Below are 217992 nucleotides of genomic sequence, written 5' to 3'. Positions count from 1 at the left end.
TAGCTGAGGTATAAAGACAGTGCTAAGTCAGGAGACTATTTATTGGGAAAGATTCCAAAATGCCTACTGGGCTTATTTGAAATTAGACATGTGGGCTCATTTTCTGGCTTATAAATTGCACTGTGGCCCCTGATGTCATCAGTAAGACGGCCTGACTCTGGCTCGGCCGGCCGGCCCTGGGCTCGCCCTTCCGCTTTCCTGCCGTACGGATAGCGTCGCTCATGAACACTTTTCTACTCCAAGGGCCCTGCGTGCTTTTCCTACCCCCACCCACTGGCTCAGTGAAGGATATTTTTCCCTGTGAATCTGCATATTTCTGCTTTTCAGAGCAACCCACAGGCAGGCCTGACACTTCCTTTTCTTAGCAGGCCCACTCAACTCTATGTTCAGCTCGTCTCTGGCTTCTTCATCTTCTCCTAAGATGGAATTCATCCATGTCTATGATTAGGGTCACATGCAGAGTTATTAAATTACTGCAATAATTATTTGTATTTTTTATAAGAATTTCATTTTCTGGGATGTCTTTCTTGTCTTTAAGTAACAGCCCATACAGCAGAAGCCACATAAGGAGTGGGGACTTGAGCGTGAGTTAGTGGGCAGAGAGCCAGGAAGGAGGTGGGGCAAAGGAGTGGGTTCCAAGAGGGAGAGATAGAAACACCACTTGCAGCCACTACACTGGTTTAATCTTCACCTGAGGTGGTTATTATTATTGCTGTTGTTGTTGCTTTGAGAGAGAGGGGGAGAGAGAGAGAGGGAGAAACATCGATCATTTGGTTGCCACCCACAAGCGCCTGGACTGGGTATCAAACCCCCAACCTTTGGGTGCACAGGATGATGCTCCAACCAACTGAGCTGCCTGGTCCAGGCCAAGTTGGTTTAAAAGGAGAGGGCCAAAGAGATGAAGGCAAGAGGTCTTTTACTGGGAAAGGTTCTTTTTCTTGAGAGGGGACTTCCTTGCCAGTCTCAGTGACCAGACCAGACACCAACGGCCAGGCCAGGCTGTCTTTCCCTTGACATGTGGAGTTACCGAATGTTAACAGCCAAATGTAAGTGCCTCCACCAGGAAATAAAGACACAGGGAAGCAAGTAACTTATCATTTAAAGAATTTTTTTTTTAAGATAACTTCCAACTTACAGTGAGAAAGTTTGAACAAATTATTTTCTTGTTTGTAATAAAGACTTGATTACTAATTTCTGCCAATAAATACCATTTCCACCATTCTCTTTAACATAACAGAAAAGCAAGAACAAGCAAGTCCTCTCTAAGCACAAGACAATAACCCATCACCCAGAAAAGCCTTTCAAAAAGTGCCCCACGAGCTGCCATCCTGTGCCCCGCCGCCTCATTTAGGAGGCGAGACCAGGGCCTTCCTTGGAAAATGCCCGCCGCCACTGCTGTGAGGAGAAGCAGAGACTGGCCCCAGTGCACCGACACAGGAGTGGGGTTCCCCACAGCACCTCCCATGGGGCTCTCTGACAGACAGAAACGCCTTCACTGCCGCAAACTGAGCCTGGGGTAGGCCTCCTCCTCCTCCTCATGACGCGCACCTCACTTCAACATGCAAAACAAAGCCATTTGGAGACAGCTCTGTCCAGGGAGCGACGGGAATCTGGGCAAGGACTTACGGGAAGGCAGTGTGCATGGCCCGGCTCTAGAGCTGCTCAGAGGACAGTCGGCGTCTACGTCCTTGCTTCCTGATCTCAAGCCCCCCAGACTTGTCATGTGGGTGTAGAAGAGAAGATGCAGAACCCTGTCGCAGACAAAGGTGTTCTTTAAAGTCCTGCCGAGGTTGCTGGGGCATGCGGCCCAGGCCTCCTGGGAGGGAGTGTGCTCTCCAGTGTCACCTCCACCTTTGTGACTGCACAGATGAAGGCAGCCACCCCTGACCCCAAGCACTCTGGCCGGCCAGGCACAGGCGGGGCTGGCCAAGCCTCCAAGTAACGCAGGTCCCCTCGGTCTCACTCTGACAGCGGCACAAAGCTCGATGGTTAATGCAGTTCTCTGCTCCACTCAAGAGCGACAACCTTGTTTTTCGGCTACATGGCTTCCACCCTCTGTGCACATCTGCCCTTTCTTAGGGTCTTCCTCCAAGCACTGGTTCACAGCCGCGCCGAGGAAGGACTGGGGTGATCCGGCCTTCGGAACTGCCGCCCGGGTAAGCCAGACCCTCCTCCACTGGTGCTGGGGCTCCCTAGGCTCCCCTTCCCTCCCTCTCTGAGCAGGACTCAGAAAAGGTGCGGGCCGGGCGCTAGGCAAGGTGGTATCCACGGTCATAACTGCAAGGAATTCAGAAAACAGGAGCCTCCCTCTGAACCCCTTTCTGCCTGGGTGGGACAAGCTGAAAAATGCTTTGAGAAAAGTGGGTTCCACTGTAACTATAACAACTGTAACAAATATGTGGGGTTCTAGACTATCTCAACAGGTCTTTATGGGTTTGGAAAAAATTTTCAATACCAAAACTGGAGAGAAAAATTCAATAATTAACACACAAAAAATCCTCTAAATCAGTCAATCTGGAGCAAGCCCTTCCTAAAAATCATTTTAACTGACAGTTTACCCAGATTGGTCTTAATTTTAAAGGCCTTGAGTTTTCTATTTATAGAAAAAAAAATACAATAAAAAATTCTGGGAATTGTCTACAATATTTACGTAAAACAGGAGGCCAAGGGAACTGGTTTCAGCCTTGATCGTTCTGAGAGGCTGGAGAAACTCTCAAGCACCGACCGTGAGCCGTGGGCCTGGCCGCGCCTCACGCGGGGTGACTGTCACCCTTGTCCCACAGAGCACAGTGGCCTCCAACTTTGAGTTTTACAATTATTCAGAGGAGGACCCGGGGGCAGTGCCAAAGCTGAAAGGCCCCAAGGTTATCCAACTTGAATAAATCCTACCCTTGCTCCTTAATGTCAATAAATAACAATATTCTGTTGACAAAATAATAAAAGTTTTTCTTTACCTATTTTGAACTTCTCCCTGAGTTATCAGGAGAAGCAGCTGTGTAGGAACAGAAAAGGCACTGTGAACATAGACAAAAGGACATGAAAAAACACGGCTACCCTTGCAGAGTCAATTCTTCGGTCCCTGGGCAAGGAGCCACGTCAAGCCCATCAGGGTGTGAGGACCAGTTTTCACTTTGCCGGTTAATACCTGGTCACAGAAGGCCTTGCAATCGCCAGTGTCTGTGCCCATAACCAGGGTCACCTCGCAGTGTGAAAGAAAGCGGAGGCTGCTCTTGTTTTAGTGTTCCATTGCGCACGCACACATGGCTTATCGGGTTTTTCCCCTCCAAATATTAAGAACACAGATTTAGAAAGGATGTACGTTTTGAACTGATGTTAGATGAATTTTTAAATGTTTATTTGAAAATAGTCACCTGATCAATCTGAAATTTCATATGGTGTGGATGTAGACAAAACTGGGCAAACCAGTCCTTGAGAAATGTCATTTCTCAAATGGTGTTTCACAAATGTTTACAAAGAAGCCCTCCACACGTCTAGGGAACCGAGCTAAGAAGTTTGGATTTTTCCCTCCGATAACACAACTTGAAAATAAGGTCCCTTTGGGCCTTAAAGTGGAGAAGAGTGAAGTATCTTTAGCATCTTTAGCACATGCAGGGGACGGGGTAATAGAAGAGGCTTTGAAAATGGCGGTGGTCAGGCCTCTGGCGCAGCTAGGATGCTCGGCGGGAGTGACGCAGCTGCAGACACCGTACCCCTACGGCAAACCCAGGGCAGACAACCACCCATCTTGGGAGCTACCATTTAGATTAAAATGTTAAAAAGATGTGCTAAAACGCTCTGATGAATTCTAGAGTGAAGGTGTGCTGTGACTGCCATATAGTCTTAGGGTCCCTGCCTTCTAAACTGTCAGTCACAGGGGCAAGCCGGTGCACTGACACCAACGGACAGCGTCACTTTAAGAAGCTATCTGTGTCACATAGACACACATACCCTACAGCTTTCTAAATTGCTGGAAAACACACCCAGCCTTTTACAGAACATAAGAAATACCTTCTCCATTAGAATTCAACAGGGTTTTCAAACTTAACTTCCTTCAAGAGCGGCTCTTGCTCTATTTTAAACTCCAATTTTACTGAACGATGACGTCTCACTTCTCTGCTGTGGCCGATCTTTCATCACATACGCCCCTTGGCTGCGCCCAGAAAGCTTGTTTTATCAGAAAGCTTCTTTTTGAAAAGACAATAAAGACATTCCTAAATAATCGTCCTTCTCACTAGCACAATATTTTTTGCTTATATGGATATATAATGACTATTTCACTATTTGCCGGCTGATTGAGCCCATGAGTGGTTTCTGCCTGTAGACTGCGTATGTAAAACAACCACCTCAGAAAAAAGGAGGGAGGGATAAGGGACCCCCACCTACCGAATGTGTCATGTGGACTGACTTTCATTTTAGGTGAGATTTCCAAAACAGCAGTCTTTTCTATACTGGGCCCGAGGGAGACAGGAGTCTGAGGATATATCCAGGTGATGAATTCCATTTTATTTATTTATTTATTTATTTATTTATTTATTTATCCTCACCCGAGGACTTTTTTTCCATCACTTTTACAGAGAGGGGAAGAGAGAGAAAGAATCATTGCTATGAGAAACATCGACTGGTTGCCTCCTAGACATGCCCAGGCCAGGGTCATTCACGGGGCGGGGCGGGGCGGGGCGGCGGAGGGGGCGGATCCAACTCACCACCTTGACAGCAGAGCCACACCAGCCAGGGCATGAAATCAGTTTTTAAAGAAACAGCAGTCAGTAAAGGCTTTTTTCTCCTTTCTTGCACAGGTTTTATTGTCAACCCAATAAGAGATTTTTTTTATCTCTGTCCCCAATATCCTACTGTCTTCTTTGTTTAAACAATTTTTATGTATTAATTTTAGAGTGAAAGAGGGGAAAAAAAAACCCCATTCATCTGTTGTTTTGCTTAGTGGTGCACTCATTGGTTGATTCCTGTATGTGCCCTGACCAAGGATGGCACCTGCAACCTTGGCATATCAGGACAACACTCTTAACCAAGTTACCCGACCAGGGCCTTCCTATCTTTTTAAACAGAGTAATTCATGCCACCAGATTCCAATCCCCAAAATGCTCTGTTCTTTACCATGAACAAATTTGGAACTGTTAGTAAAAGATATAGAAAACAGAGGTAGATGAGCTAAATCCTCATTTTTCTAGTGAAATTGTTTTGTTTTTTTTTTAATTTATTTACTTTTTAAATACATTTGTCTCTGCCTCCCCTCCACCTGAAATTGTTTTTTTGATAAGGCCTCTGTTGTCCTTTAAGTTCCCAATGTATAGAGTTGGCCAAAAAGTTTGTTTGCTTTTTCTGTACAGTGCCTCTAGTAGTGTTTAGTTGTCTTTAATTTCATTATAAACAATTTTGTGTAGATTTTGTGTATTGTGACAGGTGTTGTATCATTGTGCATTTAGAAAAAACATCAAAATTGGTGAATTTTTTGAAGATGGAAGAAAATACTCAACATTTTCAACACATTATGTATGTGTTATTATTTCAAGAAAGGTAAAAATACAACTGAAACGCAAAAAGCTTTGTACAGTGTATATACAAAGAGGGCACTGTGACTGATCGAATGTGTCCAAAGTGGTTTGTGAAGTTTCTTAGTACTATTGACATTTTGGCCAAATAATTCTTTGCTGTGGGCTGTCTTATGCACTGGAGGATATTTAGTAGCACCCCGGCCTCTACCCGCTAGAAACTAATAGAGGGAGATAGCCGACATACTCAAAATATCCAAATCAATAACGTGAAAATGAAAAATGTGTCTTTTGTTTTATGGAAAAAACTAAATGGACTTTTTGGCCAACCCAATATAACCGTCTGAGATACCTGCTTCTGTGCTGGATGCCTGCATCCCAAGGACACTAAGAAATTCCACAAACATGCACTTTGGGGGAGTGTCACCCAGATGTGCACACACACTGCCACGCTGACCAATGAGTATCAGGACATAGCACCCGTCACCAGGCAAAACCAAACATGGGAGCCTAGGGACCCCCGAGATTCCCCTCACTAGTTGGTTGTGACTTGAAAAACCAAGGGAGGGTTATTCAAACATTATATCTGAACACTTTGCTTGTACTCCAAAATATGCTGACAGACACTGACATACACTTCAACCTGATGAATGTTGAAAGGTAAAGCAACACCCTGTAACTTATATAGAAGATATGATGAAATCCTCACTCATCCAATGGCCTCTAGCAAGACTTCCAATTCATAGAGGGACTGTTCTACCTGAGGCTGTTTTCATTAATCCAGTTGGTTAAAAAAATGCTGACACAGGAAAAAAGGACGGCAGGGAGAGCTGGTGCTGTAACAGCGGTCGCGACACGCAGAAGGCTGCGCACTTCCTTGCGGGAACTTTCTTGGCAGATGGGGCAAATCGCCTGGCGTTCAACAAGGAAAGCGAAAGGATCTGGCAGCATGCTGTTCAGGGACCTCGGAAGTTTAAAGCAATCAGGCCCACAATCAGATGAACACATTTTTAGTAATTCTAAGAAAATTCCTCATTATCTTTCATTTTGCCTTACTAGAACATATTAAAAGGAACTGAAAGTCCAGTAGAAAGTAGGTTATGGAAAACATTTGCTTTGGCCCTTAAAAATCACTGGGTCTGGGTTATTGACTTAGAAATTCTACTATAATCAAGTTTTCCATGAGAAGAGAAGTTTAAGCCACTGAAGTCTAAGTGATATTATTCAATGGTACCCTGTAGAAAGGGAAAAAAAACGTTCTTGCATTTGAAAAGTCATTAGTCTGAAACGCAAATACTACCTACTACAAACAAGAGAAAAGGCTGGCTACTTCAAGTCAGAAACCCAGGGTGGAGTTTCCAAGGCCCTTTTATTTATTAGGGGAAGGTACCCTTTATAGCACAAGACTTCACATATGTATCAGACAATCAGATCAGTTCCTAAAAATTAAGGAAAAAAGGGAAAAACAAAACAGATGCACTTCTTATATATATGTTGAACATAAATTAAAGAATTTATAAAATGGTTGCCTTTCTTACAGAATAAACACAGAGTGTATTATGAGTGCACCTCCAGGTTTAAGTTGTCTAAGTTGCTTTGTTTTGTTTTCCAATAATAAATAAATAAAATCTGTTTTTAAGTCTTGGATCCACCTGTGCCACAGCGGGGCTCTGAGTCATAACTGGCTTTTCTGCCCTTGTCGCTCCTGTGCGTGGGGTTTGGTTGTACCGAGGTCGCCGATTTCGCAGGCCCATCAGGGTACTGGCTATCTTTTCGGGGTGGCATCCGCTCATTGATTCGGTCCAGACCTCGGGCTTCTTCAAAACTCCGGATCCGGTGCTGAAGCGAAAACCCTCTGATGGCTACAGGGAAACAGGAAAGGGAGGAGCTCAGCTGGACAGGGACAGCAAAGTGACACGCTCGCAGTTCAGTAGCACACAGCAGCCTCCTCGGGGGAAAAACACAGAAGGGTGGCAAGGGAGCACATGTCTGGTGAGGGTCAAGGCAATGTTTAATTTGCATTAGCTTTGTCTAGAAGGCACGAATTCCTTAAGGCCCCCAGGGCAGCTGAAACTGAAAGGCATTTTCATAGGAGCTAATGCAATTGATCATAGCAGAGGTATGCCCCACAAAAAGGAAACAAGTCCTTATTTAGCTCCAGTATGTTTGGGAAAGAGTTTCTTATGGGCCAGAGACGTGCTCAGTGAGAGAAAAAGAAAAGAAACACTAAAATAATAGAAGGAGTTACACAGAGTAGTTACTTTAGCACAAACATCACAGTGACCACAAAAAAAGGTAACAAAAGAACTAGTCTTTTTGTTTAGAAGGACAGCTTTTTATCTTGCACAACCAGGAGCTGAACGTAAGTTAAAGCCATTTAACAGTAGCATCTAGATATTTTCTTTGAGCTTTTGTATTGTCAAGGAAAGGAATTCTTATTTAAAACCACCTTAACCAAACAAAACAATTAAATTTATAACACAGTATCAATTCCAATGATTTTTGACCCATAGATTCACAGGCTATATTGTTACTTAAAATTTGCTTTCATAGAAACACAGATAATTTAGCTTGACTGCATTAAGGCAACCTCGGAAATGAATCAGACTAAATTCCTGTCTACTTTTGCCTCAGCTCTTGACATTCTTCAGAATCATTAGATAAAGAGGCTGACATGTTTGAATCTCTAGTGATCTAGAGACATGGATGTCTCTTATACATGGAAGAGCTATAAGGATTAAATTACTTGATCCCTCATGACTGGTTGCTTGAGCTTCAGTCATTGTATTAAAACAAGAGCCCAGAAAGGACTTCAGCTGTGGAGAGGGTCATTGAAATTAATACAACTATAGGATATTTTGTGAGCCTGCCTAGAAATACCTATTCCTTTTCTCACTGTTACAGTTCTGGCGATGCAATAATAAAAGGTTTCAAATGTTGACAAAGCTTTTTAAAACTAGTAGACAGACACATGATCACATCCATCACAGGAATATGGCCATACCTTCCCGGGCCTCTACCGCTTCTACTGTGGCTGTAAGAGCAGGAGCAGTGGCATGCAAAAAGGAAGACAGAGAAGAGTGAGTAAACCCACAGCAGTGCGGCCCGCAGACGTCCCTGGGTCCCACCTTTGGCCTGCTCCTGTCCCCATAGTAAAAGCCAACCAGTTAGAGAAGTGAGAGGGTTACTGTGAAAAACTAAATTGTGGGGGAGGGGAAACACAAGGTGGGAGAGTTTCTAACATTTTAGGTAGCATGAGAGAACCTTTCAGCTAGCGGCTGTATTCCTAAGCCAGTTGGGTCGCTCAGGAGTTATATTGCTTTCCTCATTTTAAATAGCCAGATGCTAAGTTGTCTTGACATTCACAGAGAGTCAAATAATTTCAAATAATTGAATATTACAACAGTTCTTGGGTTTGTAATAGCTCAGATGGTATTGAATGAGCTGCCGTGCCCTATTCAAAAATACTTACGTAAAACAACTTTTGATTTCTCTCAAGTGACTTAAGTGGGGTCCAATTGTTGTTTTAAACTACCTAACAGAAAAGAATGGCCTTTGAATAACACACTGGTATTTGGAAGGAGAGAAAAATGGGTTATAAATGAAGGGTTATTTCTTGTCCAGGGGTGGAGTACTAAGCTGGCGAAGGCATGAGACTGTTCAACTCTGGGTACAAATTCATGTGTCCTCTGGGATCAGAGACCCAGCAGAGGCGAGCCCTCCCTGCAGCACGGCCGCAACAGCAGCGGGGAGCAGGCCAGCCTCGGGGGTGGGGGGTACGGGGAAGGGGGGCCCTGCTCCCCTTTACTGATAGGGAAGGAAGCAGTCAGCACCAATGCGTTGACTGTCTTGCATCTTCTTTGAAGACAAAAATATATGAAAATCCCTAATATATGAAAATGTTACAGGTTGCAGTAGCAAGAAAGATCCTAGTAGGAGAACCCTATCAGATCCTCCAAAGCCAACTTTTAAAAAGAAGGAGGGGAGAATAAGAAACAGTAACAGTTAGCTCTTCCTCAGGCTTCCAGTGTCAACAGGGGAGGAGAGAAGGGGAGAATGGAAAGTTAACATCCTAATGCAATGTGAAAATGGAAACTTGGAATCAACTTATCAAGGGCTTCCATTTGTCAACCATATGTAGGCATGTGTTAAAGCAATGCCTCACCCTCTCTAATCTCCTCAAATGGAACAAATAAACTTCCACAAGAAAATCACAGTGCTTTTGAACAGTGTATCACTGATGCAACCGTTAGGAAGTGGGAGAGCAAAGCATTGCCTGGAATTGTATACAGAGTGTTGGCTTAATTAGAGTTGAAAAGCTACGTGGCAAAACGCATACTACTGTGGCATTGTTTGGGGACTCCTAGATTTGCTTTCGGCACTGGGTATTAAGACACTGGCCTGTGCTGAAGGACATTTTAAGAATCGGTCATATAAAACTGAGAAACTGACCTTTTTTTCTTTACTGATATATAATTCATATACCATAAAATTCACTTGTTTAAAGTGTACAGCTCAATGATTTTAACACACTCGGAGTTGTGCAATCATCACTATAACCCATGGCTAGAACATTTTCATCACCCCAAAGTAAACCCCTTTCCCTTCCTCATGATTACCCCGTTTTGGGCATTTCATATACATGGAATCATACAATATGTTATTTTAGTGACTGTCTTCTATCATTTAGCAAAGCGATTTTCAACCTTTTTCATCTCATAGTACACACAAACTAATTACTAAAATTCTGCAGCACACTGAAAAATATTTTTTGCTGATCTGACCAAAAAAAAAATAGGTGTAATTTTGATTCATTCACATCAGATGGCTATTGTTGTGTTGGCTGTTGTCATTTTTTTACTTGACAATGTAACGGAAAATAGGCCAGTGCCCCGACTAAACAGTCAAGTGTTGCGTGTTTAAAAAAATCTTGTGGCGCACCAGTTGAAAATCACTAAGTTAGCATAATGTTTTCAAGGTTCATTCATGTTGAAGCATGTATCAGTATTTCATTCCTTTTTTAAAAAGATTTATTTACTTTTAGCGAGAAGGGGAGGGAGGAAGAGAGGAGAGACATCAGTGTAAGGGAGATACATCGATTGGCTGCCTCTCGCATGCCCATAAATAGGGACCTGGCTCACAACCCAAGTACATACCCTAACTGGGAATTGAACAGGTGACCTTTCAGTTCGCAGGTTGGAGGTCAATCTACTGAGCCACACTAGCTAGGGAGTGTTTCATTCCTCATTATGACCGAATAGTATTCCATTGCATGGCTATACCACATTTTGTTTATCCACTCATTAGTTGATGGACATTTGGGTTGTTTCCACTTACGGGCTATTACAATGAATGCTGCTATAAACATTCATGTACAATTTTTTTGTTCGGATGCTTTCATTTCTCTGGGATATATACTGTATTTTGCCATGCATAATGCATACTTTTTTTTGCCCAAATTTTTTAGGGAAAAATAAGGATGTGCATTATACATGGCAAAATATGGCTAGAAGTGGAACTGCTGGGTCACATGATAACTATGTGTGCAATCATCTAAGGAACTGCCAGGTTGACTTCGAAAGGCCTGTACCATTTTACATCCCCACCAGCAATGCACAAGGGTCCTAATTTTCACGCATTCTCACCGATACTTATTACCCGTCTTTTTGGTCACAGCCATCCTAGTGGGTATAAAGTGATATCTCATTGTGGTTTTGATTTGTATTTCCTTAATGTTTTAATGATGTTGAACATCTTTTCATGTGCTTAGTGACCATATGTATATCTTCTTTGGAAAAATGTCTATTCATTTTTTTACCCATTTTAAAAGTTGAGTTATTTGTCCTTTTATTATTCATTTAAAAGAGTTCTTTATACTTTCTAGGTAGTAATCCCCTATCAGATGTGTGATTCATAAGTCTTTTCAACCATTCTGTGGGTTGCCTTTCCACTTTCTCCATGGTTCCATTTGCAGCACAGTTTTTAATTCTGATGTAGTCCAACTGATAACTGATCTGTTTTTATCTTATGGTCTGTGTGAATCTTGTTTTTTTGAGATTTTTTGTTTGTTTTCCTCTTTATTTTGGCTAATGAACAGCTTGGAATCATATCTGTGGCCGACTTTTGGCTTTTTTTGTTTGTTTTGCTTTGTGCTCCAGTTTTCAAGCATATGTACTTTATTTCACTGTGCTGTATATATAGCTGTAATTTACTCCAGTCCCTCTTGGAACAAGGTAGGGCATAAATAAATATACGCTATACGGTCATACAGGCTATTGTTGATTGAAAGCTCTTCAAGTAAAGTTATAGGAACAATAAAAAGTCTTATTTAGCTAATGCTCCAGAGTTTGCCAATGAACCTGTGGAACTGAGACTCCGATGGGAAATGACAAAATAAACTCAGTTCCTGTCAATCGATAAGATAGAATAAGAATCTCTAAAAAGTTGGCTTCAACTTTAGTATTGTCCTTCTTACACATTCTTGAGCATTCTATCAATTTCAGAAGTATCAAATACAATCCTATATTGATTAAAACACTCATATTCACATTAGAAACTAAGAAAAACTGGAGATATTAGGGACTGAAAACAAAAGGTAGACCAAGGATGATAAAACAAATAAATCACCAAATAACACATCTATAAAATTCTCTGTTACTCATCCCAGATTTGCAAATTTGCTCTTTCAAGGTCTAGAAAAAATTGGTTTCAGATTAAAACAACTACTTTGTGGTCAGCATATTTTTAAAACTTTTCCAATAAGGATGCCATAGGACATTCCCTTTTTCCTTTTCCTGTGCTACTTCCTATTATCTCTAAACTTCCTTGTCAGAACTGCTCTCAGACTATATCACATGACTAATTACCAAGCACAGTAATGGTGGAAAAGAATTTTGCTTACAAAAAACTGCACATTTTATTTAAGAGAAAGAGAAAACCCTCAATCTGAAATAGTTTACTGATCCTGTCTATGAAACTACAGAAATTAAGAAAATTATGTACTTTCAAGGAGAAAATGTTTATTCTCCCATCTAAATAGCTAAACTCTAATATTCCAGTACTCAATTTGAAAGAGAAGGAACTCAATCCTATTATAAGGGGGAAAGGGTACTTGTTCCTATTTATCGGTAGCATTGGAATTTCTACTTCCTGTAAGTGGCAGGATGACTAGGAAAAGAGACAAACTTAAGAGATGAGGAGGGAGGGAGAAAGAGAGGGAGAGGAATATCCGTGTGTGAGAGAAATATTACTCGGTTTTCCCTTCACATGTCCCCAACTGGGTACCTGGCCTGCAACCCAGGCATGTTGTTTTTTATATTTTACATATAAGTAAAATTATATGGTGTTTGTCTTTCTCTGACTTATTTCACTTAGCAAATACTCTCTAGGTTCACCCGTTGTCGCAAATGGCGAGATTTCATTCTTTTTCACTGAGGAGGCCCCGGTTCCTCATTTTACACTGACTGCTGGGGAACGAGCACACCTTCCTTGCGCGGAGCAGTTCTCATACTCACCCGTCTCGATGGTCTGCTTTCCTCCTGAGAGGACGCCCAGAGGGAGCGTACCTGTCGGAGTCAGGCCCTTGAGCGTCAGCACACTCTCACTTTCTTCCCTGCAAAGGAAGATCAGGGCTCAGGGTTAATGCCAGGGTGTCCACTGCTCAGCAGTGCAAAGGCATGTGAAGGCAGTTAAGACGTACAGAGATGGAGGACAGCTTCCCCTTGTCCCTACCTGTTCCCTGACCCAAAGAAAGGATGTTTTCTCTCGCTACTCCAATTTTAAAGAATCTGCCTGGTCTCACGTTTCAATTAATGACACTTAAGAACCAGTAACTGTTCTCATCCTTCCCTTATATTATCTCATTTAATCCTCTTACAAGCCATTTAAAGCAGGTCTTTTATCATTCTTTTAGGACAAGAAAAACGAGGCATAAGATGACACAGCCAAGAAGAGGCAGGGCCAGGATGTATTCACAGGCAACCTGGCTCCAGAATGCACACAAAACCACTCCATTTGAGCTGGTACCAAATGAACACTTGCCAGAACATTTCTGGTCATTCCAATGTGTAGGTCTGATTCTAATCTGCACTCGGCCTGCAGTTCTAATACCAAATTCCAATTCCAAAAAAAAAAAAAAGTTAGGAAATCCACTTCTAATTTACTCTCAAAATGCTTTTATCCCACAGGGTAATGACTAAGCCTTACCGAAGAATTGAAAAGACCCGGGCCATCTTCCCAATGGCTCTGATTTTATTCTTGATGATCTCCTTTCGCACTGTAGTGCCTCCTTTAAGAATACAAAGAATAAGTGAATTAAAGGAATGTGTTAACAAGTTAATTTTTATAAGTGCAGGATGAAGTATCTTTCCAAGTTAAAGAAACTGTTATCTAAAAAAAAAAAGAAATCAAGGCCTAAGTTTATTTAAACTAACAAACAAACAAAATCCCAGGAAGTTCTAAGGAACAAGGGAAAAAAAATAACCCAGGAGAGAGAAGGATGAAGGAAAAAGGGGGGGGGGGGCACATGGGCACACCTATGAGAGGTAGGCACTGATCTGTGGCTCTGAAATGTGGAACACAGAGAAGACTGTAATACACACATAAACAAAGACAGTTGCTACAACAAAGATCTCTTTTGAGAATGTTGTGTGCCACCTTAGGATGCAGGGTTTGGCCCGCAAATGGCAAGTGATGATTTGAGCCATTGTCTTCTGCATGTAAACACAATACAAAGCTGGCTCCCCAGAACTTAGTGGGGGCTACTTTCATTTTATAATACTCACTTACAAACTGGTGAGTTATTTCCTTCCATAGACAACCACGCAGTACCAACTATGATGATGGGCTAAGGCTGTTTTCTGTTTTGCTTTTTATAAAGCAACATCACAAAATTAATGCAAGACTTTAGGGCCTTTTCTCAGCTAGAGTCAAGGAACAGCTCACATGTGAGAGGCCAAGGTCCGGCATGCACCGGGCAACCACATTCAAGTCAGAAAAAGACACAGGGCCCCTCCTTCCTCATCCCACCCCCAGTTCTCAAAATCCTGCAGGATCATATAGCAGGTCCAGAGAAAGCACATACATCAAAAAAGAAAGGGAGGACAGAGAGCCTATCTGAAATTATCCAACTACAACTAAACAAGTCTAACTAATAGACTGTAGGGGGACAGACAGCAAATATTAAGCTCTTAGGACATTTTAGTCAGATACCTTTCTGATAGCTTGAAATGTAGTGATCTTCAGGGAGAAGAGACACCAAGAAACAAGGAGATGAAGATAGAAATATGAGAAGAGCAATTTAAGTTTACATGGAAGAGAGAAAAAAAAATCAAAGTGAAATGCAATGAGAAGCAGGATATTATCTTTATCAGCTCAGAAGAGACATTGTTGGTATCATGACAGATGTTAAATTACAGATTTCTTGTTAGTTGTTTTTCCACTTCTTAAAAGTTTAGTTTTATATTAATTCACTCTACTATTATCCAGCATGACCTATCCCCACAGATCATGAAAATAAAATTAGACCAAAAAAAGAAAAAAAGAAAAAGATATTTGTGGAACAAATGACACTGAAAATAAAGAACAAAAACGAAGGACAAGACGAACGGCTTACAAATCTCTTAATAGGAGCGTTATGTTTTTATTTAATGGACTGGATATCTTCTCATATCTCTCTAGGGATAGTACAGTTTTTCTTTTTTTAAGTTTTATATTTGCTTCAGAATCTCAAGTTTATCCAGGTGGCTCTTTGTCGTTTTTTGTTGTGGTCTCTCCTAGAGACTTTCCTGAGCTGCCTGGCAATCCCTGATGTTTGCTCATGACTAGGAGTGCGGGACTAGAAAGCTTCCCGAGCTGGCGGTGGCCGGGGGACCTGGAGCTTTACCTGGGCAGATCGGGGCAGCCTGTCTCAGGGAGTCCTCTCTGTCAGTATTGAGGATGCACGCAGTATCGGGGACGTTCTGGCAGGGTCCTGATATCCCCAATTATGTCCGCAGTCCGGAAATTCTTTGGTTTCCCTTTTAAGAGATTAGTCTCCAGACTTGGAAATGGGGCAGTTGCTCACTCGCAACTAGGACTGTAAGGGCCTTTCCAGAAGCTTCCACCCAGTCTCCTTACTTTAGTACAGGGCCCAGCTCCCTCCTCCCCCAACCCACAGGCCCCAATTCTTGCAGCTGGTGCTACCAATCGCTTTGCTTTTTGAGGATTCTGTGCTGGGACTCAGCATTCCCCAGTAGTAAGTTGAACTTTAGCTTTCTTGAATCAGCTAAGTCAGTTAATACAATACTAATTCATTTGTTTTCCAGCTTCTAAAAACTCCTACAAAAATCTCTGGATGTTCGTAGGTTTATAACTTCTTAAAGCTTTTTTTATTGTGAAGTAGGATAAACATACAGAAAAGTGCACAAAACAGACATGTAACCCAGTGATAGATTAAAACGTAAATGACCATCTAATCACCACTCAGGTCAATAAAGAGAAACCTGCCAGCACTGCAGATGCACCCCTGAGCCCCTCCTGATAAATACCTCTTTCGACCCAAGGAAAATCATTCTCTTGAATTATATTGAGATCACCTTCTTGCTGTTCTTTACAGTTGGGCCACGTAAGCACGCGTGCACCAATACCCCAGTTTTCATCGTTTCTGAGCTTGATGTAATTGGAACAAATATGTGCATTTGTGTCTAGCTTCTTTTTGCTCAACATTGTAAGCTTCATGCACACCTTCCCTGTTGCTGTGGTTCACTGTCATGATTGTATGCAATTCCACTATGTGGATACGCCACAACTTTTTTCTCCTTTTTACTGTCAGTGGTCATTTGGGCTGATGCTAATTTTTGTCTATTTTGAATTAGGCTGCTATGAATATTCCTGTGCATTTTTCTTCACTGCACATATTTCTGTTAAGTTTATTCCTATAATTAAAATGTTCAGCTATACGGTGTGCCTATGTCCAACTTCGGCTAACAGTTCGGCATCACCCACCAAAGTGGGCACACCAACTTAGGCCTCAGCGTGTGACATTCCTGCTGCTTCACATTGTGGCCAACACCTGGTGTCACTCATCTTTAATTTTAGACAGCGTGGTGGGTATCTAAAATCATCCATTGTTTTAATGTGCATTTTCATAATTACTGATGTGGTTGAATATCTCTTCATATTTTCGCTGGCCACTTGGATATCCCATTTTGTGAGGTGCTGTTCAAATCTCATCTGATTGATCTGTGTAGTTCATTATATATTCTGCCAAGTGAGCCATTTGCCGGTTGTGCTGCAAATGTCCTCTCCCAATCTTAATAAAGTCTTCTGATAAACCTAAGTCCTTACTTTTAACATAGTCCAAGTTATTCATAGTGTCTGTCTGGTTAGTGCTTTTTGCATCTGGTTTAAAAACTTTTCCTCTACCCTAAGGTCATGAAGATACTCTATATTATATTGTAAATACTAGAAGCTTTACTGCTTTGCCTTTCATGTTTGAATGTATTAATCTATCTGGAATTTATTTTTGTGCTTGGAATATGATAGGGGTTAGGTTTAATTTTTACTCAAATTATCTCCAAACCGTCTATTAAAAATACCATCATTTTCCTACTACTCTGCAGCACTGCTTCTGATGACATCAAGTGTCCATATATGTGTGGATCTACTGTATTTCTGGATTCTTCATTCTGTTTTAGTGTTTGTCTGGTCTTGCACTAATCATTCTGATTACTCCAGCTACAGAGTAATCTTTGATATCCTATAGAACAGGACCTCCCACCTTATTCTTCTTCAAGACTATTTCCATATAAACTTTAGAATTTAACCCTAGAGTTTCCATATAAATTTTAGAATCAAATTGTTTGTTAATATTTGACTATGAATCCATAGGTCAATTTGGAAATAATTTTTATCTTTACAATACTGAATCTTCCAATAACCCATGAACACAATATTTCTTTCCATTTATTTAGACTGCTATCAATTTCTCTAACAATATTTTACAGTTTGTTGCTTAAAGGTATCACACATCATTTGTTAAATTTATTGTTAAATGGCATCTTTAAAAATTTTCATTTTGTTTGTTGCTGGTAAATATAAATACAAATGATTTTTACTTACTGACTTTGCAACCAGCAGGTTTACTACCTGCACTTATTGATTCTAATAATTAATCCATAGACTCTTTAAATTTCCCTGTACACAACCATATCACCTATAACAATGACAGTTTTGTTCTTTTTTCCCCAAGCTTTATATCTTGTATTTCTTTTTCTTGCTTTATTGTATTGGATACAACTTCTAATATGATATAGTATGGAGGTATTGATAGCCAGCATCTTTGTCTGTCAGATTAAAGAATGCCTCTCTAAACCTAGTTTAAGAGATCCATTGTAAATGAAAGATAAACCTTATCTAATGCTGTTTCTACATCTACTAGAAAATATGCTTTTTTTCCCTTTTTTCTGTAAATGCAAGGAATTATTCTGTTTTTTTAAATAAAATTTTAATTTTTAGAATAGGTTTAGTTGTACGCAAAAGACAGTATAAAGAGTTCCCTTATACACCTTAGTTTCCATTATTGTTAACTATTTCCACTACATATATTCCAGTATATACCGATTGAATTTTGAATGTTAAATCTTCTAAGATTTCTAGAATACAGCAACTTTGTTGGGTGGCATAAATCTTTTATGTATATTGTTAGTTTAAATTTGCTGAGGTTTTGTTTAGGAATTATATCTATATTAATGTCCTTGTCACATTTTAGTATCACAGTCATACCAGCCTCATTATATGAGCATATCTTTTTTATTCTTGGGATAATTTGTGTAAGATTTGTGTTGTCTCTTTTTTAACTATTTGGTAAATGTGTTGAAGTTTTCTGGACCTGGCATTTTATTCATAGGAAAATTAAAAATTACAGCCCTTATTTCTTGGTAGGCATGTGATTAATATTTCTTATATTGTGTTAGTTTCGGTGAGTTAATTATTCTAGCAATCTATCCATTTCATATAAATTTTAAATTTACAGTATATATTTATTCTTGTTACTTTCTTTTCTATATATTTTTTAATGATTGATTTTTAGAGGGAGAGAAACATCATTTGTTACTTCACCTATCCATGCATTTGCTGGTTGATTCTTGTACAAGAGGGGATCACCTCAAAAAACGGAATTACCTTCTGGAGGGTAGGCCCCTTGTAGTACAGACTCCTCCGACTAAGTGAGTGTTCTAGGAACCTACCTGTATCAGTGTATCAGCTGGCGTTGTTGTGAGAGGGTATGTTCGGCTTCAGTGAATTTTTTTTGAAGGCTCTTTCAACACATTTGCCCATTTTACGATGGGTGATTTATGAGCACATCTACCCACATTGTGTTGAGTGTTCAGCAGGTTTTGGCCAAAAACAACATGACCCATGCCCCGCCTTCCCTATTCACCCTGTCTTGCCCCAAGTGACTTTTTTTTGTTCCCCCAAATGGAAAATGTCCTTAAAGGGAAACATTTTGCTGATGTGGAAGAGATGAAATAAAAAATGGCAGAAGCACTAAAAGACATCAAAATCAAGTTCAAAAACTGTTTTGAGCAGTGGAAAAAATGTCTCAATAGGTGTATTGCATCAAATGGGGAGTACTTTGAAGGTGACTAAAGTTTAAACATGTAAGTATAAATGCACTATTTTTAATAAATAAATTCTGGGGTTTTTTTGTGCCCGCCTCTTGTGTGTGCCCACACTACGGATTGAACCCACAACCTCGGGATATTGGGATGACACTCCAACCAACTGAGCTACCCAGCCAGGGCTATTCTTGTTACCTTCTTAATGTTTGTAGGATCAGTACTGGCATTCGTTATTTTTGTCTTACCTGTTTTACTTGATAAGACTTAGTAGGGATTTATCCATTTTATTAGTCTCTTGAAAAGAGCACATTTTATTTCACTGCACTTCTGTATTATATTGTGTTTTCTATTTTGTTAATACTGCTCTGAACTTTTTATTTTATTCCATTTACTTTTGGTAACTTCTTGAGATGAATGCTAATTTTCCACCTTTCTTTTGCATTTAAGGATACAAATTTTCCTTTAAGCATGGCTTTAGATGCATTCTTCAAGTTCTTTTTTGAAATTAAAATCATTTTGCTTTTGTTAAGCACTGGTTTTATAAAATGTAGTATAAAGGTGAACTAAATTACACTTATAATTTGTTCATGTAAATTGCTTCCAGAATACCTTGCAGTTAAGATGTGTTTAAGGTTTTACATGTATAATTTGACCATTAGGTCAAGTTCATTAATTGTGTTGTTTTATTTTCTATAACCTTCGTAATTTTGTTTGCTTATTCATCAGTTACTGAGAGATATGTTAAATTCTCCCACTATCATTTGGATGATATTTCTAATTGTTTTTCTTTTACTTTTTGCTTTATATAGTATGAAGCCATGCTATTAACTTCATACAAATGTAAACCGTTTCATCTTATTTTTGTTTCAGAGTCTACTTCATGTAATACTAATCTATCTACAACATCTTTTCTTTGGTTAGTGTTTGCCTTGTATATTTATTCTCCTTTTACTTGAAAATATTCTGTATCCTTATGTTTTAGACTTGTCTCTTATAAAACACAATACAGTTTTACTTTATATCCTACTTGACAACCTTTTATCCATTTAAGGAAATTACTGATATATTTATCATTATTTATTCTATCTGTCCTAGTGATATATGTACCTTCCCTCTTTTCTTGCCTCCTTCTGGGTTATTTTTTATCATTATATTTTTCAATAACTTAAAAATTGTATACTAAAAAAGCCCAAATAAAACAAATCTCTCTTCTTACAGGTTACTCTAGAGTTTACAACATGCATCTCTTATTTGTCAAAGTATAATATTAATACACACTTTTCCCTTCTTCCCAGATGATACATATATTTCACTCACAAACTTTAACTATGTTTATCCCACTGCCAATTACTATTGTCACCTATTTTAATTGTCTTTTAAGTCCAATAAAACATTACTGTTATTTAATAAAGTCTACATTCATTTGACTTACCCACATATTTTTTACTGTTTTTCTTTATTCCAGAATCTTAAAGCTTCCCTCTTGTATTTTCCTTCTGCTCAAATAATATTCTTTAACGTTTCATTTAGTGTGGGTCTCCTGGTAATTCTCAATAGTAAATGTTTTAATGGTAGGGTATCTAAAAATGCTTATTTCCTCTTCATTCTTGAAGGGTATTTCTACCAGCTACAGAATCCTAAATTACCATTATCTGCTGGTGCTTTGAATATGTCATTACATTGTTTCCTGCTTTTACTGTTTCCATTAAGAATCTACTGTCAGTTTAATTGTTCTCCTTTGGAAGTCGTCTTTTTTCTGGCTGCCTAAAGAGGTTCTTCTTTCACCTGAAGTACTTTACTATGATGTGCTGCCTTGGCAGTGTTTTCTTTGTATTCATTTTCCTTTGGTTTACAGGGCTTCTTAATCTGTGGTTTAATGTCTTGACAGTTTTAGAATTTCTTATTTGTGCCCTCTTCAAACACTGCCTCTGCCCCCTTCTCTCTCATCTCTGGGGCCCCAAACACACAGGTGAAAGCCCTGTTCAGTGCACCATCTGTCTCTTGTGCTCTTTTTGGTATTTTACTTTTTCTCTTTGTTGTTTATTCTAGATTGCTTCTTCTGACCTAGTTGATTTGTTTTTTGTTTAGTTTTACTAAATATGTTGTTAATTAATCTGTTCGGTTTTTTAATTTGTTATTTTGCTTTTCATTCCTAGAATTTTCTTTTGGTGTTTTATCAACTCTGTTACATTCCCTTTTATAATTTACAGTTCTCTGCCAAAATCTTCGATCTAGTCTTTTATGTTCTTGATTACAGTAAGCACTTTTTTTTCTTTTAGCACAGTTAAAGTTTGGTCTGATAAGGTCAATGTCTGGAGAATCTGCAATCTGTTTTTATTTTTTTTCTTTTTCTGCTGGTTCTCCTTCATGTCATCACGTCTCCTTGCATGCCTCGTTATTTTTGGTTGTGAGCCACACATTATATGGGAAAGATTCTTTGTGGTAATTTAAGGTCCTACATGATGTTATCTTAGCTTAGAGGGGTTTGCTTTGGCCAGGTTCCTAGTTATACCTTATTTAAACTTCAGGGATTAAAATGACTTGAAGGCTCATCCCCAGTTAACCCTTACTCTCACACAGATGCAACCTTTGTGGGTCCCAACCAACGAGCAGAAGCTTGCTGGCACTCACATTATCCTTGGTTAGCCATGAACCCCGGCGTTTTGAGCTTCTGTCAAGAGGTCTGCTCAACCTCTTAGCCCCCTCTTTTGAAATTCATGAATGTCTTCAGGAAAGAAACAGTCCCAAATGTCTGTCGTACCTCTCTAGATTTATGTCTTTTTCTAGATCTCAGCTTGGTAATTCTTTATTACTTTGTTAGCTGTCTGAATGCCTTTAGTGTGAATTTGAAAACTATTTTGTTTAGCTTTTATAGTCGTCTTAAGAGGGTTGATTTACACTATCTAGTCTGGCATTACAAAGTGGGAATCCATGGTTTATATATCACTTAAATAAAACCAAAATTGTACTGTGTTTTTAGTGTGGTTTCAGGAAGAAATGGAATTAGAAGTATGTTCAATTAACCATCTTAACCTAAAGAGTTATTATTCATTTCCTTTCAAAAACAAAATTTTAAACCATATATCATCTTATATCCACACACTTTATAAAAATGGAAATGAGAGGATTCTGTCAATTTACTTTTGCATTTAATAGACTAATAGATTTTCCTTATCAGCCCCCAATAGTTCTACATTTTTTTAGAACTAGTTAATTGCACTTTATATCACTCAATCTAACAACAAATATTTACCTACTATGCTCACTGCACTAGACTTGACCTTAGGGCTATACTGGTGAGCAAAACCCATTTCGTCCCAGCACTCAGGGAGATTACAATTGAGTGGGGGTAAAATATATTAATCTTATAATAATATAAATAAAGGTAAAATTGCGATTCTATCAAATGCTAAGGAGAAGTTAATGCCATTGATAGGAGAGGTTTGGGATCTAGTCGGTAAGTTGGACAGGAGCTAACCAGAAGAGGGGAGAAAGGGGGCTTGCGTAAGTATATCCCATGGAGAGAGACTATCATACGGAGACATCCTAACTGATTTACCCTTCCCTCCACTGAGGGACATTTAGACTGTTTTGAATCTTTTGCTGCTATAGGTGATACTTCAACAAATATTTCCATATACAATTTCTGGCATACTTTCATAAGCATATCTTTATGATAATCAAAAATCCTTTTTTAATACATACAATAGAGTTCACAATAATTTCCATTTCCACTGTGAGCTGAATGTAAATTTTCCTAACTCTATGTCTTACCTATTTCACCTTCCACTAACTTAAATTTTTATTTTTGTTTTAATTTTTTCCCAGCTGCACTTTTTGCTCAAGGGTGGTTTTCCTTGTGGTGCTCATCTGTCTCATCCATGAAGGTGCTCACAGGCTCTGCATGACGTGCGCTGTGCCTTCACCATGAAGTCTGAAGTAGATATTTGTGTAGGACTCTCCTCTATATTCTCTAAACAGGGTAGGCTTTCTCCACTGTGTAGACAGTTTATCCTAATAGTTGAGTGAACACCTCAGCACAGAGCTTGGAGAGAATGAGATAGCTAGAGGTTTGTGCTCAGGTGCCACCATCTTTCCAGGATCTTCTTAATTCTCAGATAAGTTAGGACCTATACCTTTAAAATCAAACCTCCCACAACACACTAGGGAAAAAAATAATTGGCTACATGTGCAACAAAATATTACTATATTAAGATCTCTCACAGGCCAATAAGAAGAGAAACAAACAAACAAACAATGCACATAACCCAGTAGAAAAATGGGCAAAAGGTATGAGTTGACAATTCACAGAAGAGAAACAAACATCAATAAACACAAGAAAAAAATGTTCATTAGTCATCATAAAAATACAAATTAAAATTACAAAAACCAGACTATAAAACTATAATCAACAGCATTGGGAAAAGCACTGTGAATTACATATCACAAACAAAATGTAAACTGGTATGGCCTTTCTAGAGGTTATCAGTATCCCATTCAAAACTTTAAGTACTAGTCAACACAGATGTTTAATTTCTAGAAACTTATCCTCTGGAAATAATCAAGAAAGTGTTATTGTTCATTTCCTAATACTGCTTTCTTTAATACCACAGATCAATATCTAACATACTTATTATCTGTCTTTCCTCTACTAGGATATAAGCTTATTGAAAGTAAGGATCAAAAGAGGACTTGATACATATTAAGCATATAATAAAGGTTGATTGTTGACAGAATGTGCAATGATTTATCTGTGAGAGTTCAAAACCGTGGGCTTAAAACAAAAAGTTGGAAAAAATCCAATATCCAATAGCAGAGAATTGGTTAAAACACAGAATAATTGACATGGACACTATATAACCACTAAAAATTAGTCTACGAAAAGAAGTAAATGTCATGATACTAACATATAACCTCATTTTTGTTAAAAAGAAAAAAGAATGGACAAAAATATATGCAAAGATAAAAGCTAACACAGTATATATATACACCAAGATATTATCAGTGGTGATAACATCTGAGATGATAGGATCATGGGTGACTTTATTTTTTATTTGTGACTTCCTGTATTTTTCCATTTTTTAAACATTGAACACAATTCCTTTTTTTAATAAGGAAACAATTATTAAAAACAAATTCAAACCAAAACCAAAACTTCTTCATTTCTAGTTCAAATGAGGAAAAGGCAAGTTTACCTTCAATTTCATCATCGGAAATCAACTCATCATCAGAGCATATGTTGAGAATGTTAACCAGCATCTCTGTGACTGTAAAACAAAACAAAACAGCCACAAATTCAAACAATAAGGTACTTTCTCCAAAATGATGTCTAAATAAACATACTTGTTAAATAAACGTAGATAAAAATGACTTGTCATTGGGTTATTAAGAGTAGCTACCAAGTAGCATTACATGTAGACCTTCCATTTTATATAAAATTTGGGGAGGTTACTTGGTCCAGTAACACTCTGGAGTCTTTGAAGATTCTATCGCATAATTACTTGATTTCATTAGACTACTGTCCAGAGCCTTTTCTTCACTGATGTGTACCTGAAAATGCTTCCTCCCATCTTGCAAAAAGGTTAAGCCATCAGGCCTATGTCCAAGAGGCTTATTTTATAGTTGCATAGAGTATTTATGTAGGTGCACAAATAAAATTCTAAGGACAATATTTCCTATTTATCACTGAAGAAATCACTGAAGGAAAGGTACAGTGACATGTTATTTTAACAGCTTGCTCACAGTAGGACAGCTACTCTAAATTGATATTTAGAATAAGAAAAGCATAATGTACTAAAAGTATAATTTAAATGCCAACTAAGTACCATTTAGAAAGCTTTATTAAAAATAGAAAATTAGAAAACATTTCTGATAACTCTGAATGAACATTTCTGAGTCATCAAAGGACTCGTGCAACTATAAAAGTGTGCTCTGGTCACTAGTTAAGACAATGGATGGTCCATAGGCTTTAGTTCTCTTACCTTTTTCTCCAACAAAAGGCAAAGACCACGTGAAAACGTCCATAAAGTTTGGAAGCCAGTAGGGGTGTGGAGAGCAGTTAAACTGTCTGATATTCATGACATTGTTTTCATATTTTAACACAGCAGCTAAAAAGGTAAAGAGCAAGAGAATCTGGCACAGAGGAGCATGACACAGCAACTGGTACGTTCTGTACAGTGTGTACTAACTACACGGAATTCAGGAACTTACTTTCCACTTGTAAACTCAGGACTCAGTATTTCAGGGCAGATGGAAAACCTTAAAGCATTTCATGAGTATACACAGTTCATTCTTTTAGGAATTATCCCAAGGAACAAAGTTACCTGAAAAGCGAAGGTAACTGGGCTCTGCAACTTCACAGAATCACCGCACAGTAACTACCTACAGAAACCTCAGGTTCTACCTGAGGAAATTCAGTCGCAGTTTCCTTTATATGCTAAGTAGTTAACATCGCAGCTCTCCTTTGAGGGCAACCATTTCTCACCAAACAGACACAGTCTGTCTTGCTAGTCATTAGCCAGAGCCAAAGATTTTTTTTAATAAACTCTCTGGGAGTTATCTACAGATGGTAAATTTAGGATAATTTACAAGGTTCAAAGTAGATTAAATAATCTCTACATACAATATAGTAGGTAAAAAAATGCCCATCTCTCCCATATACAATCAGTATATTGCTAAACTCTATGTTTTTTTAATATTAACCAGTTCATACATTTATACATATACTTTGGTACCAAACTTATTTTCTTTACTTTTGAAAAGTTTTAATCCAATTCCTTCATCTTCACCATCAGCAACGCAATGTTGTTTGTATTATTCTCTCAGTCATTCTCACTGTGATCATAAATAGACTAGTGTATAACAGCTCTCCAGAAATGACAGATGGAGGTCATCTCCTGGTTTCTATTTCTCTGCTTATTATAGAAGAGCCCAGTGCTTGCAAATATAAGTTATTGAATGTCTAAAATGTACACCATAGATTATAAAGAAAAATGCATGAAAATAGAATCTCGAGCTCTTAAAAACCTAACACTGACTACAATGTACATGTTCCATTATTTTAATGCACTATGTGTTTTATTTAGGTTACATGATACATAACTATTCAACAATTCCCTCAATCTACACAGGAAAAGGGATGGGAGGTAGGTCTCAACAAGTGGATGATTAAAATTAGAGCTTAAAAACTGCTCTAGGGTATGTTTCCAGTAGACACCAAAAAACAGAAATCTTTAAAAATCATGACTTAAGGGTCTTTCATATAACCAGTAGAAAGAACTAAGAAATACCTGTTGTGCCAGTAAGTCTAAAGAATATGCAAGAGAGAACTGCTGCAGTAGAAGACGGAGGAGTTGCCTTTTTCAAGAAAAGAGGTGTGTGTATGGGGAGTAACTGAACACCACCAGAGATTATTTCAGGGGCCACATTTTCTGCCTCTGCCCTACAAAACTGCCTAAGAAACTTCCAAGGGGAACAAGACTGTTCCAAGATAAAGTTGCCAATCGTGTCAAAGCTTACAGAAAACTCAGAGGGCATGGACTGTGACTTACAAATTTACTGAAGGGATCATCAAGGACAAAACCAGGTTAGAATGGGGCAAAAAGTGAACTGGCGGCTAGTCAAGCGGCTGCCGACTTAGGCGGTATGTTTCAGCTCTGCACGCGATAAATCCACTGGGCAGGCAATACTCTTAACTGTAAGGTTACAGAAGGAGTGAGACGCGCAAGGCCTCACAGAGGTGAAGGCCAGGACCACTAAAGGTCCTTGAGGAAGTTGAACAGTGTAAGCAGTGCACACCTTCATAAGGGAAAAAACAAGAACAAAACCAATCTGCTAAAACATTGGAAATATCAGGGGAAAAAATAAGAAGAAATGGAATTAGGGAGAAGCAGAGCACTATAGGACAGCTAAGACTCAGGAAGGGAAGACAAGAGGTAAAAAGAAAATATAAAGCTGGGAAAGAACTGAAGTCAAAAAAATGTTTTTTAAAAAATGAACAGCAAGTCACTGAAGGGTATACTGAGATGATTGATCCAAGTACGGTTTAAATGTGATGTGCCAATGCATAGCTGACTTTTAAATAGAGTAAAGAGTAAGTATATTGTGCACCTCTTTTAAACTTCTTTCCCCAATTGCATATACAAGGTATGACTATAAAGTAATGAGACTTAAGAAAGCACCAACTACAAACACACAGACCTTATATATCAGATGAGCATGGTCCTTAGATACAATCACACCAGGCACAATAATAGTAGAATGTTATCGTATTCTAGCAATTTACAGTCTGATGATTTTAATTTAATTTTTATTATTCCAATTTATCTTCAACAACCTATATAACAGGTAAATTTTAAAGATAAACTGAGGCTCAGGGAAGTGTTGTTAAATGTGAAGTAAGCTTAAATGCGAAGTGAAGTTATCTTGTTAACTGTGAATTTAAAGAGAAATAGGACTAGCCCAGGACTTTGGACTCCTAGCTTAGAGCCCTTTTCCGTACACCTTGCTGCCCTACTGTGTATTTAATCCAAAGATACTGCCGTTACTCAAAGCGTTTTTGGAGTTCCTCTTTTGGAATTGCCTCCAGAGCCATTTTATAAGCAACACAAGGAAAACCAGTCTCATTACCTTATAATCATACCTTGTTTCTGACCCCAAATGATATTGGCTAGCTTGATCACTCACCTTATTTATCTGTCTTCACTCCGAATGACTTTTGGCTGTTCCAAAAATCAAATCCACCCTCAAAGGACGAAGATTTCCCATCATTGTGGATATTATCAAAAGACTGTGTCGCAGACTCTGAAGGCAATGCCAAAAGAGGAGTTCCAAAAACGTTCTGAACAATGGCAGCATTGTTGGAATAAGCGTATAGCCTCCCAAGGTTAACTACTTAAAGGGACAATACTCACTTGGGTATATATGTTCTGGCATGTTTGTTTAAAAGTTCTATTATTTTATAGTCATACTTTATACACAACAAAATAGTTATAGAGGCATGAAGTTTTCAGGTGTCCTGAAACAAAACTTAGAAACTATGACTCATAAAAGTTAAATTTTTTTTAAAAAGGCTTTAATTATAGAATACAGTTTTACAAGTAGAATTTTGCCCTGAAAGCATCTGTGTGCCTAATCCTCTTTTTCTGTATGGGAAACTGAAGTTTACAGAGATTCTGTGACTTACCTAGAGTTACACTATTAGCTTCTGGAATGGCTTGGACTAAAATTAAGATTTTTTCCCACTTTTTGTATTTTACTCATTCTACCTGTACCATTCTTCAACAGGAGCAAAGATAGCTTAATAATTCATAAACATTAAAACGCCAAATAGTGAAGTTTTATTGAAGCATTGTTATAAATAAATAAACTCACTTCAACCAGTAATTTATGCTGATGGTTCTTACTTGAACCTGGAATAATTTATTTTTCTTATATTTTGATTCAGTAGTACGAATCAGACCCATTATGGTCATTATTTATATATACAAATAGCCCAATAATCTTCAGGAGATGAAAACCAAGCAGTAGCCCAAATTCTGAGTTTCTTGGTCTTTCTTTCAATTAAAACCTCTTTTTTCCTTATTTAAAATGTGTGTACATACATACATATATATGTGTACACACATATATATACACACACATATATATGTATATATATAAACCCACACATACATTTGGTTAAACCAGAGCTCACATTTACTCACAAATTCAAACTCAAATATTGCTGAACTCCTTTACCTTTGTTGTTATAGACATCTAGGTAATTGGGGGCAGAGAAAATTGTAATGAGTGATGGGAAGCCTGTTGCCTGGCTTTTCCTGTACATTCGATACCTGGAAAAGAGATGACAGCCCGTCTGTCTTGATATTAAAGGCAACAACTCTGCAGTGATATTTAGTACATATTTAATATAACTTACCCAGCATCTTGGGCTTCATGGGCTCTGATTATTGATAACAAATTATTATTCTGCAAAAATTCACAAACTGCAGGGTAACTGAAAAAGAAAATTAAAAAACATAAATCCAGAATGAAGCAATTGATTTTTAATAGGAGGAAGGGAATAACTTAGAATGGCATGAGTTGATTTTGTTTAGAAATTATAGCTTTTACATATCACTGAACTTTTATTAATAGCTTAGCAATAATCATTCGTTTTTCCATTTCACTAACATACCTCATTTTAGTTCAAATATGCAGATAATAGACAACTCTAGAACAGAAACACGGCTCCTTCCTTTTAATTTTTTGTTTTAACCCATAACAATAGTAACACAACACCAAAACTTTTCTTGCTCTTTTGATATTTAAAAAAGTAGCAGGGGGTGGGGGGTGTATGTGTGTGTGTGGTGTGTGTGGTGTGGTGTGGTGTGTGTGGGGGGGGGTGTGTGTGTGTGCGCGCGCGCTAAAAACTGAACATGCTGTTTTCAAACTACCAAACCGTTAGAAAAATTAAAGAACCTACTTAAAGCTTCACAGGTAATATCGACACCAACATAATATTATGCAGTAATATTTTAGGCATAAATGAAAATATACTAACCTTATTCTAATGAGAGATATGATATGTTAGGAGTAGATACTGGCATCTACTCCTAACATATTCTTTACTATTATCTTTCTGAATAACAAATACCTGATAAGAACTAGAGAATACAAAATTATCCTTGAGTTACCCAACTGTTACTTAGCTTATGTTTAAATCTTTGTTTCTTATTGTGCTCCTTAGAAAAAATTAACTTTTAAAAGAGGCTGTATGTACATTCACATACATACATTCCAAAGAGATTTTGGTATCTCTTGGAAAGATACCAAAGTGGATACAGTGAAACACCTCCCTTCTTCCTGCCTCCACCCTCCAGCAACCCCAGAGGCAGCCCGTGTTCCTGGTTCCCTGGAGCCCACTCTCAGAGGCAGGCTGTTCGTCTCCAAGCAATTACTTACACACACACACACACACACACACACACACACACACACACACCCCCCCCCCCGACTTTCAGAAATATTATTAGATGGGACACAGAGCTCTGAGATCTTTTTTCACTTTACATTAGTGATTATTCCACACTGGCATAGTTTGTTTTCTTTTTTCATTTTTAAAAAACAGCCTCATTGCATTGTCTGGTGCATCCCATTGTCTAGATGTACCACAACTTATTTAACTAGTCTTCTACTGAACATTTGGGTTGTTTTAAATCTTTCATCATAAATCATGCAGCAATGAGTAACCTTGTTACAGACATCTTGCTCATGTGTAAGTAGAGCGACTCTCCTTCCTCGCAGCAGCCCTGCTCTGTGAAGCTGGGCAAACACTGGGTCAGCGAACACTGAACCACTGCGCTGCTCCCGGGGGGAACTCAGGGTCAGGGTCCCGTGCGCCTCTGGTCACAACGTTTTCATCAACCAATCAAGAATCTTTTAGTCAGAAACACACAAAAATGTGTTTCTGACTAAAGACGCCTTATTTAATATATATCGTTGACTCATGAACATGAAACTCATGGCCAAACAACACCATAGCTCATGTCTGAACCAAACTTATGTGACAAACAGGCATTTTCTTTATAAGGCACCTCTAAGCCTTCTCGTGCTTAGGAACAATCGACAGCACTTTCATACTGTGCTTGCCGCTGTTTTAAACAACAAAAAATTTGGAAAATGTCACACTAAATAGGCCTCAGAAAGCTATGAGAGCTGAAACAGAAGGCGGAGCAACCCCTTGTTCAACCTCAGCTGGGAACACATGGGGGTGACAGATTTTTGGTCACTCTGTACACGTGCATGTCTGTGAATGACTGTGAAAGTGCTGTTAGCCTTGATTTTGGGGTTACAAATAAATCTTAGCAAGTAGGGAAACAATACAAAACAAAATTTGTGAATAATGAAGACCAACTATGTAGCTACAGGATGAGGATTTAGAAGTGGAACTTCTGGATCAAAGGCCGTAGGCATTTATAATTGAGAGATACTGCCAAGCTGACCTCCACAGAAATTGTAACCAATTTTTATTGTGCTAACAATAAAGAAGTATCTTAAGCAATGTGAAGAAAGTAAAATTTTGATGATTTTGATGATTTTAGCAGTGATTTTAAGTCACTGCTAAAGTTGGCAGGAAAGAATAAAAAATGGTTGCTAAAGAATATTAAATCTATGGTAAAAATGAGGCTTCTTACTGTTTACATGTGGATTTCATTTAATGAATGCATTATCTTAGGCAATTAATAGATTTTTAGAGGATTAAATACATTCATTATTTGTCATAAGAAAATATTGGGATTAAAAAATTTAGACTTCATTACTCTCCTATATCTCCCTGTTTTTGAGCAGCAAAGCACACAGAAAGCTTACATATGAGATTTAAGACAACAGCCAACTTCCAGGAAATGTCCTGAGTTCACAACGTTCTGTTCTTTTTATATCTTTGCCTATACCAGTAGTTTCAAAGGCCAGCGAGCTTTAAAAAAAACAATAACAGGATTGCCCTGTGTCAGACCTACTGAATCGGAATGTCTCGGGGAAGAGCCAAGAAATCTTTTTTTAAAAAGTCTCTAGGTGATATTTGGGAACAAATAATCTAGAAGATCATTTAGTGTCAGGCAACACACTGAAACACTGCAAGATGTTCTGCTCGATCATGTTCCATGTATTATACTTATTAGGGCATAATACCTAATATTAAAAAACAAAAGAAACAAGCAAGAGTTTTCTGCCTTCTATTAATAAAAAAATTAAACACTGGGGGTGGAGGGATCAAGCCAAAAAAAGGGAGAACTCATGGACATGAATAACAGCGTGGTGATGGCAGGGGTCGGGGAAGGAGGATCAGTGGAGCTGTAAGAGGGTATAAGGGGGATAAATGGTAAGAGGAAAAAGTACAATAAAAAATAAAGTATTAAAAAAAGGAAATAATTAAACAGAAATCCCTATACTACATGAATTCAAATATAAACTACTTTATATTAAACATATTGCCATTTCCTTTCCCAGCTTTACAACTTTTTAAAAAAATATTTTATTTTTATTTTTATTGCTATATTGATGGAAGGGAGAGACATTGAGAGGGACAGAAACACTGATGTGAGAGAGAAACACTGATCACTTGCCTCTCACGCGCACCCCGACTGGGGACTGAACCTGCAACCCAGGCGTGTGCCCTGACTGGGAATCAAACGGGGTTCAACTTTATGATTCCGAGGATCAGCTTACCTGTAAAAATAAGAGCACCCTCGGACAGTGTTGTGGCTATAGTGTTCCAGGGTTTTTTCATTGCCATAGTCCTCGGAGGGATCAGACCAAAGCAGGTCACACACTGGCCCAAAGGCTGGAGGTTCTTTAAACCTGTCTAACTAGAAGACAAGCAAAAGCCAAAAGAAGAAAAATCATGAAAGCAAAAGAGCTTCTGAAAACTGGTGTGGGGGGAAAAACCCCACAACAACCCTTCTACCCACAAAAATCTAACAGGAAAGATGGCTATAAGCCCCTAAAGGATATTCCTGTAAGAAAATGTACATTTAACAAATTTAGATACACAATTTTTAGCTTTTTAAAAATAATACAGGGTGGGGCAAAAGTACGTTTACAGCTGTTCATAGGGAAAATAATACAATAATTAATAAATAAGAATACAAAAATAAACCCTTTTGTGTACTTACAACTATAAACCTCCTTTTGCCCTACCCTGTATTTTTTAAAAATAAATGTCTCTGTTATCCAACCATTCTACAGAAAAGGGCCCCTTACATCCTAATTTTGCAAGCAGTATATATAGTCATTTAATTCAAAAGGGAAATCAGCCACTACACAGATAGATAGACTATTATTTCTAAAGACTGGGAAAAATTCAGTTTGGCTGCTTGGGTGGGCCAACGCCCCCAAGAGAGCAGTAAGGGTTTGACAGTGGCTCTGTTTGCTGTTCACCTCGCTCTGATGGAGATCACTTTATTTTAAAGGGTGCTGGTTTTATTTTGTAAAGGGCTTTCATTTTTCTATGCAATGGAGGTATTTCAATATAGGTTATTAACTTCTGCTGTGGTTAAAAGCATCAGAACAAAACCAAAAAACACTAAACAAGTAACTAGCGTAGCTGAGTGCCAAGAAGAGGACTTCTACTAAGTGGAATCGATTGATCAATCAATTGAGAATGATTCAGAATTGTAAAATTCACAACTTCACTAGGTAAAAGAAAAATGCTGGTTATTTAAAAGATAATAAAGTAGCCAAAAGAGCTGTGCATATAGACACACCTCTTATCCTGGGGAGAGTAACCAGTTTTATAAACAGAAAACTCTTTAATTTTAGTACCTACGGGAGAGAGGTGAGATATATAAAGGTAGAGGGGCGACAACAGCATTGTAGAACAGTGTAAGTGAAAAAAGACGGGTCATCTTTTCTCAACTATGAAGATATGGAATTCTGGAAATACTAATCACCAGTCAGGAAGTATAGCACTTAAACTGTATCATCTAAAATGTCCAAGTCAGCGGATTCCAGAGCTGGATGAGTGTTCAGACCATCCATTCTGACTTCCTCATTTCAGAGAAAAAACTGACTCTGAGGTTAAGTGATTCGTTCGAGCTTTTGGAAGTAATGGCAGGACAGGGATTAGAACCCTGGCTTCCTTCCTTAGGCACTGCTATAAAATTTCAAGTTCCAGGAATATACTAAAAAAAAAAAAAAAAAAAAAAAGGTATGTTTCTAGTGGGTAAAAGCACAGATTTCTTTAGAAATTTCAGAAAATTTCTGAAACTTAGAGCGACTTGTTAACAGGAGTTATCGCCCAATAATGAAATCACAGGTGATTTCCATTTTATTACTTCTGATTATCTATATTTAAACATTTTCAGCGGTAAAAACATATTAGCTGACTGAAGTAAAAAACAAGATTATATGTGTGTGTGTGTGTGTGTGTGTGTGTGTGTACATGTATACCGCCCCCCATAAAATAATGAAAGATCACTTACTTTCCTAATGTCATCTAAACAAGTAATTTCAGGTGACATCCCTCCATGTACACACAGAAACTGCTGATTTAATAGAGCAGCAAGAGGAAGACAGTCAAATGTATCCATACATGCATCATACACCTGTTCCGAATATTTGATCCGACCTGTCAAAAAAAGAAAAACAGTCAAAGGAAGAAAAGCTCAAATGTATCAGATATGAAAAAGGATATAGGCCAGAAGATTATGAAGCTACTTCAATGCCATTTACTTCAGGCAAAATTGAAAACACGATCATTTTTGTAAAGATATTTTTGAAAAGTTGTGGGTAAGGAGTAAACAAAATCTCTCTCATACTCTAAACACAAGAGTGACCTTGAACTAACTTTCTAGCTTTGTTGCCCTGGAAACCTGATAAGGTGAATGTCAGCTGTGTTATTGGGCAACGGTGCTTATGGTAAAAATTACACAATCAGCTGGCGGGAAGCTATAGCTTTGGGCTTCTTTAAGTGCAGGGACTCATAAGGTATGTCCCTTGTGGGACCCGGGAAGCTATGCCAAAAAAGTTTTACAAGAGATATTGTTGCTTGGGATGCACCAGGCTTCAAAGCCAGGGTGGCCCCCTAGTGTGCCCAATGTGGACATTGTTCCTTTGCACCCAAACTGTGACTTGGAGGGTATAAGGGAAAGGGAGGTGAAGGCAGCAAACCCCTGGACTGCTTTGGCCTGTGAGGACAATGCCACCGAAAAGGGATGCCTGGCGCCGCCCTTCCTGGACAGTCTCCTCCTAAGTAGGTGGAGGTCACCTATGTCCCACGGTAGTCTTACGAATCTAAATATTTTGTTGCATCTAAAAAGACCCCCTGGGAGTGCTGAAGGTATACAAATGGAAACTGGAGTTTTCAAAATCATCAATAAAATGTCAATGATCTTTTTGTTTGACTTTTACGATCTTTAAGCAAATTATGCCCTGGCTCTCTATTTTATGTAACAATGTTGATCTTAATGAATTATATTTTGATGTGACTGTCATGTTGGGGCTACAGAACAAGGAAATACTCTGCTGTACAGAGGGTGGGGTCTTCACAGGTAGAGAGAAAGGACAGCTCATGAAGTAATAGGAAACAGGAAAATGGCTTTAGTTTAAAGAAAAGGAATGTTTTCCTCTTCCTTGGCCTTGGGTTTCAAAAAGTCAAGCCGTGACTGGACGTGCACATTGGTAGAGAAGGCAAGAAGTCATATGGGCAGGTGGTCTTACGGAACCACGAGCTCCTGTCCTCCCAGATTCTGTGAAGATGAGACAGAGCCTACAGGAATCCAGGCAACAAAGCTATAGCAAGTGAGTCAGATTACCTAGTTGGTAATTATATGTTTATTTTCTTCCTGTAATCTCCCAGCTTTTAGAAAAGAAATGTTTAAGTAATCAGAGCCCAGTTTTGGCAAGGCTTTAGGGAATAAAATGAAGGGTAATGGGTCCAGATTTGGGGCAGAGTGGGGTTCATGGGTGACAGGAATGGCTGGAGAGAAATCCCCAAAAGGAATGTGCAAAACACTGGGCTACATTTGAGGTTATAATGCTTTCTTTTCATCTTTGAATGAGAAGATTCTCTTTACTGCATATTATGGGGTGATCAGGGTTTGAGGGCATTAAGGAGTCTGTAGGTCCCTTGAGCAACTTTCATAGCATTCTGCATCGCCATGACAACAGCTACATCATCTATTTCACAATGTATGCTGCCTCAGTTAGGACTTTCAAGTTAACAAGAGTCAAGGAACAAGGATGCATCTTTGTATCTATCTCCTTGCAATTACATCCTGATATTCTGCTTTGCATTTGAACACTATAAATTTTGGTTATTTTGGAAGTATATCCAGAATTGGCCATAAAGTGTGTTGGAGAGAAAAAAATCAAACAAACAAAAAATCCCATTTATCTGTGGTCAGTGATTGACTTTCTCTCCTGAAAATCCTTGTAGCCAGTTTTTTATTGCCAACATCAATAAGGAATTCTTTTGTTTAAGAGTCCTAAGATTACATATAGGCAGGGATTTAAATTACTCATTAATTCATGCTCCACAACACCATTTTTACATCAATAAATGCTTTTCAACCCTAAGAATGACCCAAAAAAAGAAAATTCCTTAGTCTACTTCCAAAAGAATGCCAAATCTGGACAGTGATGGCAGGTAATACATTTTGTATAAAATAGGAATAAAGCAAATGAAGCAACAAGAAGTTGATGTTATATTAACACATGGTCAAGGCAAATTATAAAATGTTACCCTTTTTTATATTCTTCAAGTATATGAATATGTATATAAATACCAACATTTTTATTTTCTGACAGGTTAAGTTGAAGATGCTATCTGTATTTTTCTTGGGCTTAATGTAAGTGTACTTTCTAGATGCACACATGTCCTTCTATAGCACTATTTATTATCACATCATGTGTATTACTGAAATCTGCTGGCATCTCACAGTGGGCTGTGCCACCCGGGAGCTAAGTGCTCAGCACCACACTGGGGCCGAGAGAGGGGAGCCTGGAACCTGAGTGCCGGGCCTTGCAGCGCGGCTCCGCACACTTCCAGGCTATGGTACTCAGGACAAATTACTTCACTCTCTCTGTGCCTTGATTTCCTCAAGTATAAAATGGGCATAATTATAATACCTACCTTCATTATAAGGGTGCTGTGAGGATTAAAGGAGTTCATAGATGTAAAACACTTTGAAAAATGTTTGGCACACAGTAGATACTATGGAAGTTAACCAACAAAATTACCCTATTTAATCCTCACAGAAGCCCTATGAAGTAGGTACAATGACTACGGCTCATTAAAAAGCTGAGGAAGGCAGGCTCACTTGCTCAAAGTTGGACGCTACTGACAGAGCTGGAACACAAACCTGTCCATGCTCTTAACATCATGCAATACTCTTCCCAATCATTACTTTTAAATTAAATATTTAATGGGAATATTTATTAATATTAAATATTTATTAATTTACCATTAATAAATGGTAAAATATATAATTTCCAAAGGTTAAATGGGCTGACTCAAGCTCTTCATTTTCATGACAGATGTTAAGATCCCATAAAACAATGATTTCTATAATGAGGGGGAAAATGCACATCTCTCATAGGATCGCATTAATACAGTCTCTAACTACTATCAGCAATAACAACATTAACACAAAATTTTCAGTAACATTCTTTGAAAGTAACTTTGAAGTTCAGCACTATTTGCAAGAAATGACAACCTATTCTAGCCATTGGTTATATGTTTTTACTATTTTAAAAATGTAACACATTTACATGGCTCAAAACTTAAAAGTTACAAAAGGGTATATACAGTGCCTACTACACCCTTCTCTGCAGACAGCCAATACAACTAGTTTCCTGGTGCCTTCACAAAGCTAGTGTATGCATACACATGCAGATATGTATGTGTTCTCTTTTTACAGCATCCTTTTTTTACATAAATGGCAGTGTATACATAGTTCTGCATTTTTTTTCTTTTAAATTATGCTGTTCCCATTGTCCCAATTTTTCCCCCTTTGCCTGCCCTACCCAGCACCCTCCACTCCCTCAGGCAATCCCCACCCCTTTGTTCATGTCCATGGGTCATGAATACATGTAAGTTCTTTGGTTACTCCATTTCCCTATAGGGTACTTTACATTCCCATGGCTATTTTGTGACTACCAATTTGCACTTCTTAATCCCCTCACCTCTTCACCCATTCCCCCATGTCCCCCTTCCATCTGGCAAACATCAAAACGTTTTCCATATATGTGATTGTCTCTGTTCTTCTTGTTTGCTTAGCTTGTTTTTTAGATCCAATTGTTGATAAATATGTATGTATTGCCATTTGATTGTTCATAGTTTTGATCTTCTTTTTCTTAGATAAGTCCCTTTAACATTTCGTACAATAATGGTTTGGCAATGATGTACTCCTTTAGGTTTGTGGGTTGTTGGTTTTTTTTTGTTGTTGTTTTGGTCTGGGAAGCTCTTTATCTGTCCTTCAATTCTAAATGATAGCTTTGCTGGGTAGGGCAATCATGGCTATAGGTCCCTGCTTTTCATGACTTTGAATATTTCTTGCTAATCCCTTCTAGCCTGCAAAGTTTCTTTTTAGAAATCAGCTGACAGTCTTATGGGAACTCCCCTGTAATTAACTAACTTCTTTTGCTGCTTTTAAGATTCTCTCTTTATCTTTAACCTTTGGCATTTTAAGTATGATGTGTCTTAGAGTGGGCCTCTTTGCATCCATCTTGTTTGGGACTCTCTGTGCTTCCTGGACTTGTATGCCTATTTCCTTTGCCAAATTAGTTTTCTTTCATTATTTTTTCAAATAGGTTTCCAATTTCTTGCTCTCTCTCTTCTCCTTCTGGCAACCCTATGATGCAAATGTTGGTATGCTTGAATTTGTCCCAGAGTCTCCTTTCACTATCCTCGTTTTTTAAAATTCTTTTTCTTCTTGATCAGTTGTTTTTTGTTTCCTTCAGTTCCATATCATTGTTTTGTTTCACGGCTTCATCCCCTCTACTCTTGATTCTCTGTAAATTTTTCTTCATTCCCATTAGTATACCCTTCATTTCTGCCTGGGTCTTTTTTATGTTGTTGGGTACTCACTAAGTTCCTTGAGCATCCTTATAACCATTGTTTTGGATTCTGCATCTGAAAGATCACTCATCTCCATTTTGTTTATTTCTTTTTCTGGAGTTTTGATCTGTTCTTTCATTTGGGACTTTTTTTTTTTGTCTCCTCATTTTGGCAGCCTCCTTGTGTTTGTTTCTATGTATTAGGTAGAGCTGCTTTGACTCCCTGTCTTGGTAATGTGGCCTAATATAGTAGGTGTCCTGTAGTAGGGTCCAGTGGCATAGCCTCCCCTATCACTCAAGCTGGGTACTCCAGGTATGGCCTTTATGTGGGTTGAGTACACCCTCCTCTTACAGTTGAGCCTTGACTGCTGCTGGCAGGTCAATTGGAGGGATATATCCAGGCCAGTCAGCTGCAAGGACTGGCCGTGACCATTGACCACCAACCCTTGCCCTCTGTGGAGGATCAGCTGTGCAGGGGCAGGGTGGTGGCGCTCTGACGTGGTCTATAGCTCTCCACTGGGTGTGCAGATTCTGGGGTTTACTGAGTGGTGCAGACTAAGGTCACCCCCCACCTGCGTTCTGCCTGGGGCCACCCTGCATGAGCTACAAAACGATCTGCAGATGGCTGCTACTTGTGCTGGGCTTGGAGGTTCCCCAGTGAAGCCAAACAGTGATCCAAAGCTGGCTGCTGCTAGTGCCAGGCCTGGGACCACTTAGTCAGAGGTATGGGGGCTGAGGGCTTGCTGAGGCTAGCTGTTGCTTATTTGAGAGGATTTAGGAAGATGTGAAACCTACACTGAGATCAGCCATTCATATGGAAAGGCCACTGTTACCAGCTTGGGTAGGCTGTAAATTGGGTGGGGCAGAGCCTCAGGGATTCACCAGGGCAGAGCAAACCATGTGAGCCAGGTTGATGGAGTCTCAGATATGGCACCCACCTGCCAGCTCTGTGGCTCTGTGGCTCTGTGGAGGGAGGGCTCAGAAAAGGAACAATGGCCTCTGCTCACCTTTCTGTCTGGGAGAAAGCTGTCCCACAGCTCTCACTCTGATGCCAAATACTTCAGTTCCTCCCCACGTGCCACTGGTGCCTTTCAAGCTGCTATCCTGGTGCTGGAGTTCAGAGGGAGTGAGTCTGAGTAAGTCTGTATATGGGCCCTTTAAAAGGAACTGCTTGGGAATCTAGTAATTCCTTTCACTGACTCAAACCCCACTGGTTTTTATAGCTAGAAGTTATGGGGGCTTGTCTTCCTGGCACCGGAACCCTGGGCTGGGGGGCCTGTTGTTGGGCTGGGACCCTTCACTCTCAAGATATCCATCATGAATTTTTATCTACCACACATGGATGTGGGACCAGCCTGTTCTGCATCTCTGCTTCTCCACATCTCCTACCAGTCTGGATGGATGTGGTTTCTTTAGTGTCATAGTTGTCAGACTTCTATTCAACTCAATTTCTGACAGTTCTGAGGGATTGTGGTTCTGTAGTTTAGTTGTAATTTTGATGTGGCTGTACGAGGAGGTGAGCCATGTTTACCTACACCTCCACCCTGACCGGAAGTTCTTGCACTTGCTTTTTATATTTAACGTATTTCAGAGATCATGCCACATCTTTGTATGAAGAGCTTTGTGATTATTTTTTTAATGTCTGCATAGTATTTCTCTTTACAAATATACCACAACCTAACCACACCAATCTCTTGCTACTGTTAAGTAATGCTATAATGAGCAATAACAATATTTATTTTTTTAAAAATCAACCTAGCACAACAATACAGTTTCATTGACAAAATCACAGGAATTTCTGGAACCTATCAGTAATCTGGTTAACTACACATCAAAAAATGGCCCATGGAAACAAAGAATTAATTTACACTAGAAATCTGGACCCAGCACTAACAGATGGAATCAGGAAAGCATTAGGTTTCTTGGTTTCCAAATATCTAAAGTATGTTTTTTGCAAGGAAATAAATACAGGGTGAGATAAAGTAGCTTTACAGTTTTTTGTTGGAAAATAATGCAATAAATAATAAAACAAGCATAAACTGTTTCACATACTCACAACTGTAAACCTACTTTTGCCATACCTTGTATGTCAAAAATTAACTGTTTTACATTTCTCTGCTACTCAAATTATCTCTGGATTTGAAAGCAATACAAAAAATAACAATAATTTAAGAATTACTTGGTATAAAAAAAGATTGGTATAAAAAAGAAAAGCCTCCATCTGCCCCCTTTAAGAATATTAACAAGACTACAGCTGCCCAATCTGGAACTAAGTGTCACTTACTGGTAATTATAAGGTGCTGTTTCTAAAAGCCAGCAGCGGCTCCATGAGAGAACAACTTATCCGTAAAAACATCCATGCGAAGCACCACACGTGCGCTTTCCTGACACAGAAATAAATTTTGAAATTGTACTTGAATTTGTGTGCTTGTTCCAAGATGTATTTACATTTCACATGCAGCATTAGAATGAAACAAATGGAGTATCTTGGTAGATAAGAGAGAAAGAAAGAAACCTGGTTTAACTAAATTAAAGCATGTGAGAAGTAAATAAAAACCTGAGATAAGAAATTCGGTGCAATATGAGACACTTAAAATGTTTCCTGACCTTATTGTTCCATCTTCTAAAAATAGTCTGAATCAATTATACTACTCAAAAAAAAAAGTCTCAGAGAATAGAGGAAGAATTAAAATGTTATCTAAAACCCCTGAAGTTCAGAACAGAGGCATCCACAGACAGCTTTCTTCACTTCTTCTCTATTGCTAAATATTGAGCATTCCAGGGCCTTTGTTACTGGCTTGATATGTGTTATTTAATTTTCCCAGGTAAAAGAATGGAGGTGTAATGAGGAACACTCTAATATTTGACTTAGAAAAATAATGCAAAATATTCCAATTTTTAAACTATTTGGTGAAGTGGTTCTCAAATGACAAACAGTAGACACCTTCCAAGCCTCTTCTTAACCAGCAGCTTGTGGCAGTTACCTGGGGTGCTTTAAAAAGTCTTCTAAATGCTTGGGCCCCAATTGGGTAATTTTAAAGTTACCAGTTAAAAAAAATAACAGTAGTGCGCGATGGTGATGAAAGATAATTTAAGCAGTGCAAGTCCCCTTGCCCCAACTCCCTACAGATAATCACTATCACCAATGTCCTCTGCAGATTATATATTTCATTTACAAAGGAGATCACATTATACATGTTCTGCAAGCGGTTTCTGTCATTTAGCAATATACCTGAACATCTCTCCATATCCGTACATCTAGATCCATCTTGATTTTTCAACAGCTACCTAGCACTCCATTTTTTAGATGTATGAGTTCTGTCCAGAAGGTATCCAGCCATGTAATATGAAAAATAGAGACATTTATTGAAGAAGATATAAGAAACATTGTACATAGGACAATGATGTCTCAGTCCCCAAGTAGGCACCTTGGGACCTCACACAGTCCTCTCAATCACCATCAGCTGCCCCACTGTTATTTTCCTGAATCTCTTCAGGAATGATGGCCTGAAATCTCTTCCCTTTCAAAGGTGATTTTAGTTTTGGGAAAAGCTAGAAGTCACAGGGCACCAAATCTGGGCTGTAGGGGGCCTGAGTCACCTGGGTGATTTGATGTTTTGCCAAAAAGCTGTGCATGAGAGATGGTGCATAAGTGGGCGTGTGTGGTGATGAAGCTGCCAATCGCCAGACGCCCATAGCTGTGGCCTTCTGAGTCATCCAAATAGTTTCCATAGAAGACTGTTCACTCTTAATGCAAAATTTGATGCAGATTCACTGCTCTACTTGCTCAGTCATTTTGAATACGATGGTCACACAGTACATGTGCTCACTGAGTGGCCTCTACGGCCCCCACTGGTTAGTACAGTGAAGTGATCGTTGTTCATGCAAGCACATTCCAGTCCACTCTCCTTGGCTGCCAGATTAAATCAACATCATGCAAACCGTTCTTGTTATATTAATAATGGCCGGACTTTTTCTGGACAGACCTTGTATTATCACTTATTTAAGTGGTCCCTTATTGACATTATTATTTATTTCTTTTACTATTACAATTAACACTACGATGAACATCCCTATAAATCCATATCTTACTGTCTTGTTATGAGTAGACAGTGTGGTAGGCATAATTCTAAAATGACCTGCAACGACCTACACTTTTGTGTGGCCTGTGCCCCTTTGGGTGGGTGGACCCATGAACATGCTAAGACCCCCATTACATTTCATTATGGTGAAAGAGAGATTCTCCTGGGTGGGCCTGGGCCAAGCAGGCCGGCCTGTGAAAAGCAGAGGGTTTTCTCCAGCTGGGTAATCACAGAAGAGGAAGGCAGGGAGAGGCACTGGGGCAGCCTGGAAGAAGGCAGACATGCATGCTGCGACCTAAGTACCTGTGGAGCCCGGAGCAAGGACCTGCAAGCAGGAAAATGCGAGTCTTAATCCTACAGTCACAAGGGTTGTGGCTAGTGAGCTTGGAAAAAATCCCAAGCAGCAGATGAAAACTGCAGCCCTGGCGGCATCGTGATTTTGGCTCAGTGAGACCCTGAACAGAGCATTCAGCCATACTGTGCCTGGCCTACAGGAACTGGTAGGGAATGTGTGTTGTTTTAAGCATCTAAATTTGTGGTAATATGTTATGCAGCATTAAGAAAATCGATATAATTGGTACAACAAATTCCTAGAAGACAAATTGCTGGGTCAAAATGTTTACAGATACTCCAAAATCGCTCTTTAAATACTTTTTACATCAGTTTAAACACTCACCACAGTAGATCTAAATTTTTTAAACTCCCTGATTATTATCTGCTGATTTACAGTGTTTGTTCCAGTAAGTCCCAAGGGATGGAATGATTTGTATCTTGCCCATCAGTAGCTGGCTTTTCTGTCCAAGGAATTTTTTTAAGTGTTCATACTCCAATACTTCTTACAGGAAGAACTACCTTTCCTCTTAGACTCTGCTAGGAGAAGAACTATCATACAGCTACCAACTCCAAAATGGAAAGCTGTTGGCAACTGAAGTCAATATGAGCATATGGACGCTACCAAATTGTAATCCACCTACAAGTAAAGGGACTTTATGAGGTGGGGAAGAAGTTGAATGAACTCTGAGTCTTTAAAAACAAATTTAAAAGTTTTCTTCAATATTGAATACTCTCCTGGGAATAAAGCTTTAAATATTTTATAATATATTCCTCCAAGACAGTAATCTGAAGAAAATTATGAACAGGACACAAAGTGAAACCCATAATTAAAATATCAATTATATGAACACCAAAGTATTTTTATATGTTCAGGATTATTTAGGGAAAGAGGTAGATTTTAGAGCCAGACAGGATCCAAGAGATTTAGTTTACCTTCCTTGTTTTTACAGAGAATATGCTAACATTTTAGAAATCAATAAAGGTATAATTTTTTTTTTAAATTTCAGTATTTTCCTTTCACTGTACAGACTGATACATAACTTTCTGGAGTGCTATTAAAGTATTTACTAATACTTTAAAATGTTCATACCCTCAGACCTAGCAATTCTCTTTGAGAGTTTGTCCTAAAAGATATAAATCATAGATGATTATTCATTGAGTAGATTTAATTCAACCAATATTTGGTAAGCATCTCCTATGAATTATTAGTTATGGTTCTCAGAAAGCAACAATGAACAAAGCATGTGCCTGCCATCATGGGACTTTAAATTCTAGTGGAGACAAAGACAATCAATAAGTAAATATATTAAAAAAATATATCATTTAAAAAAAATCCTCGCCTGAGGATATTTTTATTGATTTGAAAGAGACAGAGATAGAGGGGGAGAGAGAGAAACATAAATGTGAGAGAGAATCGTCAATCAGGTGCCTCCTGTATGCGCCTAGACCGCCCGATCAAACCTACAACCTAGGTATGTGTGCTGACCAGGAATCAAACCTGCAACATTTTGGTGCACAGGATAATGCTCCAACCAACCGAGCCACACTGGCCAGGGCTTACATAAAATATATAAAAATTTCAGGTGTTGATAGATACTATGAAAAACGCAGGGTGTGAGAGTAAAATGATGAGATTTTAATTTAGAAAGAACAACCAGCAGAGAAAATCTCTGAAGAGATGTGATGAATGAAGGAAGGATGTAGGTCTTACAGGCAGACAGGTATCTGGGTAAACAAGAAACAAGGAGTTCAAATCCCCAGGGACAAGTTCTCCCAAACATGCCTGATACAGTCACCATTACACTGAAAGTTAGTTAACAGCAATTGTGAGTACCTAGATTCTGGTCAAAGAAATTGGTGAGGTGTTTTTTTTCCCTTAATTTTTAAAAAAATCAGCTAGTAATGTTTTGACTGTCAAAAAAAGTTCTACCTTTAATAATAAATTTTTTGCACTGGCTGAGTGGCTCGGTTGGAGTGTCGTCCCATAAACCAAAAAGGTTGTGGGTTTGATTCCTGGTCAAGGCACAAACCTAGGTTGCCAGTTTGATCCCTGGTTGGGGCATGAATTGGAGGCAACCAATTGATGTTTCTTTTCCTCCCTCTCTCTTCTTCTTTCTCTAAAATCAATAAACATAACCTCGGGTGAGGATTAAAATAATAATAATGATAATAAACCTTTTTTTTTTTACTATTACAATATTATTTATAGTTGGAAACAACCTAAATGTCCTACAGTTGTTACTAAATTGACTACGTACACAATACATTCATAAAATGAAATAATTTAAAAACATTAAAATATTTTAAAATGACATTAAGATATTTAATGATAAAAATTAAGATAAAAATTAAGATATTTTCCTTGCAAGGTAAGGGAAAATGCTATTACATAAATTGAAAAGAGAAAATTATTAAACAGTCCATATGAGCCAAATTTTATTTAAAAAACAAATACATATATATTTCAACCATTTCATGTTAGGTTTTTACATATACAGAAAAGAATAGATGTGCACCTAAAACCTGTGTAATTTTGTTAACCAGTGTCACCCAATAAATTCAATTTGAAAAAACAAAGGAAAAAAGACTACATCCCAAATATTGAGATAACAGTGAGTATCTTTTGCTGGTATGATTGTCAGCAATTTTTATCTGTTTTTGACTTTTCTGTGTTTTCCAAATATATTACATGTAATACTTATAAAAATAGGGGGGAAACCCAAAAGTAATTTTCCAAATAAATGTGTTAAAAGGTGGAATTTTAGTTCTTACCAGAAAAAAGAAACAGGAAGCACTTGAGCTCCATTAGTTTCTTTTCTCTTTGTGTTTGATTCACTTTGGGACTGGCAACAGGGCAACTAGGAAAGCTCTGGAGAAGCGATTATACTTACATTCCTGTTTGAAGGTGAAATACTCTGTAAGGTGCCTGCATTCATGATTTCCCCGAAGCAGAAACAATGTTTTGGGATGATTAATCTTTAAACTCCATAAAAACAGTACACACTACAAGACAAATACAAGCATAAAATTTTTATTTGTGATCATGATAACACACAAACATAACTTATACAAATTCAAATGACTTGTAATGACACTTCTTATTACTATTCCCAAGGTGAAACACGAAACCTTCAGCTTTTGAATGTGATGTGCCATGGCCCTAGAACTGACAGAGCACAGAGAGTAGTCTTCATAGAAACCTCTCCTTAGCTTCTGTTCCATGTTCTGTACAAATATCTAGAACTCTGTGACAAAACCACCCACACATCTATAATATATACCTTAGTCCTAAAACCTTTATTTTAATTAATGGAGAAACACTAGAGACATTTTCACTAAAATCAGGAACAAGGCAAAGATATCCACTATCTCTGCTATTGTTCAACACTGTACATAGAGGTATTAGCCAATGGAATTAAATTAATTGATTACAGAGTTAAGAATGGGTAAAAAAAAAGCCTTTCTATTTGCAGATAATATAATATGATAATGAACCTAAAAAACTCCAGAAAATCAGTGATAAAACTCAAATAATAAAAAAGTTCAGTAACAAAGCAGGATATAAAATTAATACAAAATCAATAATCTTCACACACACAAACAATAAGTAGGACACAATGATAGAGAAAACTCCATTTTATAATAGCAGTAAAGAAGATTAAACACATAGGAATAAATTTATGTACAAATCTTATACCAGGAAATATTTATAATACTCCCAAGGGATACAAAGTAGATATACACAAAAAGAAAGACATTCCCTATTCTTGGATGGGATGATTCAACTTTAAATCTTCCTAATTTAATTTATAATACCATTGCCATTCCAATAAAAATATCAGCAAACTATTCTGTGGAGTTAGACAAGTTGATACTAAAATGTATATGGGAAAAAAACATGCAAGAACAGTCAGGAAACAGCCAGAAAAACACAGAAAAGGAAAAGTTTTTTTGGGTGGGGGGAGGAGACTAGCTCTAGCAGATACTAAAACACACTATAAAGTTTCTACAATTAAAGCAGTGGTCCTGGCACATTTTCCCAGAATTTAATATTGTTTCTCAACATAGATTCTAACAACCACGTGAAAAGCATAATTTTCAAATAGTGCAGGATGTTTTGTATACCTGGACCCTGCTCATTAAATGTCAGTGGAATCTCTCAATTATTGCTACAAAATATTAACTCATATGTCATTGTACATAATTATGAGTGCATCTGCAATGTAATTTCTCAAAAAATGGAATTTTTGAATCAAAACATATGTACATTTTGAGACAGACATTGAAAAATAAACATTATAACGCTTAAATATATAGCCCTGGCTGGTGTGGCTCAGTGGACTGAGAGCTGGCCTGTGAACCAAAGGGTCACAGATTCAATTCCCAATCTAGGGCACATGCTTGGGCTGCAGGTTTGATACCTGGGTGGGGCATGTATGGGACGCAACAACCAATCAATGTTTTTCTCTCTCTCACCCCTTCTTTTCTCTACGATCAATAAACATATCTTCAGGTGAGGATTAAAAATATAAATCAATCAATCAATCAATCAATAAACAAACTTAGATGGCTTTTTTCTTTTTTCTTTTTTTGGTTGACGATCATTTTTGACATAATTTGCATAAAACATTCCAAGGAAAAATTATATTAAAACCATATAGAAACTTAGAAAGCACTTTCTCTTTTCTATACTTACCTTTCCCAATCAAGAACATTATATATCTTTTGATTTATTTGCATCTTTATTTAGACTCCTGAAAAGACCAACTTACCTTTCTGAAGCAATAATATACATAAAAGCATCATCCAGATCCACACTATGTTTTAATTTGGTTGATATACTTTTCAGTCTCTAATCTTGAGTTTTATTTCCTTAAATTATACATCAAGATGCCATTGCATAATTATCTTGTACAATCCAATGACAAGGTCATGATTATCAGAAGATCTGTTTAGACACTCGATTACTTCCTTATTTCCATGTGAACAGAATTTTTACTCCAGTCGAAAATCATTTTCTGTATGCCAACAATTGTTCATCAGTTGGTCATCTGATACCATTTTCTGTAGATGGCTGCCTTGCATTTAGTGTGTTCTATGCTGATAATGTTCCTTTTAATCCTTTCTCTTATTGCAAAATCAAGTAAAGGAAACCAAAGTTTAGTTTCCCCTACCACAGAGGAAGTATTTTTTAATAGGTACAAATGCAGAAGGAACATCAAAGGGATCAGAAGAAGTGAAACTTCGCTATTCTGCTTTATCAGTGACTTTTGGATGAGTCCCTGGTGTACTAATCAAAGCCCACATCACTTCAGGAAAGATCAAGCTTGTGCTGGGCATGAAGAAAATCCTCATGCCTTAATCCTCTCATAAAGACTCAAGGAAAGAAAAATTAACTATGGGAAGAGAAAATAAAGTTAACTAAAGTTCTCTGAAAACAATTTGTCAATGTGTATCAAAAGTCTTAAGAACACACTCTTTTATCCAGTTATTTCACATATAAGGATCTGATTTAAGGAAATATCAGAAATGCCATCAAAGATGTATTAAAAGGTGTTAACTGCAGCAGTAGGTAGAACAGAAATATTTAGTAAACGACCCTGTACCACATACAGTACCAGTGATATAATATCCAACTAACTGTTGCTTAATCCATAAAGTCTTTTAAAATACCTCACAAAACACATAGTTGGGAGGAGGGATGTCCAGGTTTAGTGCACTAGCTCAACATCAGTGCCAAGAAGCCACGCTCTCTCTACCTCTTTGACCTGTGAGTCACAGCAGGTCTGCTTTCACCTTTAATTAACAGCACCTTCTCACGGTCTCAAAATAGCTGCTACAGTACTCATTTGAAATGATATACTGAAAGGGGGCATCCAAAAGCTTCTGCCTTACAAGAGCCTTTTCATCTGGAAAGAAAATGTTTCAAAACATAAACACACTTGGTTTTCCCAACCAAAAAACAAAACAGAGCAAACACCCAGTAGACTTTCTTTATATATTACTGGGCAAAACAGGATCTTGTGTCTACCCCACACCAATCCACTGGTGAAAGGGAATAACTTTCACGACTGGATCAGACCAACATGAAGTCCATCCCTGGGGCTGGGAAAAGAGCCTTCCCTCCCTGAAATCAAAGGTTCTCCCTGAACCCCCTATTCCATTTATCTGAAAACAAAAACAAAAACAAAACCACAGAGATTTTGACAGCAAGGAAGAAGAAAAAGGTAGGCAATAAGGAAGACCTGCTACAAATCTAATTATCCAACAACAGGAATGATGAAATTGAGTATCTACTATGTGTTAGGCATTGTACACGGTCCTCACATGAAGAATACTGCTGATACTCGAATACATACTTTTGTATTATGCTGAAAGATCTTTTCATAAGAGTATCTTTTCTACTAGACTGTCAGCTCCTATAGCTGGTATGACTCATTACTTTATCCTCAGAGCCTGCCATAAAGCCAGCACTCAAGAAGCATTCGTTGATGAGTGAGGAAAATAATACATAACAAAATATTGGGAATATGCTATATATGTATAAAAATCATTGTGCATTTTTGTGTATGCTTTATTGAATATATTGATGCACTGAAACTTCTTAAAGTACGTGAGTTAACAATCAGAAGACAATCTGGCACAATATTTATCTTTTTAAAAAGTTTCATTAAATGACTAATTAAAACTTCACTAAGTTCTGTATTCTTCTCTTCAACCTCTAGAACCTCCTCATGCTGGCAAATACACAAAGAGGCAAACACTCAATGTATCTTTCAAACATCCATACTTCTGACTTACTGTCTATTGAAACATGAATAGAAAATAGGAATATAAAAGCTTTCCAATGATACACGCCTACAAGCCTGATCTCTACCCCAACTCAGGTACCTATTTAGAGACTAGGAATTTACTGAGCAGTAGGGAAAATGTGCTTATTTTCTTAGTTTCTAACATTAACCTTTGTCCTCATAGATGACACTGAACTTTTGACGCACTGGCGGGTAACTCTGCATTTTTCTGATTCAGAATTTTGACTGCCTATCTAACTGAAGAGTAAGATCTCTTTCTCTTGTCACTTATTTTTCTGGCAGTTTTAGAACAACTGCTGCTTCTCTGGTTGAGCACCAGGGAAGACAACTGAGTTGAATTTAGGAGGGATGCTGTGTGAACAATAAGCCTTTAACCACCAGGAACACAGTGGAGTGAGGTTCTCACAGTCTGAGGGAGAGGCAAAACTAAAGACTACAAGAACAGTGATAGGCACCTCATGCTTATTCCAGGCACATTACAAATTCGATTACCCACACTATTTCAAAGTTACTTCTTTTATTTGCCAAAAATGTCCAGCTGAATAAACAGACATTAAATATAAATGTGTTGTGGTTGTATTGTACTCAAGCCCTTGCATTAAGTTCTAAAACTTTTCTACATAAAAACGTAGTTTGTTTTGATTGTAATCTTTTTCTCATCATTTAATTTCCAAAATATATAAAAGTAAATTGTGAGGTTTCACATTAACTTCATTAACTAATCATTTTTTCCTTCAATGAACAATCATTAAGTGCTTACTCTATGCAACAGCATCAGAAACCACTCCTACAATAAGCTAAGCGCCTGCTCACCTAGTGCAGGCAGTCGCTCTAAGAGCTCAGGGTAGCCCTGCCGCTTATGGTCTCACCATTAAGGCCAGCCACCCCAGTTAAGGTGGACAGCAATTCCTGTCACTTATACACAGCCTGCACACTACCTTCAAAGAGCAAAGGTTAGGAAACATTTAACTTATTTGCAAAGCTGGGTATTAATATAGCCTTCTATTTGTCAAACTTCCTACTGGATGAAAAAAAAGGAAAATAATTTTTATATCAATTAAAACATTTTGCTATCATTTTATTGAAAATAACAACGTTTATAAATTCTGTCAATGTTCTCATTTTAGTTTTTTTTCTACCAAAGAATGGGAGGCAAATTCTTTTAAAAAGACCACATGATAGCTCCAACGTATCCAGCTTCATTTTTACCTCTATGCTGAAATAGCCTCTGTCCACGTAATCACCCAGAAAGAGGTAGCGTGTGTTGCTAGGTGAGCCTCCAACTTCAAACAACTTCATCAGGTCAAAGAATTGTCCATGGATGTCACCACACACTAGGAGGAAAAAGACACAGGGTGAGGTGAAAAAGTGTGCCTTAGCAAACAAAGGGCAGCACACGAAGAAGGATCACAATTCAACTTTCATATCATTTTACTTTTGACTGGGCTGCTCTGGAGCTGTTGTCAGTCTATTGGCACTGAACAGCCCTTCTGGAAATAAAAGACACTTTAAACTGTGTTTCTTCCACGAACAAAAAACACGTTAAAAAGTCCTCAAACTGTCTCATCATTCCTAGAGAAACGACTACACATTTTAGTTGGTTATTTGTGATCATTTCTTAAATTAGCTCAAATCAGAGTGCCACCAGGCAAACACTTCTCCTACCCGTGACTGGAGCATCTACTTCTATCATCGTCTTCTCTTGCCGCAGGATGGCAGCCCCGTCATTGATTATCTTCAGGGCTACTTCCTCTTCCAGTCGCCCTTCCTTCACCAAGTGGTTTTTCAGGACATCAATGTTAGGTTTCCCATTCTCAAACACTTCTTTCAAAGTAAGCCGTTGGGTTGGAGGGAAGGGGACAGCTAGAGAAAGAGAAAAACATTATTTAAAATACTTAAATGTATAGAGAACAACCATGAACACATTTCTTTAATTTAACAAATTAAACTCAATATATCACTGTGGTTTCACACCCTTACCACCAGAGCTACATGGGAAAAATTCCAAATTACTGCATATTATGAATGATTGGTTCTAATTTTTCAAAAGGCCACAGTTAAAGTCAGTCATTTAAAGGATATGTATATGTATGTGTGTACAAAGTATAATGTTTTTCATATAAACATTAAAGACTTGAAGTTGATTCTGTAAATAAGCTAAAAGTGAGAAAAGGGACTAGATGATACGATGTTACAAATAAAACCATGGTTAAAGAAAACAAACAAAAAGAAATCACAACACTAAAAGAACATTTATTTCTTCCAAAGAACTGACCTGGGAAACCAGAAGTTTGTTCCAAAAATTTGACTTTAGTTCCTGATCAGGGGAATCATAGTTGGATACTTTATTCTTAAAAAGTAGTTGCTTAAAATGTTACTGATAACAAGAACAGCACTAAAAAGAATATCCCTGAGAATAACTTGCTACAACAACAGAGCATATTCTTGAGAATAGATATGGAGGTCTACTTGTGTTTTCTGACCTGGAAATGCTAACTTCAGTTTATGCTGAACATAAAGTTTATATAATATCATGGTGAATTAGGAGCTTCAACAAAAATTCTCTTTGACATTTTTAAATTGGTTGTCATCTTCTATTTAACTATGTTATGATGAAGTCTATTTCAGATTCCCTGTGATCTAATAGCCTCAAGTCTATAAACCACAAATTTAAGAGGAGGGGTTCATTTTAACTTGTGATTTATGTCTGGTGGTTCTACTTCTAACTTTGTGGAAGTGTTATTAAGAACCAAGGTGAGGGCTGGGTGAAAAAGGTCTGAAGGGATTAAGAAGTTCAAATTGGTAGTTACAGAATGGCCATAGGGATAACAGCATAGGGAATATAGTCAATAATATTATAATAACTATGAATGGTGTCAAGTGGGTAGAATTATTGGGAGGGGATCATGTCATAAATTATGTAATTGTTTGACTACTATGCTGTACACCTAAAACTAATATAAAATAATACTGAATGTCAACTGTAGTTGAAAAATTTTTTTTTTTTAATTAAAAATTTTTTTAAAAGAACCAAGATGAAATCTACCGGCACTTAAAAATTTTCAGACTTGATTTAACCACACCATTTTGTATTATCTACAACTAAAGAAAGTCCTACAGTAGGCTTTGTCATGCTCTAAGCTACCACATGACTCATTTTGACTACTCAAAGCTCATTGAAAAAATGATAATAGCTATTCAACCAGGAAATGACTCTCTTGAGAGAGGGACCACACATACATAGCCCAGTCTACCCAGGACAGTCCTAGACTTCAACTGTTCTCCTAGTATAGTTGCTAAAAGTTCTCCCTTTCATTCTCAAAGTATCTCAATTTGAAGGACAAATGATTCTTTGTGTTATTCAGATGCACTATCAGTGTACTATTTTAACAGAAAAATCTACTTCTTAAAACAAAAATAAACCCTGGATGGGTAGCTCAGCTGGCTAAAGCATCATCCTGATAGGCCAAGGTCGTGGGTTTGATCCCCAGTCAGGGCACATACAAGAATCAACCAATGAATGCATAAATAAGTGGAACAACAAATCAATGTCTCTCTCTCTCTGCCCCCCACCCTTCATTCAAATCAATCAATCAAATTAATTAAAGTAGAGCAAGAATAAAATATTGCGATAAATCTTTTATTCATCTGGTTGAGTCTTCAAAACCTGAACAGGTTTCCTTAAATATTTTACTAAAATTTAATGGTACTACGGTTGTGTATAACAACAAGATGATATTTTATAGTTTAGAGATTCTTACTGAAATATTTTCAGATGAAGTTTTATGCTATTTGATATAATTATATTTAGATAATGGGGGGCGGAATGAGCAGTGTTATAGATGGGTGATGTTCATTTGGAAGTTCATAATGCTTTCCTCTCTACCATTGTAATATGTGTGAAACCCTTACAATAAAAAAGAAGTAGAAAGAATTACCAAAAAAAAAAAAAGAGTATAAACTTTAGAGAAAACTTCTTTCGAGAAATTTACATGAGGCTCAGTCAAGACCTCTATTTAATCTAATTTCTTATAGATGACATCAGAGAACCACCAGTACTCTGAAATCTTGATTCAAAAAATAGAAAAATGGAAGATTTCACACTTAACCATTCCTCTTTTGTACTTAATTTACCTCTTTAAACTCTTATTCTCCACCCTTTCCCAGTTTTGAAATGAACTGTACAGAAAGTCTGTTTCTTTTTAATCTCCCACGTTGTAAATCAAAGAAATTGGTCAACAATCTAAGAATGACATGAAATAAGATAAAATCAAATATATTGGAATCGTCAAAAAAAGTATCATAATAGAGACAGTACGAGACACAAGACATCCATAGAAATTATTTAACTTCTACCAGTAGTATTACTACAGGTTAAAATAACTTTCCTCCAGTTATAATCAGAAAAGTTTACAAAATATAATCCACTTTCCTTTATATCATAAAAGTTATGTAAGTACAGGTGACAACAATCTAAGGAGCTCCTGAGGGAGGAATTCAGAGAGATATTTTTTCTTTCTCTCAAATCTTTCCGTTGTAATTTATTTAAAACAAAACAAATAAACAAATCACTTAGTTAAATGAAAGCAAAAGCAAGGTTGAAGTTGGGTCAAGGGGATTAAGTCCAGCTAAGAGAAATGGGACACAGCTGAGCCAGGAACACTAAGAAGAATCAGGATTGGCTTGGGACATGCATAACAGAAAGTTTCAAAGAGTCCTAGATTTTTAGGGCAAATGAAATCAGTACCTGTGAAATCAGGAAATAAGAATCTTGAGCTTTAAAGGAGTGGGCCCTACCTCACCTCAAGTTAGTCCTGGCTAAGTTTAGAAGCCCTGAATTCTATCTCCCTTCCTTTAATAGCTATTTCTACCAGCACTATAGTTGAGGTGATTCATAGAAGAGTGGGAACAGCCACAGTCCTGAGGAGACTAAAGGAAATCCAGCTAAGTTTAATCACGAAAGGAAACAGCGGAAACTTTCCAATGAAATTTTAAATCTCCATTTTTTAAAAAAATATGCCTCCAATACAGAGTAACCATATGTATGTATGCCTATTGTGATATTCCAAGTTTGTTTATTTTGTCCTGATGTAATTATTGGTAGTGCCCCCCTCCTTTACTCTCAAGTACCTGTTTTGAATGATATATCCAGGAACAACACTTATTAGAATCCACAAATGTAGATGTTTGGGTCTCAGGCCTGTGGAATGAGAACTCAAAAAGTGAGGATCCTGCACAAGGTATTTGCATGTTAACAGGTGCCCCAGGCAATTCTTGTGCAATTAAAATGGTGTTAGAGTAAAATAGGATAATGCTTAAAGGAAATTCTAAGACACAACTAATCTCAGATATCAGCACCTTTTTTCTCCACTCATCACATAGTCACAGTTGACTAGTCTTCCAGTCCTTTCTTAGAGTATCTACTGTGGCCACATGGCTACAAGGAGTTTGGAATTTCTGAGGGGGGAAAAAGCGACTATAGAGTAGTGCCTTGTAAACCATCTATGGGAACTCCCCCAGCCCCAATCCGTCAAAACCAATACTTTGTAAAATGTACTAAAAATAAATTACTAGAAAATTGATCACATGCACGAATGTTGTGTCAATGTCAAATGGCTAGAAAAGCTTTTACTGATCCTCTGCACTCATCGCAGTTAGTAAGGACTGGTGCACGGACATGACGCTGGTCCAGAGACACTTTTAGTAACACTGGTGCGGATAAACCGGGGTTTGAGGAGAGAAGTAACAAACTAGAGCCAGAATTGGATATTGTGCATCTGTAAGCCCAAGTCTGGAGATTTCAGTAAATCTAACGGACACAAAAGATGATGTTCAACTGACTTCGCTACTCACTTCACAATGAATAGTAACCTTGCTCTAAGGACCCAAACCCCAGACAAATTCACTTCCAACTGCCTTTCATGGCACACAGGATTACACTCATAAAAAATACAACCTGAACACTTCGACAGCAGGCAGATAAACAAGCTGAAGTTTAGCCTCTAACATCTTATGAACTGTAACATAAAAGTTGTTCCTTGCATCTTTTCTTCTGCGGCTGTATGTTGCCTCTTTATTCCATTTATATAGCGGTCATTTCCTTTGTATATATCCCCAGAAGTAGAATTGCTGGGTCATAAAGCAGTTCCATTTTTAACTTTCTGAGGAAACTCCATACTGCTTTCCACGGTGGCTGCACCAGTCTGCATTCCCATCAACAGTGCACAAGGGTTCCCTTTTCTCCACATCCCTACCAGCACTTGTTGTTTGTTGATTTATTGATAATAGTCATTCTGACAGGTGTGAGGTGATATCTCATTGTGGTTTTAATGCATTTCTCTGGTGATTAGTGCAATTGAGCATCTTTTCATATGCCTATTGGCCATCTGTATGTCCTCTCCAGAGAAGTGGCTATTCAGGTTTTTTGCCTGTTTTTAAATTGGACTTTTTTTGGAGTTGAGTAAGTTCTTTATAAATTTTGAATATTAACCAAGGACATGCATCTTAAGAGAAAGCCAGGAGAAACCTGTATCCTTCTTACATCATAGCCTCAAAAGCCATGCAGCATTATTCCCACCATACTTAATTGGCTGGAGCAATCACAACGTGCCAAGTGCAAGGGAAGAGGAAATAGATCCCACCCATTGACACAAAGCAGCAAAATTCTGTGAAAGCATGCGAAACTAGAAATATTGTTGTGGCCATTTCTTGAAAATAGAACCTGGTAATACTTTCTCTACTCAGAAGGGGGGAAAAAAGCCGAGTCATCAATGCCTCTAACAATACCTTTAAATCAGAGCCCATTTTAAATGGGCCATTCTGTATTTTCCAAGCTATTATCAAATAAGAATATCTATTAACACAAAAACATTAAAGTAGATTATTCTCAAATGTTTCAAAATAATTTAGGATGCCACATTAGAAATTGTATGTACTAAATATTTTCTGATTTGCCAATTGTCAAAATAAAACAAGAACTCATGATTTTTCCTACTAAATAAACAGAAGGGATAAAAATGCAAGAATAAATATTGATATAAAGCATATATTTTAGAAATACTTGATTCAAATTAAAATGTAGTTCCCATTAGAAAATGACTAGTAACTCCTGATTATAATAGTTCTTAACTTCTAACTAAAATACATATGAAAATAAGAAAACAAAATAAAAGGTCTCACTATAAAAATTATAAATGATTGACAACAACCTACCAAGTCTCTTCAAGGAATTCGTTCAAGTAATTTTATTGAAAGTTGCTGCTATGTGTTAGGCACTGTTCTAGGTACTAGTAATAGAGTTTTGATCAAGATAAATATCTTGATGTACAAATCATAAAATGTTCCCTTCTAAATACCATAATTCACTTACTATATCATAATTTACTTAACCAATATCCAATTTTTGGAAATTTCAGTTACTGTTACATATTTTGCTGTTACAATGTCTGTAATAGAGTATATTTTTTAAAAATGGCTGTAAAAATATTTCCCACTCCATGTACTCTTCTGCAATGTGACACTGCTTCTCCTCTCTCAAGAAGTGGAGTCTAATTCCTGTCCCCTAGAATCCAAGCTAGCCTTTCTGACTTGCTTTAACCAATAAATGGCAGCAGCCAGGACTCTCGGCTCCTGCCTTGGTCTCCCGGACGCTTGTTGGAACCCTTGTTGTCCAGGGCAGCAGGTGCTCCCGTCAGTAATCCCAGAGGCGCCAGGCCCTGCGTGACCTCAGACCAGGCACATTCGCTTCACTCAAGCTTAAGCAGACACTACAAACACTGGGTTGGCTGAAAAGTCCACATGGTTTGTTCAGAAAATTAAAAGACACAGTTTTCATTTTCACCAATAACTTTATTGATTTGGGTGTTTTGAGTATGTCAGCTATCTCCCATGTGATACATGTTGATTTTTCTCAATTAATGTCTCAATTTGATCACTGTCAACTTCAACGGGTCTACCTGACCGTGGAGCATCGTCCATAGAGAAATCTCCAGCACTAAACTTTTCAAAACACTTTGGAACCATTTGATCGATTCCCAGACACTGCATAAATCTTTTTTTGCCTTTCAGTTGTGTTTTTACCTTTCTTGAAGTAATAAAGCATAATATGCTGAAAATGTTGCATATTTTCTTCCATCTTCAATACTAAAATGGCTACACAAAAATTCACCAATTTTTATAAGGTTTCTTTAATGCATGTTGATATGACAGCTGTCACGCTACAATCAAAACTGTTTTGAATGAAGTTAAAGACAACTAAGTGCTATTAAAGCCCATGTTACGGAAAAAACAAAGGAACTTTTTGGCCAGCCCAATATTTACAGAGCACTTACTATGCGCAAACACTAAATAGGCTGTTGGCATCATCAGTTAAAAATAAAAAGACAGCCCTGGCTGGTGTGGCTCAATGGATTGAGTGCTGGGCTGCAAAACAAAGGGTTGCTGGTTTGATTCCCAGTCAGGGCACATGCCTGGGTTGTGGGCCAGGTCCCCAGTGTGGGGCACGGAAGGGGCAACCACACATTGATGTTTCTCTCTCTTTCTTCTCCTCTTTTCTCTCTAAAAATAAACAAAATCTTTTTAAAAAAAAAAAGACAAAAATTTTGCATGGCAAGGGGAAAAAATACCATCCCAAAGATACAATGAAAGAGCAAAGCATCGAAAATAAAAGATACAGAAGACATGTTTATGAAGCTAACAAAAATAAAAAATAAGACAACATGGCCTCTATGCAATAGCAACATAAAGCAATCATGAGATGAAAAAATGGCTGGTTCAGAAAGCGGAGAATTGCTGGGAGAGAGCAAAGAGCAGAAATCAAAATGCTAAAAATAAAATATGTAATATGGAAGACAAAATAGAGAAGTTCTTTGAGAATGCCAAGGGAAAGGACACATACAAAAATAACACGAGGTGACCTACAGAGAAGGGACAATGGAGAGCCAAAATAAGAGTTAATGATATTCCTGAAGATATAAATTAGAACCAAGGTGACAGGGGAAATATTCAAAATAAATTAGGTAACTTTTCTGAGCTAGAAGTTTGTTTAAACTAATTAAATTGGATTTCTGTATGTCAAGAAAAGTTAATCAAGAGTCACATCCTTAAAAAAATTTTGAATTACAAGGATAAAGAAAAAAAACTTAATTCACAATGGTCTACAGGTTTTTTCCTGAAACATTAAATTTTTAACCTGTTATAACATGTATAGAAATCTAAGGAGAAAACGTTGTGACCTATAAATTTTGTACCCAGCCCATAATCTATGCTATGAGTGAAGGTTATAGAAAGACATTCACAGAATCAAAGGGACTACCTCAACACTTCAGGTAATACTCTATTTCTCACTGTGGATGCTGGTCACACAAGTGTGTTCTCTTTGTGAAAAGTCATCAAGGTGTATATTTAGAATCTGTGCACTTTTGCACATTTAATGGAATAGGAAAGAAAGAGAGAAGGAGAGAGAAAGTAAAAGGGAAGGGGAAGGGGAAGGGGAAGGGGAAGGGGAAGGGAAGGGATAAAGAAAAGAAACTCCCTTGTTTGTCTAAACTGATTCACTCCCTAAGGGCTCCTGACAGCTGAGTTTTTACGGTATCTTGTATATTAGTATTATCTTTAGTGGACTATTATCATTAATAGAGCAAGAGAGTCCAGCTTATCAATGTGTCAGCAGGGAAATACTACTGCACTGAGCTCCAATATCAGTTTGCATCTTCAGCTGAGATATTCTGGCATTATAATTAGTATAAGAGGCCAGAAGAGGTAAAAGGAGGCACATGTGCTGTTTTAATTTTTAAGTTTGTTTAAAACCTCTTTTCAAAGCATTTTCTTCTTCTGAGCTGCTATTCCCCATAGGGAGGCCAGAACCATGGGCGTCTTGTCTCAAGGAGCAAGAGGTAGTAAGAAGAGCCAATGGAACCACTGATGCCCCGGTCCACTGATGATGATAATAATTTACAGGACAGCATAACACTCAGCTGTCAGGGCCATAGGGAGTGAATCAACTGAGAGAGACAATGGAGTTCATTTGTTCTTTCTTTCTTTTTTTTTTTTTTTACTATTCCATTAAATATTGATTATAAAGCTATATATACGTGTCACACATACATACATACACACATACATACATATGTAAAAACTTAAAAATAAAAGGCACATTTATAATCTAAAACAAATTCATATAGAATCAATGAAGTCATTTTTAAAGGTTAATATCCAAAAAAACTACTAGGTGATAAATAATATGTCAAATAACTTTTACTTTAAATATACAAATGTTTCCGTGTTAACTCTACCTAAAAAATAAATCCATAGAATATATTCTAAACTATAAGTAATGGTTAGAAAAAGCACTAAGGAAATATACCTAAGTATTTGTTCCAGGTAACAAGATTGCAAATTATTTTATTCTTCCTATTCTTCTATTTTTTAACTTTCCTCAATGACCCTATACTACTCTAATAATACAAAAAATATATTTAAGTAGTATAATTATTTCATATACTATGTAATCATAATATTTCTTTTTAAGTGAACAATAAAAATTGAAAGAAAATGATAAAAGCATAAACAAGAATATTTGGACTATAGATGGTTTTGTGTATTTCTATCTACTTTGTCCTACATTACATTTTTTTTCAAATTTTATAAACTTCATTAAAAGAAAAATAACATGCCAAGAGCAAAAAAAAGGGGGGGGGCAATTACACTGTCAACAACTTTCCCAACATTAATCAGTTTTGTACATAAATAATTAAGACTTTTCTCAGATCAGCAGAGCTGAATCCAAAACTGACTCTTAATAATATTAAAAAATTCAACCTCAAATTTAAGTTACACATATAAACAACCAGGAGTTACTAAGACAACACAGGAAATCATGCGGCTTATGCTTCAAAACGTTAAAAATACATATGGCAGACAGGAAGCCGACACTCCCTGGCCCACGATATATGCACACACTTCTCCCAGCTATTCCATCACACAATAACCTGGGTACTGCTGTGAAAGAAGTCTCCAAACATAATTAAAGTCCCCACTCAGTTGACCTTAAAATAGGGAGACTGTCCAGGTGAGCCTGACATGAGACCTTTAAATCTAGATATAGAGATCAGATTTGTCCGGTTTCAGAGACCTGAAATATGAGAGGGATTTGAAGGGCAAGTTCCCCACGACTGGTTTGAAGACAGAAGAGGCCACAAAACAAGGGATGCAGGCAGCCTGTGGGAGCTGGGAGTGGTCCCTGGGTGGCAACCACAAAAAAAATTTGGGACTTCAATCCTCCCACTCCAAGGAACTGCCAACAACCTGAGTGGGCTGAAGAGCAGGCTGCTCCCCAGAGCCTCCACGTGAAGAAGTGCCTGACGGGCACTTTGATTGCTGTCTTTGAAGCCCTGAGCAAAGAAGTCCTTGCTAGAACTGGACTCTGACTCACAGAACTGTGAGCTAAAAAATGGTGTAGTTTAAAAAAAAATTAAATTGATTTCAGAGAGAGAGAGGAAGGAAGGGGAGGAGAGGAGGCGGGGGAGAGGGAGAGATTTGTTGTTCCACTTATTCGTGCATTCATTGGTTCATTGGTCAATTCTTGTATGCGCTCTGACCAGCAATCAAACTTGGAATCTTCGCATATGGGGATGATGTTCTAACCAACTGAGCTACCTGGCCAGGGGAAAAAATGGTATGGTTTTAATATACTGTTTGTGGTAATTTGTTACACAGCAATAGAAAACTAATACATATTTCTTAAAGTCAAAGTTTTTTCCTAAGGCCTTTCTACAATTACAAGTACACTTTTATATACACAAGGAACTAACATCAGATACCTCTTGAAATCAAAAGTTGCAACCTTTGTATTTTTATAATACAAAAAATATACTTAATACATAAGTATAAGTTTTCATGTACTACATAATCATAATATTTGTTAAGTGAACAATAAAAATGGAAAGAAAATGATAAAAGCATACGCAAGAGTATTTGGACTATAGATGGTTTTGTTTTTTTCTATCTGCTTTGTCTTACATTCTAATTTTTCAAATTTTATAAACTTTATTAAAAGTAACAGATGCTGTTTTATGACTCATAAAACAGATAAATTGAACCAAACGGAGCCACAACATGCATCACAGACTAAACTCAAATTCTTTCTACCACCAGATCCTTCAGATCCATATGTTCGCTGATAATACCTCAGGCAAACAAATTGAACAGTAACTGCACAGATACTAGATCTGATCTAACACTGAAATTTCAAGTTCTAACCACTCATCTAGTTTACAAATTCTAACTCATCTTTTCCCCAATTAAAACCTTCCATCCAAAAATCTAACAGTCCCTAATCAAACCACGGTATCCAATGAGTAGCATTTCTGAACTGCCTCCCTTTTTGAGAAGATCCCTAGTGCCTCCAGTTCTCTCCGCCTGTTGTAGGAAGTTGAATAAACCTAACTCTTTTTCTTTAACTACAAGTAAACTGTTGATGGGCTTTCGTAGGTGGTTTTTAACAACTGGCACTTCCACAAAGATTCAGTTGGCCTCTCTGTTTCTGGGGAGACCCACAACTTAGTAAGGGTGCACGTACGAGACCACTTGACTTCCACCTACTCAAGGCCACCCTGCCTGACAGTGAGGCATCTGAGCTTCAATAATTTTCTTGGGCACTTCAGGGTCAAGGTGATATTTGGGACCTCTGACTTTAAATCTTGTCAGATTGTACTGCTTGTGAGCGAAATTTGGCTTCTACCTAATTAACAGCGCTCTTATCATCTGCCTGCCTGTTCAGCGTTTTGAGCATCACTCACCCATGAGACAAAGTCCATAGGCAGAGGATACACATAGGCCTTAATAACAATGTCTCTTCCAGCCAGCCCTAAAGGCTGACAGTTCAGATCTCATCAGAACAGTATCTTTAGACAAACTTTGCATTGGGTCACTTTTTCTAAAACTTCCTTAGGACTTTCCTTAGTCCTTAGAATCCTGAAAAGTGTTTTGCTTAGTTCTGTCTGCTTGGAGCCTAGGTTCTGATGAGCCCCCAGTTGATGACAGCTGATCTTCGGTGTCACTTCACATCTGGAGATGCGAGACTGCAAAAGTGATGTCCTTTACCAATCCCTGCAGGTCACAGGGAGTTTTCTCAGCCTGAATCTGTCTCCTCTGTGCCGCCTCTGCTTCATTCACATTTTCAGATTGTAGATATAATTCAACAAATGGAATAATTTTACAAAAAAACTGACTTACAAATGACCGCTTGGGGAACTTTTAACAAGAACAAAGATTGTTTATTTGAGAGGCAACTTAAAAAAGGAAACAAAATTCTGAATATGCAATGATCTGCATTCTTGAATATAAGGAGGGTCCCAAATGCAATTCAAATTCCAAAACTGCCTCCCTGAGAGAAGTCCCAAGCCCCAGGCGAAAAAGGGCTGTTTATGGAGCTCAGGCTTGTGCAGGCCTCCTGGTCTCTAACTGTCCCTATGCTCATGTGCCTAGAGATGCAAAACCTGGAAGAAGCTAATTGGCATCACCCTGAAGAGAACTGAGAGATTACTTAATCCTTAAGAAACAAAGAAATCCCCTTATAATTTGTAACTCTCTGGAAGATAACTCAGGTGGCAGGATTTTTCTAACATGCAGAATTTCCCTCTCATTCAACCTTTAACTGTAACAATGTCTTTTAGCTATACTGACTTTGAAGGATTTACATTCTTTCAAATGTATGGGAAGACAGGGGAGTGTGAATGCATATCAGAGGTGCCTTTGCTTATCTAGGAATAAAGAAAATAATTTTGTTTCAAAATAAGAAATGTGTTAATATGTTGTTAGCTAATGCTATGGTGGGAATCATTTTGCAATATATGTATATCAAATAAACATATTGTACACCTTATGTTATATGTCGAATTATATCTCAATAAAGCCGAGGCGGGGGAGAGAAACTTCTGCTTGTGACAAGATATGAAAGAATAAAGTAAAAGACAAATTCAGTAGTATACCATTAGGGTGGAAGGTGTGGGAATAGCTACACTTTATTTGTCTGAGTTTGAAATAGCTGCAAAAAAAAAATATTCAAGGGAGAAATAAAATGCATCAAATTTTTGACAAAATTGATCAAATGTGAGTTTATCATAATAAATGCTTTTATAGATCCATTTAATGCAAATTCTTTCATGAATAATAAACAAAGAGAGTAAAACCAGAATTTTCTGTTAAAAGAGCAGAGTTAGTCTGTGCCCAGGATAAGACATTTCCTAAATCATCAAAATATTCTGTTTAACTCTCTGTGCTTTTTGACATACTCAAAAATCTTTTCTTTTTACTTCCTTACTTTTGGAAAAAAGGTAACATTTCTAATAATCACTGCCACTTACTGCCATGTTTTTAAAGATACCAATACTGCCTGCTACTACTTCTTACCTTTAGATAGTCATGACATGTCACTTGACAATTCTCCTGGTTTTGTCCTCTGAATTCAGAATGATAAAGCTGTTAGGGTATTTATCACACCTACATTATCTTTGGGTTTATATTAAACGACCATTAGGTAACACAGAGATTTGGTCCTTTACCTTATTAAAAATGTTTTTAAAGGATTATAGAAACTATTAGTCTTGTTTGCATTCTCCAACTTGTAATTAACTAAAAAATATTGTGAGAACTCTTTGCTTTATTAAAGTTGAATTAAAAGGAAAAAAACTTGATACATAAAATGGGAATTTCTGCCTTCCTAAGTTAATCACATATAAGTAAAATGTGTTAAAAGTAAATATGCTTCAATATTCGGGTATCTTTTAGATTAAAAGAAACATTCATATACAAAGATGACACATTAGCTGTCTACAAAAAGATTTTATTTCTATGTTTAAATAAGCTTGTATGGGTGAAATTCATAGGATAAATCAAAACACTGGAGATTTGTCAATAGTCCTCTCTGTTCACAACATGTTCTTACTTTCAGGATGATCAGTGACTAGCTCCTTATAAAGCTGATTATGGACTTTATTAATAGAGATTCCACTCTCTTCCATTCTGATAATGATGGTTAATAAAACAACTTAACTAAAGCCGATAGAACAATATGCACAAGAAGTTTCTGTTTCTTTCTTACATTCATCTAAAATTCCCAGCTATTATCTAAAGATCAAAAATTGAATCTTGTGGAGATATCGTTAACTTCTATAAAGTTATGTATCACTCACTCATAATTATTGATACTACAAAAAATTAATTATGTATATTGCTGGCATCATTGCTATGGACAGACATTGTGGCTGAGCCAGGATTTCCAGAACTGTTTTGGTCTAAAAGCAGAAGACAATGTGAACAGACTATTTACATCCAAGGTTATCAGAACACATCCTGCCAGGTGCCAGAAGCCACTGACTACCATGCATGTTGCATGATTTTGCCCGTTAATTCTCTTGGCTGTTTTCTTCTCTCTATCTCTGATTCAAGATTCTAGACTATAAATAAACACCTTGTCCTTTATGCTTAGTACTACGAAGATCTTTATCCCTGACAATCACCAAATATAGGACTAATTTTTTAGACACTGGCATTGGTAAATAATCCATATTAAAGGGGAGAAGATTACCTAGATGCCAAAGGAAAATCCAAATAAATATGGGAAACATAGGACAGTACTTCAGTCTTTAACAACAATCCTTTTTTGAGGTTTTGTCTGTTTCAGATACCGTGTGTGTGGTCACCGGGGCCTTCAATGCTGCAGTCAGCTATTATCATGCCAGACAGTTCAATAAATGATAATCTAAGAAAGAGAACAAAATGGGCTGGTGCTTATGGAAGCCCGAATTACTACCATCCAAAGCTTGATAAACATTCACAGCCTATCCAGTAATGGATCACTTCCCCTAAATGGTAGCTCCTCCAGTAAGAACTGAAACAGAAACCACAAATTACTCACCAATTCTCAGAAAAACACTACGACTTATGAAACAGATAAACTGAACCAAACCAAACCACAATGTGCATTACAGACTACTTAAGATCATACCTTTTTTAGTAGCAGCTCCTCATGTTACAATACCGTAAACACACTGAACTGACAGTAACTCAGGGACTCACAGGTACTGAAGATAAAACCACTGATGACACCAGTAACTCACCTGAGATAGTCTAGCCCATCCCTGCCCAGACTACTAACTTCCACCCTAAAATCATTAATTTGTGATTTGTGATCACTGACTAACCTCAGTTCCTAAAACCCTACACGTCCCCTTTTCTAACCCCTTCCTTCTGAGGTGCCCCACAGTTATTCTGGTTTGTTATTTTTTTGCTGCAGCAATCTAAATAAATTTAACTTATTTTTGACTATAGATATATCTTGGTAGTCTTTGATGGTGGGCTTTAACATCCCCAAGGCAGGGAACTGGTGGCCTAGAATTAGGAATAGGGCGAAGGCTTTTTGCTACATTATCTTTAAAATTTTTATGCCATGTTATTGTATTATTTATTAAAAAATACCAGTTAGAATTTAGAAATGCTGGATGGGTTCCTCTGGTCTACCAATTCATGCTCTCTTTTTGGACTTCATTCTCCACCATCATGGGTTGCACGCATGCTCCCGGGAAGGGCCTGTCCAAGTCGGCTCTGCCCTACTGCCGCAGCGTCACCGCATGGTTGCAATTGACGTCTGACGATGTGAAGGAGTAGATCTACAAACTGGACAAGAAGGGCCTGGCTCCCTCACAAATTGGTGTGATCCTCAGAGACTCGTATGGCATTGCACAAGTATGTTTTGTGACAGGCAATAAAATCTTGAGAATTCTTAAATCCAAAGGACTTGGTCCTGATCTCCCTGAGGATCCCTACCATTTAATTAAGAAAGCTGTTGCTGTTTGAAAGCATCTTGAGAGGAACAGAAAGGATAAGGATGCTAAATTCCATCTGATCAATTCTGATCGAGCGCCGTATTTACTGGTTGGCTTGATACTATAAGACCAAACAAGTCCTCCCTCCCAATTGGAACTACGAGTCATCCACAGCTTCTGCCCTGGTTGCATAAAATGTCTACTTGAGCAATAAAACCATTGTTTAACTAGAAAAAAAATAAAAGAATTTAGAAATATATACAACTCTATTATAAATGATCCAATCAACAGTAATACTACCAATATTCAATCCAGCTTCAATTCATCCAGGAATTACGGTATTGCTGGATGTAAGCAGAGAGGAAAATTCACTACCTGTTTCTACAAGGTTAGAAAGATTACAGACCATCAGTAAGAGGATCAAAACATCAACAACAGATCTTTGTGTCTAAATTCAAAATCTCTTCCTGTGTGGTAACTAATGTGAACCAATTTTTACTATACAATGTGTTCATTAAAATAAAATTGAAAGATCCTTTAACCTGTCATTAAATAACCTTATAAATAAAGCTATGCTTGATAAATATGGCTTCTACTGTGCTATGAAAAAGTGAAGGTTTCAGGCTATTTTAGAACTTTAAAAAAAATTCTCAAACACAGGATTTACAAAAATAGAATAGCATAATGAATATCCGTCTAGTATCAATTATCAACCTTCTGCTAATCCTCAAACTGCTCTTTATTTAAAGATTTCTCTAAATCAAAGATATTATATACTCAATGCAAAAGAATTTTTAAAAAACTAAGCAGCACAGAAAACAAAATCTATTAGAATGTCACCAACCAAAGATTACCACTGTTAAAACTGTGTTGTATATCTTAATATTTTTAATATTTAAATATATTATTTTATTATATTTACAATTTCATAATCTGTCCTTTGAATTTTATATTAAACACAAAAATTGTATTACACCAACAAATATTCTACAATATAATTTTAAGAGTCTGCATCATGGAGATAATATCATAAGCTATTTATCTGACTATCAGCTATTATAACTAATAGCTATTAGTTATAATCAGCTATTATTAAACATTGAAGTTATCCTTCTTTTTGACTTTTTTGTGATTATGAATAATGTGGCAACAAATATCTTTGTTGATACTTCTGTGAGCTCATGTTTATTGGCCTTTTGAATTTATCCATTTACAAATTATGTATAAACATATCTTCTGCTCACTTTTCTTTTTGTCTATATGAGCAGTTCTTTAACTATAAAAGACAACTACAAATACACTCATATATTAAAGAGCAAAATTTTTTTTCCCCTAAAACACACTTTTAAAAGGGAGCATTTCCACTCCAGGCAATATTTCAAAGTCAATTTTATCTTTCTAAAGCAAACTACTAATCCTTCACTCACAAGGAATCTCCCTTTACTCCCTTCTTTCAGATTTACAATTCAATTTTGCAGTAGCCTATCACCGGCTATCTCACTTTAGCCAAAACAAGCCATTTGTACTAAATTCTGTGTTAATTTTAGGGTATAGCTTCCAACACTACTTCTTTAAAAATAAGTTTTACTGAGCCCTGGCTGGGTGGCTCAGTTGGTTGGAGCATCTTCCAGTGCACAAAAAGTCTGCAGTTTCAATTCCCAGTCATGGCTCATACCTAGGTTGCGGGTTCATTCCCTGGTCAGGGCATGTACAGGAGACAGCTGATCAATTTTTTTTTCTCTCTCTTTCTCACTCTCTCCCTCTTTACAATAAATAAACATATCCTCAAGTGAGGATTAAAAAATAATAATAAGCTTTATTAAGGATTTTTTTAGGTATAATAAAGTACATCCACTAAAGTGTGCAGTCTCATAAGTTTAACATGTGTATATATTTGTCAAACCACAACCACAATCAAGATACAGACATTTCCATTACCCCTAAAGGATCCTCACTTCTGCCACCAGCACCAGGCAACCACTAATCTGCTTTCTGTCAATACAGAAAAATGTGCACTTTCTAGTTTTATATAAATGGAGCTGTCCAGTATATAGCCTTTTCTGTCTGGGTTTTTTCACTAAGCATAGTGATTTTGTGAGTCATCCATGCTGCTGCATATATCACTAGCTTGTTGTTTTTCGTATTTTTTTTTTATTGGTGAGTAGTACTCCATTGTGAGAATATGCATATACCATATCATGGTTATCTGTTTACCTGTTGAATATTTCCTGGTTTTGGCTATTATGACTCAAGCTGATATAAACATTTGTGTGTAAATCTTATGTTTTCAATTTCTCTAGGGTAAATACCTAGGGGTAGAATGCCAGGGTAGTATTGGAAGTATATAATTAACATATTATGAAATCGCCAAGTAATTTTCCTATGTAGTTGTAATACAACTTTACATTCCCACTAGCAGAGTGAGTTCTAATCAACTTTACATCCTTGTCAAAACTTAGTAATTGTCTTTTTAATTTCAGCAAATCTAATGGTTGTATAGTGGTATTTCATTGTGGTTTTATTTTGCATTTCCCCAATTGGTAATGATATTGAATATACTCTTGTAGGCTATTGGCCATTTGTATACCTTCAGTTGTAACTGGTCCATTCAAATCTTTTGTCCATTTTTTAATTCTGCTGATTTTCTTCTTATTAGTGAATTTTAAGTTCTTTATATGTTCTTGATATAAGTCCTCTGTAAAACATATATGATGTGAATATTTTCTCCCTGCCTGTGGCTTTTCTTTTTATTTCTTAACAAAACATATGCAGAACAAAAGATTTTAATTTTGATTAAGTGCAATCATCAGTTTTTTGGAGTGCCTGTTTTTTGTGACCTAAGAAAATTAACCGAAGGTCAGAGAGATTTCTCCTATAGTTTTCTTTTAGAAGTTTATAAAAACAGCAACTGTTTCAGCTTTTACATTTAGGTCTGTGATCCATAACTAACTGACTTTTTTGTAGGGTGAGTGCAGTTTTCATTTTTTGCATATGGATATCCAGTTGTTCCAACACCATTTGTTGTAAAGTTTTTCTTGTCACTGCTCAATTGCTTTGTCAAAAATCAATTGACCATTTAGGTATGTGTCTATTTCTGGACTCTTTCATTTTATTGATCTATATGTCTATCCTTGCATCAGTACCACTATCTTGATTATTGTATTTTTACAGTAAGTCTTGAAATCAGGTAGTGTAAGTCCTTCAACTTTGTTCTTCCTTTATAAAATTGGTTTGCTTATTCTCAGTCTTTTTCATCTTTATGTAAATTTTAGAATCAGCTTACCAATTTCTATTTTAAAATCTTACTGGTATTTTGACTGAGATTACATTGTATCTATCCATCTCTCTGGGGAACTGACATCTTTACAACATTGTGTTGTCTGATCCATGATCACAACAGACCTCTCCTTACTTAGCTGTTACACTTCTCTCAGCATTGTCCTGTGGTTTTCAGTGAAGAGGTTTTACATCTATTTGTCAAATTTATTCCTAAGTACGTATGGTTTTTGATAATAATCTAAGTGAAATTTTTAAATATTTCATTTCCCAATTGTTTGTTGATAGTATATAAAAACACAATTGATTTTTGTACATTCACTTTCTATCCTCTGACTTTGCTAAATTACTAATGATTATTATGTAAATTCCTTAGGATTTTCTATGTAAACAATATTGTAATTTGTAAATACAGTTTTACTTCTTCCTTTCCAATCTATATGCCTTTTAGATCTAGTTCTTGCCTTATTTCAATGGCTAGGATTACAATGGTGAACAGAAGTGGCAAGAAAGACCATCCTTGCCTTTTTCCTAATCTTAGGGGAAAAGCAGTCAGTATTTTACCATTAAGTATGACATTAGCTGTAGGCTTTTCATAGATGATCATCAGCTGAGGAAATTCCCCCTATTCCTGGCTTTCTGAGAGGTCTGTTTGCTTAAATCATAAATGGAAAATCAAACTTTTGTTACACACTTTTCCTGAATTTTCTTAAGTAATCATATGCATTTTCTCTTGTTAATATGGTGGATTATTGATTGATTTTTCAAATGTTAAACCAACCTTGCATTCCTGAGATAAACCCCAGGTATGTGCCCTGACTGACAATCACACCTGCAAATTTTTGGTGCACGGGACGATGCTCCAATCATCTGAGCCACCTGGCCAGGGCTCTAATAGCAATACTTTTTCCTAATACGTAAGTCAAAGTAATACATGTGTTAGAATGAAAATAATCTCTGAGAGGCCACTAAAGTTTAAATCTAAGTGAGAACTATATCAGTGGAACACATGAACACATTACAAATAACATTCGTATGTAAGATATACTCTGATGGAAACAAAAGGATTCTATACAATTCTAGATAAAACTAGCTATAGCTGTCTCACACACACACACATAACACGTAACAAAGTAAGTGACAGTGAAGTGATTATTAGGTCATCTAGAAGTCACTCTAATTCTCACATAGACATGCAAAATCATCCAAAAACTTCAGGTCTTAAAATATGGTTTATAACAAATACTTCATACCTGGACTGCATAAGGGAAAACAATAAGAAATGTGTAGCTCTATCTTTAAAGAGAACAGAAATTTAAAAAAAAAACAACAACAACAACAAATCACTAAATTTACCTTTCTGGTGTCAGCTTCAATAGGTGAAACATATAATGCCACATGCTAAGATTGCACTGTTCTTCATAATAATGAAGCATTTTACCCTTTTAATATTTAAATGTATTATTTTGTAATTTTGGTGCTAAGAGTAGAGCGCTGCTATAACAAACAGTGAACGGAAGTGACAAGAAAGGCCATTCTACTTACTGTAGCTGACCTCCTTAATTGGATTTAAAAGCAGCAAACTGAAGAAATTCACCGACCACATTCAGAACTACATTTATTACACCTGCTGGTTGGCCCAGTTGGTTGAAGTATCCTCCCGGGACTTCAGGTAGCAGGTTCGATTCCCAGCCAGGGCACATTCCCTAGGTTGCCAGTTTCATCCCCACTCGGGGCACATGTGAGAGGTAACCGATAAATGTTTCTCTCTCAGAATGATGTTTCTCTCCCTCCCCTGCTTTTCTCTCTCTCTCAAACCAATAAACATATCCTTGGCTGGGGAATTAAAAAAACAAAACAAAACATGTACCTTTCTCTTTCTCTAATAATTAGATCTAGGAAAGACTATGTGTACAATCACCAACTCTTCCTGTTTCTTTCTGAAACTCTGACATTTCAGCTTCATCTCCACCACCACCAGCTGGGGAGCTTTATAATTCAAATCTAATTATCCAGTATCATCCTTTTAAAGGCTAACAGATTGTATGTTACCAACTGAAAAACAAAACACTGAATAACAGCACAGATCTAAGTTTCTATAGCTAGCCTTCCTAGAATCCTGGATAATAACTGTATTTGTTAAAACCTGAAGTTCTTAAGTCTATAGGAGACAAAAACCTGTTACAGTTCTTTCAAGTAAAATTAAAATATATGTGGTAAATAATTATATTCTAAGTTAAATAACTGAATATTTATCTGGCATCTACTACATGCTTACACTGTATAGGTATATACACTGTATATGTAGATGATACAATTTTAACACAAGGACCCTACCTTGAAGAATTTTATGTTCTATTTAAGTAGACAAAATAATTCATGCAAAACAAATATGTAAACATAGAACAGTTAAGAAATACATTGAATGGTCCGCACTGTAAGTATGAAAGATTATAAGGGGTTATCAGCAATGGCTACAGAAATCAAGGAAAGGCATCAGAGAGTTCAGGCTTAACCTGGTTCTCCTGGAAGTTCCAAGGCCACTTCCACATTTTTAGGTGTTTGTTACAGCAGCCCTCCACTCTTGGCACCAAAATAAAATAAACAGTAGGTATATATACTAAAAGGGGGAAAAGAGGAAATTCCAGACATACATAATATACTGTATGTATGAGTATTTTTAATGAAATAACTCAAAAATTATTTTACATAAAATGCGATAGGAAATAATACAAATACTACAAACACCCATGTACCTACCATGTAGATTTAAAATATTAAGTTTGCCATAATTTTTTTAAAGATTTTATTTATTTATTTTTAGAGAGAGAGGAAGGAAGAGAAAAAGAGGGGAGAGAAACATCAATTAGTTGCCTCTCGCATGTGCCCTGACCAGGACTGAACCCGCAACCCAGGCACATGCCCTGATTGGCAATCTAACCAGCAACCTTTTGTTTGGTGGGATGACATCCAACCAACTGAGCCACGCTGGTCAAGGCTGTTCCAAAATTTTTTCAAGAACTAAGATGTTACCAATATAGTTGAAGACAGACTCCCTCCTATTCTGTCCTCCCCAGAGGTGCTAACATGGTGATGCTGTCAGATGCTGACATTGTGGCAGACAGAGGCCTGGGGACAATGTATAAGATTTCCTTGAACATTTCTTTGCAACATTCTGTGAATATTTAATTATAAAAATTAAAATTTAGTTTTTTAAACTAAGTTTCTAAAGTACACTGAAGAAATTTTGCAGCCTTTTCACATCAAATTCAACTCAGTATACTGCCAGACTATACATCCACTACATAAAAGATACATACAACATTTTCAGGTAAATATACCTAACATCTGAGGCACATCTGCGTAAAAGAGATAGGCCACATTGGTGATGACCACATTAATCCTGCAATAGGTGTGAAAATAAACCTTGAAAATTATTGGCCGATAAACAATTATATTAGATTATTGTGTGGTCTTACCCTCATGGGACACTAGAATTTACTTAAGTAGCTATCCCTGTTCACTGCAAATAACTCTGCTTTTATTCCTATTTTAAAAAGCCTGCCCTGCTTTTGTAGACTTGTTTACTAGTCTACTCACCTGCCTTTCTGATCATAAACCAGTTAAACACCACTGAAGAGGTTATGTTATATATTATTACTGAAAGACATGTGTACCTTTCATATCCTCTCAAAACCTAATAAAACAAGTAATTTTATTTCAATGCTCTGAAACAGCTCTTTGAGGTCATTCTTTCTCTTCTCTGACAGGCACAGAACTCACATTTCAAAGTATTAGAAGTTGGCCCTCCATCAACCAATTAAGTAATAACCACTATCAATAATAGTCTAACAGGATCAATAACTTTATAATGACATCATGTTTTCTTTTTAAGATTTTATTTATTTTAGAGAGGGGAAAGGAGGGAGAAAGAGAGGGAGAGAAACATCAATGTGTGGTTGCACCTTGCACACCTCCCGCTGGGGACCCAACACCAAGCCGGCAACCCAGGCATGTAACCTGACTGGGGATCAAACTGGTGACCTTTTGGTTTGCAGGCTGGCACTCAATCCACGGAGCCGTACCAGCCAGGGCTGACATCATGTTTTCAATAAAACAGCGCAAAAATAACTAACTTGCTTTTATGGACAAGCCCACCTTTACTACTCTGGCCATTCATTGAAACCATCCTCTTTTATTTTGAAACTTCCACAAAGCTTTAGGTAACAAGAATAAAATGTCCCTAAGCGCGCGCACGCACACACACACACACACACACACACACACACAGTCTTAACCTCTTTAGACCACTAATCTACAGTCAAAGCTTAAACTTGAAAGGATTATCAATTTACAGAGTGAGGGTGCAAACATTTCATACCAGGTAGAGTCTACAGTTTAGTCATCTGCCCTTCCTAGTGGTATGAGTCATAAGAGCTCCATAGTTCTAAATTTTTGTTACATTTTTATATGCTATCCTGAGTACTTTTCAAGACAGTATTTAAACTCCTAAGTATAACCAGAAACATGCTGCCTGTAGCAGGAATTCAATATTTCTTATGAATACATGATTTCCAAAATTCTGTCTATGCTACAGAAAAGGAAATTGCCACCATTTTTCTTACTAAGCATCTTAGGTTTAAATCCTTTCAAAAGCTAAGGAGACTAAGGTTGGAAAATATAAAAGGCAATACATTCTTAAACCTTCATTTCACACATGCCACTTAAAGTCTAACAGATTTGCAGTCGAATCTCACCAAGAGTGAGGATTAATAATAGCTAACATTTATTACACATTCTGTATGGGCACTTTACATGTAATATGAAATGTAATCTTTAAATTTTGAGGCAAGTACTATTATCTCCCATTTAAACCTGAAGCAAGAAATATAAATAACTGAAGTCACAGCTAGTAATAAGTAGAGGTTGTACTCTTTCCTACACTGCCTTCTACAAAACAAGCTTCTTATGCTTTCACTTAAACATTTACCAGGCACCTATATGCTAGGCACTGAATTGAATATTAAGAAGACACAGCACTACCCTGGTCAGATGGCTCAGTTGGTTGGAGCATTAGCCCATGCACCAAGAGACTATAGGTTCAAATCCCGGTCAGGGCACATACCTAGGTTGTGATTTCAATCCCCAGTCAGGGCACTTCTAAGGGGCAACCAATCAATGTGTTTCACACTGATGTTTCCCTCTCTCTCTCTCCCCCTTCCTCTCTCTATAAAATCAGTAAAAGACATAATCCTCAGATAAGGATTACTTCTTTGAAAAGGGAAGAGCACACAGTTCTTGTCCTTAAAGAGAAAAGCTAATGTGAATAAACATAAAAATACTTAAAGAAATTTGTAAAGCAATAAGGTTACTCTTGGGAGCATATGCCAGACACCATCTAACCCTTCTGATAATGATGATCATGATGATGGTGATGATGATAGTGGCTAACATGTATTGAGCACTTACATGTATTGTACCTGTCGTGGTGCCTTGTGGAGTTTATTTAATCCTTACAACTACATTGTAAGTTAGGTTGTATTATCCCTCTTCCTCAGTAAGGAAACTAAGGTTTAAAAATGGTTAAGTGATTTGTCCAAGGTCATGCAGCTACTAAAAAGGCAGAATTTGAATCCAGGTGTATGTCTAACTTTGAAGACCACGTTCTAAAACCATTATTCCATATAGCCTCCTACTCAAAGAGAAAAAAGCTTCTCAGACTAAATCGTGAAAGATAAAGTTGGGGGGCAAGATTCTACACAAAAGTAATGCATACAGCCATTCACATACATAAAACAACAAGGCATTACAGAGAAATGCAGGCAGTAGAAAAGTAGGCTCGGGACTGAGGGTTTGAAAATGAGGAAGAGAGGTTATATAGCAATCGCCCTTCATCCACGCCTTCACTTTCCTAGGTTTCAGTTACCTGTGGTCAACCACAGTCCAAAAATATTAAATGAAAAATTCTGGGAAAGAACAATTCATAAGTTTTAAGCTGTGTACCATTCTGAGTAGCATGATGAAATCTCGTACTGTCCCTCTCAGTCCCACTGGCCTGCGAACCAAAGGGTTGCTGGTTCGATTCCCAGTGCAGGGCACATGCTTGAGTTGCAGGCCAGGTCCCCAGTGGAGGTGTGCGAGATGCAACCACACATTGGTGTTTCTTTCCCTCCCTTCCCTTCTCTAAAAATAAATAAATACAATCTTTCAAAAAAATTCTTAAAAAAAAAAAGTTTGTTCCAAATGATAGCATCATGTTGCACAAAAAAAGCATGGTGCCCAGACAGAGATTTCAGCAAAGGATGCCCTGAAACAAGTGACACCAAGTCATTTACTGCAAGTAAATGATGGTTTGCAGTAAATGATGGTTACACAGATTCAGAAATAGGTTTGGACTGAAAAATATAAAAATCACTGGCAAGGGAAAGAGAGACCACATTCAAATAACTTTTATTATAGTATATTGTTATAATTGTTCTGTTTTATTATTTTTGAAGATTTTATTTATTTTTAGAGAGAGGGGAAGAAAAGGGAGAAAGAGAGGGAGAGCAAACATCCATCAGTTGTTTCTCACATGCCCCCAGCTGGAGACAGCCTGCCACCAAGGCATGTGCCTTGACCAGGAATGGAACTGGTGACCTTTCTCTTTGTAGAACAACACCCAACCACCTGAGCCATGCCGGCCAGGGCTCTATTTTATCATTAATTATTGTTCATCTCTTTACTGTGCCCAATTTATAAATTAGACTTTATCATAGGTACGTACATATAGGAAAAAACACAACACATACAGTGCTCGGTACTACCCACGGTTTCAGGCATCTACTGGAGGGCCCGGAACACCCGCCCTCTGAATGAGCGGGGACTACTGTGCAAGGTTAGACGTTTAGCACAAAGGAAACTACACATCCACAAAGTCAGAGTCTACCCTATAGGCAGGAAGTGCTCCTGAAGGATTTCAAGCACGATGATCCTTTACATTACCCACAGATCGTGATGGCAGATTCGAGACTAAACACACCCAGCAAGATGCTACTGCAGTAGTATAAATAAGCAAGAAGTGAGACAAAGGAGATGAAGTAGAAGGTTATGTAGAAACCCAAAGTCCACAGAACTGAATCTGGGAACTAGATACGAAGTGAAAGGGACAGGGGAGAGTCTGGCCTGACTCCCAGGCTTGTCTGTGCCAGAGACTAAATGGGTAAGTGGTGTGATTAACAGGGATGGGAAATACACTTAGAAAATCCTTCCTATCTCCTCTTCTTATTAGTATTTTTTAATACTTATTTATTTTATCCCTCTACCGCCTAGTTTACTTTAATCTCTCCCATAAAAGAAAAAGTGTCTTACTTTCCACAGTATCTATTTGAGTAATGTCTGAATTTTCTCTAATGTTGGCTTACGTTTATAAGCTGATTAAGCTTTAGTTGTTTGTTTGTTTGTTGTTGTTGTTTTTCAACATGCAGCCATCCAAATGATCCTGCTGTCCCCTTAATGGGGTCACGGTCACCTGCTCTAGCAGTTTTCAGCTACTCCTCTTTTTCCTCCTTTCACCTCTTTCAATACCTGACGCTTCTGGTCCGCCCATCTTCCCTACCCCTTAGGCAGGTGTGCTTTGCCCCTCCAACCTTACTGCTGCCTGTTTTTCCAAGGCCCATCGCAGCGCTGAAACAACCTCTTTTTCTGCTAAGCAAGGTGCTCCCACTTTATATCAGCTATAATGCATTTTAATACTTTAAAACTCACTTTCTCCTTTTTAGCTTTCCCTCACTAGGACAGCACTGAATCCTCAAATATGATGGTTGCCTTTCCCAAACCTAGATGTTTTGAGGCATTTCTTCACTGTACTCTCCCCCCCCAACTTTATAGTTTGAAAAACTGAAATCCTATAGAAAAGTGAAAGAACAGTAAAATGAACATCAATTTGCTCTTTATATATTCACCATGGTGAACATTTTGCCACTTTTACTTTCTCTCTTGACAAATACATAACATTTTTTCTTAACCACTTGAGAGCAGATTGCAGGCATAACATTTCAACCTAAATACTTCACCAGATATTGCCTAACAATAAGGACATTCTCCTTTATAACCACAATACCTTATTATCACACCCAAAGCTTTTTAACACTGACATATCTAATATATATCCTTATTCAAATATTCCCAGTTGTCCCCAAAATGTCCTTGATAGCTTTCTGTTTCCCAATCACGGCGTGGCACTATACTTGACTGACATTTCTCTTACATCTTCTTTGGTCTACAACAGTCTCCGACCTTTTTTATTTGTCATCACTTTGACATTTTTGAAGAGTTCGGACCAGTTGTCTTGTGGAAAGTCCCCTAAATTGGACTTGCCTGATTGTTACTATAGCTAGATTCAGGTTAATCCCTTTTAGCAAGGATTACACAGGTAATTCCTGAATGAAGTCTTAGATGATCTCCCCGCGTTCAGTCTCTTGGGCTGACATCCTCCAGGCACTGCACAAAATCATCATGAACTGTCAGCATCAATAATCTAATAATGATCATCAAAGATACACAGCCTTGGCCGGCTGATACACCATACCTTTCTGTCACCCAGTCTAGAGACCCTAGTTACCAAGTTAGACCGTTTAATAATACTCAAGAAACTAAAAGATTTTATGATAAAAATCTAGTCTGCCCACAAAATAAAATTTAATATAGGGGACTAAAAGTTCTCTCTGAGTATATCTGAATAATTAGGTAGATTATAAAGATAGCTCAGATATCACTTACATCGGGTTGAGATTTTTAGACCTCACTTTTGCAATTTAAAATGCAGCTAAAATTTAACATGAAAACTTTAAAGGAGTGTTATACTCTATTAATGACTGCACCAAAGGATAATTATTCAAAAGACACTCCGTTATTTCCATTAGTCCTTTGGCTATTAAGTAGCAGCAAAGCCCCAAAATGACCACAAATACCAGAATTAAAAAAGTTTGTCTCTTATAGACATGTCTAAAAATTAGCTTTTACCCAAAATGTCACTTTCATGGAAAGATTTTATTTCTATTACCAAATACAATTTATGAAGAGGTTTTAAATTAATTCTTGAATTCACTTTAAGTAATGAGTCCTTAGCATTTTTCTCTCAAATAATCTAATACCATTTTTTAACTTTAGAGTAAAATGTGATAAATAATATGTTACTTTATGGAAGAAAGCTTTATTACCAAATATCGGATATAAATAAGGCTTCAATCACATCCATTAACATACAAGCAGGAAAGAACACCTTATTCCTGCACACACAAAAGAGAATTGTTTAAGATGTCCTTTCCAAGGTTTAAAACTTCCACTCAGAGGTATGAATCTCAAAGAGCATTGATCTCATGTGTTCAAATAGCTTGGCAGCTTGCTAATTACAATAGTAAACTAGGCATAACTTAAACAAATACTGTTGATAAATTCAGCAGATACGCCCTACAAAGTGACTTGTTCACACTGAACATGTATACTGAAAAATGTTTCTTCTGGATTGGTATTGTAACAAATAAATGAAAATATAAAGAACCAAGATACGAACATAATACGAACATAAGCACTTTTAAAACATTTTCACACTGACTGAAACTATTATAAAAGAATTTAGGTAATATTACAATACATTGATGTTAAAATAATCTGAAAACATTTGCATAATAAAAACTTTAATATATGATCCATTTCCCTTTCAATTCAAAATACACCAGCACATGGAAATACAACCAAAGTATTAAGAACAGTTATTTCTGGAGGAAATGAATATGAAACCTTTGTTTTCTTCCCTTTCTGCCTTTCCAATTTTATAATTTGCAGGGTTAAGCTTATATTTAAAAGAAAAAAATTTAAACTCGGTAAATACATTCTCATAACATGGAAGAGAGGGAGAGGGGATAAGAGCTGGGGCAATAAAGGAGGGATAGATACCAGAGCCTGAAATGAGGTTCAAGGTGTACTTGTGGTAATAGCAATTTTTGTCCTCACGACCCTTCTTAAAAGCTCTTAAGAAAGCCTTAGCCCCACTATTGCCAGTGCCCAGATATTAAAAAACTAGTAGCCTCCTATACATGCTGCAAATGACAGTACATCCTGTGAAAATTCACTGTATTTAATTCCAAGCAAATGAGAGAACTATATCAGCATCTTACTGAAAAGTCTGAGTTTTCTGTTAAACCTTATTCAACCCCCAGATAACAAACTCAGACGATGGGTTCTCCACACCTGTTGCGTAGTCATTCCCTGTGACACTTCGGGATGTTCTGAAAAGATTCAACCCAGAGAAATACTGTTTTTATTTCTTAAAATCTTGTCAAAGAAAATAAATTTCTTCACACAGGAAAAGAAATCTGGAAACCACACACACACAAAAGATCAAGCTGAAAGATTTTCACAGTTCAACTATTTGAATTTCTAGTTTCCTGCTCCAGATGCCAGTAGTGGTGCCCCAGGGCACAGGGACGGTTCTAGAAGCTCACAGAAATGTTACTTTCAAAACACAGAAGAACTAAATGAGCACCCACCTATTGGCATCCACTACAGATGGTTCTCTATAAACATTTCATTAATGAATGAAATCATAAGAATTGTTATACTTTTAAACATGAAATATGCATCTTCAACTGCTAGAGAAGAAACCAGATGCCAGGGAAGTAACAGACAGAATTGTATGGGCCAGTTCACATTGTTAGCAGCGGGATTCTGCCAGATATCCCTTACATTGCAGAGGAGGTTATTTCCCAGACTGGGAACAGTTTTCCAATTTATGATATAATTTCATGTATGTTCTAGTATTTTTCAAATATTAGTAATTTCTCTACTAACCACTTATATAATAGGTGAGCCATTATCAAACGATTCTGTTACATAATGTACTACCTTGGCTAAAGCTTTTTACATCTGTTGTTATTTACATAGCTCAGATGCCTGACAAAGTATTATTAACCCTATTTTGCAGATGAGATTATTGAAGCAAAAGAAAATTTAAGTAAAAATCAAGGTAAAAAAAAAAAAAGACAAGGTCACAAGTAAGCTCCAGAGCAGCAGCAAAACCAAGGTTTTCTGACCACCAGCCTAGTCCTTTGTTTTAGGAAAGTCGCTGTTTAAAGGACACAATACAAATCACTCCCACCTACCCACTCTTTTCTAAGGTTTGCTCAAACAAAACAATGAAGTGGACCTTAAAGTTAACAGGAAATGACAGAACCAAAACAACTGGGGTGTGGTCTCACCACAGAAAAAGACTTCCAGCTGTGAATAATCGCAGACAATTCTGGCCAGACAAGGTAACACTAGGTCAGGATTCAGTACCCTGTGTAATAATACAATAGATCTATGCATGAACAGACTTACTTTCTTAGAAAAAACTTCAAGTATTTCAAGCTCCGGAAAACCCATAAAAAAAAGGCAACATCAGTCACCAAGAAGCCAAAATTGCTGTGGTCAAGTTCTTATGCTAAAGCTTTTATATACAAGTTAAATCCACACATTCTAAGGGCCTGAAATCATTTATGTTTCATTTATTTAAAAGTAATTTTACAGCCGTGGCTGGTGTAGCTCAGTGGATTAAGTGCTGGCCTGCAAATGGAAAGGTCCCTGGTTCGATTCCCAGGCAGGGCACACACCTGGGTGACAGGCCAGGTCCCCAGCTGGGGGCCCGCGAGAGGCAACAGATGTCCTATCTCTTGTACGCTGATGTTTCCCTCCCTTTCTTCCTCTCTTCCCCTCGCTCTAAAAGTAAATAAATAAAATCTTTAAGCACAAGCAGAGTGAAAGGTAGGAATCACATTTCTAAAAATAAAAAGTAAAAGTAATCTTATAAAGTATACATGTCATTTATCTTCACCAAAAAACAAATTTGAATCATACAGACTGTGAGGGCGTTCACCTAACTGTGAGCGTGCCTAGAAACGAGTCAGCAGCTGCATTTTAACAGCATTTCCTTTTACTTTACTCCTATATTTAAGAGCCTGAACGGTTCCTTTTAAAATCTCCTTCATGCCTTGTGACACGTTAGGGTGGAAATTATGCGCTAGGATGTCCATCGGAAGTTGAGATTCACGAAGGTCTGAGGTCTGCCACTAGGTTCACTCACGTCCCGTTTATTCTGACTTGATATGATACCCAAGTCTGATCTACCTGGTTCCCCGCCTACTTCAGTTCAGCAGTGGCACATCGGAAGGGCAGAATTTTGACAGAAAACAGAACTGGAGGAGATAAACTGACAGACCGACAGGCTGAGCGGCGCGGCGGGAGGAGTCAGGCCCTTCGGTGCGGGAGGAAACTGCCAGCAGCCTCAGGCCCCAGGCCGCGCGGCCGCGCGGGGCGGAGGTTAATGTGTGCAGCGACGACCTTGGTTTATCAAATAGGGTTATGTTTAGCATGTTCTGATGTTAAGACATTTATTTACTCCTTATAAGTTATACATTATTTAAAAACTGACATCAAAATGGCCAAGATAATTTGGCAGCTAAAGGGCCGTCAGTTATATGACCCATTCACTTCAATCCCTAATGATAGCAGACAAATGTTGAGCAGGTGATCTCGAAAATCCCATGATGCTTACTAAATATTACAGTGTAGGAAATCAACACTTAGGATCAACACATGATGCTGACTTTCTAGGGGGGAAACGAAGTTACACGCTAAAATGACATCGTGTAGACAATCAACATTTATGCTGCTTAATGTGTTTAGAGGGAAAAGTACCCAGTTCAACACTGAAATTCTCCCCCTTCATTGACCATCCATACGCTCTTTCCCTTTTAAAAAAAATGCTGCATTGTCTCCCATCTTCATTTGCTTTCTCCTCCTACTGAACAACATGAAAAGCAAAAACCCTTTCGCAGCTTTCCCACCCGCAGCTACCCCTCCGTCCGGAGGCCACCCCCCGCCGCCGGGCAGGGCCCGCTTACAAAGAGCGCGGCCCCCGGGCCGGCAACCCTCCGCGAAGGGAGCTGCGCCCGAGCCCCGCGGCCGAATGGAGGCCGCGCGCGAACCCGCGGGGCGCTGAGGCCGGCGTTCCTAGTCTGAGCGCCGAAGGACCACAGCGCGCAGCCCTGCGAGCGTCCGCGAGGCGCCTGCCGCTGGCGGCGCGCGTCCGAACCAGAGAGCACCGTTCCTCGCGTGTCTGCGGCCGAAAGCAAAATTAAACGCCTGGGTCGCGTCAGGAGACCTGCCAGTCCCTTTCAAACACCAAGCAGTGGGTTTACTGGTATTCATTTCACCACCTTACTTCTTTTAGTAACAGCAGTGACTTGTGACGATCTGGAGAAAGTGGGCCAGAAGGTACATGGTTTACGTCCTGAAAGAGGGGCGGGAGCGCGCGATCGGACCCTAATGCAGGGGAGCGGCAGAAGGCTCGGACTCAGAAGACTCTGTGAGCCTCCCTCCCCACGTCACCCCACCGGCTTCGCCAGGTGCGAGGCTAAAACGGGGAATGGTTTCTTTGTAAAAAACGGATGAGGCCCTTTTGGGGTGACGGAGGAGAAATACCTCCTCCCCACCACCGGCAGCCGAGCTAGCCGCGCGTCTAGGCGCCGCAGAACACACCCGAGGCCCCGCCGGGGCTGCCCCGGGGGGATCCCGCCCTCCCGCTCCCACAGCCCGGCCGGCACCTCCTCCCGGACGGACGCAGCCCGGGTCCGCCACCGCCCTCCTGCGCCCCCTCCCTCCGGGCCCGAACCGCCGCCCGGCCGGGGGCCCTTTCCCCGCGGGCGACGAGGAAGGCCCAGCCCGCTCCGCACCTTTGACGACGCGCTCGGTGGTGGAGAGGCGGAGGTTCCTCTCGGACATGGTCCCGTCGGCCTCCTCCCAGCTCCTGGAGACCGCCAGCGTGCGCCTCCGCCTGTGTCCCCGGCGGTCTCGGCTCCGGGGGCCAGTCAGCCCGCCGCGCCCCGGCCCAGGCTCGGCGACCCGGTCTCGAACCCCGCGCACAGGACACCGGCCCACCGGCCGCTCCTTCCTGAGGAGCCCAGTCGCGAGCGCAGGCGAAGAGGCTTAGGGAAGCAACCCGGGCGGCCGCGGCTGCTCGCGGCCCCGCGCGCGCGCGCGCGCTCCCGCACCGCGCTCTCCCAACTTCCTGGCGGCCCGCGCGCCGCCGCCGCCGCCGCCGCCGCCGCCCCGAGGCCCAGCGCGCGGCCCCGCGGTGGCTCGGGCCGGCGCTGCCGCTGACCTCAAGCTCCCGGCTGTCGCGACCCCCCGCTGTACCCTCCCCTAGGCTTGCGCGGCCGCGCCCCGCGCACGCGCGCTTCCTTCCTCTTCTGCTTCCGAGAGCGGGTTTCCCTTCCCCTTCGGCCGTGCTGCAGACAGCAGAGTCCCTCTCGGCTGCGGGCCGCTGCCCGGGCCTGTGGCATCTAACCGCAGCCCGAGGTCCTGCACGGCAAGGCCCGGCCGAGCAGCGGCCATCTTGTGGCCCGGCTGGGGGGAACGGAGTCACGAGCCTCCCGCCACCGTGGAGCCGCGTCACCGAGATCCCGTGTTCTCCCACCCCTTCCCCACGGAAGGCCTCCCCCCCCCTCCCCTGGGTCTTCTGCCCGCTAGGAGTCGTTATCGCTGCGGCCCCGCTCCTTTCCACAATTCATCCAGCCCCCCACCCGGACCAACCCCCTTAACCTCTGGCTTAACCTGTCACTGCTGAGGGCAGTCGGTCGAGCAGGGACGACCGCCGCGTTCACCCCGGTTCCCGGGCAGTGTGGGTGAGCGGAGGCTCCCTTTCCCCGTGCGGTGCGGAGGGCCCTCGCCGTGGCCTGCGGTCTCCAGGGAGCCCCCGGCCAGCACCTCCCCTGGGAAAGGAACGGACCCGCTCTCAAGCCCCAGGTGTCCCCTCGGCTACAAGGGACTCCCTCTTCCCCTGGTTCGCTCTTGGCGCCGTGTCCGCGTCCCCCGCTCGCGTCCACTGGGGAACGTGACGGGCAAGTCTCCCCAGTCTCAGTCGGGCTCATCTCTAGGTTCAGGACTGACTTTTTCTTAAACTGTAAGCCTAGAACAGAAACTGTCTCGCTTCGACTGTCCTCCCTCACCGACTGTAGTGCTTGGCGAAGTCGAATGTGCTTTGATTTTAGCATTAATAATGAAATACTAAAACAAAGATCCAGGGAAGTATATGGAAAATTATAGGCAAAGTAGCCTTAACAGTTCCTGTGGTGGCCAGTAAGAAGTCATAGGTGGGCATGAACATCTAGATTAAGTAAAAATTTAAATTTAAATATTCAGTACCCTAAGTATTTTCACGTGCTCCAAAATTACGTGTGGCCAGCAGACGTGGTAAAATAGGACGTTTCCGTCATAGCTGAAAATTCTGTTGGACAGCTCCTTGCTAAAACATTATGGGGGTTAAGCCTGAATCTGCATTAAAGTGCATTTATGTACTGGGGGGATATATACTGGAACCAGACCCTGAATTATGCCTTGGAAATTTGACCCAAGGCTCTTCGTCGCAACCCCAGCAAGGCAGGGCCACGTTAGGAGCTGAATAGAACTTCTGTTTTCTTGGGGCTTGACTTCAGGCTTCGACCCAAGAGAACTGTTTAGATATCCTGAGGAAGTTCTCCGTTTAAGAAGTAATCAGAGCATTGGAGCGCCATACCTCTACCAACCAGCAAATCTCTAAAGATAAAAAATAAATTGGTTCCTGCTGCATAGTTGCTAAAATTCATCTGAAAGAACAACAGGATAGCTTAAAACAAAAAGTTTTTTTAAAACATTGCAAACCCATGTGAGAAGATGGATTATTCAATAACAGTAGTGGAAAAATTAACTATTTGTATTTCAAGGTGGAGTCACTGCTTAACATCAAAATAAGGTGAACCTGGTTTACAAGTTACATGAACAAAATAATAGAAGAGCTAATAGATGCCAATAGATGCTGACACCCCCTCCCACCATGTGTTCATTTATCAAATCAAAATGAACCTAATGAATTACAATAAGGACTTGCTAAGCTCAAAGTAATAAAAAGAATTACAAAAGAATGTTATGTTTAACTACTTGGAAAAGATAAACACAATTAAAAGGCACAAAACAGGGAAAATACTTACATCTCATATACCAGGGTAAAGACTTTCACTATTTAATGGAAGGGCTCTAAAATATAGGTATGGACAAGGCCATGAACAAAGAATTCCTAAAAGAATAAAAATAAGACACTGAACATTTTTAAATGTTCAGCTTTATAAGTAATACAAAATGTAAATTAAAACAAGATGCTATTTTTCACATAGCAAATTGGAAAACAGCACTGTTGGTAGAATTATAAATTAGCATAATTTATCTGGAAAGAGATTGGGCACTATCAAAGAAGACAAATATCTCCAGTGAAAAGATTCTCAACATCATTAATCATCAGGAAAAAATGCAAAATAAACCATACTGAGTTATCACTGCATGAGCCTAGTGGAAGAGCTAAAACTAAAGACTCTCAATACCAAGGGCTGGCAAGGATGGCAGCAACTGGAACTCTCCTACATGGCTTATGAGAGAGTAAAATGCTACAACCACGGTGGAAAAACATTTGAAAGTCTTTTTTAATTTATTGATTTTAGAAAGAGGAAAGGGGAAAGAGAGAGAAACATCAATTTGTTGCTCCACTTGCTCATGTACTCATTGGTCGCTTCCTGTGTGTGCCCCGACCACAGATCAAACCCTCAAACCTTGGTGTGTCAGGACAACGTTCTAACCAACCCAGCTACCTGTCCAGGGCTGGAAGTTTCTCATAAAGCTAGATATGTCCCTACTCTATGACCCAGTAATTCTACTCTTAGGTACTTTACCCAACAACAATCATTATCCAAACAATGGAATACTGCTCAGCTAATAAAAGAGAAATAATTACTGATACATGCAACAATATGGATAAATCTCAAAAACATTATGTGAACATAAAAACAAGACACAAAGTAGTATATACTACAGTTGACCCTTGAACAATGCAGAGGAAAGGGGCACTGACTTTGTGCAGTCAAAAATTCTTGTATAACTTTTGGCTCCCTGAAACTTAGTTACTAATAGCCTATTGTTGACTGGAAGCCTTAGTGACAACATGAACAGTTGATTAAACATATCCTGTATGTTTTATGTATTATATATAGATTGTATTCTTACACTAAGCTAAGTTACAGATATGTTATTAAAATCATAATAAAAAAAGGAAAGCAAAAGAGAAAATACAGTATTTATTGAAAATAAATCTGTATATAAGTGGACCCGTGCAGTTCAAACCTATGTTGTACAAGAGTATATTATTTGCATAGGAAAATGATTAAATAAAGTATATTGGATGGAACATTATACCTTATGAAAAATCATTATATTTTAGATTAGGGTATTTGATATGAGAAAAGCCTCAGGGGGTAATAAAAAGTGAAAAAGCTAGAATATAATCATGTACAATAGGGATCCCATTTTGTCAGGAAACAAACAAATGTACACATAAAAAGACTAGTAGAAAATATTAATATATTCACTCATTCAGTAAATGTTAATTAGGTGCTGACTGTGCCAGGCACTGTGCTCAGTAGTAGGGATACGGTGATGAACTAAAATCGAGGTAGTCCATACCCTCATGGAGCGTGCTCTGAAGAGAAGAAACGTTAACTGTAGCCATCTCTCAGTGGTGTATTTGAGAGTGACTTATAAAAAACAAACGAAGAATAATTTTCTGTATTTTACAGTTTTTCTATGGAAAGTATTACTTTATAACTAGGTGCAAATAAAGAAAAGGCCTTTCTTTCAAAAGCCTATTGTCCAGGCCTGTTTCCAGAAGTGCTAAATACTCATTTTGGGGACTTTCTGACCAAGTTACCTGATCAAAACAAAACATCTAGAGCTACTCAGTAAAAATATGAAAAGAAAACTCTAATTAAGCTCCTTACCCAAACAATTTTTTTTTAATGAACGCGACTTCACTTTATTGGTGGTGGTGACGTTTTCAGTCGTCCTATTAACGGTCCCCAGCAACAGCTGCGGAGTTCTGTCTCACTCAGCCGTACCACTCGCCACCACCTGGCCAAGGACAGTTTTTTGACATCTAATTGGCTAATCTGATTCTCTTTCTTTTACTTTCTGCAATGGTCACAATTGACTAAATATTTGAAATTACCTAGATTCACCTTTAATTGGCATTGCTACTAATTTCTTCAAATCTAGGTTTCCATCTAACTGGGCTCGTGAGACTTGGTGTATTTCCTTAGGAAACTCCCTAAGCACTTCAGAAACCTTAATTAATGACCAGCTCTTCTGAGAAATAATTATGAATGTTTTTAATTTAACAAAAGCACAGAGAATCCTAGTTTCTCCTAGGCTGCAGTTTCTATTTGTACAGTGTCAAATGCAGCAGACAAGTAAATTTTAGAATATTTTTAAAACTAGAGTAAAATGAGCATTTCTAAAATAGCCACACAGAACAAAAGGTATTTTATAGTATATAATCTCTAATTGCATATGAAAAGCACTACATAAAATTGTTTTTATTAGTAATACATATTATATGGACATCATTTACTATACTATATTTTATTCATATTTCCTTATAAGTGCCTTTAATTTTTATTTAATTACCATGGTATGGACCCCCTACCCCTGCCAACACACAAACACTGTCTTTTTTTTTTTTCCCAAAGTAAGAGACTTTAAGGGAAAGAAGGAAGGGGGAGGAGATGTCTGTAGCCACATCAACCCCATTCTTTAAGGAAGAAGACAAAGGTGTCAATGGTAGGGTCTCCCTGACTCACTCACCTCAATTCACTGCTCCAGTGGCTGGGATGCTGAACTGGAAGGTTGCGGGGCGTTGGGGAGGTTGGAGTGGGGTGAGGGATGCGGGTGAAGGAGCTGTTTAAGGGTGTTGAGGTAGCAGGAGGAAGCATATAGCCCCAATTTTTAGGATCTGGGAACCTCACTGTACCGCCCACAGTCTTAAGATCTAAAATAATGAGCAAATCCAAATTTTGAAATATATATTTGTTGTAATTGGAAAAACATGGTCCAAAGCAATATTCTACCAATAAGAACCTGATATCACATCACTAACCTCTTCAGACACTCGTAGGGAAGAAATGCTAATCAAATTTTGCTGACTGATAAATATATATTATAGGTTGTTATTCAGGCCATTTGAGGGGTACTGTATAAACCTCTTAACAGTGTGCTATCCCTTCCTTGGCCTTCCTGGGAACACCCGCTACTATGAGAACTGTGACAAAGACTGGGGAGCCCCAACGCTGCCACCCCCGCCCCCATGATTACTTTCCTTTGCATCATTACAAAGCAGGAGAAAGTGGTGGCAGCCGTTCATTGCTGGTTATATAATACAGTACAGCCTAGGAGAATGGAATTTAATACCTCGCTCCTACCTAGGCTTCAGCATTCCACCAGTGAGATGCCGCAGGTGAAGGGCACCAGCACTCACCTAAGTACTTGGACCAAAAATACACTGGGGGAGGCTCTTTTCCTCAGAGTTTATCCTGTCAACTTGCGCCCCCTACAGGCCATTTTCCATACAACAAATCTTTCTAAATAAACAGAAATCTGATTTGTTGTTCTTCAGCTGAAAACCCTCAAATAACTCCTCCTTTTCCGAAAGTGGGCTGACTCCTGTCTACTTCTTTGACCTCAGCTCAAACCTCTTCCCTGATGCCTGGTACAGCTCAGACACAGCGGCCTTGTTCATACCGTGTGGGCTGCAATTTATACAAACTGGCCTCAGACAGAGCAAGCTCATCTCTGTCCCATTGGTCTTGCGTTCGCTGTCCTTTTTGCTTGGAATATTATTCTCCCAGCGTTTCATAAAGCTGCCTCGTTACCTGTGGCTCAGCTTCCCTTGATACAGGCCTCCCCGGACCTCGGCAGAGGCTGAAGCTAATGGACCACACACACACCCATGGCCCTCACCTCCCTGCCCTGAGTTAACTCAACCCCAACACTTGTTTCTTTGTGCCTACCCTCACTCCTTAAGGGGAGCACCTCGGTCGTCTGATTTTCATTCACGGCCATTGTCGTGCCGTGTACCTGTGATGAAGCTGTCACTCGATCACTTGTTAAGTGAATGAGCATCACCACTCTTGTCTGGAGCGGAAGCTCCTAACCTATGGTGCAGGGGTTTCAGATCATTTCCTCCCCACCCAGCTTCCAGCTGTAAGTGAAATGAAGGGTTTGAGGATATTTGTAAGTGCTTGGTGGGGGGTTGAGAAATGTGTGGGAAGGCATCTATTTTCTAGATTCTCAAAGGAATCGAAACAACAAAATGTTCATTACCACTGGTATAGAGTTTTAATTTAGAAAACACTTGCTCATACATGGAGTTCTTACTACATGTAAGGAGACAGGTTAGTACAGAAGTGGTCATTTCTACCTCAGATAAAGGCACGGAGGTAGAGAGAGTTTAAATGTGTTATCAGACTTCACACAGCCAGTCAGTGGTGGAATTGACACGAATCCATTCTTTTGGACTCAAGATCCTGTGCTCTTTCACCCAGAACCCTGGGCTAGTCAGCTTGCATTTATTCTAGTTTATCTTTATTTGCTTCCAAAGACATCCAACTTAAACATTTTCCTAAGAACTTTCTTTTTTTTTTAAAGTTTTGTTTATTGATTTGAGAAGGGGGGTAGAGAAACATTCATCTATTGTTACACTTATTCATGTGTCCATTGGTTGATTCTTGCCCGCGCCCTGACAGGGGATCAAACCCTCAACCTTGGTGCACCAGGATGACGCTCTAACCAACTGAGCCACTTGGCCAGGGTCTCTAAGAACTTTCTTAAAGGTCTGCCTTAAAATTTCCAATGAAAAAAAAATATTGCTATCAGCTAGATCAAGGCAGTTTTCAAGCAAAATTTTAATGTATGAGCCAAAGAATGCAAAATAGTTTTCTAAAAGCCTAAGTAGAGCAAAACTAGAAAAATAGATTTGCACAAATAAATATAACACACCCTAAAACCAAATTAAAACAGTGTTGAGATCTCTAATGTTTAGATTTTATATACGCTTTCAGTTGGGATACATAATTGAAATATCTATATTAGAAAAGCAATTTAATTTTTTAAAAAAAATCAGTTCTTCTAGAAGAGAAAAACCTGAACTTAATCTCTCGCCTGCTCATGCGATTTTCAAAAGAAGGGAGTGGGGAGCATTGTGTTATTTGGAGAATTACTGCAAAATGTTTAGAGTGTGTGAATTTGGCAGCATCAGATACTTACTGTCAAAGGTCTTGTCTATAGGATACAACCAGACACGGGCTTCAAATGAGCTTTTTATTAACCTCCAGAAGTTATAGGGAGTATGCCACTTGAAACAATCTCCCATTCTGGGAGGATCCAGGAAATCAAAGACACTTTTTCCCTTCCTTACTAGCATCTATAATTAAAAACCTGATTCTTTATTTCAAGGGGGAAATGTCCTCTTTATTGAACTAGCAGTTTTTCTTCCCCGTACAACCCACAAGGTCAACATCACATTTTGTAAAAGAATGTCCATCTAACTGACTTGGGTGTCATTCTTAAATTTTGATGCATTTAACAATAGCTAAGCACCACGCTCGTCCTGCATTCAGCGTCCTGCTACCTCGAGTCCACTCTGCTGCTCAGGGGCCACGTGCACCAGGTGGCAGTAGGTAGCGCCAGCTCCAAGTACAGTATGGGTGGCTGGTGACGGACAGGACAACCCTTCGAAGATGTTGGCAGTTGTGGGAGGAAGGGTGGATTCACCAGTTCACAGGTGGGTCTGCAGCTAGCGGCGGCCACATGGGGTAGTAGATAATGACGGCCAACGTATCCAGGTCTTTTCCACTGAGGGCCAGTTCATGTCCTGCTTGGTACCCGAGGGCACTCACCTGGGCAGCTGCAGGGCTCCACAGGTGTGACGGTGGACACCAACAGAGACGTTGTCGTGGCCATGTCAACCATTGGGTCCGCATCCTTTTCCCGGAGGGCAAATTCAAGACCAACATTAGAGTGGGCGGCCTCACAGGCCCTAAGGGAGTGGCCCTGGACCTAGATGGACATATCATTGTGGGTGACAAGGCATTGTCCCTGCACCTTCCAGCCAATGACAAGCTGGTTGGCCATGGTGGGGGATGTGGGGACGCAGACAGCTGGATGCCATTCTGTGACTGTGAACAAGAATGAGACTGTAGTGACAGATTTCCATACCCACTCCTTGAAGGGGCACAGTGCCAGCAGAGTTCCTCTTCAGGTCCGGCCTCCTTGGCGAGGGCAACGGGCAGCTCAGCTCCCCCACGGGCGTGGTTGTGGTCTCCAGTGGGAACGTCCTGTAGGTCACCTGGGCAACGGCCGCACCCAGGTACCCAGTATCTCTGGCTCCGGACTGGTCTACATCAACACATCTGCAGGGCCAGTATAGGGCCATAGGGACTGGCGCTGACTTCGGATGGTCACGTGATGGTGGCCAATGCTTGGACCCACTGCTTTAAGTAGCTGCACAGGGCCCTGCCTGGCTCAGAGGGATGGACTTACGGGCTATCGGGCAGGAGGGTCTGGCCAGGAGGCGGGCCAGATCCGGCCTCACTAAATGAGAGCTGTGGGCGTTCGCTCGTGCGCCGGGTGCCTTCCTGCTCCACACCTCCCAACAGCAGGGTTACACCTTCCTTGATTCTTGCTTTGGTGACTGGTGAGCCTGGACTGCAGTCCCAAGGATGTGCGTAGAGCTACGCCCATTACACGCCTCCCACCCGCTCAGTCTGCTCCCCACACCCCAGCCTGGAGCCACAACGGCCTCTTACTCCGAGGGAGAAGCCCCTCTGGTTGTCTCCCTGCCACCCCATGAAACTGACAGAGACTGTGCACACCCTGTCACCCAAGTGAAATAAATGTGCTTCCCCCCAAAAGTACCCAATGCAGGATGATATGTAGTTTAAGAGCACATTTACATTTAGAATTACTTTATCAAAAGATTTGTCGGGGCCTCCACTAGGAATTTCCTGATGGCTTTCTATTACATGCGTACTTATTTTTAAAAAAACACAATTGTGTGAATTACTGCCCGTTTATTCTTAGGCCATCTTCATGTTCCAAAGATCTATAAGCAAACCACCGACAGAAGGGGAGGGGGAAGATCCGGAGCCCAGTGGGGGAACCACTTTCTGGCTTATGATTGCCAGGGTGAGGACACTTTGGGTTATTCCTTAACTCTAACTCATGCTACCATCTCGGAATCCTACCCACTGCCAGGGTCAAAGATCGCTGTCACACAGGAAGGGCAGTCTCCGTGAACTCCCTTCCTTCCTTGAACATCAACCCGGAATAGACAATTGGCGAGAAGGGGTTGTGATGTTGGAAAGAAACATGGGTTTTGGCTGGCAGCTCTTAGCATAGTTAAAGGCTGATAAGGACCTGTGGGTGTTTTCCAACCACCAGTTTTTGGTACTTTAAATGGAATGTGATTCATTTTATTCTAGAAGGATGAAAAGCATTTACTTCTGCTGAGATTCAAACCTATCCTTCTTCAGAAGTCTAGGTATTTCATACCAGATCATTGGGAGTACAAAAATCTTGAAGACGGGACAGCATTTTGTTTTCCCACAACTCAAAAGCTCTTGTCCTCGATAACATTTGGTATCTTTGTTATTCCTTGAAATGGTGTTTGCTCAACTCAGATCCCAGCATCACCGCCTGGCAAAGAAGGGTGCGCAGCAGCAACACAACAGGCTGTGCCTGTGGCACAAAAATGGCCTCAATGGCTTAGCGGGCTAAGAGTATCCCAAAAACATGGCGAAGATCAGCATTTTAATCCGCTTACTGACCGGTTTACTTTGCTGACCTCTGTTCTATATGGGCCCCAGCCACCTCTCAAAGTTCTGTTTCTAAATAAGGAACAACCAGGTAACAGGACATAAGCACAACCAACATCAAAGACACAACACAGCAGGGACCGCGGCTGGGGGAAGGAGCAGGTCCACACACAAGCTTACAGGCGCTTCATTGGGTCTTTCACTCATTCTTTCTGGGTGGCAAGTGCTGAAATCACAGAAGGAAACCAGCTACGGCTTCACCCAGGAGGAACTCGGTGTGTAAAGACAGCAGCAATTACCATTCAACTCCAGTAACAGGTGTGTACAGGGAGACGCCAAAGGATGGACTGAATGTCCTTTTGAACAGCAGAGGTAGTCTCGTGACTAGTGATATAGTGCCTCGTGAGTGCAATCTAAAAAGACCAATATGAGCCACTTAATCTATTACTCATGAGTTTTGAAAAAGTAGGACCCAGCAATAGGCATTGGGGAGCCTCTAATACATGTAGTAGTAAGATTGCATCCATTCTTTCATCTTACTGCTCATTTTTAGTGTCAGGCAAATTCCTGGCCATATGACTAAACAGAAATTAGAATTTTAAGCTTTATGCCAGGGCTTTTGTCTCAAAGACATACAGATGTGGTTCACATGAACCAAATGTCCTGCTCAAGGTTTTATTTTGGATTTGTAACAAGGGGAAAGTGTGATGGAAAGCTCTTCTTAGGAAACATCACAGTTCAGTGAAGTCACAGGCCCCAGAAAAGACATAATCGTTTAAAGTGAGCATATCAGGATATTTAAGGTCCCTCCTAAAATCTCTCCAAAAATAAGCTGGACCAATAAAGCAGAGCCCCTAAGTAAGTGAGACACTATCGCCACCTTGTGTTTAACAGGCTTCACTGCACCCACATTATTGCAAAAGATCGCATTTAGGATTCAACAGTTAGAGAATATAGCTTTATTTATAGAATCTTACAAATAAAACATTTACAGTTCATATAACTTAAGTTATTTTCTTTTCTAGTTTATCCTCCTAACTCCTGAGTTATTTAAAAAAATACTGTGATGGAACTGCAGAACTGTAAAAGGAAATATGAACAATAAAAACCTAACCTCTCGCAAAAAATCAATTTTTTGTTTTTGAGCAGATTGCCAGCGTACCACCATCTCTTTGGATGAGGACTTACTGAAAAACAGGTCTTAGTGTACCCAAACAGAGAAGCCTTCTCTTTTCAAACCCTGGGTGAAGGATCAATGAAGGAAAGCCCCGAGGCGACACTAGACACAGAACGCCTCTGGGAGCAGGGAGAGAAGGCGACTGCGTGGCAGGGCGAGGGCCAGAGGCAGCAGCACCGCCGTTCCTGGCCCACGCCCCGCAGGACGCCGACTTTCCTTGCTACTGTTAATAGGAGCTGGTCCGTCCGGGGACAGAGGGGTCGGAGATGCGAATGCAGGGGTGCAAAAGTCCTCAAAATGTTCTACCCCTCAGACTTCTGAAATGTACAAATGCTTTGAAACCAGCAAATTCAACACTTAAATGTCCAAAAGGAACAGTCACATTTTCAACTCATGAGGCAAGGCTGCTGCCAATGGCAACATACAATCAGCTGCATGAATTGAGTGTTTCTCCACCTCCTCAGCTCCGGCCAGGACTGGCCTCTGGACTAGTTACAGTGGAGAGAGAACTTCCCTTTGCGGCAGCTGTCCGTGAAAGGAACGCTCTTCACACAGATGTGCACAGAAAGGGGAAGCGCCCTACCACTTCATATTTTATTTTTTAATTTGTTAAAGATTATATTTTTGAGCTCTTCTAAGACTAGAAACTGACTAACCCTAACTTAGTATTTTACTCCAAGAGTAACTGTACTTGTAAGGAATGATCTATAGGGAATGCTAAAATTATGAATTTAATACAGCGATGTGAATTAAGGAAAGCAAAATCTCCTCAAGCCCTAAAGACTGAGTGTTATTTTCTGCTAGCTCCTGAAAGCAATTTGAGAAAAATAAAACAGAAAAGACAAAGAATCAGTAACAACAATAATGATAATATAAAGTTAGATTCCAACATTCAAGGGATTGGTTCTTTGGTAAAACTGGACCATAACCCTATCAGGAGACAGTCCTGGTATTTAATCTAGACTCTTTGATAACCGTTTTCCTTCTTCAGCCCATTCTCAAATCTATCCAAGGCAACAGGCAAGAGAAGGAGAAAAACTTACAAAGCATTATCAGCAGTTTTCCTGCTCATGTTCTTTTCAAGAATATTCCTGGTTTGAGGGATGTTTTCCAAAAAGAAAAAACAAAACAGAGGCTGCTTTTAATTACTGTGTAGTGGGAAGTTTTCCTGGGTGAGGAGAGAAATGCTCGCAGGCGCTGGCGGAGAGCCCGCGCTGTCAGTCCCGCACACAACGCAGTCTGCGGACACAACCCCTGGGCTGCAGCCGTGGGCACCATGAAGAAAGGCTTCTGGGGAGACGGGCTCCCCAAAGTGGCTAAAGAATCTCACATTATCAATATGATAATAATAAATCAATTCACCTAGTGAACCTGGAGGTTAGCCCCCGCCAAAGCCCAAGTGCTGAGGAGCGGGCTCCACGGCGCCTGAGGCTGGCCTACAGTCTCACAGACAAGTCTGTCCACCCGCTTTCTGAGGAGAGTTAGAGCAACTGATACTCAATACGGGATCTGCCCTTCCTTGTCTGGGGCGAGGGGGCAGGGTGACTGGGATCGTACCACTGAAAAGCCACTTGCAGCGTAATCAGTAGGTCCTCCCTCTGTTCCGCACCCGTCTGCCCAACCCGAGCTCTGGACCTCACACCTCGGAGTTCTGTTGTTCATACTTTTATTCATGCAATTAGCAAGTCCTAACTGGCGTCTGCACTGACTCCTTTCCTGGCACCGCTGTCATAAAGAGCGCAAGCTGCACTCCGGATCTGCAGAGCCACTTGCCACTCGCTCTGCAGCAGACGCGTCGGCCAGGGGAGGGAAGCGTCCCCCCTCACACCAGCATCGTGCATGCGCTCAGAATGTGCTTCTAGGGAGGCAGCTAAAGAGCCTGAGAAGGAGGGAGTGGGGCAGGGAAGGAGGGAGCCGCACGGAAACCCTCCCTGACCTCCACTCTTGTTAGTGTTGTTCTGAAAGAAGGGGGAGAGGGGGCGGAGTCCAGGTGACTGAGCCGACAAGGTGCCAGCTCTCCTGGATGGCCAGGAAACACCAGGTGCAGCCACGAAATCGCCACCAGCATCCCAGTGGTCACAGGTGACCACCAGGCTGGGGACACACGCAGGCTCCGTTTCCCCTCAGGATGATCCACGCACCGCTCCCCCCGGCCCTCCTTGTCTGTTCCAACTTCCAGTTCTCTTTGAGAGAACAGGCAACTGAACAGACTGAAAAAATGGGAGGAACTCCTGTCTCCTGTACCTTTCATATAAAAACTAGGTGAATCCATTTAAAAATGGGTCATCCTGAGGTCCAGGATACAGTTAGATGCATGGGCCCCCAGCTATAGATTTGCCTCTGCCTCTTCTAACCAGGTTATGACTGCTGCCTATATTTTTGCATTGTGGGGCAAAAGACCCAAAATCTCCCAGCACCGGTTCGAAGAGAAAGGGGCCAGAGTAACAAGAGAAAAAAAATTAGGTCTGTCTTCTAAGCTGCATTCAGATCCCAGAGCTGCTCTGAGAAGAAGGGAGAGGAAAGGGAGGGAGGTGCTACCCGGAGACTGTGACCAGGGCAGCTGGTTACTAGGACAGAGCATTTTAAAAACAGCTGACATCGAAGTGCAGGAATCCATTCTATGCCACAGTTTTTAAGAGAACAGCCTCTCCCAAGGACGCCAAGTCTGAGGGCCGGGGTCCGACGGCCGAGGGCCCGACGCCCGCTTCCTGGGGTCCCTGCAGGGCCCTAACCGATCTGGATCTGGCCCGAGTACATGGTGAGAAGCAGCATGATGGTGAAGCCGGTCAAGAGGCCCAGGTTCTGGATGATGAAGGGGACCAGCATGCTGCCATTCCGCTCGTCCTCCTGGCAGACTTCGTTCATCTCAGGGAACTGAGAAAGGAGAGAACACAAGAGGTCGCCGTTCCTTTCCCAGCCTTGTGAGTCCAGAAGTCCGTGCCATAGAGATATGAGACCTAATAACTGTTACATGTGGTCCATTGATGTTTATGTTCATATGACTATTATAATACTTAATATTATTGGGGTGAAATTATATAACAGATTATGTATGTATCTTCAGAAAGAAAATTAAGAGCAACAGTCTCTGGGACTTGACTGGAACAGCCTTTCTCCAAGGTGGTCACACTACAGCTGACCCTTGAACAACATAGGGTTAGGGGCGCCGACTTTCATGCAGTTGGAAATCCACATGTAGCTCAACCCCCGCCCCCGCCCAGACTTAGCCATCCCTCAGTGTCACGGAGGGTTGGTTCCAGGACACCTTTCCCCCACAACACCATGAATACCAAAATCTGTGGATGCTGAAGTCTCCTGTATAGAATGGCTCAGAACAAGGCATACAGTTGGCCTTCCACACCCATGGGTTCCCAACCACAGACGGGAGGCAGTACAGGTACTTATTGAAAAATAAATCCACATACACGTGGGGACCTGCCAAGTTCAAATCCTGTTGTTCAGGGGACAACTGTACTTTACAGCAATAGACATAAAACAAAGTATTATACATGCATGCAGTCCTGGATGTGTTTAGATGCTGGATAAAAATAAACTTTTTATTGTGATCCTTAAAAACACTTGCAAAAGGATCCTTCTGCCATCAAAATGTTATGGTCCCCTCTTTGGGAAACTGAGCAACTGTGTCAGGGGCCAGAGAGCAGAGCTATGACTCAAAGCCACTCGCTGTTGGCCAGCAAGGCAGACAAGCACTGCAGAAAACCCTAGCCAGGGGAACGGCACCCCACAAGAAAGGAGAGCATCTAGAATGCTCCATGGTGAGGCTGGATCTTGGAGATCTACTCTCATCATCTCGTCAAAAATATTATTTTCAAATAATATTTTTTGAAAATAATTCATGCAAATAAGCCAAAGAGAATGGCATGTCCACAAACAGAGTTGGTTATACCAAAGATGTCACAAATCAGGTATTTCACCAGCAAACTCAAATCTACTTAAATGGTTACACCCAATGTTAGCAGGTACAGTACAATGGACACACCCAGACTGCTGACGATGCTTTCCACTGATCTACAAATAACGTTTTTAACTAAGGACCCTGGAGTTGAGTTTAGTAATCGTTTTCTTTAAGGACATACGCTAATAGAAACATAAGCTTTTCATTCTCTGAAATCTAATGTCCTTCTAAAAAAGCACCGAGTCGTACACCTTACCCAGGCGGATGGTGTGGTATGTGAATGACCCTCCATACAGCTGTTACCCAGCCCAGTTAACTCGTGTCTCCTCAGCTGTCCTCCCACCCAACGACGTCAATAGCCCAGTCCCGTTTGGTCGTGTTCCCATGGTATGAACTGGAAGACTTACCATATCAGCCAGAGAAATATACAGGAACATTCCTCCAGCCAGTGCAAAGATCCAGTTGGCAGAGAAGTGGCTGCCGGCCAGGATACCAAAGGCCAGACCCACGTAACAGCAGCAGGCGGAAAGGAAGTTGAAGAAGAGCGCTTGCTGGAGGCTCATGCCAGCGTTGAGCAGGATGACAAAGTCTCCTGAGGTGGATTGGGCAGAGGAGAGGGTGAGGACAGACAGCGTGATGAGGGCGGGCTACTTACAAGTACGACTAAAGTCTGAGTGAAAGTCAGGACAGCCCCAGCCATGAGGTGGCAGCGGCCAGACGGGAGCGCCCTCCCCTTCCTGTCTCGCAGCTGGCTTATCTCTGCGTGCCAAGCTGGCCGCGTGCGTCCAGCCAAGGGGCTGACAATAATGCAAAACAGAAAGCCAACTAGCAACAGCCCCATTTCTCTTCTGGTTGACGGTGAAACAGAAGGAGCTTCCCTCCTCACAACCACAATGAAGGGTATTTTTAGGAAACAAAACTGAGAATGAGGGAAGATAAGTAATTTGCCCACTGTCACAAACCAGTAAGTGGCAAACCCAGGACCTGACTGTGAGTCTCTGAGCCTCTGAAGTCCAGGCTTTTTATGCCCTCTGATAAAACAAAGGACCGCCCACCCAACAACCTCTGGCTCATTGACTTCTTCCACACGCCAGTCTTTGGGAGGGTCAAGGAACGTTAGAAATGGCGTACGCTGAGTACTTAGACGACCAGTGTACGTCTCTGTTCTCCACTTTCATCTTCATGGTAAACCTACGAGGCAGGTACTGTTACCTCCACTAGTGGGAGAGGTGAAAATACAGCCACAGCGAAGGGGGCTGAAGGGAGACTGACATCCTTGCAATACGCTCCATTTTCAATGACTGACTTTCCATTATTTATTCAACTGTTAAGAATTAGTGGTTAGGTTTCACATCGCATAACGAATATATGAACAAATTACAACTAGCGCTTTGAAGAGGGGGAGGAGTCGCCCACTAGAAGGGTGCCAGCGCCAATAACGAACGAGGCAGCCCGGTGGCCCGGGGCTGGGGGCACATGCACTCACCCAGCTCGTGTGGGAACTCCTCACAGAGAATGGCCACCGAGGTGCTGATGCCTTGGAAAACGGACACGGTGAAGGAGGCTCCGATGGCCAGGCCATCAATGAAATTGTGAAGCCCGTCGCTTAGGGTGATCATCCAGGCCAGAGTGCCGATATCAGAGTAGCGGACGCCTTTCAGCCAGTAGCAGGCGCTCTGGGAGGCCTGTAGGTCCTGCACGGAAGCCAGTTCAAGGAAGGCCTGCGTCATCAAGGTCACTACTGCCTAAAGGTCCCACCCAGCAGCAGAGGGCCCACTGACCTGGACAGAGAGTGAGCCCACGATGACTTTCTCATCCACCACGGGGGCCTTGCCGTCCAGCTCGCCGCCACAGTGCTGAGGAATCATGTGGTCCAGGTCCCCGTTCTGCAGCTTCTCCGTCACCCCCTCCTCCTGGTCCTTCTTGGAAGGAAGCGTCTCGGGGGCATAATGACTATGTCCATGATGCTGCTGGAGGGACAAGGGGCAGTGAGCACGGCGCTCACCCAAACCACGCCGCTTCCTGCGATCTGTTGGGCCCATGCTCCGCGCGCTGGGCGGACCCCAATCCCAGCATCAGGGACAGTGCCCGGGCACGCGGGCAGCAGGCGCGGAACCCTGGGGCATGCTGTTAGCCCGGAGCCAAGGTGAGTGCAAGGCCCTGGCCCAGGAGAGGGTCCAAGCAGGGACCGCAGGGTGCCCGCTCACTCCAGAGGCGGCACCGCTCAGAGTATTTACAGCTCCTCCTTTGCAGCGGCTCATTTTATTTGATTCAGCAACTATTTTGGGAATGACTATGTAGCATGCGCGGAAGGCAGCTTTCTGGACGTACACTAATCGGCCTTATTTCTTTATGGTCCTATTTCACACACAGTGTATGTCCAAACCTCTCCTCTGTCCCCTACAGGTATGCAAATATGTTAAGGAAATCATTTTGAATAAAACAGAGGGGATACACGACTGCCTGGTAGAAGGCACACAAGCCAGATCTGGTTTCTGGGCCGCCCTTGCCCGCTATGACCCTCATGAGGTGAAACGGGGTATTGACTCATGAAACCTGTGGGCTTGTGCCCTCCCGAGCCCACCGCAGCAGTGCCGAGCCAACCCTACCATGACATGCAGACATTTCAGAGATGGATGCTTCCCCTGGAAGCATCTGCTTTACCAACGACTGGGCCTCACCTCATTTTTCTGCTTAAGGAGCATCTTCAAGACCTTCTCTGTGAAAAAGAATAGATAGAAACCCCCGAACACCACTGCGGATTTGGGGACGTAAAAATCCTCCAGAGGGTTGAAACCAAAAGCCTGTGGACGCAGGAAAAGAAAATGAGTTTAAGAAAATAAACCATCTCTACAGGTCCCCTCTCATCTCTCAGCCACTTCCGTGGCTGTATGAAAGGGCACGTGCGCACAGGGGAGCTGCCGTCTACCAAGTCCTTTCTAGCGAACGCTAACGCCCAGTGCTTCCCGAATATCCCACCACCAGGCCTGTGAGGTTCTCTCTCGCTTAGTTTCTGATGCAAAAGACAGATCATCTTCAGAATCATAGTGTCAGGAAGAAAAGCTGGAGACAGTTTTCTGCTTTTAATGAGGACTCTGTCTCCCCTTCTCCATTTGCTAGACGCTGCTGGCAAATTCCACACTTAAAGAGAAGGCACTTGTGCCTATTTGTACCGCTATCTCATGGCTCTGCATCATCTGCCTATAAACACAGAGGGAAAGAGGTGAAATTACACTTTCTAAAATGGGAACTCCGTTCTCCAGTTAAATACCAAGAATTGCGGCATCTTCCTGACCACAGACCTCCCAGTGACCACAAAGCCAAGGAAGCAGACAGTGTTGCTGCACATGTCAATGTTGGGGGCTTTGTCTGGAGTTCCTTCTGGACACCCTACTTATTATGCGGGGGAAGAGAATCCACGGGGGAGTGGACTGGAGTAGAACTCAGGAGAACTCCTTTCCCAGGGCTGCTCTGCGCTGGGGGCGGGGCCCCGGGAAAGGGGCCAGCGACCTGCTGCCCAGCTTTCTGACAGGAAACCCCTCTTCAGAGAACGCACTCCAGCCTCCTCAGGAAGAGGTCCAAGAGAAAAGTGATGATGAGAACCAAGAGCTCCAGGCTGCCTGAAAGGTAAATGTTTTTCCTTTCTGCTTTTAAGAGACAAAATGCAATCTCTACCCACTAGTCTAGTTTTCAAAGAGACACAGGTCAAGTTCTAGAGTGGAAACAACACATTCGGGTCAACTTTCCAGGACGGTCAAATAGTCTTAGGGGCCCTGGCTGGTGTGGCTCAGTGGATTGAGTGCCAGCCTGCAAACCAAAGGGTCACCGGTTCAATTCCCAGTCAGGGTACATGCCTGGGTTGCAGGCTGGGCCCCTAGTGCAGGGCATGTGAGAGGTAACCACGCATCGATGTTTCTCTCCCTTTTTCTCTCTCCCTTTTTCTCCCTCCCTTCCCCTCTCTCTAAAAAAAATAAAATCTTAGTTTAAAAAAAAAACAGTCTTAGGGAAAAGTGGAATAAAAATAGGCAGGTAACAGCACTCCCTGCACAAAGCCACACAGGGTCAGGGACAAGGGCAGGCTTCAGGAATGACAAGCCTAGCCTCTCCGGTGCAGTCTCCTGGCCAGGTCAGAGCCCTTATCTGGTCAGTGCGTAAAACATGACTTGCTCTCCAGACTTCACAGAGTTTATCTAAGGATCAACTAAGAAAACACAGGGCCCAAATCTGGGAAAACAAAATGTCAGAAGCAGCATGTGGCGTCATCCGTGTGCTTCGACTCCGGCTCTGCCCGGGCCTGTCGGACCACCCACAGCACCGAGCCTTGTGCCTGTTGCTGCTAGCTGGTCTCCCAGAGACGAAACCAGATCAGGTGGCACTCTCCGGGGCCATGTGCCTGACTGAAGCAAGATCTGCGCTTCCTCCTCTTTTGTGGAGGATTTTCTCACTAACCTGGGCCAAGGACAAAGGTGCCTTCAGGGTACGTGGCACCAGAAGGTTCTATTTGGCTTACCTTTGCCTCAGAATGGCCCCCTGGGAACAGATCTTTTTATTGTGACCTATGGATTCTGTGGAGAGGTCTGTTTGTTTGTATCTCTGTTGTGTTCTAAGAGTTCTCAACCAGAGCTGTGAGTGACCCACCTACACTGCATCTTCTCCCCGACAATCAGGGGCACATCCTAGGCACCGGGCACTTTACGCATATTACTCACGCAATCCTCACGGTACCCTCGTGAGGGCGGGCCTATGGCCGTCCCCATTTTCCATGGTGAGTGGTGAGGAAATGGAAGACAGTGAGGCAAAATGGCTCTCCTGCGGTCACAGGTTCTGTCCACGGGGAGCTGGCATTTAAACCCAGTCCTCCGCCTTGCGCTGTGCTGCCTCTCCTAGCTCTAAGTCTTACACCACTTTCCTAAAGGAAAGGACCTCCTCTCCCTGCCTTCCATCGACCCGGAGGGGCCTCCCGCTGCGCCCGCTGTCCCCAGGAGCCGAGGTGCTCCTGGGCGAGGAGCCCTGGCTCGCCATACCTCGGGGATGAGCTGGAAGAGGGCATTGGAGTAGAGGGTGCCAATCGCCAGAGCTACGAAGTAGAGCAGCAGCCTCTTGTAAAAGGTCTTCTTCATGAAGGGCACCACGCTGGCCCCCAAGAGGGAGCAGAGGGAGATGACGGTCACGCAGAGGAGACCATATCCCCACACTGCCGTCGGCGGAGAGCCAGCCCCACCCGGGGGGGGGGGAGAAGGATGAGTGCCCCACGGCACAACACCCACCATTGAGGGGGAAGGAGGTGGAAGGGAGGGGAGGCAACAAGGAAGGTTTGGGTGGATATTAACAAAGGCAACAAAAAGGAAAAATCAGAGAGACAAGTAGGGAGGGAGAGAGAAATAGGAAATTTGTTAGTGATTCAAGTCCGATGAAATTTCCTTCAATCAGTTCAGAGGGAATGAAGAGGAAGTCAAGATGGCCTTGGAACTCTGTGGCTCCTGCCCCCATGGCCTTTGATGACCCAAGTCGCACCTGCCAGCTGGTATGACTGTCAGGGTGGGTGCTACCTCATCACGCAGCCAACGGGAGCGCCAGCCTATCCAGAAGCTGCCACAGACAGCAGACATTGGACCCAAGGGCTCTCTTTAACAGGGAACAAGAGCAGCTGGAAAGAGACCGATCACCATGCTTCCGTGTTTGCTTTGCGTATCCACTCCATGACAGGTAGGCAGGCACCTGCACCAACACCTGGACTTGGTCTGGTGTGTGCTCAAGATACAACAAAGTGCAGGGCAGGATGATGGAGAACAAGCAAGGCCCGTGAAATCCAGATTGTTAATTTCTCAAGGGTTTTTTCCTTTTGTTCTGCGAGGGCTCCAGTGGAGAGAACAGAGTTCCAAGATCAGCCTGCACCGCCAAGATTTCCTCTGACATTCCCCAGTGCCACACACTCCAGCCTGGACAAAGCTGAGCCAGGGCGAGCCGCAGGGCTGGAGTGCGTGCCATCAACGCATGTCCATTCAACAGGCAAAGAGGCATTTCATTTAATTAATTATTTAAAAATTAACAAATTTGACATTTGGAGCTGAAAAAAATAGCCCAAGATGAGGCCTGCCCCGTGGAGTGTTTGCTGGGTTCACAGGGAATTTTGAGACAACGTCGAGATGGTTTATCTTAAACCAGATTCCTTCCCCCACTGTCAAGAGGGAACAGACAGGGCCAGGGTGCCACCTCTGGTACCCCTGCTGGCAGAGAGCCTCCGCCTGGGGAAGGTGGGCGGCCCCCGACACAGGCTCTCTACGGCAGGCACTGCCCCCACCCCGGAGGAAGTCCCCATGCCATCAGCCCCTCCCCTGCCTGCCCTGACAAGGGCGGCACGCTGCCAACTTGGGTCTTATTTTTTTTAGCTCCTCAGTGGTCACAATTAAAAAACAAAATTAATGAACATTTTCAAACAGTCAAGTGAGGGCACCAGGAAGTCAGTCCTAGCAGGAGAAAGTCAAGATGCAAGGCAGGAAGGATGCAGTGTCCCTTTCCTCTATCTCATTCATCTTGTTTTTTTTTTTTGTGGAAAGTCTTTCTTCTAGGTTTGGCTCTCTCTGCTACGAATTACGGCCTGCTTCAAAAAGAAAGGATCGCTCATCTTTTAGCCAGTTCTACTTATCAGCTGGCAACTTCTTTTCCTTCCGCCACTTCATTCCAGATGCATAATCTCTTGGTGGCCACCCCCGAGCCCTGGGAAGGCCTCTACTTAGAACAGAGGGGCACGGGGTGCCAGGGGCGCGCGCAGGGGCCGCCGGCCACAGCTTTCCTTTCGAGCCCTGCCCACTGAGCCTGGGAAGGCACTGAGGCGGCGAGGCTGGGGTCCCCAACAGGAGGGCAGAGGCCAAGAGCCTTGCACCTGACATCGCCTGAGGAAGCAGAGGGAAACCTGGTGCCCCAGGAATGAGCGAAGGCCCTTGAGATCCAGAGTCAGAAGTCATTCGTGTGCCCTGAGATGAGGAAGAAGTTAATTTGTCAGATGGCAGTATTCAGACGCCCCAGAGCGCGGGGTGCAGGCAGGGTGTCGGCAGGGAAGGCTCGGCCGGCGCCCCGGGGAAGGAGGCCACGCACGCCGGTTCTACCACACCTCTGGGATGAGCTGGAAGAGCGCATTAGAGAGCAGCGTTCCAATGGACAGGGCGATGAAGTACGTGAGCACGCGGCTGAAAAACGCCTTCTCCGTGCACGGCAGGATGAGGGCTCCAAGGAGAGAGGCCAGGTTAATCACTGAGACACTGAGGAAACCAAAGCCCCACACTGTGGAGGAACAAGAACAGATGGGAGCCCCCATTACTGAGGGCGGGGTGCTCCTGCGGCCAGGGCACACAGAGGTCTACCAACCTCTCGGTAACTATTTTTTGAGTCCGTCTCTTGCTGGGTGTTGTGGAGAAGCCTGAAAAAATACAGCAAAGCTACTGTCTGAAAGAAGCTCACTTTTTAGACGGAGGCAGGTGAAAACAAGAAACGTTAAGAGTTAAAGGGTGACAGCAGGAAGCAGGGAGGCACCACACAGGCAGCCTGTGTCAGGTATCCAGTGTCGGGCAGCAACACCAGCGCCGCCGCATTTCCGGAGCACGCTCTGGGCCCGGGGTCGTGCACACTCAAGACACGGTGTGTCCGCCGGGGCTGGAGCAGAGGGCCCAGGCGGGGCAGGGAGAAGGACGAAGTGGGCTGACAACAGACCCTGTAAGGCCTTAAGTGCTTAACTGGAAAACCAAAGCATTGGCGGCCTGGTGGTTCCATGAAAACAAAAGTGGAAAAGTGGCCGTAAAAAGCAATCAATATTTGGGCTGGTCCAAGAGCCCAACACTGAACATTTGCCAGCCACAGCGTCCCGTTTGACGACACGCTGAACCAGCCTTGTAAGTGCAAAGACGCCAGCAGAACCGCCACTCCAGCGCATCCCCCTGATGTTGATAACCTGGTCACTGGTTAAACATTGAGCAAGCAGCACTATCGATCGGCCGAGGGCCACATGAAGGCAAGCACGGACACCAGGCCTTCCTGTCCCAGCTCACCTTCCAGGGGGCTCGGCCCCGCCGCTTGCGTCTGCTCGTTCTCCTCGTTCTCCTGGTTCTCAGAGGCACAGGCCCGGGAGTCCAGCTGCTGGAGGATGGTGGGGCAGAAGTCCTGGAACTCACTCCTCCCGATCCGGGACCGGTCGCTGAAGTTGTGGGCAGCAAAGAGAACGCCAGAGCTGAAGCACTGAAACACAGACGAGGGGGTAGAGAGCCTCTGAGACCCGGAAGTCATGCCTTGCCCTGGGCAGTGACATACTCGGCCTTCTAAGAAAAAAAAAAAAAGGAGACAGAATTGTCCAAATTCCTGTACAACTGCTCTCCGGCCAGGACAGTGAAGTCATCCTTCAAATAGAAAAACTGATAAGTTATCTTAGAAATCACCACCTGGTTCATGCATACCTGATGTACAACATCTGTAAGTGGCCACCCAGAGCAACTGAATTACAATCATCACGACCAGGATGTGGTTTCTAGGAAACATGGTGCTAGTGCATACCGGAAGATCCAGCTTCAAAGCAAATCTGGCTGTGCATCACAATAGCCCAGGGAGCTATTACACTAAATCGCAGATTCCAGATACTTCTCCAGAGCAGACACGAACTCTTGGTCTCCTTAGGAAGCAGGAGGGAGTGGCCCTCACACACCATTCTGTGACACACGGCCCTTTTCCTTCTAATTATACTCTAAACACGTCAGTTTTTATCTGAGTTTGGATCTGTCTCTACAGTCAGCCTTCTAGCTATGAGGACAAGGGAGTTTCTGGGCCTTCAAAGCAGAGGGTTCTGTGGACCCCAAGACACTGCCACGGCGCTGTGTCAGCCCCGAGGGCGGCCTCCTCCCTCACTCAGATGCTCACCACGCCCCCATGGTTCTGCACACAGGCCCCCCGACCTCTCCCAACTCCACTCGCCTTCAAGTGGAAGCTCCAGGACACCTCCCCCACGAACATCCCTGGACTCATTTCTGATTCCTACAATGGCTGTCCAGCTGACAACATTTAACGCTTCATTTTAATGCCAGCTAATTTTGTTCTTGGTTGGTTGAGTTTCCCATCCTGAGAGCAACCCCCCTAAATGTGACTCATTTTTCCTGTATCTCACAACACTCAGCACAGCAAACATTGTTGAGCTATAAAGCCACTGCTGGCTGACTTAGAGCTGGCTGTCTCAAATAGCCTCAGGCTCGGATTAGCCAAGAAGCTGAGGGAGAAAGAACAAAGAACCAGGACCCAGAAGAACCTGGGCCTTAGTCCTGGTCCCTCCAGTATCTCTCTCTGGGACCCCCAGTGTTCTGTCCCAGAGAGTGAAGATTTTCCACCTGCACCTAGAGGTGCTGCGAGGCTCACCTGGGAGAGAGGACCAAGGGCTTTGTAATCTACAAACTCTATCAGGAACGCTCGCTGTCCTGGGATCTCAGCTGACCAGAAGCTCTGGGCGATCCCAGTACAGCTGCGGGGCGCAGTCTGGAGGGCCGAGGACCCCCACTTCCTGGCTGCCCTTTGGTACTGGCTTCACAACACCGGCGCAGGGGGGTGGGCATTGCTGCTGGAGACTCCGACTTGCTGACCTGACAGCAGGGGAAGAGCTGGCCTCTCTGCTCTGTCATCAGGGCCTGCCCGCCCCGAGCAGCTCAGCCGCTGAGGCCAACTGGCCTGTGAACCGAGAGGGCAGAGTGCTGAGCAGAGCTGCGAGCCTTACCGTGGACAGGTTCCTCTGTTCCTGCAGGGGCCAGGTGACATTGTCCCGGCCCACCCCCACATCCAGGTGGTTGAGCAGGGCCTTCAGCTGCTGCAGGGTGAGGCTGTCCCCCTCCCCATAGCGATGCATGAGGTCCTGCAGGAATGAGGCCGCACTGACGGCTGGCGTCCCCATGGACACAGCGCGAGTCTCAGGAGCAGCTGTCCATAGGCTGAGCAGGGTCAGCAGGAGGCAGCGAGGGAAGGCTGGATGTAGCAGCTTCATGGTGACAAATAAGCCTGTAAGAGCAAAAAGCCAGGTGAGGGTCAGGCTTAAAAACCCACCTCGCCTTCCACTTGTCCTGTCTGCTGACACCAGACCCGTCAGCCATGCTCCAAAGGGGGATGGGTCTCTCCTCAGACCCTGAACGCAGTCAGGATCGAATGCCTCCATCTAGCTTTCCAGAAAAATCCTCCTTTTGCAAGCAGAGCATAAAAAAAATAAAAGGACAAATTCAACAGGTTTGACTAAATTAAAGTAAAAAACTATGTGGTTATGTTTTTTTTTAAAGTCCTTATCTTTTAGAGATACTGAAACAACCATGGGTTAAATAATATCCTGGATTTACTTCAAAATAGCACAGGGCGCTGTCTGCACGAGAGCGCAGTCGAGACGAGGCGGCCACGAGCTGGTGGCTGCGGGCCCTGAGCACGGGACCGACGGCGACTCACCGTGCTGCTCTAGCTTCGTGGGTTTGAAATCCTCCAAAATAAAAATCTAAAAAATGACTACTACAACTAAGAGCGGGAAAAGAAAAACGAGGCTGGGAAAAATATATACCATCAAACATGACCAATGCTTACTTCTGTCCCGCCTAAATCAGGGAACAAACATGGAACATACTCAGTCTCTCTGGCTTGTTAGCAATGCAGATGGAAAAGGTGGCTGATGCTACTGCTCGTTATTAAGAGAGCAAAACAGATTTTGTATAAAAGATATAAAACCAAATGTTAATGAGGTTGAACAACCAAATAAGATAAGTGGTGGCTATCTAAGTAACATGGCTCCTAAAGATGTAACAGAAGTATCCTCTGGATCTGTAATTCGACTTCTGCAATGTATACTACAGGAGCAATTCAAAAATAAAAAGGCAGAACGATGTGTCACTTCAAGTGAATTAGAATATATCAACTTCAGGGATTTGCATGCAACTCTAAAAATAAGACTCAGGAGTTTAATAATGTTTAGAAACAGGACAATTAGGTAAAAGAATTAAAAACTAAGAGAGAACAGAGAAAAATGAAACCTTTAAGATAGGAGGACTAACGATTTTTCTTTGGTTAATCATTTATACAGTTACAATTTAATGAGCGAAATAAACAAATACCAGGAAGGGAAGGAAAACGAGCCTCCTGTGAAATCCAGAGGCAGGAACCCACTCCCTGCAGCTGTTTCCACGGCTCCCGGGGCACGAGGCCTCACGGCAGTCGTTCCACCTCTGCTCCAGGCTCGTGACCAGGGAGCTACGTAGGACAGCGGCTGAGAGCAGGCTCGTCTGCATCCTGGCTCTGCCCCTCACCAGGTGCGTCATCTTGGGCCAGGTATGAACCAGCGTCAACATTCTAGAATCGCCCAGAGCAGTGCTGGCCTTTCATGTCAGAGAGGCCAGCTCGAATTTCCGCAATGCTGCTTACACAATGTGGCCTTGGCCAAGCGACTGAGCTTCCTTCACTCCACACCTCGGTTTTCTCATCTATAAATCTGGTAGCACTCACTGGATTATTGTGAAGATTTAATGCCATGAGCCAAGACAAGTCACTGAGTGCATGGACTATAGAAAGCACTCAATAAAACGTGACTATTATTTTAAGATTTCTAATTAGCAGAGTTTCTCTACTTGGACTTCCGCTCAGCTCAGACATTGAGCAGCAGACAGAATGGTCAGAAATACCCCTGTGGCTGACTCCACTGATTCCAGGCCTGTGGCATGCCGCCACGCAAGTCCCCGAACACGAGCACATCTGGGGCATTCCAGGCGGCACGGGGCACACACAGATCTGGGGACACAGAACATCGCTCTTCATGGAATATACTCTGAGTCACACAAACAGATGGATTAGGTGACGGCAAAAACAATGCTTGGTAAAAGTGTTACTTTGAGACTAACAACTCTCCAATCTCCACCAAGAATCAAAAGTTAAATTATGGTATGCAGGGTGGATCTTGGTCCAAAACGGCTAATCCCACTACACAAAGAAAGCCGTTCTCCACCTGACCACACTCATCTGTCAAAGGCCTGCACGGGACTGCCAGAGTGACGAGCTGCGTGGACTTAGGAGGGGAGAGGCAGAGAGACGATGGGGACAGCTGTTGGCGTTACCAGGGTGCACTCTGCTCGCCCGGACAGTCACGATCCCTGCAGGAGAAGGTGGGACACGTACCCACATCTACTAAATGAGGAGTTGGGGTTCAGAGACCAGGAAACGGGATCCATAGTCAGCAAGCAGAGCAGGGAAGTCAGAAACTGAGTTTTTCACGAAAGGACGCCAAGTCTGAATGACACTAAAGCCAGAGCGCCCTTAACCACTGTGCCCACTGGGTGGACACCAAAATACACACCCTGGGTCCCCTGAAGAGCCACCAAACCCTGCATGCCTCTGGGCGGCATCGTCCCCAGCAGGCCCCGGGCAGGGGAACCCCCGTACGCCTCAGTGGCCGGCTGCGTCCCGGGGCTCCTTCTGTAGGGTCGCTTCGGCAGAAACAACTGTTCAACTCGGCTGTATTTCTCAATTGTATCTGCAGCAACTTCAGAACCTCAGAAAAACAGGCATAAACACACTTCCAGGATGAACTTTAGCTGGATCTGGATGGCACGCGCGCCAAGGTGAGCTGTTACGGAGTATCTGCTCCTCGCGGACCCTGTGGCCCGCTGGCCCTGGCAAGGCGGCCTGGAGCAAGCGGGCCGTCCTGCCCGGCCAGCACACTGGCTTCACTTGCCCCTGGAGTCTGAGGACCATGGGTGGGGCAGCAGGAAGTCCTAGTCCAGGCACCAAGGGGTTGCTAAAGACACTGCAAATCCAAGTGACCCTGGACACAAAAAAGGGACTTACTGCTCCAATGCAGATTTTCCTCCCCCCTTGACTAGAAGTTATTCTTAGGGGAAAGAAGTTCATAAACGACTCCTTGGAGGAAAGAACAAAGAGAGGAAGCAAGCCTGGTGCAGCTGATGGCGCAGCTGGGCAGAGCCTCGTGGCCAGTGGCCCTGGCTGCAGGAGGAAGCCCCTTCTGTTAAGGTCATGGCAACGGGAGGCTGGGCGGGGGGGGGGGGGGGAGGGTTGGCCGGGAAGGGCACTTGTGTCCTCCTAAGGAGCTGAGCCAACTGCCCTCCAGGACACCTTCCAGGAGCGGCAAGAAGAGCATGTGGGGCAGGCCATCAAAACAAGTCAGGGGACAAATGCTTGAGTGTGCTGCCGGAGGGCTCAGGGGACCAGGCTCCCACTAAAGAGAAGCCGGAGTCTCTCCACTCCTTTGTTCACCTGGCTTGGGTTCAAAGAAGTAAATTATTTTAGTGCTGTAGTCCTGTCTCCAAGGCACCAGACCCAACCCTTCCCAGAGGGAAACGAAAGACCCATGAGGAAGTCCGACCCTCTGCGGAACTTCCAAAGTCTCCTTGGCTCCTGGAGGCTCCCAGTCAGCCTGGCACCTGCAGGCTGCACCTGTCCAGGCCCGGAAGGGTTTCACTCTGCTCTGTGGACACACCTGACTGCTGGGCTTACCATGCTGTATTTATTTCTAGGCCTACCTCCCCTCTCAGAGAGGAACATTTACTTCCCTTTTGGGGTGACAGAGCGGTGACATGCCATGATGCTTGGTCCAGAGGCTGGACACAGATGTGAGTAGAACAGACAATAGGGCCCGGGGGGCCCGGGAGCTGCTCGGCCTGCACACACGCGCCCCCGCCCTGGCCGCCAGCTGACCAGGCAGCCCACTGTTCTCACACAGACTCCTATGTGCCCAGGACTGACACGTGGAAGATAAGATCAAACGCTCCAGAGACAAACTTGGCTAAGGCACAGTTGTCTCCAAGGCCAACTGGTAAGCCACAGGAAACAGGTAAGCCATGTGTGCTTGAAACGGAATATAAAAGGAAAAAGAGCCACCCATTTACATTGGCTCTGTGCCCAGTCTAAGGCTGGGTGATGTGGGAGCACAACCAAGTCCGATGCTGGGGCTCCGACGCTGGGGTCTCAGGCGGTGGGGGCGGCGATCCGCGCAAGGCTGTCCGAGCTGGGTTTTGACAGAGCACTTTATTTAAAATTGAGAAAAGGCTGACTGCCACACCAAAGAATGAGCCCGGGGGGTGGAGGGGTGGACAAGGTGTGGTGAGCAGGTGGGGGAAAGAGGAGCTGCAGTGACGGGAACGGTGGCACCCGGGGGCCGGGCGGCCCCGCCGCTCACTGGCCTCCGCGACCCGTCTTGAACATCCTCCTCAACTGTCCTCACCCCCACCTGATACCCGAGGAATGTAAAAAGAGATGTCTAGGCCTTTTATATTCCTCTCCAGACAGACAGCAGGTGTCCCTGAGGCCTCAATGCATCTTCTATCAGTGACCCAACTAGCTGCTACCAGGCAGCTCCCAGCCCTCCGGGGTCCTCGCCCTTTGGCAGCGTCTCTACAGAAGGGCTTCCGGTAGGCTGTCCTTTCGCCAGTCCCACCCCACCCCACTGGAAGGCTGGGAACTATCAGCCTAACAGGGCTGTCTCCCCAGTGGACATCCCCAGACGCAGGTGGCCCTGAATGAGTCCTGGGGCAACATTCCTGAGCAGCCTCCAGGAGGAGAGGTGCACAGAAATCCCTGAAACGTTCACACCACAGACAAGGCCAGGCCGCAGGCAGAGGTGGGGGCCCTGAGGAATCCAAAACCCCGCATTTGTCCTTGGCACAGTAGGTGCTACTGAGTAGGGCTGTGCCGTCTTTGGCAACAGAAGGACCATGGACTTGGTGGGAAAAGTCCACTTTGCAGTGACTCCAAACAACTCGCGGGTCTCACCAGGTGTGTTTGCTCAGTTTGGAAAGAGAAAAACAAACCTGTAGTTTTATGAGCATTAAAGAAGATAAAGTATGTTGAAACACTATATAAAAATAAAGATTTCTAAGATGGAGAATTGAAGTGGCATCAAAATTTTCCTTCCCCTGATAATTGACATTTGAGTAAAAAAGTATGAGCAAGCAAAAAAAAAAAAGAAAGAAAGAAAGAAAGAAAAAGAAAAAGAAAAAGAAAAAGAAAGAAAGGCCACCTAGAGCAGCCCAACAAGAGGATGAGCAAACTCTGATACAATAATTTAAAAACCACAGGCAAGGAAAGGAATGTGGGAGGCACCCGGCATGGCCCACCTCCCACCCCTGACCCAGACCGAAAAGCCACCGTGGAAAAGCCACACTGGCGTGGCAGGGGGCGGGGGGGAGGGGGAAGCTACAGTGATGAAAGTGGAACCAGGAGAATTCTCACTAACTTTCCTCAAATCTGGAGAGTGGCAAACTGCCAGTTCCTTCCCCCCTTCAATGCAGAAGTAGGAAAAGCTGCTGGCAGACAGCAGACAGATGCACCTCGAAGCACAACATCTGACTCTCTGAGGGAGAGCAGGGCCCCGAGGCCACACACGGAACAGGGCCGGCCAGCGGGGAGCTGCCCAACCCCAGTGGATATTCTCCCCCTCAGAAATGGAACACATCGAAGTCTGTCGGCTGAGCCACGCCACAGGGGCTGCTACCGAAATCCCAGAATAGAAAACGCTCCACCTCCCCACCTCGTCTGCACAACCACCAACCAACGCTCATTCAGGCTACAAAAACCAGGTCATAAATACCCAGCTCTCAGCACTGCTATGTTTGGTGTGGGCACAAATCTCCCTCGACGTGGCGGGAAGAAGTCACTGTCTTATTTTAGAGGCCACGGACCAGAGAGTCCTGGCATGAAGGCGAAAAGTAACTGCAGGCCAGCCGCAAAAAAGACGCAAAAAAGATTTCTGCCCGCGAAATGAGAAGTGATGTCACAAAAACAGCTCAGAGATGAGATGATAAAACAAAAGGAAATAAAAGGAGATGCAGGCTTACTACCGAAACAAAACAACATCCCTGAAGAACTAAACAATAAACATTAGTAAACAGAGAGCAAAATCCTGTCAGTAATTTAAAATTAAAATACTGACAAAGGAGGGTTTGAGATCACCACAGCGAACATTTGAACGCAGAAGTTTAAGATAAATGAATGCCAATACAGTCACCCACGGCTTAACAGGCATGTGTCTTCTGGCAATTTCGTCCTTGTGTAAACAGCAGAGTGCACTTACACAAACCTAAATGGTATATGCTACTGCTCTGTAGAGGAGGAAAAGTTATTTTCCCTCTACCGTCTGGGTTCTCGGCTGAGACATCCCTGTAATAAGAGGCAGATTAACAGAAGAAAAACCAAAAGCTGACTAACACTTTTAATCTGCTTCATCCATGGGAGAGACCCAGGAGAGCCGAGCAGCTCACCCAAAATGGAGGAAGCCACTACCTTGAATAGCCAACTTCAGCTGAAGACAAAAGGGGGAGGGTCAGGCACGGGAGGCTACCAGGAAAAGTGCAGTAAACCTATTAAAGTTGCTCTGCAAATTTAAGTCCCCGCCTTGAGCACTGACAGGGATAAGCTCATCCCCCACGTCCCGTGCGTACAGTGAGGGAGAGGTAGCCTCACAAATGCAGGTTTCCCTCACAAATGTGAATGCCTTTTTACAGGGGGTAATTTCTACTTGGTTTTCAGAGCTTCTCCCGTGCCTGCTGTTTCTTAAAATTAACCAGCCTAAAACAATCGCTATGCCACGGTGACATGTCTGTGGGCGAACAATCCTAGTCCCTGACAGCGCCTAGGCTAACACCTGTACTGCCTGACACTGCGCCGACCACTGTACGCAGCTGCTCTACAACGGCTCCCACGGGGATCTGCAGCCTCATTACCACCTTGTGGGGCCACGGTCGTATATGCGGTTGGGGGTTGACCATCATGTCATTGTGGGACCGGTGACTGTAACAAAGCAAAGATACCAACACAGGGATAATTGCTGTTCTGAAGCAGAGAACTTGGGGAATGGAACGGAGGGCATGTCCCAAGATAAGTAACACAAGGTTTCCCTGAAAGGAAAGGAAAGACCAGAATCTGAAGACTGAAATAATACACCATGTTCTACAAAAATGTGATGCAGAACGCTCCACACTGAGTTCACGAAGCTACTCAACTGTTAGAGGCTTTTCCAGGCATCCAGAGGAAACTTTCTTTTTTGCACCAAAATATTTTATTACAAAAATTGTTAAACATATTAAAACTTCTTTTAAGTGGCAGAAAATTCAGGCTGCCCTCATCTTCCCTGCAGGAACATTCAGTATCAAAAGAAAATGCAACAATGTTTACACAATTCTGAGAGAGAGAAAATATGAACCACAGATAAGATTCCCATCCAAGATGTCCTACAAATTTGATAAAGACAACAGGCAAAATTTCCCAAGCAGGAAAGTCAGAGAATAACAGTCCCCTTCTGGGGCAGGGATCGACGGGGGAGAATTACATAAAATGAAATGCAGCTAATTAATAGAGAAATTGTTTAAGAAAAAAACAAAACCAGCCCAGGGATTTAGAAACCACAGTAAGACAACTGATGGCAGGCAATAAACCCTTCACCTATGAAATATCAACTACGGGGATTACAGTGATAGGGAAGACTCTCAGTGTTATAAAAATGGACAATTTAATAACTAAAACAAGAGATGGGAAGAAAGGACACGGAAAAAGTGAAGATGGGAATGTCCTCAGTTTTCATTGCAAAGAGTCAATCAATACTGTTTAAAATGGAAGCACGGTTGATTATTTTTATAACTGAGGAATTAGGGAAATTTTTCTAAATATGGTGCAAAACCTAGAAGCGGTAAAGGCAATAATTAATAAAGTTAAAAACTTTAAGAACTGCCAAGAGTCCTACGCCTAATTCATATATCCCCAGTATTGCTTGTCAGCTAATGATACTCCCCGCCCACCTCGTGAACATGGCCAACAGGCCCCTCTCCTCTCCGCCGGGCTGAGAGCCCCGTCCAACCAAGCGCAGCGCAAACATTACAGCTTCCAAGCCAGGCCAGGCGGCTCCGGACTCAATGGACCCTTTCTTCTCCACCCCGTGGGCCTCCCACCTAGCTGCTCTCCACCGTGCCCTAAAAGGAGGTGGTCTCCTCTTCCAGATCCCACGATCAGGACCGTAGCCTCAGGCTTTGGCGCGGCGTGGGAGATTTCGGCAGATGTTACAGGAGGGCTGCCAGGGGACCTCCAGGCAGGAGTCCCCTTACGCCCCCTTTGCTGGGAGGGATGGCATGAGAAAACATCAGCAGTGACCCAGAAGCAGGGAATAAAATTAGAGCCGGCAGCCTGCTGTTCACCCACCGTGTTTACCGAGCCCCCCACTGTACCGAGCCCCCCACTGTGCGCAGCGGCGCCTGTGACAGGGAGGCTGGGAAGGGCAGAGGCGGGGCAGCCAGGGGCAGCCAGAGCAGGCAGGACAGGATGGCTGACTTAGCCACCCGCCGAGCCCAAGTGAGGACCAGTGGGGGAGACAGGAGTGCATCTGCCCGGCTCCGCCGTCCCAGCAGAAGCCTGGGCTTGACAAAGCAAAGAAGGCTTCCAAAACTAACTGATTGAGTCAGGCAGCCCAGGGAGCAGGAGCCAGCCGGGGCCTTCCGCGCACCAGAGGCATGGCAAGTGTCCCCACTATTCTCATCATTCTCCATCAACATTTCCCAGACACCCAATTGCAAAATTCTGACCTGCTGTCCCTCTCAGTCCACTGTTTGTCAAGCCACGGGCCTGGCATGTGGATTAGGAGTTACAGTACCATTCACATCTGCTGCTTACATCACCCACTGAAAGCAAAACCTCCTGACTTGTTGTTCAGCGTCCAAAATAATAAAGTAACATGTACAGTCTAGTGGCTAAATCCTCAGACAGTATGACAAGTTGGGCAGCCCTGGATTCAAATGTGGGGCCAGCCGCTGACCCCAACACGATCACACTGAGAAGCGTCTGACCTGCTAGGGGGACTCCGACAAACAAGAGGGCGTGAAGGTCGGCGTTCAGCGTACACGTTAGGTCTGTTCCTTCTGTTCCTGGTCCTCCAAGCGCTCAAGCCTACCCCCTTGCCATGCCTGCCCATTCTCAGTGGCAGCTCAATTACCCTTTCTTCCGGGGAGCCTTCCTGGACCACTCTCTGAGGCCTCTTCTCCAACACCTCTGGACTCCTAATTACCTGCTCTCCCATAGTGGCCCCCGACAGATTTTTGTTCTTTGAAGGCAAAAAGGGGCCTCCCCTCACCTTCCGGCAACACAGCGGGGAGAAGCACAGCATTTCTGCAGGAAGGTGGGAAGCCCAACCTGTCTTTGAACTGATGTCTGCCTGCTCAGGGCTTGATGAGCCACAGGGAGCTCAGCACCTCCTCCTATAGATGTCTCCGGGGCCCACAGACCAAGGTTAACCCTGAAGTCAGCTGTCATGACCCTTATTACTCTCTTCTCCTAGAGACTGAACCACCTCCTTTCCTTCAATTCCATTTATGTTCATTGAACTAAACACTGGCTACACCTACCAGACTTCTGCAAATTCAGTTCATTTTGTTTAACAAACACTCACTGCCCACCAGATTCACGCAGGGCCCGGGGGATGCCTAGCGCCTGCCCTCAGGGAGCAAGGCAGGGACCAGCTCAACACTTGACTTGCAAGGATGATGAAGACAAGGGTTGTGCTTTGACCAGGGCTCAGTTAGGCATTCTGAGCAGGAAGGAATTTTGTACAGGGCAGTAAACAGCTTAGAGTATCATCAGGAAAACTAGAGAAACAGATTCTAGACTGAGCTTCCAGGAGCTACTCCCAAAGTCACGGTGCAGAGTCAGGCCGCTGCGGAGCTGGGGCTCAGCCACCAGTACGAAGCCACGGCACAAAGCAGCAGCCTAGTCCAGAACTGTGCCGGCCCCGCCGCGATCTACACCAGCAAAACGGATGTCCTGGGGCCCATCTGGAGGAAGGGGTTGTCCATACATTTCAGACGGGGTTAAGGGCAGCTAACTGGCAGAATCCAAGCTACCTTGGGAATTTTAGTGCCAGGATGTGTGGAAAGTAGTTTTCGGCTCTCCCTATCTGGTCAGCTGGACTATGATTTATTACCCAGAGTAGTGTAACTGATAGTGACAAGAGGCACTATTAACAAACAGGCCAGGACAACAGGAGTAAGCGCAAGGTTTCCTGCACCGGGCGCCTGGTGAGCAAGCCCTCCCCCCACCCGCCCAGATCAGGATGAGGTGGAGCACAGGAAGCTACAGAGAACACAGCGGGGCAGGCAAGCCTAGAGTCAGGGGTCAGGTAAGGTCTCCCGAAAGACACACTTCAGCAGACACCTGAAGGGAGGTCAAGGTGGGCCAGGTGAAGGGGGTGGATGGGGCAGAAGAGGCAGCTGCGTTTGGAAAGATGCGGTGAACGTGCGCATCTCACAACTTAAGAGCCCCACCCTCCAGGGCAGGGGTGGCCCGTAGGCCGTGGTCAGGTGGCTGGACTTCATCTGGAGGGCAGTGGGGATCCCTTTCGGTGGAGAACCATGTGGCTGCAGCATGGAGAATGGGCTCGAGGTGGGCAAAACCAGAGGCCGGAGGCCAGGCAGCAGGAGGCTCTCCGGTGCTGGGGGCGGAGGGGGTGCGCCCACGGTGCCCAGAGAAGTCTGAAGAGCAGGGCTCCTCTCTCCCAGCCTTGGCCCAGCCTGGGGCGCCTGCCCTGCCCTGCCCTGCCCTGGGGGCTGCTGGCCTCGGGGTTTTCCACTAGGAACTGAATAGGCTCCTCTTCCGCGGCTTCCAGGAGAGAAACAAGCCCCATCACTGTCCTCATATCCCAAGTATCCGAGTGAGCGTGAGAGGACCGAACCACCCCCACCGTTTCCCAGTCAGGCCGAGGCAAGTCTGCTCGCCTCTCTTCCAGCAGCAGGAGGGCCACAAACGCCGGCTCCAGCGCCTCGGCACCAACACTCTGGGGCAGCGTTGGCCAACAAGGGCCTCTCACAAAAAATTTCTCCATGCTTCCCTTCTTCCCAAAACAGGCAAGAAGAATCCCGAGCCCTAGGCTCCCTCCAGGAGGCGAGGCAGGCCCTTCCTGGACACTGAGCGAGAGGAACCGGGAGCGCCAGCAGGCAGAGGCACGCCTGGTTTCCCCGAGGGGTTGATCCTTGCTCTCAACCAGAAGCCGGGCCCTGGGCAGCTCCACTGCTGACCAGCAGCGAAGTGTCTCTCTACCTGCCCCTCGGCCAGCCCACCCATCCCCCTCCCTGCCTCCGAGCCCTCCCATCCTTAAGCTGACTCAAGCCCCAACTCGTCTCAAAGACTCTGACCACACCGGCCTCTCTGGCTGAGAGGCGGAATTGTGTGTGGTATCCCCTCCAGGGCAGTGGTCCTCAAAGTGGGGTCCCTGGACTGGCAGCATCACCACCACCTGGGAACTTGGAAGAGCAAATTCTCTGCCCCACCCGAACTGGCAGCATCAGAAACTTGGGGCGGAGACCAGCCATCTGGGTTTTAGAAAGCGCCCCAGGTGACCTTGATCCCTGTGAAAGCCTGAGAACCGCGACCCTGGAGGAAGACCTGGAGCTTTCGCGAGAGCTCCAGGTTTCTTCACCGAAGACGGCAAAGGCCACTGCTGTCCAGTGCGGCCCCCGCCCACGAGCACGTGGCCAGGGCCCCAGGAGAGAGGCTGGGGCTGTGCCTTTGATTTCTCAGTGACCATAAATATTTACCAGCAGAGCAATAAATGGGCCTGATTCCCAAAGGTTTACTGGGGAAGAGAGAGAAAAACACCCGATTTCCAAATTGGAGTGAGGGGGGCGGGCAGGAAAGGGAATTGAGTAATTGCATGGCTGAATCATAATTCCTCCATTTCCCCACCCCTGCCCCTGCCCAAACTTCCCAAATGGCTCAATCTCTGGCCCAAGGTCACTGGCAGTGACCATTCCCTGCCCCTACACTAGGGGCCTCTGTAAGTGACCAGAGCACCGCTCCCCCTAGGATTCCAGAGAAACACCACTGTGGTCTCGAGCCATTCACACCCGCTCCGCTCCACGCTGCGCCACTCGGGTCAGGTCGCTCCCCAGCTCACACGCGCACCTTCCGTCCTCTGGGGGTGGGTGTCATAAAACACTCAGAGGAAAAACACCCTTGCCCTCCGCCCGACGGCAAAGGTCAGCTCCTCCGCCCAGTAGTCAAGGGTCCTTCCAGCCAGGCTCCTGCCACCCTCCCCTGCCACCTGCCCTTACTCTCTCACCTGGACCCTGGGCTCCATCCATAATGCCCCACTCCTGCCCTTCCTGTCTCCACACCCGCCCACAGGCCTAGGAAGTCCGATCGGCATCTGTTAGAAGCACCTGTCAGAAAGCTGAGCACATCTGCATGTGTTCCAGGCTCTACCCCACAGGCGTGAAGGGCCTAGGTGTCCAAAAATAGAAAAAGGATGACCTGCAGGAAGAAGCACCATCTCTGGCTCAGCCTGGCTCCTCCCTCCCCACCACAGGTCCTGCCCCACCTGGGAAGGAGACTCACCTTCCACGGACTCCTCCCACTCTGCTCCATGGTATGCTGTCTTAGAAGGACAGTTCTAATACTTCAGTTGACTTTCTTGGTTGTTTTGTAACAAGCCTAGGAAGCTGGTAGGGCCTAAATAAGTAGTTGCAGCATGAATATGTAAATACAAACGCATGCAAAACAGATACAACTCAACTTTCTCTAGAGTTTGCAGAATGGCTGGGATAGACCTCACTGCAGGTGCAGTATTTGGGGCCACGGTGTCTCCTCAAAGCTCCTCCCATCCAAGGTGCAGGGAGAGCGTGAGGACCAGACCCTGAGCCCTCCGGTCCCTCCGGTCTCTGCGGGGGCCACGACTCCGTAAAGAGGCTGTCGCTAACATCCACAGTCGGATTCCAGAGCAACGGCGGCCAGGCCTCGGGCTCCTATCACACTTGGATGAGGAGCAGGGCCAGAAAAAGCCACACATGGCCAGAGCCAGGCTTCCTCGGGGTGAAAACACCCCGTCAGCGCTGCGGGCAGAGGCAGTCTCTGGGCAACACAGTGCAGAAGGAGCAACTCCCCAACAGCACAGCACCTGGGGCGGCACTTCCACCGATTTCCACGCCGCCCCCCGCCCCCTCCCAGCTGCTTCCCGTTAACAAGGGATCAACATTCTCCCCAGACTTAAAGGCTTACCTCCCTGGTTACCACCGATCCCCAGGGGCAATCGGCCTGCTGCCTGGGAAGGGTTTCTGATTTTCACCTGCGACTCAGAATGCTCTCGGGTAGGTGGCTTTCACCCCAAACAGAGAGTGGAAAAGAGAGATGGACCTGAAAATTCTTACGGCAGAATATTCAGGTGGCCAGCCCCGGCGTCCCTTCCTGCCTCTGTCCTCCTTTCCCCCTGCTCATTGATGGTATGGCCTGAAAAGGCCACGTGAAAATCCTGAAAAGCCTTGCAGGAAACCCAAGAGCCCACCGGCAGGAGAGCGGATGAATAAATGAACCCATCCTCACATGGAATCACACACAACAAAGTGAACAGACTCTGGAGCTGCTAACACTGAGCGCTACTGGCTGTGCATGTCCTCTCCGCCAGGAGACCTGGGCGGAAGTGCACTGTGCGTTCCCTGAGGACCAGAGCCTGTTCCAGCTTTCCTCGTGGAGCCGACAGACCACATGGGGCCTGTGAATAGAGGCCATGCTGAAATTCTAGTTGAAATAAAATCTCCTAACCAGCCTTCCAGCTTCTACTGGGTATCCTCCCGGCCCCTGCCCTGTAGTAAGTGTAATAGATACATATGTAAAGTGCCAAATCTTAAGTGTAGGCTCAACGGAAGAGTCATCCTTTAAAAGGACAAATCTGATGACAGCACTTCCTTTGCTTTAAACCCTCCAGTGGCTTCCCAGTATAAATGGAATAAAATCTGAACTCCTTTTTCTGGCCTATAAATCACAGTGGCATCTGGTCCTTGCTGACCCCACTGACCTTATAAGTGAGCCCGCCCTCCCTGGGAGCCAGCCGCCCCGCCCCGCCCCGCCCCGCCCCCCTGCTCTCCCTCCGACACAGCAAGGGCATCTGACCTCAGGGCCTCTGCACCTGATGTCCCCTCGGCCTGCAATGCTCTTCCCTCCTACCTTCACAGTAGGTCTCTTAGTTCAAATGTCACCTCCTCCACGTGGAGGGCCAGCTGGTTGGGAAAAAAACCCCGTTCCCAGTCGTTCAGAATCCCAAAACCCTGTTTTATTTTCTTCTTAGCCCATTATCACTATCTAAAATAGTCTCCTTCCTTTTGTTGACATAGTTAATATCTGTCCCCTCCTACCAGACTGTAAACTCCACAGGGGTGGACACCTGGCCTCCTTCCCCTCCTGCACGGCCTGGAGGGGGGAATCTCTGCTGACCGACCCCTCCATTTAAATTTTACTGCGCTTTGCTCTCTACCCCCAGGTGAACTACCAGAGGACAGGACCCCTTCTACTAAAGTTTCGATAGAACCGATGGCCCCAGAGAAGTTGGTTGGGTGTTGGGGCACAAAACATAAGGCAGAAAAATTTAAAAAACCAACTAGGGTGGCGTGGGGGTTCCAGGAGGGAGCAGGGCAGGCTCAGGCCAGCAGTCTCCCCACCTCTACCCCGAAACCAGCCTGCGCAGGACAGGCAAGCATCTGATAATCCTGATGAAAATAACACATTAACTCTTCCCTGGTGGCAAGGGCAGAAAAGGAAAGGAAACCCCCGAAGTACAGGCTGTTTCTAGAATTTCTCAGCTGCTCATGGAAACTCTGAGTCCTGGTCCCATTGCACACAGCCTCCCTCAACGTGCCAATGACACATCCTGAAAGCCGGGGGGCGGAGCTGGTGAGCCGCTGCTGGAGGAGGGAGTGGTGTGAGAACAGCCAAGGTCACAGGCGCAATCTGGCCAGCAGGGCTGTGCACACACCAGGGTTTATCCACGGTCAAGGCCTCTGCCGTGGGATGTACCTCTGCACAGTGTCTGCTGGATGTTGGGGGCAGCTCACGTGGGGGCAGCAAGGGCCGGCACAGATCCCCGTTCCTAGGGCTGGTCAGGCTACCCCAGAGGACCTCTGGCTGGAGGCAGGCGCTAGGGGGTGGGTGACTTTGTACTTGCTGCACCTTTCTGGGAAAGCAGATGAGAAAGGCCGGCCCCGGCTTGCTGCCCCTGGAAACTCCCCCGGGGCCTGGCCGCCTGAGACCTCACCTGGCCTCCCACATGGAAAATATCCAACACCGGGAAAAAGGTCCCCTCAGAAATACATATCTGCTTATCAGTGTCACTCAGTCCCCGGACTGCAGAGCACAGGCCACACCATCAATGAGCAGGGGGAAAGGAGGACAGAGGAAGGAAGGGACGCCGGGGCCGGCCACCTGTGGCTCACCTCCTGGAGGAGAAGACGAGAGTCCCGTGGGGGCTGGCCCGGAGGCCTCTGGCTTCCAGGAAAGGAGGAGCGCCACAGTCGCGCCTGCTCCCTGTGATTTACAGGACTCCCCTGACTGAAAGGACACACACACACCACCCTGTTTCTCTCACACAAGCCAGCCTTTCAGGCTTCCAGTAAACGGCACGAGGAGAAACGGGGAGGACGGCCCAGCCACCGGGGGGCGGGGGCAGTGGTGCTGGCCCCCGCCAGAGGAGCTGGCTGCCGCCCCCCACTCCTCCCAGTCAGCAGGGCACAGGGAAAGGCCCTAAGCGGGGAAGAAGTGAAGAGGACCTTCCCAGAAGAAGGGACTCAGATCCAGGAGCAAGTTGGCTGGGGAACGGTCCCTGCCCCCAGGGAGCAGCCAAAAGTTTACAAAGAACTTAGTACACAATTTGCTAAACTCCCCTTCTGAAGGTTCAAGTTTCTTAATATTCCTGCTCCCTGTGTACAAGAACACCTGTTTCGTTAAATTCTCGTCCATGGTGACCACTGAAATAGTATTCAGTTTCTGTCTCATTGGTTAAAAGTCATTCCTGTAATTCTCTTAATTGACATTTCTCCAGCCACCGGTGTGGCCTGTCACATTTACAGGTTTACTAATGTTTAGTTCTTTTTTCTCAAGCTGCCTGTTACTGTCCTTTGCCCATTTTTTGCCACCATACATTCATTTTTCTTATTGGTGTACATACGAGTTCACTGCATGGACGTATAGAATATGAACCTTCTGCGGCATATTACATGTATCTTCCTAATCATTTGCCTTTTAATTTTGTTGATTGGCATTACTGACAGAATTTTAAAAGCAGTAAATAGAGCACACTTTTCCTTTAAGGTTTCTGCTTTTAGTAGCGTGCCTGGAAAAACCTTTCCCACCCTGAAGTTACAGAAATACACACACATATTTTCTTGCCTTAAAAAAATTAAAATTCCTAATTCACCTAGAATTTGATTTTGGCACAGTGTGAGAAAGAGAATCTAACTTTTTAAAAACGGCCAATTATTTCAGTATTGTTTAACAAAAAGTCAATTTTCCTTGTAAACCTCAACTGTGGAATCTATAAAAGGGGAGAAATACAGGTAAAGTGCCCTGGCCGGGCAGCTCAGGTGGGTAGAGCACCATCCTCTGACGCGCCAAGGTCTGGGTTTGATCCCCTGCCCGTACAAGGGCACACACAAGACTCAGCCAATGAATGCATAAATAAGCAGAACAGCAAAATCGACGTTTCTCTCTCCCCTTCTCCCTCTCTCTCAAGTCAATAAATAAAAACTAAAAAGAAAGAAAGGAAGAGAGGTAAAGTCAACTATATCCCCTGCCCTGACGGGCCACACATGTGGCTGGTCCAGCCAAGGCAGGTGAGTGCACGGCATGGCTCCCACCTCTTCCCCTCCTCCTTCCTGCTCGGAGGTACGTGCGGGCTGCCAAGTAACAACAACAGGAGAACAAAGTCCACTGTGTGGAGTGTGGCAGAGCAGACAGGTCTGCGGGCGAGAGCCTGGGCTCCTAGAGGCCTCACTCACGGTGCAGGAACGCGGGCCTCCCAGGATGCCGTCTGCCCACCAGCATCGCCTGGACGCTGTTGTTTACATCTAAACACCCCTGTACCTCATCCATAATCCTTCCTTAATTTTGTAAGACCTGCTAGGATTTACTATTGTCTACCAGGCACTGTGCTATGAAATTTGTTTCCATTTTCTCACTTAACTTCCTCAACAACTGTGTAAGATACATTCTACAGTACTTCCCTAATTATAAGTGTCAGCAACTGCTTTCGTGAGTAGAGAAATTCACAATGTACAGCAACAAGACACCTCCCATTCCAGAAACAGTAAGACAAAAAGCATCTTAAGGTTCAGTAAGTAGTTTACAGATGAGGACACTGAGGCTAAGTAGATTTGCTCAAAATCACGCACTCAGTAAGAAATAATATCATTGTTGGTGGCTGAATTCCTACACATATTTAGGTCTGTTTTTGGATATTCCTATTGTGTTCTACTTATCTATCTTGTGCTAATGCCACACTTTATTTTTTTAATTTTTATTTTTTATTTTATTTTAGAGAGGGGAAGGTTCAGAGGGAGAGGAGGAGAAACATAGATGTGAGAAACATTGATTGGTTGCCTCCCACACGTGCCTGACCAGGAATTGAACTGGTGACCTTTCGGTTTGCGGGATGACGTCCAACCGAGCCACACCAGCATGGGCTATTTTTTCTTTATTATTATTTTTCTGTTATTTACACCAATTCCAACTTCACTACTTTCTATTAAAAATTGTTTTTGGCTATCCTTGTGCGTTTATTCTTTCAGGGGGAAAAAAAACAACCAACTTTCGAAATCATCTCACCAAGTCCTAATAAACTTCATTTTGGGAATTCATTCCATGGAAATTATCTTGAATTCAGCTTTAAGGAATTTATGGAAGTGTATGTGCAAAAACAAATACCTATCGAGTGCCACGGGAAGAGGCAATGAACATCACAGACAACAATCCCTACCCTCACAGAGTGCGCAGTCTCGCTGCTCCTAACAGTGCAATGCGCAGTGGACAGGGGTTGCTAACACCAGGTAACCCACATAACAAAACCTGCTTGAAAACAGGTAGACAGGAGTTCGGGCTCTGAGTGAGACAGACCCCAGTGGGAATCCTGAATCCTCACTGACCAGCCTCAGGCTGGGGTCAAGTCCCCACCTCAAGAGGACTTATTTTCCTAATTTAGAAAAACAAAGCTACTAACAGCCCTTCCCTCACAGCAGTTAAGAAAATTAAATGAGCCCCAGCTGGTGCGGCTCAGTGGCTTGAGTGCTGGCCTGCGAATCAAAGGGTCACCAGTTCAATCCCCACTCAGGGCACAGGGCTGCGTTGCAGGCCAGGTCCTCAGTAGGGGGCGCACGAGAGGTAACCACACACTGATGTTTCCCTCTCCCAAAAAATCAATATATAAAAGTCTTCTTTAAAAAATTAAACGAGCGTGCTTGGGTCCGGAGTGACCCTGTGCATTCCTACAGTGCTTGGAGAACATCCTGAAACGGTTTGAGGCCTTGCCCTGTCGCATTCAGAGCAAGGTTATAGAAATTTCAGACAGTTGCAAAAAACAAAAAAACAAAAAAACCAAAAAACCAAAAAAATTAAACGATATACTGAATAGAAACAACGCAGTGCCCGATGTATAGTAATTGCTGGGCAAACGCTGGTTTTTTGGCAGAATGACATGCAAAGTTGTTCATGTGTGAACTGAAAGACAAGAGCTTACAAAACTCTATACAGCAGCTCATTTCTCCTTAAAATGTAGAGCCACAAAAAAAGGCTAAAAAATATGTGACACACTGTTAACCCCACGAGTGGGGTTAACGATACCTTACCTTTTTATTCATCTGTGTTTTCTACACTGAGCATGTAATACTTCAAGAACAAAGTTAATCTTTGAGTCCGGTTAAGAAAGGGGGAAGGCTCTGTGACGACCACGGGGGAAGGCCTGTTCGTCCCCTTCGTGAAGATCTGCACCTGGGGTCTGCAGGGGGATTCCAGCGAGGACCTGGCTGCCCCAGGGGGCAGGGCCTCGCCTCGGTTCTTTCAAATTGGAGCTTCCTGGGTGAGATCCAGTATCTGTACATCTAGTTCTGAGATCCACCTTGCGCTCCTCTGGGGCACTGGTCTGACACTTTAGTGCTGCTGGACTAGACATGGGATGCCTACCACATCCTGTGATCTATCGGAGCTCTTTGGAGTCAGCTCCCCGTTTCCTGCGCATGGGCACCGCATCTCCGCCCTGCCCGGCCTGCAGGGAGACAGACACACAATAAGGGTTCCTTGCACGGGGGCAAGTCTTTGGTATCACAGTGTCTGGATCCTAAGAAGGCAGGGCCTCTGACGCCAGCTTTATATTTTTACCCACTTGCTTCTCAGATCTGTTCCATCATGAGGGGAGCAGGCAGCCTGAGGAAGGGCCCTTGGCTCAAGAGCAGCCAGGCCTGTTTTCCATCTTTAAGCGTGGAAAGAAATCTCCCACTCTGGCGCGGCTCTGCGAGCCAGCACTTACAGAAGCACCTGACATCCTGGGTGCAGCGGGTTGGATCACGTCGCCCGAATCCATGTCCACGCAGGACTGCAAGAGGTGGCCTTTTTGGAAATAGGGTCGTCACAGACATAGGTAATTTGTTAGGATACCAATGACTGGTATCTTTACTTGAGAAAAAAGTAGGTTCGGACACACACACAGAGGAGAAGGCCATGGGATGAAGGCGGGGTAGAGGGGCGCGGGGAAGGGATGCTGTTACTAGCCCAGGAACACCTGCAGCCGCCAGAAGCTGGCTGAAGGAATGAAGGATTCTCCCCCAGAGCTTCTGCAGAGGGCGGGCGGCGGGGGAGAGCAGGAGGGTTGTGGCCCTGCAGACACCTTGATTTCAATCTTGTGGCTTCTAGAACCATGGAAGAATAAATTTCTATTGCTTTAAGCCACCAGGTTTGTGCCAATTTGTTCAGGCAGCCCTAGGAAACTAATACTTTGTGCTGAGATGAAGACCTTGTATCTCATGCTATGGCTGGCAGATTCCTAAGATCACCGCCAATGACCCTCACCCTCGCGTGTGGGCAGGACCTGTACGTATGAGATATCACTCCTGTTATTGTGTAACATTATCTAGCAAAAGGATTCTGTTGGTGTCAGTTGACCAATTTAGTTGACCTTCAGATAGGGGAATTATCCTGGAGGGGCCAGAACTCATCAGGTGAGCCCTTAAAAGGACAGATTCCTCCTGGCAAAAGGGATCTGAAGCATGAGAAGGCTTCAGCCTGGAAGAGAGCAAATTTTCCAGTATGAAAGCCCAACAGACACCAATTTAACCAAGTGATCGAGGAAACATCACCAGGAGCAAGACACAGTGACACCCTGAATGCCCCAATCTAATGCTCTGAAGAGGGTACAACATCGTTTTTGTGACAGTCTTGCCAAAAATGCACGACCTTGTTCTAAGAAAGAAAGATAGAGGGCCTGTTACAGATAGGAGGGGACTCAAGATAAGTAACAACTAAATGCAATGTGGGGTTGTGGACCAGATCCTGAAACAGAAAAAAGATATGCATAAAAATATTGGTGAAATTTATTTTTAAATCCTTGCCCAAAGATATTTTTATTGATTTTAGAGAGAAATATTGATGTGAGACAGAATCATTAATGTGAGACAGAATCATTGATGTAAGACAGAATCAGTGATCTGAGACAGAGACATTGATTGGTTGCTTCCCATAGATACTCCAACTACAGATCGAACCTGCAACCTTTTGGTATATGAGACAATGCCCCAACCAACAGAGCCACCGGCCAGGGCAAAACATCGGTGAAATTTCAATATGGCCCGTGGCTTGGCTAATGTGTCCATGCTGATTTCCTCTTCTTGGTAACTATCCGATGGGTGAGGGATAATAAAGGTACTCTCCCATATTTTTTTTACATTTCTTTAAGTCTAAAATTAGTCCAATATAAATAGTTTAAAATAAAAGGAAATGGTTGAGTAAATTAACAGAGGTTGCTTCAGGGCTGAAGGATTTCTCCCTGAACAAGTTTCTTACAGACTTTTTCTCCCATGCTTCTTTATACTCTTCTTTGCAATAAGTATGCATTACTTTTGATAACCAGAGGCAAGGGGTTGGACTAGGTGGGCCAGTGCAAAGGATGCTGGTTTGGGGCCGTGGAGCGGTTCTAGGTGAGCAGAGTCTGGACCCCAGGACACAGGGCCGCTGAAGCAGGGCAACGACTCTTTGATAGGGAACAAGGCAATCCTGGTGCCTTAGACCCCAGAGCCCTTCACAGTTGCTGGACCCAACCTAAATTTCTTCTAAAAAAGAAAAAACTTCTATATATATATTTCTTTTTAGAGAGAGGGGAAAGGAGAGAGGATGAGAGGGAGAGAAACATTCACGTGTGAGAGAAACGTCAATCGGTTGCCTCCCACGTGCCCCCAACCAGGCACTGGCCCACAACCCAGGCACATGCCCTGACCGGGAACCAAAAGGTCACCAGTCTTTAACTGCTCTTAAACCAGCCAGGGCCCAACCTTAATTTCTAGCCATATCACGTGTCCCTCCACCAGCCACGCTGGCCTATGCTAAGACCACCCTCGCTCCAGGAGTACACCTTTGTGTCGCTCATTAGTCGCACGACTCTGGTCAGGACGCCCGCCTCCTTCTCTCTTTTCCTCCTTGCTTTCAAAGCGTGGCTAAATTCCACCTCCAGGAAGCCTTCCCAGACCACTCTTGGCCCCAGTCGCCTCACCTTGCTCTGACCTCCTTAAGTGTCTCTTGTCTGCTGCACTCAGTGGAGCTTAAGGAATGAACGTCACAAGATAGCATGTACCTTTCCGTGCGCACTCAGCTCACCTCCACACATATTTTACGAGCAGCTCTGGAAGAGAGGCAGTGTTCTGCTGACACGTGGAGTGGAAGAGGAGGAGTGGCCGAGCGCTAGGGGCTGGGGCAACGCCCCGCAGTGCTCCTTCGCCTCCCTGCAGCACACAGCCCCGCTGCCGCCACAGGCCGCAGGTCCACGGGCCGGGGGTCTGCTGTGCCTGCTCCCCAAACTCTTATGCCACTGCTGCTTGTTTTTACGATTACAATTAAGTAGTAACTGAAGTGGAAATGCAGAAAGTTTTGATTTCTACAAAATTAAATGAAGCGCCCTGTACTGGCAATTCTGAAACTGTAGCCTGAGACACACGGTGAACCCTGCGTCATGGAGACCAGGTCAGGAGAACTGGGAGGTAAAAGCGGTTTCTATTTTTATATAAAGATGGTAAAAGCTTTTTCATTCTCATTTTTCAGAAGCTACCAGAAGTGTGATGAATGTGTGCTACATAGTCTTGAGTTTTCTAGAAATTTCTAAGGTAGATGTTTAGGGTATAAATACATTTGCTTTCAGAGATTAATTCATTTTGTTCTCAGGATTGCAACTAAGTATTTACTATCATCTAATATAGTAATAATATATTACTATATAACAAATAATAATTATTAGTAATAATAATAATTATTTTTGAAATCTTGAAGAGCTGCAAGAGTGTAAAAATTTTATTTTGGAAGTTATTTTTCATAAAAATATACTTTTTATGCTAACATATAATGACCTTACTTTTGTTATTTTAAATGAATAACTTTTTATTTTTTAAATTATGTATTTATTTTTAGAGAGAGGGGAAGGGTGGGAGAGAGGGAGTGAAACACCGATGTGAGAGAGAAACATGGATCGCTTGCTTCTTGCACACACCCCATGAGAGGACAGAACCCGCAAACCAGGCGTCTGCCCTGACTGGGGATGGAGCTGGCGAACTTCAGCTTCGCAGGATTTTGCCCAACCAACTGAGCTGGACTGGTCAGGGAATGAATAACTATTTTTAGTTTTAATTTTTAGCATGATAGCCCTGGCTGGGTTATGTGTCCTGAGCAGTGGATTGGAGCCCCAGTTCACCGAGGTTGTGGGTTCGATCCCCTCTCAGGACACACACAAGAATCAACCCATAAATGCATAAATAAGTGAAACAACAAATCAATGTTTGTCCTTCTCTTTCCAAAATCAATCTAAAATTTTTTAAATAATTTTTAGCATGATAAATATCAATAGGTATAGCCACATAAGCAAAAGACAGTATTAAGGAATCCTAGGATCAAAAAGCTTAAGAACTGGCCACCTAGGAAGATGCTTTACAAATGGAAACAAGAGGATTAAATTAGGAGTGTGCATTACAAAAGTAGGATTGGCACGTGGGCTGGTTTGCAAATGTCTTTTGAATTCTTTATTTATTTTTTAATGAAAATTAACAGATGTTTAAACCCTTTCCCCAGCACTTCAACTTCTGTGAATTTCTCCTATTAGCACATTTACATGTGTAAGAAATGCCATTTGTACAGTTTCACTGCAGCAGTGACTGCAATGACAAAATACAGGAAACAACCCAAGTTAGGGAGAGAGGGAGGCGACAGCATTGATTAAAAATTTACTGTACTTCCATATTCTGGAGTAATAAGCAGTTAAAATAAAAGGATGATAAAAGTATTCTATGCGCTAATACAGAAAGATGTAATATAGTTGGTAGGTAAAAAAACAAGATATGCTAAACAATGTGTCTAAAAAGCAAACTTGTAGCATTAGTAAGATGTTCAGTGAATCATCTTACTAATGTGTGACTTTTTTTTTTTAATCCTCACACAGGATATATGTATTGATTTGACGGAGAGAGAGAAACACTGATCAGTTGCCTCCTGTATGCACCCCAAAGGGAGACTGAACCCACAGCCTATGGGTGTATGGGATGACACTCCAACCAATTGAGCCACTCAGCCAGGGCACATGTGTGACTTTTTAAACTGGTTTTTAGCCTTTGATCTTTGAGCTATGTGAATGTGGCCTAGTGAAAAACACTCAATAAAAAAATGAGAAATCACAAGTGATACAACGTGGTGTGATATTTTTATATACCAACAATTTGCAAGTCTCATTAGGAGATGTGGAGACCCAAAGAAAAGGCCTTGGCCCTGAATCAAAATTTTGGCAAATAAAAATATATGTACATGCTTTAAAGGTAATAGAAATTGGCCCTGGCTGGTGTGGCTCAGTGGATTGAGCACCGGCCAGCGAACCAAAGGGTCACTGGTTTGATTCCCAGTCAGGGCACATGCTTGGGTTATGGACCAGGTCCCCAGTAGGGGGCGCTCAGGAGGTAACCACACACTGATGTTTCTCTCCCTCTTTCTTCCCCCTCCCTTCCCCTCTCTCTAAAAATAAATAAATAAGTCTTTAAAAAAAAAAAAAGCAAAGGTAACGTAAATTGTTTAAAACATGGATTTTTTTTTTTAATTCTTAATTTTTGGCTGATGTTTTTTATTAACTACTAATACTGAGTACATTGACCAAGAGCCTCTAGGGATCCCTGGTAATACACTCAGAACAGTCACCTTCTCATTAGCACGTTTACATTGAGTGTTTTTCACTAGCCTCGCCTGGGCCTGATGAGGAAGAAAAGTTCGGAGGCCTGAGAAGGCAGCCAGATCTCCAGTTTCCAAGGCAGGGAATTGGTTTCCCATAGCTGGTCATGCCAAGCTCCCTCTCAGGCTGATTCTGCAGCCACCCTTCCTGCTGGCTCTGTGGGAGTCCCAGAGGGCCCACAGGGGGCTGTGCCTCTGGATCGCAGCTGGGCCCAACAGAAGGTCCCCTCGGGAGCCCCGATTGTTACAGTACGGGTGGGGATGAGGCCGCTGGGGCATGCAGACCTTGCGGCGAGGCCACCCTGCCTGTCCCTTGGGAGAGCACAAGGCCCCCAGCTGGCAGCAGACTCTGGACTCCTTATCTGCCGGCACTCTGCCAGCCCACCAGCCTCGAGGTCAGACAAGTCCTCTCCAGACATCTGGTGAGTCCTGGCTGGGGTCCCGCGGCATGACCCTTCCTCACCCACACTCCCCACCCTGCCAGGTCCCCAGGGAGTCTGGGAAGAGAAAGAAATAGAGGACTTCTCCAGGGGAAGCTTCTCTCCACAAAAGGGGAGACCCCCCTTTCCCCAAATAAGCACAGAGACAGCTGGCTCCTTCCTCTTCACATGATCAAAGACTAGGATTATCAGCAACTTCATGATCACTTTTAGGAATCAAAATGGGCCCCTTCTTTGGTCTGTACCAACGAACCTCTTGGTCACTAGCAAGCAATGTGACTCACCAGTTCCAATTTCTTTAGCTGTAACACAAAGGGGCTACACTTGAAGCTTCCCAAAGTTCCTCCAGCTCAACATCCAATAGTCTGTGGTTCTGTAAAGTGCCGGAACATGATTTTATTCAGGCATCAAGAGCAAACAGGCTGAGTTATCCCAGCAGAGTGGGGAGAAGGCCCCAATTCCCAGACATATATAATCGATTCACAGCACTACTAGTACTTAGCTCCCAACATCTTATAAACACTGGACATAGACCGAGGTTCCTCCTGGGACAGAGCAGGCTGTGAGCAGGTGAGGAATGATAGAGGTGGGCAGGGCTTGAAAACAGAGCCAGTCCAGTGACTGACACATACTGCATTTGTGCACACAGTCAGTCCTTCCTGCCTTTGTATCAGCCCCAAAGAGGAGTGTTTCCATTACCTGAAGAAATGAGAGTAGCTCCCAAAACTTAATGGGGGGGGGGGCACAAAAAAACTTTTTCCTTTGCGCAGTGAATCTGTGGGACAATCCCTGGCAGGCCACAGAAGAGAGGCCTCCCCATTTCTGGCCTCCCTAAGTCAGGGAGATGAACCAGCTTTCACCCCACTCCCACCACACACCCCTCAGAGATGGTAGAGAGAGGGAGGAGAGGGAGAAGGGGAAGAAGGAAGAGACGGTGATTGTGTTCAGGCACAGTCACAACACACTGCAGGGCAGCGACAACGGTGATGGGCCAGGATCTGAACACAGGTTCAGAAGCCCACCTGGCTCAGAAGCCCACCTGGCTCAGAAGCCCAGCGTTCTCCTGCCGCCTGCCACCCCTTTAGCAGAGTGCTGTCCTCTCTGAACTGAACTGAACACGACACTGGGACCCCTGTGGTGCTGCCACCTCGTTCCTCATATATGTTCGTCCTGCCCAACAACAGGTGTGCAGCAGCCAGCCTCAACCCCTCGCCGCGGCCCGCAGGGGCCAGTGCAGAGCCAGCCAGAGACCAGGCCCTGTGACAGACACTGAGGGATGCACGGCCACTCCGAATCATCGCCCTTCGTGCCTAAATGACGAGGCCAACCATCCTATGTCTGGTGCCCCCTAGCCAAGCTGCAAACCAAAGACAGGAAGAGCAGCCCTAGTCTACCTCCTGGTTTCCACACAATTTACGAAAAACTCACCTCTGAGTCTCCAAGAGGAAATAGAATGTGGTTTTTAATCCCACCTGCTACAAGCTATGATTCCAGACATTTTTTTTCCTCTTGCTTCGCCAAGCCCCTTTCAGTTTTTATGGCCCTTGTTTTAAGTGGGAAGGATTAATGGATAAGAGACCACAGATCTAGTCTGACCTCAGCACTGACCCCTGACCACCCACGTAGAGGACTTTGGGAGCAGAGCTGGGCCAGAGGCCAGCGAAGCCAGGCCGGTCCCCTCTGCGGGCGATCATCACCGCTTCCGAGCAGCTGCCCAAGCAGCCCGGGTTTCCTAGGGAAGAGTGACCAACGGTAAACGCAGACCCGGGGCGGCTCCAGGAGGAAGGGTCCCGTCGGAGCTGCTCCTGCCCTTGCCCTGTTCGGGCCCGCCCCCACCCCCACAAACCGTGGCCACAGTTCTCTTGAACACCCAGGCCCTGGCTGACACTAGGTCCTCACACTGTAGCCACAATTCAGAGCTGAGGCAATTTTCTTGGCTTAACTGGACCTCAGGATCACATGGTGAACCGCTTGGATGCCTATTTTGTTCTACTGCCATAACCATCCGAGAGAGGGCAGCCTAAACCGGACCACCTAAGTTGGTCGGTGAGGACCAAAAATAGCTAAAAATCCCTGCCCGAGAGGCGAGCCAGGTCGGAGGGAGCTTAGTCCCTCTGCTGCCGTTCTCCATCTCCGGCTCCCGGCCGGCAGGAAGATTTGAGTCATTTTTCTTAAGTTAGGATGTGGTCTGGCCGAGTGGGACAGGGTGGGGGCCACAGCTGGTGGGAAGCAAAGTCCGGTCACCAGTGCCCCGTCCGGGCCGCCCCAGCAGCTGCCCAGCTACTCCCCTCTTTTTCTGTCCTCGCGCCGCAAGCTCCAGGAAGCCGCCCTGAGCCTGCAGCGTGGTTTTCCACGCTCCGGGCACCTTCTCTGGCTCCCACCCCGCGCGCTCTCCAGCCCACTGGACCGCAGCTGCGACCTCCCCTTCCTTCTCCCAGAACCTCATCGTGGCACCTCGGCCAGGTGTCGCCCCTGTCCAGCGTCTGGGCCCGTGTGCGGGTCCTCCGGAGTCCGCTCCTCGGTCCCGCCCGAGGCTTCGGGGACCGCGGCCGGGCCCCCGCCCCCACCGGGTGACCCGAGCCCGGAGGCGCGGGGCCGCATCCCCGGCGCTCGGCGCGGCCCGGCCCGCTCGTCCTCCGCCCCTCACCTGAAGCTGGGGCGGACGCCACCGGGCCCGCGCAGACTCACAAGCCAGGTGCTCGGGCGGCCTGTAGTGGCGGCGGCGACAGCGACAGCGGCTCTGTCCCGGCGTCCGCGCAAGCAACCCGCGCGCCCTCGCTCCCCGGCCTGCGTCCGTCCCCGCCACGCCGCGCATGCCCGGCTATATACCCTGCGCGTCAGCCGCGCCCCGCCCCCGCCCGCCCCCGCCCCACCCTGCGCTCCCCAGGGCGTGCCACGTGGGGCCCCGGCGGGCGGGAGGGCTACGTGCGGGAGCCGCCCGCCGCCAGCCAGGCTCGGGCCCGCTCCGGGCCCGCCGGGGCGAGCCAGCGCCCTACTGAGCCTTGCGGCCCGCGGCTGGCGCCCTAGGTCGCCGAGATCCCAGCTCCTGTCCGACCCCGGTCAGGGTCATCTTCTAACCTGGCTGCGAGCTGCCTCCATCATTCACGGAGCCGCACGGGCTTTTTCTCCCTGGGGAAGGAAACCTCCCCCTAGGACTTCCCCGCCACCCCCACACCCCTCCTGTGGGAAGGCCTCACAACCTGCCCTCCACCCCTGAGGAGTAAGGCTGCTGCTCACCTGACAGGCATGTGTCTATTTTAACACATCTGATTAACATAAAAAGCTCCTCCCTTCCCTCCCCAACCCAATTCTGAAACGTACCCTAGAAGGGGACGCACCCAGACGGTTTCTTCTGTAATTTCCCATCCGCCGAAAGAACAAAAATTTCCTGCTCACGTGCCAAACCAACCATATTAACACTCACTTTTCGAACTCGATGTCACATCACTGCTCCAAAGGATCAGGCTCCTGAAGGAGACAGATCTCTCAACCCAAAGCTGGGGAAAATGTTCGTTTTCGTGTCAGGACTGTCTTCGGAATCCCTTCGACGGGACAGAGTCCTATTGAGATGGCTATCAGGCCTTGGAAATGCTCATTTCTTAAGAAAATAAGCCACCCATTAAACTCTATTGTTCTGTTCTGCTGGACTTCAGTATTATTTCCTCTACAGCTAAGCCAGCTGCCAACTGGGTCTAGGGGACAGAAAAGAAGGGCCTTGGGGCATAACTGTAGCTAGTTAGTACCTCTGGCCATGTCCTGGCTCTATGACTGGTGCCCCGCTGGCCCTGGGGCTGCATTCGCCAGGGAAGGGGCGCCACATCCACTCTGCAGGTCCCAGGGTGAAACCGCCCGCCACGGCCCAACTCAGGGAAAGGAAAGCAGACAATCCCTGGAGCAGGTCGCAGGAAGAGCCCAGGGCTGGATGGCCGCTTGCCCTTCAGGGCTGGGAAGAGAGGGGAAAAGAATGCGCTGAAGCAGAGCCAGAACAGGCAGAGTGCTTCTGCCGCTTCTGAAGAGACTAGCTAGGCCCTGGGCTTTTCTGAAAGCCTATTATCCTCACCCTGCAATTACAGTGCTCCAGTTAGGAAAGGGATAGGGTGATGTTACTCTCACTTTCCGAGGGATTTCAAAATAATATTATCCCTTGCAAAATTTCCCTCAGAGCCCTGTCATCTTCATAATAACCCTTTATATTAGTGTTTCTTGGTTAAACGCAGAGTATTTTTCAGACATTATGTCATCCGTTGGGGATTCCTAATCCCATCTCCAGTGGGGCTGTCAGAATTGGTCGTCTTTACCACTCCTTCCTGTCCTTGAAGTTCCGGGAAAAGGAATGAGAAACTCACCGGAGATTAAGTAAAACAAACATGCTTCTAACACCCAGAGCTCTGAAAAGCATGAAGGCCATGAATACACACTACAAAGGGTATGAGTCTCTTCTGAAATTTGAGGTCCCAAAGCAACCCCATGGTGCTCCCAGGTCAGGCGCCAGCGCTGCACGCAGGGGAGTCAGGCGGGCGCTGTCAGAGACGGCAGCAGAGGCAGGACAGACGCCCACCGCAGGGCCTCCCACGGCCTCCCCGTTTGTTTGCAACCAGAGGAAGGGTACAGCTGCCAAAGTCCACCAGAGCTGATAAGCTATCAGTAATCCATTAGGGGAATATAATTAATTATTAACACAGCTCGAAATCAAAGGTTTTAAGTCTCCATATCCACCGCAGCACAGCATTCAGTAGGTTCACCCTAAGACCATCCTGGTCACTTACTTTTTCACATCTACAGCCAAGAGCGGGTCACGGACTCATCTTTTCCTCTACCTAACATGCCCCCTTTTCCTCTTTATTACCCTATTTCCACTTGTCAAAATTCTAACTCTTCAATACCATCTCCCTTCAGAAAATTTCTTCATTTTTCCAAAGCATCATTTGATCTGCCCTAATTTTTTACTGTAATCCACATTTAAGAATATTTTACACCGTAACCCCAGTACAAATAGCAAACAAAAATTTTACAAAATTTCCTTAGGATATGCAATATACTGATATTTTATATTCTATTTCAATTTTTAAAAAACTGGTAACCTACTAAATTGACTTCATGACCCATTACCTGGGTTATGACCCACGGAATTAAAACATTTTATGTGGTTTATGCATTGTCCCCTTAAAATTATTTCACTTCTATCCCTAACCTACTTATTAGACCTTAATCTGTCTCAATTACCAAACATTTCTGTGAATACCTGCATCCCCTAACATAACCCCTTGCACATAACAGATTCTCAATCAGTATTTGCTGAATGAACGCACCGTGTAGGGGCCGAGGCTGCACCCTTGATCCTTCCCTAGGATGAAAAACCTCAGCGCCGCATTTTATCCAGAGCTGTGGGATCCGGGTTGTTGTCATCTATTTCCATCGGTGGCCCTCGTTTATACCTCGATATTTTCCTCCCTCCCTCCTTTCTTCCTCCCCTTCTTTTCCTTGTTCCTTTTCCCCCCAATTCAGCAACTTAACAAAAAATACTTTTTATTTTCTATTTTGGTCAACATTTGTCAGAAGGGTCAGCTCAGTATGCTATTTTGTCGCAAGGCTCCCTGGTTTACTCATTTAAAAAAGTATACATATTATTTAGATTTTATTTTACTGATTATGCTATTACAGTTGTCCTGATCGCCCCCCCCCCCCCTTTTTCCTCTATCCACCCAGCACCTACCCACTCCCTCCGGCAATTCCCCCCTATCGTTCACGTCTATGGGTCATGCGTATAAGTTCTTTGGCTATTCTATTTTCTACACTGTACTTTGCATCCCCGTGGCTATTCTTTAAATACCAATTTGCACTTCTTAACCCTCTCGCCTCTTCACCCATTCCCCCGACATCCTTATCTCATCTGGCAACCACAAAATGTTCTCCATATCCACAATTCTGTCTCTGTTCTTCTTGTTTGCTTAGTTTGTTTTTTAGAGTCAACTGTTGATAGGTATGTAGTTGAGCCTTGGTTGCTGTTGGCAGTCAATCGGAGGGATTTACCCAGGCCAGTCAGCTGCAAGGATTGGCTGTGATCACGTCTACCAACCTCCGCCTTCCCATGGAGGATCAGCTGTGTGGAGGCAGGGTGGTGGTGCTCTGACATGGTCTGTAGCTGTCCATTGGGTGCACTGGCCCTGGGGTTTCCCAGGGGATGCAGGCCATGGTCAACCCCCACCTGTGTTTTGCCCGGGGCCACCCTGCCTGAGCTATAAAACAATCTGAGATGGCTGCTACTTGTGCTGGGTTTGGAGATTTCCAGGTGAGGGCAACCCGTGAATCTAGGCTGGTTGCTGCTAGCGATGGGTCTAGGGTTCACTGAGACAAGCTGTTGCTTGTTTGATGAAGCATGAGCCAAGACTAACCATTCATATAAAAAGCAGCTTGGGTGGGCCCATAAATTGGGTGAGGCAGTCTCTAGGGATCTACAAGGCAGGTTAGCCAAGTTGATGGAGTCTGATATGGCATCAGCTTGCCAGCTCTGTGGGTGGAGGGGTTAGAAAGGGACAATGGCCTCTGCTTATTTTGATGCCAGACAGTTCAGTTTCTCCCTATCACTGGTGCCTCTCAAGCTCTATCCCATTGCTGGAGCTCAGAGGGAGCGAGTCTGAGTAGGCGAGTCCATGTGTGGGTTCTTTAAGAGGAACTGCTTGGGGCTCCAGCAGTTTCTCCCACCAACTCAATGCCTGCTGGTTTTTGCAGGCAGAAGTTGTGGGGACTTATCTTCCTGGCACTGGAAGCCTGGGCTGGGGGGCCTAGTGTGGGGCTGGGAAGCCTTGCTCCTGAGATATCCCTTCCAAATTTTCATCCACCACACATGGGTCAGAGATCAGCTGGTTCCACATCTACGCCCCTCCTACCAGTCTGGATGGTTCTGGTTTCTTCAATTCCGTAGTTGTCAGACTTCCATTCAACTTCATTTCTGAAGGTTCTGAGTGATGACTGTTCTATATTTTAGTTGTAATTTTGATGTGGCTGTGAGAAGAGGTGAGCTATGTCTGCCTATGCCACTACCTTAAGCAGAAGTCTCTTTTTTTCTAAAAGCGGTTTTAGGTTCACAGCAAAACTACATAAAAAGTAGTTTTCCCATATATAGCTAGCCTCCTCCGCTATCAACAACACCCACCAGAGCGGTACATTTGTTACAACTGATGAACCTCCACTGACATAGCATAATCACCACCCAACATCCCTAGTTTACATCAGGGTTCATGCTCAGCGAGTCACATTCTATGGGCCTGGACAAACGTGTGACACCACCGTATCACACAGGACAGGTCCCTTGCCCTGGAAACCCCTCTGCTCTGCTTACTGGCCAGGCCCCCTTCCCTCGCCCCTCATCGTTTTACCATCTCCATGCTTTTTGCCTTTGCAGAGGGTCACATAGCTGGAATCACACAGTTCGTAGCCTTTTCAGACCAGCCTCTTTCACTTAGTGATGTGCAATTAAGTTTCCTCCAGGTATTTTCGTGGCTTGATAGCTCATTTCTTTCTAGCATTGAATATTCCACTGCTCAGATGTCCCTCAGTTTATTTTCCCACTCACCAACTGAAGGGCATCTTGGTTGCTTCCAAGTTTTGGCAATTATGAATAAAGTTGCTATACACATCCATGTGCAGGTTTTTGTGTGGATGTAAGTTTTCAACTCATTTGAATACAATTCCAAGGAGAGTGGTTATTGGATATGGCAAGAGGATGTTGAGCTCTAAGAAACTGCCAATAGGTTTTTGAGAGTGACTGCACCATTTGGCATTCCGACCGGCAATGAATGGGAGTCCCTGTTGCTCCACATCCTCACCAGCATTTGATATGGTCTGTGTTTTGGATTTTGGCCATTCTACGTGTAGTAGTTTCTCATTTTAATTTGTAATTCTCTAATGACATATGATGAGCATCTTTTCATATCTTTATTTGCCAACTGTATATCTTCTTTGGTGTGAGATAAATAGTTGGCAAAAAGATTTATCTGTTCAGGTCTTTTACCCGGTTTCTAATCAGGTTGTTTTCTTGAGTTTTAAGAATTCTTTGTATATTTTGGGTAAGAATCCTTTATCAGATATATCTTTTGCAAATATTTTCACCCAGTCTTTGGCTTGTCTTTTCAGTCTCTTGATTTTCCTCATTTTTTTAAAAAGAAATAAAATAAGTCCAGACAGGAAGTTACTAAGAAATTCAGATACAGAGCCAGAGAGAGAGAGAGAGAGAAAGGTCTTCTCCAATAATCACAAATCACTGAGAAATTTCAGACACAAATTTTAACGTTTTCCAATAAACAGCTAGTCATTTGGAAAACGTCTTCTTTTTTCACACCATTCAACAAAATGCTGCCCAAGTAAAAAGGGCCCTTAGCACTGTATAGACATTAGGTCCTTTCTGCATGAGTTCAAAAGCACTGTATCATTTAAGAATGGAAGAAAGGGATGTAGTAATGCAGCAAGCAACCAGGGTGCTTTGGAAAGGTGTTTTTAAGGGTTATAGACACACCATGAAGTACATGCAAAAAAAAAGGGTACACATTAGGGAAAAAAAGAGGGGAGTGGGCTCTCACATAGGCTAACAGAAATTGTCTGAGGGGAAAAGAGGTTCAAAAAACATGACAAAACACACACATACAAGTAAATGCTTCATTTGTTCCATAAGTAAGACTGTCAGTGTCTTTTCCAAAACTCTTACTACCCAGGTCACAGTGAAATTACCTGGCTACTAGTATTAGAGCTCCACCTTGTATGCCAAGAAATAAATAATTCTAGCAAGTGTTGTGGCTCTCTGAAGGAAAAAAACAGTATCAACATATCAACGGCATTATTTCAAACACAACTGCGTATTTATACAAATTTGTTTTTATTTCCTACCTGGTGACCCAACCATTTTGCATTAGGCTGAAAAATTGCCCTGGCTGGTGTGGCTCGGTGGGCTGAGCGTTGTCCCGCGAGTCGAGAGCCCACCATGCAATTCCCGGTCAGGGCACTTGCCTGGGGTACGGGCCAGGACCCCAGAGGCATGCCACTGGGTTGGGGCACGCAAGAGGCAACTGGTCGATGTGTCTCTCCTTCTCTTTCTCACTCCCTTCCCCTCTAAAAATAAATAAATAAAATCTTTAAAAAAAGTCTGAAAAACAAAGGAAGAAAACCAAGAATAAAAAGTGAAGAAATTTGTGTATTATACCGAAGTTTTTTTATTACATAAGAGAAAAGGAGTATTAAGAAATCCAGCTTCCGAAGAGAAACTCAAAATGTTTCCAAAAAGAGTCAGAAAACTGAGAGAGACCAGTGCCCCAGTTTGTTTGCCCCAGTAGTTTTAAACTCCCAGGTCTTCCCCGGCTCACGTGCCACACTCCACGCAGGGCCGGGGCGCGCCTGAGGGCCAGCAACACCCAGGGCTCCCCAGCCACGGCTGAGCTCTGTGACAACCTGACAGTTTGCTTGGCTTTCCTCTGAGGAGCTTTAAGCTGAAGTGTCTCTTCTTACACACTGCCACATAAAATGGGAATTTCTGACTTATCCCTTCCTGCCATCACACAAAAAATGAAGTAAAAATTTGAAAAGGTTACATAAAACTGACTTTTAAAACCCAGTTAAAGCCTGGTAAGACTGAAGTAACCCTGGAGGGACTGAAAGGAGATTTTAAAACAGGGAAAATAAACACAAAAACAGTGCTTCCCCTAAACACTGAAACCCACAGGCACAGTGACAACGTTCTCAACTGAAAGGTCTGGACTTTGGCAGAGGTGTCACGCTTTCCAAAGCCAACTTCAGCAAATCATAATCTGGATTCAGAAAAACTAACAAAATGAGCCAACATCCAGGAAAAGGTTATTGAGTTAGGAAAGTGAATGATTCAATTCACAGACATAGAGCAACAGAAAAGGCGGCCACACCACTGGGAAAAAGGTTCAAGAGAAGCTCACACCCCATCATAAACTTTCCTTGCAGTTGAATTTCACCTGTTCTGATTCTTAATTTAAAAACTGAAATTTATGGCCCTGGCTGAGTAGCTCAGTTGGTTGGAGCATTGTCTCGATGCACCAAGGTTGTGGGTTCAACCCCTGGTCAGGGCACATACAGGAATCAACCAATGAATGCATAAATAAGTGAAACACGTCAATGTTTCTTTCTCTCTAAAATAAAAAAACTAAAAACTGAAACAATAAAAATCAGTTTGTAAGTTGTGGGGGGCAGATGAAGAAATCACCATGGTCTACCAGAGTAACTGAAATATACGGAAAAGCTTTATCTGGCCTCTCGCAGGGGAGACCCGAACTCGCCTTTCAAGGCCCACTCAGGACGCAGGCGCCACGCATCGATCCCCAGAGATCAGGCCAGCAAGCGCCTGATTATACCACCTGCTGGCTTCCCTGCGCGTTGTTCACACTTGCCTGCAACAGCAGTATCTTGAAAAACGTTGCCTCATAGGCCTTTTTATTTCTTCTCCCAGTTGCCCAAATAAAGGAACTCTTTCCTTTAAGAAACTTGGCGGTGACTTCATTATCGCTTCTGGCACCAGAGACAAGACTTGCTTAGTAAGCAGAGCTAGGTGTAACTGCTGCTTCTGAAGGTTTCTGCAGCTCCTGCTGGCTTTGCAGGCTCTTAAAGGTTTCTCGTATTCACCCATTCCATCTACGCAGTAGCACCATCACTCACTTATCTACAAAGGCAACCAGGCAATTTCCAGCTGACACTTAGAATGCACCTTCCTTCTTGGTGATACCAGGTTTAAAATAGAAAAAAAAAAAGGCAAAAAGGTATCTTATTGTACTAGGTTGGGGAAAGGGAAAAACATCAACACAAAACCCCCTTGATCCTGTGTGAGTCACAGCTGAGTTCAGAAGTCTAATTCCTCTCAGCCTGTATCCCAGTGGCCTAGTCACAGGAAGAACAGGTTCTCGCACAGCTGGATGGCTGGTTCGTGATGCAAGATCTGTCCTGACAGGAAAGCCAGTTTGTGGGCATACTTGCAAGGAGCTGGAACCCTGATCGTGCCAGGCCAATTCCAGTACATGTGACACAGTTTGAAAGTCAACCTGCAGGCCAATAAGAAAATGCGATCGTTATTACTTCCCACTGTCATTCTGCGACATGGTCATGTGCTTACAGGTGCGTACTTTCCTGCAAACTGGGGCACCAAAAAATACATGATGCGCTTTTTAATTTATTTTTTTACATGATGCAATTTGAGGACTCATTGTTTTTAAGTGGAATTGTTTCTATTTCCTCCATTTGTCAGTGTGGAGGACATGGGTAAATTCCTTCACTTTAGGTGCCCCCTGTTTTTATATCAAAACAAAGAGAAAAAATTTTTTTGCCTCAAGAAGATGCTGCAGGAGGGTGAGTACCCCAGAAAATTATTTATACAGTCTAAGTGTAAGGGCTTTGGGTATCAAATTAGGCTGTATCTCATAATCATCAAGAGCAGTTTTAAAAAATATATAAATGCCTCAGAATGCTCAGGGGTAAATCTTGGGTATCTGTATATTTTTTAAGCTCTTCGAGTAAATTTAATGTACAGTAGGATTACCAATTACTCTTCCCAAAGATACCATGATTACGAAAGATGTGAAGAAACTTGGGTAAATATTCCTGGGGGCGGGAAGTGACTCGACCTTAGCTGGCTGGTCAGAGTAAGAACGAGGGAGTTATTGGTCAGCTCACCTCTGCATGTGATCAGGGCTCAGGTTTGCGGTGTTGAGAACACACACGTAATGTGTAGGAATGCCGCAGCCTTGTCGTACGTGGTGGGCAAGAAGGTAGAAGTCCACCCTGGTAAAGAAAAAGGACAAAGCGAATGGTATGGTCGGATCTGACCACAGAGAGGTGAGGAAGATCTTGGATATCATTGTAGCTCCTTCAGCTAAGGCTCAGAGAGGTCACATAACTGGCTCGGGGACACACAGAGACAAAACCGTAATCAGATCTCTGGTCTACTGACTCAACAGCCTCTTCAAGAATCACGGTAGAAAGTACCCTGTCTGTGTGCAGAACATTAAGCATGGATCTTAAGAATGTATGTTCAATATTTTATACCTAACAAGTAAAAACTTTCTGGTTGAATTTTTTTTTAATAGCTTTTAAAGCTTTATTTATTTTTAAAAATTATTTATTCATTCATTTATTGAGAAATGGGAAGAGGGGGAGAAAGACAGGGAGAGAAATATCAGTGTGAGAGAGAAATAATGATCAGTTGCCTCTCGCATGTGCCTGGACTGGGGACCAAACCCACAACCCAGGCATGTGCCCTGACTGGGAATCAAACCAGTGGTCTTTTGCTTTGTGGGATGATGCCCAACCAAGTGAGCCACACTCCGGTCAGGGTAAAAGCTTTATTTTTTTTTTAAAGGTGGAAATATCTTTTTTTTCAATTACAGCTGACATTCAGTTTTATTTTGTATTAGTTTCAGGTGCACAGCATAGTGGTTAGACAATTATACACTTTACAAAATGTTTCCCACTGGAAATAATATCTCTAGTACCCACCTGGCCCAATACACAATTATTACAATATTATTGACTGTACTTCCTATGCTTTATTTAAGCTTTATTAAAGCTTTATTTTTTAACAGTGAAATCTCTGAGGATTCCATTCCACAGCTTTGCAGGCAACCTACTCATTGCAATACCCAGGGAACGAGTAACTTCTGCAACCTATTCCTGCTAACATGTCACGTCCTGTCTACTTACCAGTCACAGCTGGTGATTGTATGATCTACCACAGTCCCTGGGGAAGGAGTTGCAAAGTGCTCGGTAGCAGCCAGGTACAGATTGGTGCTGATTTTCTTCTGAACTACAAATACCACCATCTTGGGCTGGTAATTCTCAAAAGCTTCAAAACACTTCTGCAGCTGAGGAATCTCATAGTTGGCAACCGTCTTTAGCTGGCCATCAGACACTCCATCGCGGTACACCACAATCTTCTCCGGGAGACAGTGGTTCACCTGAAATGACACCTCCTGAGGTGAGGGTGGAGCCCCGACACGAGCGCCCACGGGCAGCGCGGAGCGGGGGGCGGCCCCGAGGCGAGCGCCCACGGGCAGCGCGCGGCTGGCTCAGGGCAGCCGGAAGGTGCAGCGGAAGTGTCAAGGGCAGGGCAGGGCTCTTGTCCTTCTTACACGTCCTCAGGGCAGTAAAACAGGTCTGGCACACCAAAGGCATCAATAAAATATGAAAGTTGTCAGTCACATGCACATGACTCATCCTCAGAGTGAATAAAGTTATATGGGAACTTTAGTAGAAAATTATGGGCTGAATCAATCTCCTTCTACTTGGATTTAACACTAATTACTGTGTAGGCCAAGAACAAGGTGAGCTGTTAGAGAAATTCTAACACAGACCACACTTCCCACAGACCCACCATCCTCATAGCTTTAAGTATTGGCAACACCCGAAGTTGCTAACAAGCGAAAGGGTCCTTTGCTAAATATCATCCTACAGTCACGTACAAAGCGCAACATTTTTACTGTAACTAAGTAATCAGGAAAATTACTGTCATGGTAAATTGTCCATGGATTCAAATAAAATTAAATGTTCTCATCGTGTTTGACTTCAGTAGTTCAAGAGAAAAGGCTATTCCATTTTACACTAGGAGTTCTCTGAAAAGTGCTTTAGTTTACTTCACCGGAAGTGACAGTTTGATTATGAGTGTGGTTCCTCTAAAGTTTTTGTTCACAATTCCCCTCAAAACCCAAATCATCACTGAATTAAGTATGCACACACTATACATTCTTCATAGGTTACGCTATATGAAAATTTAAGTTTCATTTCAAAGAACACTTTTTAAAAATAATTAGCCAGAATCTTTTTGGAGCCTAAGTTCAATTTCAAATATTTTATGAATGTTCCTTTTTTCTGATCCACTCAATACGTTTACAAACATGTAATTCGTCCTCACATTCCAGGACTGTACTTGCTGCCCAAGTGCGCAGCACGTGTTCTGTCTGTGCTGTTTCTGGCCACCCAGTATCTCTTCCACCTTTTTGGGAAGAGGGTTAAGTTCCCTCCTGCCTCCAAGACGATGGTCTTGGGGGACTATTAGCCCAGGTGCTTCCCACTAATCAAATCCAGGCTTTGTCAGCTCGGCACTGCTGACATGCAGGGCGGGTCAGCTCTTTGCCACTGGGGGCTGATGCCGTAGGATATTTAGCAGCAGCGTCCCTGGCCTCTATGCACTGGGGGTCAGTAGCAGTCTCCCCAGTTACAACCCAAAACATCTGCAGGCAGTGCCCCTGGGGAGGCCAGACTGCCCCCAGCTGGGAAACACTGTGCTAACCAGGGACACAGCAATGACTCAAGCCGCGCCAGCAGATCACGCCTCCCTCTCCCCGAATCTTGAGCGGAGAATAAAAATCACTTGGAGCCTGGCCCCTCTGCCACAGAGGTCTCTGCCTCTGGAACCCCAGGGGCAGCCCTGGCTCCTGTCCTCTTCACAGCTGGACACTCAGCCTTCTCACCGGTCCCTGAGACTCCCCCTGACCTTACCAATTTAATTCCCGTTATGTGAAAGCATGTTCCTGTGACTTCCCAGAAAGCCCCCACTGACACGCTGTGTCAGAAGGTGGGTATCACAGGCACTCCGATCCGGAGGGAGCCCTCACGTCACAGGTGAGGAGACCGGCAAGAAGTGCCCAGGATCTGGGCCCGGCAGACCGGGGCTGAGTCTGATTCTGCTGCTTTTCAGCTATAATATTGAAAACTCTGTTTCCTCAGTTGAAAAATGGAGATAAATGACTACCTTACCTCCTTCTTGGGGTTGTTAAAAGGGATAAAGTAAAAAATAAAATAAATATATACAGGGTGAGGCCAAAGTAGGTTTATAGTTGTTCATATGGAAAATACTACAATAATTAATAAATAACAAAACAAGAATAAATTGTGTTTTCGTGTACTCACAACTGAAACCTACTTTGGCCCTTCCTTGTATGTACATATGTACCTATATTAAAAGCTGTACACAAAAGTTGAGATGTTCTAGATGAAGGAAACAGATACTCCTAAGCATGGAAAAGGGACAAAACAAGACTGATAGAGTGAAAAAATAGAATCATATTAATTTCAAGTATTCATTAATATCACCTCTTTCTTTAAAACCTGCTAACCAGCCACTGAGTGTGAGGTACTATTCTTTGCCCTATGTAAGCTTGCAGTAGAAGCAAAAAACATGATCCCTGTTATCAAGGAGTTTAAAACCTATTAACAGTCAACAATGGTGAGTTTTCTAGGCCATCTGGACCATTCTCCTCACTTCATAAATGATAAAATTATGTTCTAAGGAGTGGTCAGGATATACAACAAACCATTACACAGACACACAGAGGTTAAAGTGTACCTTATATTATTAAACCAGTTCACAAAACAGTAAGTGAATGAGCACCCTGAAGGCAGGACTGTGCCTGTTTGGCTCGGTACCCTTAGCACTGATGACAATGGCAAGGGTCCAGCAAGTATCTGCTGGAAGTCTGAGATGTTCTTCTATGGGTGGCTCCGTTCATTCATAGAAGACACACCTAATGTCCACTAGTGATAAGCCACTGTTCTCGTCTCATAAAATTAGAAAATTACTTCAATACCATCCAAATATTCATGGAACTCAAATTAGAACCGGGAGACAGACACATAAAGCAAATGCTCTCAGTATCTTGTAAGTAACACGATTACAGCATAAGCAAAACACTGTGAGAACAGAGAACTATAAGATGTTTGTTCTCTGGAAGGAGAAGTAAATACTAACCCTCAGGAAAAGGCAAGATGAAAGACCTAGCAGACAATTCAGCCAGCAAAGACGGGTAAAAGGATCCAGGCAGAGCATGAGCGAAGGCCTAGACTGTGGTTGGACGAGGGTTAAGTAAGTAAATGACTGAAGTCCAACCTATTCGATCGGTCCCGTAGTTAGAGGGCTACTCTGGCAACGGTCCACAAAACAGACTGAAGATGGTTAAGAATGGACATTAGGAGGTCATTTCCAGCTCAGGATATCAAAAGATACAGAAAAACCCCATTCCCATGGAAACCCCAGAAAAGGCAAAAAGTATAAAAATCACACATGGGGGACTATCAAAGACCAGCAGGCAGAGAAAGCCTGGAGAACCTCGTATCCAGAGAGGGACCTTCACAGGTGAGCAGTGAATTTCAGAAGCTTCCAAGGGGCAAATGCCAGGAAGGAGTGCGGGCAGCCGGAAGAGGCAGACTGAGGTCTGGGAAGTTCACCAGGTCAACAAGAGGCCAGACAGACAGGACTCTGGGGACAGAGCTGGTAGGAGGCCCCAGGAATCTGTCTCCCCACCCAGACAACAACTACACTGATGGAACCTGATGTTAGCTCTTCTGGAACTCTGGCGTCTGCTGAAGGCTTGTGACCTCCAGGGGAAAGCCCAGAAGGTGGACTGCAGCTGGCATCAGCAGTTAGCACCACAGCAGCCCTCAGCCACCTCTCAGGACCCTGCCTTACAAATACCGGACCAGTGCTCTGACTGCGGGTTGCTGCCTCTGATCGCAGAAGGGCAAAGAGGCCGCCGGCCGTCGGCCGTCGTTGCTGCGCCTCCCCCGCCTGCTGAAGTGACTGCCAGGGAATGTCACGGCAGAGGCCGTTCCTTCCCGCCCTCGTTCACGTTGTCCTTCCCCTCCTCTAAGGGTCAGACACTGAAGACTAGGACATTAAGAAACAACTGCATTTGTGGGAAAAAATCAGAGCGGGACCACACACGCCCAGGGAAAGGCTCAGAAAGGGCCCAAGGAGACCTCACAGTTACAGTGCTGGTTGGGCCCCAGCACAAGGACATGCTACAACAATGAAGAAGGAAAAAAAGACCAGCAAACCCTGGGCAAGGAGAGTCTGATTGCCAGAGTGACCACACTCAATGTCCCGTTTTCAACAGGTCCCAAGGCACAAAAAAATTGGAACGTATGGCTCATTCAAAAGAAAAATTAAATCGACAGAAATTGTCACTGAAAAATCCGCTGGCAGGTGTACTGGCCTAAGACTTTAAAACAGCTATCTTAAAGATGCTCAAAGAACTAAAAGATACACAGAGAGTAAAGAAAACAATAGATTTAAAAAATGAAACTATCAATAAGGAGAAAACCCAAGAACTAACCAAAAAGAAATTCTGGAGCTGAAAAGTACGTTAACTGAAATTTAAAAATTCACCAGACAAATTCAAAGGCTGATTTGAGCAGGCAGAAGAACGAAATCAGTGAACCTGCAGATAGGACAATGGAAATTATTGAGTCTGAGGAACAGAAAGAAAAGACTGAAGAAAAGAGAAGAGAGCCTAAGAGACCTGCAGGACACCAGCCAGGGAACGCACACATTGTGAGAGACTCAGGAGGAGAAAGACAAAGAGGGAATGTTTGAAGAAATGATGACAACTTCCCGAATCAGATAAAAGACAATAATATAAATATTCAAGAAGCTCAATAAACTCTAAACATTGTGAATCTGAAGAAGCTGACAATGCCCTGACTGGGTAGCTCAGGGGTTTACAGTGTCATCGGCTACACCAAGGTTCCCGGTTTGCTCTCTGGTCAGGGCACGTAAAAGCAGCAACCAATGGGTGCATAAACAAGTGAACACCATGCCAATATTTATCTCCTCCTCTCTAAAAATCAGTAAAATAATTTCAAAAATAAAGAAAAAAACCCTCACACAAAAACATATTATAATCTAATTTTCAAAATCCAAAGATAAAGAACCTTGAAAATAGCAAGATAGAAGCAAATCATCACATACAAGGGCTCCTCAATTAGATTATCAGCAGACTGCTCATCAGAAGCTGTGGAGGCCAGAACGTAGTGTACTGATACATTCAACATGCCAAAAGGGAAAAAACTCATCCAAAACCTTTACCTGGCAAAACATTCCTACAGAAGTGAGGAAGAAACTAAGACATTCCCAGCTAAACAAAGGCTGACGAACTTCGTTATCAATGAACATGTCCTACAAGGATGAAATGGCAGAATACTAGACAGTAACATGAAGCCATGTGGAGAAATAAAGATCTCAATGAGGAAAAAAAAATACATCAACAATTATAAAATCAGTATTGTTGTAATAATGGTTTGTAACTATACTTTTTGTTTTCTACATGAATTAAGGGACTGCACATTTAAAAAAACTGTTAGTCTAAACCTAGGATATTACTGTGACTTACGATTTTTATATAAGAGACAGATTTAAAAGAACTGCTAGTTTACATATTGGGACACGTGATACATAAAGATGTAATTTTGTGACATAACAACTGAAAAGAGTAGAATTTTTAATAAGTTACTGAAGTTAAGCTGCTATAAAGTCAAATTAGTGTTACAACTTTAGGATGTTAAATTAATCCCCATAGTAACCACAAAGAAAATAGCTATTGAACATACACAAAAGGAAATGAGAAAGGAATTTAACAAGTTCATTACAAATATCAACTGAACACAAAAGATAGTAATGCAGTAAAAGAGCGACAGAAATCTGCATGGCATATAGAAAACAAACAGCAAAATGACAGAAGGTCCTCCTTATCAGCAATTACTTTAAATGTAAATAAATTCCACACTGTGATCAAAGACAGAGACTGACAGAATAAATAAAAACACCGTATCCAATTGCCCTGGCCGGGCAGCTCAGTTGCTTCGGGCATCATTCCAAACACCGAGGTTGCAGGTTCAATCCCTGGTCAGGGCACATATGGGAGGCAACTAATGATCATTGTTTCTTTCTCACATCGATGTTTCTCTCTCTACTTCTCTCTCTCTCACACATTCAATCAATCAATAAACATATCCTCAGGTGAGAATTTAAAAAAACAAAATAAAAAAAAAAAACACAGATTCAACTGTATGCTGTATACAAGAGACTCATTTTAGATCCAAAGACAAACTGACTGAACATGCAAGAATGGAAAAAGATATTCCATTAAATAGTTACAGCAAGAGACCACGGTTGGCTATTCTGACATCAAACAAAATAGACTCTAAATAAAAAAGGTTAAAAATACTTTAAATTAAAAAAGCTTGTAAGAGACAAAAAGGGTCATTACACATTAATAAAAGGCTCAATCGTATAAGAAGATACAATAATTACACAGTAATGACAGATCACCAAAATATATAAAACAAAAACTCACAGAATTGAAGGGAGAATCATTAGAGAAATGCAAATCGAAACTAAAATAAGATACCATCTCACATCTACTAGGGTTGCTAAATGGTGAAAAAAAAAAAAACAAAACCCAACAGAAAACAAGGATGTGGAGAAATTGAAACCCTTGTAAAATGGTACAGCCACTGTAGAAAACAATATGGCAGTCCCTCAGAAAACTAAAAATAGGCTTATCATATGATCAAGCAATTCCACTTCTGAATACATACCCTAAAAAACTGAGAGCAGTCTTGAAAAAGATATAGGTACACCCAGGTTCGGAGCACTATTATTCACAATAGCTAAAACACGGAAGCAACCCACATGGCCATCGACAGACGAATGGATAGGCAGAATGTGCTATATACATACAATGAATTATTCAGCCGCAAAAGGGGAGGAAATTCTGTTATAGCCTACCTACAATGTGGAAGAACACTGAGCATATTATGCTACGTGAAATAGGCCAGTCATGAAAAGACAAATACCGTATGACTGCATTTATATGAGGTACCTAGAGTCATCCGAATTAAGAGAGACAGGAAGTAGAATGGTGGGTGCCAGGGGTTAAGCGGAGGAGAGAAGGGGGAGTTAGCGTTTAAGGCACAGAGTTTCAGTTTTGCAAGATGAAAAGAATTACGGAGATGGTTGGTGGTAATGGCTGTACAACATTATGAATGTGTTTTAACACCAGTGAACTGTATACTTAGAAATGGTTAAGATGGCAAATTTTGTTACACGTATTAACTCAATTAAAAAATTGGAAATAAACGAAGAGTAAGAGACCAGGCAAGCCACTGGCAACTGTGGTTGCAGAAAGGGCAGGCTAAAGTCTGGAAGATCCCCCAAAACAATAATCACTCACTTGGAGTTAAACTCTCCACCCTAATCTCCCCCCCAATTCTGCTGAGATGAGGCAAGTGAAAGTGGAACTGAAGGGACCCGCACTCTTAAACCCAACAGCTGCCTGCCGCTTCCTAAGGCAGAGGCAGCGCCTTGGCCCGCTCCCTTCCTGCTCTAGGGTCAAACACTGGCCGAGACTGGACCAGCCCTATGCAGCCGCAGCCGCAGCCGCAGCCGCACTAGCACCGAGGGGGGCTGAATTAGCTTGAGCTGAGTTCAATCTTCTTAAAGCTCAAGCCAAGTAACAGATGAACTTTCAACATCTTGTGATTGCTTATCATGAAGGATAAAGCTAAATCGAGAACGTAGCTTAAGTTTTGATTTTCATACTCAAGCCGAAGGAAACACTGGCACTCAGACTCACATATTAAGACCTAAGGGTGCCTTAGACAAATTCTGAGAACTGTTGGACTGTTGGACTGGAGAACTGTTAATATAAATCTAAATATTAAATAAAGCCACCGATGTGTTTAAACTGCCTATGAGGCTTCAGGTGGAAAACTGGGAATTCTGAGCAACCCTTCAGCTGAGGACAACTGGAAAAGCTGGACAAAATATTAAAACATCTGGGTCAAGGTGTTAGATCTGCGCAGCATGAGAGAGGAAGAATAGGGGTCTAGGGAAATCAACCAGGCTCTCAAATCTTTTTCCTCTGGAAGCTGATTTTGGTGATTTCGCGAAGTTACCTAAAAGGCTAAGAGATTAGGAAAGCTTTTTAAAAGTTGATGTAATTTGCTAAACCACAAAAATTACCCTTTTAGGGTATAAAATCCAAATGTTTCTAAATTATAAAGTTTTGCAAGTATCACCACAATCTAATTTTAGAACAAACATTCATCACCCACAGAGGTAATTTCATACCCATTACCAGTCACTTCCTACTGCTCCCGACCCAACCCCAGGAACATAGTATTTTCTGTTTCCTTGAATTGGATATTATAGGCAGACAGAATCAAATGTGGTCTTTTGTGACTAATTAATCTCACTTAATATGTTTTTACAGTTCTCCCATGTTGTAGCATTATCAGCCCTTCATCAAATAATTGGTTTCATCAAATAACACTCTATCGCAGAATATATCACCCTTTGTCCATTCATCAGTTCACCAACATTTGGATTGTTTCTATTTTGGGCTATCATGAATAATACTGGTATAAACACTTGTGTGACAGTTTTCCTGAGGACATATGCTTTTATTTCTTTGGGGTACAGACCTAGGAGTAGAGTGGCTGGGTCACAGGGTAACCCCACGCGTACCTCCTGAGAAACTGCCACATCGCGCTCCACAGCAGCTCCACTGTTCTCCAGTCCCACCAGCAATGGGTGAGGGGTCTCATTTCTCCATATCCTGACATGTTTATCTGTCTTTTTAATTTTAGCCATCTTAGTGTATGTGAGGTGGTATCTCACTGTATGTTTTTAAATTAAGAGACTTTATTTTTTAGATCATTAAGACAGGTTCCAAAGTTGTCTGTTGATCTGTGTGTTTATCTCCATGAACCTTAGGTCAATTATTGTTTTCAAGTTCCAGGCTCACCTCAAGTAGGTGACAAAAACTAAGGGCGGACGGTGTGCGCAAGCTGAGTCAGAATGAGTGAGTAGCATAATCCTTTGGTCCAGTGCAGTAGTGAGGACAGCGAGGAGCCAGAGAAAGGCCAGGCAGATGGAAGTCTCTGCAGAGGCGGTGAAGAGGCAGATGAGAGTCCAGCCTCTTCTCCAGCTGGATGTTTTCCCATTATTGCTAACTCGGAGCAGCTGGGTTTGGTCAGAGAAGCAGCCGTTTATTTATAAAAAGAAGCAAAAAGAGCATATGACCAAATCTCTTAAGTGCTATGGCAGGTACTAAACGCTATGAGGATTTAGAAGATGGAGAGCTCACAAGCTGATTAGGAAGGAACACAAGGAAAAGGTGGCATTTTCAGATGTGTCTTGAGTAGCACAAACCAGGCAAAGGAAAATACCGAGTGAGCAAAGTGGAAAAGAACCACCTCCTGTGGGAAAGAACAGGCATACATCAGGAGACCCTACAAGAAAAAAATGAAAAAAAAAAAAAAACCCCAAAAAGTGAAAAAAAAAAATTTAAGTGTTTACAGTTATAAATTTTACTCCAATCGCTGCTTTACCTACATCTACGGATTCTGGTATGTTGCGTCTATTAATCTCAAAATAATTTATTTCCTGTTTTAAGTTCTTCTTTAACCCATGGTTACTGAGGATTATTGTTTTAATTTCCATATATTTGTGAATTTCCTAAACTTCTCCTATTTTGAATTTCATGTGATTTTAATCCTTCTAAATTCATTGAGTCTTGTTTGCCTGACATACAGTCTATCATGGAAAATGTGTCCTGTACACTTAGAAAGAATGTCTATTCTTTCGTTGGGAGAAGTGTCCTGTAGATGTCTGTTAGGGGGATCGTAGTGTTGTTCCAGTCATCTATTCTTTTTGTTGTTGATCTATTTCTGTATTTTTCTATCCATTTACTGAAAATGGAATTTTGAAGTCAAACTATTCTTGTTGAATTATCTACTTCATCCTCCAATTATGTTAATTTTTTGCTTTATATATTTTGGGTCTCTGTTGTTAGGTTCATATACATTTATGTGTTCCTTGTAAATGGACACCTCTGCCATTATAAAATGTCCTTCCTTGCCTTTCATAATAATTGGTATCTTGAAGTCTACTTCCTCTGATAGCAGAATCACACCAGCTCTCTGTTGGTTACTATTTGCATGGTGTATCTCGTTCCATGCTTTTACTTTCAACTGTCTTTGAAACTAAAATGTGTCTTGTGTAGAAAGCACACCTACATATTTTACTTGACCCATTCTGCTAATCTTTACTTTTTGAATAAAGTGTTCATTCTGTTAACACAATGTAATTACTGATAAGCTAATATTTACACCTGCCATTTTACTGCTTGTTCTACACATGCTTTATCTTTTTTGTCCTCCTTTTCTTCCCTGCTTTATTTTGTATGAAATAGACACTTTCAAGTTACCATTTTAATTCCTTTGTTGTGAGTTATTTTCCTAGTGTTTTCATTGGGGATTACAATTAACATGTTAACTTAAAACAATTTCATTTGGTTAATACCAAATTAACTCCAGTAATATTTTTTAAGTTTGCTCCTCTATGGCTCCATTCCCTCTCCTATTGTCATACAAGTTACATCATGAAATACTGTATGCATATCCACTCAGATTTATATTTATAGCCTTTTGTATTTATCTCTGAAATCAAGTAGAAGTTAGAAACAAAAATACATTTTTGCCCTTATATCATCTATATAGTTATCTTTTCTGGTGAATTTCTTCATGTGGATATGAGTTCCTATCTTGTATCAATTCATTTCTGCACGAAGATCTCCCTTTAGGTCTGCTAATGACAAATTCTCCCAGTTTCTGTTTAACTGAGAATATCTTAATTTTTCCATTAAAAAATTGAGATATATATAAATCACATACTATAAAGTTCAGTATTTTAAATTATACAGTTCAGTGTTTTAAAAAATATTTTATTTACACTACTACGGTTGCCCTAATTTTCCTCTCTTTGCCTCCCTCCACCCAGTCCCCCGCCACTCCCTCAGGCAATCCCCACAATGTACAGGCCATGCATAGATATGCCTTTGCGTATTCTGTTCCTTACACTGTACTTCACATCACCACAACTCTTCTGTGACTACCATCTGTACTTCTTAATCCCTTCATCTTTGTTGCCCACGTTCCCCAACCCCCCTCCCATCTGTCAACCATCAAAACATTCCCTGCATCTGATTGTTTTTGTTCTGCCTGTTTATTTTGTAGATTCAATTGTGAATAAACATCTATTTATTGCCATTTTATTGCTCATGTTTTTGACCTTCTTAAAGACTGCCCTTTAACATTTCATATACTAGTTTGGTGGTAATGAACTCCTTTCGCCTTTTCTTGTCTGGGAAGCTCTATGTCTGTCCTTCCATTCTAAGTGCTGTTTTTTTCTGGGTAATCTTGGTTGTAGGTCCCTGCTTTTCATCATTTTGAAGATTTCTTGCCAATCCTTTCTAGCCTGCAAAGTTTCTTTTCAGAAATCAGCTGACAGTCTTATCAGAACTCCCCTGTAGGTAACTGCTTTTCTCTTGCTGCTTTTAAGATTCTCTGTCTTTAATCTTTGGCTTTTTAACTATGATGTGTCTTGGGGTGGGTCTCTTTGGGTGCATCTTGTTTGGGACTCTCTGCACTTCCTGGACTTGTATGTCTATTTCCTTTGGCAAGTCAGCGAATTTTTGTCATTTTTTCAAACAGGTTTCCAATTTCTTGTTCTCTCTTCTCCTTCCACACCTCCATGATGTGACTGTTGGTATACTTGAAGTTGCCCCACAGGCTCCTTACACTATCCTCATTTTTTAAAATTCTTTTTTAATTCTTGCTATTCTGACTGGTGGTTTTTGCTTCCTTATATTCCAAATTGCTGATCTGATTCTCAGCTTCAACCACTCTATTGCCGATTCCTTGTAAATTGTTCTTTATTTCAATTGTGTATCTTTCAGTTCTGACTGGATCTTTTTTATGCTGTTGAGAGTCTAAGTTCACTGAGCATCCTTATAACCAGTGCTTTGACCCTGCACCTAGTAGAGTGCTTGTCTCCATTTTGTTTAGTTCTTTTTCTGGAGTTTTATTCTGCTCATTTGAGCCATGTTTCTTTGTCTCCTCATTTTGGCAGCCCTCCTGTGTTTATTTTTATGCATTAGGCAGAGCTGCTATGTCTTCCAGGCTTGGTAGAGTGGCCTAATGCAGTAGGTGTCCTGTAGGGCTCAGTGACAGAGCCCCCCTATTACCCAAGCTGGGTACTCAAGGTGTGCCCACTATATGGGCTGTGTACAACCCCCTCTTGTAGTTGAGCCTTGGTTGCTGTTGGCATGTTGAAGGTCAGCCACTGCCTATGTTCTGTCCAGGGTCATGCAGTATAAGCTACAAAGAGATCTGCAGATGGCTGCTACTTGCCCTAGGCTTAGAGGTTCCCAGGAAAGGCCAAGTTGTGAACCAAAGCCAGCTGCTGTTAGAGCTGGGCCTGGGTTAACTTAGCAAGAGGTACACGGCTTGCTAAAGCCGAGTACTACTTGTCTGAGAGAATGAAGGAAACTCTGAAGCATCAACCAAGACAAGCCATTCATATGGGGAAGCCACCGGAAACAGCTTGGGTGGGCCTGAAAGTGGGGTGGGCAGGGCCTCAGGAAATTACCAGGATGGGCAATGAGTGTGGGTCAGGTTGATGAAGTCTCAGATATGGCGCCCACTTGCCAGCTCTGTGGAGGGAGGGCTCAGAAAAGAAACAATGGCCTCTGCCAGGGAGAAAGCTATTCCCTGCTCTCACTCTGATGCTGGACACTTCAGCCCTCCCCACAACTCTCTGATCCCTTTCAATGTGCCAACCCCACACTGCAGCTCAGAGAGAGTGAACCTGAGTAAGTCTGTGCATGGGCCCTTTAAGAGGAATTGTCTGGGACTCCTGAATTTCTGTCTTCTACAACCTCAATCCCTGCTGGTTTTCACAGCCTGAAGTTATGGAGACTTATCTTCCTGGCCCTGGAACCCTGGGCTGCAGGGCCTGGTGTGCGGTTGGGACCCCTTGCTCCTGAAGTATCACTCCCAATTTTTTACCTGCCACACATGGGTGTGGGACCACCGAGTTCCACATCTCTGTCGCCCCACCAGAGAAACTGCAATGCAATTTCTTAATTCCATAGTTGTAAGACTTCCATTCAGCTTGATTTGTGATGGTTCTGAATGATGGTTATTCTATAGATTAGTTGTAATTTTGATTTGGTTGTGCAAAGGAGTCAAGCTGTGTTTACCTACATCACCATCTTGACCAGAGGCTCAGCGTTTTTAGTATATTCACAAAAGTATGGACGTATTAATACTATTTAATTCCCTAATGTTTTCATCATGCGCAGTTAGCAGTAACCCCACATTCCTGCCCATGTTCTCATTCTCTGAAAACCAGTAATCAATCTCTTTTTTTGTTTCAGTGGATTTGCCTACTCTTGACATTTCACAGAAATGGAACAATATAAAATGTGGCTTTTTATGTTTAGCTTTTCTTTCACTGAGCATAATATTATCAAGGTTTCTCCTTCATCATAAGATAGCTTTCCTGGGTATAGAATTCTTTTTCAATCTTCCTTTCTTCCATCATTTTCAATATGGCATTCCACTGCCTTCTGGCCTCCATAATTTCTGATGAGAGAAGTCAACCCCTATCTTATTGCAGATGCCTTGAACTTACTAAGTGGCTTTTTCTTGGTGCTTTCAGAATGTCCTCTTAGTCTTTCAGTTTTATTGGGATGTGTCTAGGAAGGGATGTCTCTAAGTTTTCTTACTTAGTGTTCACTGGGCTTTTTAGATGAGTTGGTTACTGTTTTCATCAAATTTGGGGATTTCAGGTTATTATTTCTCCCAACATTATTTTCCCCCTATTCTCTCTCTCTTTACTCACCTTCTGGGAATCACATTATGTTTACAATGGTATAGTTGATGGTGTCCCACAGATCTTAGTCTCTATTCATTTTTCTTCTTTTTTCTTGCTTTTCCATACACTGCATAATCCCATTTGACCTAACTTCAAGTTCATTCATTATTTCTTCTGTATAATCAAATCTCATGTAAAGCTCCTCTAGTGAAATTTTTCATTTATTGTATTTTACAATTCCAGAATTTTTTATACAGCTCTTTTGAGAGTTTTTAAAAACGATCTTTATTGATAAAAAATACATATACCATACAATAAACCAATTTAAAGTGCAAAATTCAATGTTTTTATTAATATTCACTGATACACTAAACCACAATCTATTTTATAACATTTTAATTACCTCAAAAAGAAACTCCATATTCATTAACCATTACCTCCAAACTTCTCCCTATCTTAGCCTCAGAGCAACCATAATCTACTTTTCTTCCTCTGTATTTCCCTGTCATGAATATTTATTATAAATGAAATAACATATGCGGTCTTTTGTGACTGGCTTCTTTCTCTTAGTGGAACATTTTCAAGGTTAAAGTACTGCTTGTTATTTATCTCACATGCTCTATATTCTTTTTTCTTCCTTAAAACTTTTTTACTATTTTATTTTCTCTTCCTCATTGGATAGCTGTATACTCTTTAATTACTCTTACATAGGCTACCCTAGAAATTACAACACAAAATTTTAGCATATCAAAGTGTAATATAAATTCATACTTTTACCTTTTATTCAACAAGTCAAGGAACTAAAAGCACTCAAATTTCAAAAAAAGGAGATAAATCACAAAAAACATATTGCTTAGAGAAATGTCAGAGATTTTACTGCTTGTTTTTTCCCCTAGGAGTTTTATGGTTTTGAGTTTTACCATTTTGAGTTCTACATTTAAGTCTTTAATCCATTTTAAGTTTATTCTTGTATATGGTGTAAGAAAGTGGTCTAATTTCATTTATTGCTCTGTCCAGTTTTCCCAACACCATTTATTGAACAGACTTCTTTGCCCCACTGTACTTGCCACCTTTGTCATGTACTAATGGAATATATGGGTGTGGGTTTATTTCTGGGCTATTTCTGTCCCACTGACCCACATGTCTGTTTTAATTCCAGCACCATGCTGTTTTGATTACTATAGCCTTGTAATATAGTTTGGTTTCAGGTAGCATGGCACCTCTAACTTTGTTCATTTTTCTCAAGATTGCTTTAGCTATTTGGGGTCTTTTGTAGTTCCACATAAATTTTTTGGATTATTTGTTGTAGTTCTGTGAAAACACCATTGGTTATTTTGATAGGAATTGTGGTAAATCTATAGATTGCTTTGGGTAGTATGGACATTTTAATGGTGCTAATTCTTCCTATCCATGAGCACAGTATATGCTACCATTTACTTCTATCTTCTTCAATCTCTTTCTTCAGTGTCTTAACAATTTTCTGAGTACAGGTCTTTTACCTCCTTAGTTAAATTTACTCCTAGGTATATTTTCATGCAATTGTAAATGAAATTGCTTTATTAGTTTCCCTTTCTGATAGGTCATCATTGCTGTATAAAAATGCAAATGATTTCTGCATATTTGTTTTGTATTCTATGTTACTGAATTTATGTATCAGTTCTAATAGTTTTCTGGTGGAATCCTTAGGGCTCTCTATCTACAGTATCATGTCACCTTCAAATAATGACAGTTTTACTTCTTCCTTTCCAATTTGGATGCCTTTTGTTTCTTCTTGTCTGACTGCTGAGGCTAGAACTTCTTGTACTATGCTGAATAAGAATGATGAAAGTAGACATTCCTGTGTTGTTCCTGATATTAAGGGAGACGCTTTTAGTTTTTCCCAGCTGAGTATGATGTTAGTTGTGGGTTTGTCACGTACAGCCTTTATTATGTTGAGGTATATTTCCTCTGATCCCAATTTTCTGAGAGTTTTTTAAAAACCATAAATGGGCGCCAGATTTTATCAAATGATTTTATGCATCTATTGATATGGTAATATTATTTTTATCTTTTCTTTTATTTTGTTAATTTGTGGATATTGTACCAACCTTGCATCCTAGGAATAAATCCCACTTGATCATGCTGTACAATCTTTTTAAAGTACTGCTGAATTCAGTTTACAAATATCTTTTAAAGATTTTACTTATTGTTAGAGAGAGGGTAAGGGAGGGAGAGAGATGTCAATGTGTGGCTGCATCTCATGCGCCCACTACTGAGGACCTGGCCTGCAACTCAGGCATGTGCCTTGACTGAGAATTGAACAGCTGACCCTGAGAATTAGTAGGCTGGCACTCAATCCACTGAACCACACCAGCCAGGGCAGATTACAAATATTTTGTTGATGACTTTTACATCTATGTTCATCAGGATTATTGGTCTATAATTTTATTTCTTTGAAGTGTCTTTATCTGGTTTTGAAATTAGGATAATGCTGGCCTTGTAAAATGATCTTTGCAGTTATTTTCCTTAAGTAGCAATTATTTTATTATCTTGTGGCTTACACTGCTTCTACTGACAAGTTAGCTATTGGTCTATTTTTGGTCCTTTGATGGAAACCTTTTATTTTCCTTTGACTGATTTTATATATATTTGTGTGTGTGTGTGTGTATGTGTATATATGTATGCATTTGTCTTTACTTTCACCAGTTTTACCTAAGGGTACTTAAGTTTACTTTTATTTTCAATACATCCTGTTTGGGATTCGTTAAGTTTTTTGTATCGTGCCTTGATGTCTTCTATCACTTTTGGAATACTCTTTACTATTGTCTTTTCTGATGTTTCCTCTTCCTTACACCCTCTCCAACCTCCTTTTGGGATGTTTATTATGCATATATTATATTTTAACTTCACATTCCCCTGTCTGTTGCCCTGTTATATTTTCTAATCTGTTGTATCTCAGTGCTTCATTTTGATTTTCTTATCTATTATTTATTTGGCTCATTATTTCCTCAGTTAAGTCTAAACTACTGTTACCCATTTTTTTATGCATGGAGTCGTGTCTCCCCAAAATCTGTATGTTGAAGTCCTAACCCCTAGTTCCTTTGAACGTGACTGTACTTGGAGATAAAGTCTTTAAAGAAGTTATCAAGCTCTGATTTGTGTGGCTCAGCTGGTTGGGTGCCAACCTGCAAAGCCAAAAAAAAAAAAAAAGGTCGCCAGCGTGATTTCCGGTCACGGCACAGGCTTGGGATGTGGGCCAGTCCCCAGCTGGGGTATGTGTGAGGGGCAATTGATCAATGTTTCTCTCACACATCAATGTTTTTCTCCCTCTCTCCCCACTTCCCTTCCCTTCTCTCTAAATAGAAATGAATAAAATTTTTTTAAATATTAAATAAAAAAGTTACTAAGTTTAAATGAGGTCATCAGGACAGGCCCTAATTAAATATAGCAGGAGAGTAGGACACAGGTACACAAAAGATGAAGACCATGTAACAGAGAGAGAGAAGACTATCTACAAGACAAGGAGAAAGGCTGCTGGAGAATCCAAACCTACCAGCATCCTGGTCTTAGACTTCCATTCTCCAAAACTATGAGCAAATAAATATTTGCTGTGTAAGCCACCTAGTCTCTGGTATGGAAGCCCTAGCAATGTAGTATGTCCATCTATTAAATGTTTAAATTTGTTTAGCATAATTTTCAGTTCTAGAAATTCCAATAGCTTTTTGTATAGTTTCCAATTCTTTGCTAAAATTCTTAACGTTACCTTTTTTATCTCTTTAAACATATTAAGTGCACCTATTTTTAAATGTGTCTTTTTAAAGACACATTTGAGTGCACCTAAATGTGTTATTCAATTATTTGAATCCTCTGTGGATCGGGCTCAATTATCTGTTGTTTTTCTTGGTATTAGTGTCTTCATTTTCTCTCCATGTGTTATCAGTTATTATCTATTGACTGCTAGGCCTTGTAGAAACAGTTTGGTGCCCAGGATAATGTTAATCTTCCCTCAGAGGGTTTAACTGCTTCTGGCAAGTGAGCGGTGAAATTAACAGAGATCACCTAAATCCACACGTAGGGACTGAAATAATTCATAGTTGGGCTACCAATAGTTTTTCTTTATTCCTGGTTTTTAGATCTTCAGATTCGCAGCCCAAAGAGTGGGGAGTGTGCTCAGGACCCCCACTGGTTCAGAGGCCCTGGTCTCTACCTAGTGTTTTGAGCTTTAAAAACTTTCAAACATCCTGCAAATCTTTTCAGCATTTCAGCTGTCTCTTCCAGAATTAGCATATGTCCCTAGGGTTTCTGTTTTTTTTGTTTCTTGGCTTTCTTATTCTTTTTTACTTCATTACTCCTCAATTAAATTTTATATTTTGTATTACATAATATTATATGTATATATACAAATTTATGTATGTATATAGGTATATAGCTATACCTACATACATATGCTCATATACATGTGTACACATATATATGTATGTTTAATATTTTCTTAATATTGCATGCCAAACAGTATTTATAATACTGTTAACAGAAATAATGTAGGGCCTAGAATGGTGTTTTTCATACAGAGAAGGTTTAAGTTTGTTCCTGGTGTCTGGAGTATTAGCACTATGAACAACTTGGGAACATTAGCACTTTGGGTTATCATATCTGATTTTATGGACTGAAATAATTCAAAGATGAGCTGTAGTTTTTTCTAAGGGCTTATATACCTCTCAATCACCTTAGACCTACAATGCAGCCCTTTGGGACACCAAACCACAACTATGGAGGTTTTCTAGGGCCACGTACTCTCAGTGGGTTCTAGACTCTAATCACTGTTCACGTAGAAAGCTGTAAGATTATTAAAAGCACTCCTCAGAGAATACTTCCTGAATGTGAAAGGGACTCCAAAAATATGTTCCTCCATCCAAGTAGTAAGTATACTGCAGAACTGGTCAAAATCAACTTCTTTATAACTACTGATAGTAACCAGAGGCTTGCAACAATCTGAAGAGCATTTACACAGTAAAAATGACTGAATCTCAGTAAGAACAATGATTTTGTTGTGTTTTAACCTGTTCTATGTACACTCCCCTTTCTCTGAAGTAGCTGTTATACCTGCAGCTTCACTACAATGTTAATGTGAAAATAACCTACCAGTTCCTAGAGGGGGCAGAACAAGTTCCAGGCACTTAAAGAATTCTTTGTGCAGTCACTAGCTGATTACTAAGTTAAATAAGAGGAGATTTTAATGGCTATGCACAGTTCAGACTACAGAGATCACAGAAACAGGCCAAGAAACTCATCAAACAAGCAAAAGTAACAACAATCCTTGTGAGTGGAGATATAATTTGCAGAGTTGACACATTGTATTAAAAGTATCCAGTTTTCAATAAAAATTTCTGAGACATGCCAACAAAAAAAGTATTGTCCATACACATTAAAAAAAAGTAGACAATAAAAACTGTCCTAGATGTTGGTTTTACTAGACAAGTACTTTAAATAAACTCTTAAATACTGTTAAAAGAACTAAAGAAAACCACATCTAAAGACCTTAAAGAAAGTATGAGAAGTATCTAGCCAAAGAAAGACAATCATAAAGAGATAGAAATAATACGAAACAACAAAACAGAAATTGTGGCATTGAAAAGTGTAACTGCAATGAAAAAAAAATTTACTAGAGGAGCTTAACAGCAAATTTGATCAGGCAGAAGAAATAATAAAGAACCATTAGGACAACTGAGTTTATCCAGTGTGAGAATAGAAAGAAAAAAAGAAGAAGGAATAATAATAAATGCAGCCTCTGAGACCTGAGACACACCATCAAGCATACCAACATAACAGGAGTCTCAGCAGAAGAGAGAGAAAAGGCAAAAGAAAAATTTGCACAATGGCAGACTAATAATTTTCAAATCTGAAGAAAAAGTTAACTGAACACTCAAGAAGCCTAAGGAACACCAAGTCACATAAACTCAAACGTGATCTGAAACATCAGCTCTTCTCTGGGTATCCAGTTTACTGGCCAATCCTGCAGATTTTTAACTTTCCAGTCTCCATAAATGTTAACCAAGTCCTTAAAATAAATCTCTTTAAACATGCATAATATCCTATTAGTTCTGCTTCTCTGGAGAACCATAACACAGAATTACCAAAAACAGAGAGAGAGACCACAACTATATAGGGGCAAAGTTCCTCCCCCCCCGCCCCCGATTTTATTTATTTATTTTTAGAGAAGGGAAGGGAAGGAGAAGAAGAAGGAGAGAAATAATAATGTGTGGTTACATCTCATGCGCCCCTTGCTGGGGACCTGGCCTGCAACCCAGGCATGTGCTCTACACTGGGAATTGAACCAGTGACCCTTTGGTTCACAGGCTGACATTCAATCCACTAAGCCACACCAGCTAGGGCTCAAAGTTTTTATATACTACTGAAATTAAGTTGGTATTAATATGAATGAGACTTATAAATTAAGAGGCAGAAAAAGTATTTGATAAAATCCAACACACTTTTAACATAAAAACACTCATCAAATTAGGAATTAGAAGGTAACAACAGGATAAAGGAAGTTTATGGAAAACACACAGTTAACATCATACTCAAAGGTGAAATACCTGAAAGTGTCCCACTATGATCAGGAAAAAGACAAGAATGCCTGTTTTCACATCTGCTTTTCAAACTTGTACTGGAAATACCAGCCCAAGCACCTAAGCAAGAAAAACAAATAAAAGGCATCCGAATTGTAAAGAAAAAAGTTCATCTACATCTATATGTAGATGATATGACTGTATCAACTGAAAGAATTTTTAAATCCCAAAGAATTTTTTAAAAGATAATAAATAAATTCAGAAACTTGCAGGGTTAAAGGTTAATAGGCTAAAACAAGTTGTATTCCTGTACACCTGCAGTTAAAAATTCAAAAGTGAAATTAATAAAACTATTTCATTTATAATTACAATTGCATCCCAAATACTAAAATACATAGAAATAAATTTAACCAAGGAAGTAAAATACTTTTACGTGAAAACTATACAACACTGCTGAAAAATTTTAGTAGACCTAAATAAATGAAAAGACCCCTTAGATCCATATATTGCAAGACTCAGTATTATTAAGATGGCAATATTTGCAAAACTATTTACACATTTGATACAAAGCTTATGAAAATTCCCCCCCCCTTTTTTTTGGCAAAAATGGAAATGCCTATTCTCAAATTCGTATGCAATTCTAAGTGGCCCTGAATAGCTAAAACAACATCAAAAAAGAAACAAAACTGGCAGATTCACACTTCCCAATTTCAAAATTAACTAAAAAGAAACAGTCATTGAAACTGTGTTTTATTGACATAAGGATGGACATACAGACCAATGGAACAGAATTTAGAGTTCAGAAATAAATCCATATGGGAGGGATAAATGGTGATAGGAGACTTGTCTTGGGGTGGTGAACACACAATACAATATGCAGATGATGTATAGTAGAATTGTATCCTGAAGCCTAAGTAATTTTATTAACTAATGTCACCCCAATGAAGTCAATTTAAAAAAAGAAAGAAATCCAAATACCTACGGCCAATTCATTTTTAACAAGAATTCCAATACTTTATTACGGAAAAAGAATACAGTCTCTTCAACAAGTGCTTCTGAGACAAGTAGATAACCACATACAAAAGAATCAAGTTGGACCTCTACCTCACTCCATATGAAGTGTAACTCAAAATGGATCAATGACCTAAACATAAGAGCTTCAGCTATGAAACTGGTTGAAAGAAAATACAGGGTAAATCTCAGATTTGGCAACAGATAAGCCCGCACAGGGCTGGCAAGCTGGGCTGAGCAGGTGGCTCCAGGGGGCTACAAACAGTCCCCGAGGGAAACAGATTCTTAGATTTCACATCAAAGACATAGGAACAAAATAAGAAAAAAAAGGAAGTGGACTCTGTTAAAATTTGAAACTTTTGTGCATCAAATAACATTATTGAGAAAGTGAAGACACCCTACAGAAAAGGCAAAAATATCTGCAAATCTTATATCAAATAAGGGTTCTGTATCCAGAATATGTTTTTAAAAAACCCTCTTTTAACTCAACAACCAAAAGACAAATACCTCAATTAAAAAGTAGGGAAAACATTTGAAAAGACTTTTCCAAAGAGGATATACAAATGGGTGATAAACATAGAAACATCACTCGTCATTAAGGAAATGGAATTCAATTAAATAATGAAAAATAGCCCTGGCTGGTGCAGCTCAGTGGATTGAGCGCCAGCCTGTGAACCAAAGGGTGGCCTATTCGAGTCCCAGTGCAGGGCACACGCCTGGGTTGTGGGCCAGGTCCCCAGTAGTGGGTGCTTGAGAGGCAACCACACACTGATATTTCTCTCTCTCTCTCTCCCTCCCTCCCCTCTCTAAAAATAAATAAATAAAATCTTTTAAAAAATGAAAAATAAAAACTGTTAAAGAGCACGTGGAGAAACTCAAACTTTTATACATTGCAGTTAGGAATGTAAAATGGTACAGCCACTGTGGAAACAGTTTGGCAGTTCCTCAAAAAGTTAAACACAGAAATTACGACATGACCCATCAATTTTACTCCCAGGTGTATAACCAAAAGAAAAGAAAATAGGTAATCTAACAAATACATAGATAAGCATCTTCACAGCAGCATTATTCACAATAATCAAAAGGTGGGAACAGTTCAAATATCCATCAATGATGAATAGATAAACAAATTGTGAAATATACATACAATGGAATACTATTCATCTATAAAAAGTAACAAAGTACTAATATATACTATGACTTAGATGAACCTTAAAAACTTGCTCAATGAAAGCAGCCAAAAACAAAAGGTCATATCATTTATGATTATTTCTATATATCCCAAATTGCCAAATTCATAGAGACCAAAAGCAGAGTAGATAGTACCAGGAAGTAGGGGGAGGGGTGAATGGGGACTAACTGCCCCCTCCCAGGATGAGAAAGTGGCTGGAACCCGCAAGTGACCACCCCGGTGTGCGTGCTTGAGGCGGCACCTGGGTCCATGAAATGAGCGGACACTGGAGGCTGCAGCAAGGAGGAAATGGGCTGAATCTAGACGTACTTCTCTCGCACCCTCTGAAGTGCAAAACACCAATGGGAACTGTTCCGTCTGCCCAGGGGAGAAACAGAGATCGGAGGTGGCTCTGGGGCAGATCCCGGAGGGAAAGCCCGCACAGGGCTGGCAAGCTGGGCTGAGCAGGTGGCTCCAGGGGGCTACAAACAGTCCCTGAGGGAAACAGACACCGATTCTGGACTGGGCTTTGCATACCTCCTGGGAGATGCCACCGCACAAAATACTACAAAAAGACTAAAACAGAAGATATTTCACCAATTCGGCTCGCCAGGCCACAGTTCTTCAGACCAAAGACCACACTTTCATTCTCAGGTAACAGTTTGACAGAGAACTAGGATGGGCAACTGAAGCACTTCTTGTCTCAAACAGAGGGAATGAAGAAAGGTGTGAGAGCTGGCTAACACGTCCCTGAGTGTGCACTCCCACTCAGCACGGTTGGGGGCCAAGGAAAGGTCCCGCCAGACGGGTTCCCCCCTTCCCTACGGGCTCTAGGGAAGGGGCTGCGGGGGGAGGATGCAGGTGCAGCAATACTTTTCTTTGTTTTCCCTGACAGGGGTGTTAACACTCTTTTTCTTGCCTGGTGTAGTGGTTCTTGGATCAGGGCTGCAGCCGCAGGTGCCAAAGCTGGCGGTGGACTCGCTTTCTAGAGCTCCTGTGACAAAGCACCACTAACAGGTGGCTTACGCAACAGAAACGTACTGCTTCATGGTACGCCTAGACGTCCAAAATCAAGGTACTGGCAGGGCTGGTTCCTTCTGAGGCCTATGGGAGTCTTTTCCATGCCTCTCTCCTAGCTCCTGGGGTGGCCTCAGGTGTTCCTCTGTGATCTCCTTGTGTCTTCACATTGCTTTTCCTCTGTGTGTGCGTGTCTGTGTGTCCACATCTCCTCTTTTCGTAAGGACACAGTCATATTGGATTAGGGGCTACTCTAATGACCTCATCTTAACTGGATCATCCGCAAAAACCCTATTTCTAAATAAGGTTACATTCACTGGTAGGGCTTCAACATCTTTTCAGGGTAGGGGCATAATTCAACCCATAACGATCGCTAAGATGTACACTTTGACTGCATTCTTAAATCTTTACGTGAGAATTCCTAAAGGCCTGATGGGGCAAACTGTGCCCTCACCCTCCCTGGCAAAACTGAGGTTTGCCGGCTCCTCCAGTTGTGCGGCGTATTCATAATGACATTAGTCAACAAACAGAATGCAGCGGAGGTGATGCTGCATGACCTTCCAGGCTAAGGTAGAGAAGGCAACATGACTTGCACCTGCTCTCTCAGTCTCCTGGAACACGGACGCACTGAACCCAGACCCCACGCTGTGAGGGAGCCCAAGTGAGCAGACGTGGCAAGACCACATGAGGAGGAACTGGGCCCCGCAGTGCCCTGTCCAACTTCCTGACAATGAACACCATAAATGCTCACTGCATGTCACTAAGTTTTAGAGTCATTTGTTACACAGCCATCAATAACCAAAGTGTGCTCAAGTAAATTACAACCCAGAGGGAAAGATATGCAATGACCCAAGAATTTAATACAAGGCAGGGTGTGCTGATCACAACACAGACTATAAATTAAGGGCCTTGGGAGAAGAATATAAAAATAGAAGTCTTGCTAAGGGCTGGAGCTGGGGCAGGGGCGGGGTGATAAAGGGAAAGGCTTCACAGAAGTAACTTTTGAGCAAGGGCCTAGGAGACAGAACATCCAAGGAGAGCAGTAATGACAAGAAAAAGGAAGGTGTGGTAGAACTTGAGAGCAAAGCAACATATCACAGGGACCTCCCTAGAGACAAAAATTCAACTTTTTTCCTATATAGTCTCCAATGAATCCTGAAACAGTATCAAACTATTTGAAGGACATAAGAAACAGTTACTCTAAAAAGAAACAAGGAAGAGTTCTAGAGACTGAGTTTAATTACATGAAATTATTAAATTTCTTGCTGGTTAATCTCCATGCAAAGGGCTAACTCTGACCCTAAGAAATGAAAGTTACCTACCGGTGCTTGCTTTGATGTACTCGCCAAGACAAAGCCTAGTATTCTGCTGGTTCATTTTTCCAGACCCAGTATCAGCTTAATGACAGCAATTCTCTGTGGTTAGCATTCCTTTGGATTCTATGGCTAATTTACAGGGAGGCATTTGTCTTGAACCCAAATGAAAAGAGCCAGCGCCTAATGACAGCTATAAAGCTGAGTAAACTCATAAACTGCTTTAATTGCTGAAATTTACCCCCAGTCTCCCTGATAAGGGCCTGAGGACTAAGTTTTCAGGCATTAGGCTGACAACCTCGGAAGCAATCACTATTTACCAAACCCAGCGGAGGCCTCTAGCTCTGCAGGCCACTGTGCAAGCAGCAGCCAGAAAGCAGCCCTGTCAAGCTGCCTGCTCAGCAACAACTAACCCTTCAGTTTGCATAAGAGACATGCCTTCAAGGTGGGACCCCCGCCCCCCCCACTAAGTCAGACTTCCTCTGGAAATGCTCATGCAGTCCTTCAAACCCTCAGCGTTTAGGGTTCCCATTCTCCTCACCTCATAAAACTTTTTTAAAGAGCCCACCAGGCAGAGCTTCAGGCTGTCCACAATCTCTTGATGCGGCATCTGGAATACCACTCGTGAATACCATTTTGTGAGGGTGCTGGGATGGAGGCGGTAAGGAGAGAGAAAGAGAAAAGCATGAACACACGCCCACAGGGAAAGGCCTGCAGTGTGAATGGCACACGCATGGGCGTCTCTAAGCACCAGGCCAACAACAAGTAGCAAATGTATTTAGATGACATGTGAAGCCACATGTAACACACACCGGTATTTTTATATATATATATATATATATATATATATATATATATATATATATATATATGCATGCCACATACAGAATGTAAAAAGATAGGCATAGTTGTGGATACTTGCCACAAAACTACTTCCAGCTGAAAAAATTAGACAATGTAGATATCCACCAACAGAGGACTAGTTAAGTAAACAGTGCTGAGGCATACAATAAACTCCATACAAGAGTTAAAGAGAATTGAGAATTACTTGTACTGATATGGGAAAAATGTCCAAAATATATAGTTTAAGTACTAAAATCAAGCTGAGGAAGAGTATACAAAATACTATGCCATTTGTATACATATATATACAGCACCTGTGTGTGTTAGCACATGCACAAAAGAGAATCTGAAAGTATATATACATCAAACCTTAGGTAGTGATTAATAGAAAATGAACCATAGAAAACTCACTTTTAAATTTCAGCAGATATTTTGCATGGGCATGCCTTAATTTTACAGTCAGAACAAATAAACAAACAAATCTCTTCATTTCTAGGCGGAGGGGGGGTGAACCCACCTCCGACAAGACAGAGTCCCCATTCTGAAGGGGGCTGTGTAGCAGCCAGCGAACAAACTGACACACGTGGCCGGTTTGGTAAATAGACTCCGTAAACTGGTATCGTAGGAAGGCAGAGGAGGACGGAGTTGAGTATACTTTCATGTATTAGGTAAAAGAAGTATACTTTTACCTTAATACGAAATAATCAAAAGTGTTCGCTGTATTTACAGTAAGATTAGTATCGAGATGAGGGAGCCGAACAAAGCGGCGCGACGCAGGCTGCTTACAGGCTGATGCTCGCCACGAAGCCGACCACGGAGCGCATGCCCCTGCTGGGGTCGTGGTAAACATCCATCCCGACCACCATTAACTGCTTCTGCGTCGGGAAAGAAAAGAAGTGAATGAAAAAACCCATCTTTAATTATTACCTGAACCCCAATGCAACATATGAAAATAAGTTCTGGGAAAGGAAGAGAAAGATTGGAATCAATGCAACATTTTCAAAACACAATACAAAGGCAGCTATTTATATGAGGGATCCGCACACTTTTTCTGCAAAGGACTACCGAGTGACTGAACGCCTCGGGCTTCGTGAGCCACGCGGCCTCTGCAGGAGCCGCCCAGGCTGCCACGGCAGCACCCAGTGGTGTACAGCGTGTTCCCACAAAACTGCATTTAAGGACACTGGCAAGTGAATTTCATGTAATTTTCATCTGTCAGAAAATATTAGCTTTATTTTTGTTTCACCATTTAAAAAGTGCAAAAGCCCTTCTTAGCTCATGGGCGATACACAAACAGGCAGTGAACTCCATTCAGACTACTAGGCACTGACTGTCGGGCTAACCCTGTGAGGAAAACAGGTGGGCGGGATTCTCTGGAGAGCTGACCTGAATGAAGACATATCTCAGCATCACTCACCAGAGGAATATCCACTCCCCAGAGCTCACCACCCAATTTACAGTTAATCTGAAGTAAAATCTTCTGGGCCACACTCCGAAGCTTGGTGGGCTGACTAATAGTTCGGGCGTTGATGACCTGTAACAAAGGGACCAAAAGGTATGGGGACAGAAGACACCGTCACCCACTCAGACAGTGTAAGCAATTCTAAGTTGTATATCCTATATTTGTTTAAGACACTCCGCTCAGCAGTTAGTACACTTTGCATTAACAGTTCTAATCCTGGGGTTTCTGGGCACATGCACACACACACACGGCACAAACACAAAAGGAAATTGAAAAACAACAAACAAAACCCTTCAAAAGATCTCATGCAGAGTAAAAATTTCGTCAGTCTCCATAGGAAAACAGCCTCCGGTCCTTGAGTGAAGCCTGCTCCCTGCGACCCAGTCGGGCGAGACCCCCTGGAGGCCCATGCTCTGAGGCGGCCGGGGCACCCTCGGGGGCAGGGAGGTGGCACTTAGGAACGGCGCCTGCTGTTCTCGGGGTTACTCCAATAAGGGGAAGGTTTCGTAGGAGGGTCTACACGTGCTGCCTTCTAACTGCTACTGCAGTATTTCTGCACACACGTACCCCGCTTTCCAAGCCCCAAGGGAGGCTGGGTTCCACTGCGCCGCCCGCCCAGCTCCCACTCACCTGTGAAGGCACTGGAGCCTGCACGCAGCAAAGCTTCTTAATGGCCCCATAGAGATCGTCACGCGTGCCCGTGATGATGCACACGACCATCTGTATCTTCCCCTTGAGGAGGTAAAGTGTATGTAAGTCAGGCTTGGGACCCCTGACGGGGCTCCAGCCGGAGGCAGGCTCAGAGCCCGCAAAGCCAAGGCCCCGTTAAGGCTGAGAGAGGACTGAAACAAAGGTGGGGGACACCCCAACACAGGAAAGGGCCCTTGAACCTGAATGTTGGGTCCGGGGCTTCTTTGCACAGACATGTAATAAGTTACCAGAAATTACTGAGAGCTGAGTATCTCATTTACTTATTAGGAAGCTTAAGACACCTAGAAAGGGGCCAGACCTGAAAACAAGCAAGGGTTACTTATTACATGCTGCTTTCAATCCTCTGCAATGTTTTTACCACTCTCTTTAGTAAACTAAGCACCTTACTATACTCGTATCACAGAACTTTGAGGCCACATGGAATTCAATACCATAAGAAACAATTCAGGGCCAAAAGCAGATGAAAATAAAGCTACTGTCAAATCTGTAAGTAACGCCCTTTCTCTCTCTCTGGTTAAAAGGGAGCATGATATCGCCAGCAGCACATCCCATATCAGCACCCTCTATCCCTCGCTGCTTCAGAGATCCAGCACTAAAAATAATCTTTCAAAGTCTGAATAAATACAAGTAGCACTCCAGTGAAATAAAGTTGGCAAAAATGGCTATAAATGATCGGTCATTAGTATTCTATTGGAAATCAAGATCAGTGTTAGATAAGACTTCTCAGAGGACGTTCCAGCAATCACATCAAAGACCTTCCAACGTCACGTAGAACACAGGCTGTGCACTGGGACCAGCAAACAGATATGGTTTTTTGGTCCCTGCAATGATGTGTAAGTTTTGAAATTATTAGCATTTAAACATAGGGAGTGCACATGAATGTAAGTCTAGGTTTGGGGCTTTTACTGGGGAAAAAAACAAATTAAAAATCAATTTGACAATGCTGGGCTTTTTTCTGCAGTCATGGCATTTAGTCTTTTTAGTTCACTACAGTCCCCTCCTGGCCCACTCCACTCGTCCCTGTCACTCATCTGGCTCCAGCTGACATCTGAGCTTGTGACCTCTAACAGAGAGAATAAAAAAACAGAGTGCCATAAAGAAGACAGAGAGACAGCAATACCAAGATGAGTTAAACCTGGTAAACATTAGGAATGGAACTCATATCCACGCAGCCTGAAAACTGCCGGCAACAGACTCCCAGGAAGAGAACACGAGAAGCAGTGAGACAGGGGAGTGGATGCGCTGAACCGGGCTGCTCATTCGGAAGCAGAGCGGACTCTGTCGACGGCCAGGCACCGGGCAGGCCACGCAGAGCAGAGCGGGCACGGCAAGTTGGGGGGAAATGACAAAGGGAAAGAAAACAGGAGTGTTTCCCTGCTGCTACAGATAGATACACCCAGAGTGGTGGGTAATCTAATTCTAGTAATGATCCCACAAGAACTGATCTTCAATTTTAGGACTAATTCCTCTCAAAAACTTTTCTCTGCTTTTGTTTCCTCCTTAATCTTCTTCCTCCGTTGTATGTACAAACAGGAAGGAGCTGCAGGTCTGAACTACTGAGCTGTGAGGACTACGACCTGCCCAGCTCCAGTGACCCTGATTGGCCATCAGCCCTGAGCTGATGGGCCACCTGCCAAGTTCATCGCTACAACAATTTGAATCGAGAGCCAGACCAACCTGAAACAGCTCAGTACTGAGTCGTGTAAGACGGCACCTGGCCCAAGAAGTTGCTTTGTGAGCACGACATGTTCTATATAGATAACAAACTAAAGTTAAGTCAGCTATTCCCTGAGCCAACTACGTGATGAACAGAACACTGTCATGAGAGTGCCAACACAGAACGAAAGCAGCAGCGTTAACTGAAGGGCATACAGGCTATTTTCGTCAGTAGTTCTTGTGAATATGAGTAAGACACAGGTTTCTGAACAGCATCACAGCAGACTGATAACCAAGGTTTATTTAAAATCAAGTATTCAAAGTATTTTAGAACAGACATCCTGTAAATCTACTCAAATTAAACGTATTACCTCAGCTCTAAGCATGGATTGAATAGTTCTGATATAGGTCTCCGTTCGATCATCCTTTAGTTCGACCCAGGCCGGCGGGCTCATGCGCATGCCAATGGGGCCAGCTATCTTCTCTAGCATGTTAACCAGTTCTCGGGCCTGGTCCATTGCTCTCTTTGGGTAGAAGAGTGCCCAGAAATGCATGGGGACCTAGGAACAACCACGAGCTATTTTTAGTACTTCCCATAACTTAAACACTCCAAACTCACACCCTGGAGATGTTACTAGCAAATAAATTGCTTTTCACTCTTTTGGCTTGAGTTCTGCCTCGTCTACGTCCCATTACTAACACATATGTGTGTGATAAGTCAATCAGAGCATGGAATACTATACAGCAATGAGAACAAAGGCTCTACAACCATACCTAACAATACGAGTGAAGCTCTAATATAAGGTTGAAGAAATAAAGCTGGACATTCAAGAATGTCTACTGTATGGTTTTGAGTACAAAAACAGTTGAAACAACACGCACTCTCCCTCTCAGGAGCTCGCCTGAGCCTTTCCCCTCCCCGCTTCCTCCCCCAGACGCGTTACCTTTGCCTCTCCCTCTCCTAAGCGCCAAGGGTCCTTCTTTCGCTTCTGTAACGTGTTTCCTGAGCCTACACAGCCCAGCGGGCTCTCTTCTCCTACCTCTATAAATTTCTACATAAACTCTTATAATATGAAAAAAAAAAAAACCCAGCTGAAACAAGCATATGCTGCTAGAAGCCAGGGCAGCAGCTACTCCAAGGGTGTGTAAGGGTGGGGGAGGTAAGTAACTAGGAGCAGGAATGGGACCTCTGGGGATCTGGTGAAGCTCTGTTTCTTAGCCCTTTGTGTTGATTACACAGGTCTATTTAACTTGGGAAAATTCATCAAGCTTTACACTTAAAACTGCACTTTTTTTTCTTTAAATGTACCATATTTCAATAAAAAGTTTAGAAACAGATATGTATACTTTATGTGTGGCCATAAAGACCAGGTTAGCCAAAAACATTTAAAAATAATTACATACCATTTTGTGCTTTGGTTCTCTTGGTAGGGAACAGTTTTAATTTTGCTTGTTTTGTGAATAATAACACCCTCCAGGCATCCCCAGGCAGAAAGATGGGGCAGAGAAGGGAAGAGTGGCTGGTAGGCTGGCAAGACATAAATTACCAAAGCAATTTATTTTCTTTTCCTAAGTCCACGGTCAAGCAAAGGGCTTACCTCTAACAACTCATCCCCTTATTCTCTTTGAAGGACCCTGTCTAGTAGATAATTAAGGATGGGAATTCAGCTGGAATTTCTCTCAAAATGAAGACACTAAATCACTCCTCCTTCCTAATATCCACCATGTTAGAAAACTGGTTCTCTCTCTACCACCCTGAAAATCACTTACAGTCAAGATGGAAAAGTCTCTGGTTACTTCCTTAATCCAGTTTACTTCCTGAGATGTAATAAACGAAGTATTTCTTAAGTTAATTCTTTCCATTGGCAGAATACGTCCTTCAATCTACAGAGAAAAGAGAGTACCTATGACCTGAACCACCTGCAAACATTATTTAGAAAAACACTGATACTGTTCTCTCTGGGGACTGTTCAGCTCCTCAACACAGACTTATCCTGTTACTTCCAAAGTGGTCTCCCAAGAAAGGGATTAGAAAACGTTGTCTTTTTGGAAGCAAAGAATGCATGTAATACAACTATAATTTCAAGGTGAACAGGACTGTAATCTCTAAATGTACTTTAAGGGAAAAGTTGAAAGTAAAAAATTAAAGGTAAAATTTGTTAATAGTGCTGAACATAAACTACTATTCTACTTTATACAAAGGAAAAGCTGGAAAGAAAAGGCATAAACATAATGATAGAACAAATTAAAGAATAATAAATCAGTTAGACCTAAATATCCCAAAATAGGAAGATAACTAGGGTTGATGATATATCAATATAATGAACTATTCTGCAATCTTTAAAATCACTTTCTAACTATAATACTGTTTTTGCAAAAAAAAAAAAAAGGGAAGGAAGGAAGAGAAAGAAAGAAAAGAAAGAAAGAGAAAGGAAGGAAGGAAGGAAGGAAGGAAGGAAGGAAAAGAAAGAAAGAAAGGTAGGCAAGGTAAGGTATGCACCATAGAAAACTAAGTCCATACTCAGCAGTGATTATCTCTGGGGAAGTAATTATGGAGGATTTTTATTTTCTATGACTTCCACTGTTTGTTTGTTTTTAAATAACATACTTTATCTATAATCAAAAAATTGTTAATGGTTTTCTTAACATTATAAAAGTCTATTTAACACCGTGAATAACGATGCTCATATTAGCAAAAGTGTAAAGAATCTGACTCATCTTATGCTTAGGAAATTACTGCTGGAAAACTAAAAATGCGGTAACATTTAAGTTGCTACCTAACTGACTGGAAATTAACAGCTCGGACCCCTGGGAAGTACAGAGGAAGAATCTGTAAGAGAGACTAGACAAATTAAGTCCAAGAAATTCAAGTATGAGTAGGACCAAAAAAAAAAAAAAAACCAACAAAAAACAAACAAACAAAAAAAAACCCCAAAAAATAATGAAGAACTTCACAATAAAGATAAGATAGGAAGCTACCACCGAGCCTTACAAAGCTCTGAAACTGCTGGTCCCTACCCGATCACATCTTCTGGGTTACCTTATGTACATCCTTCTGCAGATAGAGTCCCCAACGTGTGAGTTCACTGCTGGCTGTCTCATTCTTTGAAATTCTCTGTAATAAGCATTTCAAAGCACTATGGTGCTGTTTGGGGCTCAGGATGATGTGCTGGGTCAAATCCTAAACACAATTAAAATGAAGATAATTTGTTTTAAGTATTACTTTCTTCAGTATGAGGTTAAATAAACTCCAAAGAGTCTTAATTTTCTTTTTTCTAAATATATTTTATTGCTTATGCTATGACAGTTGTCCCAATATTTCCCCCATTGCCCCCCTCAGCGTGGTACCCCCATTCCCTCCAGCACCCCCCACCTTAGTTCATGTCCATGGGTCATGCACATAAGTTCCTTGGCTACTCCATTTCCTATACTGTTCTTAACATCCCCCTGTCTATTTTGTTGCTACCAATTTGTACTACTTCTTTAAAAAAAAAAAAGATTTTATTTATTTATCTTTAGAGAGGGTAAGGGAAGAAGAAAGAGAGGGAGAGAAACATCAATGTGTGGTTGCTTCTCACATGCCCCGCACTGGGGACCCGGCCCACAACCCAGGCACGTGCCCTGACTGAGAATTGAACCAGCAGCCATCTGGCTCGCAGGCTAGCACTCACTCCACTGAGCCACACCAGCCAGGACCCAATTTGTACTTCTTAATCTCTGCACCTTTTCCCCTATCCTCTCCCTTGCCCCCACAGCTGATAACCCTCCAAATGATCTCCATATCTATGATTGTTTCTGTTCTACTTGTTTGCTTAGTTTGCTTTTCAGATTCAGTTGTTGATAGTTGTTGATTTACTGCCATTTTAATGTTCATAGTTTTGATCTTCTTTTTCTTAAGTAAGTCCCTTTAACATTTCATATAATAATGGTTTGGTGATGATGAACTCCTTTAGTTTTACCTTGTCTGGGAAGCACTTTATCTGCCCTTCCATTCTAAATGGTATGTTTGCTGGATAGAGTAGTCTAGATTGTAGGTCCTTGCTTTTCATCCTTTGAATACTTCTTGCCTGTCCCTTCTTGCCTGCAAAGTTTCTTTTGAGGAATCAGGTGACAGTCTTATGAGAACTCCTTTGTATTTAACTCTCTGCTTTTCTCTTGCTGCTTTTAAGATTCTCTCTTTATCTTTAACCTTTGGCATTTTAATTATGATGTGTCTTGGTGTGGTCCTCTTTGGGTCCAACTTGTTTGGGACTCTGTGCCTACTGGATTTGCGTGTCTATTTCCTTCACCAAATTAGGAAAGTTTTCTTTCATCATTTTTTCAAGTAAGTTTACGATTTTTTGCTATTCCTCTTCTCCTTCTGACACTCTTATGATGTGGATGTTTGTTATGTTCAAATATGTCCCAGAGGCTCCTTAGTCTATCCTCATTTTATGAATTCTTTTGCTTCTTGCTGTTCTCATTGAATGCGTTTGTTTTTCCTTGTGCTCCAAATTGTTGATCTGATTCTCGGCTTTCTCCCCCCACTGTTGGTTCCCTGTAGGTCTTCGTTTTACTTAATGTAACCTGCATTTCTCCCTGGGTCTTTTTTATGCTGTTGCAGTACCAAATGAGTTCTTTGAGCATCCTGATAACCAGTGCTTTGAACTTTGCATCTGATAGGTAGGCTATCTCCATTTCATTTAGTTCTTCTCCTGGAGTTTTGTTCTGTTCTTTCATTTTGGCCATATATTCCCTGTCTTCTCAATTTGTCAGCCTCCCTGTGTTTGTTTCTGAGCATTAGGCACAGGTGCTTTGACTCCCTGTCTTAGTAGCACGGCCTGCTACGGAAGAGCGCACCTTTAAGTTGCATGGGGCGGAGCCTCAGGTAATCACCAGGGCGGAGCAACCCACATCCCTGCTCCGTGGCCGTGTGGGGGAGGGCTCTGAGAGCGGTGACGCTGCTGCCTGGCCCCTGGAGTCTGGCCCAGGAGGAAGCTGTCTCCTGGTGCTCAACCTGTTGCCAGTCACTTCAGTTTCTCCCCATGTGCCACTGGTGCCCTTGCAGCTGCTGCCCCGGGGCTGAAGCCCAGAGCGGGTCCATCTACATAAGTCCTAAGACCCTTGCAGGGCCCTTTAAGAGGAGTCTCCTGGGAATCCTATAGTTTTTGCACCCCCTCCCCCAATCCCCACTGATTTTTACAGCCAGAAGTTATGAGGACTTATCTTCCTGGTGCTAGAACCCTGGGCTGGGTGGTCTGGTCTGGGGCTGGGATCCCTCCCTCCGGAGATATCCCTCCTGATTTTTATCCACCATCTGTGGGTGTGGGACCACCCGTTCCATGTCTTTGCACCTCTTCTTGCACCTCTCTGTCTCTGTCCCTCCCACCCATCTAAATGAATGTGCCTTCCTTAAATCCTTGGCTGTCTGACTTCCATATCGCTCGATTTTCTGACAAATCTGGGTGATACTTGTTTTGTAGTCTAGTTGCAATTTTTGCTGTAATTGTGCAAGGAGGTAAAGCATGTTTACCTACACCTCCATCTTGGCCGGAAGCTTAAATGTTTTTATATGAAACCTTCCCACTGAAATCTATAGAAATTTTCAAATATTTCCAAGGACTCAGTAAGTATTTCTTGGGAATGTAATAAGGCATAAGATTAAAATTTTAACTGTAAAAGAATTTTAAAAGTTACGTTTTTCTCTCCGTCATGACATCTAAGTCATACCTTTTTCAATGCCACATTCTGAATTTAAAATTCCTAAAAGATTCTATGAAACAAGAGTAAAAGGGGCGTGATTTTACCTACTTATTACGTAGGAAACATAACAGAATGGAAAACCACATCCAGTCTTACACTTTATGTCATACTGCACCAGGCATTTAAAGTCACTTTTTTGTCCAGAGGTTAGCCAGGAACAGTTGCTTTCTAAATATTTACTGCTGAATGACTATCTAACAAGTGTGTAACAAATGTGTGTGTGAAGAATCTGAATCAAATTAAGTGAGTTCTTTCTTTATTCTTCTAGGACTAATAACTCATACAGCTGTTATTCCCCGAGGGGTGGGCAGGGTTAAGTCTACAGAGCTCTTCAGATAGCTCTGTGGCCACAAAGTCATTAGGCACCTGGGAGTTGTAAGGAAAGACCCTTGACCCCTAGGTTAAAAGCAGAAGTATCAGAAGGAGCACATGAACAAAACCTCTTACAGGAACCTCAAGTGTCATGTCCCGTCAGGCCCTTTATGATGTTACTGACAATCCTGTGTGGCACCTGAGACCAGCATGGTCCAGGGAGCAGATGGACATGGGCCGGGGAGCGAGGCAGTGGCGGACCTCGCGCGGGGAGAGCCCAGCAGCCACAGACAGCCTGCCGGCGAAGCACGCAGCGCCGGGGCTCCTCTGCTCCTCAGCTATTTGCTGCAGAAACTGAGCCTAAAACTTCTACCACACCTCAGGCCCCGCCAGATAAACTTGTGTCCTTTTACCTCATCCTCTAACTTGTTCACTTTCTCCTACATTATCTCCTCCATCCCTTCGACTAAACTGAAGGCTTACAGAAATGCTCCAAAAAATTCAGTGCTCTCAAAGAATCTCATTTATGACCAAATGACCAGTTTACACTCATCCACTGGATTGGTAAGGGAGAATTATCTGTTCCCTTACGATCTGGCCACTCTACCGTTTTAACAGCCTCCATGAGGAAGCTCGGACTGGCTTTTTCGGTGTGTGGGAAGGGACATGACCATGTTTTACAGAGAGGAAAACCGGAGCTTGGCAGAACAGACCTACCCAGGTAAAGATGCAAGCCTGGCACGGTTCTAGCTCATCTGCTGCGGAAGAGGTCTCCTGCTCTCAGCAGGCATTGCTCACCTTCATGGCCCTGTAGTCCTTCTTCATCTTCTCGGGGATCCCAGTCATGAAGGAAAGCTCGGGCAGCAGCAGGATTTCCCCCTTTAGCAGCTTTGAAGAGAGATCGGAGAGGGAAAAATAAGGCGCTAAAATAAAAGAAGATCCCGTTCCCCTGCCCTGAGTAGGACATGCCATGTGCAGGGCTGGCCCTGCAGGCCTATCACGGACGGGCCAAGTAAGGAATCTAACACCCTGGAGGGCAGTGAATCACTGCAAGTATTTTACCTTTATCCCCTCAGTCACACTTACAGCTGTTGTATTAGATAAAGGGAAAAATATTCAAACTGTCAAAAGAAGAACTAGAAAAAAATTCTGCCCCTCTCGAGCCTCCAGACAAGGTAAAACAACACATTCTATCAGGCTGGTGCCTCTACCGTATCTTAGCCTGTCCATCTACAGCATTCACGCTTAAGACAGAAGAGTCAGGTGTGAAGGCACGTTCCCCAGCCCCAGCCCTCTCAAAATGTCTACAACTTCCCTAATGAATCCAGTGTTTTGACCTTCTTTAGCAGCAGCCATTGCTGCTTGGCCCCCAAGGCCCATGAGGAAGGCTGATGGACTCCTCCAACTCACCGTCCCTTGGCTGTTCTGTCTCTCACTGGGTCTGTGGATCAGCAGTGGCTGGTCCTCCTCCTTAATTGTGATCCCATAGTTTTTGCTACAGTAGGACAGAGGCAGGAAAACTTCAGAATCGGCATCACTATCACTGCTCTTACAGCAACACAATCTGAGTCTTTTAACCAGGTCTGAGGTCAAATTTTCATAATACCCTTGTCAAGGGTCCATCGTAAACTCATCACAGCATATTTATAACTGAAAAAGCAGGCTCAAATTACTGCTGTAATTAAATAGGGCAGGAACAAGCTTATGGTCAAGGAAAGAATTTATTTAAAACTGCATCAGGCTAAAGGGCTTAGGCAACTAGAAAGGCAAAATGATAGTCAAATGATTAATGACTTGTATTTAATCTCCGACCAAACTTCTAACCAAACCAGCAAAGGAAATACAATTCAAAGCCCTGAGATTAATTTATGAATTAACTTCTGAAAGTACTAAAAGTAATGAAACTGTAAGGGTGGCATATTCAGGTCCAATCTTGCAAAGTTCATTCGTCTTAGGCACATTACAATGCAATTATTTTAAGTGTCCCATTGCACACCACTATGGAACTCAGTATGGTAGTCAATGTCCCTGCCCCAACCTGCCACCAAGCCCAGTCTCTTCTACCTGTAGTATTCCAAGAATGTGATCTCCTTCCCATCAGACAAGGTGAAGCTATCTTTTGGAGTCTTACTCCAATCCACATCATCAATACGATAGGTGCGGTTGTTGTACCGGGTTATGACAATGTTGCCGACCAGAAGCTTGGTGCACTCATCCTGGAAGTTTTCCTTGCTCTGCTGATACATGGCATGCCTTTGGAAAGAGACAAAAGACTTGTGGGTCACATCTGTCTGCACAGAGCGACAGGAAAGGGATTGGGCACGCAAGTATTTCCGGGACACACTCACAGCTATAAGCACCAAAAGGCTCCACCTTTTCCACCCCTTTTCTTTTTAAAATTACAAAAACAAACAAACAAAAAAAAACCCTCAAAATACTGAAAGGATTAAAAATAAAATTAAAAACGGCAACCACAAATTAATAAAAATCACCGTGTTCCTTAAAATAAGGTACGTCAGTCATCAAAATAATCGTTATTTTGTATCATCATTATTAGGGGAGAGTCTACAGAGGAACAATAAAACATCCTTTCAACTACATTTGCCCCTCCTCGCTGGAGGAAGAAACTGCAGTGCCCATCAGAAGGCAGCACCGGTGGCGATGCCTGAGGCGGAGACGAGAGACTCGCTGAGGACAAACGTACCCTTGCGGAGGCCTCTCTCATGGCGCTGTGAACGAAGCCACACCGAAGCTCGCAGAAAGCGCGCCTGAATACGCCCAGGGAGTCAGCTGATACCTGAAGGAGCAATGTGCTAGGCAGGGACTGGGGCGGGGGGCGGGGGGGGGGAGCAGGCAGAGGAATGAGTGGCACTGCAGACAGAGTCAGTGGTATGCAGGGGACAACCAGGGAGCCGGGACTGGGGAAGGCGAGTAGGTGGGAGAGGGACAGAGGCTAAGAGAAGCTTATAGTCACACAGGGTCCAGGTATGGACAGCCTTACAAATTAAGGAGCAGAATTTGGACTTTTTTCCTGTGGGCCAGTGTCACCAGGGAATTACTACCCCTCAGGAGCACTAGTCCCTTGAGAGGTCATGGGGCGTGAGGAAGATTCCACAATCAAAAACACTGAACCATTCTCTATTTTTATAAACACTTTTTTGAGATTCACAACATATATTACCAGATTAGGCTGCTGAAATAAACATATTTAGTTTCATTTGCCTCTAATGAAAAACCTTTTTATTTTCTGTTTATTTCAAAATAATTATAAAATCAAAGTAGTTGCAAAATTCGTACACAGGTCTCATTATGAAACTGACATTGGTACAACCTTGTTAACTAGACTGACAGACCTTATTTAGTTTGGTTTATTTTCTAAAGATTTCATTTACTTATTTTTAGAGAGAGGGGAAGGGGGGAAGAAAGAGAGGGAGAGAAACATCTACACAGGAGAGAAACATCAATTGGTTGCCTCTTGCACACCCCCAACCTAGGACCTGGCCCACAACACAGGCTTGTGCCCTGACCAGGAATTGAACCGGCAACGTTTCAGTTTGCGGGATAATGCCCAACCCACTGAGCCACACCCGTCAGGGCCCTTATTCAGCTTTTACCGTCTTGTGTTGCTTACACTGATTTGCATGTGTGCAGTCCTATGCAGTTTTATCTCATTTATTAGTGTGTGTAGCTACTACCCCAGTCACAGAACTGCTCCCTATCACCATAAAGCAACTTATTCCACGTCACTCCATCACAGCCATACTCCTTCCCCGTCCTTAATCCCTGTTCTCTCTGTAGAGTTTTGTCATTCTGAGGATGCTATATAAATGGAACATTATCATGCAATCTTTGAGACTGACACTGTTAACTAAGTATAATGACCGCGAGACCCATCCGGGATGTTGTCTGTATCATTAGCTTATTTGTTTTTATTGCTGAGCACAATTCCATTGTAAGGAGGTACCAGAGTTTGTTTAACCTGTTGAAAGACGTTTTGGTTGCTTCCATTTTTTTGCTCTTACAAATAAAGCTGCTATGAACATTTGTGTCCCAGTTTTTGGGTGAATCTAAATTTCCATTTCTCTGGGAAAAAAATGCCACGAATGTGACTGCAGGGTCCTATGATTAAGTGCTTGCTTCATTTTATAAGAAACTATCAAAAAAATTGTCTGGAGCGGCAGAACCATTTTATATTCCCACTCACAGTATACGAGGGACAGATTTCCTACATTCTTACCAGCATTTGGTACAATATTTTCGCTATATCTTATTTTAGTTACTCTAATAGGTGTGCACTGGTATCTCACTGTAGTTTTAACTAGCATTTCTCTAATGGCTAATGATAGTGGACATGTACTCACCTTCTAAAACGTTCTTTGGTAAAATATCTACTGTCTATTTTCTCATTGGATTGTTACTTTCTTTCATCTTCACCATAGTTTTGCTTAAAAAGTGTTACATGTTCATTGTAAAATAAAAATAAAAACACAATTATAAAACAGAAATTAAACATGGTTTGCAATCCATTCTTCACAGAGACCCACTTTCCTTCCTTAAGCTTTCCTTAAATTTGTGAATACTAGTAATTTCCAAAAAGAAGTGTACAATCAATCATATACACTATTTTGTAACTTGTTTTTTAGCTTCTTATCATTCGGATGGTCTTTCATGTTAATAGAGATACTAAATTTCTTAAAACAACTACTTCCAAACAAGTCATTTTTTATCCCAAAGAACTGAAATTTGCCAGTACTGGTTTTGATTTATGAAGGCAATCTGGTACAGGAAGAACCTATGAATATACCGATGTAATAATGATCATTAAGAAATTAAAAATGTAGGTATAACAATGATATTATGATTATGTTTTTAAATGGAAGTCAATTTAGCAGATGTATATTGAAATATTTGTGAAAGATGTCTGGGATTTGCTTCAAAATAATTGTTTGGTGGAGGAAAATGGTAAGACTACAGGAAACAAGGTTGTCCGTGAATTGATAACTGCTGAACCTATAAAGTGGGAATAACAGCATTTATTATACTACTCACTCTACTTTTGTAAATATTTGAAGTTTTTCACAACTAAACGCTTTTAAAAGTCAAGAAATATATAATAATTAAAATATAAATATTAGAACTCTGGCAAGGAAGGGAAAAATAAAAAAACTCAACACTAGGCTTTCTAATTCTAGAAAACAGTATATATTTTAATTGCTATTCAAAAGATTATTGAATCTATGAAATGATAATAATTTGAGAGCAACAGAGATTGCTTTAAGGAAAAAGCAAGCATGACTGCCAACTTTTAGAAATCTTAGCAAAGGTAACAGGCAGCAAATCTCAAGTCTAGAAATCAAATTTATAAATTTAAAAAAAAACAGGTTTAAGAAATGTTTTAGTATTTTGAGAAATGAAAAAGAGATAAGAATGATAAAGGATACTAGAAGACAAGTCCAAGAGAGAAAAGATATGTATAAAATAATTTACAGAAGAGAAATAATCAAAGAAGTTAAAGTAACTAAGGTGAAGAGTTAGATCCAACTGAAAGAGCTCAAGAAACAGTTGGCAAATTAATGAAAAATGACCTGAAGCTAAAAAGTTCTGAAAAAAATCTCCATTTCAAATATCAAGAGATCATGAGTAAAAAATTTTTTTGGGGGGGAGATGATGAAAATGTTCTAGAATTTGTGACCTTACTTAGCTTTCACCATTTTTCACACACAATGATTTGTGCATATGCTACAAACCAGTGAATTAAGCACTTAAAAATGGTACATTTTATGGCAGATTAATTATATCTCAAACAAGATTCATAAAAAACTCTTGAGGCAGTATGAAGACATCAGTAATTTTTCTCTCTAAAAATCAAGCATAAAACTGGACAAAACTGTAAAAACCAGCATTTTAGAAATCAACCCAAGGTAGACAACAAATGGAAAAGCATTTACTTTTTAACAACTGCTGAGGCTTCTTGTAAGAGCAGAAGGCAGGATCTCCCTGCCAGGGGTGGACCCCACGGGACCCATCCCGCCACTGTAGTCGCTGAACAGGGCCGCCTGACCCGCTGCGGGGGCTAACCAGCCCGAGGGCAGGGACGGGAATGCACGGCAAGCCAGGGACAGCGGGAACCGGGGGAAACCGAAGTTTTGCTAGCCGGGCACAGCCCAGGTTGGGGCAAACTACAGGCTGGCTGGAAATGTAACGGACAGAATCTGGAAAACAGACACAGAAAGGCTTATGATGAGCTCGCCACACACATCCTTGGCTGACTAGGAAACTTACACACACTCAGGAAAAAGCCTAGACAGCTGTGATAACTACCAGTAACTGAGTGAGTTCTACACAGATTGGGCAGCAGAGGATGGAAGCCTTATGGGCTCCACCCATAAGGTACAGCCTCTACCCAAATCATTGTGTGAACCAGTAAGCTATACAAAGGTGTAGTCCCAAGGAACGGAGGCTAAACTAAAAAAATAAGAATACAAAAACTGAGCAGGAATATCAGCAGCTGCAAACTGCAGAGGGTAAAGAGTCCACAGTTTAAGTATGGACAAATCAGAATTTTTTAAAACTCAGAAAAATAAAACAAAATCCAGATATGCTACAATATATTATCTGAAATGTTTAGTTTTCTATTACCTACTATTAGATATGCAAAGAAACATGAAAATGTGACCAATAATCATGAGAAATAAAGTCAATAGAAACTTACGCTGAAGGGCTCAGATATTAGACTTTGCACACAAAGAATTCAAAGCAGCAACTACAAATAAGTTCAAATAACTAAAGGAAAATAAGATGACAATGAGTCAACAAATATGGAGTCTCAATAAAGTAAAAGAATCTAAAAAGCAAAACAAATAGAAAGTGTACAATTTGGAAGTACAATAATCAAAATGAAAAACTGGTAAGATGAACTCACCAGCAGATTTAAAATGGCAAAATAAATAATCACAGACATAAAAACAAATCAATCAAGAATATCCAATCTAAATGAGAAAGAGAAAAAGATGCAAGGCAAATTAAGTCTCAAAATCCTGTGAGACAATATGAAGAGTCCTACAGGCATGTAATAGGAGGCCCAGGAGAAGGAGAACAGAAGAAACAAAAAGAATTAAAAGACACAGCGGTTTAAAACGTCCCAAATTTGATGAAAAACATGAACCTTTAGCTCTAAGGCCCTCAATAAATACCAACTTTGCTACACACGACGACAGCCACACCTAGACATGTCATGGACAAACTGCCAAAATCCAAAGCCAAACAAAACATCTTGACAACAGTAAGAGAAAATGACGCATGATATACAGAAGCAGCAATATGACTAACCACCTACTTCTCATCAGAAACAAGTGAGGCCAGAAGGCTGTATAATGACACGCTCAAAGCACACAAAAAGACAAACTGTCAAGCAAAAATTACTAAACAAATTAGCAATTTAGGTCACATACAACAAAATGAACCTAGACCATTACCTACTATCTTCCACAAAGGGTAACCCAACCGGATCACAAACCTAAATGTAAGAGTGAAAACTATAAACCTCCTAAAACAGAGAAAATCTTTGTGACCTTGAGTTAGGCAATAATTTCTTAAATATGACGCTAAAACATAATCCATGAAAGAAAAGAACTGGTAAATCAGACTTCGTCAAAGTAAAAATTCTACTCCTTTCCATTAATGAAAATGAAAAGACAAGTCACAGTCTGGGAGAGGACACTTGCAAATCGTGGGCCTGAAAAAGGATTTGTATTTCCTTTCTTTTTTTAATCTTCACTTGAGGATATGTTTAGTGACTTGAGTACAGGGGGAACAAACTAGCAGGATGATAATATGTCGATTATATGTCAATTTTTTTAAAAAAGTGACATCCCATCACTTCTGCCACATTCATGAGAAACAAGTCGACAGATTCAGCCCACACCCAGGAGGATTACAGAAGGGCCAAGAGTATAAATACTGGGAAACCACATCTAGACACACTGTAGTAAAACTTCTGAAAACGAAAGACAAAAAAAAAGAAAAAGAAAAGAAAAGAGAAGAAAGAAAAAGACATAATACCTTTAAAAAACTCCAGTCACACTGGTAGGTAGTTGATTTCAATAAAACACTGTGTGCCAAAAGATAATAGGATTTCTTCAAAGTGCTTAAAGAAAATAACTGCCAAACCTAGAATTCTCAGTTTAAGGCAAGATATAAAACACATATGTACTGAGTTCGCCAAAAAGCTCATTTGGTTTTTTCCATAAGATGGCTCTAGTATGGCTTAGTTGTCTTTAACTTCATTCAAAACAATTTTGTTAGACTGTATTGTGACAGCTGTCTTATCAGTATGCATTTTTTATTTTTTATTTTTATTTTTTAAAGGATTTTATTTTAGAGAGAGGGGAAGGAAGGGAGAAAAGGAGAGAAGCATCAATGTGTGGTTTGCCTCTTGTGCGCCCCCAACTGGGGACCTGGTCCACAACCCAGGCATGTGCCCTGACTGGGAACTGAACCAGCAATCTTTCAGTGCGCAGGCCAGTGCTCAATCCACTGAGCCACACCAGCAGGGCTCAGTGTGCATTTTTTTTTTTAAACTTATCAAAATTGATGAATTTTTGTGTAGCCATTTTAATATTGAAGATAGAAGAAAATACACATTTTCAGCATATTATGCTTTATTATTTCAAGAAAGGTAAAAATGTAACTGAAACGCTGAAAAAGACTTGTGCAGTGTATGGAGAAGGTGCTGTGATTGATCAAATGTGTAAAAAATGGTTTGTGAGGTCCTGTGCTGGAGATTTCTCACTGGACGATGCTCCACAGTTGGGTAGACCTGTTGATGTTGATAGTGATCAAACTGAGACATTGAGAATAATCAACATTATATCATGTGGGATATAGCCAACATACTCAAAATATCCAAATCAATACAGTAATTGGTGAAAATGAAAAATGTGTCTTTTATTTTACTGAAAAAACCATATGGACTGTTTGGCCAACCCAGTATTTTTAAACAAAAACTGAGAGAATATGTCACCAGCAGATTCTACACTAAGGGAAATACTACAGGGGTTCTTCAGGCAAAGGAAAACTAATCAGATTCCTAAGTGACATGAAAGAAATGACGAATATATAAAATTTCAGAAGAATGAAGAGAAGCTCCCAGGGCCTCCGAGGGGATGCCGGGGTAGGAACCTATGAAGATGCTGGACTCAGAAGTCAGAACAGCTTTAGGTTTCGTTCACCAGCAAATCAGAAAGCAAAACGACAATGGAGCAAAACTGCAGTGGCAGTTTTTGGAAGCTCAGCAAAAAGATTCTAAAATTAATCTGGAGAATAAATGTGCAAATAGTTATAGAAAAGATAAAGGAAGATAAAAATATGAGTAAGGACGGAGGGCTTGTGTTACCAATATTAAAATATATTATTAAATTATAATAATAAATTTTTAAAAGTATAATACCTATATAGTAATTAACAGATAAAGCTGGGGAAAAATATGGAAGGAAAAAAAAAAGAAGGGGTGAAGCAATGTCAAAAGCAAGGTTTGGGTTTGCCCAAAAGGTATAATTAAGGTGAAAAACATAGAATGCTGCTGTAGGAAATGGTTGCTTACTCACCTACAAGGTGAAGGAGTGGAAAAACCCAGAAATAAGGTGTATTCAAGTAGAGCATTACTATCAGAACATCCGAAGAGTTCAATTTAAATAAGGAAACAGTCTCACTGTGAAAGAATATGTAACTGTAAATAAAGATTATTTTTTAAAAAAAGGGGCACTGGAGAAATGTTTTAAAAATTCTGAGAGAAAATTACCTCCAACCTAGAATTTTATGCCCAACTAAATTAAGGTAAAATAAAGACATTTCAAACATGTAAGGTCTCAAAAACAGTTCCTGCAATGTAGCCTTCCCCAAAACAAGAGAGTAAACCCAGAACAAAGCAGTCACAGATCCCAGCTACCGACCTGCCGTAGGAGGGGCAGGGAGCCCTCACTGCAAGTGGAGGAACCCCAGGCCCACGGCTGTCCAGCCGGCCTCGAGAGCAGCCAGACCCAATCGAAGCCAGCCAGGCTTTCACCGATTCAGAGATTCCTAAGATGTCGCTGAACTCTGTGGCGATGGGTCACTAAATGCATTATTGAGAGTTCAATAGCAACACACAGCACTTAATCTTATTTGGCAAACCTTAGCAGACTCACTATCCTTTGAGAAATACGTGAACCATTTCTTGGGCCATTCCTGCTACGGATAAAAGCTGCTGCATGTCTGAGGACTGGGCATTTCTGACCTCCAGGAAAAGAACTGCTCTTCTGTGGTTTCTGGGGGTTTGTAAGAACACACAGGGCACAGGGGAAGAGAGGTGCAGAATCCTAAGTCTGTAACAACAGTGAGGGTACCAGGAGGACTGAGCCATGAGGACCCCACGCTGACAGCACAGTCACACTCTGTGCGCCTGAGTCAAGCTTGGACACCACAGCCGGACTAAAGACCAGGATCGCAAACACTCCAGGGTCTGTGTGTGTGACACAATGGGGCGATGCCTGACATAGGACTTCTGACTATCTGCCGGAATGGGTGCTCAGAGCTAGAGGTGATTTTATACAGACAAACCAAGAAATAGAATTTGGGGGAGGGGAGGATGAAATTGACAAAATAACTAGCACTGGAATGTAGGTAGAGTGAGGAGAATTTGAAGTTAAATTAGTGGCAAGTACATATACAATTATGTACTTAGACAATGAGAAGAAAAGACAATTTTTATATCCAAGATAAACAATTGTGCAGAAAACAGAAAAATCATAGTATATACTACACAGCTCATCTGTATATATAGATTTTGCATAGTCACAATAAAATATGACTAAAAGTTTTACAAAAGTAGAACTTTAATAAAAAATAAAGCAAATTTCAATAAATGGAAAGACATGCTATATCTGTGAATAGGAAGACTCACTAAACATTCTCCCTAGTCAATGCCAATCTAAATGCCAACGACTTTTTTCTTATTTTCACTAAATTACTCAATGGAGCACACAAAAAAGTATGTGGGTGGCATTCATTATGAAAATTCTGAAAATGGAATTCCTCGACAAATATTAAAACCTATAAATTACAATAATTACAAGAGCATCACACTGGTTTCAACCAGTGAATCAAAATGAAGTATTTAGAAATAATTCCAAGTATTTTAGAATATGACAAAGGTAGTGCTTTACATCTAAAGAAAAATACTTTTCAATAAATCATTTAATAGTACCAAGATAATCACGGAGATCCCACCAAGATAAATATCAGAAGGTTAACACTGGAAAACGTAAAACATAAAATAAGTAGACCTTTCTAGGCAGAAAAGTGAAGGCAGAAAACATAAATAACGAAATAGTAATATTCTTGAACACTTACTACGTACTAGGAATAAACTAGGGCTGGGTGTGCCATGTGGGAGAGACACAGCCCCCGTGATCAAGAAGAAATAGGATAAATCATTACAAATTCCCCCCAAAGTTTGACCCACCCTCAACCTGTCACACCCCACATCCATGAGGAAATCAGCTGAACGCTGCTTTCAAAATATATCCAGAAGCCAGGCAACTCTCAGCACCTCGCCTGCTGCCTCCCTCATTCCCCCAGAGGATTACAATGGCCTCCTGGTTGGTCTCCGCACTTCTTCCCCATCCTACGAATTTATTTTCCTTACACTCAAGTCACGCCACATCCCTCGGTGGCTACAAGGCCTGTATCTGACTCTGGGTAAACGCTAAAATCCTTACACTACCCCCAAAGCCCTCTGTCCTCATTCCTGCATCCACTCCACCCCTCCATACCCTGACCTGGCTCTGGTTCAGCCACCATGGCTTCCCTGCCTCTTCTGGAATGAGCCAGGCATAATTTCGCTTTAAGGCCCTCACCCCAGCTGTCCCTCTGCCAAAGTTCGCTTCTCCCATGTAGCCACCTGGCTCACTCTCTCACTTCCCGGCAAGAGTTGCCTCAAGTGAGCTTGATCACTCTGCTCAAAATCACAGCTCTCCGCCCCCACCCCGCTCCCCTCGCCTCCGATACTCCTCACCCCTGCCGCCCTGCGTCGGACTCGTTCCTTCTTCTGTAGCTCTCATCGCTTCTAGTACGCCACACAGCTGGCTCACTGCGCTTATTATTTATCATTTTTTCTGATCTGACCACAATGTAAACTCCATGAAGGAAGGGATCTATCTTTGTTTTGTTAACTGATATGTCCCAAGACTCTGGTAACAACTGAAGCTAAGTAAAAGAGTGAATAAATTTATCATATAAACAAAGATTTATAAACCTAGTAATACCCAGTAGCTGTACACAGCTGGTGGGAAAATGAACTGAATAAATAAAACAAACTTCCAGAGAGTAATTTGTAGATATATTTTAAACATCTTGTTATGTTAAATATGTAAAGTCTTTAAAATGTTCAGCCTTTCTAAAAATTGATTTGAGAGAGAGAGAGGACAGAGACATCAATTTGTTGTTCCACTTATTTATGGATTCATTGGTTGATTCTTGTATGTGCCCCGACAGAGGATAAAACCTGCTACCTTGGTGTATCAGGACAATGTTCTAACCAACTGAGCTACCCGGCCAGGGCATCAAATGTTCAGCCTTTTCACTAAGTTCATTTAGGCCCTGGCTCAGTAATTTAGTTGGTTAGATCATCGTCCCGATACACCAAGGTTGTAGGTTCGATTCCCCATCAGGGTACATACAAGAATCAACCAATGAATGCATAAATAAGTGAAACAACAAATTGATGTCTCTCTCTCCCCCTTCCTCTCTCTCTAAAAATCAATAAATATAAAAAAAGGGATTCCATTTCTAAGTATACAATCTAATAAATGAATCACAGATGCACTTCATGTGGCCCTTACAAATAACACACGTCTATACTAACCACAGTAGTTATTTGCTATAGTAACACATTTAAACAAAAACTTAGGGTGTGTTCGTATTAAACCACATCTTCTTAACGAGAACACACTTCCCTCTCTGACTTGGCAGGACTTACCCAATGGCACACTTCCATTCAGCATTCCTCATCTGTTCTGCCATTTAAAGCCCAAAGAGAACAATGGCTATTCTGTATTTATTACCAGCTTTTCAGAAACTTGTTAGCTTGTTAAAGTAGGCCCCACCATTCACTCACATGATGTTCAGCACAGAATCATTGCGAATGACCTTATGGGAGACATCAGCTAGTAGGAAGAGACCGCCATCTGTCCTCCGGATGCTAGCTGCATAGCCTGGCCAGATCTGCAATCTGAAGAGACAGGTGGGCTGTACCTTAGGGTTTTAAAAGAAACACAGGCACTTCCACGTCCCCATCTGAAACAATGCTTGGAACAGATACTGCCCTTCCCTAGTAACAATAGGAAAGTACCAGGAAACATATTCAATTAAATCAACATCATTGTGAACTTACCGAAATACTGAACTATGGAAGAGATTTAACTGATAAATTGTATTCCCTATCCAAAAATACTACTGAGATTTTTGTCCTAAATATAGTGATATCTATGAAAATTTCTTTCTAGAACATTCTAAAGTGAGGAAGAGCAACACGCCACCGACCTGTGTTGCTGCAGTACCATGGCGCTCGTCGGGTCATAGAAGTTCCTCCCCACAAGCTTCATATCTAAAAGTTTCATCACCCTGAAATAAAGAGCAAGAATGGGTTTTCTAGCAGAAATATCCAAAAGAATTAAGCTCCATTACTTTTAGCGTCATTTCCTTTGGAAGCGTAAAGGGTCAGAACATCGGTGCCCTCGGCACAGGCAGTGTAGCTTTTACCACGAACGCACTGACAAAAGAGTAAGAAAAGTTGCCCTGGCATCTCTCTCAGGGTGAATGCAACTGATTGCAGCTTTTCCTATTCACTAGGTAACTGAGAATTGAGTTGATTTCCCGAGCTCAGTTTATATTCCTTTTGTCATTAACTAAAAAGCACTCAAGAGAGTCAGCTTCTAAATTTGTGGGTATCAGTCTGGCAAAGGAAGTTAAGCTTGTTCCTGGCAGTTCAGCTTACTAGACAGAAATCAGATTCTGTGTTTCATGAAAAAAGAGGTGGTTTGGGGGAAAAAACATTATGAAAACTAGGGAGTCTAAAAAAGTTTAGAAGTTATGATCTGCCTGTATCTGGGGAAAAGTTCTTCCAGCAAAAATTTTTACACACTACCTCTTCAAGTAGCCCCACCCTAACACCATTAAATATGCATTTTAAACAGTTGTTTTAAAGTTCCTCAACCCATCCTCCACCCAACTACCCCAAACCTACTTTCACATACCCAGATCTGGTCAATCACTTGAGACACCTTTTGAGTAACTTAGCTTGAGTATCATCAATTTATTTATTAAATGTTTCCAAACTCATCTATATATGCACTGAAGTGTAGTACCACCTAAGCTTCTTGAAGAGCAAGCACTGTTACAAGACTGAGGGTAAAGAAAATAAGACATCAGCTGTTTTCTCACCGACGAAAAACGACATTGTAGAAAGGAATGCACAAGTCAGAACAGGGCTCCAGGACCTTGGTCAACTGAATTTTAATGCTGATCTCAGCACCATCGGTTTTCCTTTGACTTTTTACCTCAAGAACCTAACAAATAAATATATGTAAGTAAAAATAAACGACACAAGTATCAAGCCCTAATCTAATCCAACTGTGTCTCAGAAAACATTAAAATATTTTAAATTTTTTCTTCCTTCCCCTTACTTTGCTGCCCACACTGGACAAAACCACAGCATGACAACCAGGATTTAAGACTCAATTTGTTGAGGCCCTGGCCAGGTAGCTCAGCTGGTTACAGCATCGTCCTGATGCACCAAGATTGTGGGCTGGATCCCCAGTCAGGACATATATAAGAATCAATCAATCAATTAATGAATAAAGTAAAATAAAACGAATGCTTCTCTCCCCCCCAAAAAAAAAACTTTTTTTTTTTTTTTAAAAAGAGACTGGATTTGGTGAGAGATATCCAGTGGAGAACAAGCAAAAGATCCCTTTAAATTTGAAACCTTGAACCACTCTTTATCACTGAGGTCAAAGGATTCCAGCCACTCCTCTTGTGCAAGAATGGAATTCTTAAAGAATTCAAATGTAAGGCTTCTCAGTTTGTCATCTCATTGTCATGGAGAAGTCTAACTTCCCTCTAAGAATAGGAAAGAACAGTTCAAATGTTCAGAAAGTTTAAGATTTCCTATCACTCCAAGCACCAGAACACCCTGAAGTACATTTTCTGTTTGGTCTCACTTGTTGAAGCTTAACAGGCAGATAGAGGATGGATCCATCAAAAGCAGTGACGTTTCCGGTGACAGCCTGATGGTCCTTCAACATGCCAAACCTCATGCTTTTGCACTCCACATTGGGGCTAGAAAATAATAGAGAGGATTTTATTTCAATTCCACTCAAACAGCAGTCTGAACTTCAGGTTAAGAGAAGCAGTCTCCTGTAACTATTGCTCCATCTAGTGGTCATGCTAAAAATTCAACTACTCTGACTGAAAAAGAACTTTGACCCAAGGGTACTTGCTCACAAAAAATAAAAACCACCCATAATTTCCACTCCCAAAGACAAGTGCCATAGCATCCTTTCAGAGTTTAGACCACAGGGTCAAGAAACTTTTTCTATAAAGGGCCAGGTGGTAATAGTTTAGGCTTCATTGGCCACATGGTCTCTGTTGACACTACTCACCTCTGCAGACTCAGCACAAAAGCGCCAGAGACAACATGTGAACCAATGAGCACAGCTGCGTTCTTGCACAACTTTATTATGGGATTTTTCTCTACCTTTTTTCACTCACAGAAATTTCAGCTTTTTATTGCTTCAATACCACAAATCTCACAGTTTTGAAAAACTCTAGTAGTTACTTTGTACCATGACTGCCCTATTACATCACAGTAACACACAACCTCGTTCTACAACGGCAAAGTTTAAACAAATCCAAGGCTAAAAGGGGTGAGGCATGTTCAACTACACGAAAACAGATTAAAAAAAACAAGTGGTAATCCAATATAGTTGTCCCCAAAATAAAACACTCGCATGTTAACATTATATTTCATAATGCTTCTTCAAAAAAAACGCATACACATGCATGTAAATGAATATGATATTCAAAAGATGTTTTTCCAGATTCCTTTCCTGAAGTGCAAGGAAACTACAGGATGACCAGGCCACTGTAACGCATCCTCTGAGAATCCTCAGTGTCCGGGCATCCTCACATTGTAGCTTCAAAGGTCCAGATTTACAATCTTGAAATTTGGCGAATCCATGTCTTCTCCTGGTCAAGGCAAAGACCTGTGAAGGCTCTCACACCCTTTTCTGTTGCATTAAAATTTGTCAGTCTGTTTCCCCATAACAAGTTCTTCCCTCTTGTAAACATTCAACTTCCCTTATGTTCCAGAGCAGGCCCATTCTAGTACCTTCCACTCTCCAATATTCAATTTCACCCTCCCTTCTAAATCCTTCTCTTTACCTACCACTTGTGCTCAGCGTGCTTTCTTACCGTACAGACATCTTTAAAGCAATCCTGCTCCCCTCTTCAATTATTACACCATTTCTCATTCCTCTTACACACTTTTTAAATAAGGGGCCAATTCACTGGCTATTCCTATGCTCTCCTTTGTTCTTTTAGTCTAGTTTTGTCTTCATAACTCTAACAAAGTACCAGAAGCTCACCAACGGTGCTCTTGGAAGCAAATTCAGTAAGTTTTTTTTCCCTGTGGCCAAAGTCAACCCCCTGCTCATTTAAATGGGCCCCTCCTTTGGTCTTCATAACCTGTCTTCGAGGTTTTTCCCCTAACTTCCTTTCTTCTCCTCTTTCACTCCACCTCCTCCTCATGTACCAAATAGTAGCTGTCCTTCAAAAAAAATCAGTCTTCCGCCCTGGCCGGGTGGCTCAGTTGGTTGGAGCATCGTCCCATACACCAAAAGATTGCAGGTTCGATCCCTGGTCAGGGCACATACCGAGGTTGTGGATTCGATCCCCAGTCGAGGTGTGTATGGGAGGCAACCAATCAATGTTTCTCCTTTCTCACATCGATGTTTCTCTATCCTTTCCTCTCTCTCTAAAATCAATAAACACATTGTTTTTAAATTCACTCTTCTATCTGCCTAGTTTCTCCACAGACATTCCAAAACACTCATTTTCACAATTTCAACCATCAACCTCCAGCTAATGACTCTCTTGACATTTTGAGAGAGAACACGAACTAATACAAATTCTTAATTTTAAAAAAGTATGGTCCACCCTAAAGTCATTGATGTAACAGTAAACTTACTTTTCTGATTTTCTCACCCCCAAATTTAACCCTAGACTGTCACTGGAGAGCTGTCAAATAGTGACTAGGACCTCATGTAGGGAGGGCCCAGGTTTTGTGGGTGGTGCATCTTACACCGCTGGGGGAGGGAGACTCTGTTTAAGGAGAATACAAAATTACAGATACAAAGTAAGTTCAGAGGTCATGGAATGGGGCCTACTGAAGTATAAGGCCCTGAACTTAAGCTTCATTAACTTCACAGTAAATCACCTCTAATCTCATGTATAAAACTTCACCTATTAGGTTAAACTCTGGATTGGTAATATAACTAAATTTAAAAAAATTTTTTAATGTTATACTTACTGCAAGATTCCTCATACATGCATTATTGTGGGGGTGGGGGAGAAGTTCATCAGAAATACAAAAAAAAAAATTCAGTTATTCCAGGTGAACAATTTCATTACTGCTAAGAAGTAATACAATACAGAGAGAAAAGAACAATACAGAGAAAAAAAGCTGTGAATACCTGAAAGTCACATGATATTGATAAACTGCTTCATTTTGACACTGTATTTCGATAAGGTTCAATCCCAAAGGTTGAGGTATTCCTTTTGATCCCTGCTTCACAAAAAGCTCTCTGGAAAATTAAAAAAAAAAAAAAAAAAAGGCACCCACACATACCAAAAACAAACAAACAAAAACAACCCATACCAAACACACACACAAACAGGTAAGAGAAAGTAATATTTTACACTTTGCTTACAGATACACAAAGCAAGAACTGAAGCATACAAAAGCACACTTTGAAGGTTAGTAGATAAATGGCTAGTAGCTAAGAGACAGAAGGCTAGTTGCAATCTCTAAAGAAGCAAGGTCACCCTATTTGTTTGAGTACTACCTCTGGAATAAACTAGGCCCGCTAACTAGGAACACAAGAATTAAGTCTACAGAGAAAAATGAATTGCATGATATTTTTCCTAGTGATTTCCTTATCTGCACTATGACAAAGGACTGTCTCTGTTTGAACTGGGAAGGAAGTGGGAAGTCACAAGTCCACTCTCTGGTACATACTGTATCATTAATCCCATTTCCCTTTACCAGGGACTGTCCCACCTCTCTGTCCTTCTCCCCATGAGCAAAAACCAAAACGAATGACCTTGCAATAACTATCACCCATGGAGGGCTTCAGACACAACGGAAACATTTATAATACTACGAGAAGGTCCCCTCCCACATCACTACCAAGCAGTGAAGGCTGAGCACCTGACTTACTTTTTTTTGTGTTCTGCAGTCCCCAGCGGAAGGTGATCCAGCGAGTGCAGTGAGGACAGGGGCAGAGGTGGCGGCGATGCCTGCTGGACAGGACCGCAAGAAGGTAGGCTGACAGCACCGGGAGCCTTGTACATGCCTCTGCCTATTCCACCAGCTGCCCTTCCCAATGGTAACACAGGCACATCCAAATTCCCTCTCCCAAGCGCTCTGAAATGTTGAAGAGAGGCAAATCAGGACCTTGGCAATCATGCCTCTATCTCTGCTCCATCTAAATGATTCCCCCAAGTCTGCATTCTCTGCCTGGAGGAGTCAGCAAGAGGGACATAAGCCTTGGGATTCTCTCCAAGTCCAATAATGCCAACTTGACTCCCTCACCAACTGCTACTAATATTGCCTCTCAGGGCCAAACTTTCACGGCAGAACTGAGGTGGGAGTTTGACTCCCTTAGATTAAAGAACCACTACAATCAGGTTAACTTCTTCAAAGGTCAAATGAAGTTGTGAAGTACCCAGTGGAGAACTAATTCTTTGCTCTTTTCCAATGACTCATGGAATCAGGAGCTACTGACTACTCTTGGGAAGGATTCATTGTTTAATATAAAACCATGTATAGTTTGTGAGATGATACAACCTTTTCATTAGAAAAAAAACCTATTTAAAAAAATATGTTTTTTAAAACGTATCTCCCAAAGATATGTTTTATCGATTTTGGGGAGGGGAGGAGAGGTCTGTCAGCTGCCGTCTGTATGAGACCCGACCAGGGATCGAACCCACAACACAGGCATATGCCCCAACCAGGAAGCAAACCTGCAACGCCTTGCTGTAGGGGACAACGTTCCAATCAAATGAGCCACTCGGCCAGGGCAATACCACCTTTTTAGAGTTGCCCTTTGGACTTACAGAGATACTTCTTCTGAATTTGACAATTCCCTGAGAAGAGACCTTGACCCACCTACTCCAGCCAATGGATGCCTCTGCCATCTTGCTATCCCCAGCTGCCAACACGGACGGATTTGGCCAAGCGGGACGGGGTTCTTCTTTTTCCTTGTGCGCCGTGCTGATAGACAAGCCTCGACCTAAAATGCCTCTGCCTGAATGGGAGGATCAAACGCCAGCTATAACTGTGAGTTGAACATGTCACACAGTTATTTTTCTGAAGATAAAGTGTAGGAATTTAAGAATAAAGCGATCACACATAGTACCATGTTTTCTCTAGTTCATTTCCCACACACCTAAAGAAGGCATGTCCCGCTTCACGGGGGTCTGCGGCTCAGTTTCAAGGCCTAGTCCTTGGAACATGGAGACCAAACCCACAGATTCCTGTGGAAAGGCAGAGAGTAAAGTCATTCCAAGATGTAGTTTCAAACCCCACAAGCACTGATGCTTTTCTTAAAAGTCTTGGTAAATAATAAAAATCATCTTCTTTAAATTCTATAAATGTTACAATAAAGAATAAAAACATCTCATAAAAATGTTTAAATACCTACAATTTTTTTAAAACACATAACTATGTCATATTAGGTTTTTAAGCACAAATAGCTATAGTCCGTGATTTGATATACAGTGTAACAGATTTAACTTTTATATTTTTCTGGTTTATTTCCAGTACACCCAAGGTGGACAAGTATACTCAAGAGGAAATGAGTATATTTGTTAATAAATGTTAAAAAAACTGGGTCATTTAATCGCATATGGGTTTTTCTAGAACAACCTCCAAAAAAACTTGCTATTGTTTTTCTGTAGCAGTCTTAAAAGTTTACTGCTGTTACACTAGTTCAAACTGCCATACACAGACTCAAGCAATTCATCCAAGTAAAAACACAGGATTACTGTCATCAAATTTCCTTTTTACAGAACATTATATTTGACACTGTCAACTCAACTTAAAATTGTCATAACTGTATTACTAGATTTCCCTATATTTGCTAACTCTTTATTCTTTGAGATTTATTAATAATAGACAAATACCATCTTAAAATTTCTGTATAATTAGGAGATTAAGAACGCACATACAAGTAGTAGCAATAGCTGAAGATCCTCTTTTTTAAAAGATGTGGGCAAAGAGCCTTCAAAAAAAAAAAAAATTCTTAATAGTTATTACCTCAGAGGCAGAAGTGGGTGCTAATACCATAAAGCCAAATCCTGAGTAAAAATCTAAACACTCAGGAAGAGCAAAATGATATATCTTTAAGCCTACTGCTTATGTATTTATATTTATACATATATTTATATAAGCTAGAGGACTAAGGCATTTACCCAAATCCATTCAGCATTCATCATGCAGCACTGTTTCTAGATTCTCAATTAGAATTTGAAATATATGCTCAGGAGAAGCAACTACTTGTTAAAAGGGGGAAAAACCCAAGTAAACAAGCAAACAAACCAACCCTTATTTTCATATACAGGCCTTCACAGTTTTCGGAGCACTATGAGATCCACTATTTTCTCTGATGAGCTACATGCCGCTACTGTGTGTCAGACATGGCCTTACCCTTTGCGCTGGCCCACTCTGTGGGCTTGGCTCCTCTGGCTTTCCAAACAGGCAGCCTCTGCCTACAGGTCTTGCTCTGCCCAGAGTGGAGGCCAAAGGTTTAGGAGCTTGTGGCCACGGGCCTGGCATCCGTACACACTCAAACGGGTGCCCGGGGGACGGGCCCCTGAAGGGTGGCCGGACAGGATCCATTGGAAGGCGGGAGAGATCACGGTGTCGGTTCTGTTCTGGTTAATTACCTGCCAGCATTTTATAAAGATTAGAGATCCCCAATCGTTTTTCTTTTCCTTCAAGACAGACTCACAAAGCATTAAAGAAAAGCTTACTTTTGGTCAGACCAGTAATACAACTAGCCTCCTATATCATGTTCACGTCAAAAGTTTCTATTTAGCCCAGAATATTCTAACACTCCCCATCAGCAATCCCTTAGAGGCTAAGTCCTCCTTGAATCTTCCTCTGTTTCCTACCCAAACAGCCTCGTGGAGAACTCAGTTCCATATGTTAACTGCCTATTTTAGAAGGAAGTGCATTTTATATATGAGTCCAAGAAAATCATAGTTAACACAGACATATCATAATATTCTGTCAATAAATATTTATGCGTTTGCTTTGTCTTTGGCCTCTCTTTCCTTTACCAGAGAGCTATTTTTCCCCCCAGCTCATTATCATACTAAACTATTCCGTCTCCTACTTGATCTCCTTAGTAACTTCTTGGAATCTTGTCCCATTCCTCCCCATAAAGCTTTTCAAACCCCACCAGACTGAGGTCTCCAGAGTACAGACCCTTTCTGCTTTGAGCCTACAATACCTACTGAATGTCAGCTGAGATTTAACACTTTTTCCCCCCTAGGTAACCAGGGATGAGGCTGTTCCTGCCTCCCAAGTCTCAGGTACTCTTCAAGATCACTCTTATAATCTATAGATTTCAAGAATCCTTCTTAAAGGATCTTCCTTCATTGTCCTAACCCACCCCTGATCCCTAAAACATCTTTCTTAACTGAAAACTTAGGCTTCCTCTTAACTTTTGCAAACCTGTCTTAAGTGTTAGCTACGGAGAAACTGGATTACACACTTCAGGAAAAGACTGACACACAATTCTTAAATTAATATTACAGGTGGGGAGGGTCCAGGATCTGACAATAAAAAAGGTTAGCTCAGCTACCCTCTTTTACACTAAAAAGGCAGGATATGCCTCCCTTCCTCAAAGGCTCTCCCCTTTGATTTCTTAATCTCCTTTGCAGTTAGCCTGGCCTTCTGGCTCACACCTCCGCAGCACGGCCCGTGGAATTCAGAACAGTTGCCTAACTGCGACACGCTCAGAAGCGCTCTAACACCTACCAATGAAGGATTTCTGGAATCTTCCTCTTTCCCCAGCCCTCCTCCCCTCCGTCATCATGGTAACAGAGGCGGGCACACGCTCCTGAAGGCCCTCCTGTGATCAGCGAACAAATCGCTGGCTGACCGTACAGTCCAACAGCGAAGGGCCCCAGGCGAGGCCGGCCTGCCTGCCTTCCCGCCTCCGGGTGCGTGCTCCGGGCTGGGCCACTAGGACTGGGCCTCACCGGAAGAGAGCCCTCGCCCCCGCCCCAAGGGCAAATCCTACCCGCCTTCCACCTCGGAGGGACGCACCATCCCCTAAACCCGGAGGTCCTGCCCACCACTGTGGTCCAAGTAATACGTACGAACACTGACACCCCGCGGGAGTCCCCCGCTCCTTGGGCAGCCACACTCCTACCTTCTCGAGGTCATGCGTCGGCCCGCACACGCAGCCTCAAATAACCACTTCCTGCTCCCGGCCCACCCGGAGCTCAAGGCCCCTGCACCTGGGACGGGGGCGGTCGCCCGTGGGCGTGGAGGGGCCACCGCGCCACCACGAGCTAGAGCCGAAGCCCACGGGCCAGTACCGGAGCGATCCCGGCCTCCCCGGCCTTCCACACCCGCGTCCAGGCCTCTCACCAGGCCCCGAGCCCCCACCTGCCTCTGCGGGCCTCAGGAGCCACCTGCGTTCAACGCAGCCGCCACACCCCGGGGCCCACATGCTCAAACCCAAATTTCCGGTGCCCTCGCGGGCCTCGGTGCGGAGCCCATTGGCCAAACACATGCCGCTCACAAGATCCAGCCATCTCATTGGTTCTCCTGCAAAAAGAGCCGCTCCCTTTCTAGCAGCCTTGCTCTACAGGAGGTCTGTACCAACGGGGTACTAGGAATGGGGGGTCCAGAAGTTACAAGTGCACCGAGGCAGTAAAATGTGTCACGTTTTAAAAATCCTGATTCCCTTTCGGTGAGCAACTCCTGTAAACAGACTTAGCTCACTTGCTCATGTTGAAATTGACTTGCCCCAACCTTTCCAGTTAAAGGATATAGAGATATAAGTGGAGAATAAAAAGGAGTAAGCCTGGGTTTACAAACACATAATCACGTGATCTCTGTGCCTCACTTTTCTTCTATATAAAATGGGAATAAAGCATCCATTCATAGGGTTGTATGGAAATGAACATACGTTCATGAGAGGGTGTGTGTAAAATATTTAGCACAAAGAGTGGATTGCCTGCAATAAATGTTGCCTATCATTATTGATGTCTAAATCTGTGAGCCAAGAAGAGCTTTCTTCAAACTATATAAAAGTATTGGTGTTCAATTCTGCTATTACTGAATATTTTCACCCAGAGAAATAAAGATTTCTCCCCCTCTCCCAACCATTTTGGCAAATAATCACACCCCTCTCCAACCCCAGTGTTTCTGAGGTGGTAGGAGTCAAGCTTCAGAGATCCTGGCTTAGGCTTCAGAGACGTCCAAATGCTCTGCGTGGTATAGGACAGAAGAAGGCTTTTCCATGCCTCAGATACCTCATACTTTGTGTTAACCCATATGTCCAAGGACTCTCCTCTCCTTCCCAAGTCAGAATAGAGTTTTAAAATCATTGGAGCAGGAGGATTTTCAAAGCAGGAATCTATTAGCAAAATACCCCTTTGCTTTTTGTAGCTGTTAATTGTTTAACATTATGTTATAACATTATAAGTTCTACTGTACAATTTTATGTTATAATGACATATAGGCAGAATTATTTTCTTGTGCATGCAAACATTTAATAGCAAGTGCACTCAAAAACAGTTCTACAAACTGTTCTGTAGCCTCGATAAAGCCCCAGCTCCCTGTCGTTCCAAGTATTCTTACCAAACCTTGCGTAAAAGATTCGTTCCATACTCAGGAAGTAATATTTTAGAGGCAGGGTTCAGCGGATCTTCACAATAGCAACCCTCCAATAATTTTCTGAAGCCATCAGTTTTGTAAGCTAAGCCAGAGCACCATTACAAAGAGCATATGTGCATTGGGTTCCCTAGGTTTCTACATCCTGTCGTGCAGGAATAGGTGGCCTCTGCACAGTATTTGTTGCCAATCTGTACATCACACATGCTGTTTATTTCACTAAAGGAAAACCTATACAGTCTCAGCATTGATTGGAGAGAAGGATGTTCAAAACTCTCTAAAGTGTGGGCATCTGCTAGGAACCTTCCAACAGCTAATCACCCTCTCCTGGAGTTTATGTTCCTCATCAGGGCGCACGCTTCAACTGTTATTTTACCATTGCTAGGATATCAATTAAAAACAACACACACATATCATGCTGCTAAAGTATTTAAAATTAAATTGCAGATGATATTTTCATAACACGACATTCTGTCCACCTGGCCCTGCCAGGCTTGAAAACTCTCGGTGAAGACGGCCCTGTAGCTGCATACAATCTGGGTTTCCCAGGCAAGTCCCAGAATGACTTCGAACACTCTGGCCCTTGGTCCCCACAAGTTCTTCCATTCTGACCATGCATTTTGATTTTGTTATTGTTGTTCAGCAAAGATAGTCACCAGAGCCACAGAAAGATTAAGGGAGTATATTACATCACCTGTTTGGCTTAGAAATGACAGGGAGGATTTAATTGAAAGTGGACCTAAGTCTGTAGTGCCTCTGGGTTCCAGACAGAGGTAAATTCTGATCTTTCCAGGGAGAAGTACACTCTCAACCTGGCCCCCAAAGCTACCATGCTAAAAAATGTCAATTAATATGAGCTCACAAGAAAAATCACAAAACACATTAAACTCAATAAGAAAAAGACAAACAACCTAATTTAAAAAATGAGCAATGGATAGGAACTTATTTTTCATCAGAGAAAAGATACAAATGGCTATTAAGTACACGAAAATGTGCTCAACACCATTAATCCTTAGGAAAATGCAAATGAAGACCATAGTGAGATAATCCTTCATATCTACTAGAGTGATTATAATAAGACAGAAAATAACGGTGATGATTAAATGTATGCATCACCATGACTGGGCCTTGGGGTGCCCAGATATTTGAACATTATTCTGAGTGTTTCTGGGAGTGTGTTTTTGAGTGAAATTAACATTTGAATCTGGAGACCAAGTGACGCATTGCCCTCAATGTGGGTGGGCCTCTTCCAATTAGTTGAAGGCTTGAATAGAAAAGGCTGATCCTCTCTGGAATAAGAGAGAATTCCTCCTACCTGACTGCCTTAGAACCAGAACAAACAAAAGCACTGGCTTGCCCTGGCCCTCAAGCTTGCCAGCCTGTTGACTGAAACACCACCATCGGCTCTGCTGTTCTCTGGCCTTCTGGCTCGGACTGGAACTACACCACGTGTTCTCCTGAGTCCATAGTTTGCCAGCTCATTCTGCAGATCTTGGGACTGACTAGTCAGCCTCCATAACCACCTGAGCCAATTCTTTATATATCCTGTGGGGGTCCAGAACAGGTCACCCCAAGATGTGTCATTGTGGTATGCAGATTGTTTTGAGCTACAGGCAACTTTAGCTGCAGGCTCAAAGAAAGCTTCTGCCCCTCCCTTGACTACCTGGACTAACAGGAACCGGGGGCTTGCCCGTGATGAGAGATCATCAGAGACAACCTCTTTTGACCTATCTATAGGGCAGGGCAAACTTCTCTTTACCAAATGTCTGTTCTTCTTGTCAACCTGCAATGATCCTTTGAATCCCCCAGGTGCGTCCCCTCATCCCCAGCTCCGGATGTCTTACACACCTCAGTCTCCCTTTATAAACTTCTCCTGCATGTGGGGTCTCTGACTCTCTCATGTATGTGGGGTTTCCCATACATACGAATGTATTAAATTTGGTTATCTTCTCTTGCTAATCTGTCTCATATTTGTATGTGATTAGTAGACCAGCCGGACAGGAGAAATTCCCCCACAATCCTAATGGTTACATTTCCCTGGAGAACCCTGACCAACACGGAGTTTAATACTGTGAAGTGGGGGGATTATGTCACAAATACATAAAAAACGTGGAAGTGACTTTGGAATGAGTGATCGGGATAGACTGGAAACGTTTTTAGATGTGTGCTAGAAAAAGCCTAGATCGCCTGAAGGGACTATTGGTAGGAATGTGGATGTTAACAGCGCTTCTGGTGAGAGCTCCGCTGGAAGTGAGGAACATGCCATCAGAAATTGGAGGGAAGGTGATTCATTTTTTAAGTGGCGAAGGACCTGTCTGGTGTTTTGTGAAAGGCAGAACTCACAAGCCATGAACTTGGATATTTAGCTGAGGAGATTTCTAAGCAAAGTGTTGAAGGTGTTGACCTGGTTTCTCCTAACTGCTTATATAGTAAAATGCAAGAGGAGAGAGATAAATGGAAAGCAAGATTAAGGAAAAAGAAAGCAGAACTTGAAAATTTGGGAAGCTCTCAGCCTATCTATGTTGCAAGAACAAGAAAGCTTGTTCTGGAGAGAACACCAAGGGTGTGGCTAGACAATCACTCCATTAAGAGATTATCCATGATTAGCTGTGGAGCTAATTGGCCACTGCAGCAGAAGCTAGGAATAGAGATGGGATTATACGGGTGGAAACACTGCCGGTTTGGACCGAAGGAACAGATGCTGGATGAAATAAAGGAAGGTTTTCTAAAGGGGGAATTTGGGACTCTTGGGATCCTACAAGACAGGACAATAGAGCTATTCAACATGCTTTATCCTTTAAGAAAAAGGGAGAAAAGCCCCAGAGGTGACTCAGAGATTCGCAGAGCTGCCGTTCCTCCACAGGTCCAGGGGCAAAGCCGGTTTCTCCTCACGGGTCCACAGCTGGAGTACAACATTGCTTTCAGAAGGCGCCTCTCTCGGCTCTCACACACACCTAATTTTGATGATATCTAGATGAGGCTTTGGCCTTGGAATTAATGCTGGAATGGGTTAACACTTTGGGGGTAAATGTATTTTGATGTGGAAAGGACATAAATTTGAGGGGACCAGCCGGGCAGAATGTTATGGGCTGAACTGTGCTCCCGCCCAAATTCATATGTTGATGCCTATCCCCATGTGTGGCTGTATTTGGAGACAGGGCCTATGGGGACTTAATTAAAGTTAAATAAGGTTGTAAAGGCAGGGCCCTATTCTGAAAGGATTGATGTCTTTATATGAAGAGGAAAAGACACTAGAGATCTCTCTTTCTTTCCATGGGAACAAAGAGGAAGGACCATATATGGACGCAGCAAGAAAGTGGCTGTCTACAAGCCAGGAAGAGAGCTTTCACCAGAAATCGAATTCACTAGCACCTTGATCATGGACTTCCAGTCTCCAGAACTGTAAGAAAATAAACATATGTTGCTTATGCTGTCCCATTGGTGATCATTTGTTATGGCAGCTTTAGCTGACAAATATAATAATAACCATCGGCAAGGATGTTGCAGTGTAAGTACCTGCAATTAAGCTTTTGATTGTCAAGGCACACAGTTCAAAGAGATCCATCTTGAATAAACATATTGTCAGCTATACAACTAGATAAAGAACTAGGCAGCCCCTGCCCGTGAAGTCTCCTTTTTAGAAAGCCCTGGGCAACCTAGTTAACTGATCTCTTGAATGCCCTGGCTTTTCCCTTCCCAGATCCTAATTCTTGCGCTCATGTTTTAAATTTGCTAATAAAAAGGGAACCCGTGGAACGCTAGGCACCCCACCCTCCACCCTAATAAAGGCAGAGCCCCAGATCCACGCTCCCTTCCCCTGCCCCCCAGGACCTGTGAGTCATAAACCCTGCCTTTTCAAAGTGTCCTGGCAGCTGTCCTGTCGCTGAGGTGCACCTTGCCATCACAGCAGGAACCACCAGGGCGGGGCCAGCTGCAGCATTGGCTCCAATCAGGGAACTCTGCGGGGACTCGCTGCAAGACAGGCTGAGACTGATACAAAACAGATGTGCCAAAATACGGAACCCTAATACATGGCTGCTGGGAATGTAAAACGGTGCAGCCACTTTGGAAAACATTTGGCAGTTTCTCAAAAAGTTAAGCCAAAAATTATTGTAGGAACAAAAAAATTCCACTTTGTGGTAATTACCTAAGAGAAATGAAAGCATGCATTACCACAAAACTTGCATGCAAATGTTCATAGCAGCATTATGGATTAGAGCCAAAACCCGAAAACAACCGAAATGTCCATCAACTGGTGCATGGATAACAAAGTGTAGTTTATCTACGCAATGGAGAGATTCAGCAATAAAAAGGAACAGACTACTATGCTATGCCATAAAATGAAGCCACGCACAAAGGATCTTATGTCATATGATTCCATTTGTACGAAAAACCTGCAAGAAACAAATGTATAGAGACAGAACGTCGAATAGTGATTGTCTGGGGCTGGGAGTGGGGATGAAGATGACCTGTTTGTTAATGGGCCTGAGGGGTCTTATTAGAGGAATGAAAATGTTTTAAAACTGATTTATGGTGATGTCTGTACCACTCATTAAATTTACCCCAAATTATTGAATTGTACACTTGAATACAGTAAATTTTATGACATGTAAAATATAGCTTAGTAAATCTATTTTTAAAACTCATGTTAAGAAACAAACAGAAACTTCAGTGAATAGGACCAGACCCACAAAGATTTTAGAAGAGTCACTGGACACAGAATATAAATACATTTTAAATATGCTTTAAGAAAGAAAGATGTCAATTAAACCATGAGTAAAGAACAAAGACTATCAGAATTGATTAGGCAAATTGAAAAAGATAGAAATCCTAAAAATGAGTAGTATAAAAATTGAAAATAAATATTCAGAGGGAAACTTTTACTAGAGAACACACATGGCTTAAAGGAGACCTGAATTAGAAGATAAATTTGAAGTAATTATCCAGAATGCAGCAGAGAGAGACAAAGAGATGGGAAATGGGAGAGCGATTGAGAGACGGGAGAGTAGAGCTATGACAGAAAGTCCAACAGAGTTTGAGAAGGAGAGGACGTGGAGAAAAGAGGAAGACAGTACGTACAGAGTTAACGGCTGAGAATGTTTCAGAACTGATAAAAGAAAGATACCGTACTTTAGAATGAGGAAGCCTAGTGAAAACACTAAAATGAAGAAAAATGACCCCAGGAGGAAAGTCTGAGATGAAAAAAAGAAATCATAGGTAAAGTCACTGATTGGATAAAGTAATAAGAATAGGGTCTAATAGGTGGTGGCTTAGCCTAGACTCCTCAGAAAGCAGAGCCTGACATTAAGGTTTCGTTCAAGGGTCTTACTGGGGAGTGTGGTCCCTGGGAACAGGAGTGAGGGACACAGGGATGATGCGGGGGGTGGGGGGAGACGGAGCTCATCCAAGGGTGCGCCCACTGGCGAGTGGAATGACTGGGCCATGGCTGGGGGTGGGGGGCGCTGAGATCCGGAGGTGCTGGCAGGCGTACGCGAGGAAGGGCCCTGCCGTCTCCAGTGGACTCCCAGTAGAGATTAAAGAGAACGGTGATCACACCGGTACCAGCGCCACCTTGCAGGGACCAGCCAACCCAGCGGTCAGGTCGGTTTAAAGGGCTTGCGACAATTGGAGAGAGCCAGAAGCTTCGGGGGCAGCTCTTACAGACCAAAACCATTAATTTCCTTTGCTTTCTCCTGCCCCCGGGAGACTGAAGTGGTCCCTCCCTAAGTCATTATTCTTCCTCCACCGTGTCCCATTCCAGTAACTATAAATTTACCATTTGTCACACCCAGACTTTTTGTCCAGAAGAATCAGGTGCAAGAGGAACAAGGGTATTTTTATAAAATTTAATCAGTTCTGCTTCTGTGTCAGTCATTTTTTCATAGCAACTCAGGACAAAAGAAATACCTAAGGGTTCCATGTATTAAGTTGGCAGGTCCAAATATCTTAATATATATTTATGTTGTCACAACTCTGTAGCTATTTCAAAAATGATACATATAAATGGAAAGAAAAGATAACTTTATTCTATTTTTTAAAGATTTTATTTATTTATTTTTAGAGAGAGGGGAAGGGAAGGAGAGAAACATCTGCAGATGACACCAATCAGTTGCCCCTCACACGCACCCCAACTGTGGGCGAGGCCCACAATCCAGGCCTGTGCCCTGGCCGGGAATCAAACCCGCAACCTTCCACTTTGCACGATGACGCCCAACTGAGCCACACCAGCCAGGGCTTTTATTCTACTTTTAAATAATCACAATTATTTGCTGATGGGATGTACTGGATGCTGTACAACTTCTCAAACCTCAGATTAAGATTGGGCACTTCCATCCTCACTTCCTGTTCCACACTGATATGCACACAGTACTTGCTTTTTATCACAGCTACTGCAGAAAACCCAACTTTGCAGAGACAGACCATTATCAAAAGGATAACAATCTAATGCCGAAACAGTGCTCTACCTTGTACTTGTAGTCCACACAGTGTCTTAAAGATGCCGAGCATCACTGTGTTTCCATTGACCACTTAAAATAGCCTACGGTGCTCCATGGGCTTACTGCTGGACACAACTTCAGGGCTGTGGGTCCAACAGAATTGTTGTTCATTTTAGGGGCCAGGATTCTTGGGGGGAAAATTCAAAATCAAGTTGTCACACTTGATATTACTTAGTAATGTGAATGTTAACAAACTATATAAAGAGTTAATACTTTTAAAAAACTGAGCCGGCATTCAGTTTGAATCTCCTGGGCTCCCTTTTTGCTGGGCAGCCACCAGAGGTGAAGCAACCAGCCCTGCACAGCGCCATTAGGACAAACAAAGAAACATCATGCCTAGAAGGGAATCCCAAAGTTTCAAAACAGGTCTATGAAACATCCCAGCTTTTCATCTTGGTGAGTACCCATGGTGTGGCTCAGGAGAAATGATCGATTTCTAAGAACAGTCATATTTAGCGAGCTCACTGCCTTAGTAATGCAAGTGGACCGAGGGAGGCAATACAGGGAGGGTCAGAAATCATTCTGAGGTGACCTTTGAGAAGGCAGTTCAGCACTCAACAAACCAGATGCCCGCGGGCAGTGGACAGTGAGGAAGGTCCATCAAATAACTTCAGTAGCTTGAGCCCACTGTGGTCAAAGTGTTATCATTGCTGGACAGTAAATATCCAGAAATATAACCGAGATTAGTACAAAGGGCCACAGCGGAGTCAGTGGATTGGACTGAGACAGCAACGCCGCACACTGGACAAGTGTCAACTGTGGTGAACCACCACCAGCAGTTCCAGAAGGGGTCAAAGTTTCCATAGACCCAACTGCCTCTCCTGCACTGTGGGCTCCCCTCACGGAGAGACTTCTGTGAGGAGTCACGGGCCTGGCATGCAGTCAGAGCTGGTGCACCTGGAACAGGGAGACCTTTACTTGGTGCCCGACCTACGGCGGTGGGTGTGTTGCGTGTCAGGTTCAATGGCACGTCTAGGCAGCAAAGGTCTGGGCAGAGCAGGCTCGATCCGCAGCTTGATTCCACTCGGTCTCATCAGAGAATGGACCCTCGCCAGGGGCACCTCCACGGCGACTCAGCTGGTTCCACCGACAGCCACGATTTGTTTCCATGGTCCATGGCCCCCGAGAGGAAGTCCATAGTTTAATCTGCCAGTCTGCAGTTTTCCAAAAGGTCAACCAAACAGCCAGGCCACTAAAAGAGTCAGTAAAAGCCTGACAAGGTTCACAATGCCTGATGGCTGGAGAGGTGAGGATGGCTTTGAGTTCTGCCTCCTGAGCAGAGCGCCCACGTCTGTTTCCCATTCCACACAGCTGGCACTGACGCGGGATGGCCGCAGCAGCCCGGTAGAAGGCATGGGTTTCAGCTTCACCAGACCATCCGTGAACCCTCCTGGGCATCCGGGCACCTCTGTGGATTGAGAGTCCCATTGAGCCAGGGGCTATCCTTCAGGCTGTGGGGAGGAGGGTAACGCTTCCCTTGAAGGGCTAGCTGCCTCTTGTCACACAAAGCTGAAAACGCCAGCCAGCGCAGGCCAGTGCACTTACATACACATTTCCACCTGACAAGTGAGGCACGTTGGGTCCTCCCCACATCATTAGTTGTTGAGTCCAAGTCAACCTATCCCCTAAACATCAGCCACAAAGCCTCTTTCTGCGGGGCGTGTTTTAACACTCTCGGGTGTTCGGATCTGACAGACTCCAATAGCAAGTCCAGAGCCGCTTTTTAGAAGAGTAGTATCAGGGAGGCAACAGTGGGCAAATGATCCATCAGAGGGTTTTTCCCTCAAAGGGGCCACAGGCTGTGGGGTCCCACAGACAGCGGCGCTTTTCTGCAAGCACCAGTTCCCGTTGGTGCCATCCCTCGGACATTTGTGAGCATTTACAGTACAGTCACGGAAAATACCAGGATCGACTACATACTCAGCAGCCAACACCCTAAGGACAGCTCGCGGAACTGGCCCTAAGCCCTGCCCGCTAGGTTGGTGAGATCCTTTCTTGTCCCCGGAAATGGGAGAGACATTCTTTCCTGGGGAGGAAGCCAGCAGACTTGAAAAGCCCTTTTTCACTTGCTCAGAAATGTGTATATCAATTCTTGTCACACGCTATAGTCATTCCTTCGTTCTTTCAACAAACATTTATTTGGTGCCTATAACGTGCAAAGAACTATTTTAAGTTTTGGGGATATGGTAATGACATATGAAACAGTCCCTAACATAGAACAGTCTACTCTCACATAGCTGATGTTCTAGTGGGATACCAGACCCAAACAAGGAAATGAATGGTAAGTCAGGTGGTGATAAATGCTGTGGAGAAAAAGAAAGCAGGAGCGGGGCGTAGGGAATGCCAGGGACGAGGCGTTTCTGACTTACGCTGGGTGGACAGGGAAAGGCTCAGAGACCTTGCGGGAGTGAGGAGACAGGCATGAAGGATCTTGGGGATGCGGGTTCTAGGCAGGGGAAATAATGTGGAAACCCTGAAGCTGGACCTGCCTGCTCTTACCAAGGTAGCCAGACTTGCACGGCTGCAGGGACTGAGCAGGAGGTCGCGGGGGGGGGGGGGGGGGCGCGTGAGGCCTCGTAGATTGGACAGACTTGGTTTTACTAGGAATGAGATGGGACATGACAGGATATGGCACCTTTCTCCAGGACCTCCCTGCCTGCCCTGCTGGGAACAGATGGGTGGGGAGGGGGGACAGGAAGGGGTGCAGAAGTAGGCCCATCCAATGAGAGGCAAAATCCCACAAGAAGGGACATTGGTTTGGTCAAGAGCGATAATGCTGAGAGCCGTGAGAAGCAATACCATTCTGGATGGATTTTTCTAATTGTTATTTTGGAAAGTAGAACCAAAACACCATTATCCCAGCTTTAAAAAATAACAATAATTATTCAGTGGTTTCAAATATCTAGGCAACATACAAATATTCCTGATTGCCTCATGATTTTTTTCCCCCCCATCTTGTTAGAAATACCCAAGGTAAGCAATGCCGGATATTAAAGTAGAAAAACAAATATTATTCAGCGACTACTGACAATAGGGAAAAGAGATAAGCCCCATACTGATTTGCAAACAGGGCATTTTAACTGGAGAATGGGCAGGCGGGGGAAAGGAGACCGCAGGACTCAAGGGGGGATCGCTGAGGTCAGTCAACGGGACTGTGACTAGGCCAGCAGCACCTGCTGGCTGGAGGTTATGGGAGTTACGGCTACATCCGCCAGGAGGCCGGGCACAGAAGCCTTCACTTTCTGATGAAAACATATCGAACAAGGGGTTTTCAGTTCCTTGAGACACACTCTCTGGAGTTATAACTTCTGCACATACATCTCAAAGGGACAGACGGAGGACTCACAATTACAAGCACTTTTAAGCAAATGCTCTAATCAAGGGAGGTTAGGGCCTTAGTGAAGGGTGAACCAGAGCAAAATGCAAAAATTTTTGACAGCCCTTATCTTTTCTAAAAAAGAGCTCAAAAGGGACTGAGGTGTCCCAGGGATGTGGCTTTAAGCATCCAGAAGCCACATTAAAGCCCGGTGCAGACTCAGGGCAAGGCTTTGATTGCAGTCTCCAAGCTGAGTTCCCTGCAGTTCTCAGAATCAGTATCTAAATAATGTCCCTACATTGCCAAGGAGTGAATTCTCTCTTATATTTATCATCTATGGCTTCCTCCTTCATTCTTCCCCTTTTCTCCCCTTATGATTTGTTCCGGGAAGAAACTGAGTCGTTTCTCCTGTCCTCATAGTCAGGATTTTGCTGACTGAACTCACATGGGTTATTTTGGGCCCTGCAGTTCCCAAAACTGGTAGTTAGGCTTGAGTTGCTTATTAAACATCCAGGAGGGACGGGAGAGTGGGCAGTTGGACGTCAGCCTGGGAGACAGCAGAGGGGTCCAGGCTGGAGGTGATAAACCGGGAGTCACAGACGGAGGGAGGTGAAAGCATGACTGTGGATGAGCTCGCTGAGGGGACGAGTGGTGGACAAGGGCAAGGCTCTGAGGCCTGAGCCCAGGGCACTCCCACGTTTGCAGGCAGGGACATGGGGAGGGACCAGGCAAGGAGACGAGGAGCACCTCCAGTGAGACGGCAAGGATCGGTTGGGGCAGTGAGCCCAGAGCCAAGGAAAGAAGGCGTCTGGGGAAGGAGCGAGTGGTCCCCTGTGGCCAGTGGGACCACGGCTGCAGTCAACTAGGACTGCAGAGCCACTTTGCAACTTGGTAAAGGCCTCACAGGTGACCTGCTGGGTGGAGAAGTGAAACGCTGACAGGAACGAGTGCAGGAGAGGATGGAGGACAGGAAGTGGGGACAAGCAAGAACAACTCTTTCAAGAGGTTGTGCTGCAAGGAAAGCAGAGAGAAGTGATCATAGAGGCCAATGCAAACGTGAAGGGAAACTGGTTGTTGTCAAGATGAATCAGTAGGAGCCACCTTGTATCCTGTGAGGCTGACCTAATGGAGGGAAACTGCCGTGTGTGTGTGTTGTGCACACGTGTGTGCTAACCCCTGGGCAGGGGTGGCTGAGCAATATCCTGCGAGCAGCTAAGAGGGGACGGAGTCTAGTGCCCGGTGAAGGGCCTGGTCTGAAGGAGCACAGGTCATCCTCAGCGACAGGAGCGAGGCTGCGCCTGCACCCAGACACGCACACACAGCGGGATGCGGTAGTGGGAGCGCGATGTTCCCCCTATTGCTCCTGCTATCTTAACGCACAGGAAGCAGGGCCTTCATGTGACAGTGAGAGGGGAGAGGTGCTGGGGGACTGGTGGCTTAGGAGAAGGTGTGAGGAAGTGCTCTCTGGTGTTCTCCATAGCGAACGCCTGCGCCTTTCACTTCCCCCTCTTCTAAGGGAGTTTGCCTCTCCCTCTCCTAAGTTCCAAGGGTCCTTCTTTTGCTTCTGTGACTTGTTTCCTGACCCCACACAGCCCTGCTGGCTCACTTCTCCTACCTCTGCAACTTTTTAAATAAAAAAATTTCTCTTTTGAGTTCTTGGCCCTGAATTCTTTCTTTGCCGAACTCAAGACCCAAAGTCCACTTTACCCGCCAACCCCACCTGTAACAAGAGGGAAAAAAACAAAACAAAACACCACGCAGTCCCTCAGGTTTTGACAAAGGTTCCCTGACAAACTGTGACTGTTAATTAGGACAAAACTGTAAAGTAGAAGTCAAGTAAATCCCCCACAGGGTGCCTGGGAACTAAATGAAACCTCTTCACTGGAAGCCAAGGAGGATCAGATGGGATCAGCTCAGCGGCCGGACCTGACCTGGCAGGTCTTGACCCATATACGTCTTTCAAATGGCAACTTTATAATTTCCTCTGGAATTATCCAACCCTAGCCCTGGGCACACCTGTGACATTCCCTTCTCTGCCTGCGGTTTTGAAATTGCTTTGAAATTGAGAAGATGAGGGACCTGTCCTAGCAGCCTCCCAAGCACAGCAGCCAGGACAAAAAGATCCTAAAACCTTCCAAAAAGAAGAAACAGGCCACAAACAAAAGATTA

At 42.5% G+C, this 217992-nt stretch overlaps 3 protein-coding genes, 1 non-coding gene and 1 pseudogene across 14 annotated transcripts; 2 read left to right on the top strand and 3 right to left on the bottom strand.

Annotated features, from left to right (window-relative positions):
- Positions 1-4053: 4053 nt before the first annotated feature.
- On the bottom strand, positions 4054-84072 carry PPP3CC (protein phosphatase 3 catalytic subunit gamma). 4 transcript variants are annotated; one of them, XM_054578967.1, is made up of 15 exons: positions 83725-84072; positions 51540-51737; positions 51084-51208; positions 45954-46065; positions 34072-34217; positions 32318-32457; positions 29028-29105; positions 28847-28941; positions 25090-25215; positions 24304-24375; positions 14718-14744; positions 13713-13794; positions 13022-13119; positions 8512-8541; positions 4671-7369 (listed from the first exon to the last, which is right to left on the bottom strand). In XM_054578967.1, exons 1-15 carry the CDS (start codon positions 83771-83773, stop codon positions 7143-7145), a joined length of 1605 nt encoding a protein of 534 aa, XP_054434942.1. In that variant the 5' UTR covers positions 83774-84072; the 3' UTR covers positions 4671-7142. The 4 variants fall into 4 exon arrangements, with proteins under 4 accessions (XP_054434945.1, XP_054434946.1, XP_054434942.1 ...); XM_054578970.1 differs by lacking the exon at positions 8512-8541 and having other exon boundaries at positions 4054-7369; XM_054578968.1 differs by lacking the exon at positions 14718-14744 and having other exon boundaries at positions 4684-7369.
- Positions 66432-66912, top strand: LOC129075011 (40S ribosomal protein S13-like; annotated as a pseudogene).
- A 10589-nt stretch (positions 84073-94661) lies between the features above and the next one.
- SLC39A14 (solute carrier family 39 member 14) lies at positions 94662-136595 on the bottom strand. Of its 7 annotated transcripts, XM_054578962.1 has the most exons (10): positions 136143-136289; positions 133780-133868; positions 108553-108830; positions 106853-107039; positions 105922-106091; positions 101492-101614; positions 100592-100780; positions 100297-100504; positions 99218-99402; positions 94662-97768 (listed from the first exon to the last, which is right to left on the bottom strand). In XM_054578962.1, exons 3-10 carry the CDS (start codon positions 108814-108816, stop codon positions 97622-97624), a joined length of 1473 nt encoding a protein of 490 aa, XP_054434937.1. In that variant the 5' UTR covers positions 108817-108830; positions 133780-133868; positions 136143-136289; the 3' UTR covers positions 94662-97621. The 7 variants fall into 7 exon arrangements, with proteins under 7 accessions (XP_054434937.1, XP_054434938.1, XP_054434935.1 ...); XM_054578963.1 differs by lacking the exons at positions 133780-133868; positions 136143-136289 and adding an exon at positions 136574-136595; XM_054578960.1 differs by lacking the exon at positions 133780-133868.
- Positions 127042-127169, top strand: LOC129075032 (small nucleolar RNA SNORA9). The gene has a single exon (XR_008529603.1). It is a non-coding gene; the product is annotated as a small nucleolar RNA SNORA9 (small nucleolar RNA).
- A 7791-nt stretch (positions 136596-144386) lies between the features above and the next one.
- Positions 144387-202995, bottom strand: PIWIL2 (piwi like RNA-mediated gene silencing 2). Of its 2 annotated transcripts, XM_054578782.1 has the most exons (22): positions 202804-202995; positions 201545-201632; positions 201265-201403; positions 200314-200520; positions 199568-199678; positions 197036-197153; positions 196257-196381; positions 195357-195437; positions 194932-195045; positions 183843-184031; positions 183189-183273; positions 182577-182666; positions 178765-178905; positions 177495-177608; positions 176096-176284; positions 173988-174089; positions 173313-173429; positions 172682-172770; positions 171594-171699; positions 146198-146451; positions 145172-145279; positions 144387-144543 (listed from the first exon to the last, which is right to left on the bottom strand). In XM_054578782.1, exons 1-22 carry the CDS (start codon positions 202993-202995, stop codon positions 144387-144389), a joined length of 2916 nt encoding a protein of 971 aa, XP_054434757.1. The 2 variants fall into 2 exon arrangements, with proteins under 2 accessions (XP_054434757.1, XP_054434758.1); XM_054578783.1 differs by lacking the exon at positions 145172-145279.
- Between the last annotated feature and the right edge of the window lie 14997 nt (positions 202996-217992).

Source organism: Pteronotus mesoamericanus, unplaced genomic scaffold, assembly GCF_021234165.1.
Source record: "Pteronotus mesoamericanus isolate MK-2021 breed Mesoamerican mustached bat unplaced genomic scaffold, CSHL_Meso_final contig_502, whole genome shotgun sequence".
Taxonomy (NCBI): domain Eukaryota; kingdom Metazoa; phylum Chordata; class Mammalia; order Chiroptera; family Mormoopidae; genus Pteronotus; species Pteronotus mesoamericanus.
This window is presented reverse-complemented; position numbering and strand designations above follow the sequence as displayed.

Bases quoted from the DNA above. Each gene is read 5' to 3' on its own strand.
- PPP3CC (XM_054578967.1), bottom strand. From the start codon at position 83,773: ATGTCCGAGAGGAACCTCCGCCTCTCCACCACCGAGCGCGTCGTCAAA. The intron at 13,795-14,717 runs GTATCTGACTAA...GTATTCTTAAAG, and splicing joins CATTTCAAGCTATCAGAAAG to GAGGCACTACAGTGCGAAAG. The intron at 8,542-13,021 runs GTGAGTATGAGA...CTGCTCTTACAG, and splicing joins AAAGCAGACCATCGAGACGG to CCACAGTAGAAGCGGTAGAG.
- SLC39A14 (XM_054578963.1), bottom strand. From the start codon at position 108,816: ATGAAGCTGCTACATCCAGCCTTCCCTCGCTGCCTCCTGCTGACCCTG. The intron at 107,040-108,552 runs GTAAGGCTCGCA...TCTGTGTTTCAG, and splicing joins AACAGAGGAACCTGTCCACG to TGCTTCAGCTCTGGCGTTCT. The intron at 106,092-106,852 runs GTGAGCTGGGAC...GTTCCTCCACAG, and splicing joins GGGGCCGAGCCCCCTGGAAG to TGTGGGGCTTTGGTTTCCTC.
- PIWIL2 (XM_054578782.1), bottom strand. From the start codon at position 202,995: ATGGATCCTGTCCGGCCACCCTTCAGGGGCCCGTCCCCCGGGCACCCG. The intron at 183,274-183,842 runs GTAGAAGAGACT...GTCCTACTGTAG, and splicing joins ACATTCTTGGAATACTACAG to CAAAAACTATGGGATCACAA. The intron at 173,430-173,987 runs GTGAGTGGGAGC...CCTTTGTTACAG, and splicing joins AGGCTCCAGTGCCTTCACAG to GTCATCAACGCCCGAACTAT.